The sequence below is a fragment of the Triturus cristatus genome, chromosome 10, assembly GCF_964204655.1.
Source record: "Triturus cristatus chromosome 10, aTriCri1.1, whole genome shotgun sequence".
Taxonomy (NCBI): domain Eukaryota; kingdom Metazoa; phylum Chordata; class Amphibia; order Caudata; family Salamandridae; genus Triturus; species Triturus cristatus.
Window position 1 is genome coordinate 51,278,032 of NC_140593.1, and position 288,358 is coordinate 51,566,389.

Here is a 288,358-nt window from a genome sequence, read left to right on the forward strand (position 1 = left end):
ATACTCTTCTTTAAGTATTTTGACGCTTATCAGTCTTTTTTAGCCTCCTCATTATGGTATAATAAATTCATCAAATTTCGTAATAAGTCTTTTTACTACAAACATTGGAAAGAAAAGGGTCTTTTTTATGCCCATCAGATGATTGGTAACAATGAGATTTTGCCTTTCCTCCAGTTGCAACAGAACTTTAATCTGCCCGATTCATGTATTCGACAGTATAACACTTTAGTCCCATCTCTCCAGAGCTGTTTACAAAATTGTATTTCTCAGCCAACTCCCACTTCCTTCACACCTGCCACACCCTTATACCAAGTACCTAATGATACCGTTCCAAGTGCCTCATTCATTTATAAGTCTTTATCTTTACCCCATGGCACACAAACTAAGTCTAATGTTGAGATGGAATGGGAACAGGATTTATCCCTAACATTGTCTATTTCTCAATGGGATAAATTATGGCAAAAACTCTTTAAGTCTTCCAAGGCTGCAAATATCACACAATCCCTATACTTTATTTATAATAGAATCGTTCTTACTCCCCTTCTTATTCATAAATTTAACAATTCAGTCTCATCTTCTTGTTGGTCGTGTCTTAATGCTGATGGTTCTTTACTACATTTACTTTATTACTGCCCTAAGGTTCATGCTTTTTGGAAAACTATTTGGTGAAAATGTCTATTGATTTTTTCTTAAAATATTCAATTTAATATCCAAAATGTATTCTTAGGTACTCTGTCTCCAGATTTTGAACATTCTCCTTCCAAATCTATGTTATTTGACTTATTTATTGCTGTTGCTTTTAAAGTTATATTATCCTGCTGGAAAGACAATTCGAAGCTATCTTTTTTATTTTGGTGGAATTTAATATGTGATGAACATAGAATTGCTTCTATATCTCATGCATCTGTCCATCTGCAGATTAAATCTGATTTATTATGGCTACCGTTTACAAATTATCTGTCATCAAATTCTCCTTCTTTATAACTTTTCCTTTTCTATCTAATACTTTTTCCTTTCTTTTTTCTTTCTTCTTTCTCCCTACTTTCCTGTCTTTCTAATTCTTTCCCTTCTTCTCTCTTTTCTTTTATAAAAAAAAATTTCTACTGTAGTTTATTCACCCATCTTTTCACAGATTTACAGTGTTCGCTTTTCTAGTTCATAGTTCAGATTGTGTATAGTTTACTCTGACTGTTATTCTAATCTTATGTAATCTTATGTTCACATATTTTTAAATATATTTGTTTTACTAATGTTTTTTTTTTTTCTTATATAACTATATACTTATATTCTCATCTGAACGGTATTATCGTTTTTGTATTTCTGTGTTCTCTATTCTTAATAAAAATTATTTAACTGAAAAAAAAGAAGCACCACAGAGCTGAAGTTTGTAGCTTGAACATAACCTGGTCTTCTCGCCAGCTTCTGGACTGTCTGATACAAGAGGGTTTGCTGCAGAACCCAGGAGCTGGGACCAGCAGGGAACAGAACGTGTTGATACAGATGACAGCCCACAATTACATTCACTTGGTATTAAGTTTTTAATGGTCAGTCATTCAATGCAAAATCTCTCTGTATGTGAGTTCTGGTCACAAAAACCACAAATGTCCTTTCTTTAAACGGTTTTTGCCAAGTGTAAAAGGCTGTAGAGACAGAAGAAGGACAACCTCGTCTGCTTTAAATCACACAAAGGTAAGGTCATTGTACCTGACCAATAAGGCACCGTTGAAGCCCATGTGCGTTTCAAGAATACGAAGGAGGCTATGATGATTAATGTGACCAGTACTTATTGGTAATCTTCATTACTCCGAGTACCCTTACTATTTCAGGCTATGTCGGAGCAGTAGGCTCACGACTCCATCCTCGACAAGCACAAACAACGCTGAAACAACACATGAGGCTCCAGAAGAATGAGGACAACGTCACAATAGGCAACGCAAACAGCCTTTACCACGACGGCGGAACCACGCGCTGCAGTTACAACGCGGTCGTTGCAACAAATGTGTCTTTATCACGCATTTTTTTACCAATCATGTGGTTACAACAACATGCCTTAGGGAAAGCGGCGTTGGAGTTTAAAATCCAACACTTTCCGTACTGTTGCGCAGACTGGAGTTGGAATAGTAAATTATACCGCTCTAAAGTACAGCGCTTTCCCTAAAGCATGTCGTCATAACGATATGCATAGTAAACATGCATTTGTTGTAAAGACTGAGGAGTAACAGCATGCGTAGTAAAGGCATGCGTTGTTCCAACATACAACCTTGTAGGTTATGAAGGAAGGAAAAGAGGTGCGGGAGATTGAACCGCAAGACAGAGCTCTGTAGCATCCCCAACTCTTACTGAGAGGAACGAAAAGAAACTCCTGGTAAGAGGACCTGGCCCTGCAGGGCCACACATCAGTGCCTGCCGCGGCAGACACAAAACACAGGAGGACGTGCTGGGCCCCACCTGATGGTGACCTCTCGTGAGGGGAAGGGCCTGAGGATGGACTAGGAGGAGGACTCTTCCTTCCATGAGTTGCATCCCTTGGTGTCCGGGGGTGGACACACCTGAAACGTACTGACCGGGCCGAGGAAGGGTTGAGGAACAATTGGTACTTATGGGCATTTAAAGGTTGCGGTTGGACGAAGAGGCAGCGCTGCTCTTGTCCAATGAGCCACGGATGATTAAAATGATGATGTTTTTGTTTTGTAGCCTTCGAGGATGCCAGACCGGTAGGGGTTCAAGCATCTTCTTTGCTGAAGCGCGTGAACGTCTATGAGCTTACCTAGGGAACTTTGTGACTTTGAGTTCAGGAGGCTCCGCCTGTAGTGTTTTCAGTACAGGCAGATGGGCCCTGAGTCTGGAAAAATACTTTTCTTTCAGTATGATTTAAAAAAGGACTCCAAACATTACTATCAAAGAGATCGAATTTTGAGGAATGATTTTGGCCGGAGTGGTATCCTTGTGGTAGAAGGATGGCTTTAGATTTTTGATAGTCCTATAAATTTTAACTTCATGATTTGTTTGAATTCTATCCAGTCCCTTTATGCAAAGTGAATTCAGACTATCTTTGACTCAGTAGGCGTCATTCTACACATGGAATTACTCAGTGGGCATCATTCAACACATGGCATTTCTCAGTCAGCGTCACTCTACACATGGCATTTCTCAGTCAGCGTCACTCTACACATGGCATTTCTCAGAAGGCGTCATTCTACACATGGCATTTCTCAATGGCATCATTATACACATGGCATTACTATGTGGGCATCATTCCACACATGGCATTTCTCAGTAGGTGTAACTCTACACATGGCATTTCTCAGTAGGCGTCACTCTACACATGGCAGTTCTCAGTAGGTGTAACTCTACACATGGCATTTCTCAGTCGGCGTCACTCTACACATAGCATTTCTCAGTAGGCGTCATTCTACACATGGCACTTCCCAGGAGCATCATTCCACCCATGGCATTTCTCAGTAGGTGCAACTCTACACATGGCATTTCTCAGTAGGCGTAACTCTACACATGGCATTTCTCAGTAGGCGTAACTCTACACATGGCATTTCTCAGTAGGTGTAACTCTACACATGGCACTTCCCAGGAGCATCATTCCACCCATGGCATTTCTCAGTAGGTGCAACTCTACACATGGCATTTCTCAGTAGGCGTAACTCTACACATGGCATTTATCAGGAGCATCATTCCACACATGGCATTTCTCAGTAGGTGTAACTCTACACATGGCATTTCTCAGTAGGTGTAACTCTACACATGGCATTTCTCAGTAGGTGTAACTCTACACATGGCATTTCCCAGGAGCATCATTCCACACATGGCATTTCTCAGTAGGCGTAACTCTACACATGGCATTTCTCAGTAGGTGTGGTAAATAAAATATTACGCTCTCAGAATTTTAGAATATCAATAAGATCATGCATAAAGCAAGAGGCTGAGTCTGTGGTATCAGGTTCATAAAGGGATTTATTCCAATAACTCGAGTCAAAGGGAGAATATTTCCATCACCAAAATTGGATCTGGAAAGGGGCTCAAAAGTATTCTCAATATTCTCAAAACATTATTCACAGAGTACAGTATATATACATTTCTCAATTGTACGTAAGCAAAAGAGCAAGAGAGAATGAGATAAGAGCATGTGGGCGTGTAAGTAGGCGTGAAGGTGGGCGTCCATGTGGGCGTCCACTTGATGATAATGGGTAATTTGTCATGTGTGGGTGGATACCTGGAGAATCCTGCAATGTCAGCAGAAATATTTGGCAGAGATGCGTGCGCAGTCGCATGACGTGTGATTGACGTGCAACTAGAGGGAGAAAGGGACTTGACATTTAGCTCTACATGTGGAGACAAAAGTCTGGGGTTATGTCAACCTAATCCCAAATCATATCTAATATCCTATGTTTAAAGAACTGTGTTATCCAAAAAGAAAGGTCTCTCGAACAAAATCTATTCTATACTGACTGTGAGTGCGTGTACAAGCGTCTAAGTGTCTACACTAGATGCGAGGGCAGAAATCTTCCATAGTAACAGGGCTATGAATTACTTGCATAAAGACAGAGAAGCCGGGCCCTTTGCTCGATAGCTGGAAGAATGTTTACTTAAACTACTAGACAGGAATGCATTGGATAGGGAGCGGAGCAGATAATCTCGAAGGTGAAATACAGTTCTTGGCAGGCGACGGGCTGGATCAGGCACCGTTAGCCGCGCAGGGAGTGAGACAAAGTTCATGGTCACAGATGCAGGCTCAGACTGGAGCTTTCAGAGGCAGAAGGCAGGAAAAGGCTTGATGACAGAATCAGGGCCTACTCGCCTGGACTGAAAAATGGGATAAATGAACCATATAAAGCCGGTGGCCTTTCATACTTAGAAATAGAATATCCGGCCCATTCATGGCGGATCTGAAAGAGGACATGTTGACGGTGGACGCACAAGTGTTTGCGTCTTCATAACTGGAACTGGAGGGAACATACATGTACTTGTGATTTATACATGAAACCGTTGGGGTCCAAGATAGGGGACATAACTGATCATAAAAATCCATATTTCCACATTCCCTCCTTGTCCCCTACTTGCCCGTTAAGAGATATCAATCTTCATCAATCCGTTGATCTGTTCATATAGCATCATTTGCTCTTCTTTTTTCTTCTGGGATGAACGAAATTTTGGTGGTGGAATACACGATGTGGCACACAGACCACAAATCGCTGGTCCACATTGTAGGCATAAGCAGCAACTGAATAGTATGAGAAAGCCAATACCTAGGAAGGATAGGACCCTCCGTCCAAAGGTAGATAATACACTCCAAAACCAACCGGACCAAGTCCAGGTGCCTGGATTCTGGTGTATCTGGCTTACAATCTTATGAAGGCGAGTTATGGCTTTATATACAGATGGCGAATTTTCTGGTATGAAAATGCAACAGATTGATCCGATGACCCTACAAGCTCCGCCCCTATCGGCCAGGATAACGTCAAGGACAAGACGATTTTGAAGCACAACAATCCGCATAGCAGACTGCTCTTCTGTTAAATTGCCTAAGGCGGAAATAGTTTCGTTCACTACTGCTTCAAGGGTTCTGGTTAATCTACGTATCAGCTTACTATTGGTAACTGTACCTATATAGGGAAAGAAACCTTTATTGAAATCTGTGTATTTTTCCCATGCTGTTTCAGTGTAATCGACAATTGGGAGATCTCTCTGCTGTCTATTGTGTACTAAATGAGTATTTCTATGATAATCAGGAGGAGCTAGGAAAACAGGTGGTAGGAGGAATGCTATGTAACAGGTACCATCCCAATCTAGAGGTAGGCGTATATATGCGGTCTGGCCACATATAAAGTAGGAATGACGAGAAGCTCTAAATGTAGACTTGCCTTGATCACTGAATTTTATTACAGTGGTGCATTTACTATGGCCCATGTGTATGGAGCCATTCTTTCTTATACATAATTCCCCTTTTACTGGGAATACGGACATGGCGGGCAAGATTGGTGTAGCTTCAGATTCAACGTTCAGGATCATGAGGTTAAGTGTAAAATTACCTAATCCATATACTTCATTTTCTAGATCAGTTCCTGTTCTTTTGGGAAGTCCCTCCTTGTTAGGGTAGCAGACTTTAAGCAAAACTAAGTTCAGGTTTCCCCATACCCAGTTGTCTTGATAAACTGCGGAATTCGAATCTAGGGAATTAATCAAACTAAACCATGCTCCACAGGAGCCATTGTGTGTGAACGGATAGAGAAAGAGGGGCAAAACTCCCTTATAGTTCTGATAGGGGGGGAGTCGGCCACAGACCCAGCAGTCTGTAGCATTGCTAGTCTGATGTGAATGGTGCAGCATCTGAATAAAGGTATTGTTGCGTAAGGCAAGTCGATATGATAGCTCATAGGATGGCAGATCACTAAATGTGTGCTTTATGGTATCATTAGTGGAGGAGTATAAGAGTGAGGCAATAGGAGGAAAAATAGCATGTAGTATTAAGCTGATACATATTATCGTGATGCACATCTTGCTCTTTTTTTTTAATATTATAGTCCAAGATCTTATGCGAGCCAGAATACATGTTCAACCGCTTCACCACCTAGTGGACTTAATTGATCAAACGGGTTCTGACTTCTTAGATCAAGGTTTAGCTTTGTGGAAACTTCTGGGGAGTCTCCTCTAGAAAATGGTGTTCAAAATCCAAAATCCAAGTTCAAAGTCTTTTTCCTTTGTAAAAGAGTGGTGAAGGTGCACTTTGACTTTAACGGCCGTCCCCGTGGTCCAGAGCACTGACTTTGGCGCCTTTCATCCAGGAGCGATGGAGTATTCCAAGGCGCTGGAATGGATCATCTCCTTCCTCGACGGAAGAACACAGCGAGTCCGCCTACCACCGTACAAGTCAGAGGCCTCCGAAGTCATCTGCGGCGTCCCCCAAGGATCATCCCTGAGCCCCACCCTCTTCAACGTCTACATGAGCCCCCTCGCGGCCATCGTACGCAAACACCACCTCAGCATCATCTCCTACGCCGACGACACCCAGCTGATCCTCTCCCTGACCAACAACCCCGCCGCCGCCAGAGCCAACCTACACGAAGGGATGAAAGAGGTAGCCGAGTGGATGACGACCAGCCGCCTGAAACTGAACTCGGACAAGACGGAGGTCCTCATCCTGGGCTCCTCTCCCTCCGCCTGGGACGACTCCTGGTGGCCTCCCGCCCTGGGCACCGCACCCAAACCGACAGACCATGCACGAAACCTGGGCTTCATCTTGGACTCCTCCCTCTCCATGACCAGGCAAGTCAGCAGCGTCTCCTCGGCGTGCTTCAACATCCTACGCATGCTACGGAAGATCTTCTGGTGGATCCCCACTGAGACCAGGAAGACCGTCACCCAGGCCCTCGTCACCAGCCGACTGGACTACGGCAACGCCCTCTACGCCGGGACCACCGCCAAGCTCCAGAAGAGACTCCAGCGGATCCAAAACGCCTCAGCCAGACTCATCCTCGACATCCCACGATCCAGCCACATCTCCGGACATCTGAGAGACCTTCACTGGCTCCCCATCAACAAGAGAATCACCTTCCGCCTCCTCACCCACGCACACAAAGCCCTACACGACCAAGGCCCGAGCTACCTCAACAGCCGAGTCAACTTCTACGCTCCCAAACGCCACCTCCGATCAGCCAACCACGCCCTCGCCGCCGTCCCCCGCATCCGAAGAGCGACTACAGGAGGAAGGTCCTTCTCCTACCTGGCCGCCAAGACCTGGAACTGCCTCCCGTCCGACCTGCGCCTGACCCAAGACCACCTCTCCTTCAGGAAGAAGCTGAAGACCTGGCTGTTCGAGCAGTAGCGGCACCCCCCCCCCCCCAGCGCCTTGAGACCCTATGGGTATGTAGCGCGCTTTATAAGTGTCACTGATTGATTGATTGATTGATTGACCTGGGTGTTGTCAGGGAAGGCGGCAGCAACCTGCGAACAACAAGAGAGTAGTGCAGACATCAAGGAAGCCAGGTAATCTGTCAGCATCAGTAATCTTTTAGGCATTGGAGTGCCCACATATTTGGTGGTCTACCAAAGACCACTTCATAGGGAGATAAGCCTGTTCTAGAATGAGCTACCATTCGCATGTAAAAGAGGGCAACCGGCAGGGCTACCATCCAATCTACACCTTTGTCTGCGCAAATTTTTAATGTCTGTTTATGTCTTTCTACAAGGCCTGCTGCTTCAGGATGTCGCACACAATGGAATTTCCAGGTATACCCTAACAGAAGGGACACCTGCTTCATTAGTACCAGGACATATTTGTAACCTCTACATCTGTTTATTTGGATATAATCCATTTGGAGCACTTCAAAAGGGTGGTCAGGTGGATGGAATCCACCTTGTTCCATCGGAATGCCTTTACCTGGATTGAATTGGCAACAGATCATACATGTTCTGACCTTTTGTTTCGCTGCTGCACGCAGGTGCTTGTTGAACCATATATTCTGTAAGCTATCTATCATTGCTTTCTCTCCTAAGTGTGCAGGACTATGTGCGGTATTTATAATCACTTGTACCATCGAATCAGGAAGAAACCATGTGGATTTGCCCTTATTCATCCAACCCTGATCAGTCAGTACCCCTCCTTGTTCCGACCATTTCTTTAATTCGTCCATAGTAGCATGTGTCTGTATGTCTTGTACATCCTTGGAAGGATCCCTAACTGTCATGGCTTTGGACACTTATTGAACCTGTAACTTTGTCATGTCTAGTGGGGTCTGAGCTGTCTGTTTAGCTGTTCGGTCTGCCAGATCATTGCCTTGGGAAATGGTATCTGTGGCTCTAGTATGTGCTTTACATTTTAGGATAGCTATGGCTGTTGGTAAATGTATTGCTTCCAGTAGGGCTTGAATAAGGGGGCCATGCTGTATCTTGGCCCCATGAGAGGTCAAGAAACCTCTTTCTCGCCAGAGAATCGGTGTAAATGTTTACTCTCAGGTGCTTAGCTCTTATGCACGCTTGTGTCAGGGCGATGAGCTCTGCTGCTTGTGCTGACAATATGTCTATTCTTTTAGTCTCTATTATTACAGTATCAGTAGTCACTGCATATGCTGCCACTAATTCTCCCGCCCCTGTCCTCATGCATGAGCCGTCAACTTATAGTGTTAGGTCGGGGTCTGGGAGTGCAACGTCTGTCAAGTCTTGTCTTGGTTTAGTCACGGTATGTATTACTTCAACACAGTCGTGTGGTGAAACGCTTTCTGTACTGGAGGGCAAAAGGGTAGCAGGATTCAGTATGTTGCATCGTCTGATCTCTATGTGTGGTTGAAATAACGTTGGCTCATAGCCTGTCAGTCTAGCTACAGTCAGGTGTTGTGTTTGTGTCCGGTTCAAGAGAACCTCTACTGCGCGTGGTACTTGTACTGTCAGAGGGTGGCCCAGCACTATCAAGTCACTTTGTCTTATGGCTAAGGCCGTTGCTGCAACTGATTTTAGGCACGCAGGCAAAGCCTGTGCTACTGGGTCTAATGTACTAGAAAAATAAGCACAGGGCTCGTGTTTTCCTGCATGATCTTGTGTTAGGACAGATAGTGCTGTTCCATCCCGCTCTGTCACAAAAAACATAAACGATTTGTTGTAATCAGGGTTTGCTAAAACTGGTGCTTGACATAAAGCTCTCTTTAATTCTTCAAATGCCACAGTGTGTTCTTGTGTCCAAGGGAGGACTTTAGTAGAAGCTGTATTAGGGGCTTGGACTAATTCCCCTGAAAGATCACAATAAAACATGAGAAAAAGGGGAAAGCACCATACCTATTTCCTCGACTTAATTTCTAAGGGGGCTAATTTCTAAGGGGCTTAATTTCTTAAGGGGCTAGCGGGAAGCGAACCTCCTCAGGGGCCAGCAGAAAGCCAATATTCTCCTCCTTCCCCCCCTTTTTGACAGGAGGAAATCTGAAACAGATTTCACTGCTGTCAAACACTATCAAACCCTGTGTCTTGTCAACACTATTAATCCCTGTGTGTAGCTACTGGGCGTAAGCAAAATTATAGAAGATACACAGCGTATTTGAAACGGCGAGAAATCCTTCAAATTAATGTACAAACCTCATTGTGTTAGCTCATAAGCTGGCCAAATGACATCTCATATGCAAATGTCCCTATTACATGAACCTACACCAACCTGAAGTCAATATTAATGCTAGTAGGCCCTAATAGGAATGCTAAATTACCTAAATATTCGGAAAACCAAGTTTAAGAACAGTTGTTAATGTTGATAATTAATAATTTATCTGCTAAAGAAATCAGTCATTTTGCAATAATTTCCACCTATACAATAAATAGCCTAATTTAAAAACAAGTCAACTTTTGGGGCCACCACTTACAAGAATGAGCTTACTAAAGCAAACTTTAAAAAGGAAATCCTGTCAGATATTTTCTCATTACCCTAAATACCGAGCCTCATTTGTCACTCTGTGGTGGCAGTCCTTATTTAAAACAGGCCTTTCAAGAGGTAAGATGCGAGTGCACAGATCATAATGGTTCCTCAATGTCCAATCTGGAAACATATGACCGAGGCTGCCTGTCTATAAGAGAAAGGCAGTTATGTGAAAAATATTTTAGTCTTGCATAGCCTCTTTCTTTTGTTTCATTCATCTCCAACACCAATTAGACATACACTGATAACGTGTTGTCTGCTATTTTGACAGCATGATAATGGTAATATCATGTCTGTGAATTTTAGTAATTGTGAACAAGTTCCAGCCAAGCGCAGCGCAAAGATATACGTCGTCACGTCCATCTCAGTAACGCCCAGGAGAACTTGCATTAAACGCTAAACAGACTGGTCAATACAACACAAAAACAAAACATATATAAAATACATATGCCAAGCCATCAGTATACCAAGCACAGAAAGCATAGACAATTACACTAACATATATAAATGAGCAGTGATGCGCAATTATAGTACCTACAGCTCAGAGGCGAACACTCTGGCCTGCTTAATTTGTCAGGCTTATAATCAATAACTTATTTACCTGCCCTATACACCCCCATCTGAAATCACCGTGTCAAGTCTGACACACAGAATCAGCAATAATAATCAAAAACGAAGAACACACGAACCTGTTTGTTTTCTTTTATAAAAACAGAATCAGCAATAATAATCAAAAACGAAGAACACACGAACCTGTTTGTTTTCTTTTATAAAAATGAGCTATGCATCTTCGTCAACACAATGTACCCTAATGTCCCAGACGAAGACGCACCTCTCATCTCTCCTCACAGACTTTTAACCACTGGATCATTTATCCAATGCAACTGGTGGCAGCTTGTGGCCACAATTCAAAAATGTCTGAATTTGAAAATCGTTTTTATATAGGCACATAGCCCTTAAAATTCCAAGCAAGAGCAACATTTTACTTTCTGGCCAGAAGCAATATAGCATTTGCTAAAAAATAAAGCAAATCTTCTCCATAGACATTTCCTCGGGGCACTCGTTTTGCACAGAATAGAACAAGGGAATCTTTCTCGACTTACATTTCTCAGCTGCCCTGTCTTATCAGAGAAGTTAAAAATAGCCCCTCAGCGCGGCCTGAGCCTGGGCTGCCAGCCAACTTTTTTCGTTGTTCCGGCTGCAGGCATTACACAGATGCGATGTCAGAGAAGCTTTCTAAGCAGTGCCTCTGTTCTGCTCCTCTCACCGGCCCCCACCTACGCTGGCTACAAGGTCAGAATCTGTCTCCGATTTCTGTATCACATACTGCTCTACACAGCCCCCACCTTCTCCTCACTCTGAAGCTGTCAAAGACAAAAAGACTACTCAATTCCATAAAAACTGCAATAATTCGCTCAATTGAAAAATTATTTTTACATACAATTTGTACTCAGGGGGTCATAATCTTACCGACTTGACCCAGCACATTGGCTCACTGGACCACCAAGAACACAAACCTGGATTCTGGAACAATTTTGTAAATTCGAAATACCCACAATTTTTCTCAAGCTAAACTTTTCACTAATTATTTTTCATTAACACTTTGTACATTAGGGGTGTCATCAAATCACAGGTGTTGCTCCTTCTCTAGCTACACCCCTCTCAATTTCCTATTGACAACGTAGTCAAATGTTGGACCATGTAAACACCAGCTATGCGCTGTTCATTTGGTGGGTGGCTCAAGAACCTTTGGGCTACTATATCATTATTATATGTATCGTGGTACTTGCGGTGGCACTCTAACTGGTCTTTCTACTGGGGCCACTCTTGCTAGGTCCTCTGAAAGGACGGGATAAATACCAGCAACGTCAGTATTTCTTTCTCTGTCAGCCTGCGCTCATTTTACCTACTCCAATTCCTCCTTTAAAATCTTTTCCTTGGCTTTTCCAGACTCCAGTCTACTTCTCTCTGCTTCGTGAAACACTTACTCTGACCTCCTATGTGACTCCTTGCGCCAAAACTCAATGGCATCCTTCCAAGCTGGTCTACATTTTCTCTTTCATAAGAGTGTTTCGTTGTCCATCTACTTGTTCTGCTTTTACTCGGATACCTTCCTCAACTAACACGTTTTCTCGGGCTTTGTCTGAATCCTCCCTACTTTTCTCTTCTTTTCTGAGCGCTTACTCTGTGCGTCTATGCTATTCTTTACGCCATAATTCAATGGCATCTTTCTGTTACTGTCTGGCTATCTTTTTCCATAATTCTTCTTCTACTCTCATGATGCAATCTGCATCCCATGTCCCAACTGCGGGCCACCTCTGACTTTCTGGTAAATCCTTGGTGTAGTCCACCCATAAATCAAGAAATAATACGGCATCTAGGCCATGCTTATGATACATAAAGTACCCTGGAGTGTCCCTAGGTGGAATGGGAACAGCTTCTTCGAGTACCCCTTTTCTAGTTTTGATCTGTCTTAATTTTGAAAAGAGCGGCATTTTTAGACCTCATTACTTGAACACACTTAATACAATAAACACAATAATGAACAGTCATTCACACCACAATATGTAGAACGTATTTAAAACATTTAACATTTAACATTTAACGAACAACAATGGCCATTAGGGAACTAATCACTTAGCATAATACTCGACACTAACTAGGTGATTCTGAATTATATACTAGACATACTAGATATACTGCTAAACAGTACAGATACACTGCTGAAACAGTGCAGACCGGATTTGTGTACCCAAACCCGTCTTGACCGGCACAACCTATGTGCACGTCAGAACGCCTCCCCGGCAATGGTACTCACCGGGTAGCTCGGAACGGAAGGCCTCGGAACTGAACTGGACTGGACTGGACCGAACTGGACTCGACGCGGAACTTCGGAACTTCGGAACTTCGGAATCTGGTGGGCCTCTGTATACCTCGGACACAGCTCTCTCGCAGGTGGGCTCTGGGTAGGACAATCTGCGTTCCTCACCGCCTCGTATGGATGCCTGGTCGCAGTCTGTCCCCTTCGTTGGCCTGAGGGAGTTGGCGGGAAGACCCGCGACGTGCGCGCTTGAAGTCCGTCACGGCTATGGAAGGGGGCAAAACTGGACCTTCATCTCCGGCATGTGGGGAAAGAGATTAAACTGTTCGGGCGCCATTATGTGGTAAATAAAATATTACGCTCTCAGAATTTTAGAATATCAATAAGATCATGCATAAAGCAAGAGGCTGAGTCTGTGGTATCAGGTTCATAAAGGGATTTATTCCAATAACTCGAGTCAAAGGGAGAATATTTCCATCACCAAAATTGGATCTGGAAAGGGGCTCAAAAGTATTCTCAATATTCTCAAAACATTATTCACAGAGTACAGTATATATACATTTCTCAATTGTACGTAAGCAAAAGAGCAAGAGAGAATGAGATAAGAGCATGTGGGCGTGTAAGTAGGCGTGAAGGTGGGCGTCCATGTGGGCGTCCACTTGATGATAATGGGTAATTTGTCATGTGTGGGTGGATACCTGGAGAATCCTGCAATGTCAGCAGAAATATTTGGCAGAGATGCGTGCGCAGTCGCATGACGTGTGATTGACGTGCAACTAGAGGGAGAAAGGGACTTGACATTTAGCTCTACATGTGGAGACAAAAGTCTGGGGTTATGTCAACCTAATCCCAAATCATATCTAATATCCTATGTTTAAAGAACTGTGTTATCCAAAAAGAAAGGTCTCTCGAACAAAATCTATTCTATACTGACTGTGAGTGCGTGTACAAGCGTCTAAGTGTCTACACTAGATGCGAGGGCAGAAATCTTCCATAGTAACAGGGCTATGAATTACTTGCATAAAGACAGAGAAGCCGGGCCCTTTGCTCGATAGCTGGAAGAATGTTTACTTAAACTACTAGACAGGAATGCATTGGGTAGGGAGCGGAGCAGATAATCTCGAAGGTGAAATACAGTTCTTGGCAGGCGACGGGCTGGATCAGGCACCGTTAGCCGCGCAGGGAGTGAGACAAAGTTCATGGTCACAGATGCAGGCTCAGACTGGAGCTTTCAGAGGCAGAAGGCAGGAAAAGGCTTGATGACAGAATCAGGGCCTACTCGCCTGGACTGAAAAATGGGATAAATGAACCATATAAAGCCGGTGGCCTTTCATACTTAGAAATAGAATATCCGGCCCATTCATGGCGGATCTGAAAGAGGACATGTTGACGGTGGACGCACAAGTGTTTGCGTCTTCATAACTGGAACTGGAGGGAACATACATGTACTTGTGATTTATACATGAAACCGTTGGGGTCCAAGATAGGGGACATAACTGATCATAAAAATCCATATTTCCACATAGGCGTAACTCTACACATGGCATTTCTCAGTAGGTGCAACTCTACACATGGCATTTCTCAGTAGGTGTAACTCTACACATGGCATTTCCCAGGAGCATCATTCCACACATGGCATTTCTCAGTAGGTGTAACTCTACACATGGCATTTCTCAGTAGGTGTAACTCTACACATGGCATTTCCCAGGAGCATCATTCCACACATGGCATTTCTCAGTAGGCGTAACTCTACACATGGCATTTCTCAGTAGGTGTAACTCTACACATGGCATTTATCAGGAGCATCATTCCACACATGGCATTTCTCAGTAGGTGTAACTCTACACATGGCATTTCTCAGTAGGCGTAACTCTACACATGGCATTTCTCAGTAGGTGTAACTCTACACATGGCATTTCTCAGTAGGTGTAACTCTACACATGGCATTTCCCAGGAGCATCATTCCACACATGGCATTTCTCAGTAGGCGTAACTCTACACATGGCATTTCTCAGTAGGTGTAACTCTACACATGGCATTTATCAGGAGCATCATTCCACACATGGCATTTCTCAGTAGGTGTAACTCTACACATGGCATTTCTCAGTAGGCGTAACTCTACACATGGCATTTCTCAGTAGGCGTAACTCTACACATGGCATTTCTCAGTAGGTGCAACTCTACACATGGCATTTCCCAGGAGCATCATTCCACCCATGGCATTTCTCAGTAGGTGCAACTCTACACATGGCATTTCTCAGTAGGTGTAACTACACATGGCATTTCCCAGGAGCATCATTCCACACATGGCATTTCTCAGTAGGCGTAACTCTACACATGGCATTTCTCAGGAGGTGTAACTCTACACATGATATTTCCCAGTATTTTAGTTTTAGTAATAAAGAACTTCTGGCATTCCTTGCATTTGTAATCGGATGAGTTTTAGTAAGACCAGGACGGCATTCAATATTGTAAACCATTCTTTTGATATATTCTGAGTTTTGTCTTGAAGTTACAGAGCTTTGGAGATGATTATTTCTCCTTTATAATTTTCCTTCCCGTTTTTAAAGATTAGAGGATCCTTAGATTGAAGTCGGTAAGTCATAGTGTGTGAGTGAGTGTGTGAGCGTGTGAGTGAGTGAGTGAGTGAGTGAGTGAGTGAGTGAGTGAGTGAGTGAGTGTGCGCTTCCCAGACAGTGTGATTTGGAATGGTTCAGTCAGGCATTAGGTTGGTGGAATGAGAAAAGAATGGAATTTGTAATTGCACAATTGTTTTTTCTTCTGGGTACTTCTTGTGATATACACAAAGCATGCCATATTGACAGGATAATGCGAGATTCCTGGTACACTGATGTTTCATCTTTCACTTTATTTATAAGAGGGTATGGTAGGATATCTCAGTGGGTCGCCTGGTGCCAGCCCTAAGGGTGCAGCTCCAACCATACTGACGCTCGCTCAGACCTTCACTCCTCTGGGGTGCATAACATGAACAAAGGAAATGTCTATTAGCATCGCTACTAAACTAAAATACTAGGGGGCAGATTTACAAGCCCCCTGCGCCACTGATGCGTCACTTTTCCCATGTTAAAAGTGACGCAAAAGTGGTGCAAGGGGCTTGAAAATAAGCCCTTAGGTTTGGGTAGTAACAAATTGCAGCTCTGTCAACTGAAAACAAACATGGGGCAGATTTATGAAAGAGTCACGCAGCGCAGCAAGCCGCTGCGCTGCGTGATAGGGAAAGAGCAGGAATGTGTCATATTTGTAGGAAGGTGGATATCTGACTATGGTTACCCCCAACTTTTTGCCTAGTGTCTAGCTGGTTTTTCGACTTAGTTGGCCTGAGATCCTGCCATTCAGGGTCTCAGGCTGTCTGCTCTCTCTTTAAAATGGACTCCATGTACCCTAGGTACATACCCAATTGGTAAGGATCACCTTATTGGACCCTGTACAGTGTACCCTAGGTACCCAGGGCATAGGTGTACCCTAGGCCTCCCAGGGGCTGCAGCATGTATTATGCCACCCCTGGTCTGGCCTTCCAATCAGACACAACTGGCTGATCACTCAGCTGGGGCAAGGTCGTGTAATCACCCCTTGCTTAGATATAGTATACCTATATCTACCCTTAAAATAGACACATGTGTACCTATCAGCCACTCCTATGGCAGGCCTTAACAATCCTGGAGGCAGAGTGCTTGGTAACATGTGAGATGGTGCTCTAGCATGAGCTGAGCCTGTCTGCAGCTTTCGGAACCATGTCCTTATAGCTGTTCTATGATATAGCCTACCATATACTCTTAAAGTACCTTATAATCTTTTTTTTTTTTCTTTTTTTTTCTTAAAACCTTTATTTAGCACTGTGTACAAGACAAATACGGGCCTACAACCATCCGGCCGGCCTCGACACTTCTGAAGCTTGATAGCAAAGTATACGTCCACTCCGTGGCACGGCAGCACATAAAAGCATACTACCTATGTTACAATAAATCCACGTGCACCGAGTGGCAGGAGACAGCAAGGTTAATTTTAAAAATTTTTATGTAAGGAGACACAGAAGCTAGAACGGATCAGTGTACAGAACAGACGATCATATGATAAATGGGTAACAGCCAACAGGAGAGTCAACTAACAGTGAACACATCTAAAATGGCGGCACGAAACTATAATACCAGGATATAGATACGCAGCGAAGTGTGCCTCCCAGCCGCTACCCTCCTAACAGCAGTCCCCCCCACTGACCCTAGAAAAAGACGTAAGAAAAGGACGGAAAAAGGAAAAAGAAGGCCCATAGAAATAAAAAAAATGTGCCGAAGAAGACCCCCCACCCTACACGCATGCCGAGGCTATGGCCTACCCCCCCCCTAGCTACGTGTCTGTCGCCCCATAGGAACCCGAAATGTAGAATTAAGAAAAGAAGAAAGGAAAAAGGACCATAGAAAAAGAAGAGTGCACTACCCTATTACTCCCAGGAAAAGGAAAAGCGGGGGGGGGGGCCCACCACACTGCCGAACTCCCGGACTCCCGCGCCGCCCATACCTCCTGCGCCATGTACAGCACAGTATCAAAAGACCCACGTAAACCCGGTGGTCCCGAATCAATACCCCCCAGCACTTCAGTACTTCACAAGTCTGCCCCCCGGCAGAAGAAGGAAACAGGGGGCGAAATCACAGCGACATGTAGCAAAAAACAGGTCATTAAAAACTACTCAGCCAATATAGCAAAACGTGTATCAGTCCAGGTCCCCGTCCGCCGATCCAACCAAAGCGACAACGAGCCTGCCATCACCCCTGTCCGGACCGGCAGATGTGGTTCAGGCCCGTCCATTGCTGCGAGTCACCTTCAGCCAGGACAAAGAGACAAGATGGCCGCTCTCGAGGAAAGGGGACAATAAAGCCGTATCGTACCGCAGGGTCCCAAACGCAGCAGTAACATGCCACAGAAGCTCCAGCGATAGGTGCCTTCAGGGTAACATCTGGCAAGGGAAGTGAAAGGCTAGGTCTCAACAAGTAGTTCGTAGGCAGAGTCACAGCGTTCAAAGTGGAGGGTGTCCCTGCAACTGTATCCGTGTCGATGGGTTGACGCGTTACATTGTAGCCAGGAGGACTCCGCGCCACCGCCCCTCCGCTCTGCAACATTGTTTCACCTCCAGGAGAAAACATGGGCGGCGGGGGATCCTCCAGCCGGGAACGTCCCGTTGCAAACAGTGCCTCATCGATTCTCCGGGTCAGCGCCCAGCAAGTACTCTGCATTGCCACTTTTAACGCCACGAGGGCGGCCAATACATCCCCACAGGTCGGGTCTCTCTGTACCAAGCATCGGTCCGCCCTATCCCGCTGCTCCTCCGATGCGGCAATCAGCTCCGGGGCACATGGGCGCGCAGACCCTGCGAGTCCAGGATCAGCCAGCGTCTCAGCAAGAAGAACAGGCGCCATTGTCATCTCCACTGCAGGCACTTAGTAGCGGGACAAAAGTGACCATGTATACCGGAGATCCGAGGATGTAGACACCGGAAAAACTTCGTGCTCCACTCGGGAACTGCACAGGGCGAGAGCGCCCCACGGTTGCCGTGAGGACCGGCCGTTCGCCGCAGGAAGACACTTCAAAATGGAGTCCGCTCGCTTTTCTTCAGGGTGGCGGAGGAGAGCTAGTATTAGGGGGCTCCAACATCGTCCACACCACTGCCAGCGCGAGGGGGAGTCCGACCCGGACGTAAGGGTCCGACTCCAGTCGCACAGCCAGCGTTGTCACCCCCGCGACCACCCGCAGTATTCCAGCTCAGCACCCCGTCCACATCCCTCGGCGTCCAGCGGCGGCCATCTACGCAGGGACCAGGGGGAGCGCCGGAGGTCGAAGCAAACACCGAGTCTGCTACCAAACCCGCCGACAAAGGTGTCAGGAGAACGCCAGTCACTTCAGTGCCGGTAATCCGCGGCGGTAGAGCGGCGCAGGTCAGGAGAATTGATCAGGATTAACAAAGGAAGCCAGACGGTCCACGGAGCCGGGAGCTCAAGCGTCCGTCCCGTCGGCCATCTTGGCTCCTCCCCCGTACCTTATAATCTTAAACGGTTATGGTAACTATGGTTTGGCTTTATCAAAACATGTCGTGTAAGGTGTCTAACACTTTGGAATAATACCCCCATACCATTTCTGGTGATGAGGATATTATTCCCCCCTTCTAGAGGGAGAGACATGTTAAAATCCTACTTTGCTGTTTAACTCTAACCAAAGCCTCAGCATCACAAAATGGATGCTGCTGCCACAGACACGAGTCTGACCTCCTGCTGCTGGGAGTGATCCCGGCAAGGGAGGCTTGGACAATAGGTTTCCTGCTTGGGGAGGTACTAGCACCTCCCCAGACAGACTTTAGTGTATTGGGGCAGGGAGGGCTGAAAGGAATGAGACATGCCTGGGGCACACAAGGTGTCCCATGCATAGTCCAGTTCAAACCGGTGCTGGGGCCCTCCAGCCCCAGTCCTGGCGCGAAACTGAACAAAGGGAAGGGGGTGTAACCACCCCCCTCCCAGGTCCCACCCATAAGGCGTGACCTAGCAGGCAACCCAGCCCCCCAGATTTGGATAAGAGTGGTAGCTGGGCCCCAGGAGATTAGATTATCCTGAACCTGCAACTTGAACAGAAACTCTGGACCTTCGACATTCGACGAAAGAAGAAGACTGAAGAATCTCCCTTGTGGCCAAGGAGTGGCTACCCTGTGCAAACAGGCACCATCAAGAGACTACCCTTTGCTTTGCTGAAGTTCTACGAGGGACCGACTGCAGAGCCCGACCAGAGCCTTGACTTTTAGACTTCTCCGACCCTGATCCACATCCACAGCCGAGCTGAGATCCGTGGAGGCGACGAGAGACGTGGGACCGGCTACCTGGGAAAAGTGGCGAGTATCTTCCAGCGCAGCTTCTGAGGTACCCTCGAAGTTGTGTACCGGGGATTGAGAAGCCCCAACCATCTGCACCGAAGATCAGCCCCCCACACTCCACGAGTCCTGCGTGGGGCCCTTCTGCATTTTCCTGCTTGCCGCGCCTGTCCGGTTGCTTGCCCGTTGGCTAGTGGCCTTTGTGACGACGCATCCAGAAATCTTCACTGCTGGTTTGGCTCCTCCAGACTGGCTCCCGCTTCCTTGCAAAAGAGAAGCACCCCAGACCTTCCTGGTCTGCACCAGAAGCAAGTGCTCCGTTCTTCGTGGGTTCCGCTTGCCAAGGCTTGGTGAGTCCTAGTTCAACTTCGACGCCGCCGACAGCAGGGACAGCTCGCCTCCTGGTCCTGGTCGTCCTCGACGTTTCCTGGTCCCCGTGGCTGCAGCGACAAGCTTCACCTTCACCTGCAATCTTCACGACATCGCCTGGTTCCTTCCTGGTTCCACGTGGTCACTGGCTAGTGACCTTGACTCGGTCCCTTCTGCTTGCAGGTATCCTCTCTTCTTGATCCCAGCCTTGGGATCCACCGGACACTCTTCACTGACTGCCTGTCAGCAACTTTCCTTCAGGCATCCATAGAAGTCCACGACGAAACCCGACGCAAGTTCACACCTATGCACCCGCAGTCCGTGGGCTAGGTAACTTGGGTACTTCGGTGCTCACAAGGGTAGTGACTATCCTAGGGTCTAGTTTCCGAGTCTCGACCCTCTAGCTGCTTCAGAAGTGTCCTTAAACTGTTAATTGCTAACAACTACTATTTCTATCGACTTTTCCGCATTACGCGTGAGTGTTTCCACTCTGCACCTGAATCCCGTGGGCCTCCCACTTCCTAACTGTTGCTAGTGCAGTGTAGCCCCAGCGATTCCCTAGGCCTAGGCCTATCCTATTTCCGTGACAGTGGTCCTTATACCACTTACTTAGTATATGGTTTGCGTGGCCCCTAGGGCCTAACTGTATTACTTACCTGTGTGACTTAATGTATGCTTAAATAAGACTGTGTTGTACTTACCTCGAATCTCATAAAGAGTGCTGAGGGTTTGACTAGAATAAATATACTTTATTTTATATATATATCTGTTGTGGTGTCCTTTCATTTGGTATTCAAGGGATTATATATGGTATCACAGCTGGCTTCACATGCCATTCAGAGTTTAGCCTAAGACTGCTCTTGTCCATGCTACTACTAGGATAGCTGGTCTATAAGGTTGACTTTACAACCAATCACCATAAGGGTTGTTTGGACTGATATAAGGTGTACACTAGAACTAGTGACATCATACATCAGGCCAACTTCTCACAATATTTAAGGCAATACAGCGCATTCCTGCCTATTACCCTGTCCTGGCACAGTTTTGGCTGCCTAACGCCAACGCAGGCACCCTTGCTCCATGGTGCAAGTGTGTCTGCATTGTACGCAGGATTGTTTTTGTGCAGGAAGGGACACCTTCTTGCACAAAAACAATTCTGAGAGGCGTATTCTCTTTCTATGTCTGCTGCTGCAGCACACGAAGAAAAAGGAAGTAGCGAGGAGAAACAAAGATATTTCTCCTCGTTATGACTCTCTTGGAAGGTGTATCTTTTTGGCGCATTCCCAGGTTTACCAGTTCTAGTGAATCTAGGAATGAGTAAAAAACCATGGGAGTTGCGTGGTAACACCCCTGCAACGTCCATGGAATAACCCCTAGCGCAGAGTAAGGCAAACAGGGACGTAGGTTCGGGGGGGTGTTTGAGGTGTTACACCCCCCTAATAAAAGTATTCTCTAGTAAATAGGTGGTAAGTGCTTTCAGGCGGTATGGTGAGGTGTCTGTCAGATTTAACCTGGGATTTTTACATGCACACACAGACTACAACATACACTCTCTCGCTCCGCAATGTTTTGAAGTTAAAAGAAATGTTGGTTATTTATTTACAAATATTGGGGCCTATTTACAAGCCCATTGCGCTGCCGGTGCGTCACTTTTTCCCATATTAAAAGTGACGCACTGATGGCGCACAGGGCTTGTAAATAAGCCCCATTGAGTTTAATTAATCCTAACAACCCACGCTGCGCTCCCTTTCCACTGCCACTTAAACTCTCTCATGTCCTGCTTCTCATGTATGTATTTTGCTATGATATGCCAGCGTGATTGTTTGGAAAATTTGAAGTTCACCCCCCCCCGATCTTACTGACCAAGCTACATTTCTGAAGGCAACGCAGCGATTTGCGTTCTGTTGCTTTACTCTAAATTTATGGGGCCACTCAAAGCGGCCTTGCGGGGCCTCATAAATCTTATTTAGGGCGTGTGTTCTCTGCTCCTAAAAATGCCCCATTATAACCTTCGAGCATGCGGTGAATTCGACTTCTCGGTTTCCATTTCTGCTGTTTCTAAGTCTTTCTTCCACATCCGGCCTCTGCGTGACCAGGAGGAAAGAGGCCTCGTCAGCTGCCCCGGGCCGGGGATCTTTGGGTGTCACAACAGCGGCGTCTCGAGGCTCTTCCTGCACGCTCTGGGCGCTGGGAAGAAATGAAACCAACCATATCTTTCCATCTCGCAAAAACCCTACAGTGTTGTCACTCGACTTAAAACTGCAAGGGCCCCATTTTCTCTTTGAGGTTTTCATGAAGGCCACTGGATTTATATAAAGAGGACCCTGCATGTAACTCAAGTTAGATGTGAAGCCTGCACAAAAAGACCTTTTTTTGCAGTTTTATATAGGGCGAGCTTGGCTCATTGTCATTAGAGTACTTTACATGGAGAGCAGGTTACATTACACAAAGTAGAAATTCATTTTTTGTAGGCATGGGGAGATTAGGTCATGTGCCCAGAATCACAGGGTGCTGCGCCAATGCCAGGATTGCCGCCTCGGGCTCGTGCGTTAGATTACAGGGGTCACAGTTTTCGCACCAACTTTTACAGAATGCATTCTAATTTTTCAGACCGACCTATGTACTAACAGGTCAATTCACAAAATACAGGGCCTCCTATACCCTGGGCGTTAACATTCGCCACCCTCTGATTCGGTAAATCCGAGGGTGGGCGACCGCTAAAACACTTTTTATTATATATATATTTTTTTTATTAACTTTAATTAATAATACAGTACAGGTCATGGTAACTTTCCATTCAAAACAAAGGTCAGTTCACGGCATAACAAAGACACCCGTGACAACGGCATTATGGGATACGGTGTCTGGTAAGTTGTTTGCTATTCTTGTTCCCTCCTGCTAGTTCAATAGATGGGGAGATACAACTGTCTCCTCTGTATGTGTTTGAGATCAAAAAGGACTAGCCTATTTGTGAATTTACATAGACTCAAGACTGTGAGGCAGGGTACAAACCATTTTGTTTGTTCATGAAGCCCTCATCCACCAACCTAGTTGGTGGCATGCTTCATCATCGGGCCCACCCAGTGACACCGAGTGTGTCCCGGGTGTGCTTCGACGCCTGGATACAGCGGAGCAGGTATGTATCTGAGTGTGCAGTGTAGTGACGTGAAGGTGACGATTTAAAAGCTATGCAGGGATCCCAGTACCCGGGGGTAAATAATATTTTAATAACTGGGTCACTGCTAGCATTAAAAAAGGTTGCTGGATGTTATAGGAATGTTAATTAGGGTTTCCTACATCCAGGTGTGGTCTACATGTTTCAGCCAGGCCCTTATGATTAAAACTGGCTTTCCTCAGGACCAAAGTGTGTAGGTGCAAATTACTTAGATTTAAGTGATTGTATAATTTTGAGAAATTTGTAGCACACGCTAAGGTGCTTTACACGTGAGAGGGGGATTCCCTCTTAGAGCATTTGTTGGCTTGTTGCCAAACATGCCCCATGGAGTAGTCCGGCAGAGGAATAGACCGATACTTTCGGTCAGTGTCTGCGTTGAGCCTCCAGTCGTCTCTGCGGCCTCCGGAGGCCGCAGAGACGACTGGAGGCTCATCGCAGACAATTAAAGCCAACTAATGCTCTAAGAGGGAATCCCCCTCTCACATGTAAAGCACATGTAAAGGACCTGGCTACCTTTTGGCTCTAAACCCCTGGGACTCCCATGAGTAGAGGCTCTACTCAAAACCTACCTCTAATCCCTGGCAGCAGCCCGGAACCGCGAACCCAGCACACTCTGCACCAGCCAAGCCTGGCCAGTGCCGGAGTGAATAAAGACCACGAAGACGACCCCACGGCGACTGTGACCCCGAGTCCGGCACCCAAGGACCTCCCTTGACACTCCTGAAGAAGCCTGCAGCCTCAGAACAAGGTGCCCCCCTACAGCGATCAACAGAGGGTAAGATTTCCCGACACCAAAAGGCACCCCTGCACGCGGCGCCCCGTGGCCCCCTCTGTCCAATCCCGGGGTACCTACCTATCCTCCAACAACCCAACTTACCTCTCGAAGTGGTGGTGGCACCTGAAGAATCCTCGTCCCCGAGCTTGCAGTCTTTTTCTAAACCGGAGATTTCCCATTGAAATCAATTGAGCGCCCGAAGGCTAAGTGTGGACTTTTCAAATCTTAAAATATTCACCAAAAATCAGCCGAGTAACGAAAACGAAAATACTCACCTGCTCTTAGGTGAACTCCCAGTGCTGGATCTTGGTGCCCAGCACTGACTCTGAAAAATACTTACAACTGTACTTACCAGTAACCCAATTTTCTCCCGTAGGAAATCATTGACTGTTTTTCTGTGAAATTTCTTGTGTCAATTTCTGCAATCTTTAAATATTCTTTAAAAATTGTATAATATCTGAAAACGTAATTACTTACCTGTTTTGGATAAAGGTCCCAGTACTGAGTCTAGGTACCCAGTACTGGATTACAAAAGTAACGAGAACATACTGTACCTGCAACTTGAATTTTCTTCCATAGGGAATCATTGACTGTTTTCGTTGAAATATTTTCTAAGTGTCAACTTTTAAAATAGCTAAATATTGTTTAAAAATCATCACAGTAATTAAGTCGACTTTCATCACTTGATTCTAAGTACTGACCCAGGACTGAATCTAGGATTCAGTCCTGGAATTCCAAAAGTAATCCTAAAAGTAATCTGTTGCAAATAATTTGAAATTTCCATTGAGCTCAATGCATTGTTGTGTTTAAAATAGGGTTGCCTATTGCAACCACTTGTAACTGTTTACAAAAGTCAATTGCATATTGCAAAAGTATTTATATAAAGCATCTCATTCTGAGAAAGTACATTTTAATGCCAAGTGTATTTTTTTATATATAAACCATTGGCCTAGAGCTCAGTTATTGAGTGTGTGAGACCATTTGCTGACTGAGTGTGTACAACAAATGCTTTACACTGTCCTCTGATACTGCCTTACTGCTCGACCAAGCTACCACTTTGGAGAGTAAGGTCATACCTAACTTTAGCCTCTGTCAAACCCTTGGGGACTGTGGTCTCTGTCCACCCTGTACCTATTAGGGAGCAGTAGCCACTTTCTCACACCAGCCCTGGGCACACATAGGCCACACTACTAGGGACTAACAGGCAAACCAAATAAGCCAATCATGGATATACCAATTCACATGTCATCTTTACACAGGGAGCATTTGCGCTGTGGCACTGAATGGCAGTGGCACAGAGCCCAGAGCATCTATTACCAGCAAAAACAGAGGAGACAACAGCGAAAAATGGAAGGGAGACCCACGCCAATGGTGCCAGGTCTAACATGCATCCCCTCCAGCTGAAATGTGGGGAGAACTACCCATCCCCTTGGAAGTTCTCATCACTAAGGCGGAAAAATCTGGACAGACCATCAGCATTGGCGTGTTCTGTACCAGGGCGATGTTCCACCGTGAAGTCCACACCCTGTAGGGAAATGGACCACCTTAACAGCTTGGGATTCTCACCCCTCATCTGCATCAACCATCTGAGGGGCCTGTGGTCTGTCTGAACCCGGAAGTGAGTCCCAAACAGGTATGGCCTCAGCTTCTTCAGTGCCCAGACCACAGCAAATGCTTCTCGCTCAATTGCACTCCACCTCTGTTCCTGTGGAAGTAACCTCCTACTGATGAAGGCTACAGGTTTGTCTAGTCCCTCCTCATTCATCTGTGACAGAACAGCCCCCACCCCATGCTCTGAAGCATCTGTCTGGACAATAAATTCTTTAGCAAAGTTGGGCGCCTGGAGTACGGGTGCTGTACACATGGCAGTCTTGAGGGCATCAAAAGCTTTCTGACAGGTGTCAGTCCAGTTCACAATCTTTGGCCGCTTCTTGGAAGTCAGCTCAGTCAAGGGTGCAACAATGTTGTCATACCCCTTGACAAACCTCCTGTAGTAACCCGTGAGTCCTTGGGCTGCAGGGGTGCCACATGGCCACTCCCCACCTGGTGTCCCAAGTACACCACAGAACCCTGCCCAATCTGGCACTTACTGGCCTTGATTGTGAGGCCTGCTCTGCGCAGCGCCATCAACACTTCCCAGAGGTGGTGCAAGTGTTCCTCCCAGAAGGAACTAAACACTGCAATGTCATCCAGGTAGGCGGCACTGAAATCCTTCAGCCCAGCCAACACCTGGTTGACCAACCTCTGAAAGGTGGCAGGGGCATTCTTCATCCCAAAGGGCATCACACGGAACTGGTAGTGCTCATCTGGTGTGGAGAATGCTGACCTCTCCTTTGCCCCATCAGTTAAGGCGATCAGCCAGTACCCAGACGTTAGATCAAACGTGCTGAGGTACCGGGCAGCCCCTAACCGATCTATGAGCTCATCAGCTCTGTGGATGGGGTGCGCGTCGGTCCTCGTGACCGCATTGAGACCCCGGTAGTCCACACAGAACCTAAGTTCAGGAGTGTCACCAGGCGCTGCAGCTTTGGGTACCAAGACCACGGGGCTGGACCATGGGCTGCTAGAGGACTCAATCACCCCCAGGGCAAACATTTTGGAGACCTCCTCCTTCATGTAGGCGCTGACCCTGTCAGTCACTCTGTAAGCCTTGTGCTTCACAGGAGGACTGTCCCCGGTGTCTACCTCATGGACGCACCAATCAGTGACACCAGGCACCAGGGAAAACAAATCAGGAAATTGCCCCAACAGCTGGTGACAATCTTTCTGCTGCTCAGGGGTCAGTGTGGTGGAGAGGACCACACCCTCCACTGACCCATCCTTCTCTCCTTAAGTCTCTGTATGGGCTGGCCTCACTTCCTTCATTCTCAGTGATGGCTGACTTCTCTTCCTTCAGTCTCAGGGAGGGCCAGCCTCACTTCCCTCATTCTCAGTGAGGGCTGGCCTCACTTCCTGCAGTCTCAGGGCCCAGCTCACACCAGAGGCCGCACTTTCTTCAATTTCAATGAGGACTGACCTATCTTGCTTCAGTCTCAGTGAGGGCTGGCCTCACTTCCCTCATTCTCAGTGAGGGCTGGCCTCACTTCCTCCAGTCTCAGTGAGGGCTGGCCTCACTTCCCTCATTCTCAGTGAGGGCTGGCCTCACTTCCTCCAGTCTCAGTGAGGGCTGGCCTCTCTTCCTTCAGTCTCAGTGAGGGCCGGCCTCACTTCCTCCAGTCTCAGTGAGGGCTGGCCTCTCTTCCTTCAGTCTCAGTGAGGGCCGGCCTCACTTCCTTCAGTCTCAGTGAGGGATGGCCTCACTTCCGTGAGGGCTGGCCTCACTTCCTGCAGTCTCAGGGCCCAGCTCACACCAGAGGCCGCACTTTCTTCAATTTCAATGAGGACTGACCTATCTTGCTTCAGTCTCAGTGAGGGCTGGCCTCACTTCCCTCATTCTCAGTGAGGGCTGGCCTCACTTCCTCCAGTCTCAGTGAGGGCTGGCCTCACTTCCCTCATTCTCAGTGAGGGCTGGCCTCACTTCCTCCAGTCTCAGTGAGGGCTGGCCTCTCTTCCTTCAGTCTCAGTGAGGGCCGGCCTCACTTCCTCCAGTCTCAGTGAGGGCTGGCCTCTCTTCCTTCAGTCTCAGTGAGGGCCGGCCTCACTTCCTTCAGTCTCAGTGAGGGATGGCCTCACTTCCGTGAGGGCTGGCCTCACTTCCTGCAGTCTCAGGGCCCAGCTCACACCAGAGGCCGCACTTTCTTCAATTTCAATGAGGACTGACCTATCTTGCTTCAGTCTCAGTGAGGGCTGGCCTCACTTCCCTCATTCTCAGTGAGGGCTGGCCTCACTTCCTCCAGTCTCAGTGAGGGCTGGCCTCACTTCCCTCATTCTCAGTGAGGGCTGGCCTCACTTCCTCCAGTCTCAGTGAGGGCTGGCCTCTCTTCCTTCAGTCTCAGTGAGGGCCGGCCTCACTTCCTTCAGTCTCAGTGAGGGATGGCCTCACTTCCGTGAGGGCTGGCCTCACTTCCTCCAGTCTCAGGGCCCAGCTCACACCAGAGGCCTCACCTTCAATTTAAATGAGGACTGGCCTCTCTCCTTCAGTCTCAGTGAGGGCTGACCTCAATTTCGTCAGTCTCAGTGAGAGTCAGCCTCACTTCCAGCTGTCTCAGGGAGGGCCAGCCTCACTTCCTCCAGTCTCGGGGCCTAGCTCACCCTAGAGGGCTCACCTCCTTCAGTCTCAGGGAGGGCCGGCCTCACTTCTGTGAGGGCTGGCCTCACTTCCTGTAGTCCCAGGGAGGGACGGCCTCACTTTCTTCAGTCTCAGTGAGGTGCCGGCCTCACTTCCTTCAGTTTGAGTGAGGGCCGGGCTCACTTGCTTCAGTCTGAGTGAGGGCTGGACTCATTTGCATGTCTGAGTGAGGGCCAGCCTCACATCCTTCAGTCTCAGTGAGGGCCGGCCTCACTTCCTTTAGTCTCCGTGAGGTCCGGCCTCAGTTCCTTCAGTCTCAGTGAGGGCTGGCCTCACTTCCTTCCGTATCAGTGATGGCTGGACTCACTTACTTCAGTATGAGTGAGAGCCAGCCACACTTCCTTCAGTCTCAGTGAGGTCTGAACTCACTTCCTTCAGTCTGAGTGAGGGCTGGACTCACTTCCTTTAATCTGAGTGAGGGCCGGCCTCACTTCCTTCAGTCTCAGGGAGGGCCGGCCTCACTTCTGTGAGGGCTGGCCTCACTTCCTATCGTCCCAGGGAGTGACGGCCTCACTTTCTTCAGTCTCAGTGAGGTGCCGGCCTCTTGTCAGTCTCAGTGAGGGCCGGCCTCACTTCCTTCAGTCTCAGTGAGGGCTGGACTCACTTCCTTCAGTCTCAGTGAGGGCTGGACTCACTTCCTTCAGTCTGAGTGAGGGCCAGCCTCACTTCCTTCAGTCTGAGTGAGGGCCGGGCTCACTTCCTTCAGTCTGAGTGAGGGCTGGACTCACTTGCTTCAGTCTGAGTGAGGGCCGGCCTCAGTTCCTTCAGTCTCAGTGAGGGCTGGCCTCACTTCCTTCAGTCTCAGTGAGGTCTGAACTCACTTTCTTCAGTCTGAGTGAAGGCTAGACTCACTTCCTTTAATCTGAGTGAGGGCCGGCCTCACTTCCTTCAGTCTGAGTGAGGGCCAGCCTCACTTCCTTCAGTTTGAGTGAGGGCCGGGCTCACTTGCTTCAGTCTGAGTGAGGGCTGGACTCATTTGCATGTCTGAGTGAGGGCCAGCCTCACATCCTTCAGTCTCAGTGAGGGCCGGCCTCACTTCCTTTAGTCTCCGTGAGGTCCGGCCTCAGTTCCTTCAGTCTCAGTGAGGGCTGGCCTCACTTCCTTCCGTATCAGTGATGGCTGGACTCACTTACTTCAGTATGAGTGAGAGCCAGCCACACTTCCTTCAGTCTCAGTGAGGTCTGAACTCACTTCCTTCAGTCTGAGTGAGGGCTGGACTCACTTCCTTTAATCTGAGTGAGGGCCGGCCTCACTTCCTTCAGTCTCAGGGAGGGCCGGCCTCACTTCTGTGAGGGCTGGCCTCACTTCCTATCGTCCCAGGGAGTGACGGCCTCACTTTCTTCAGTCTCAGTGAGGTGCCGGCCTCAGTTTTGTCAGTCTCAGTAAGGGCTGGCCTCAGTTTTGTCTGTCTCAGTGAGGGCCGGCCTCACTTCCTTCAGTCTCAGTGAGGGCTGGACTCACTTCCTTCAGTCTGAGTGAGGGCCAGCCTCACTTCCTTCAGTCTGAGTGAGGGCCGGGCTCACTTCCTTAAGTCTGAGTGAGGGCTGGACTCACTTGCTTCAGCCTGAGTGAGGGCCGGCCTCAGTTCCTTCAGTCTCAGTGAGGGCTGGCCTCACTTCCTTCAGTCTCAGTGAGGGCTGGACTCACTTCCTTCAGTCTGAGTGAGAGCCAGCCACACTTTCTTCAGTCTCAGTGAGGTCTGAACTCACTTTCTTCAGTCTGAGTGAAGGCTAGACTCACTTCCTTTAATCTGAGTGAGGGCCGGCCTCACTTCCTTCAGTCTGAGTGAGGGCCGGCCTCAGTTCCTTCAGTCTCAGGGAGGGCTGGCCACACTTCCTTCAGTCTGAGTGAGGACCAGCCTCACTACCTTCAGTCTCAGTGAGTTCTGGACTCACTTGCTTCAGTCTGAGTGAGGGCCAGCCTCACTTCCGTCAGTCTGAGTGTGGGCTGGACTCACTTCCTTCAGTCTGAGTGAGGGCCGGCCTAACTTCCTTCAGTCTCAGTGAGGGCCAGCCTCCCTTCCTTCAGTCTGAGTGAGGGCCGGGCTCACTTGCTTCAGTCTGAGTGAGGGCTGGACTCATTTGCTTGTCTGAGTGAGGGCCGGCCTCACATCCTTCAGTCTCAGTGAGGGCCGGCCTCACTTCCTTTAGTCTCCGTGAGGTCCGGCCTCAGTTCCTTCAGTCTCAGTGAGGGCTGGCCTCACTTCCTTCAGTCTCAGTGATGGCTGGACTCAGTTCCTTCAGTATGAGTGAGAGCCAGCCACACTTCCTTCAGTCTCAGTGAGGTCTGAACTCACTTCCTTCAGTCTGAGTGAGGGCTGGACTCACTTCCTTTCATCTGAGTGAGGGCCGGCCTCACTTCCTTCAGACTCAGGGAGGGCCGGCCTCACTTCTGTGAGGGCTGGCCTCACTTCCTGTCGTCCCAGGGAGGGACGGCCTCACTTTCTTCAGTCTCAGCGAGGTGCCGGCCTCAGTTTTGTCAGTCTCAGTGAGGGCTGGCCTCAGTTTTGTCAGTCTCAGTGAGGGCCGGCCTCACTTCCTTCAGTCTCAGTGAGGGCTGGACTCACTTCCTTCAGTCTGAGTGAGGGCCAGTCTCACTTCCTTCAGTCTGAGTGAAGGCCGGGCTCACTTCCTTCAGTCTGAGTGAGGGCTGGACTCACTTGCTTCAGTCTGAGTGAGGGCCGGCCTCACACCCTTCAGTCTCAGTGAGGGCCGGTCTCACTTCCTTCAGTCTCAGTGAGGGCTGGACTCACTTCCTTCAGTCTGAGTGAGAGCCAGCCACACTTCCTTCAGTCTCAGTGAGGTCTGGACTCACTTCCTTCAGTCTGTGTGAGGGCCGGGCTCACTTCCTTCAGTCTGAGTGAGGGCTGGACTCACTTGCTTCAGTCTGAGTGAGGGCCGGCCTCAGTTCCTTCAGTCTCAGTGAGGGCTGGCCTCACTTCCTTCAGTCTCAGTGAGGGCTGGACTCACTTCCTTCAGTCTGAGTGAGAGCCAGCCACACTTTCTTCAGTCTCAGTGAGGTCTGAACTCACTTTCTTCAGTCTGAGTGAAGGCTAGACTCACTTCCTTTAATCTGAGTGAGGGCCGGCCTCACTTCCTTCAGTCTGAGTGAGGGCCGGCCTCAGTTCCTTCAGTCTCAGGGAGGGCTGGCCACACTTCCCTCAGTCTGAGTGAGGACCAGCCTCACTACCTTCAGTCTCAGTGAGTTCTGGACTCACTTGCTTCAGTCTGAGTGAGGGCCAGCCTCACTTCCGTCAGTCTGAGTGTGGGCTGGACTCACTTCCTTCAGTCTGAGTGAGGGCCGGCCTAACTTCCTTCAGTCTCAGTGAGGGCCAGCCTCCCTTCCTTCAGTCTGAGTGAGGGCCGGGCTCACTTGCTTCAGTCTGAGTGAGGGCTGGACTCATTTGCTTGTCTGAGTGAGGGCCGGCCTCACATCCTTCAGTCTCAGTGAGGGCCGGCCTCACTTCCTTTAGTCTCCGTGAGGTCCGGCCTCAGTTCCTTCAGTCTCAGTGAGGGCTGGCCTCACTTCCTTCAGTCTCAGTGATGGCTGGACTCAGTTCCTTCAGTATGAGTGAGAGCCAGCCACACTTCCTTCAGTCTCACTGAGGTCTGAACTCACTTCCTTCAGTCTGAGTGAGGGCTGGACTCACTTCCTTTCATCTGAGTGAGGGCCGGCCTCACTTCCTTCAGACTCAGGGAGGGCCGGCCTAACTTCTGTGAGGGCTGGCCTCACTTCCTGTCGTCCCAGGGAGGGACGGCCTCACTTTCTTCAGTCTCAGCGAGGTGCCGGCTTCAGTTTTGTCAGTCTCAGTGAGGGCTGGCCTCAGTTTTGTCAGTCTCAGTGAGGGCTGGACTCACTTCCTTCAGTCTGAGTGAGGGCCAGCCTCACTTCCTTCAGTCTGAGTGAAGGCCGGGCTCACTTCCTTCAGTCTGAGTGAGGGCCGGACTCACTTGCTTCAGTCTGAGTGAGGGCCGGCCTCACACCCTTCAGTCTCAGTGAGGGCCGGTCTCACTTCCTTCAGTCTCCGTGAGGTCCGGCCTCAGTTCCTTCAGTCTCAGTGAGGGCTGGCCTCACTTCCTTCAGTCTCAGTGAGGGCTGGACTCACTTCCTTCAGTCTGAGTGAGAGCCAGCCACACTTCCTTCAGTCTCAGTGAGGTCTGAACTCACTTCCTTCAGTCTGAGTGAGGGCTGGACTCACTTCCTTTAATCTGAGTGAGGGCCGGCCTCACTTCCTTCAGTCTGAGTGAGGGCTGGCCTCAGTTCCTTCAGTCTCAGGGAGGGCTGGCCGCACTTCCTTCAGTCTGAGTGAGGACCAGCCTCACTACCTTCAGTCTCAGTGAGTTCTGGACTCACTTGCTTCAGTCTGAGTGAGGGCCAGCCTCACTTCCTTCAGTCTCAGTGAGGTCCGGCCTCAGTTCCTTCAGTCTGAGTGAGGGCTGGCCGCACTTCCTTCAGTCCGAGTGAGGGCCGACCTCACTTCCTTCAGTCTGAGTGAGGGCCGGCCTAACTTCCTTCAGTCTGAGTGAGGGCTGGACTCACTACCTTCAGTCTGAGTGAGGGCCGGCCTGACCTTCTTCATCCTCAGTGAGGGGTGACTTCAATTCCTTCAGTCTCAGTGAGGGCCGGCCTCCCCTTGTTCATTCTCACTGAGGGCTCACTTCACTTCCTTCAGTCTCAGTGAGGGCTGGACTCACTTCCTTCAGTCTGAGTGAGGGCTGGCCTCACTACCTTCAGTCTGAGTGAGGGCCGGCCTCACCTTCTTCATTCTCAGTGAGGGCTGGCCTCACTTCCTTCAGTATCAGTAAGGGCTGGCCTCTCTTCCTTCAGTCTCAGTGAGGGCTGGCCTCACTTTCTTCAGTCTCAGTGAGGGTTGGCCTCACTTCCGTGAGGGCTGGCCTCACTTCCTCCAGTCTCAGGGCCTAGCTCACACCAGAGGCCTCACCTTCTTCAATTTCAATGAGGACTGGCCCCTCTTTCTTCAGTCTCAGTGAGGGTTGACCTCAGTTTCGTCAGTCTCAGTGAGGGTCAGCCTCACTTCCTGCAGTCTCAGGGAGGGCTGGCCTCACTTCCTTCAGTCTCAGTGAGAATCGCCTCACTTCCTTCAGTCTGAGTGAAGGCTGGACTCACTTGCTTCAGTCTCAGTGAGGGCCAGCCTCACTTCCTTCAGTCTCAGTGAGGGCTGGACTACCTTCCTTCAGTCTGAATGAGGGTTAGCCTCACTTCCGTCAGTCTGAGTGAGGGCTGGACTCACTTCCTTCAGTCTGAGTGAGGGTCGGCTTCACTTTCTTCAGTATGAGTGAGAGCTGGAATCACTTCCTTCAGTCTGAGTCAGGGCCGGCCTCCCTTCCTTCAGTCTGAGTGATGGCCGGCCTCACTTCCTTCAGTCTGAGTGAGGGCTGGACTCACTTGCTTCAGTCTGAGTGAGGGCCAGCCTCACTTTCTTCAGTCTCAGTGAGGGCTGGACTACCTTCCTTCAGTCTGAGTGAGTGCTAGCCTCACTTCCGTCAGTCTGAGTGAGGGCTGGACTCACTTGCTTCAGTCTGAGTGAGGGCCAGCCTCACTTCCTTCAGTCTGAGTGAGGGCTGGACTCACTTCCTTCAGTTTGAGTGAGGGTCGGCCTCACTTCCTTCAGTCTGAGTGCGGGCTGGACTCACTTCCTTCAGTCTGAGTGAGGGCCGGCCTCACTGCCTTCAGTCTGAGGGAGGGCTGGACTCACTTGCTTCAGTCTGAGTTAGGGCCAGCCTCACTTCCTTCAGTCTCAGTGAGGGCTGGACTCACTTCCTTCAGTCTGAGTGAGAGCTTGCCTCACTTCCGTCAGTCTGAGTGAGGGCTGGACTCACTTGCTTCAGTCTGAGTGAGGACTGGCCTCACTTTCTTCAGTCTCAGGGAGGGCTGGCCTCACTTCCTTCAGTCTCAGTAAGGGCTGGCCTCTCTTCCTTCAGTCTCAGTGAGGGCCGGCCTCACTTCCTTCAGTCTCAGTGAGGGCTGGCCTCACTTCCTTCAGTCTCAGTAAGGTGCCAGTCTCACTTCCTCCAGTCTCAGGGCGCAGTTCACACCAGAGGCCTCACCTTCTTCAATTTCAATGAGGACTGGCCTCTCTTCCTTCAGTCTCAGTGAGGGCTGACCTCAGTTTCGTCAGTCTCAGTGAGAGTCAGCCTCACTTCCAGCTGTCTCAGTGAGAATCGCCTCAGTGCCCTCAGTCTCAGTGAGGGCTGGCCTCAGTTCTGTCAGTCTCAGTGAGGGCCAGCCTCACTTCCTCCAGTCTCGGGGCCTAGCTCACCCTAGAGGGCTCACCTCCTTCAGTCTCAGGGAGGGCCGGCTTCACTTCCTTCAGTCTCAGTGAGGGCTGTCCTCACTTCCGTGAGGGCTGGCCTCACTTCCTTCAGTCTCAGTAAGGGCTGGCCTCTCTTCCTTCAGTCTCAGTGAGGGCCGGCCTCACTTCCTTCAGTCTCAGTGAGGGCTGGACTCACTTGCTTCAGTCTGAGTGAGGGCCAGCCTCACTTCCTTCAGTCTGAGTGAGGGCTGGACTCACTTCCTTCAGTCTGAGTGAGGGCTAGCCTTACTTCCATCAGTCTGAGTGAGGGCTGGACTGACTTGCTTCAGACTGAGTGAGGACCAGCCTCACTACCCTCATTCTCAGTGAGGGCTGGCCTCACTTCCTGCGGTCTCAGGGAGGGCTGGACTCACTTCCTTCAGTCTGAGTGAGGGCTGGCCTCAGTTTCATCAGTCTCAGTGAGGGCTGGCCTCAGTTCCTGCAGTCTCGGGACCCAGCTCACCCCAGAGGCCTCACTTCCTCCAGTCTCAGTGAGGGCCGGCCTCACTTCCTCCAGTCCCAATGAGGTGCCCGCCTCACTTCCTTCAGTCTCGGGGCCCAGCTCACCCCAGAGGCCTCACCTTTCTTCAGTCTCAGTGAGGGCTGGCCTCAGTTCCGTCAGTCTCAGTGAGGGCCGGCCTCATTTCCATCAGTATCAGTAAGGGCTGGCCTCAGTTCCGTCAGTCTCAGTAAGGGCTGGCCTCAGTTCCGTCAGTCTCAGTGACGGTACGCCGATTTTTCTCCAGTCTCAGGGAGGGCGGACCTCAATTTCTTCAGTCTCAGTGAGAGCCGGCCTCACTTTCTTCAGTCTCAGTGAGGACCGGGCTACTTTCTGCAGTCTCATTGAGGTGCCGGCTTCCTTTCTTTAGTCTCAGTGAGGTGCCTGCCTCACTTTCTTCAGTCTCAGTGAGGTGCCGGTCTCACTTCTTCCAGTCTCAGGGCCCAGCTCACCCCAGAAGCCTCACCTTCTTTAGTTTCAATGAGGACTGGCTTCTCTTCCTTCAGACTCAGTGGGGGCTGGCCTCAGTTCCGTCCGTCTCAGTGAGGGCAAGCCTCAGTTCCTGCAGTCTTGGGACCCAGCTCACCCCAGAGGCCTCACTTTCTTCAGTCTCAGTGAGGGCTGGCCTCACCTCCTTCAGTCTCAATGAGAGCCGGCCTCACTTCCTGCAGTCTCAGTGAGGGCCGGCCTTACTTCCTGCAGTCTCAGTGAGGGCTGGCCTCACTTCCTTAAGTCTCAGTGAGGGCTGGCCTCACTGCCTTCAGTCTCAGGGAGGGCCGGCCTCACTTCTTCCAGTCTCAGTGAAGACTGGCCACACTTCCATCAGTCTCAGTGATGGTCAGCCTCACTTCCTGCAGTCTCAGGGAGGGACAGCCTCACGTCCTGCAGTCTCAGGCAGGGCCGGCCTCACTTCCTTCAGTCTCAGTGAGAATCGCCTCACTTCCTTCAGTCTCAGTGAGGGCTGGCCTCACTTCCTTCAGTCTCAGGGCCCAGCTCACCCCAGAGGCCTCACCTTTACCACTCTCAGGGAGGGCCGGCCTCACTTCCTTCAGTCTCAGTGAGGGCTGGCCTCACTTCCTTCAGTCTCAGGGAGGGCCAGCCTCGCTACCCTCATTCTCAGTGAGGGCTGGCCTCACTTCCTGCGGTCTCAGGGAGGGCCGGACTCACTTCCTGCGGTCTCAGGGAGGGGTGGCCTCTCTTCCTTCAGTCTCAGTGAGGGCTGGCCTCACATCCTTCAGTCTCAGTGAGGTCTGGCCTCACTTCCTCCAGTCTCAGGGCCCAGCTAACACCAGAGGCCTCACCTTCTTCAATTTCAATGAGAACTGGCCTCTCTTCCTTCAGTCTCAATGAGAATTGCCTCAGTGCCCTCAGTCTCAGTGAGGGCTGGCCTCAGTTCTGTTAGTCTCAGTGAGGGCCAACCTCACTTCCTCCAGTCTTGGGGCCTAGCTCACTCTAGAGGCCTCACCTTCTTCAGTCTCAGGGAGGGCCTGCCTCGCTTCTGTGAGGGCTGGCCTCACTTCCTGCAGTTCCAGGGAGGGACGGCCTCACTTTCTTCAGTCTCAGTGAGGTGCCGGCCCCTCTCAGTGAGGGCTGGCCTCTCTTTTGTCAGTCTCAGTGAGGGCCGGCCTCACTTCCTTCAGTCTGAGTGAGGGCTGGACTCACTTGATTCAGTCTGAGTGAGGACCAGCCTCACTTCCTTCAGTCTCAGTGAGGGCTGGACTCACTTCCTTCCATCTGAGTGAGAGCTCGCCTCACTTCTGTCAGTCTGAGTGAGGGCTGGACTCACTTCCTTCAGTTTGAGTGAGGGTCGGCCTCACTTCCTTCAGTCTGAGTGCGGGCTGGACTCACTTCCTTCAGTCTGAGTGAGGGCCGGCCTCACTTCCTTCAGTCTGAGTGAGGGCTGGACTCACTTGCTTCAGTCTGAGTGAGGGCCAGCCTCACTTCCTTCAGTCTCAGTGAGGGCTGGACTCACTTCCTTCAGTCTGAGTGAGAGCTTGCCTCACTTCCGTCAGTCTGAGTGAGGGCTGGACTCACTTGCTTCAGTCTGAGTGAGGACTGGCCTCACTTTCTTCAGTCTCAGGGAGGGCCGGCCTCACTTCCTTCAGTCTCAGTGAGGGCTGGCCTCACTTCCGTGAGGGCTGGCCTCACTTCCTTCAGTCTCAGTAAGGGCTGGCCTCTCCTCCTTCAGTCTCAGTGAGGGCCGGCCTCACTTCCTTCAGTCTCAGTGAGGTGCCAGTCTCACTTCCTCCAGTCTCAGGGCCCAGTTCACACCAGAGGCCTCACCTTCTTCAATTTCAATGAGGACTGGCCTCTCTTCCTTCAGTCTCAGTGAGGGCTGACCTCAGTTTCGTCAGTCTCAGTGAGAGCCAGCCTCACTTCCAGCTGTCTCAGTGAGAATCGCCTCAGTGCCCTCAGTCTCAGTGAGGGCTGGCCTCAGTTCTGTCAGTCTCAGTGAGGGCCAGCCTCACTTCCTCCAGTCTTGGGGCCTAGCTCACCCTAGAGGGCTCACCTTCTTCAGTCTCAGGGAGGGCCGGCCTCACTTCCTTCAGTCTCAGTGAGGGCTGGCCTCACTTCCGTTAGGGCTGGCCTCACTTCCTTCAGTCTCAGTGAGGGCTGGCCTCACTTCCGTGAGGGCTGACCTCACTTCCTTCAGTCTCAGTAAGGTGCCAGCCTCACTTCCTCCAGTCTCAGGGCCCAGCTCACACCAGAGGCCTCACCTTCTTCAATTTCAATGAGGACTGGCCTCTATTCCTTCAGTCTCAGTGAGGGCTGACCTCAGTTTCGTCAGTCTCAGTGAGAGTCAGCCTCACTTCCAGCTGTCTCAGTGAGAATCGCCTCAGTGCTCTCAGTCTCAGTGAGGGCTGGCCTCAGTTCTGTCAGTCTCAGTGAGGGCCAGCCTTACTTCCTCCAGTGTCGGGGCCTAGCTCACCCTAGAGGGCTCACCTCCTTCAGTCTCAGGGAGGGCCGGCCTCACTTCTGTGAGGGCTGGCCTCACTTCCTGTAGTCCCAGGGACGGACGGCCTCACTTTCTTCAGTCTCAGTGAGGTGCCGGCCTCACTTTTGTCAGTCTCAGTGAGGGCTGGCCTCACTTTTGTCAATCTCAGTGAGGGCTGGACTCACTTCCTTCAGTCTGAGTGAGGGCCAGCCTCACTTCCTTCAGTCTGAGTGAGGGCCGGGCTCACTTGCTTCAGTCTGAGTGAGGGCTGGACTCACTTGCTTCAGTCTGAGTGAGGGCCGGCCTCACATCCTTCAGTCTCAGTGAGGGCCGGCCTCACTTCCTTTAGTCTCCGTGAGGTCCGGCCTCAGTTCCTTCAGTCTCAGTGAGGGCTGGCCTCACTTCCTTCAGTCTCAGTGAGGGCTGGACTCACTTCCTTCAGTATGAGTGAGAGCCAGCCACACTTCCTTCAGTCTCAGTGAGGTCTGAACTCACTTCCTTCAGTCTGAGTGAGGGCTGGACTCACTTCCTTTAATCTGAGTAAGGGCCGGCCTCACTTCATTCAGTCTGAGTGAGGGCTGGCCTCAGTTCCTTCAGTCTCAGGGAGGGCTGGCCGCACTTCCTTCAGTCTGAGTGAGGACCAGCCTCACTACCTTCAGTCTCAGTGAGTTCTGGACTCACTTGCTTCAGTCTGAGTGAGGGCCAGCCTCACTTCCGTCAGTCTGAGTGAGGGCTGGACTTGCGTCCTTCAGTCTCAGTGAGGGCCTGCCTCACTTCCTTCAGTGTGACTGAGGGCCGGCCTCAGTTCCTCCAGTCTCAGTAAGGGTTGGCCTCACTTCCTTCATTCTCAGTGAGGGCCAGCCTCACTTCCTCCAGTCTCAGTGAGGGCTGGCCTCACTCCCTTCAGTGTCAGGGAGGGCCAGCCTCACTTCCCTCACTTCCTGCAGTCTCAGTAAGGTGCCAGCCTCATTTCCTCCAGTCTCAGGGCCCAGCTAACACCAGAGGCCTCACCTTCTTCAATTTCAATGAGGACTGGCCTCTCTTTCTTCAGTCTCAGTGAGGGCTGACCTCAGTTTCGTCAGTCTCAGTGAGAGTCAGCCTCACTTCCAGCTGTCTCAGGGAGAGCTGGCCTCACTTCCTTCAGTCTCAGTGAGAATCGCCTCAGTGCCCTCAGTCTCAGTGAGGGCTGGCCACAGTTCTGTTAGTCTCAGTGAGGGCCAACCTCACTTCCTCCAGTCTAGGGGCCTAGCTCACTCTAGAGGCCTCACCTTCTTCAGTCTCAGGGAGGGCCTGCCTCGCTTCTGTGAGGGCTGGCCTCACTTCCTGCAGTTCCAGGGAGGGACGGCCTCACTTTCTTCAGTCTCAGTGAGGTGCCGGCCTCACTTTTGTCCCTCTCAGTGAGGGCTGGCCTCACTTTTGTCAGTCTCAGTGAGGGCCGGCCTCACTTCCTTCAGTCTGAGTGAGGGCTGGACTCACTTGATTCAGTCTGAGTGAGGACCAGCCTCACTTCCTTCAGTCTCAGTGAGGGCTGGACTCACTTCCTTCCGTCTGAGTGAGAGCTCGCCTCACTTCTGTCAGTCTGAGTGAGGGCTGGACTCACTTCCTTCAGTTTGAGTGAGGGTCGGCCTCACTTCCTTCAGTCTGAGTGCAGGCTGGACTCACTTCCTTCAGTCTGAGTGACGGCCGGCCTCACTTCCTTCAGTCTGAGTGAGGGCTGGACTCACTTGCTTCAGTCTGAGTGAGGGCCAGCCTCACTTCCTTCAGTCTCAGTGAGGGCTGGACTCACTTCCTTCAGTCTGAGTGAGAGCTCGCCTCACTTCCGTCAGTCTGAGTGAGGGCTGGACTCACTTGCTTCAGTCTGAGTGAGGACTGGCCTCACTTTCTTCAGTCTCAGGGAGGGCCGGCCTCACTTCCTTCAGTCTCAGTGAGGGCTAGACTCACTTGCTTCAGTCTCAGTGAGGGCTGACCTCAGTTTCGTCAGTCTCAGTGAGAGTCAGCCTCACTTCCAGCTGTCTCAGTGAGAATCGCCTCAGTGCCCTCAGTCTCAGTGAGGGCTGGCCTCAGTTCTGTCAGTCTCAGTGAGGGCCAGCCTCACTTCCTCCAGTCTCGGGGCCTAGCTCACCCTAGAGGGCTCACCTCCTTCAGTCTCAGGGAGGGCCGGCCTCACTTCCTTCAGTCTCAGTGAGGGCTGGCCTCACTTCCGTGAGGGCTGGCCTCACTTCCTTCAGTCTCAGTAAGAGCTGGCCTTTCTTCCTTCAGTCTCAGTGAGGGCCGGCCTCACTTCCTTCAGTCTCAGTGAGGGCTGGCCTCACTTCGGTGAGGGCTGACCTCACTTCCTTCAGTCTAAGTAAGGTGCCAGCCTCACTTCCTCCAGTCTCAGGGCCCAGCTCACACCAGAGGCCTCACCTTCTTCAATTTCAATGAGGACTGGCCTCTCTTCCTTCAGTCTCAGTGAGGGCTGACCTCAGTTTCGTCAGTCTCAGTGAGAGTCAGCCTCACTTCCAGCCGTCTCAGTGAGAATCGCCTCAGTGCCCTCAGTCTCAGTGAGGGCTGGCCTCAGTTCTGTCAGTCTCAGTGAGGGCCAGCCTCACTTCCTCCAGTCCCGGGGCCTAGCTCACCCTAGAGGGCTCACCTCCTTCAGTCTCAGGGAGGGCCGGCCTCACTTCTGTGAGGGCTGGCCTCACTTCCTGTAGTCCCAGGGACGGACGGCCTCACTTTCTTCAGTCTCAGTGAGGTGCCGGCCTCACTTTTGTCAGTCTCAGTGAGGGCTGGCCTCACTTTTGTCAATCTCAGTGAGGGCTGGACTCACTTTCTTCAGTCTGAGTGAGGGCCAGCCTCACTTCCTTCAGTCTGAGTGAGGGCCGGGCTCACTTGCTTCAGTCTGAGTGAGGGCTGGACTCACTTGCTTCAGTCTGAGTGAGGGCCGGCCTCACATCCTTCAGTCTCAGTGAGGGCCGGCCTCACTTCCTTTAGTCTCCGTGAGGTCCGGCCTCAGTTCCTTCAGTCTCAGTGAGGGCTGGCCTCACTTCCTTCAGTCTCAGTGAGGGCTGGACTCACTTCCTTCAGTATGAGTGAGAGCCAGCCACACTTCCTTCAGTCTCAGTGAGGTCTGAACTCACTTCCTTCAGTCTGAGTGAGGGCTGGACTCACTTCCTTTAATCTGAGTGAGGGCCGGCCTCACTTCATTCAGTCTGAGTGAGGGCCGGCCTCAGTTCCTTCAGTCTCAGGGAGGGCTGGCCGCACTTCCTTCAGTCTGAGTGAGGACCAGCCTCACTACCTTCAGTCTCAGTGAGTTCTGGACTCACTTGCTTCAGTCTGAGTGAGGGCCAGCCTCACTTCCGTCAGTCTGAGTGAGGGCTGGACTCGCGTCCTTCAGTCTCAGTGAGGGCCGGCCTCACTTCCTTCAGTGTGACTGAGGGCCGGCCTCAGTTCCTTCAGTCTCAGTAAGGGTTGGCCTCACTTCCTTCATTCTCAGTGAGGGCCAGCCTCACTTCCTCCAGTCTCAGTGAGGGCTGGCCTCACTCCCTTCAGTCTCAGTGAGGTCTGGCCTCACTTCCTCCAGTCTCAGGGAGGGCCAGCCTCACTTCCCTCACTTCCTGCAGTCTCAGTAAGGTGCCAGCCTCACTTCCTCCAGTCTCAGGGCCCAGCTAACACCAGAGGCCTCACCTTCTTCAATTTCAATGAGGACTGGCCTCTCTTTCTTCAGTCTCAGTGAGGGCTGACCTCAGTTTCGTCAGTCTCAGTGAGAGTCAGCCTCACTTCCAGCTGTCTCAGGGAGAGCTGGCATCACTTCCTTCAGTCTCAGTGAGAATCGCCTCAGTGCCCTCAGTCTCAGTGAGGGCTGGCCTCAGTTCCTGCAGCCTCAAGACCCAGCTCTCACCAAAGGCCTCACTTTCTTCAGTCTCAGTGAGGGCCGGCCTCACCTCCTTCAGTCTCATTGAGAGCCGGCCTCACTGCCTGCAGTCTCAGTGAGGGCCGGCCTTACTTCCTGCAGTCTCAGTGAGGGCTGGCCTCACTTCCTTCAGTCTCAATGAGGGCTGGCCTCACTTCCTTTAGTCTCAGTGAGGACTGGCCTCACTACCTTCAGTCTCAGTGAGGGTCAGCCTCTCTTCCTGCAGTCTCAGGGCGGGCTGGCCTCACTTCCTTCAGTCTCAGTGAGAATCGCCTCAGTGCCCTCAGTCTCAGCGAGGGCTGGCCTCTGTTTTGTCAGTCTCAGTGAGGGCCAGCCTCACTTCCTCCAGTCTTGGGGCCTAGCTCACCCTAGAGGCCTCACCTTCTTCAGTCTCAGGGAGGGCCGGCCTCACTTCTGTGAGGGCTGGCCTCACTTCCTGCAGTCCCAGGGAGGGACGGCCTCACTTTCTTCAGTCTCAGTGAGGTGCCGGCCTCACTTTTGTTAGTCTCAGTGAGGGCTGGCCTCAGTTATGTCCGTCTCAGTGTGGGCCGACTCGCTTCCTGCAGTCTCAGTGAGGGCTAGACTCACTTCATTCAGTCTGAGTGAGGGCCAGCCTCACTTCCTTCAGTCTCAGTGAGGGCTGGACTCACTTCCTTCAGTCTGAGTGAGGGCCGGCCTCACTTCCTCCAGTCTCAGTGAGGGCTGGCCTCACTCCCTTCAGTCTCAGTGAGGTCTGGCCTCACTTCCTCCAGTCTCAGGGAGGGCCAGCCTCACTTCCTTCACTCTCAGTGAGGTGCCGGTCTCACTTTTGTCAGTCTCAGTGAGGGCTGGCCTCAGTTATGTCAGCCTCAGTGAGGGCCGACTCACTTCCTGCAGTCTCAGTGAGGGCTGGACTCACTTCATTCAGTCTAAGTGAGGGCCAGCCTCACTTCCTTCAGTCTCAGTGAGGGATGGACTTACTTCCTTCAGTCTGAGTGAGGGCCGGCCTCACTTCCTTCAGTCTGACTGAGGGCCGACCTCACTTCCTTCAGTCTGAGTGAGGGCCGGCCTCACTACCTTCAGTCTGAGTGAGGGCCGGCCTGACCTTCTTCATCCTCAGTGAGGGGTGACTTCACTTCCTTCAGTCTCAGTGAGGGCTGGACTCACTTCCTTCAGTCTGAGTGAGGGCTGGCATCAATACCTTCAGTCTGAGTGAGGGCCAGCCTCACTTCCGTCAGTCTGAGTGAGGGCTGGACTCGCGTCCTTCAGTCTCAGTGAGGGCCGGCCTCACTTCCTTCAGTGTGACTGAGGGCCGGCCTCAGTTCCTTCAGTCTCAGTAAGGGTTGGCCTCACTTCCTTCATTCTCAGTGAGGGCCAGCCTCACTTCCTCCAGTCTCAGTGAGGGCTGGCCTCACTCCCTTCAGTCTCAGTGAGGTCTGGCCTCACTTCCTCCAGTCTCAGGGAGAGCTGGCCTCACTTCCTTCAGTCTCAGTGAGAATCCCCTCAGTGCCCTCAGTCTCAGTGAGGGCTGGCCTCACCTCCTTCAGTCTCATTGAGAGCCGGCCTCACTGCCTGCGGTCTCAGTGAGGGCCGGCCTTACTTCCTGCAGTCTCAGTGAGGGCTGGCCTCACTTCCTTCAGTCTCAATGAGGGTTGGCCTCACTTCCTTCAGTCTGAGTGAGGGCCGGCCTCACTTCCTTCACTCTCAGTGAGGTGCCGGTCTCACTTTTGTCAGTCTCAGTGAGGGCTGGCCTCAGTTATGTCAGCCTCAGTGAGGGCCGACTCACTTCCTGCAGTCTCAGTGAGGACTGGCCTCACTACCTTCAGTCTCAGTGAGGGTCAGCCTCTCTTCCTGCAGTCTCAGGGCGGGCTGGCCTCACTTCCTTCAGTCTCAGTGAGAATTGCCTCAGTGCCCTCAGTCTCAGTGAGGGCCAGCCTCACTTCCTCCAGTCTTGGGGCCTAGCTCACCCTAGAGGCCTCACCTTCTTCAGTCTCAGGGAGGGCCAGCCTCACTTCTGTGAGGGCTGGCCTCACTTCCTGCAGTCCCAGGGAGGGACGGCCTCACTTTCTTCAGTCTCAGTGAGGTGCCGGCCTCACTTTTGTTAGTCTCAGTGAGGGCTGGCCTCAGTTATGTCCGTCTCAGTGTGGGCCGACTCACTTCCTGCAGTCTCAGTGAGGGCTAGACTCACTTCATTCAGTCTGAGTGAGTGAGGGTCAGCCTCACTTCCTTCAGTCTCAGTGAGGGCTGGACTCACTTCCTTCAGTCTGAGTGAGGGCCGGCCTCACTTCCTTCACTCTCAGTGAGGTGCCGGTCTCACTTTTGTCAGTCTCAGTGAGGGCTGGCCTCAGTTATGTCAGCCTCAGTGAGGGCCGACTCACTTCCTGCAGTCTCAGTGAGGGCTGGACTCACTTCATTCAGTCTAAGTGAGGGCCAGCCTCACTTCCTTCAGTCTCAGTGAGGACTGGACTCACTTCCTTTAGTCTGAGTGAGGGCCAGCCTCACTTCCTTCAGTCTCAGTGAGGGCCGGACTCCCTTCCTTCAGTCTGAGTGAGGGCCGGCCTCACTTCCTTCAGTCTGACTGAGGGCTGACCTCACTTCCTTCAGTCTGAGTGAGGACCGGCCTGACCTTCTTCATCCTCAGTGAGGGGTGACTTCACTTCCTTCAGTCTCAGTGAGGGCCGGCCTCCCCTTGTTCATTCTCACTGAGGGCTCACTTCACTTCCTTCAGTCTCAGTGAGGGCTGGACTCACTTCCTTCAGTCTGAGTGAGGGCTGGCATCAATACCTTCAGTCTGAGTGAGGGCCGGCCTCACCTTCTTCTTTCTCAGTGAGGGCTGACTTCACTTCCTTCAGTCTCAGTGAGGGCTGGACTCACTTCCTTCAGTCTGAGTGAGGTCCGGCCTCACTTCCATCAGTCTGAGTGAGGGCTGGCCTCACTACCTTCTGTCTGAGTGAGGGCCGGCCTCACCTTCTTCATTCTCAGTGAGGGCTGACTTCACTTGCTTCAGTCTCAGTGAGGGCTGGACTCACTTCCTACAGTCTGAGTGAGGGCCGGCCTCACGTCCGTCAGTCTGAGTGAGGGCTGGACTCACTTCCTTCAGTCTCAGTGAGGGCCGGCCTCACTTCCTTCAGTCTCAGGGAGGGCCAGCCTCACTTCCCTCATTCTCAGTGAGGGCTGGCCTCACTTCCTTCAGTCTCAGTGAGGGCCGGCCTCACTTCCTTCAGTGTGACTGAGGGACGGCCTCAGTTCCTTAAGTCTCTGTATGGGCTGGCCTCACTTCCTTCATTCTCAGTGATGGCTGGCCTCACTTCCTGCAGTCTCAGTGAGGTGCCAACCTCACTTCCTCCAGTCTCAGGGCCCAGCTCACACCAGAGGCCGCACTTTCTTCAATTTCAATGAGGACTGACCTATCTTGCTTCAGTCTCAGTGAGTTGAGCAAAAATAATGGGGTGACCCGGTGTCCCTCAGAACCTGGATGGGCATATTATATAAATACAATGGTTCTGTCGGGAATTTCTAATTTCTTTTAGAAAGTTCAAAAAATATTAATTACATGTAACAGATATCAGATAAATGAGGAAAAAAGCACACACCAATAAAAAGTTTGCAATTTGGTAATTTAAGGGAATAAATTATTATGGGCTGTCGTAATACATAAGTTCAAAAGAGCAAAATATTGGTGACTTGTGGTGATAAAGTGACAAGTGATGATAAATAGTATATACAATATATTTCAAATGCGGTAAAAGTGAATAAGTAGAATAGAAAGGTACATTATTTCTTGATATGTATTTAAGGTTTTTCACATATGCTACAAGATCCTATGTGAATTAATCTGTGATCAGAAGCATTGTGTAGACATATAAGGGTGTGTCGACGCTTCGACCCCGTATACTGCGCAAAATATAATAAGCGTCACGGCGGATCTTCCTCAGGACAGTGCAGATGGGTATACAGCCCAAGTGTAGATTTTGGTTAATATCTGCGGGTGAGAAGGTTTTCTCAGTCAAAGTTGTAGTCCTGGTGAATCAGGAGGAGGCCTTGAAGATTTTTGAGGTAAAAGGATGATGTCTTCAATAAATTTGGGGTTTTAAGCCAGTCGCGTCATTTACGAGATCTGTAGTTCAGCACGTCTTGTCAGCTCTCAGTCCGGTGGAATTCCACTTCATTCAGTCTGAGTGAGGGCTAGCCTCACTTCTTTCAGTCTCAGTGAGGGCTGGAATCACTTCCTTCAGTCTGAGTGAGGGCCAGCCTCACTTCCGTCAATCTGAGTGAGGGCTGGACTCACTTCCTTTAGTCTGAGTGAGGGCCGGACTCACTTGCTTCAGTCGGAGTGAGGGCTGGCCTCACTTCCTTCAGTCTGAGTGAGGGCCGGACTCCCTTCCTTCAGTCTCCGTGAGGTCCGGCCTCAGTTCCTTCAGTCTGAGTGAGGGCTGGCCTCACTTCCTTCAGTCTCAGTGAGGGCTGGACTCACTTCCTACAGTCTGAGTGAGGGCTGGACTCACTTCCTTTAGTCTGAGTGAGGGCCGGCCTCAGTTCCTTCAGTCTCAGTGAGGTCCGGCCTCAGTTCCTTCAGTCTCAGTGAGGGCTGGCCTCACTTCCTTCAGTCTGAGTGAGGGCCGGCCTCACTTCCTTCAGTCTGAGTGAGGGCTGGCCTCACTTCCTTCAGTCTCAGTGAGGGCTGGACTCACTTCCTTCAGTCTCAGTGAGGGCCGGCCTCACCTTGTTCATTCTCAGTGAGGGCTGACTTCACTTCCTTCAGTCTCAGTGAGGGCTGGTCTCACTTCCTTCAGTCTGAGTGAGGGCTGGCCTCACTACCTTCAGTCTGAGTGAGGGCCGGCCTCACCTTCTTCATTCTCAGTGAGGGCTGACTTCACTTCCTCCAAGTCTCTGTGAGGGCTGGACTCACTTCCTTCAGTCTGAGGGATTGGCCGGCCATACTACCTTCAGTCTGAGTGAGGGCCGGCCTCACCTTCCTCATTCTCAGTGAGGGCTGACTTCACTTCCTTCAGTCTCAGTGAGGGCTGGACTCACTTCCTTCAGTCTGAGTGAGGGCCAGCCTCACTTCCTTCAGTCTCAGTGAGGGCTGGACTCACTTCCTTCAGTCTGAGTGAGGGCTAGCCTCACTTCCGTCAGTCTGAGTGAGGGCTGGATTCACATCCTTCAGTCTGTTTGAGGGTCGGCCTCACTTCCTTCAGTCTGAGTGCGGGCTGGACTCACTTCCTTCAGTCTGAGTGAGGGCCGGCCTCACTACCTTCAGTCTGAGTGAGGGCTGGACTCACTTGCTTCAGTCTGAGTGAGGGCCAGCCTCACTTCCTTCAGTCTCAGTGAGGGCTGGACTACCTTCCTTCAGTCTGAGTGAGGGCTAGCCTCACTTCCGTCAGTCTGAGTGAGGGCTGGACTCCCTTCCTTCAGTCTGAGTGATGGCCGGCCTCACTTCCTTCAGTCTGAGTGAGGGCTGGACTCACTTGCTTCAGTCTGAGTGAGGGCCAGCCTCACTTCCTTCGTCTCAGTGAGGGCTGGACTCACTTTCTTCAGTCTGAGTGAGGGCTAGCCTCACTTCCGTCATTCTGAGTGAGGGCTGGACTGACTTGCTTCAGTCTGAGTGAGGGCTGGCCTCACTTCCTTCAGTCTCAGGGAGGGCTGGACTCACTTCCTTCAGGCTGAGTGTGGGCTAGCCTCACTTCCGTCAGTCTGAGTGAGGGCTGGACTGACTTGCTTCAGTCTGAGTGAGGGCTGGCCTCACTTCCTTCAGTCTCAGGGAGGGCTGGACTCACTTCCTTCAGGCTGAGTGAGGGCCGGCCTCACTTCCTTCAGTCTGAGTGAGGGCTGGACTCACTTGATTCAGTCTGAGTGAGGACCAGCCTCACTTCCTTCAGTCTCAGTGAGGGCTGGACTCACTTCCTTCCATCTGAGTGAGAGGTCGCCTCACTTCTGTCAGTCTGAGTGAGGGCTGGACTCACTTCCTTCAGTTTGAGTGAGGGTCGGCCTCACTTCCTTCAGTCTGAGTGCGGGCTGGACTCACTTCCTTCAGTCTGAGTGAGGGCCGGCCTCACGTCCTTCAGTCTGAGTGAGGGCTGGACTCACTTGCTTCAGTCTGAGTGAGGGCCAGCCTCACTTCCTTCAGTCTCAGTGAGGGCTGGACTCACTTCCTTCAGTCTGAGTGAGAGCTTGCCTCACTTCCGTCAGTCTGAGTGAGGGCTGGACTCACTTGCTTCAGTCTGAGTGAGGACTGGCCTCACTTTCTTCAGTCTCAGGGAGGGCCGGCCTCACTTCCTTCAGTCTCAGTGAGGGCTGGCCTCACTTCCGTGAGGGCTGGCCTCACTTCCTTCAGTCTCAGTAAGGGCTGGCCTCTCCTCCTTCAGTCTCAGTGAGGGCCGGCCTCACTTCCTTCAGTCTCAGTGAGGGCTGGCCTCACTTCCGTGAGGGCTGGCCTCACTTCCTTCAGTCTCAGTAAGGTGCCAGTCTCACTTCCTCCAGTCTCAGGGCCCAGTTCACACCAGAGGCCTCACCTTCTTCAATTTCAATGAGGACTGGCCTCTCTTCCTTCAGTCTCAGTGAGGGCTGACCTCAGTTTCGTCAGTCTCAGTGAGAGCCAGCCTCACTTCCAGCTGTCTCAGTGAGAATCGCCTCAGTGCCCTCAGTCTCAGTGAGGGCTGGCCTCAGTTCTGTCAGTCTCAGTGAGGGCCAGCCTCACTTCCTCCAGTCTCGGGGCCTAGCTCACCTTAGAGGGCTCACCTTCTTCAGTCTCAGGGAGGGCCGGCCTCACTTCCTTCAGTCTCAGTGAGGGCTGGCCTCACTTCCGTGAGGGCTGGCCTCACTTCCTTCAGTCTCAGTGAGGGCTGGCCTCACTTCCGTGAGGGCTGACCTCACTTCCTTCAGTCTCAGTAAGGTGCCAGCCTCACTTCCTCCAGTCTCAGGGCCCAGCTCACACCAGAGGCCTCACCTTCTTCAATTTCAATGAGGACTGGCCTCTATTCCTTCAGTTTCAGTGAGGGCTGACCTCAGTTTCGTCAGTCTCAGTGAGAGTCAGCCTCACTTCCAGCTGTCTCAGTGAGAATCGCCTCAGTGCTCTCAGTCTCAGTGAGGGCTGGCCTCAGTTCTGTCAGTCTCAGTGAGGGCCAGCCTTACTTCCTCCAGTGTCGGGGCCTAGCTCACCCTAGAGGGCTCACCTCCTTCAGTCTCAGGGAGGGCCGGCCTCACTTCTGTGAGGGCTGGCCTCACTTCCTGTAGTCCCAGGGACGGACGGCCTCACTTTCTTCAGTCTCAGTGAGGTGCCGGCCTCACTTTCTTCAGTCTCAGTGAGGTGCCGGCCTCACTTTTGTCAGTCTCAGTGAGGGCTGGCCTCACTTTTGTCAATCTCAGTGAGGGCTGGACTCACTTCCTTCAGTCTGAGTGAGGGCCAGCCTCACTTCCTTCAGTCTGAGTGAGGGCCGGGCTCACTTGCTTCAGTCTGAGTGAGGGCTGGACTCACTTGCTTCAGTCTGAGTGAGGGCCGGCCTCACATCCTTCAGTCTCAGTGAGGGCCGGCCTCACTTCCTTTAGTCTCCGTGAGGTCCGGCCTCAGTTCCTTCAGTCTCAGTGAGGGCTGGCCTCACTTCCTTCAGTCTCAGTGAGGGCTGGACTCACTTCCTTCAGTATGAGTGAGAGCCAGCCACACTTCCTTCAGTCTCAGTGAGGTCTGAACTCACTTCCTTCAGTCTGAGTGAGGGCTGGACTCACTTCCTTTAATCTGAGTAAGGGCCGGCCTCACTTCATTCAGTCTGAGTGAGGGCTGGCCTCAGTTCCTTCAGTCTCAGGGAGGGCTGGCCGCACTTCCTTCAGTCTGAGTGAGGACCAGCCTCACTACCTTCAGTCTCAGTGAGTGAGTTCTGGACTCACTTGCTTCAGTCTGAGTGAGGGCTGGACTTGCGTCCTTCAGTCTCAGTGAGGGCCGGCCTCACTTCCTTCAGTGTGACTGAGGGCCGGCCTCAGTTCCTTCAGTCTCAGTAAGGGTTGGCCTCACTTCCTTCATTCTCAGTGAGGGCCAGCCTCACTTCCTCCAGTCTCAGTGAGGGCTGGCCTCACTCCCTTCAGTCTCAGTGAGGTCTGGCCTCACTTCCTCCAGTCTCAGGGAGGGCCAGCCTCACTTCCCTCACTTCCTGCAGTCTCAGTAAGGTGCCAGCCTCATTTCCTCCAGTCTCAGGGCCCAGCTAACACCAGAGGCCTCACCTTCTTCAATTTCAATGAGGACTGGCCTCTCTTTCTTCAGTCTCAGTGAGGGCTGACCTCAGTTTCGTCAGTCTCAGTGAGAGTCAGCCTCACTTCCAGCTGTCTCAGGGAGAGCTGGCCTCACTTCCTTCAGTCTCAGTGAGAATCGCCTCAGTGCCCTCAGTCTCAGTGAGGGCTGGCCTCAGTTCTGTTAGGCTCAGTGAGGGCCAACCTCACTTCCTCCAGTCTTGGGGCCTAGCTCACTCTAGAGGCCTCACCTTCTTCAGTCTCAGGGAGGGCCTGCCTCGCTTCTGTGAGGGCTGGCCTCACTTCCTGCAGTTCCAGGGAGGGACGGCCTCACTTTCTTCAGTCTCAGTGAGGTGCCGGCCTCACTTTTGTCCCTCTCAGTGAGGGCTGGCCTCACTTTTGTCAGTCTCAGTGAGGGCCGGCCTCACTTCCTTCAGTCTGAGTGAGGGCTGGACTCACTTGATTCAGTCTGAGTGAGGACCAGCCTCACTTCCTTCAGTCTCAGTGAGGGCTGGACTCACTTCCTTCCGTCTGAGTGAGAGCTCGCCTCACTTCTGTCAGTCTGAGTGAGGGCTGGACTCACTTCCTTCAGTTTGAGTGAGGGTCGGCCTCACTTCCTTCAGTCTGAGTGCGGGCTGGACTCACTTCCTTCAGTCTGAGTGAGGGCCGGCCTCACTTCCTTCAGTCTGAGTGAGGGCTGGACTCACTTGCTTCAGTCTGAGTGAGGGCCAGCCTCACTTCCTTCAGTCTCAGTGAGGGCTGGACTCACTTCCTTCAGTCTGAGTGAGAGCTCGCCTCACTTCCGTCAGTCTGAGTGAGGGCTGGACTCACTTGCTTCAGTCTGAGTGAGGACTGGCCTCACCTTCTTCAGTCTCAGGGAGCGCCGGCCTCACTTCCTTCAGTCTCAGTGAGGGCTGGCCTCACTTCCGTGAGGGCTGGCCTCACTTCCTTCAGTCTCAGTAAGGGCTGGCCTCTCTTCCTTCAGTCTCAGTGAGGGCCGGCCTCACTTCCTTCAGTCTCAGTGAGGGCTGGCCTCACTTCCTTCAGTCTCAGTAAGGTGCCAGTCTCACTTCCTCCAGTCTCAGGGCCCAGTTCACACCAGAGGCCTCACCTTCTTCAATTTCAATGAGGACTGGCCTCTCTTCCTTCAGTCTCAGTGAGGGCTGACCTCAGTTTCGTCAGTCTCAGTGAGAGTCAGCCTCACTTCCAGCTGTCTCAGTGAGAATCGCCTCAGTGCCCTCAGTCTCAGTGAGGGCTGGCCTCAGTTCTGTCAGTCTCAGTGAGGGCCAGCCTCACTTCCTCCAGTCTCGGGGCCTAGCTCACCCTAGAGGGCTCACCTCCTTCAGTCTCAGAGAGGGCCGGCCTCACTTCCTTCAGTCTCAGTGAGGGCTGGCCTCACTTCCGTGAGGGCTGGCCTCACTTCCTTCAGTCTCAGTAAGGGCTGGCCTCTCTTCCTTCAGTCTCAGTGAGGGCCGGCCTCACTTCCTTCAGTCTCAGTGAGGGCTGGCCTCACTTCCGTGAGGGCTGACCTCACTTCCTTCAGTCTCAGTAAGGTGCCAGCCTCACTTCCTCCAGTCTCAGGGCCCAGCTCACACCAGAGGCCTCACCTTCTTCAATTTCAATGAGGACTGGCCTCTCTTCCTTCAGTCTCAGTGAGGGCTGACCTCAGTTTCGTCAGTCTCAGTGAGAGTCAGCCTCACTTCCAGCTGTCTCAGTGAGAATCGCCTCAGTGCCCTCAGTCTCAGTGAGGGCTGGCCTCAGCTCTGTCAGTCTCAGTGAGGGCCAGCCTCACTTCCTCCAGTCCCGGGGCCTAGCTCACCCTAGAGGGCTCACCTCCTTCAGTCTCAGGGAGGGCCGGCCTCACTTCTGTGAGGGCTGGCCTCACTTCCTGTAGTCCCAGGGACGGACGGCCTCACTTTCTTCAGTCTCAGTGAGGTGCCGGCCTCACTTTTGTCAGTCTCAGTGAGGGCTGGCCTCACTTTTGTCAATCTCAGTGAGGGCTGGACTCACTTCCTTCAGTCTGAGTGAGGGCCAGCCTCACTTCCTTCAGTCTGAGTGAGGGCCGGGCTCACTTGCTTCAGTCTGAGTGAGGGCTGGACTCACTTGCTTCAGTCTGAGTGAGGGCCGGCCTCAAATCCTTCAGTCTCAGTGAGGGCCGGCCTCACTTCCTTTAGTCTCCGTGAGGTCCGGCCTCAGTTCCTTCAGTCTCAGTGAGGGCTGGCCTCACTTCCTTCAGTCTCAGTGAGGGCTGGACTCACTTCCTTCAGTATGAGTGAGAGCCAGCCACACTTCCTTCAGTCTCAGTGAGGTCTGAACTCACTTCCTTCAGTCTGAGTGAGGGCTGGACTCACTTCCTTTAATCTGAGTGAGGGCCGGCCTCACTTCATTCAGTCTGAGTGAGGGCTGGCCTCAGTTCCTTCAGTCTCAGTGAGGGCTGGCCGCAATTCCTTCAGTCTGAGTGAGGACCAACCTCACTACCTTCAGTCTCAGTGAGTTCTGGACTCACTTGCTTCAGTCTGAGTGAGGGCCAGCCTCACTTCCGTCAGTCTGAGTGAGGGCTGGACTCGCGTCCTTCAGTCTCAGTGAGGGCCGGCCTCACTTCCTTCAGTGTGACTGAGGGCCGGCCTCAGTTCCTTCAGTCTCAGTAAGGGTTGGCCTCACTTCCTTCATTCTCAGTGAGGGCCAGCCTCACTTCCTCCAGTCTCAGTGAGGGCTGGCCTCACTCCCTTCAGTCTCAGTGAGGTCTGGCCTCACTTCCTCCAGTCTCAGGGAGGGCCAGCCTCACTTCCCTCACTTCCTGCAGTCTCAGTAAGGTGCCAGCCTCACTTCCTCCAGTCTCAGGGCCCAGCTAACACCAGAGGCCTCACCTTCTTCAATTTCAATGAGGACTGGCCTCTCTTTCTTCAGTCTCAGTGAGGGCTGACCTCAGTTTCGTCAGTCTCAGTGAGAGTCAGCCTCACTTCCAGCTGTCTCAGGGAGAGCTGGCCTCACTTCCTTCAGTCTCAGTGAGAATCGCCTCAGTGCCCTCAGTCTCAGTGAGGGCTGGCCTCAGTTCCTGCAGCCTCAAGACCCAGCTCTCACCAAAGGCCTCACTTTCTTCAGTCTCAGTGAGGGCCGGCCTCACCTCCTTCAGTCTCATTGAGAGCCGGCCTCACTGCCTGCGGTCTCAGTGAGGGCCGGCCTTACTTCCTGCAGTCTCAGTGAGGGCTGGCCTCACTTCCTTCAGTCTCAATGAGGGCTGGCCTCACTTCCTTTAGTCTCAGTGAGGACTGGCTTCACTACCTTCAGTCTCAGTGAGGGTCAGCCTCTCTTCCTGCAGTCTCAGGGCGGGCTGGCCTCACTTCCTTCAGTCTCAGTGAGAATCGCCTCAGTGCCCTCAGTCTCAGCGAGGGCTGGCCTCTGTTTTGTCAGTCTCAGTGAGGGCCAGCCTCAATTCCTCCAGTCTTGGGGCCTAGCTCACCCTAGAGGCCTCACCTTCTTCAGTCTCAGGGAGGGCCGGCCTCACTTCTGTGAGGGCTGGCCTCACTTCCTGCAGTCCCAGGGAGGGACGGCCTCACTTTCTTCAGTCTCAGTGAGGTGCCGGCCTCACTTTTGTTAGTCTCAGTGAGGGCTGGCCTCAGTTATGTACGTCTCAGTGTGGGCCGACTCACTTCCTGCAGTCTCAGTGAGGGCTAGACTCACTTCATTCAGTCTGAGTGAGGGCCAGCCTCACTTCCTTCAGTCTCAGTGAGGGCTGGACTCACTTCCTTCAGTCTGAGTGAGGGCCGGCCTCACTTCCTCCAGTCTCAGTGAGGGCTGGCCTCACTCCCTTCAGTCTCAGTGAGGTCTGGCCTTACTTCCTCCAGTCTCAGGGAGGGCCAGCCTCACTTCCTTCACTCTCAGTGAGGTGCCGGTCTCACTTTTGTCAGTCTCAGTGAGGGCTGGCCTCAGTTATGTCAGTCTCAGTGAGGGCTGGACTCACTTCATTCAGTCTAAGTGAGGGCCAGCCTCACTTCCTTCAGTCTCAGTGAGGACTGGACTCACTTCCTTTAGTGTGAGTGAGGGCCAGCCTCACTTCCTTCAGTCTCAGTGAGGGCTGGACTTACTTCCTTCAGTCTGAGTGAGGGCCGGCCTCACTTCCTTCAGTCTGACTGAGGGCCGACCTCACTTCCTTCAGTCTGAGTGAGGGCTGGCCTCACTACCTTCAGTCTGAGTGAGGGCCGGCCTGACCTTCTTCATCCTCAGTGAGGGGTGACTTCACTTCCTTCAGTCTCAGTGAGGGCCGGCCTCCCCTTGTTCATTCTCACTGAGGGCTCACTTCACTTCCTTCAGTCTCAGTGAGGGCTGGACTCAATTCCTATAGTCTGAGTGAGGGCTGGCATCAATACCTTCAGTCTGAGTGAGGGCCAGCCTCACTTCCGTCAGTCTGAGTGAGGGCTGGACTCGCGTCCTTCAGTCTCAGTGAGGGCCGGCCTCACTTCCTTCAGTGTGACTGAGGGCCGGCCTCAGTTCCTTCAGTCTCAGTAAAGGTTGGCCTCACTTCCTTCAGTCTCAGTGAGGGCCAGCCTCACTTCCTCCAGTCTCAGTGAGGGCTGGCCTCACTCCCTTCAGTCTCAGTGAGGTCTGGCCTCACTTCCTCCAGTCTCAGGGAGGGCCAGCCTCACTTCCCTCACTTCCTGCAGTCTCAGTAAGGTGCCAGCCTCACTTCCTCCAGTCTCAGGGCCCAGCTAACACCAGAGGCCTCACCTGCTTCAATTTCAATGAGGACTGGCCTCTCTTTCTTCAGTCTCAGTGAGGGCTGACCTCAGTTTCGTCAGTCTCAGTGAGAGTCAGCCTCACTTCCAGCTGTCTCAGGGAGAGCTGGCCTCACTTCCTTCAGTCTCAGTGAGAATCGCCTCAGTGCCCTCAGTCTCAGTGAGGGCTGGCCTCAGTTCCTGCAGCCTCAAGACCCAGCTCTCACCAAAGGCCTCACTTTCTTCAGTCTCAGTGAGGGCCGGCCTCACCTCCTTCAGTCTCATTGAGAGCCGGCCTCACTGCCTGCGGTCTCAGTGAGGGCCGGCCTTACTTCCTGCAGTCTCAGTGAGGGCTGGCCTCACTTCCTTCAGTCTCAATGAGGGCTGGCCTCACTTCCTTTAGTCTCAGTGAGGACTGGCCTCACTACCTTCAGTCTCAGTGAGGGTCAGCCTCTCTTCCTGCAGTCTCAGGGCGGGCTGGCCTCACTTCCTTCAGTCTCAGTGAGAATCGCCTCAGTGCCCTCAGTCTCAGCGAGGGCTGGCCTCTGTTTTGTCAGTCTCAGTGAGGGCCAGCCTCACTTCCTCCAGTCTTGGGGCCTAGCTCACCCTAGAGGCCTCACCTTCTTCAGTCTCAGGGAGGGCCGGCCTCACTTCTGTGAGGGCTGGCCTCATTTCCTGCAGTCCCAGGGAGGGACGGCCTCACTTTCTTCAGTCTCAGTGAGGTGCCGGCCTCACTTTTGTTAGTCTCAGTGAGGGCTGGCCTCAGTTATGTCCGTCTCAGTGTGGGCCGACTCACTTCCTGCAGTCTCAGTGAGGGCTAGACTCACTTCATTCAGTCTGAGTGAGGGCCAGCCTCACTTCCTTCAGTCTCAGTGAGGGCTGGACTCACTTCCTTCAGTCTGAGTGAGGGCCGGCCTCACTTCCTCCAGTCTCAGTGAGGGCTGGCCTCACTCCCTTCAGTCTCAGTGAGGTCTGGCCTCACTTCCTCCAGTCTCAGGGAGGGCCAGCCTCACTTCCTTCACTCTCAGTGAGGTGCCGGTCTCACTTTTGTCAGTCTCAGTGAGGGCTGGCCTCAGTTATGTCAGCCTCAGTGAGGGCCGACTCACTTCCTGCAGTCTCAGTGAGGGCTGGACTCACTTCATTCAGTCTAAGTGAGGGCCAGCCTCACTTCCTTCAGTCTCAGTGAGGACTGGACTTACTTCCTTTAGTGTGAGTGAGGGCCAGCCTCACTTCCTTCAGTCTCAGTGAGGGCTGGACTTACTTCCTTCAGTCTGAGTGAGGGCCGACCTCACTTCCTTCAGTCTGACTGAGGGCCGACCTCACTTCCTTCAGTCTGAGTGAGGGCCGGCCTCACTACCTTCAGTCTGAGTGAGGGCCGGCCTGACCTTCTTCATCCTCAGTGAGGGGTGACTTCACTTCCTTCAGTCTCCGTGAGGGCCGGCCTCCCCTTGTTCATTCTCACTGAGGGCTCACTTCACTTCCTTCAGTCTCAGTGAGGGCTGGACTCACTTCCTTCAGTCTGAGTGAGGGCTGGCATCAATACCTTCAGTCTGAATGAGGGCCAGCCTCACTTCCGTCAGTCTGAGTGAGGGCTGGACTCGCGTCCTTCAGTCTCAGTGAGGGCCGGCCTCACTTCCTTCAGTGTGACTGAGGGCCGGCCTCAGTTCCTTCAGTCTCAGTGAGGTCTGGCCTCACTTCCTCCAGTCTCAGGGAGGGCCAGCCTCACTTCCCTCACTTCCTGCAGTCTCAGTAAGGTGCCAGCCTCACTTCCTCCAGTCTCAGGGCCCAGCTAACACCAGAGGCCTCACCTGCTTCAATTTCAATGAGGACTGGCCTCTCTTTCTTCAGTCTCAGTGAGGGCTGACCTCAGTTTCGTCAGTCTCAGTGAGAGTCAGCCTCACTTCCAGCTGTCTCAGGGAGAGCTGGCCTCACTTCCTTCAGTCTCAGTGAGAATCGCCTCAGTGCCCTCAGTCTCAGTGAGGGCTGGCCTCAGTTCCTGCAGCCTCAAGACCCAGCTCTCACCAAAGGCCTCACTTTCTTCAGTCTCAGTGAGGGCCGGCCTCACCTCCTTCAGTCTCATTGAGAGCCGGCCTCACTGCCTGCGGTCTCAGTGAGGGCCGGCCTTACTTCCTGCAGTCTCAGTGAGGGCTGGCCTCACTTCCTTCAGTCTCAATGAGGGCTGGCCTCACTTCCTTTAGCCTCAGTGAGGACTGGCCTCACTTCCTTCAGTCTCAGTGAGAATTGCCTATGTGCCCTCAGTCTCAGCGAGGGCTGGCCTCTGTTGTGTCAGTCTCAGTGAGGGCCAGCCTCACTTCCTCCAGTCTTGGGGCCTAGCTCACCCTAGAGGCCTCACCTTCTTCAGTCTCAGGGAGGGCCGGCCTCACTTCTGTGAGGGCTGGCCTCACTTCCTGCAGTCCCAGGGAGGGACAGCCTCACTTTCTTCAGTCTCAGTGAGGTGCCGGCCTCACTTTTGTTAGTCTCAGTGAGGGCTGGCCTCAGTTATGTCCGTCTCAGTGTGGGCCGACTCACTTCCTGCAGTCTCAGTGAGGGCTAGACTCACTTCATTCAGTCTGAGTGAGGGCCAGCCTCACTTCCTTCAGTCTCAGTGAGGGCTGGACTCACTTCCTTCAGTCTGAGTGAGGGCCGGCCTCACTTCCTTCACTCTCAGTGAGGTGCCGGTCTCACTTTTGTCAGTCTCAGTGAGGGCTGGCCTCAGTTATGTCAGCCTCAGTGAGGGCCGACTCACTTCCTGCAGTCTCAGTGAGGGCTGGACTCACTTCATTCAGTCTAAGTGAGGGCCAGCCTCACTTCCTTCAGTCTCAGTGAGGACTGGACTCACTTCCTTTAGTCTGAGTGAGGGCCAGCCTCACTTCCTTCAGTCTCAGTGAGGGCTGGACTTACTTCCTTCAGTCTGAGTGAGGGCCGGCCTCACTTCCTTCAGTCTGACTGAGGGCTGACCTCACTTCCTTCAGTCTGAGTGAGGACCGGCCTGACCTTCTTCATCCTCAGTGAGGGGTGACTTCACTTCCTTCAGTCTCAGTGAGGGCCGGCCTCCCCTTGTTCATTCTCACTGAGGGCTCACTTCACTTCCTTCAGTCTCAGTGAGGGCTGGACTCACTTCCTTCAGTCTGAGTGAGGGCTGGCATCAATACCTTCAGTCTGAGTGAGGGCCGGCCTCACCTTCTTCTTTCTCAGTGAGGGCTGACTTCACTTGCTTCAGTCTCAGTGAGGGCTGGACTCACTTCCTACAGTCTGAGTGAGGGCCGGCCTCACGTCCGTCAGTCTGAGTGAGGGCTGGACTCACTTCCTCCAGTCTCAGGGCCCAGCTAACACCAGAGGCCTCACCTGCTTCAATTTCAATGAGGACTGGCCTCTCTTTCTTCAGTCTCAGTGAGGGCTGACCTCAGTTTCGTCAGTCTCAGTGAGAGTCAGCCTCACTTCCAGCTGTCTCAGGGAGAGCTGGCCTCACTTCCTTCAGTCTCAGTGAGAATCGCCTCAGTGCCCTCAGTCTCAGTGAGGGCTGGCCTCAGTTCCTGCAGCCTCAAGACCCAGCTCTCACCAAAGGCCTCACTTTCTTCAGTCTCATTGAGGGCCGGCCTCACCTCCTTCAGTCTCATTGAGAGCCGGCCTCACTGCCTGCGGTCTCAGTGAGGGCCGGCCTTACTTCCTGCAGTCTCAGTGAGGGCTGGCCTCACTTCCTTCAGTCTCAATGAGGGCTGGCCTCACTTCCTTTAGTCTCAGTGAGGACTGGCCTCACTTCCTTCAGTCTCAGTGAGAATTGCCTATGTGCAGTCAGTCTCAGCGAGGGCTGGCCTCTGTTGTGTCAGTCTCAGTGAGGGCCAGCCTCACTTCCTCCAGTCTTGGGGCCTAGCTCACCCTAGAGGCCTCACCTTCTTCAGTCTCAGGGAGGGCCGGCCTCACTTCTGTGAGGGCTGGCCTCACTTCCTGCAGTCCCAGGGAGGGACAGCCTCACTTTCTTCAGTCTCAGTGAGGTGCCGGCCTCACTTTTGTTAGTCTCAGTGAGGGCTGGCCTCAGTTATGTCCGTCTCAGTGTGGGCCGACTCACTTCCTGCAGTCTCAGTGAGGGCTAGACTCACTTCATTCAGTCTGAGTGAGGGCCAGCCTCACTTCCTTCAGTCTCAGTGAGGGCTGGACTCACTTCCTTCAGTCTGAGTGAGGGCCGGCCTCACTTCCTTCACTCTCAGTGAGGTGCCGGTCTCACTTTTGTCAGTCTCAGTGAGGGCTGGCCTCAGTTATGTCAGCCTCAGTGAGGGCCGACTCACTTCCTGCAGTCTCAGTGAGGGCTGGACTCACTTCATTCAGTCTAAGTGAGGGCCAGCCTCACTTCCTTCAGTCTCAGTGAGGACTGGACTCACTTCCTTTAGTCTGAGTGAGGGCCAGCCTCACTTCCTTCAGTCTCAGTGAGGGCTGGACTTACTTCCTTCAGTCTGAGTGAGGGCCGGCCTCACTTCCTTCAGTCTGACTGAGGGCCGACCTCACTTCCTTCAGTCTGAGTGAGGACCGGCCTGACCTTCTTCATCCTCAGTGAGGGGTGACTTCACTTCCTTCAGTCTCAGTGAGGGCCGGCCTCCCCTTGTTCATTCTCACTGAGGGCTCACTTCACTTCCTTCAGTCTCAGTGAGGGCTGGACTCACTTCCTTCAGTCTGAGTGAGGGCTGGCATCAATACCTTCAGTCTGAGTGAGGGCCGGCCTCACCTTCTTCTTTCTCAGTGAGGGCTGACTTCACTTCCTTCAGTCTCAGTGAGGGCTGGACTCACTTCCTTCAGTCTGAGTGAGGTCCGGCCTCACTTCCCTCATTCTCAGTGAGGGCTGGCCTCACTTCCTTCAGTCTCAGTGAGGGCCGGCCTCACTTCCTTCAGTGTGACTGAGGGACGGCCTCAGTTCCTTAAGTCTCTGTATGGGCTGGCCTCACTTCCTTCATTCTCAGTGATGGCTGACTTCTCTTCCTTCAGTCTCAGGGAGGGCCAGCCTCACTTCCCTCATTCTCAGTGAGGACTGGCCTCACTTCCTGCAGTCTCAGTGAGGTGCCAACCTCACTTCCTCCAGTCTCAGGGCCCAGCTCACACCAGAGGCCGCACGTTCTTCAATTTCAATGAGGACTGACCTATCTTGCTTCAGTCTCAGTGAGTTGAGCAAAAATAATGGGGTGACCCGGTGTCCCTCAGAACCTGGATGGGCATATTATATAAATACAATGGTTCTGTCGGGAATTTCTAATTTCTTTTAGAAAGTTCAAAAAATATTAATAACATGTAACAGATATCAGATAAATGAGGAAAAAAGCACACACCAATAAAAAGTTTGCAATTTGGTAATTTAAGGGAATAAATTATTATGGGCTGTCGTAATACATAAGTTCAAAAGAGCAAAATATTGGTGACTTGTGGTGATAAAGTGACAAGTGATGATAAATAGTATATACAATATATTTCAAATGCGGTAAAAGTGAATAAGTAGAATAGAAAGGTACATTATTTCTTGATATGTATTTATGGTTTTTCACATATGCTACAAGATCCTATGTGAATTAATCTGTGATCAGAAGCATTGTGTAGACATATAAGGGTGTGTTGACGTTTCGACCCCGTATACTGCGCAAAATATAATAAGCGTCACGGCGGGTCTTCCTCAGGACAGTGCAGATGGGTATACAGCCCAAGTGTAGATTTTGGTTAATATCTGCGGGTGAGAAGGTTTTCTCAGTCAAAGTTGTAGTCCTGGTGAATCAGGAGGAGGCCTTGAAGATTTTTGAGGTAAAAGGATGATGTCTTCAATAAATTTGGGGTTTTAAGCCAGTCGCGTCATTTACGAGATCTGTAGTTCAGCACGTCTTGTCAGCTCTCAGTCCGGTGGAATTCCACTTCATTCAGTCTGAGTGAGGGCTAGCCTCACTTCTTTCAGTCTCAGTGAGGGCTGGAATCACTTCCTTCAGTCTGAGTGAGGGCCAGCCTCACTTCCGTCAATCTGAGTGAGGGCTGGACTCACTTCCTTTAGTCTGAGTGAGGGCCGGACTCACTTGCTTCAGTCTGAGTGAGGGCTGGCCTCACTTCCTTCAGTCTGAGTGAGGGCCGGACTCCCTTCCTTCAGTCTCCGTGAGGTCCGGCCTCAGTTCCTTCAGTCTGAGTGAGGGCTGGCCTCACTTCCTTCAGTCTCAGTGAGGGCTGGACTCACTTCCTACAGTCTGAGTGAGGGCTGGACTCACTACCTTTAGTCTGAGTGAGGGCCGGCCTCAGTTCCTTCAGTCTCAGTGAGGTCCGGCCTCAGTTCCTTCAGTCTCAGTGAGGGCTGGCCTCACTTCCTTCAGTCTGAGTGAGGGCCGGCCTCACTTCCTTCAGTCTGAGTGAGGGCTGGCCTCACTTCCTTCAGTCTCAGTGAGGGCTGGACTCACTTCCTTCAGTCTCAGTGAGGGCCGGCCTCACCTTGTTCATTCTCAGTGAGGGCTGACTTCACTTCCTTCAGTCTCAGTGAGGGCTGGTCTCACTTCCTTCAGTCTGAGTGAGGGCTGGCCTCACTACCTTCAGTCTGAGTGAGGGCCGGCCTCACCTTCTTCATTCTCAGTGAGGGCTGACTTCACTTCCTCCAAGTCTCTGTGAGGGCTGGACTCACTTCCTTCAGTCTGAGGGATTGGCCGGCCTCACTACCTTCAGTCTGAGTGAGGGCCGGCCTCACCTTCCTCATTCTCAGTGAGGGCTGACTTCACTTCCTTCAGTCTCAGTGAGGGCTGGACTCACTTCCTTCAGTCTGAGTGAGGGCCAGCCTCACTTCCTTCAGTCTCAGTGAGGGCTGGACTCACTTCCTTCAGTCTGAGTGAGGGCTAGCCTCACTTCCGTCAGTCTGAGTGAGGGCTGGATTCACATCCTTCAGTCTGTTTGAGGGTCGGCCTCACTTCCTTCAGTCTGAGTGCGGGCTGGACTCACTTCCTTCAGTCTGAGTGAGGGCCGGCCTCACTACCTTCAGTCTGAGTGAGGGCTGGACTCACTTGCTTCAGTCTGAGTGAGGGCCAGCCTCACTTCCTTCAGTCTCAGTGAGGGCTGGACTACCTTCCTTCAGTCTGAGTGAGGGCTAGCCTCACTTCCGTCAGTCTGAGTGAGGGCTGGACTCCCTTCCTTCAGTCTGAGTGATGGCCGGCCTCACTTCTTTCAGTCTGAGTGAGGGCTGGACTCACTTGCTTCAGTCTGAGTGAGGGCCAGCCTCACTTCCTTCGTCTCAGTGAGGGCTGGACTCACTTTCTTCAGTCTGAGTGAGGGCTAGCCTCACTTCCGTCAGTCTGAGTGAGGGCTGGACTGACTTGCTTCAGTCTGAGTGAGGGCTGGCCTCACTTCCTTCAGTCTCAGGGAGGGCTGGACTCACTTCCTTCAGGCTGAGTGAGGGCTAGCCTCACTTCCTTCAGTCTCAGGGCCCAGCTCACACCAGAGGCCTCACCTTCTTCAGTTTCAATGAGGACTGGCCTCTCTTCCTTCAGTCTCAGCGGGGGCAGGCCTCAGTTTCGTCAGTCTCAGTGAGGGCTGGCCTCAGTTCCTGTAGTCTCGGGACCCAGATCACCCCAGAGGCCTCACTTTCTTCAGTCTCAGTGAGGGTCAGCCTCACTTCCTCCAGTCTCAGTGAGGGCCGGCCTCACTTCCTCCAGTCCCAATGAGGTGCCCGCCTCACTTCCTTCAGTCTCGGGGCCCAGCTCACCCCAGAGGCCTTACCTTCTTCAGTCTCAGTGAGGGCTGGCCTCAGTTCCGTCAGTCTCAGTGAGGGCCGGCCTCATTTCCATCAGTATCAGTAAGGGCTGGCCTCAGTTCCGTTAGTCTCAGTGAGGGCCCGCCGCACTTTCTCCAGTCTCAGGGAGGGCGGGCCTCAATTTCTTCCGTCTCAGTGAGAGCTGGCCTCACTTCCTTCAGTCTCAGTGAGGACCGGGCTACTTTCTGCAGTCTCATTGAGGTGCTGGCCTCCTTTCTTCAGTCTCAGTGAGGTGCCTGCTTCACTTTCTTCAGTCTCAGTGAGGTGCCGGTCTCACTTCTTCCAGTCTCAGGTCCCAGCTCACCCCAGAAGCCTCACCTTCTTCAGTTTCAATGAGGACTGGCTTCTCCTCCTTCAGACTCAGTGGGGGCTGGCCTCAGTTTCGTCAATCTCAGTGAGGGCAGGCCTCAGTTCCTGCAGTCTTGGGACCCAGCTCACCCCAGAGGCCTCACTTTCTTCAGTCTCAGTGAGGGCTGGCCTCACCTCCTTCAGTCTCAGTGAGAGCCGGCCTCACTTCCATCAGTCTCAATGAGGGTCAGCCTCACTTCCTGCAGTCTCAGGGAGGGCAGGCCTCACTTCCTGCAGTCTCAGGGAGGGACGGCCTCACTTCCTGCAGTCTCAGGGAGGGCCGGCATCACTTCCTTCAGTCTCAGTGAGAATCGCCTCACTTCCTTCAGTCTCAGTGAGGGCTGGCCTCACTTCCTTCAGTCTCAGGGCCCAGCTCACCCCGGAGGCCTCACCTTCTTCATTCTCAGTGAGGGCTGGCCTCACTTCCGCAAGTCTCAGGGAGGGCCGGACTCACTTCCTTCAGTCTCGGTGAGGGCTGGCCTCACTTCCTTCAGTCTCAGTGAGGGCTGGCCTCACTTCCGTGAGGGCTGGCCTCACTTCCTTCAGTCTCAGGGAGGGCCAGCCTCACTTCCCTCACTTCCCTCACTTCCTGCAGTCTCAGTGAGGTGCCAGCCTCAGTTCCTCCAGTCTCGGGGCCTAGCTTACTCTAGAGGCCTCACCTTCTTCAGTCTCAGGGAGGGCCTGCCTCGTTTCTGTGAGGGACGGCCTCTCTTTCTTTAGTCTCAGTGAGGTGCCTGCCTCACTTTTGTCACTCTCAGTGAGGGCAGGCCTCACTTCCTTCAGTCTGAGTGCGGGCTGGACTCACTTCCTTCAGTCTCAGTGAGGTCCGGCCTCAGTTCCTTCAGTCTCAGTGAGGGCCGGCTTCACTTCCTTCAGTCTGAGTGAGAGCTGGCCTCACTTCCTTCAGTCTGAGTGAGGGCTTGCCTCACTACCTTCAGTCTGAGTGAGGGCCGGCCTCACTTCCTTCAGTCTCAGTGAGGTCTGGCCTAACTTCCTTCAGTCTGAGTGAGGTCCGGCCTCACTTCCTTCAGTCTGAGAAAGGGCCGGCCTCACTTCCTTCAGTCTGAGTGAGGGCCAGCCTCACCTTCTTTATTCTCCGTGAGGGCTGACTTCACTTCCTTCAGTCTCAGTGAGGGCCGGCCTCACTTCCTTCAGTCTGAGTGAGGGCCGGCCTCACTTCCTTCAGTCTGAGTGAGGGCCAGCCTCAACTTCTTTATTCTCCGTGAGGGCTGACTTCACTTCCTTCAGTCTCAGTGAGGGCTGGACTCACTTCCTTCAGTCTGAGTGAGGCTCTGGTCTCACTACCTTCAGTCTGAGTAAGGGCTGGCCTCAGTTCCGTTAGTCTCAGTGAGGGCCCGCCGCACTTTCTCCAGTCTCAGGGAGGGCGGGCCTCAATTTCTTCCGTCTCAGTGAGAGCTGGCCTCACTTCCTTCAGTCTCAGTGAGGACCGGGCTACTTTCTGCAGTCTCATTGAGGTGCTGGCCTCCTTTCTTCAGTCTCAGTGAGGTGCCTGCTTCACTTTCTTCAGTCTCAGTGAGGTGCCGGTCTCACTTCTTCCAGTCTCAGGTCCCAGCTCACCCCAGAAGCCTCACCTTCTTCAGTTTCAATGAGGACTGGCTTCTCCTCCTTCAGACTCAGTGGGGGCTGGCCTCAGTTTCGTCAATCTCAGTGAGGGCAGGCCTCAGTTCCTGCAGTCTTGGGACCCAGCTCACCCCAGAGGCCTCACTTTCTTCAGTCTCAGTGAGGGCTGGCCTCACCTCCTTCAGTCTCAGTGAGAGCCGGCCTCACTTCCATCAGTCTCAATGAGGGTCAGCCTCACTTCCTGCAGTCTCAGGGAGGGCAGGCCTCACTTCCTGCAGTCTCAGGGAGGGACGGCCTCACTTCCTGCAGTCTCAGGGAGGGCCGGCATCACTTCCTTCAGTCTCAGTGAGAATCGCCTCACTTCCTTCAGTCTCAGTGAGGGCTGGCCTCACTTCCTTCAGTCTCAGGGCCCAGCTCACCCCGGAGGCCTCACCTTCTTCATTCTCAGTGAGGGCTGGCCTCACTTCCGCAAGTCTCAGGGAGGGCCGGACTCACTTCCTTCAGTCTCGGTGAGGGCTGGCCTCACTTCCTTCAGTCTCAGTGAGGGCTGGCCTCACTTCCGTGAGGGCTGGCCTCACTTCCTTCAGTCTCAGGGAGGGCCAGCCTCACTTCCCTCACTTCCCTCACTTCCTGCAGTCTCAGTGAGGTGCCAGCCTCAGTTCCTCCAGTCTCGGGGCCTAGCTTACTCTAGAGGCCTCACCTTCTTCAGTCTCAGGGAGGGCCTGCCTCGTTTCTGTGAGGGACGGCCTCTCTTTCTTTAGTCTCAGTGAGGTGCCTGCCTCACTTTTGTCACTCTCAGTGAGGGCAGGCCTCACTTCCTTCAGTCTGAGTGCGGGCTGGACTCACTTCCTTCAGTCTCAGTGAGGTCCGGCCTCAGTTCCTTCAGTCTCAGTGAGGGCCGGCTTCACTTCCTTCAGTCTGAGTGAGAGCTGGCCTCACTTCCTTCAGTCTGAGTGAGGGCTTGCCTCACTACCTTCAGTCTGAGTGAGGGCCGGCCTCACTTCCTTCAGTCTCAGTGAGGTCTGGCCTAACTTCCTTCAGTCTGAGTGAGGTCCGGCCTCACTTCCTTCAGTCTGAGAAAGGGCCGGCCTCACTTCCTTCAGTCTGAGTGAGGGCCAGCCTCACCTTCTTTATTCTCCGTGAGGGCTGACTTCACTTCCTTCAGTCTCAGTGAGGGCCGGCCTCACTTCCTTCAGTCTGAGTGAGGGCCGGCCTCACTTCCTTCAGTCTGAGTGAGGGCCAGCCTCAACTTCTTTATTCTCCGTGAGGGCTGACTTCACTTCCTTCAGTCTCAGTGAGGGCTGGACTCACTTCCTTCAGTCTGAGTGAGGCTCTGGTCTCACTACCTTCAGTCTGAGTGAGGGCTGGACTCACCTTCTTCATTCTCAGTGAGGGCTGACTTCACTTCCTTCCGTCTCAGTGAGAGCCGGCTTCACCTTCTTCATTCTCAGTGAGGGCTGATTTCACTTCCTTCAGTCTGAGTGAGGTCCGGCCTCACTACCTTCAGTCTGAGTGAGGACCGGCCTCACCTTCTTCATTCTCAGTGAGGGCTGACTTCACTTCCTGCAGTCTCAGTGAGTTGCAGGCCTCACTCTCTCCAGTCTCAGTGAGGGCCGCCTCACGTCCTTCAATCTCGGGGCCCAGCTCACCCCAGAGGCCACCTCGGAGCCCACCCTACGAAGCCCAAGATAAGGAAGCGGTGATACCATTTTACAGGCAGCTAGTAAAGTCCAGGCAGGCTCGGCATGTGAGGTTCTCAGTGACACACCTGGCCAGATGCCCAGTTGTCTAAGAGAGGGGCAGGTTCTGGAAGAGGACATTAGACCGCTGCGCTTGAGGCAGAGACTGCCGTGTGAGCGACCGTGTGACAACTGAAGAGAGCGGTGCGCAGAAGAGCACACAACAGTCAGGCAATGGAAGCGAGCGCTGTGAGTGACAGCAAGCTAGACCAGGCTATCATACACTAGTGAGATTCACTAGTGCAAGAAACAACTAGAAGCGAACCCCAGCCAGACAATCGAAGAGAGAGGTGTGTAAAAGCGATCTAACAACTTCACAACTGAAGCGAGAGCTGCGCGTAAGAGCCACACAGCACCGAACGGCTCAAGAGAGTGCTGTGTGACAGGTGCATTCAATACTGGGACAGCAGGAGAGCACGTCAGGGTCACACAACACCCAGACCGCTGAGGAGAGTGCTGTGCACCAGCTCCACATAACACCCAGCAAGCAGAAGGGCGCGCAGCAGGAAGTCTGTAATTCCCAATTTGTGATCCGCCGAACGCGTGTGCCAGTCAGCCATGGTGCCAAGGAGAAGAGGGGGCGAGGGTCTAAACTCCTCCGTGGGGTTCCTCAACATTTCAACTGCGAGGATTGCAGGTAAGAGGCCGCCAGCCGTCCTCCCTTACAGCGCTTAGAAACAGTGAAACTGCGGTATTGAGTGCTACACAAAGACGACATTTCTATTTTCTGTTAACGCTACATATCATGCTCTTAAGTTTATTTCCACTTTTATGTCATTAAATCGCAGTACCATGAGTTTTCTCCCAGCGTGTGGGGGTGATACTTTTCCTCCTGTTCCTCTGGAGGTGACGGACAGGAAAAAAGAAGGCATTACACCGACCACCCTAGTTGGGGAGGGGGCTGTAATGTTCTTCCTCCAAGGCCCCTACTTATCAGTGAAGCCGAAGGGGCTCAGTCGATGGAATACATCGGGTTCACCCCTCTCTAAGGGCCTCATGTAGGTAGCGTACCAGTTACCACTTCTTAAATACCGAGCCGTACCGACTCGGTATTTAAGAAGTGGTAACTCGTATGTAGGTAATGAGTCGGTAATTTTTACCGATTCGTTACTAGTCGGTGATTACCGAATCGGTATTTACCGATTCGGTAATGAGGCATACCTTCCCATTGATGGGAAGGTATGCCTCATTACCGAATCGGTAAATACCGATTCGGTAATGGGGGGAACACATACAAGGGTGGCAGGGTGTCACATTGACACCCTGTTGCACCCCTGTTTCGGCCATGTGTGCACATGTGGCACACATACATGCCCTAAGGGCATGTATGTATGCCACATTGCACACTGCTACGCGCGTAAAAATGCATTTACACATACATTCATTATTTACCACCAACTATAAGTTGGTGGTAAATACCGACTCATAAACACACACACACACTCCCCCTACATCTCGATTTTGCTTTCGGAATTTACCGAATCGGTAAAATTACCGATTCGGAAAAGTTACCGATTCGGTAACATTACCGATTCGGTATTATTACCGAATCGGTAATTTTACCGATTCGGTAAATTCCGAAAGCAAAATATGTCCCCCTACATACCAATGGCCAAAATACCGGTCGGTAACGGTATTATTACCGAAAATCGGCCGTTACCGACCGGTATTTGGCTTCCTACATGAGGCCCCAAATGAGGCATGCGGACTGAGGGTTTCCGATGGAGAACCACGTCTGGCAACATTTAAATTGTGTCCTAACCCCCCTCTGGAGCCCCAGACACTTCACTGCAGCCTGACCAGCCCAGGCAACTAGCCAAGCAGCCGATGCCTGGGATGTGGCACGTCAGCAAGGCTCGGCAGGTCTCCCAGCATGGACTGAGGAAGGGAGGCTTAAAAGGAGCCGCAAGAACAGGGCGCCATCTTTTGTGATGTCCTCAACATGGGACAGCGCTTCCTGGTGTTACAGATTGTTGTGGACTGAGAACGTCCAAGCATCCTCCTGGCAAGCCCGTTCTCCTCTCCTTGGATGAAACGAGTCCGGGAAACCCCCAGATACCCACACCATGAACTACTATTGGGGGCTCTCACTACAGACCTTTGACAAGCACATTAGAGCAATAAAACTTGACACTTAGTACTTTAGGCCATTGGACAAACATTGCAGGATTTAAAGACAGCTGTACAGGTGGGCTTTGGGAACCTGACCCTTCACCCCCAAAGGATTATTGCCAGAAAGGTAGAGGTGCGTTTTAGGCACATTAGGGAAGGGGGCTCTATAGATTTAAATGCGGGTGATGTGCGACCCCACAGTGGACGCTTGAAGTGGGTGCACCGCTGGCGTGCCAAAGGCAAGCCCGTCTGCGCCTGTCCACGCCCGACCGTCGCCAGGACCCCTGCCCGTTTCAGTCCCTGTTGTGTACTCACGTGAAGCCTGGCTTGCAGTGGCCTCAAATGACCATAATACGGCCAGCTGCTAGAAGGGGGCCTCAGGGACTGTGCTGGAGGGTTCATCAAACAGAAGTCAGCATTTGGTCGGGCAATTTTTCAATTCCATTTTCCGTCTCTCCACTAACAGAGCTTCTCCTCTAGGCAATCTCATCAGCGAAGGGGTCTCAAATGAGCGAAGAGACGCAAAAAGGAAATGTGAGACTTTTGAGCGCCGTGGCAGAACTCCAAGGTGTTAGAGGACGGTTGAGCTATAAAATGCACATAAAGCTTATTGCAAGCAACTTAGACAAGTTAGAAGACAACACTTCCTAAGGAGATTTGAGGAGAATACTGCATCGCCCAGAGAACGCTTTTTAATAGTTATGGAATTGTCTCATTCAGCAGCACTGAGCTGTCGAAGCCTCAGCCCCCTTAGTGCGGAGCGGGCTGTTCTTCAATGATAAACTAGAGACCACCTCCTTGGCCTTTGCAAATCAACCCCCAGTGGGGGAGGATCTCATCCCGGGGCTTGGTCCAGTTCGGGCGGGGTTTTTAAATTAACGGTTGAGATGCTGGGAAAGACGTTGTTAAAGGTGAAATGAGGTTCGCCTTTGGATCTCTGCCCTCACTTTACTTACACCTGATTGGCCTCTGTTTTAAGCCGGCATTTAGCAGTCTTTTTGAATAGATCACTGAAGGAAGCCGAGTGTCCCCCAGCTTGGAAGCACGCTCTGGTTCTGTCCTTGGTGAAGAACGTTGCGCCAAGATGCCCATTGGGTGATTGCTGCGCTTTATAAATACTCTATACAATACAATACAATCTTGTCCAACTATCTCCCCATCTCGCTGTTGCCATATATGGCAAAGGTGCTGGAAAGATGAGTTAACAACTAATTATCCCACTATTTGGAGAGTACCAATCTGAGGGATCCCCTCAAACTGGGGTCGGAGCCAAAGACAGTACTGGATCCGCTCCGCTGGGCAGCATCAGGTCTCTGTGCGAAGACTGTTGGCCAGCATCAGGTCTTTGTGCGATGACTGTTGTGTGATCACTGCTGGCCAGCATCAGGTCTTTGTGCGATGACTGTTGTGTGATGACTGCTGGCCAGCACCAGGTCTGTGTGCGATGACTGTTGGCCAGCATCAGGTCTTTGGGCAATGACTGTTGGCTAGCAGCATCAGGTCTGTGTGCGATGACTGTTGGCCAGCATCAGGTCTTTGTGCGATGTCTGCTGGTCAGCATCAGGTCTTTGTGCGATGTCTGCTGGTCAGCATCAGGTCTTTGTGCGATGACTGTTGGCCAGCATCAGGTCTTTGTGCGATGACTGTTGGCCAGCATCAGGTCTTTGTGCGATGACTGTTGGCCAGCATCAGGTCTTTGTGAGATGATTGTTGGCCAGCATCAGGTCTTTGTGGGATGACTGCTGGTCAGCATCAGGTCTTTGTGCGATGACTGTTGGCCAGCATCAGGTCTCTGGTCGATGACTGTTGGCCAGCATCAGGTCTTTGTGAGATGATTGTTGGCCAGCATCAGGTCTTTGTGGGATGACTGCTGGCCAGCATCAGGTCTTTGTGCGATGACTGCTGGCCAGCATCAGATCTTTGTGCGATGACTGTTGGCCAGCATCAGGTCTCTGGTCGATGACTGTTGGCCAGCATCAGGTCTTTGTGCGATGACTGTTGGCCAGCATCAGGTCTTTGTGCGATGACTGTTGGCCAGCATCAGGTCTTTGTGCGATGACTGCTGGCCAGCATCAGGTCTTTGTGCGATGACTGCTGGCCAGCATCAGGTCTTTGTGCGATGACTGTTGGCCAGCATCAGGTCTTTGTGCGATGACTGCTGGCCAGCATCAGGTCTTTGTGCGATGACTGCTGGCCAGCATCAGGTCTTTGTGCGATGACTGTTGGCCAGCATCAGGTCTCTGTGCGATGACTGTTGGCCAGCATCAGGTCTCTGTGCGATGACTGTTGGCCAGCATCAGGTCTCTGTGCGATGGATGTTGGCCAGCATCAGGTCTCTGTGCGATGACTGTTGGCCAGCATCAGGTCTCTGTGCGATGACTGTTGGCCAGCATCAGGTCTCTGTGCGATGACTGTTGGCCAGCATCAGGTCTCTGGTCGATGACTGTTGGCCAGCATCAGGTCTTTGTGAGATGACTGTTGGCCAGCATCCGGTCTGTGTGCGATGTCTGTTGGCCAGCATCAGGTCTTTGTGCGATGACTGCTGGCCAGCATCAGGTCTTTGTGCGATGACTGTTGGCCAGCATCAGGTCTCTGGTCGATGAGGGTAAATCTGCAGCCCTCATCCTCCTGGACCTGTCTGCTGCTTTCGATACTGTGCCTCACCACCGACTGCATGGAATCGGCCTGCATTCTACTACTTAGCAGTGGTTTGGCGTGTTCTGAGCAATAGATCTCAATCGGTACAGCTGCCTCCTTTTAAATCCAGTCCACTGTTGACACATTGTGGGGTTCCTCAGGGGTCCTCCCTGAGCCCCACTCTGTTCAATGTTTACGTGTCTCCCTTGGTGGATATTGTTCAAGCTTGGGAGTTCGAGATCTCTGCCTATGCCGATGAAACCCAGCTTATCATTTCCATCGATGGCAGGCATACCGAGACATGAGGACATTTAGTGACCTGCCGTTCAAAAGGGGCGTGGTGGATGCAGTTACCATGTCTAAAACTCAATGAAGACAAAATCAAAATGCTGCTCTTTGGTGGGGCCCTCAGGATCTACAATGTCTCCTGGTGCCCCCCTTGTTAGGTCCTGCCCGAGGCCAAAAAGGGTTGCTAAGATCTGGGGTTCTTGACTGAGGATTCTCTTTCCATGCAGGGCCTGGTAGATGCTGTTTGTGGGAGCTGGTTTGGGCTCCTACGTACTCTTTGCAGATGATCTTAGTGGATCCCGGTAATCTGGCGGAATACTATTGTACAAGCTTTGATTGTGAGTCATTAGATTATGGCAACGCTCTGCATGTTGAATTGCTGACTACTTGTTTACTTGCCTCCAATTGATTCAAAATGAGGTGGCAAGATTGATTTTCAATAGCCCTATCAGGAGTTTGGTTACTCTTTGTTTGAATTGTCTTCACTGGCTTCCAGTTCGTAAGAGAGCCTTTGTTCAGCTACTTTGCCATGTGCATAGAGCGCTTCATGATACCGGTCTAGTGACCTTGCGTGATAGAGCTGCTTTATATATGCCAGCGCACGATCTAGAATGGGGGGGGGGGCGCTCTTTGAATTACCGGGCAGCTTCTCCTGGAGTGCCCTCCCTCTTAATATACACTTGACTTCGGACCTTCTAACTTGTCGGAGGATGCTGAAGGCAGGGCTTTTTCCACTGTAATGGGTTTTGTGATTTATGGAGCTCTGTAGGCTTGAGGTCTAGCACCGGGATATCCCTTAGGGGATGATTGAGGCGCAATAAATACTTGAAATAAATAAATAAAGTTAAAGGACCATCACAAACACCACTCCGCACCCACACATCCCCATTTGCAGAGTTTGCAGCTACCATGTTCATGTCACACACACACTTACACATTTAGCTTTGCAGCTAGCGCTCAACCCACTAAGCTATATTATGGGAAAGAAAGCTGTGAGATGCACTCCACCCAGAGACTTCAGCAAGTAGGGCCTTAACCCACCGAGCTCCCTCATTGCATTTGGATTCTGAGACCTGGATAATGCTGACAGTAGACTAAAACAGAAATCCCAAAAGCTCACTCAGTCTGGTGCTCTGAAGCTGAAAGTTCATGCAATATTTGAGTGTCAGGTGACCCTGCCTGGTTAAAAGCTGACATTACTGGGGTCTTGTAGCCCTTAGTCACATGACCGTTCTTGAGGCATGCAAGTTTGCTCTGGTGACGTGTGCTTTTCACTTCACACTTCAACCTATGACTTGTAGGTGCATGTACCTTACAAGTATAGCCACGTGCACATACCGTCGGAAGTGCTGTGTGGCCGTGGACGGTTGGATGAGTCTGACATTATCACCCAGTATAAGCAACACTGCGGGGACAAAAAATAGCCTTAGAGCCCACCGTAGCGGGATCTACCGGCCATTACAGGCCCACTCCCTTGTTAAAGGCCCTCACCTTCGGCTCTGGCGTTTAACGCTGGAGAGCACCTTTAACGGCCGGTAGAGCCCATTATGGAGGGCTCTAAGCCTTTTAGAACATTCCGCCCCTAGAGGACAGAATGTTCTAATTACTAAAAACAGGGATTTAAGTCCCCTCGGGCTCAGAGAGGCAAAGTAAAACATTAAAATGTTGGCGCTCCGGGCTTCTACCAGCCATTAGAAGCCCAGAGCACTCTATTGTCTTCAATGCAGCGCTCAGCATTCCAGTATTCTAATATTGTTCATTGTCAGACAGAATGAGAAATATTCATTAGGGCAGACATCATGTGGCTGGATGCACTCATCACTCATGCCGTGTGACGTTGCAGTGTCAATACTGTGCTGTCTGCCGAATTCTTGGCCATGCCTGTCAGTATTGCAAAGTCACAATGAGCACTGGTCACACCTTTCAGTGCTCACTGTTAATCATATGTCACTCACTATGTGGTCATGCTGATGTGTAATTTTGTACCATGTCAGCTGTAAAGGTCCACGGGTGTGGGGTAGACTTCAGGTTTATATTTGTCACATGGACACATGCACAGCTTGAAATAGAGCACAAACCTCTGGGTGTCTGACACAACCACAGGCACAATTAGTCTTATCATGGAGAACGTGTGCAAACAGCCACATGGGTGTTTTACCTCACTTGAGGGAATAACGGAAGTTGTGTTACATACGCCATGGGCACCACATCCAGGCCTGATTACACATAGGATGTTTGGGGCGAACAGTACATGGACCATGATACTGAAAGGCAGTGCCACAGCGCACACATTCCTAATACCAGCGCAACTGGTCAAAGAGTGGAGGGTGCACTGCAAAATAGTGCAGCTCCTTAAAACTTTGGATCAGATACCCCAGCCATCAGCCATCTTGTGGCACGGTCATGGGGAAAGTATTCACCCCAATGAAAGAAATTCCACTTTGGGTGGAACTGTGTGGTCTACTGAAGTCTAGAACTCTCCTGGGACCAAAATAAAAATCGCACGGAGCACCTGCCAGGGGACCCATGCTAGGGGTCCCTCTGCACAGGAACACATCCTGGCTGACCGGAATGGCGAAATAGAGTCTGGATGACTCACAGTTGTTGCGTTATGGACCTTCAAGATACATATATGGTCCAAGGCCCGCACTCTCCCCAGCAGCTCCGCCTCACTGCCGACAGCGCTTGCACAGAGCCCTTCTACCGAACAGGGTTCGAGCCAGCAGCCCGTCCCTATGCCTCAGGTCGCTTTTGGGTGCTATCCGGTATTTCCCCAGTGTTTCCGCTTTATTGCTGTTATTCCTCATTGTCATTCCCCGCCTCACTGTTGCCTTTTGCTGACTGCTGACTGCATTACTGTACCTGTGTGTTGTTTGTATTTTTGCCCTCGCTGTTCTGTTCCCGCCGCTGCTGCCCCTGCGGCCCTGCCCCCTGACTCAGCCCGCTCCCGCCTCCCTACCTCTACTCCCGCCCCCCTCCCCTACATATGGCGACCGTTGCAAGGTTGCGCAGCGGACGCACGCAGCGGGCACGCCTAAGGCAAGGCCGTCTACGCCCGTCCGCAACCCGACCTCGACCAGCGCCAGGACCCCTGGTTCTCCTAGACCCCACCGCTAGACTCAACAACCCTCCACGCTCTCAATCCCGGAAGACACGCCGACTGCACCAGATCCTCGCCGAACACCACCCATGGGCAGTTCTCGTGCAGAGCCTGCTGCAGATCCTGCACCATCGACAAAGCTCCCGCAACCGCCAAAGGGCCGCCTGATGCACGCACCACCGAAACCCTGACTTGCATCCTTCTCAACGTGCGCTCCCTGCACTGACCCACCGTCCAAATCTGGGACCTGATTGACACCCTCGTGCCCGATGTTGCCTTCTTCAAGGAAACCTGGACCAACGCCACCTCCGGCCCCGACATCGCCACAGCCATCCCCGACGGCTACAAGATCCAGAGAAAGGACTGCCCGCACTGCCCAGGAGGAGGACTCGCCATCGCACACAAGACCTCCTCTGACTCTCCACATCCAGCACGAGTGACCTCCACTCCAACACAGAACACCTCCACTTCCAGATCCAGCCCAGCCCCAGGACCACGCTACGTGGCACCCTCATCTACAGACCACCAGGACCTCGCACCCAGCCCGCAACTACAATCGCCGAGCTCGCCGCACCCCACGCCATTACCTCCACGGACTACATTCTACTCGGGGATCTGAACTTCCACCTCGATAACAGCAACGACCCGACTCCACCACTCTCCTCGACAACCTTGCCAACCTAGGATTGAAGCAGCTCGTCAACACGCCCACCCACAGAGCGGGTCACACCCTCGACCCCATCTTCGCTGGAGGAACAAACATCCATTTCAGCCACACCACCCAGCCCATCTGGATGGACCACCACTGCGTCCACTTCACCTTCAACACCACCACCGCACCCAAGCCCGCCCCGCACCCGCCACGACGGAACTGGAGCAAGGTCACAGAGGAACACCTCAACACCACCCTCCGGCAAAACCCCCCGAGCGCCACAACCGACACCAACTCCGCAGCCATGGAATTTCACCGCTGGGTCTCCCACTGCGCCGACAAGCTGGCACCCCTCCATCACCCCACCAAACAACGCCCTCTGAAGGCTGCCTGGTTCACCACAGAACTTCAAGAAGCCAGACGCTCCTGCAGACACCTTGAGAAAGCCTGGCAAAACCAGAACACCACACAAGCATGGAACAACCACAAGAGCGCCCTGAAGGAATACCACCAGCGCATAAGAGACACCAAACGGACCTTCATAAGAGACAAAGTCCAGACCAACGCGACCAACATCAAGGAACTGTTCAACGTCATACAGCAGTTCGCAAAACCCACCTGCGAAGCCATGGACGTCACACCTTCCCAGGAACTCTACGACAAGCTCAGCTCCTACTTCCATCTGAAGATAAAGGTCCTCTATGACAACTTCAGCGAACCAGCACCGGACACCCCCCCCCCCCCCCACCGCCGCTGATAAGCCAATCATCACATCCTGGGATCCCGCGACCATCAAACTCATCACCACGACCATGAAGCAAACTCACTCAGGAGCCCCAACGGATCCCTGCCCACCGCACATCTTTCACAGGGCCGCCGCTGTCATTGCACCCGAACTAGGACGGATGATCAACGCCTCCCTCAGATTCGGCATCTGCCCAGACGACTGGAAACAGGCGGAGGTGAAACCCCTCCTCAAGAAACCAACGGCCGACCCAACTGACCTGAAAAACCTCCGGCCCATCTCTCTGGTTCCCTTCGCGGCCAAAGTCACAGAGAGACTCGTGAACACCCAGCTGACTGCCTTCATCGAAGAGAACGCCATCCTAGACACCTCCCAGTCTGGATTCCGCAGCAATCACAGCACTGAGACCGTCCTCCTCGCCGCCACTGATGACATCCGCATGCTACTAGACCAGGGACACTCTGTGGCCCTCATCCTTCTAGACCTCTCCGCAGCCTTTGACACTGTCTCACATCGCACGCTCGCAGCCCGACTCCACGACGCGGGTATACGAGGAGCCGTCCTCGACTGGATCCAATTCTTCCTCTCCGGCAGAACCCAGAGGATTCTACTCCCCCCCTTCCTCTCCGAACCCACGGAAATCAACCGCGGAGTTCGCCAGGGATCATCACTCAGCCCCACGCTCTTCAACATCTACATGGCCCCCCTCGTCAAACAGCATGGGCTCAGCATCGTTTCCTACGCCGACGACACCCAGCTGATCCTCTCACTCACGAAGAATCCCGAAGACACCAGACTCTGCTTCCAGGAAGGAATGAAGGACGCCGCAGCCTGGATGAAAGACAGCTGCTTGAAGCTCAACTCAGAGAAGACCGAGGTCCTCATCCTCAGACCCTGCACCTCCGCCTGGGACAACACCTGGCGTCCCTCCGCCATCGGGAACCCACCCACCTCTACAGACCACGCTCGGAACCTCTGCATCATCCTTGACTTCTCCCTCTCCATGAACCACCAGATCAATGCCGTCGCTTTCACTAGTTTCAACTGCCTTCGCATCCTCCGTAAGACCTTAAAATGGATCCCCCCTGACTGCAGAAAGACCGTCACTCATGCACTCATAACCAGCAGACTGGACTACGGCAACGCCCTCTACGCCGGAATCAACAGAACTCTTCTACACAAACTCCAAACCATCCAGAACGCCGCAGCCAGACTCGTCCTCGGGACACAACGTCACGAGCACATGACCCAACACCTACGAGGCCTCCACTGGCTCCCGGTCGAGAAGAGAGTCACCTTCAAACTCCTCACCCACACCTACAAATCCCTCAACAACATTGGACCCAAATACCTCAACAAGAGAGTCTCTTTCCACGTACCAAAGAGGAACCTCCACTCCGCCGACCTTGCTGTGGCAGAGGTCCCCCGCAGCCACAGAAACAGAACCCGGCGGGAGAGCTTTCTTCTACATCGCAGCCAAGACCTGGAACAAGCTCCCTGTGAACATCAGACTCTTCCCGACCCTGCACACGTTCAGGAAGGACCTCAAGACCTGGCTCTTTGACTGATCCAGAGCCGCTACCCCGTCCCCCCCCCCCCACCCCCCCAGCACCTTGAGACCCTCACGGGTGAGTAGCGCACTTTACAAACCCCTGATTGATTGATTGATAGATTGATATACACTACAACACTCTGGGGTAGTAAGATGCACCGTGAGCCATGGCAACACTGCCTCTGGGAAAGGAAGGAAGAATCTCTTGGTATGGTCTGCCCCCTGAATATGAAACAACAACATCGATGGGATAGAAGGTTGAGGACAAAATATTGAAAATAGAATATCAACAGGTAATTCTAGATTTTCTATACCTAACTCCACACATATGAGCTCATGCGCTGCGTATAACTACAAGGTCCAAAGATGTGGACTTAGGAATAGTAAACCTATACTTCCCTATATGCACTTCCCTTTCGATATACCGTCCTTGATATGTCGATATTTAGTAATACAATCATCTCCGACACCGTCACAGGGTGGTACTATGAATGTACGGGCATTGACAAAACCACAACCACTAACACCTGGACAAGCACATACAACAACTGGCACTTACACATTCTGAGAGTTATTGGCAGTGGAACAAGGGGCATTGGCACTGAGGGGCAGAGACACTGGCACTGGGACCAGGGGACACTCACACAGGTGCAAAGAGACACTGACAATAGGACAGGAAGACACACACACACTGATATCTGGACAGAGAGACAGGCTGTACTAGCACTGGGACAGGGAGACACACACACTGGCCGTGGTACATACAGACAAACACTGGGACTTAGAGACACTGGGTCAGAAAAGCACATTCAGTGACACTGGGACAGTGACCCTGGGCCAAAGACATAAAGACACTTGAAAGGGACAGGGAGAAACAACCACTGAGCTTGGGACAGGGAGATGCAAACACTGATCCTGGGACATAGAGACAGAAACACTGACCTTAGAGGACACTGCGTCAGAGATGCACATTCAACAAGCATTGGCATAACCAATAGGTCTTGCCTTTGGGAACCTTATAAGTGTTTAGCAATGCAACAGTTAATGTTGTTGCAGTAAGGATATTGTGCTGCATAACTAAATACTTATAAGGTCCCAAAGTCGAGACCTATTGGCTATGCCAATGCTTGTTAGATGAGTGGCTAAGCAGAGCTATGTAGTGCACAGTGTAGTGTTGTCTATTCTGGGCATGTTTGTTTCCTGAATAAATGTTCTTTAATTACTTGGTAGACGTTAATTACCATTTACACATTGCAAATCAAATACACACTACAAAACAAGCAGACAATTCAGTACTAGCAGTTCAAGCATGTTTTTGCGTCTTCCATTAAGGGGGGGTGTGAATGCTGGGAGTATTACCTCTGCAGGGATGACAGCCAGAGGCTAGAAGGGCAAAAAAAACAATATCTCAGAAAAAACTGGGATGGCCTCAAAAGAGCTGGGAGAAAGGCTTTGAGTATGATGGGGAGCGTGAATTATGTGTGCGTTGGTTAGCATAAGTGGTGAGTTTCATTGATTTTGCACGTTTGGCAAAACCATAACTCAGTTTATAACTGTGTTATTATTGTGCATAGAAAGGGAGGATACATAATTGTAAAGTCTGAATTATGTTATTAGGCCGAGGTGTGCAAAGTTGTCAGAGGGCTCACTGCACTTACTCCACCACACTTTTAAACTTCAATGCTTTGCCAACTGCACAGTGGGCATTTAAAAAACAAACAAACATGAAAAGCTGCAAAGAGATGTGTGGCGGCAGGAACGCTTCTGCTGCTGCACATGGCTAGGAGCAGGCTCCAGCCAGTCTGTGTGCCTCATCCCTTCCCTGCCACAAAGCCAGAAGCAAAGCAGGGAACGCGAAGGAGGTGCCTCGTTGGTGGATACTTATGGTGTTCAAAATGTCAAAAGTTGACAATGTAAGTACCTAAAATATCAGATCTCTGCAATACTTTGTACCACTGTCCATGTCCTGTTCATGTTCATGGCCCACCCATTGATGTCCATGGCCCTCCCTGAGCAAGAATCCTAGAACCGGGCCTGTCAAGCAGTAAGAAAAAACAACTCTCACAAACTGCCAGATGCTTGTGTACAAAACGTGTCTCTCTTAGGAGCCCCAAAGTACCGGCATTCGGGTGTGGAAGTGACAACCTTAGGTATGTAAAAGGAAAGAGTATGCACTCTTCTTACAGAGAAGAACAAGTGCAGACATCTGTCTTCCTGAAAGAAAAGTCCTTCCATTGCCACTAACGAGAAGAAGTGTGCAGGGGAACTCTAGAGAGAAGATAAGTTCAACTATGGAAAAGAAAGTTCAAGTCCTTAGGGAAGGAAGCAGCGGCACCTGACCATTTCAACCCTACTTTCAATTGAGGACATTGATAGATTTTGGCATGTACAAGAAGTATTTTGCAGTTGCAAAGCCGGCAGCTTCCAATGTCACAGGATTTGAGATGGCAAAACACCTTTGAGCAATGTACAAAAGCCATTGTGTGAGTCAGAGAAGTTTTTGCGTCTCTCACACACCATTTTGTGACGCACTACAAATTGTAATATGAGGGGGACGGGTGAAAGGGGATTCCCCATCTTTTTGAGGGCTTTCGCTTGTATGCATCAATGGTTTGTGATCGCAGTAATGATCGAAAAGCATTGATCGGTTACGACTCTGAGGCAAGCTCAGCGACATTACAAAAAGAAGCAAGAGAGAGTATAAAGGGAGTGGTGCGCGCGCGGCCGTAGCGCGACGCAAAAGTGAAAGTCATTGCGATCAAGCACGTGGCGAGCGATGTGCTTAATGAGCATGAGGAATGCCATATGGCGCCTCTGCTGGAGCGCGCGCCCGCGCACATGCACTGCAAGCTGTAGCTGGCAGAAGCATTTTTTGAAGCCCTTACTTAAAGTCTCACCAGACCAGCGCAAGCGCTTGGTCAGGCAAGACCTAAAAACTGGGACAGTGAGAGAGGGACCTTGGGACAAAGAGGCAATGCCACGGAGACAGGGAGAAGGAACCACTGGGACAGGAATACTGATGTAACCACTCACTTGGCCACTGAGGTAGCAGAATATTAACCAGCGGCCTGTCTTCTATGCGCTGTGCACAAATGTGCCGCTGTAACCTGTACCTGAGAGAGAGGATGTAAACTTGCCCTTCCATAGTGAGGATCACAACCCAGAATTGTTTTGCACATTTCAGCCCCCCCCCTCCCCCCGTACCAGTGGAACTGATTGCCATTTCTTTCTTGTCCACGGTGTAGTCTTGCATTCGGGCCGCCCCAGAGTTAAAAACTCACTTTAGGTCGCCCTCTTTATTCAAACTGGTGAGTTTACTCAAATTATAAGCACTGTATGTTGCTAACCTTTATAAGGTAGGCCTTCCTTATAAAGGTTTGCAACATACAGTGCTTTTAATTTGAGTAAACTCACCAAAAGTGAGTTTTTAACTCAATTTTACAATATTGCTTGGAACACCTGTTTCTTTGCAATACACGGGTTTCTTTCTTTTCATGGGGACAGTGAAACTTTCTTTTTCTTATCTGTTTCCTTTCTCTTCACAGGACACTATTTTCTTGACTCCTGTGAGTGGGCAACCAATAATGATAAAACGTGGGCTATCATCTAAGAGGTCTAGGACTACATTCCATTGGGCGTGATGCCAGAGATTGGGGGGAGATAGGTGTTCCCACTAGAAGTGTAGGTCCTAAGTAAAAGGGTTAATCCTCTCTGTGCCAAGCCTTGATGAATGTTGAGAGGAGGGCGGCTTGGCACTTACCCTCTATAGCTCCATGTTGTGAAGAGTCACACTGCAAAATGTCTGTTCATATAGGGTTGCAAAACCTCCTGCCTCATGAATATTAATTATGCAGATCGCATATGATAACCTTCTATGATTGGCTGTGGACACAGGGAGGAGGCTGCAACCATGCGTGTGCATTACCAGAATGTCAACATTGTTTACAGTATCCCCCATGGGACAGTTTGAAAAAACTGTTGACATTTAGGGACAGGGAAATACAAAAACTGTGACTAGCCAAGAAACACAAACTCAGGTGCTCGGAGACAGTAGAACTGGGGCGTGAGACACAATCAGCGTCACTGGCACTGGCAGAGCCTGGCACTGGGTCACAGAGGCCTACTCTGACCCGGAGCAAGGAGACACGGGCACCAGGACAGAGGAAGGCAACTGCAGACACTGGGACAGGGGCACAATCACTGACAGGAAAGACACAAACTGACAGGGAGACAGAAATAGTACCAGTGAGACACTGACACTGGGTGAGGTTCCAAACACAGAAGAATGAGGGAGCTCACTGCCTGGCACACCAGCAGACAGCCCAGATGCATTGTGGTAAAGACAGTGCATGACAACACTCCCATCAGTTAACGTCTATAGTATTCACCACTGTTGGTGCCATCAGTGCAGGGTATGGGGTGGCGGCCATGCTGACCTCAGTCTTCTCAGGTTTAGTATCACTCCCAAGAGCACAGGTGCGTCCCAGAGCTCATCGGCCTAATAACAGCAAGGCGCCAATCACCAAAGAATGAGGGCGCCCACTGCTGGCATACCAGCAGACAGAGCAGATGCATTGTGGTAAATGCAGTGCATGACAGCTCTCACTTCAGTTGGAAGTCTTTAGTATTCGCCACTGTTGGTGCAGCCAGTGCTGTGTATCTCTAGACACGTGTTTCAGGATTGTTGTCCATCAGTGGAGAGGAACAAGTGAGGTTCTGGGGTGCTGGGAGGAGCCCATCTGGGTGAGGTTGAGAAGAACATTGGGGCATGTCATCAAGGCCATGCGATAATTATCACTCAGCGCTGTTAACGCGAGGATAATTATCGCCGGACAACTCTGAATTTTATCAGCAACACTTATCTCCAAAGCGATAAAATTCAGAGCGCAAGCTGCCAATTGTGCGATTATCGCTGGAAATATAGCGATAATCGCACAACGTGTGGCGAAAGCTTGCAGATAGGGCAAGACATACTTAGCCATGATATCCTATGTAAGGTGGATATCATGGCTAAGTCAGTTTTGAAGCAGGCGTAAGGAAAGTAGCGATAACAGAAGTTATCGCTACTTTGCTTGTCGCTCTGTAGGTTAGCGTGCCCATTGATAATTGGAGAAATGTCGCTTAGCGACATTTCTCCAGTTATGTCAGGGCAGGAACGCCCACTTTCCATCTCATTAGAGATGCAAAGATGGGCGTTGGGGGAAAGGGCGATAATGCAAGGATTCACACGATAGCGTGACCTTGCTGATAAGGCGATAAAATTATCACCGCTTTCCATCCGAAAACGAACGCTAAAGCGGCGATAATTTTATCTCCGGGGCTTGATGATATGCCCCAATGAGAGGGAGACATGGGAGAAGGAGGAGACGCACACTCTGTCACTGACAGGAAGACATTGAACCGAGGACATATGAACACGGACACTGGCAGGGAGAGATACATACTGACGCTTGCACAGCGAGACACAGATGCTGACACTAGACAGGGAGGCTCAGTGCCTGGGACAGGAAGTCAAGGCATTGGGGCAGGTGCACAGGGGCATCTTACCCAAGGCATTTTTACACCTAGGATGAGCACATTTTCAGAAGACACAGCTCTTACTGGGCATCGACCTTTATTCTGTTTGATCAATGTGCCTGGGATTAAAAATGCCACCCCCTGTCCCCGCCAGCCCTCCACACGCCACCCTTCTCTCTTCCTCTGACATTTGAAACCTCTGACTCTTGTCTCGTGTTTACAGGCTCCTTCCTGCTGGCAGTGACCACTTACAGCTCCGCCCGGGCCGCGCCCCTCCTCCCGAGCACCGCCCTGGGCGCCCTGCTTCTCATCTTTGCATCCATCTTGGTCTACACAGGTAAGAGCCGCGGTCCCGCCCAGGCTACGAGTATTTGGGGCAATGTTGCTGATGTCATTTCCGAAGTGGGCCTCGAGTGACAGCCAGAGGGCCCTGGATGGTCACTGGGACCAGGATGAGGTGCATTGAAAACTCAAAAAGCGTAGGGTGGTCCAGTATTAAAAAAAAATACTGACGGCGAAAGCATGTAATGAAAACTAAACATGAAATTACAACACATTATAGAAAATGCAATGCAAATGTAAGTCTATGTAAATGAATCAATGTTAAGGTAGAATACCCAATATGCTGTCTGACAAAACCGAATCATATCTATGTGCATGGAATGGCCTTTTACAATGTATATTACAACTGACTATAGGTACAAGTAGTAGAGGCGTTCTTCTGCAGTTAAACAAACACCAGATAAAACTCATTCATGTCACACAAATGAATGTCCGGGGCACGAATGGTTTATTCTAGGCAAAGTGCCTGCTCAGCAGGGTTTTAGTGTCATGTGAGAAACCACATCGTATCTAGGTAGTTAGAATGATCTTTTACATTGCATGTTACAACTAATTATAGGTACACAAGTAGTACAGACGTTCTTCTGCAGTAAACAAACACCAACTAAAACTCATTCAAGTCACATGACTGAGTAACACACGTGGTTACCCCAGGTAAAGCGTCTGTTACCTCATACTAGGAAGCTGACTCTGAATATACTATACCAATGTAGGGTATAAGGTGCACAGAGTCCAGACCCCAAGAGGTATAGCATAGGGTAAATTATATAATCACCAACAGCTCTCTTTGTGGTTGTGTGGTTGAGCAGATAAGCTTATCAGGAGGGTGTGTTAAGCTTTTATTGTATTCACTCAATCAAGGACTGATGACACACACTCAGAGACTGAATCCAGACCATTTAGCTAAGTATAACAAGCATTGGCATAGCCAATAGGTCCAGCTTTTTGGACCTTATAAGTGTTTAGCCATGCAGCACATTATCCATTACATTACATTAGCCATTAAAGACATCAAAGTTTGTGGTAAATCACTACGATTGCAAACACGGACCTCTACATAGAAAGTTACAAGCAATCACAGGCAGTGAAAACAGGATGGTAGGAAAGGAGGACAAGTGTTAGTTAGCAGGACGTTTAAAAACATGTCCCAGCTTCAGCTCAAAGCATTCTGGTTCTGGGCAAGTCACATAATGTACCTAAGCTAGTTTAAGCTAAATACAAATTGCAAAAAATGTTTCTTGAGGTATAAAAGTGGTGTGCACACTGTGCTGTGCTTTATAGTTTGTTACTCTTAAAACTCCAAACAAGCGGCTTGAGTACTTCATGTTGGGAGGAAGGTATGGGTTGACTGGGTAGCCGACTGCACAATTTATAGCAGGTGTTAATAAGTACTAATCATGGTGCCTGTAGCATATTAATGTGAAAAGAAAATGAAAAAAGCAGTTAATGAAGAATAACTGGAGCCCAGTCAGAAGAAGACTTCTGCATGCACACCCTTCTTGCAGACAGATCACTGGACCCCTCTAAAGATGGAACAATAGCAGCTAAAAAGATAGAATAACTAAAAGAAAGAATGAAAAATAGGAAGAAGATGTTATCACCATGCAAAGAATTAACGATATAAATAAAATAAAATTGGATAACTAGTCTAAAGTCAAGAAGAATGAAGACTGAGAAAAAGATGTAGTCACCATGTGTATTGTGATCAAATAAAATTGAATGAGATTTCTAAGGGTGGGCGCAGTGCTCCGCTCCGTCCACGGAGTGTGTGTAGTACTGCCCAATTCGCGCTGCGCAAAGTAGGCGTAGCAGGGGCAGACTACGCACACCCCGCGGAGAAGCAGAGTTGCCCGCAACCCGCATCCCTCCCGCCCTCATTTTACAATTATTACAAACATTAGATAAAGAAAAATTAATTACCTGAGGTGCCGCGCCCCGGGGCTCCATCTTGATGCTTCCTGGATAGCTTCTCCCTCACGAATGCGCATGCGCGGGCGCCCGCGCATGTGCATTCGTGAGGAAGAAGATATCCAGGAAACAGTCATGGTTAAAGGTAAAGCGCCGGTGCCGCAATTGCTGCAAGAGTAAAGAAATAGAAAAAAACATCTATTTCTTTAGTTTTGCTACAATCGAGGCACCAGCGCTTTACTTTTAAAATTAAAAGTAAAGCGCGGGTGCCGCGATTATGCCAAAGTGAAACAAAACAAGCACGCAAAGGGAAAAAAAAGTGACGCGCCCGCGAGTGGTGCGAAAGCTGGCGAAAGTGAAAGCTCCATATGACGCTTCAGGCGCTGAAAGCTGCCGGCTGCGCGCGTGAACGCAAGTGCTAGGCCGTGTGGCAGCACTTTCAAAACCCGTACACTAAATGTCTCGGCCAGACCAGCGCATGCGCTGGATCAGGCGAGACCTAAAAAAAGGTATACTTATGTTTTATTTCTTGAACCAAACAGGTATGTAGAATATGCCTTCAAATGCAAACTTTACATGAAAATGAAATTGTGGTTGAAATTGGATTTGTTACAGGTATGTATTTGCTTTTAAAACAGTTCAAAATACACTGAAATTACTTTAGATTAATTTTAGATTACTCTTCAGTTACTTAGACTGCCCAGGGTGATATGCCTATATATCACACAGTGGACCTTACAACACACAGGTAAGTGAGACAGTTTTAAATTCAAAGAAAAAGTACTTTGGTTTCCATACAAAAGTCAGTTTGCCAACATTTTTGGAAGAAAAATCATAACATGGGTTCCTATGGAAGGAAAGAGTGTTATTAGTTTGCAGGTAAGTAAACGACCTGTAAGAATATCTGTTTGGGGGTAGAGCCAAGGATCCTCAAGGTTAAAGTTGGCACTTAAAATGCACCACCACTGGCACTAGGGCGGCCGGGTGCAGGGCGCAGGGGTCCAATATTAGCCAATGGGGCTAGGGGGGTCTTCGGTCAGGGGCTGCTTACGAGCAGGCCACTCGATTGTGGGAGCAGGGTTCCTGGGGTTGAGATCAGCACTGCAGAGGCCTACAATCAGCACAGGAGCTGCACCACCAGCGGCATGGAGGCAGCCCAATGCAGAGTGCCAAGGGGACGTCGGGAGCCCGATGGTTTTCAATGGAGATCTCTGGTTTGGAAGAAAAGCTGCAGGCTCAGGCAAGGAGGTTTCCTGAGGGTGACCACTGGCAGGAAAGGTAAGTTGAGTTCTTAGGTGATACCTTGACACCCTCGGTTGGGCCACCCAAGGCTGTGGGGCGTCGATGCAGAGGTGTCTTTAGGCGTCGGATCTTCTTACCAGCTCCAGTCGCGGTCAGTGGCATCCCTCAGGTTGAGACTGCAGGCGTCGGTCTGAAGCTCGAGGTAGGTCAGGGAATCACCAGATCGCAGCTCAGGATCGCTGGGGAGACCTCCTCGTGGTGTTGGGCCACTTGAACTCAGGCTGTGGGCAACTGGTGCAGAGTGGGGCAGAGCCAGGGAGACGCCTGGATCCGAGTTCTGTTTTGCAGTCTTTGGTTTAAGCAAAGAGGGCTGCTGGCTGCTTGGCATGCTGGGGTTTTGCTGTTGGCAGGTCAATGTCCGGACAGCCCGGTAGGGCTGGGGCCAAAACAGTTACAGTTCCTTCTTCTGCATGGCTCTTCAGTCCTTCTTGTTCTCGTATCTGAGGAGGCAAGGTTTGGGGTCACCCCTTAATACCACATTTAAGGGTCTTATAGGGGTGCGCAGGTCTGGTTCATCTATCCAAAAAGGAGCATAATAGGGTGATTATAACCAGGACTCCCTCCACTCACAAACTTCAAAAAACAACAAGACCTGGTTATAGGAAACACATGATAATTTTAATCAAGTTTTGCCAAATAGATATCATGTTTAACTCTTAGGTGAGACTATGCTTGCTTATCTACTCATGCCCACCTGCAAGTATTAGTTATTATTAAAAAATACTCATCAGCCACCCAGTGCAGGTCACGAGCCCATCAGCCAATGTTCTACCAATGGGCTAACAAAATGTAACTAAAAAATGTAACTGAAAAATGTGAGGTGGGTCAGAAAGTGCCTCACATAAGCACCATCTAAGGAGCTACTGGTTGGTACTCAACATTTCGCTCACTCTGTCATCATCGGCACTTTCTTGACAGAAAAAAGAATGTGACCGAACTCTTAAAGTAATATAAACAATTAAGAAATGATAGGGTGAGGTGTATAAGTGAAGGTGACATCTATCTACCATCTACGCCCGTAATGTGAAAAAAGAGTAAACTGAACTCTCCATAGGATAAAAGAATTGTGAACATCTATCACACATATTTTTTTATTTGTACTGGTGTTTACACTCAAATAAAATGACAGCATGTTTAGACCATTTTACCTGAACAGCTGACATGTTTAAAAATAATTTTGCAGCAATTTCATAAGGGCACGAGGACACGTCTCCACCTCAAGAATGCACTGGACCTGCAATGGTTGATGAAAAAGAGAAGGGAAGATAGTGCCAGAGACAAAAGAAAAAAACACATTTAAAAGAACTTTAAATCAGTCAACAGCTTCAAATTCTGACGGCCTCATGCTCATTTCAACTCTTTAACATATGTAACATAGTTACTGAGTGGTTGCCAGGTGGACTCCTAACAGCAACACACCGGGAGTGGACCCAGAGGGTGACTACCCCCCACAACTCAATGCAGCCACAAACACACACCTGTGAATAGATACATGCAGAGTACCATGAGGAAAAGGAGAGAACATTCCCATTTACTCTCCCAGTTCTTTCTATGATTGTAGTACCTTCCAGATTCACACGTGTGCTTCCAACACTGCCTTTAATGTACAAATGATTCTTGACCTGCCCCTTACTGGAGCCCTCGAGAAAAAGTTGAGAACTCACTGCACCAATATCCATACTTCTTGGTCAAATAGTTCTTAAAACCCACACTTAAAAACACACACATAGCGCATTCTCATGTCCTTGGACATCGTACTAACTCACCGCCGGGTGTTTGCGTTATAACGTTCAACAGTACCCGCAGGGTCGGTCACGTTTAAAATGCTGATCGGCATAGTCCGACCCGGAAGGGGGGTAGAAGCCTCCCCCTTCGCAGCCAGAAGAACTCAAAAGAAGCTCTCGAGCCATGCTCGCGGGCCGGTAATGGACAGCAAAAGTGATCCAGCAGTTGACTTGAGTTGATAACCGACTCGGGCGGTGCAATCTGAGGGCCATCTTGGAAGGATTTTAATGTAATCTTAATTTGTGTTAGACTTGGCATCTTTTGGCGTGTTTCCCCTGAGTTTTTGCTTTCTGACCTCCCGGTTTTGACTCTGTTTTAGTTGGTGTAATGATTCTGCGCACTTTTCTCACTGCTGACCAGTGGTAAAGTGCAAGTGCTCCTGTAGTAAAATGTGTTATGGATTGGTGTTTCCATGATTGGCCTATTTGATTTATGTGTCAGTCCCTAGTAAAGTGCACTGCGCGTGCCAGGCCCCTAAATCAAATACTGTTGGTGGGCTGCAGCACTGGATTGCGCCACCCACTCAAACAGCCTGTAAAGTGTAACTCAGGCCTGCCATTGCAGAGCATGTGTGCAGTCTGGGACTGCCATGTCGACTTGGCAAGTGCACCCACTTGCCAGTCCCTAAACTTTCCCTTTTCTACATGTTAGCCACCCCTAAGGTAGGCCCAAGGTTCCCCTGTGGGTAGGGTGCATTGTACATGAAAGGTAGGACATGCACTGGAGTGTGTGGCATGTCCTGATAGTGAATTACAGCCAATTTCGTTTTTCACTATTGCTAGGCTACCTGTTCCCATAGGCCAGAATGGGCAGTTTGATTATAACATCTTATAATCCTAACTGAACCAGGGAACATGGTAGAAAAACAAATTTAGTATGCCCGAACTCAGAATGATAAAATACATCTTTTAGTGAAGTTGGTTTTAATATTCTGTGTTTGAAAATACCACTATTAGAAAGTAGGTATTTTCTTGCCTAACCATCCAGCCTGCCTCTGCTAGGTTGCGTATTGCATGTCTGGTTTGTGAGTGACAGGGGCTGAGGTGGCTCCAGGGGGCAGGGTGAGTCAGCACTAGGCTGAATAGACCTATCTGCATTGGGAGTGGTGGGAGGAGTGGCACCTGGACCTGAATAGGGCTGTGCCTGCCTTCCACAATGCTGGCTCCACCTCCTGTGGTGCGTCTGATGACCCTGGCACACACTGACAAAGGAAGAAGTTGTGCACTGGCAGAATGCACCCAGAACTGGTTTGGACTAGGTACAGACACTTTCTGCCTTCAGAGAACAAAGGATTTCGTGGTATAAATATTGGGTTCTAAACCCCAGAATTTTAGAACTCTTTTGGATCAAGAAGACTGCCAAGACAAAGATCTGGAGAAGCTGTGACGAGGAACTATCACTTCACTGTGTGCTTTGCTGTGTTGGCCTGCAGTGGCTGCTTCCGGTTTGGACAGTGAAAGGACTGGACTGAACTTTCCGCAATCTACTTATGTGAGTTTCTCCAAGGGCTTGAGGTGGAGCTTGCCCCCTGTTCAAGAAGTCTCAGGAACAGCAAAGATTTCAAGCTCTTCTGCACTCAGCACTGGGGACTGTGTGTTTTGTGCTGCAACAGAAGAAAAGCCACTCAACGACGCCGCTGCCGAACCCATGTCCTGACAGCACCGCAGAGGGCCCCGCCGCAACGCTGCACCGTGACCCTGGTCTCACCGACGACACCTGCTGCTCGCACTGCAACCTGTGGGCACCGCACTCCGCACCGCCTCGCTTCACGATGACGCCTTGGTATCCCCGACGACGCTGCTCCACGCCGGAATCAACACCGCTGCTTGCACCGTGGTTCGAGTGCACCGCTCGTAAAGTTACATGACACACCGTCCTCATCCCGCACCGCAGCCTTGGCCTACCGACGCCGGTGCGATTGACTCCAATTCGTCAGCCAACGACAGCGCTTCTGGAACAACGGGGCCGCTGCTTGCACCGTGACCTGTCAGCACCGTGACGAGTACCGCCTTCATCTCACACCGCGACCCTGGTCTCACCGACAACGCCATCTGGCGCCGCCACCGAGCCGCTGCTCGCACCGCAACCTGAGAGCACCTCACACTGCACCGCTGCACTTCGCACCGCAGCACCCGATGCCTGCCAATGCCAGTGCTCCTGACTTCAACAAAGAGGAGTTCGATCTGCAAAACGTGTGACTTCGAGGGCCCCGACGACTCCTGCACCGACCTCCGGAACCGACGCCTGCGGACGCTGTGTTTTTGGAAGCCCAACAAGAGGTCATCGACACGCTGCATTTTTTTAAAGGTACTGTTTGCGGGTCTTCCCGACACCGTAGCTGGCCCGTGACGCCGCGGTCAGCCAGAACTGTTGGATTTGTTTGCTCACGACGCCGTGATAGCCTCGGACGGAGCTATCGACATCAAGGAACTGTTTTTCAAGGTTATTTTGATAACTTAAGATTTTGAAGTACTGGATCGTGGATTTTTATCGTTTTTGGTCTTGTTTAAGTATATAAAAATATTGGATATTTTTCTAAACTGGTGTTGTGTCCTTTTGTAGTGCTTACACTCTATTACTGTTGGTTATGTGCAAATGTTTTACGCACTGCCTCTAAGATAAGCCTGACTGTTCGTGCCAAGCTACCAAGGGGGTGAGCAGGGGTTATTTTAGGAGTGTAACTCCCTTATCTTGACTAGGAAGAAGGGTCCCTATTTGGACAAAGGTGCAAACCCTTCCCAACTAGAGACCCCCATTTCTAACAATTTGTCGAATCATGCCTAGCAAAAACGGGCGCCATCTTCAAGTGGTGTTGGATGCAGCTAGACAGCATATTTAATTAGCAACCAATCCATGAACAAAGATATGAAAACCAACATATTGATATATCTAGGGGGCTAAAAAAAACAATCCTGGCTAATGAAACAAGGTTAAGCCTGTCACAGATGGACAAACTATCCGCAGTCCACATTTTATGGCACATGGCATCCATAGGCATGGTCATTTTAAGCCTATTAATAGGGCCCTGTTAGTATCCTGGTAGCACCAAAGGTCAAACCATTATAAAAGGAGCCACATAAAAATTTCAAAGTGTACCACAGATTATCAACCCCATAACGGTCCATTCCTTATTAACAATAGGTGATAGTAAACACTGGCCAGTATGTACCTCCCAAGCTGTCAAACAAATCTCTGTTGTGTACATACACGCCTCACAGCCAGAATAGAGTAACTGGTATTATTTAGCCACTCAATGGAATCGTTCAAGCCCTCCTGGTCTGCCTTTTCTGAAAAAATCCAGCGAGCCTCTTTGTAAGCAAGATCCTTTCGTGGATCCAGCCCATCCTGGGGGGGAGGTATGACACTTCTGCCCAGGACGTGCTTTGTTTCTGTGGTAAATATTTAAATTACCTGTACTATTTTTTATGCGGTAAAGTCTAGTAAGAATAACTCAGTCAAAATAAGAGGCAGAATCCGTGGTATTAGAGGTTCTGAAAAGGACTTTATTCCTTACAAAGGAATTATGGTTCGAACCAGGCAATCTTATTCCATCACCACGAAGGTTCAGGAAGGGATAGGCAATAGATTATTGACACGTAACAATATATATATGAAAAGCATTGCATTAAGACAGATGCAGGAGGCGTAACAGCTGATAATACAGATAAGAATACACATACGTAATGAAAAATAGGCGTAATAACAGGCGTATACTAGAAACGTCATTTAAAATGATGTCACAAGTGGGTGGATCCATAAGAGAATCCTGCAGTGTCAGCAGAAATATTTGGCAGAGATGCGCGCGCAGCCGCGTGACGTGTGATTGACGTGCAACTAGAGGGTGAAGGGGAATTGACATTTAGCTCTACATGTGGAGACAGAAGTCTGGGGGGTCAGGTCAACCTAATCCCAAATCGTATCTAATATCTTTGTTTAAGGAACTGTTTTATCCAAAAGGAAAGGTCTCTCGGACGGAATCTATTCTATACTGACTGTTAGTGCATGTACAAGCGTCTATGTGTCTACATGAGATGCGAGGGGGCAGGAATCTTCCATGGTAACAGGGGCTATGAATTACTTGCATAAAGACTGTGAGGCCGGGCCCTTTGCTCGGTAGCTGGAAGGATGTTTACCTAAACTACTAGACAGGAATGCATTGGATGAGGAGCGGAGCAGATAACTTGAAGGCTGAATACAGTTTTTGGCAGGCAACAGGCCGCGTCAGGCACCGTTAGCCGCGCAGGGAGTAGGACAAAGTTCATGGATACGGATGCAGGTCCAGGCTGGAGCATTTCAGAGGCAGAAGCAGGAAAAGGCTTGATGACAGAATTCAGGGCCTACTCGCCTGAACTGTAAAACTAGAAAAGTGAACCATATAAAGTCGGTGGCCAATCATACTTAGGAATGGAATATTCGACCCATTCATGGCGGATCTGAAAGAGGACATGTTGACGTTGGACGCACATGTATTTGCGTCTTCATAGCTGGAACTGGAGGGAACATACATGTACTTGTAGCATGTACATGGAGCCGTTGGGGTCTAAGATAGGGGACACAATTGACCATAAAAATTCATATTTCCTCATTCCCTCCTTGTCCCCTACGGACCCTTATGAAATATCCATCTTCATCAATCCATCAATCTGTTCATATAGCATCATTTGTTCTTCTTTCTTCTTCCGTAATCTTGAATGAAAATTTGAAGGCGGGATACACGATGTGGCACACAGACCACAAATCGCTGGCCCACATTGTAGACACAAGCAGCAACTGAATAGTATGAGGAAGCCAATACCTAGGAAGGATAGGATCCTCCATCCCCAGGCTGACAACACGCTCCAGAACCAACCGGACCAAGTCCAGGTGCCTGGATTCTGGTGCATCTGGCTTACGATCTTATGAAGTCGAGTTATGGCTTTATATACTGACGGCGCGTTTTCTGGTATGAAAACACAGCAACTTGATCCGATGACCCTACAAGCTCCGCCCCTATCGGCCAGAATGACGTCAAGGACAAGACGATTTTGGAGAACAACAATCCGCATCGCAGACTGCTCCTCTGTTAAGTTGCCTAAGGCGGAAGTAGTTTCATTCACTACTGCTTCAAGGGTTCTAGTTAATCTACGTATCAGCTTACTATTAGTGACTGTACCTATGTAGGGAAAGAAACCTTTATTGAAATCTGTGTATTGCTCCCATGCTGTTTCGGTGTAGTCGACAATCGGGAGATCTCTCTGCTGTCTATTGTGTACTAAATGGGTATTTCTATGGTAATCAGGCGGGGCTAGGAAAACAGGTGGCAAAAGGAATGCAATGTAACAGGTACCATCCCAATCTAGGGGTAGGCGCATGTATGCGGTGTAACCACAGATGAAGTAGGAGTGACGAGAAGCTTTAAATGTAGACTTGCCTTTATCACTGAATTCTATTACAGTGGTACATTTACTATGGCCCATGTGTATTGAACCATTCTTTCTTACACATAATTCGCCTCTAACTGGAAATACTGACATAGCGGGCAAGATTGGTGTAGCTTCGGATTCAACATTCAGGATCATGAGATTAAGTGTAAAGTTACCTAATCCATATACTTCATTTTCTAGATCAGTTCCTGTTCTTTTGGGAAGTCCCTCCTTGTTAGGGTAGCAGACTTTAAGTAAAACTAGGTTCAGGTTCCCCAAACCCAGTTGTCTTGATAAACTACTGAATTTGAATCTAAGGAATTAATCAAACTAAACCATGCTCCACAGGAGCCATTGTGTGTGAATGGATACGGAAAGAGGGGCAGAACTCCCTTGTATTTCTGATAGGGAGGGAGTCGGCCACATATCCAACAATTTGTAGCATTGCTGGTCTGATGAGAATGATGTAACATACTAATGAATGTGTTGTTGCGCAGCGCAAATCTATAGGACAACTCATGCGGGGGTAATTCGCTAAAAGAATGTTCGGCAGTAGCATTGAAAGCACGCGTGGAAATAGGGTAATACATGTGTAATAACATACTGGCAATAATAATCAAAAGACTTAGGAAGAACATAATTAATAATGTCACTATGCAGTGACTACGAAGTGATTTACAGTACGCATGTTTCTTGAGCTGTTTCTGTCTATTTCTCTCTCTATTTTGGTCTAGAGGATACATGTCAGAGACAAATTCAACCGATTCACCTTGGAGAGGACTTAAACAATCAAATTGTCTGACTTGCTAGACCTTAGTTTCAGTTTATAATTCTCTGTTTCTGGCTCATCAACCAGGGGGAGTTTTGAGTCAGTCTGTGAGGGAATGCAGGGCTGAAAATTCAAGTCGGATGATAGTCCATGAAATTTTTTGATATGGCTCGAGTGCAACCACCCTTTACGTCCCTCAATCTTCACAGCTGTCCTTGTGGTCAATAAGACGAGTTTAGGCGACTGCCAGCGAGGCTCCAGCGGGTTCCTTCTGTCGAAGTTCCTTACAAGTACAAGGTCTCCCGGAACCACGTCATGGGGCTTCACCTCAGTGTTATCGGGAAAAGCTGCAGCTACCTGTGAACGACAAGATTGTAGTGCAGACATCAAGGAAGCCAGGTAATCTGTCAGCATATTACAATCAACATCAGTTATTTTACGGGGTATAGGCGTCCCCCACATATTTGGTGGTCTAATGAAGATCACCTCATACGGAGATAGCCCTGTTCGAGAGTGTGCTACCATTCTCATGTAAAAGAGCGCAACTGGTAAAGCTACTATCCAGTCGACACCTTTTTCTCTACATACTTTGGACAGTCTAATTTTCAAAGTTTGATTATGCCGCTCCACGAGACCTGCTGCCTCGGGATGTCGGACACAGTGGAATTTCCATTGATAGCCTAACAGAAGTGAAACATGTTTCATTAGCTCGGATGAGAATGGCTGGCCATTATCTGAGTACACGACACGGGGCAAACCATACCGTGGGAAGAATTCTCGAACTAACTGTTTGGCAGTAGTCGGGGCAGTGTAATCTGAGACGGGATACGCCTCTGTCCACCGGGAAAGAGCGCATACAACTACGAGGACATATTTGAATCCTCGACATCGTTCCATCTGGATATAATCCATCTGGAGGACTTCAAAAGGGTGATCGGAGGGTTGAAATCCACCCTGTTCCACAGGTACACCTTTTCCTGGATTGAACTGGCAACAAATCATGCATGTACGTACGTACTTTCTGTTTAGCTGCTGCTCGCAAGTGTTTATTGAACCAAATGTGTTGAATACTGTCTAGCATAGCTTTCTCTCCTAGGTGCGCTGGACTATGTATTGTGTTAATGATGACTTGGACCATTGAGTCAGGAAGAAACCATATAGATTTTCCCTTCGTCATCCATCCTTGATCCGTTTGGATCCCTCCTAATTCAGTCCATCTCTTTATTTCTTCTGGTGTGGCATGTGTCTGTATGTCAATTACATCAAGGGCGGGATCCTTAACTGTCATGCAGTGTGTTGGTGTCGGAACTATTGTCTTTGTCGTGTCAGTTATATGAGTCTGATTCTGAGCAGTCTGTTTAGCTGTTCTGTCAGCTAGGTCGTTACCCTGAGAAATAATGTCAGTCACTTTTGTATGGGCTTTACACTTCATAATCGATATTGCAGTGGGCAGATGTATTGCATCTAACAGAGCTTGAATAAGGGGACCGTGCTGGATGTGGGCACCGTGAGAAGTTAAATAACCTCTCTCTCGCCAAAGCACGCCGAAGTCATGGACGACTCCGAATGCATAACGTGAATCTGTGTATATGTTGACTTTCTTATTTTTGGCTTGAATACAGGCTTGTGTCAGAGCGATGAGCTCTGCTGCTTGAGCTGACAAGGTATCGATACAATTTGTTTCAATAATTTCAGTGTCTGTTGTGACTGCATAAGCGGCCACTAACTCTCCTGTATTTGTTCTCATGCATGAACCCTCTACATATAATGTCAGGTCTGGATCTGATAATGGAATATCTGTCAAGTCTTGTCTGGGTTTCGTCGTAATAGTAATGACTTCAATACAATCATGTGCCAGTGGGTCTGTTCCATTTAATGGCAAAAGTGTGGCAGGATTTAATGTACTACAACGTCTGATTTCTATGTGTGGCTGGAACAATGTCAATTCATAACCCGTCAGTCTTGCTATAGTCAAGTGTTGTGTTTGGGTCCGGTTCAAGAGAACCTCTACTGCGTGTGGTACTTGTACTGTCAATTGATGTCCTAACACTATGGCATCGCTTTGTCTGATTGCTAAAGCTGTTGCCGCGACTGATTTCAGGCACGCAGGAAGAGCCTGGGCTACGGGATCTAATGTACTGGAGAAATAAGCACATGGCTTGTGTGATCCTGCTTGTTCCTGCGTGAGTACTGACAAAGCAGTACCTTCACGTTCTGTAACAAAAAGTGTAAAACGTTTGCTGTAACATGGTGTTGCTAAAACAGGTGCTTGACATAAAGCTTTCTTTAAGCTTTCAAAAGCTTGTGTATGTTCCTGAGTCCAAGGGAGGACAGTCGATGTCGCTGCCTCCTGTGTTGTCAACTGAATGAGTGGTTTCGCTAGAAATGCATATTGAGGGATCCACTGCCTACAGTACGAAGTGAGGCCTATGAATGCCCGTACCTCCTTTTGTGTCTTGGGTGGCGGCATGTTAACAATTAACTGGATACGGTCGGGTGTAAGCTGTTTTCCCCCCTTGGACAGCAAGTGCCCAAGGTACACAACTTGCTGGACACAGAATTGCAGCTTTGAAGGGGACACTTTATGCCCCTTGTCGGCTAAGAAATGTAAAACCGTCAGTGATGCTTTTTCACATTCAGGTTCGCTTCGGGCGGTGATCAGCAGATCATCGACGTATTGAAGCAGGGCAGTGTTAGCTGGCATGTGGATACTGTCAAGTTCTCTTTTCAGTGCTTGGCTATAGATGCTGGGGCTTTCTGTGAATCCTTGAGGTGCGCGTGCGAATTTAAAACTTCGTCCATTTAAACTGAATCCGAACAAATATTGGCTTTCCGGATCGATTGGGACGCTAAAGAAAGCGTTCTTGAGGTCAATTACAGTAAAGAACGTTGCTTCTGAATCTATGGCTGTTAGCAATGAAGAGATATCTGGGACCACGGGGTATTGTGGTACAATGCATTTATTTAATTCTCGCAGATCAATAACTAATCGATATACTGGTGGTGCTTTTGGATCAGTTCGTTTAAGAATCGGAATTATCGGGGAATTACATACATTGGAGTCGGTTTCCACAACCACTCCTTGTGCAATGAGCTTGTCAATGATTTGCAGTAAAGCCACTACAGCATCTGGTGGTAACTTGTATTGTCGTATTCGTGGTAATACTACTCCTGGTTTGAGTGTGACTCGATATGGTGTGATGTGCATACAACCTACATCAGTGGGGCCTTGTGCCCATAAATGTGCAGGTAGATTCTGTAACCGGTGATCCATGTCTCTAGACACGTAGTGACCTTTAAAGTCACGCAAAAATAGTCGTACTCCTTCCGGAGAACAACATATTACAGCTCCTAGAGCCTTCAATGTTTTTATACCTAACAAGTTTTCTGGGCATGATTTTGTGAGCAATAGATCTGTAGTCCGTGTTAGTGGACCGACTGTGAATGCAAGTGGTTGCGATACTTCGTTAATAGTAGGCTTTCCTGAAAAACCAAGGGAAATATTTTGTGAGCCTGAGAGGGGTGCCCCTGGGACTTCGCTGTGACTGATAGTTGTTCTGCTTGCCCCTGTATCGAGTAGAAACTTTCTGTCTTTCCCTAATACTTGACTCTGTACATAAGGACCCTCTTGATCTACAGGAACCTCAATAAGGGGTAAGCCAACTTCCCTCTCTAGGCTATTTCATGTGTAGCGCTGATACTCTGGGTAGTCATTTTGTGCATACTGGTACATCTGTTGTGTCGTGTTTTGTGTTGCAGCAATAGGCTGTTGTTGCGGTTGTGGTTGTGGTGCGGTCTGTTGTGGGACTGGCATAGGTTGCGCATGCTGAGGGACTTGTTGTTGGATCTGATCCTGTCTAGGCGGACGTGGTCTCTCCTTCGTTATACCCGTAGAGATATTATGTTTCAGAACTGCGCAATCGTGTATATAATGACCTGGCTGTTTACAATAGTTGCATGTCCCTCTAACAGGACCCGCTGAATCATTGGACTGCATCGTACCCTTTTTATGACCGTCAGCTGGAACTGACTGAGCAACGAGCATTTTCATTTTCGTGTCTTTCATACGTCTTTGTTCATGTTCTTGTTCTTCTCTAATTCTATTGTGATGATATTGTAACATTTGTAACATCTGTGACGGTGTGTTACCTTGCCAGGTACTCTCGAATTTTAATACCCTATTCTTAACTTGGGGCAGGGAATTCTCAACTAATTTTGTCACAAACAGATGTGGATACGACTCACTACTTGCTTTTATGCCACTATTAATACCAAAACATTTTTCAAATCGGGAATAGAAATCACTAGTGTCTTCATCTTGTTTTTGTTTACAGGCTGAAATTGCACCCCAGTCTTCCTTTTTCGTAGTTAATAAACGTGGTAGTACCTGCACTAATAATCCTGGCAATGCTGTAGTCTTTTCCCCAAGCCCTGAACCTGCAGCTCGGGCTTTTTCTTCGGTTTCTAGTGCTGTCCAATCTATCTTTTGGTCTCCCACCTCCCATTCCTTTTCTTTGAGTTTCTCGTAAATCCCGGCAGGCAATAAAACTTTCAATATTTTCATAATGTCAGGATAAGTATACTCTCCCATGAGTAACATGTCTTTTATTTCACGGTGGAAACCTGCTGGGTCTTTGTCATGGCTAGGTACTACTTTCTTCATTTCTAATAATTCAATTTTAGTTATGGGCGTGTACACAAACACGCGTTTAAAAGTATTGTCCTCACCTCTGATTGGGTGCACTTCGCGTAAGGGATTCTGTCTGTCTATGTGATACGTTTTTCTTTCCTTGGGGGGAACTGAAACATGTTCTGGGCATACGAAGACAATGTACTGGTGTCGATATTCTAGAATTTCTTTAATTAAATCAGTACCTGAACCTCTCCATTTATTCGTGAGTAATTCTATCAGTATATCAGGTAGGGGACCAGGATCGGAGTGTTGGCTTCTATATAATATAAGGAGGTGTTGTATCATGTATATACCAGCTAAACGCTGTTCGTCTGGGGTAAGGTTCAAAAACGTGTGTGCTAGCGCATCATCACTGTATTTTTCAGAACTGTCAGCCCATTGTACTGCTGACCTGGCTAATTCTTGTTCATCCATAGAATCGAGCATATGATACCCCCTTCGGTCTCGAAGTAATTTATCAGCAGCTTGGAATAGGTGTTCAGGGGACTTCGTATTTAACATAGGGGCTTGAAAATGTCTGTTACATTCTGGACGTATCGGACGTATCGGATCATCAAAGTATCTGGTATTGTTACAAGGTCTTCCCCTACCTACATAAGCTATCGTTTCTAATTGTCCTGTGGGCATTTCTGATTCTTCCTCCTCCTCTCCCTCTGATTCATTTTTGTCTGCCTCCAATCTGGCTTTATGTATTCGTTCTACTTCTTTGCGGATCTTTCGGCACATAGCTACTATAGATGTCTGTTTATCATGTTTTCCCTCTGATATATTCTGACCCCATCTGGTAAGTACTTGCATTTCATCCTGATCTACCTCGGACCTATCTCTGTCTCTGATCAAGCAGTTTATGAAGAAGCGTAACAGTAGTCTCTGTATATCCACTTTCTGGTATTCCATGGCTTCGTCAATACTTTCAGGGCCTTGCCCTGTTTGGACAAAGCGATATATATTGTCTAAATGTTTAATCATTCCTGGTAGTGTCGTTAAATACATCGAAGCTCGTCGTATACGTAGTGATGATAGCAGCATTCTGTCATTTTTACCGGGCACTGGATCATATCTACAATCTACAAGATGTTCCTTAAACATGTCGGACGTTGCTATTTGGGGTGTACGTTGGTTTGCTAAATCTCTAAGAGACGATTTACTTCGTGATGGTGGCGTGGCGAAAATTGCTGCCGCACCTCCTGTCGCACCTTCTGAGGTGCTAGGCACGAAAGGATTTGTGGGATGTAAGGTAGAAACTGTGGATGCAGGAAAAGCGGTGGAAACAGATGGACCTATTGGAATATGCGGAGGAGTTTGTGGTTGCGGAGTTGGGGGCGGATGATCTCGGGGTTGAGCACCATCGACAGGTGGCGTGTGTGGTGGAACATTAACATATTCGGGAGCTACATCGTCTAAATAGGAGGAAAGGAAAATATCTTTTGCGGTCTTGGGATGTGTTTTAATCGGGAGTAATGGGGGTGGCAAATCTTTCGGTATTTCCGGGGTGGCCTTAGGTAAACCTTCGGCCAAAAGAGGATACATACCATTCATAAGAGTGTTTCGTTGTCTGTCTACTTGTTCTGTTTTTACTCGGGTACCTTCCTCAATTAATATATTTTCTCGAGCTTTATTTAAGTTCTCCCTACTTTTCTCTTCCTGTCTGAGCGCTTTCTCTGTGCGCCTATGCGATTCTTTACGCCATAGTTCAATGGCATCTTTCTGTGACTGTCTGGCTTTCTTTTTCCATAATTCTTCTTCTACTCTCATGATGCAATCTGCATCCCATGTCCCAGCTGCGGGCCACCTCTGACTTTCTGCTAGATCCTTGGTGTAGTCCACCCATAAATCAAGATATAATACGGCATCTAGGCCATGTTTATGATACATAAAATACCCTGGAGTGTCCCTAGGTGGAATGGGAACAGCTTCTTCGAGTACTCCTTTTCTAGTTTTAATCTGTCTTAATTTTGAAAAGAACGGCATCTTTAAACCTTGCTACTTGATTCTTACTCAAACTGGACTTGAACACAATTAATACGATAAACACAATAATGAACACTCATTCATACCACAATTTTAAACACTGTAAACATTTAACATTTAACATTTAACGAACAATGATAATTAAGAGAAAACTAACTACTGACATAATACTAATACTAGATAACACTAAATTATATACATGAACATACTGGATATACTGCTAAACAGTACAGATACACTGCTAAAACAGTGCAGACCGGATCTGTGTACCCAAACCCGTCAGGACCGGCACAAACCAATGTGCACGTCTAAATGCCTCCCCAGCAACGGTACTCACCGGGTAGCACGGAACGGAAGGCCTCGGAACTGAACTGAACTGGACCGGACTGGACTCGACTGGACTCGGAACTTCGGAACCTGGTGGGCCTCTGTATACCTCGGATCTTGCTCTCTCAGCTAGGCTCTGGTCGGGATACTTCGCACTTCTCGCCGCCTCGTCTGGGTGTTGATCGCAGCCTCAGTCACCCCCGCTTGGCCGGAGGGAGATACAGGAAATCCTGCGGGTACGCGTTTTTGTCCGTTCAGCTGTGGCAGGAGACCGGGCCTGCAACGCACCTCCGGCGCGTGGGATGAGAAAGTGTCCCTATTCGGGCGCCAATTTATGTGGTAAATATTTAAATTACCTGTACTATTTTTTATGCGGTAAAGTCTAGTAAGAATAACTCAGTCAAAATAAGAGGCAGAATCCGTGGTATTAGAGGTTCTGAAAAGGACTTTATTCCTTACAAAGGAATTATGGTTCGAACCAGGCAATCTTATTCCATCACCACGAAGGTTCAGGAAGGGAAAGGCAATAGATTATTGACAAGTAACAATATATATATGAAAAGCATTGCATTAAGACAGATGCAGGAGGCGTAACAGCTGATAATACAGATAAGAATACACATACGTAATGAAAAATAGGCGTAATAACAGGCGTATACTAGAAACGTCATTTAAAATGATGTCACAAGTGGGTGGATCCATAAGAGAATCCTGCAGTGTCAGCAGAAATATTTGGCAGAGATGCGCGCGCAGCCGCGTGACGTGTGATTGACGTGCAACTAGAGGGTGAAGGGGAATTGACATTTAGCTCTACATGTGGAGACAGAAGTCTGGGGGGTCAGGTCAACCTAATCCCAAATCGTATCTAATATCTTTGTTTAAGGAACTGTTTTATCCAAAAGGAAAGGTCTCTCGGACGGAATCTATTCTATACTGACTGTTAGTGCATGTACAAGCGTCTATGTGTCTACATGAGATGCGAGGGGGCAGGAATCTTCCATGGTAACAGGGGCTATGAATTACTTGCATAAAGACTGTGAGGCCGGGCCCTTTGCTCGGTAGCTGGAAGGATGTTTACCTAAACTACTAGACAGGAATGCATTGGATGAGGAGCGGAGCAGATAACTTGAAGGCTGAATACAGTTTTTGGCAGGCAACAGGCCGCGTCAGGCACCGTTAGCCGCGCAGGGAGTAGGACAAAGTTCATGGATACGGATGCAGGTCCAGGCTGGAGCATTTCAGAGGCAGAAGCAGGAAAAGGCTTGATGACAGAATTCAGGGCCTACTCGCCTGAACTGTAAAACTAGAAAAGTGAACCATATAAAGTCGGTGGCCAATCATACTTAGGAATGGAATATTCGACCCATTCATGGCGGATCTGAAAGAGGACATGTTGACGTTGGACGCACATGTATTTGCGTCTTCATAGCTGGAACTGGAGGGAACATACATGTACTTGTAGCATGTACATGGAGCCGTTGGGGTCTAAGATAGGGGACACAATTGACCATAAAAATTCATATTTCCTCATTCCCTCCTTGTCCCCTACGGACCCTTATGAAATATCCATCTTCATCAATCCATCAATCTGTTCATATAGCATCATTTGTTCTTCTTTCTTCTTCCGTAATCTTGAATGAAAATTTGAAGGCGGGATACACGATGTGGCACACAGACCACAAATCGCTGGCCCACATTGTAGACACAAGCAGCAACTGAATAGTATGAGGAAGCCAATACCTAGGAAGGATAGGATCCTCCATCCCCAGGCTGACAACACGCTCCAGAACCAACCGGACCAAGTCCAGGTGCCTGGATTCTGGTGCATCTGGCTTACGATCTTATGAAGTCGAGTTATGGCTTTATATACTGACGGCGCGTTTTCTGGTATGAAAACACAGCAACTTGATCCGATGACCCTACAAGCTCCGCCCCTATCGGCCAGAATGACGTCAAGGACAAGACGATTTTGGAGAACAACAATCCGCATCGCAGACTGCTCCTCTGTTAAGTTGCCTAAGGCGGAAGTAGTTTCATTCACTACTGCTTCAAGGGTTCTAGTTAATCTACGTATCAGCTTACTATTAGTGACTGTACCTATGTAGGGAAAGAAACCTTTATTGAAATCTGTGTATTGCTCCCATGCTGTTTCGGTGTAGTCGACAATCGGGAGATCTCTCTGCTGTCTATTGTGTACTAAATGGGTATTTCTATGGTAATCAGGCGGGGCTAGGAAAACAGGTGGCAAAAGGAATGCAATGTAACAGGTACCATCCCAATCTAGGGGTAGGCGCATGTATGCGGTGTGACCACAGATGAAGTAGGAGTGACGAGAAGCTTTAAATGTAGACTTGCCTTTATCACTGAATTCTATTACAGTGGTACATTTACTATGGCCCATGTGTATTGAACCATTCTTTCTTACACATAATTCGCCTCTAACTGGAAATACTGACATAGCGGGCAAGATTGGTGTAGCTTCGGATTCAACATTCAGGATCATGAGATTAAGTGTAAAGTTACCTAATCCATATACTTCATTTTCTAGATCAGTTCCTGTTCTTTTGGGAAGTCCCTCCTTGTTAGGGTAGCAGACTTTAAGTAAAACTAGGTTCAGGTTCCCCAAACCCAGTTGTCTTGATAAACTACTGAATTTGAATCTAAGGAATTAATCAAACTAAACCATGCTCCACAGGAGCCATTGTGTGTGAATGGATACGGAAAGAGGGGCAGAACTCCCTTGTATTTCTGATAGGGAGGGAGTCGGCCACATATCCAACAATTTGTAGCATTGCTGGTCTGATGAGAATGATGTAACATACTAATGAATGTGTTGTTGCGCAGCGCAAATCTATAGGACAACTCATGCGGGGGTAATTCGCTAAAAGAATGTTCGGCAGTAGCATTGAAAGCACGCGTGGAAATAGGGTAATACATGTGTAATAACATACTGGCAATAATAATCAAAAGACTTAGGAAGAACATAATTAATAATGTCACTATGCAGTGACTACGAAGTGATTTACAGTACGCATGTTTCTTGAGCTGTTTCTGTCTATTTCTCTCTCTATTTCGGTCTAGAGGATACATGTCAGAGACAAATTCAACCGATTCACCTTGGAGAGGACTTAAACAATCAAATTGTCTGACTTGCTAGACCTTAGTTTCAGTTTATAATTCTCTGTTTCTGGCTCATCAACCAGGGGGAGTTTTGAGTCAGTCTGTGAGGGAATGCAGGGCTGAAAATTCAAGTCGGATGATAGTCCATGAAATTTTTTGATATGGCTCGAGTGCAACCACCCTTTACGTCCCTCAATCTTCACAGCTGTCCTTGTGGTCAATAAGACGAGTTTAGGCGACTGCCAGCGAGGCTCCAGCGGGTTCCTTCTGTCGAAGTTCCTTACAAGTACAAGGTCTCCCGGAACCACGTCATGGGGCTTCACCTCAGTGTTATCGGGAAAAGCTGCAGCTACCTGTGAACGACAAGATTGTAGTGCAGACATCAAGGAAGCCAGGTAATCTGTCAGCATATTACAATCAACATCAGTTATTTTACGGGGTATAGGCGTCCCCCACATATTTGGTGGTCTAACGAAGATCACCTCATACGGAGATAGCCCTGTTCGAGAGTGTGCTACCATTCTCATGTAAAAGAGCGCAACTGGTAAAGCTACTATCCAGTCGACACCTTTTTCTCTACATACTTTGGACAGTCTAATTTTCAAAGTTTGATTATGCCGCTCCACGAGACCTGCTGCCTCGGGATGTCGGACACAGTGGAATTTCCATTGATAGCCTAACAGAAGTGAAACATGTTTCATTAGCTCGGATGAGAATGGCTGGCCATTATCTGAGTACACGACACGGGGCAAACCATACCGTGGGAAGAATTCTCGAACTAACTGTTTGGCAGTAGTCGGGGCAGTGTAATCTGAGACGGGATACGCCTCTGTCCACCGGGAAAGAGCGCATACAACTACGAGGACATATTTGAATCCTCGACATCGTTCCATCTGGATATAATCCATCTGGAGGACTTCAAAAGGGTGATCGGAGGGTTGAAATCCACCCTGTTCCACAGGTACACCTTTTCCTGGATTGAACTGGCAACAAATCATGCATGTACGTACGTACTTTCTGTTTAGCTGCTGCTCGCAAGTGTTTATTGAACCAAATGTGTTGAATACTGTCTAGCATAGCTTTCTCTCCTAGGTGCGCTGGACTATGTATTGTGTTAATGATGACTTGGACCATTGAGTCAGGAAGAAACCATATAGATTTTCCCTTCGTCATCCATCCTTGATCCGTTTGGATCCCTCCTAATTCAGTCCATCTCTTTATTTCTTCTGGTGTGGCATGTGTCTGTATGTCAATTACATCAAGGGCGGGATCCTTAACTGTCATGCAGTGTGTTGGTGTCGGAACTATTGTCTTTGTCGTGTCAGTTATATGAGTCTGATTCTGAGCAGTCTGTTTAGCTGTTCTGTCAGCTAGGTCGTTACCCTGAGAAATAATGTCAGTCACTTTTGTATGGGCTTTACACTTCATAATCGATATTGCAGTGGGCAGATGTATTGCATCTAACAGAGCTTGAATAAGGGGACCGTGCTGGATGTGGGCACCGTGAGAAGTTAAATAACCTCTCTCTCGCCAAAGCACGCCGAAGTCATGGACGACTCCGAATGCATAACGTGAATCTGTGTATATGTTGACTTTCTTATTTTTGGCTTGAATACAGGCTTGTGTCAGAGCGATGAGCTCTGCTGCTTGAGCTGACAAGGTATCGATACAATTTGTTTCAATAATTTCAGTGTCTGTTGTGACTGCATAAGCGGCCACTAACTCTCCTGTATTTGTTCTCATGCATGAACCCTCTACATATAATGTCAGGTCTGGATCTGATAATGGAATATCTGTCAAGTCTTGTCTGGGTTTCGTCGTAATAGTAATGACTTCAATACAATCATGTGCCAGTGGGTCTGTTCCATTTAATGGCAAAAGTGTGGCAGGATTTAATGTACTACAACGTCTGATTTCTATGTGTGGCTGGAACAATGTCAATTCATAACCCGTCAGTCTTGCTATAGTCAAGTGTTGTGTTTGGGTCCGGTTCAAGAGAACCTCTACTGCGTGTGGTACTTGTACTGTCAATTGATGTCCTAACACTATGGCATCGCTTTGTCTGATTGCTAAAGCTGTTGCCGCGACTGATTTCAGGCACGCAGGAAGAGCCTGGGCTACGGGATCTAATGTACTGGAGAAATAAGCACATGGCTTGTGTGATCCTGCTTGTTCCTGCGTGAGTACTGACAAAGCAGTACCTTCACGTTCTGTAACAAAAAGTGTAAAACGTTTGCTGTAACATGGTGTTGCTAAAACAGGTGCTTGACATAAAGCTTTCTTTAAGCTTTCAAAAGCTTGTGTATGTTCCTGAGTCCAAGGGAGGACAGTCGATGTCGCTGCCTCCTGTGTTGTCAACTGAATGAGTGGTTTCGCTAGAAATGCATATTGAGGGATCCACTGCCTACAGTACGAAGTGAGGCCTATGAATGCCCGTACCTCCTTTTGTGTCTTGGGTGGCGGCATGTTAACAATTAACTGGATACGGTCGGGTGTAAGCTGTTTTCCCCCCTTGGACAGCAAGTGCCCAAGGTACACAACTTGCTGGACACAGAATTGCAGCTTTGAAGGGGACACTTTATGCCCCTTGTCGGCTAAGAAATGTAAAACCGTCAGTGATGCTTTTTCACATTCAGGTTCGCTTCGGGCGGTGATCAGCAGATCATCGACGTATTGAAGCAGGGCAGTGTTAGCTGGCATGTGGATACTGTCAAGTTCTCTTTTCAGTGCTTGGCTATAGATGCTGGGGCTTTCTGTGAATCCTTGAGGTGCGCGTGCGAATTTAAAACTTCGTCCATTTAAACTGAATCCGAACAAATATTGGCTTTCCGGATCGATTGGGACGCTAAAGAAAGCGTTCTTGAGGTCAATTACAGTAAAGAACGTTGCTTCTGAATCTATGGCTGTTAGCAATGAAGAGATATCTGGGACCACGGGGTATTGTGGTACAATGCATTTATTTAATTCTCGCAGATCAATAACTAATCAATATACTGGTGGTGCTTTTGGATCAGTTCGTTTAAGAATCGGAATTATCGGGGAATTACATACATTGGAGTCGGTTTCCACAACCACTCCTTGTGCAATGAGCTTGTCAATGATTTGCAGTAAAGCCACTACAGCATCTGGTGGTAACTTGTATTGTCGTATTCGTGGTAATACTACTCCTGGTTTGAGTGTGACTCGATATGGTGTGATGTGCATACAACCTACATCAGTGGGGCCTTGTGCCCATAAATGTGCAGGTAGATTCTGTAACCGGTGATCCATGTCTCTAGACACGTAGTGACCTTTAAAGTCACGCAAAAATAGTCGTACTCCTTCCGGAGAACAACATATTACAGCTCCTAGAGCCTTCAATGTTTTTATACCTAACAAGTTTTCTGGGCATGATTTTGTGAGCAATAGATCTGTAGTCCGTGTTAGTGGACCGACTGTGAATGCAAGTGGTTGCGATACTTCGTTAATAGTAGGCTTTCCTGAAAAACCAAGGGAAATATTTTGTGAGCCTGAGAGGGGTGCCCCTGGGACTTCGCTGTGACTGATAGTTGTTCTGCTTGCCCCTGTATCGAGTAGAAACTTTCTGTCTTTCCCTAATACTTGACTCTGTACATAAGGACCCTCTTGATCTACAGGAACCTCAATAAGGGGTAAGCCAACTTCCCTCTCTAGGCTATTTCATGTGTAGCGCTGATACTCTGGGTAGTCATTTTGTGCATACTGGTACATCTGTTGTGTCGTGTTTTGTGTTGCAGCAATAGGCTGTTGTTGCGGTTGTGGTTGTGGTGCGGTCTGTTGTGGGACTGGCATAGGTTGCGCATGCTGAGGGACTTGTTGTTGGATCTGATCCTGTCTAGGCGGACGTGGTCTCTCCTTCGTTATACCCGTAGAGATATTATGTTTCAGAACTGCGCAATCGTGTATATAATGACCTGGCTGTTTATAATAGTTGCATGTCCCTCTAACAGGACCCGCTGAATCATTGGACTGCATCGTACCCTTTTTATGACCGTCAGCTGGAACTGACTGAGCAACGAGCATTTTCATTTTCGTGTCTTTCATACGTCTTTGTTCATGTTCTTGTTCTTCTCTAATTCTATTGTGATGATATTGTAACATTTGTAACATCTGTGACGGTGTGTTACCTTGCCAGGTATTCTCGAATTTTAATACCCTATTCTTAACTTGGGGCAGGGAATTCTCAACTAATTTTGTCACAAACAGATGTGGATACGACTCACTACTTGCTTTTATGCCACTATTAATACCAAAACATTTTTCAAATCGGGAATAGAAATCACTAGTGTCTTCATCTTGTTTTTGTTTACAGGCTGAAATTGCACCCCAGTCTTCCTTTTTCGTAGTTAATAAACGTGGTAGTACCTGCACTAATAATCCTGGCAATGCTGTAGTCTTTTCCCCAAGCCCTGAACCTGCAGCTCGGGCTTTTTCTTCGGTTTCTAGTGCTGTCCAATCTATCTTTTGGTCTCCCACCTCCCATTCCTTTTCTTTGAGTTTCTCGTAAATCCCGGCAGGCAATAAAACTTTCAATATTTTCATAATGTCAGGATAAGTATACTCTCCCATGAGTAACATGTCTTTTATTTCACGGTGGAAACCTGCTGGGTCTTTGTCATGGCTAGGTACTACTTTCTTCATTTCTAATAATTCAATTTTAGTTATGGGCGTGTACACAAACACGCGTTTAAAAGTATTGTCCTCACCTCTGATTGGGTGCACTTCGCGTAAGGGATTCTGTCTGTCTATGTGATACGTTTTTCTTTCCTTGGGGGGAACTGAAACATGTTCTGGGCATACGAAGACAATGTACTGGTGTCGATATTCTAGAATTTCTTTAATTAAATCAGTACCTGAACCTCTCCATTTATTCGTGAGTAATTCTATCAGTATATCAGGCAGGGGACCAGGATCGGAGTGTTGGCTTCTATATAATATAACGAGGTGTTGTATCATGTATATACCAGCTAAACGCTGTTCGTCTGGGGTAAGGTTCAAAAACGTGTGTGCTAGCGCATCATCACTGTATTTTTCAGAACTGTCAGCCCATTGTACTGCTGACCTGGCTAATTCTTGTTCATCCATAGAATCGAGCATATGATACCCCCTTCGGTCTCGAAGTAATTTATCAGCAGCTTGGAATAGGTGTTCAGGGGACTTCGTATTTAACATAGGGGCTTGAAAATGTCTGTTACATTCTGGACGTATCGGACGTATCGGATCATCAAAGTATCTGGTATTGTTACAAGGTCTTCCCCTACCTACATAAGCTATCGTTTCTAATTGTCCTGTGGGCATTTCTGATTCTTCCTCCTCCTCTCCCTCTGATTCATTTTTGTCTGCCTCCAATCTGGCTTTATGTATTCGTTCTACTTCTTTGCGGATCTTTCGGCACATAGCTACTATAGATGTCTGTTTATCATGTTTTCCCTCTGATATATTCTGACCCCATCTGGTAAGTACTTGCATTTCATCCTGATCTACCTCGGACCTATCTCTGTCTCTGATCAAGCAGTTTATGAAGAAGCGTAACAGTAGTCTCTGTATATCCACTTTCTGGTATTCCATGGCTTCGTCAATACTTTCAGGGCCTTGCCCTGTTTGGACAAAGCGATATATATTGTCTAAATGTTTAATCATTCCTGGTAGTGTCGTTAAATACATCGAAGCTCGTCGTATACGTAGTGATGATAGCAGCATTCTGTCATTTTTACCGGGCACTGGATCATATCTACAATCTACAAGATGTTCCTTAAACATGTCGGACGTTGCTATTTGGGGTGTACGTTGGTTTGCTAAATCTCTAAGAGACGATTTACTTCGTGATGGTGGCGTGGCGAAAATTGCTGCCGCACCTCCTGTCGCACCTTCTGAGGTGCTAGGCACGAAAGGATTTGTGGGATGTAAGGTAGAAACTGTGGATGCAGGAAAAGCGGTGGAAACAGATGGACCTATTGGAATATGCGGAGGAGTTTGTGGTTGCGGAGTTGGGGGCGGATGATCTCGGGGTTGAGCACCATCGACAGGTGGCGTGTGTGGTGGAACATTAACATATTCGGGAGCTACATCGTCTAAATAGGAGGAAAGGAAAATATCTTTTGCGGTCTTGGGATGTGTTTTAATCGGGAGTAATGGGGGTGGCAAATCTTTCGGTATTTCCGGGGTGGCCTTAGGTAAACCTTCGGCCAAAAGAGGATACATACCATTCATAAGAGTGTTTCGTTGTCTGTCTACTTGTTCTGTTTTTACTCGGGTACCTTCCTCAATTAATATATTTTCTCGAGCTTTATTTAAGTTCTCCCTACTTTTCTCTTCCTGTCTGAGCGCTTTCTCTGTGCGCCTATGCGATTCTTTACGCCATAGTTCAATGGCATCTTTCTGTGACTGTCTGGCTTTCTTTTTCCATAATTCTTCTTCTACTCTCATGATGCAATCTGCATCCCATGTCCCAGCTGCGGGCCACCTCTGACTTTCTGCTAGATCCTTGGTGTAGTCCACCCATAAATCAAGATATAATACGGCATCTAGGCCATGTTTATGATACATAAAATACCCTGGAGTGTCCCTAGGTGGAATGGGAACAGCTTCTTCGAGTACTCCTTTTCTAGTTTTAATCTGTCTTAATTTTGAAAAGAACGGCATCTTTAAACCTTGCTACTTGATTCTTACTCAAACTGGACTTGAACACAATTAATACGATAAACACAATAATGAACACTCATTCATACCACAATTTTAAACACTGTAAACATTTAACATTTAACATTTAACGAACAATGATAATTAAGAGAAAACTAACTACTGACATAATACTAATACTAGATAACACTAAATTATATACATGAACATACTGGATATACTGCTAAACAGTACAGATACACTGCTAAAACAGTGCAGACCGGATCTGTGTACCCAAACCCGTCAGGACCGGCACAAACCAATGTGCACGTCTAAATGCCTCCCCAGCAACGGTACTCACCGGGTAGCACGGAACGGAAGGCCTCGGAACTGAACTGAACTGGACCGGACTGGACTCGACTGGACTCGGAACTTCGGAACCTGGTGGGCCTCTGTATACCTCGGATCTTGCTCTCTCAGCTAGGCTCTGGTCGGGATACTTCGCACTTCTCACCGCCTCGTCTGGGTGTTGATCGCAGCCTCAGTCACCCCCGCTTGGCCGGAGGGAGATACAGGAAATCCTGCGGGTACGCGTTTTTGTCCGTTCAGCTGTGGCAGGAGACCGGGCCTGCAACGCACCTCCGGCGCGTGGGATGAGAAAGTGTCCCTATTCGGGCGCCAATTTATGTGGTAAATATTTAAATTACCTGTACTATTTTTTATGCGGTAAAGTCTAGTAAGAATAACTCAGTCAAAATAAGAGGCAGAATCCGTGGTATTAGAGGTTCTGAAAAGGACTTTATTCCTTACAAAGGAATTATGGTTCGAACCAGGCAATCTTATTCCATCACCACGAAGGTTCAGGAAGGGATAGGCAATAGATTATTGACAAGTAACAATATATATATGAAAAGCATTGCATTAAGACAGATGCAGGAGGCGTAACAGCTGATAATACAGATAAGAATACACATACGTAATGAAAAATAGGCGTAATAACAGGCGTATACTAGAAACGTCATTTAAAATGATGTCACAAGTGGGTGGATCCATAAGAGAATCCTGCAGTGTCAGCAGAAATATTTGGCAGAGATGCGCGCGCAGCCGCATGACGTGTGATTGACGTGCAACTAGAGGGTGAAGGGGAATTGACATTTAGCTCTACATGTGGAGACAGAAGTCTGGGGGGTCAGGTCAACCTAATCCCAAATCGTATCTAATATCTTTGTTTAAGGAACTGTTTTATCCAAAAGGAAAGGTCTCTCGGACGGAATCTATTCTATACTGACTGTTAGTGCATGTACAAGCGTCTATGTGTCTACATGAGATGCGAGGGGGCAGGAATCTTCCATGGTAACAGGGGCTATGAATTACTTGCATAAAGACTGTGAGGCCGGGCCCTTTGCTCGGTAGCTGGAAGGATGTTTACCTAAACTACTAGACAGGAATGCATTGGATGAGGAGCGGAGCAGATAACTTGAAGGCTGAATACAGTTTTTGGCAGGCAACAGGCCGCGTCAGGCACCGTTAGCCGCGCAGGGAGTAGGACAAAGTTCATGGATACGGATGCAGGTCCAGGCTGGAGCATTTCAGAGGCAGAAGCAGGAAAAGGCTTGATGACAGAATTCAGGGCCTACTCGCCTGAACTGTAAAACTAGAAAAGTGAACCATATAAAGTCGGTGGCCAATCATACTTAGGAATGGAATATTCGACCCATTCATGGCGGATCTGAAAGAGGACATGTTGACGTTGGACGCACATGTATTTGCGTCTTCATAGCTGGAACTGGAGGGAACATACATGTACTTGTAGCATGTACATGGAGCCGTTGGGGTCTAAGATAGGGGACACAATTGACCATAAAAATTCATATTTCCTTTGCCACCACCTGTCTGGTGGTGGCAAATGAAAGTCAGCCATTCAGGAACCACACCAGGGCTTGTCAAATTTCAGGGGGCATCTCTAAGATGCCCTCTAAGTGCAGTTTACATTAAATCCCACACTTGTATCAGTGAGGGTTTAATGTGCTGGGAAGTTTAATACCAAACTTCCCAGGATTCAGTAAAGCCATTATGGAGCTGTGGAGTGTGTGATGACAAACCCCCAGACCATATATACTCTTTATGGCTTTATTGCATTTCCAATGTCTAAGAATGGACTTAGACACTTGAGGGGTAAAGGGCTCATGCAACTGTACCCTCACCTGTGGTCTAGTGAGCCCTGCTAGAGGGGAGACTTACCTAGGCCACAGGCAGTGGGTGGTAGGCATGGCACAAAGGAATGTGTGTCATGTCGATTCTTCACTTTGTTCTGCACCACAACATGCAGCCTGCAATGGCAGTGCGTGTGGTTTAAGGTGCAGGGTCTCTTAGGGTGGCACAATAGGTGCTGCAGCCCTTGGAGGCCTTCCCTGGTCACAGTGCCCTTGGTACCCATGGTACCTTTTACAAGGGGCTGACATGAGGCCACAGATGTGCCAATTGTGGGTACAAAGGTACAGTCTTGGGGAGGAAACACAGGCCCCGGGAACCTGATTGGCGGGAACCAAGGCACATCAAGTCAAAGTGCATCAAGTGTCAGGCAAAAAGTGGGGGGACACCATGCAAAAAAGGGCACTTTCGTACACTTATGGTTTTAGTGTCATATAAGAAACCAAAATTCCAAATCTGATTGCATGCTAGAGTGTAAATTTGACTCAAAGAACTGGGCTCCTAGAAGAGCGCCCCCATAAGTAGGGGGACCCCAATCTTAGCACTGAAGCCGTCCAGGGTGGTGTTGCTTTGCAGCTAGATTCATGCTACATGTATCACTTACATATATGTGGACCAAAAACAACAATAAATGCACTCATTATGAGTGGCAGAATTTTCGGGGCACAATCTTCCAATTTCTTGCCAGATTTTACAGTCCTAGGGCCTGATGTGTCCATTCTGTGTCTGTGGGAAAATGCATGAGCGCGCATGAGCCTAAATCCGGTAGGTTTTATGTCAGATCTTTCACCAGATTTAACCTCATGTCTTGATCCAAACTGTGGTATGCTGGGGGGGTTCGGTGGGGGGAGGGGAGGGGAGGGGGCTGTCACTGATTCCTGAAAATACTAAGGGGCGTTTCCTGGTCCCTGCGTGATCGGCGTCGGCGCCCTTCTCGTCGGATGGGCGTTTCCTCTCCTGGCTCCATGCTTCCTCTCTGGGTCCCTGGCGTTTCCTCTCCTGGCTCCATGCTTCCTCTCTGGGTCCCTGCTTGAATCCGCTGCAGCCTCTGGTGAAGTCCTTACCTGAAATCAAAAGGGAAACAGAAGAAAGCCGCATAGTTCATTTATGGTCACAGCGCGTGGGCGCTGAGTATACTAATTATTATTTCTCACATTATTCCGACGTATCTGACGTGGGCTCAGTGTTTGTGGAGGTCTGCTTTTTGAGTCCATATATAGGGGCAGATTTATGTTCCCTGGCACATCCCTGCAAATCAGCAGGGATGCGCCAGGGAAGATGCGTCACGCAAGTTTGCCCTTGCGCCACCGCAGATGCGCCGCATTTACAATGCGGCGCATCGTGGCGCAAGGGCAAGCAGATACGTGACGCATCTGCCGGCGTAAGGTTGGCGCAGTGCTGAAGTTGCGTCGCAAGCGTGACGCAACTCCAGCACTGTTCCAACCTACCCTATCCCTAACATGGTGCGTCAAGCCTTACGCCTGCTTCAAGCAGGCGCAAGGTTTTGACGCATCAGCGTTGGGAAAGTGACTCAGTGAAATCTTATAGATTTCCCTGAGTCACTTTTCAGGGGCGTTCCTGCGACGGAACGCCCCCCCTGAGTAGCAACGCCCACATGAAACCTGACTCAGGTTTCATGTGGCGCAGGGCTTTACACCGTGACGCATCTCCATAGATGCGTCACGATGTAAATGGGGCACAACATGGCGCAGGGTTTACGCCGCCGCTGCGTCACAAAAGTGACGCAACGGCGGCGTAAAAGGGGCGCAAGTCCCTCATAAATCTGCCCCTAAGAGTCCGATTCACAACTGAAGTCGTTCGTCCCTTTGTGAATGTGACGCTAATTCAATGACCAGCCAACTTCTGGCGGAAATGAAGCTTTTCGCTTTCACACACCGCAGCCCTGTTTCGCGCCCTTTTCACCAGCACCGCATCGTGTGTTGTTCATTCTGTATCTGTTCATTAATGAAGCCACTCCTTGGTTGGTCACCCACATAAAAAGAGGAAGGGGGGTGGTTCAGAACTGGTTAGACAGAAATATAAGATATCGTCAGTTTTATCCTTGACAGTTTACACTAGTGTCACAGATTTTAGGGTCCGTTTGTAGATTTAATTTGTAAGATTAAGGAACAAAACAAACATTAGTTGAAAAGGAAGATTCATGTTAAGATTAAGCGAGGTGAGCTCGTTTGAAACTCAATAAAAAGATTTGAAACTCACAGGAAGTCACAGAAACGTCCCCAGTACTGGCGCCGCCGGCTGTGAGCTGAGGTTCAGCTGCCAACTGGACGAGGTCAGGCTGTGTACAAATCCTTTTCACAAATGTTCTCAAACGTTTAATTAAAATTGAAGTGCAAGGAAAGGTTGTGTTAAATGAGGGAGAAAATATGTTGTGATGACTTTATTTTACTAACTGAGAAGTAATCTATTGGCGGCTGTCCATGATGGCTGCTTTTCACTGGGGCTCCCAGACCAAAGGCAGAAGTACTATACTGCATTCAGTGGAGCCCCCTGTATGGACCCCCCGCTGAAGCCAGGAGAGATGCCAGTCCCAGGGGTGCAGCCTGGCCCCTCTCTTTCTGCATGTCAGCCAGGAGTCCATAGGGGATATTCAACCTAGGTTAACGCAATTTTACATAACGCGTCAAATGTCCGCGTTAAAATTACTGGGACGCCGATAAAAAAGGAAACAGGAACATGAAAAAAGTTGCGATGGGCCCAACAGCGATAAAATATCAGCGATAAGAAGCGCCATGCTTGCAATTCCCTCGTCAGGCGGGAAAAATCCCCATATAAGCTGGAAAAAAACAACAACTGAGAAGCACCATGGAGGAAGCTGGAGCAACTACAGAGGCCAACCAGAACCCCACAAACTCCGTGTACACATGTGATCTGTACATGGCACATATGTCCAGAGGGCACCTTGGTGTGTTCCACGCAAGGTATTCCTGCTGGCTTCTTGGCTGGTGAGCATCTGCCATGTTGCTGAGGTGTTCACTGTGCCCCCATCCCCCTTACGTCCATGTTGCTCATGTTGTGGGACTGGAGTCACCGGATGCATCTGTGCATCAGGGTGGTTCATATTTGACCCCAAATCATCACACCCTGTTGTCTTTTTATGAACACCAATGACAGCCTTCATGCCATGTTTTTGTACACATGTGATACGCTGATGAGTGGGATTACGTACTACATTTGACACCCTGAAATGGCATTTGGAATATGTGACAACATAAACAGCCTCTCTGTACAGAGGTGACATACCCACCATCAATTTGCTATTTGTGAGATTGTTAGCACTTAATGTTGCACTTACACTTGTCAGAGTGATGTGCTAATGCACAGGACTGACATGCACACAGGGAATGTGTCTTGCAATTAATTTATTTGCACATGCTGTTAATGTGGTCATTTTGTACTGTTCCATGATTGCTAAGGACAGTCACAGTGTGACGTGCTCATGCGAAGAAATTGTAAATGATTGTGTTCCTTCTGGCTATTCCTTCTGCAGCGGCAGTGGGGTGTGGTCCACCTGCCTCATCTTCCTCATCATCGTCCGGTGCATCTGGCACTTGGATCCATGGGGCATTGATACGTACACATATATTGTGCAATACACAACATGCCGTGATCATCTTGCACACTATTTCTGGGCTGTACAGGAGTCTTCCACCTGTGATGTCCAGGCTTCTGAAACGGGACTTTAACATGCCAAATGTGTGCTCAACAATGCCCCTGGTGTGTTTTTGGGCCACATTTTACTGCCTCTGGGCCGGGGTGTTCGAGGCTCTGAGGGGTGTCATTATCCACGGGCAGAGTGCATATCCTTGATCACCTGTGAGAGGTAAGTGAGATTAGTGTAAATTGGTGGTTCTGCATGCTGTGTTGGCAGACTTACAAGTTGTGTGGCCCGTGATTTGTGTGACTTTGGGATTCATGTTTGTCATGTTTTGCCTCTGGCAAATGTGCGGGATCAATGTGTATTACGTAGCCTCACAGCTGCTCCTCCTTCCCCCTGAGCCTATTTACTTGTGTACGCTGCGCAGTTGCATCACTTGCACTCCTACGGCACACCATTGTCATCCCTGTGTGCGCATGTCCGCAAGCCTGATAACAACACTGTAATGTTGCCCGTTAAAGGTGGGCGGCCACGTGTGTGTAGGCCTGTGGTAAGGATAGGGCGGACACAGATGTAGAGTTCAGGCCTGGCTGAACTTGCGCTGCGATTGAGGCTAGGCCTTTGGCTTATGCTGTGGCAATGAAGATACACACACAACAGTTGGCATGTATGAGCCAAGACCCCGAGTGGTCTTGCGCTCCTTTATTTATCCATTTGGGCGAGCCCGCCCCCCGGGTGCATGCTACATTGCAACATTGTCGATTAAGGGCCAGGTGGCGCTGACACTACAACAGAGACACACGCCATAGTTACTTTTGTGGCCAGACCTGAACTGAACCACGCCCAGAGCCCGGAATTGAACCACGCCCAGAGCTCGGAACTGAACCACGCCCAGAACCCAGAACTGAACCACGCCCAGAGCCCAGAACTGAACCACGCCCAGAGCCCGGAACTGAACCACGGCCACCTGTGTGTAGGCCTATGGTCAGGATATGGCGGACACAGAGACACACGTATTACTTTGGTGGCCATCCCGGAAGTAAACCACGCCCAGAGCCCCGGGCTATTTATTCACACTCCTACGCTGGACTGGCATACGCCAGCCCAGCCCACTACGCTTACATTGGGGGCGACATAGCTACATGTCCATGGTCTTCCCCACTGCCTGAGGTAACATGGTTGCGTCCACTGTCCACAACACTACAAACACCAGCAGTATATGTCCACATGGACATGTCTGTGCTCTGCATACTCAAGACTATCCAGCACCGCCACACTTGGCATTGTGTACATTCTTATTCATGGGTCACATGCCTCCTTCGCACGTTCTAGGTTCCCACCTCTCCCCACATTCCGCAATTGTGTGGCAGAGGGCCTATGCCTTTGTGGATGGTTTGTCTACATGTCTGGCCCCTGTTACCACAGTTACTTGCGTTGTCGTGTCTGGTTGGTGGGCATGTTGGTTGGCATGTTGTATGTGATTTTGTTACATGTGCTTTCCCATAGTTGTGAGTTGTATGATTGTTGAGTTGAGGCGTGTGGTGTGTTCCGTTGGTACTTACCAACAAGCAGTCCATTTCCATAGGTGCCCTCCTGAAAGTGCTGGTTGATCATGGACTGTCGGAAGATGTAGGAATCATGCACACTGCCTGGGAAGTTGGCGACGACATTGGTGAACAGCCCCCGGTGGTCCACTATTGCCTGCACATTGATGGAATGCATGTGCTTTCTGTCGCGGTAATTGTGTGCAGTGTCGGCAGGGGGCACAAGTAGGACATGTGTGCAGTCAATTGCCCCCAACATGTGTGAGAAGCCAGCTATGGCGTAGAAGCCTTGCTTGGTCTCCAGCTGTTCCTGCGCAGTGTTGGGGAAGTGAAGGTGCTGGGGTATGAACTGATGATGGCATCCAAGACAGGTTTGAGGAACTTTGATAGGGCTGGCTGTGAGACTCCTCTGACTCTGGCAGTTGTGGAAGGTACCAGAGGCCAACAAGTGCAGCACAGCCAGCAGCTTTGTCTGCGGAGGGATGTTAGTTGTCTGCTGTGTTGGTACTGTGTCAGCCTGTGGGCAATGTGGGTCAGGATGCGAGGATGGTTGTCCTTTTGAGCCTGTAGTGGGCAATGACATCCTCTGGCATTAAGTGTCTGAGGTTGGTGCGTTTTTGGAAGATCCGCTGTCTTGTTTTGCACTGCCTCGGTGGTAGTCGAGGTGGTCTTGGGGGTGCGGGTTGTCCTGGGGGTGGTGGCGGTGGGTGTTGTGGCCCTCTTGGGTCTCCAAGCTGCATGATCAGTAGCTCCATGGCATCTGTTGGTCTTCAGATGTGGCTCTGGGCTGGGGTCCCTTTCTACTGCAGGTTTTTGTCCTACTTAAGACCAGAAAAAAGCAGGTCTTAAGTCCCTGCTGCTAACGTGCCTTATCGCCTGTTTTGGACCGCATCGCCGATCTGGCTCGTCGTTGAGAATATTGCGAAGTGGTTTTATCGTGAGTTTTTGGACGGGAACGCCTACTCTGCATATGATTAGCGTTAGTTGTCGTTGTCAGCCTTGGCGATGTTTTTAGTGGCAGCTATCGCAGGTAAACTGACGATGTCGGCTGTTAGCGCAGTGCCGCTAAATCGGCGATGAGTCCTTGAGAATATGCCCACATGTGCTAAGAGTGCTTTCTCCAGCCTGCTGTACTCTGCCATAGGAGGCGATCTCTGCCAATAACAGGTCTTTTCAGCACATTTGACCACTGTTTCTTCTCTGAATCCAGAGCTGAAACAGGAGAGGAAGAAGTAAAAAGAGAAGCAGGCTGAAGAACACATCAGTGTCTTTAGAGGAAAAATTCTAATCTAGCAAAAAACCTCTACAGAAAAAGAGGCAGATGAATAGCACGTGATGGATGGGGAATGGAAGTGCAGACTGGCCCAACCCCAAGGAAGACTGGAAGCTTCTGGAGTCAGCAAGGATCAGGTGAGAGAGGCTCCTTTTGTATAACAAAAGAGTCTTATGACTCAGAAAGCAAGCAGGAATCACATGCCACCATATTGGATTGGGAAGAAGCATTCTTTCTTGGGCAATGCATGGGTTGGTTCCCAAACTGAATTTAGAAATGGATTATCAAGAATTAAAGAATGAGGATCAGGAATGGATCAATAACTCAAATCGAAAAATAGAACCTTTATGAAAACAGCATTTCCTAATACCACTGCTCGCTCTAATGCATCAAGCATATGAATGCGGAACCAGGAAACGCAGACACTTGGCCTTATTTATGAAGCGCTGCTATGAGGCAGAAGTAAGGATTTGACGCAGTGGCGTCCTAGAAGTGGCACAGGGAAATCTGATACAAGGCTTTCTTGCCGGGGAACGCCCCCCTGCATTCATTATACCTGACACAGGTTTAATGTGGCGCAGGGCTTTACAAAGTGACGCATCTGCTTAGATGAGTCACTCTGTGAATATGCCGCAATGTGGCGCATTGTTCACACCGCCTCTGTGTCACGAAAAGTGATGCAACGGCAGTGCAAAAAAGTCGTAAGGGGCTCATGAATAAGGCTCACAGTTTCTACTGATTAAAAAGTGCACAAACGATAACTGGTGGAAACTGGGTTTTAGGAAATCAGTCTGTCTTGATTCATTGCAATTCTATTCAAATCTTTGTTTCCATCGCATGCCAGAATTACAAATAATTGGGATTCATGTGTGCTTTCTGAACTGCTGCTGTGTGAAAGAGCTGTACAGATAATTTGCAGGTATTTAACATCTGCGGGACCAAGATTGCAACATAGTTCTCTTTACAAAATCCTCTTGCTTGGCAGTTAGAAAAAATACAAAACAATTCCATTTTAAAAGAATAAACATCCATTTGCCATAAGTTATTGCCTGACATTTGACCTTTGGCTTTGCAGCACATCCACAGTCGCCAGAAGCCCAGCATGGATATTTTGGGGGGTACTGCAGCACCCCTACTTGCAGCACCTACGGACCAGGCAGTTGTCCCTTTATAGCAGAAGCCATTTTGATGGTACGCGTGTTAGAAGCTGCTGGGAGGGTTGGCAATAGCATAAAAGGGGTCATTCATATTAACAGGAGAGTCTGCAGGCAGCAGCCATCTTGGATGGTGATGGTGTAGACGATCCCGAGTTGAAGAGATTTTCTGTACCCGTGATTCCCAGAAAATGAGGCATTGCTCAAGCGCCACTGGAGGGTCAGGCAAGTAGAAACAAATGAACCGCAATTACAAATACAGAAGGTGGTTGTAGTATGTTGCTTTAAGATTAGTCATACGATTCTAGATCGTAGAATGTATTGTATTCCGTAATTCTTTCCTAAGGCAGTTCTTCTGCGGAGACTGTCAGCGCTGGAGGTGCTTTTCCTGTATGCGGGGGCTGTAATTAAGAACCCAGTAATTTCACCTATTTTCTGAGTGAAGTCTCATTTAAGGATACTACAGTGGTTCAATCGGAAGCGGCCAGTGGCCAAGTACAGAAGGACTGGTTCCTGAAGAGCAAAGCTGATAATGTGTGATGTCACAGGGCAGGACACTTTATGCGTGAGGTTGGTTACCTGTCGGAGGTGGAAGGTAGTGAGGATGGTCCTCCGGGGGCTTCCTACTAGGCATGGATGTTGCTGTGCTGCGGAAAGCCAGATGCTAAGGTTGGAGGGTAGAACTATGAGGTCAAAGGTGAAGAAGAACAGGCTGGGCTCATAGGGATAGTTCACTTTCAGAGCATGGAGGAAAGGGAGAGGGTCCTTTCAGAGGCCAAGGCTCATAGTCCTCTGCGTTTCATCAGACCCGGATCCTCTTGGTTCCTGGAGCCAGCAGCCAATGGAACGAATGTGATCTGAATGTTTCACAAAACACACAGTTCATCAGCTGGAACTAAATGAATACTCACTGGTGTTGTGCTTTCACTCCTGACGAGACGCATTCCCTTCCCACCACTGGCATACCAGAATATCACACGATTCCAGTAATATAAACAAATTCTGCACAAGTGGAGGATTCAACAGATCCTCTCGTGTAAAGGGTCATTGAGTTTGCAATCGTAGGAAGGATGACCCCTGTGACTAGTCTTTGTAATCCTTGGAAGGATGAATCCAAAACTAAGAGGAACTCACAGTGTAAAGCCTTGCTCTCTAAAGTTCATCCAGAACAATTCTATAAGACCACCACTCTGGATATATGAAGGTGAAAATGCAATGAGTTCCAAATCCTGGAGATAAGGTTCTGGCTGAAGCAACTAAACATAATGATGGTGCTTAATTTGTGCCGGTGCTTTCCGGTGCTTAGCACCGGCACTTCTTTCCCAGGGCCGGGTCTATAGAATTTCTCTCCCCTCGGGGTGTGCCCAGTAATTATTGCTTGCCTGCGGTGCACGTTCCCTGTTCTACTCGAAGTCATAAGTGACAAGGCTGTTGCTGCCGTGGATTAAACTGCGCAGAAGCGCATGAAGGATTGACCTTTTCTCTGGCTCGTCCATCCAGCACACTTTGAGGTCTCCCAGCTGCACTTCCTGAGAGCCGGAGGAAAGAGAGAAAGCAGCTCCCTGTTCTTACATGGAGTGCTTGAATTACGTGTCTCAGCCAATCTAGATGCCCCTTTCAAGTTTTTAGGTCTCGGCTAGCGAAGGCTGCGCTTGCGCAGTCTCGCTTGCGAGAGATAATGACTTGGAGAAGAGGGGCTTGAACCCGCCCCTCTTCTCCCCTGTTCTCCATTGGCTGGCCTCTTGAATGCTGGCCAGCCATTGGAGAAGAGGTCCGTCATTCCGATTAGGCCCCGTCCTTTTCGGATCGGGGGGCGTGTTTTTTTCAAGAAGTCTAATTATCTCCTCCAGCCAATGGCAAGAGGAGAACACGCCCCCGAATCCGAAATGGCCACTGCCTTTCTCCGAGGCATTTCTGCTTCGCCTCGGAGAAAGGCAGTGGTGTGCTTAGGCAGTGGTGTGCTTGTTTTTTTTATCCACCTTAAAGCCCTGGATAGGCTGCAGCATGGAGTGCACGGATTTAATGTCATTAACTGATAACCGTCCATTTATAGGGTTTTGCAGCATTTTCGAGATATATTAGCGGTTCACTTGGCTTAAAAGAGTGCAATTTCTGATATTTATTTGCTTCTATGCACTTAATTGCTTGCGAAATGAGCAGCGAGATGAGCAGCACAGGATCAAGGTTTAGGGACTAGCGCGGGGACAAACCGCCACTCCCGTACAGCGGGGCCGTGACGGAATAAACTCGTGACACAGACGCCCGTGCGCTGCGCCACGCCTCGCGGCACTCTGACCCTGCTTCCGCTCCCCCTCCCCTCACGCCGCTCCTCTGATGATGCTATCGCCGGTGGGCACGTGGGGGTGATGCTGCCAGTTCCTGGTTCGCTGGCAGCTTCGGCACTGCGACCAACCAAAGCCCGCATTATAGTGCAAATTGGAGGGCAAGGGGGAGAGTCTAGCAAAGCAGTCCGCGCCGACCCTCCTCCTCCCGGCCAGGCTCAGCCATCGGGACTCCATGGGAGGGGGAGAAGCCGCGCCTCCTCCCGGGCTCCTCCAGCAGCATTGGCGGCGGCTCGGGGTGTGTGCTTGAGTTGCTGCTGCCAGCCGAGAACAGAGGAGGGAAGCCCGACTCACCCAGCATGAGCCACGAGCCCTGTGGGAGGCACTAGGACCCAAGGCCGTATGAAGGACAACAGGTAACCATTATTTTTCAGGGCATTCCCAATCGCTGTCACCCATCCAGGTTATGCATACCCCTCCTGCAGCGCATTGTGCAGACGGGTGGGGAGGCCAGCGACGGTCCCAGAGGTGGGGGTGGGTGCGGAGGGTCGACTATTAGCTAATGGGCGGTCGAAGGTGCCCTCGGACAGGTCTCTGCTGCTGGGTTGTGATGGAAGGGGCAGTGCAGGTGCTGACGGTAATGAATGAAGTGCATTGGCAATGATAACCAGCACATTCGTGCTTTAGCCAGGAGCTCTTTGGGTCACTGCGTGTGTGAGCTTCACCTGGGGTCGGAAGGAGCAGAATGTGTACACCCCTGCTGAGAGGGTGGCAGGCTCGCTGTAAGGATGGCGTAACTTCTCCCCAGCTTAGTTCACAAGCGCATAATAAAGATCCCTGTGGAACTTCGTCATTGTAATGTGCCTTCGGTCTCTTCGCGCCATTAGATTTCTGGTTCAGCTCCCACATTGTAGCTGTCATTTGTAGGTCTGAAGGACTGTAGAGACGATCCCTTTCACCCACTGGGGTCTATAAAATGGTGGCTTTCAGTTTCACAATACCACCTACAGTAAGTGCCAAGATACCGTTTGTGGTTCGAGGTGCTAAAAGGTGACTTGTTTCACTAATTACTTTGGAGGGTGCTATTCAGTCTGACCGTATTTGTAGAGGACAGTGCACAAACATACTGCCCCAAGCTCAGCCAGCTTCTCCATCCACGAAAAACAGCTCACCAAGCAGGGCCTAGAGGAACTCTGCTCCTCCTGAGGCACTGGTGCTTTGTTTCCGCCTGGCGCAAAGTGCACTGAATGCTTGTTTTTTTGCATCTCAGCAATGTACCTCTAACTATGCCAGCTGGTGCTTTCGTTTTACTGCTGCCTACATCGGGAGAATAAAGGGGGTTAAGAGTGCTGGTTAAGTGTTGTGTTGAAGATTTGTGGTGGGGGTTATGAGCAATGCCAATAGCTCTAACTTTAACAATGCCGAGACCATTGCATTGTAAATGCTTGTTCTTTTTATGAAAGAGGAGAGTGGCTTCAGGATTGGATGGGAGGCCTGCCTCGGTGCATATCAAACTCTGTAGACACGTGCACAATCAGGAAATTACCGGCAGCGCGAAGGTGGCAGCACGCACAGTCTCACCAATCACAGGGCAGCTTCATTTTGAAGGCTTAAGTGATTGGATACACTTTTCTGGTTCCTATTCAGCTTCTTCTTCCATTCGAAATTGTGTGCGAATGCATGTGCGCCCGGACACCTGATAGCTTTAAAGCCAAAAGACGACGCCAAGCGGTCGTCATTGGTGCCGTCCCTGACTTGTGAACACAGGCGAAGGCTCACCTTTCCTTGACATGAAATAAAGTCCTCACACCGAGGGACAAGGAAACTAGCAGCGGCTGGTAAATTCATAGATTGTATGTAAGACATGCACGCGGATGGCTCATGTTGTGTTTTGGCCTGGAGGTACACTTCATTTCTTGAACTATACCGATTACTTTCTTTACTAAGGCATTTGGCATCTAAAATTATTGAAGCGACATCCTGTCGGGCGCTTAGCTAGTGGATGTAGAGAGGTGATGGGGAAATAGAGTGATGCCTGAAGTAGGCAGGTGTAACTTTAGAGGAGAGTATGTACCGGGTCCTTATGAAAGTAAACTTACTTATTTCAATTTCAACCAGGTTGGAGAGGCTCATACACCGCTGATCTGGATGGCGGCACTATGTGTTTCCATTTCCCTATATAGAAGTGTCACATGGCTTTTCTTCCAGGAGGCCACAAATCTTTTCATTTAATTTTGTATGTCTATGCCGTCATCGAAACCATCATCTGACAAATGATTGAATCTTGGCATTTTACATGAATGTATAGTAAAGCGAAACCTTTTTTTTGCTTTTATTACATTTTTATGTGTCTGGTTGCAACTCCACTATTTCACCTCTCATTATTTACCAGCTAAGCCAGTGAATCATGCAACCAAGTGTGCAGAGAGAAAAAGTACTACTTTGGTCACTGTACAAATTTGACAAATTATTTACTTATGTGCATGAGATAATTTTCACCAATGGAAAAAATATAAAGACACATTCAACCTTAAGAAGTACAATCGGAATTGCTTTTAAAACATATATTTCCAACCTACAGATTTCTCAAAATATTCTGTAAAAAACATCTTTCTGCTCTATTCTCGGATATTTACCTTGCTTTGCTCTCTCAATTTGGGAACATTATTTAACACCACTGCTGCGCCGAATGACACTGTTTTTATGGTCTGTTTTTGAATTCTCACATCCCACTATATTGCTGGGCCATTGTCTTGGCTTCTGGAATGTGTGAGTGCTTTTGATATTGTCACATTTTCGTCTTTCCTCTGATTGTGGAGGCAGAGGCTGCACTTTGACTTTGGCACTCAGTGTGCTGTAGATCCGACCCGAGGGAAGCTGAAAACGTCACTCTCCAATCTCACTAGGCGTTTTCCCCATCCTGGTCCAAATACCGATGCATGCATTAAAACACAATGGACTTGTACATTTCAGATTTATATTCTATGCACATGCATGTCTGTGCGGTGTTTATCTAGCGCAAAGTGAGCTAGAAATGAACAAGGCCCTGTACAGAGATCGGTGTGCAAACATGGAGTACATCACACAGGCTCAAACTTACAGTTAAGAGCAAAGGGTATAGAAACGAAGAAGGGTGGGCAGTGGCATAGCAAGGCTCCCATGGGCCCTAATGCTAGCAAAGCAAATGGGGCCTAAACGTTCCTGTTGGGCAGTAAAAACATCAAAACTTGGAGTTCAGAGGCGCCCTCCTAGTCACTGCATTTGCTGCACAATTGACAGTCCATGCCCCTGGGGTCCCAAAATAGTATGTCTCAAAAGATGACCAAGCCTTAAAACAACAGAGTGCTGAAAGTCACCGGTGAAGAAGGCATGCTGCTCTATTGATATAAAAGGTTTCGGTCCAAGAGAATTAGATCACACCAAAGCTGAAAGATTCCATCAAATGTTACCCGACCCTCAAAATGTACCCCCTTCTTTCCCTTCTCATTCTTCCACCTTGCAAACATTAATTTATCCACTGGCTTGAACGCCATCGCCTTTTGGTCAGTAAGATTGGTGGGGTGAGCTTCAGGTTTCCAAACAACCACACTGGCATATAATGTTAACACACAATATATGGAAAGCAGCGTGCATGAGAGGGTCTAAGGGGCAGTGGACAAGGAAAGGAATGCAGACTGGTATGGGTACTGAGTGAGCTAAATTGCAATAATTTGTAAAAATGCTCAATATTTTTGAAGAGTTTCAAAACGGAGAGCGGGAGAGCGCGTGTGCTTTTTTTGTCTGTGTGTATGTAACAATTCTTGGTGGAATGTTTGATCTGAGGGTCATAAATTTAAATCTTGGTGTGGCCACTCAGCCTTTCATCTTTCTGAGGTGGAAAAATAAATGCATTTGAGTTGGATAACAGCATTTTGAATTCGGTTGCAAGGCCTTCTCTGGCGAATATGTGATTTACAAACATACATGATGTGTTAAGGACCTAGAAATGTATTTTAATCTTTTTTTCTTTCAATTTATTTGCAATATTACTCAGTCATTATTTCCTCTGTCCCTCATTGACTCAGTACCTTTTATGCTTGTATCCATTCCCCTGACCTCCTTTATTTCCTTCTTCTCATCTTTTTCTTTTTCTCACCTCAATCCAGGCCTCCTTTCTTCTTTTCATTCTTGCTTCCTTACATCCTCATTCATTCCCCACCCTTTCTCCTTTGTTGCATAGCTTCTTCCTTTCTTTTTTCTAAATCCTTCCTTCATCCCTTCTTTAATTTCTTCCTCTTTTATCCTCAACCCTTCCTTCTTCCAATCCTTTCTTCTTGCTATTCTTCCATCACACATCGTTCACTTCCTTTCTCCCTCTATCCCTTCATATTTTCTTATTTCTTACATCTTTTTTCCATTACTTATTTATTTCCTCACTTCTTTACTCCCCTTCCTGCCTGCACTTGTTGCTGCCTTTTTTAATGTATTCCTTCCTTCATCTTTTCCTTTCTTTTAAACCGCACTGTATAAGCGCATTCTTTTTAGTTTGCCAAGTTGCCTCATGTCCTCAAATGACCTTTCCTAAAGCTGCATTTTGAGATGTACACACATTCTCTAATTTGAGTTCACTTTTGAGTTGTTTTCATAGGCTTTCCATATGTTTTGTTATGTTATATTGATTTGTATAGTGCACTAATCACCTGAGAGGGTATCCAGGCACTTGGGCAGGTGTTCAGGAGTGAGGTCCCCGTGGTGCATATATTTAGCATCTTGCAAAACTCAAGAAGTGAGGAGGAGGCTTTGATGTGTTGAGGCTTGTGGGTGGAGCCAATAAAGGGAGTGAGTGGAGCCAGTTGAGGGAGTGGGTGGGGCCAGGGGAAATGGGGGTGGACTCCTAAAAATAAATCTGAGCACCTGCACTTAATATTTTACAAATTAAGCACTGACTTACACTCCTGAGCTCAATGAATCGTAGATGGCCGCCATCATGGCAAGTCTTGAGAGAGCCCCGTGGCGCTCTAAGAAGTGTCTTTGTGTTGATTCTACTTCTGTATTTTATGTAGTGCAAGCATTGCGTCTGTGAAGTCTCACACCAAGTGGCGCCCACACTCTTCGGCAGTGGAAGACACGAGCATCTTTGACGTTTGCTGGAACTTGTCTCCGTGCCTGCCCAGAATACGCAAGTGCGCATGTGAGCGCGGTCCATGGATCATGACACTAAGTGAACCGGTTTCGGTGCAGTATGACCGTCAGTGGGATTATAATTGCTCCCAATGGAGAAAGAGCAGCTAATTACCCACATACATGGGCTCCTTCGTGTTTCCTCAGGCCAACCAGTGAATTGGTGAAAGGACAATATTGAGTGAGGCTGCTTTTTTATGACTAGAGATATTCAAAGTTTTCATAAAAAGATGCTCTTTGCTTCCTTCCCCACATACGAAAAACCAGCTTTACCTTTTCTAAAAAAGTCAACCCCAACCATAGCTCTATAAAATCAGTAACTATAACAACAAAGCTTTAATGACCAGATCTTTACTTTTTACTCTGTCACGCTTAAATAAATACATATAAAAAACAATAGATGAAAGGCTAAACAAGTTGGTAAAGAAGTGCCAGCTCTTATAGCCCCATTCTTAGCCATGAAGACCAGAGGGTTGTGGCCTCACCTGTTCTCAGAAGGTTTCCTAAGCCCTACTTCTTTGGATGATGCCAATTACACGGCGGCGACTTGTTCATGGCTTCATTAGAAATTGATAGACGAATACAAGAGTTTCTGTAGTTATCTTATGGGCCTGATAATAACAAACCTTCTTTAATAAATCTTTCTGGTTTTTCTTTTACCACAGGATACAGGAAAAGCCTACATAACACCCCAGTGGTCGTCTCCTTCAGCCTCTCGGTCTCCGCGCTGTGGTGGGGTGTCGGACTGATCCAAGTCTTGGTTGGCCAGGGGGTCCTAAAAGGAGCTGACGATCTACGCAATGCCATGGTGCCTGGGTTCGCCGCCTTCACTTTGGGCTTTTTTGTCATTGGAGTCGTCGGAGTGCTTTATGACGATGTTCCTATCGCTTTGATGGCGTTTGCCATTTCCTATGCCAGCATGCATGGGATTGCCATGTACTGTGACAGCACCTTCGGCTCCTCCGCCGTTGCTTGTAACTACCTAATTGTCACCATTGTCAGCCTGTACCTGGTGGGAGCAAGGTCTCTTCATTTCTTAAGCCGGAAGAGAATCGCCCTCCCTGGTGCAGAATTGCCGAATGCTAAAGCCAAGATGGCTTCCCTCCTGATAGACTCCAGCAGAAATGACGTGGTGGTGATCGGACTGATCGTGAACTGCGCCTCGGCTAGCGTCTTTGGCTGCAAGATCCTTGGGCTAACCACCAGTTTCTGTGTGGGGCAGGTGCCCTGGCTCTGGATGGCTGGATTCTTTCAGGTTGGGGTTTGCATCTTGTCATACCGCTCCTTCGACTCCCTGACTGCTACCCTATTCGGTCTCACCTCCATCCTGAAGTTTGCAGAGGGTTATTCTCTCCTGTACCAAGTCTGGCAGCCAGCTGAGCCCCTGTTCCCTGTCCCATTATTTGCGGTTTTTGCTCTCCTGTTTTTGGTCTTAGCGTTTTTCATGGCAGCAAAGAGCTTGGTGGAAGGCCTATACGTACTGTTGTTTGTGGCCTATTGCATCTCAGTGGCCTGCCATCCCAGTGGTTTCTTCCACAGTGGATACCAAGGGGTGAACGTGGCTCTTTATGTGGCCTCAGCTCTTATCGCATTGGCTAAACTTTACAACATGAAAGCGACCACCAAGATCCCAATGGAGAAGTGGACCATTAAGAACCTGTTGATACGCACCAGATTTTTTAAACTGCAACAAGAAAAAGAGGTGCATGTTCCCATCCACGGCTTCTCTAAATACACCAGTGCTGAGGTGCTGGGCCACGCATGTAGTGTTCTGACGTCCTTTGCCATCACACCGTTTGTGGACCCAACAGACCATATGATCCTACCATGCGTTCTTGTCACAGCGGGGTTCCTAAAGCTTGTTTGTGGCTCTGTGTCCTTCTCACGTGGTAAGACCCTGGAGAGCATCGCCTTCATACTCTATGGCGTGGTGTGGATCATCTGGGGTACCACCAGGTATGGTGGCCTGTACGGCTCAACCAGGGGCTTCCACTTGGCAGTGGGCATCATCTGTTTTATGGTCCTGAATGGCATTATTGTCATCTGTACCCTCTTCCTGAGCAAGGCCTGGTTCATTTACTGCCTTACCTTTGAACTCATCCTCATAAGCTTCATGTTGGATACCCTTGGAGTCCTGCCACTCGGCTATGACATTGCTGCCACCATCATCTTTGGCATGGTCAGCTTCTACTGCTTTCTCTCTGGACTGGTCAACAGTACTTTTGAGGACCCTCAGCTGCCCATGGGTCGCCCCATCTTAAAGCTACAGGGTTTTCATGGAGGGTCCTCAAAGTGCACCCATCTTCCTGCCAGGAGGGCCACATCCGTCAAGCAGGTTGCAGGTAAGAAGACTCTTATGGAAATGTTCTATTTTTGCATTATGGTTCCATTGATGATTCCAGCCGTAGTAAATTAGGGTATCTTAAAACAAATCCCTATGCCACAACAGATTTTGGGAAAAGATCAATTTTGGACGATTCCTTGTATTTTCAAGCCATAAGATATATTTTTTTAAATGCAACATTTTATGTATTTACGCGTATTACAAGTGCAGCATCATACTAACAAACCTGATAAAGAATTAAACAAATCCCTTTGTTAAATTTCCAAATGCAACTCTATCCGAATGCAAACTTAGTGTCTTTTCATGTTCAGGGCACACTCCACCCTTAGATACTCCATGAAAGGGATGGTGTATGTGCTTCTCTCGCTCGCTCTTCCTCTCGCTTTCTTTCTCTCACTCTCTCTTCCTCTCGCGTTCTTTCTCTCGCTCTTTCTTTCTCTCACACTCTCTTCCTCTCGCTTTGGTTCTCTCACTCTCTCTTCCTCTCGCTTTCTTTCTCTCACTCTCTTTCTTTCTCCCACTCTTTCTCTCACTCTCTCTTTCTCTCGCTCTTTCTTTCTCTCACTCTCTCTTCCTCTCGCTTTCTTTCTCTCACTCTCTCGCTCTTTCTTTCTCTCGCTCTTTCTTCCTCTCGCTTTCTTTCTCTCACTCTCTCTTTCTTTCTCTAACTCTCTTTCTCTCGCTCTTTCTTTCTCTCACTCTCTCTTTCTCTTGCTCTTTCTTTCTCTCGCTCTCTCTTCCTCTCGCTCTTTCTTTCTCTCTCTCTCTCTTTCTCTCGCTCGTTCTTTCTCTCTCTCACTTTCTCTCACTCTCTCTTTATCTTGCTCTTTCTTTCTCTTGCTCTTTCTTTCTCTTGCTCTTTCTTTCTCTTTGATATCTTTACGGGTTGCGAGCGACTGCCAGGTGCATCATTTAAGGTGAGCAGGAGGTAGTCATTGCTGCCGCTGTGCTTTGATACCACCCCAGAGGACAGCTCTGAATCCCTGTGATCTCAGAGGTCTTATATTGCGAGAGTATGGTTGCCTTCATGATTACAGCTGCTTCCCATCAATAACTGATGATCAACAAGCTGCTGCTTCAAGAGTTCAATGCTTAAATGAAATACATGATGGCACCCGAAGAGGACTAAAGTTCATGTGATGTAACTTCCTGTGATCTCTTCACGTTCAAACCATTTGCAACGTCACTTCCTCCATCCTTTCAGTGTGCTGAGATAACACCGCTGGTGAATGGGTCGACAAGCGTCACTACAGCGCTCCTCGACATGTTTGTGCAATCAATAAGCTTGCTCTACAGACAATCACTGAAGTTCTTTAATGAGAAGAGGTCTCTGGTGGTATGAATGCAGCCCTTTGAAAATGATAGAGCAATATGATTATTAATTATGAAAGTTCTTCTGCCTCAATTTTAACAGATGCACATGACAACATTCACAGATGGGTTGTTACAGGTTTTCCAGGAGGAAAGAATCAAGAGCAAAATTGCCAAGATCAATGCAAGAGGCGCTTATAGTCACGCTGCCCGAGCCAGACAGGGATCTTATTCAATTAGGCTCCTATACACTGTTGTCAGTGATCAACGTGAATGTCAAAGTCCTGTCAAAAGTAATGGCCAACAGGCTGCAGGGTTGGTTAATGCCTTGGTCCATGAAGATGAGAGTAGCTTCATCCCGGAGGGAAGCACTCTCATGACTGTCCGTCGGTTCACACATTTAATGCATGCCACTCGGAGCATGGACTTAGAGGGGGTGCTGGTTGCCCTAAATATTGAAAAGGCATTTGATACAGTGGATTGGGGGTATCTTTGGGAGGTATTGTAGCGAATGGGATTCAGCCCAGGTTTTATCAACTGGGTTTCCATGCTATGTTCGGGTCCTACAGCTAGGGTCAGGTCAGGCGGTTATATATTAGACGGGTGGGCTGGCGAAAGGGGTTGAAGGCAGGGCTGCCCACTCTCCCCCCTCCTATTAGCTCTTGCAATGAAGCCCTTGTTGATCCATCTTCAGGCATTGATGGGCCAATGGAGTGTTTGTGTTGGGGACTTGGAACATGTTGTCTTGTTGTATGTGGATGACACTCTTGTAAATATGCAACAACCACAGACCTCAGTGCCGACGTTATTGGTGGAACTGCACTGGTTTTGCAGAGCCTCTGGTCTCCATGTCAACCAGGAGAAGTCTCTGGTATTCCCTCTTGCAGGGCTGGACATACGAGACCCGGAGCACCTACAGAACATGGGAATCAGGGTAAAACAGAAGAAATTCGGATACCTGTGGATGCAGGTACCGCACACTGCAGCTAAACAATACCGTTGGGTAGAGTGTTGATGGGGAGGACAGCTTCAGTTGGATTTTGGAATGAACTGACACTTTCAGAGGCGGGCAGGATCTCAGTGGCAAAATAGTATTCTTTCTTGCTGCTTGTCCTCAACTCACAATGCCTGCTCCACAAACACACGCTTAAAGAAACAGACAGTATTTTGATTGTCTCAGTATGGGCAGGTAAGCGAAGTAGGTTGGGGATTTTAGAGCTGGATGTAGCTGATGGAGGTCTTGGCCTTCCTGATCTGGGGCTGTACTATTTGGAGGAGGTTTTTCAGCATGCTGATGGAGTGCTGACGGAGGCAACTGGGACAAAGTTTGCTTGCAGGGGTTCCCGGAGCGGGGGATCTACCCGTGAGATTGATGGCAGGTGTCCGACAAGATCAATATCGCTCCTATATAGGGCACCAGGTATCATGAGCATTGGAGACCACAATGAAGATGGTAATACACAAATCGTTCTTCTCTAGGGAGCTTCCAATATGGTGGCTGCAGCTGTTTTTAAAAATCAGAAAAGTTAAGTCAAATAGTGAATGGAGAGAGGGGGTTGTAAGAGATTGGGGGGTATTTCTCTAGGTGATAGCTGTATTACCTTTGAAGAGGCACAAGAGACATTTGGGGTGGGGATGGGGTAATTCCTGCAGTTTGCTAAACTGGCCAAAACAGCAGGAGATATTGGGCCATGTTTCACCACTGCGCTTAAGGACACGCGTGTTAGAAGTAATGTTGGATGTGGGCTCGCCCAGGCAGTTGGTGTCCCACCTCTAGGAGGCCTTGAAAAGAAACAGAGTTCAAGTTGCATTGCCCACTAGGCCTAAAAGGGAGAAGTACCTCTTAATGCCACTGTCTGATGGGGACTGGAATCAGGCCTGCACATTGATAAAGGAGGGTTCTAGCAATGCCAGATCTATGTTTGGTCATTTCGATGTGTTACATCGCACTTACCTATCACCTACACGACGATATGTAAGATATACCAGACCCACCCGGATACATGTCCCAGGTGTATGCAGAGAGGTGTGGGGTTTATAAACACAATTTAGAATAGCGGTAATGCAATATTGGATGGACACTGTCCAACCTCTGAGGTGGGTAAAGGGTATCAGACTAGATGAACAAGTTACTTACCTTCGGTAACGATGTATCTGTAAGAAACATTAGTTAGTTAGATTCCTCACCTTAGAATATCCCCAGGCGTCAGACTGGATCCGGAAGATTTTTCGTCAGCAATACCCCTTGCGCGTCGCTAGGCGTCGTCTGCGGCTCCGCGTCCGTCGTCGGGCGCCGGAATGACGTCGTCAGAGTACTTAGACGCCGCCCTCGCGCGCTGACGTCAGTTCTTGTACATAGCTTTCCGCGCCAGGAACGCAGAGCCATGCAAAGACCGACACTGGTGCCAAAAATAAAATCTAGGGGCATGAAAAGGATAACCTTAACCCTAGATGTCAGTTCGCAGAACGGGGAGGATGGGTGGGTCGGTGAGGACTCTAACTAACTAATGTTTCTTACAGACACATCGTTTCCGAAGGTAAGTAACTTGTTCATCTGAAAGAAACACGTTAGTTAGATTCCTAACCTTAGAATAGATACCCAAGCAATACCTACCCCGGTGGTGGGTCTGCGAACCAAGATCACACCAGAAAGTCCTGGAGGACAGAACGGCCAAAGAAGCCATCCCTCCGGACTTGGCTGTCAAGGCAATAATGCCTGGCAAACGTGTGTAGCGAAGCCCACGTTGCCGCCTGACAGATGTCCTGCAAAGGGACACCCCGTCCCAAAGCAGTGGGCCGTGGCCCGAGTAGAATGGGCGCGCAGCCCAACAGGAGGATCCTTTTTTGCCAAGGAGTAACAAATTTTGATGCACAAAACGACCCACCAAGAGATGGTCCGTTTGTGCACAGCTTTCCCCTTCTTAGCACCCACGTATCCAACGAAAAGTTGGTCGTCCACCCGGAACTGCTTTGTGCGGTCCAGATAAAAGGAGAGCGCACGTTTTGGGTCCAGACGGTGGAGCCTCTCTTCCTCTTTGGAAGGATGCGGAGGCGGAAAGAAGGTGGGCAAGGTGACAGACTGCCCAAGATGAAATGGAGTCACCACTTTCGGAAGAAAGGAGGGACGAGGCCGAAGGACAACCTTGTCCGGATGAACAGAGAGAAAAGGAGGCTTTGAAGATAAAGCCTGGAGCTCACTCACCCGTCTAGCCGAGGTGATGGCTACCAGAAAAGCAGTCTTAAGCGTCAGCAGACGAAGAGGACAATTGTGAAGAGGCTCAAAAGGAGCGCACATCAGAAATGTGAGAACAAGATTCAAGTCCCACTGAGGCATTACAAAAGGGACAGAAGGGAACGTGTGAGTAATGCCCTTCAGAAAGCGTGTAACTACAGGGGACTTGAAAAAAGAAGGCTGATCAGGAAGCCGCAAAAGGCAGAGATGGCAGCAAGATAACCTTTCAGGGTGCCCAGGGCAGAGCCCTGCCGGGCCAAAGAAAGAAGAAAGAGGAGAACCTCAGAAAGAGGGGCGGAAAGGGGATCCACAGCCTTTGCTGTGCACCATGCCACAAATTTGTTCCACCGGCAGGCGTATACCGTCTTTGTGGAGGGACGCCTGGCTGCCAGAATGATATCACAGACTTCAGGAGGCAAGTCAAATGGCATCAACTGCTGCCGCTCAATCTCCACGCATGGAGGTGGAGGCTGGACAGGTTCGGGTGTAGGACCGTCCCCTGCTGCTGCGACAGAAGATCCTCCCGAAGGGGCAGACGTATCGGAGGATCGGTCAACATACTGAGTAGCTCGGGATACCAGTACCTTCGTGCCCAATCCGGGGCCACCAAGATGACTTGGGCCCGGTTGTGCCTGATCTTCTTCAGCACTGTGGGCAGAAGTGGTATAGGAGGAAAGGCGTACAACAGACCGCAACTCCACTCGTGATGAAAAGCGTCGCCGAGCGAGTGCCGCCTTGGAAATTCCAATGCGCAGAACTGCTGACATTGCGCGTTCTCTTCGGTGGCGAATAGATCTAACCAAGGCTCTCCCAACTGCTGAAAGAGACCTTGCGCCACTTCGGAGTTCAGACGCCATTCGTGATCCATCATGCACCGGCGGCTGAGTTCGTCTGCTCTGGCGTTCAGAGAGCCCGCCAGATGTTGAACCACTAGGGTGACGCCCTGGTGTTCCAGCCACGTCCAGAGGCGCAGAGCCTCCTGACAAAGGGTCCACGACCCCACCCCGCCCTGTTTGTTGCAATACCACATGGCGGGGGTGTTGTCCGTGAATACCTGCACGACACTTCCCCTGACAGAGGGAAGGAAGGCTTTCAGTGCAAGTCGGATCGCTCTCAACTCCAACAGGTTGATGTGGAGGCGAGACTCCGCCGGAGACCAGAGGCCTCTGATCTCCGCCTCTCCCATATGACCACCCCATCCCAGGAGGGACGCATCCGTCACTACGACATGCTCCGGTTGGGGAAGGGAGAGGCTCTTGCCCGTGACCCAATCGCGGTCCGTGAGCCACCACTGCAATTGCTGTGCAGTGCCCTCCGAGATCAAGACATGGTCGGACAGGTTGCCGCGATGCTGGGCCCACTGAAACTTCAGGTCCCACTGCAGAGCCCGCATGCGCCGCCTGGCGTGATGCACTAGTAGGATGCAGGAAGCCATCAGCCCCAGAAGCCGCAACACTAGCCTGACCGAAACCCAGGATAGAGGCCGAAAGATGGGAATCAGGGCCTGAATATCCCGGACCCGCTGTTCCGGCGGATAGACCCGGAACTGCGCCGAATCGAGAACCGCTCCGATGAAGAGGAGCTTCTGAGAGGGACTCAGGTGTGACTTCGGCACATTGATGGAAAACCCCAGCAAATGCAGGAGATCCGCCGTAGTCTGGAGGTGGGAGACGACTGCCTGGGGCGAGCCCGCCTTCAACAACCAGTCGTCGAGATAGGGGAAGACTGGAACCCCTGATCTGCGCAGATGAGCTGCGACCACCGCCATCACTTTCGTGAACACCCGAGGGGCACTGGTGAGGCCGAAGGGGAGCACGGTGAACTGAAAATGCTCCTGGCCCACCGTGAACCGCAGGTAACGCCGGTGGGCCGGCAGGACGGGGATGTGGAAATATGCGTCCTGCAAGTCCAACGCTACCATCCAGTCTCCAGGGTCGAGGGCCGTTAGAACCTGAGCCAAAGTCAACATTTTGAACCGTTCCTTCCGGAGGAAGGCATTGACGTTCCTGAGGTCCAAGATAGGGCGTAGGCCCCCTTTGCCCTTCTTGGGAACCAGAAAGTAGTGGGAATAACAACCACGACCTACTTCTGGGCTCGGAACGCGCTCAACGGCCTCTTTGGCCAAGAGGGCCGAAACTTCCTTTCGCAGAAGATTCAAATGATCCTCCGAGATACGGTGGTGCTGCGGTGGCATGGCTGGAGGGGTCGTCTCGAAGGGGAGGGAGTAGCCCCTTCAGACGATTTGCAGCACCCACCTGTCCGAAGTGATGGTACGCCAGTGGAGCAGGTGATGGCGAACTCTGCCGCCCACTGGCGAGGAATGGGCCGGAAAGCTCGGACTAGGAAGGCTTGGAGGCGGATGCTGCCGGGGTGGATGTGGGCTGACCGCGTCGTCCTCCAGAACCGTCTCGGCGGAAACCACGGCCGCGACCGCGCGCAGGTTGGTTCGGCAGCTGGTGGCTAGGCGGACGTGAGGAGGCACCCCTTCCTTGGCCACGAAAGGGGCGAAAGGCGGAAGATTGCGACCGCAGGGCTGAGAGGCCCAAGGACTTGGCCGTAGCCCGGGAGTCCTTAAAGCGATTCAGCGCACTGTCCGCTTTCTCACCAAAAAGGCGAGTGCCATCAAAGGGCATGTCCATGAGAGTGCTCTGGACATCCCCCGAAAAAGACGTGGACCGCAGCCAGGCGTGATGTCTAAGCGCCACCGTGGTAGAAATCGCCCTACCCAGCGAGTCCGTAGTGTCAAGCCCACATCGGATTGCATGTCGTGCTGCATCCCTCCCATCGGCCAGAGTCTGGGTAAGTTGTGTCTGGGCCTCCTCCGGGCACAGGGGCAGCACGTCCTCCACCGTATCCCACAGAGAGTGGGAATAACGGTCCAAAAGACAGGCGGTGTTCAAGGACCGCAGACCCAAACTAAGGGAGGAGAACAGCTTTTTGCCAAACTGTTCCAGTCTCTTGGAATCCCGGTCCGGCGGAGCGGTCGGGAAGGAGGATTGGGAGGTAGAAGCCTGGATAACCAGGCTCTCGGGGGTGGGGTGTTGGGACAGAAAACTGGGGTCGCCCGGAGCAGGGCGGTGGCGCCTGGCGACGTTCCTGTCCACAGGAGGAACTGTGGAGGGCTTGGACCAGGTGCCCTACAGAACGTCAATGAGGGCCTCATTGAATTGCAGCAGAGGCTCAGTGGAGCTTGCTGCAGACTGAAGCACCTCAGTGAGGACGTTAGTCCTCACAGCCACGACAGGCAGCTCAAGCCCAAGGGCTGCGGCCACCTCAGAGAAAGCAGCACCCTCCTCCGAAGCCACAGTCGGAGGAGAGATGAATCCAGTGTCTGGTGAGGTATCCAGACCACTGGCCTCCCCCAGTTCATCTGCCCAGTCCTGTGACAGCTGAGCCTGAACGGCCATAGGATCCTCGGACCCCTCCCATTCGCCCCCGTCATCCGATTCCTGGTAAACAGGAGGAAGGAGCGGAGCCGGACGATAGACATAATGTGTCTCTAACGGCGCCGTACGCGTCGTCCATCGACGCCGCAACGGCGCCGAATCCGAAGCGGGGCTGAACTGGGGCTCGACGCCGAGCGGAGCCGGCGTCGGAGGTGGAACCGGTGTCGACGCCGGCGGAGGAGGCGTGACGAGGTCGACCGGTGTCGGCGGGGACGAGTCCCTCGGGAACCTGCGGCGTCGTGGCCGGAGCCGGCGACGGAGCCGCCGGCATGCAAGTTGCCCAGTCGGGTCCGCGGGGCCCGAAGGCGCGCCAGCGGGCGTCGACGGCGGAGCCAGGCTCCTCATGGCCGAGAGGAAGGCCTCGGCCGAGTCGCGCGACCGGCGAGGGGAGTCCGAAGAGCAGTGTCGCCTCTTGGACTTCTTGGAGTGCTTCGACTTACCCGAAGACTTGGAGCCAGACGAGCGATGATGACGTCGGCTGCGGCTCCGCGACCGATCCTTGGACCTCCTCCTGGACCGGGATCGAGAGGGGCGCGGAGCCGAGTGGCGAATCTCGAGGAGCTTACGGGACCGCTCCCGTCTAGCCTTCGAGGTCAGGGCCTTGCAGTCCGAACACGACTCCGCGTCGTGGTCGAGGAACAAACAGTAAAGGCACTGGCGGTAATGATCCGTAACCGACATCAAGCGGTTACAGTCAGCACAGGCTTTGAAACCAGGCATCCTACCGGCACCGGAGTCGAGACAAGATCAAAAAGGATCAAAAAACTTAGTCAAAAAAGACTAAAAGGGGTAGCTCTCCTGGATCTGCGCTTACTGGCGCGGAAAAAAGAACTGACCTTAGCGCGCGAGGGCGGCGTCTAAGTACTCCGACGACGTCATTCCGGCGCACGACGCCGGACGCGGAGCCGCAGACGACGCCTAGCGACGCGCAAGGGGTATTGCTGACGAAAAATCTTCCGGATCCGGTCTGACGCCTGGGGATATTCTAAGGTGAGGAATCTAACTAACGTGTTTCTTTCAGATACAATTTATCACAGCTGACTGTAAACTCTTTTTGTTCCCAACACTGGCAGCAATACTACTCTTCCTGAAGGTCTGGCGCCTGCTTGCTTTTCCTAGATTTTGCTGAAAGCTGGCAATTGGAATGTAAACTGGTGGATCACCCAGGTTTTTCCCGATTGACAAGAATTTTCTTTTCTCTTGAAGACATGCTGAGGACTGGAGGGGTCTGCGGGATCCCATCAGATGCAGGGTACGTGCTGACAGCATCCTCTTCTTGGCCCAACGCAGTAAGGAGATTGCACAGGTAGGTGTTTATGGCAACGCTACATCACTGTTGACTCCATAAACAGGGTGTCAGGAGTTTTCTGCACTCCGCGTTATGCAGAGCTCGTGGAGTTACCAAAAACTCTCAGAGCAGAGTTTTTTTCCTTGCTCACGTTCGTCAACGTCAAGTTGGCGAGCACGAGCTAGGAAAATCCCCCTCCCGGCAAGATTTTTCATAATTTGCGATCGTCAACATCAAGTTGGAGAGCGCGAGCATCGAAAATCAAACTCCCAGTGAGATTTCTCAACGCGGGTGGTCAGATTTCTAATGGCGAGTGGTAGTGTATGTTCGCGACCACTCACATTGAGAAATTCTCGGTTCGCGTTGAAAAAGCTGCAGCTCTAGTAAAAATCTGGCAGAAAGGAAGCAGCGCCGGCTTGCGCTGTGCATGGTTACGCTTGTGATGATTGCACAGTGCGGACAGGCATCTGGCACTGAAAATCACCGCGAAACGGCATTTATCTAAAACACTCCGCTGCTTGCGGAGCTCCACGTACACAAAACTCTGTGAACTCTGCCCAGGCTTAGTCAGGACTCTGGACTTAACTAAACTGGTAAATCAAACTCCAAAGCAAAGTAGACCGATGGCAGAAGACGGACCTAACGCACACTGAAACCCGACCCCATGGCAATGGTGCAAGAATGGCAGTCAGTTTTGGAGACGCTATCATGAGGGACCTCCCCTCACGGAGACTAGCTGGCTAATTGAGGGGCAGATAAGTGGCATTTACAGGGCGGGATGGGTGGCGGAGTCAACTGTTGGGAGCAGGGAGGCTGGGGATTCTTGCCACACAATGCTCTTTACTGTTTTTCACACCAAGGGTACGCAGAATTTTTAGGCGGACCCTGGACAATTTGGGGCACAAAAGGGAACTCAGTTGGGGTTAGGGAGGGGAAGGTGGGACACTGGTATGCAGATCCTAGACGCTAGGAGGAGCGGCCATAGGCTCAGGAGAGTGGGCACGGAGGGGAGAGAAGGGCGGTGGGAGCCAAATGGAACTATTGGAGGCCTTGGACACTGAACGGGGGGAACATCGAGGGGAAGGGGGTCAAATGGGCGGAATCAAAGACCACCACAGCTACACATTACATAGAGCCTCATGTCAGGGTCCACAATGAAAATCCTCACACTCAATGTATGAGGCCTTAATAATCCCTTTAAACGGAGGTCTATCCTTTCCTACCATGAAAGCTCTGAAGCAGATATATGCCTGCTGCAGGAAACGCATCTCCTCAATAAGGACTGGCATAGACTGAGATCCCGCGTTTTCCCACACCAGTTTTTTTCATCTGGTCCGCACAAAAAGGCGGGGGTAGTGATCCTAGTGCCTAAGCGATTTAGGGGGACAGTGGGGAAAAGGCGGCTGAGGTCAAAGGGCGCCTCTTGGCTTATGTATTCCAGATTGGGGGACAGAAGGTACTGATAGGCTTTATCTATGCACCCAACTCAGGCCAGGAACGGTCCCTGAAATCAGCTCTCACGGAGGACCATGAACAGACAAGAATGCAAGATGATCTTGGGGGGGAACCTAAATTTTGTCATGGAGGAAGCAATAGACAGGTCGGGTAGTCGATACTCGCAGTCGGGGGAGGTCTCACTTGAGGGCAGACAGTGGCTCCATTCTTTAGGCCTCGTCGATCTGTGGAGAACAGTGCACCCCCACAGGTCGCAATTTTAATATTACTCACACATACAAGACATATGCCTGCCTAGACCACATGCTAGGTATGGAAGAAATACGCATAATGACGGGCGAAGTAGACATAGTCCCAGCGGCGTTGTCTGATCATGATGCAATGGAGGTCTCGCTACACATACCACCACAGCCGGGTAAACACGGGAGCTGGCGGCTACGAGAGACAATGCTTCACAAGGAATCGGTGAAGACACAGCTTACGCAGTGCATAACGAGGTACCTGGAGTTAAACGATTCCCCGGTGTGAGAAGTTGGCCTGATGTATGATGTCACTAGTTCTAGTGTACACCTTATATCAGTCCAAACAACCCTTATGGTGATTGGTTGTAAAGTCAACCTTATAGACCAGCTATCCTAGTGGTAGCATGGACAAGAGCAGTCTTAGGCTAAACTCTGAATGGCATGTGAAGCCAGCTGTGATACCATATATAATCCCTTGAATACCAAATGAAAGGAAACCACAACAGATATATATAAAATAAAGTGTATTTATTCTAGTCAAACCCTCAGCACTCTTTATGAGATTAGAGGTAAGTACAACACAGTCTTATTTAAGCATACATTAAGTCACACAGGTAAGTAATACAGTTAGGCCCTAGGGGCCACGCAAACCATATACTAAGTAAGTGGTATAAGGACCACTGTCACGGAAATAGGATAGGCCTAGGCCTAGGGAATCGCTGGGGCTACACTGTACTAGCAATAGTTAGGAAGTGGGAGGCCCACGGGATTCAGGTGCAGAGTGGAAACACTCACGCGTAATGCGTAAAAGTCGATAGAAATAGTAGTTGTTAGCAATTAACAGTTTAAGGACACTTCTGAAGCAGCTAGAGAGTCGAGACTCGGAAACTAGACCCTAGGATAGTCACTACCCTTGTGAGCACCGAAGTACCCAAGTTACCTAGCCCACGGACTGCGGGTGCATAGGTGTGAACTTGCGTCGGGTTTCGTCGTGGATTTCTATGGATGCCTGAAGGAAAGTTGCTGACAGGCAGTCAGTGAAGAGTGTCCGGTGGATCCCAAGGCTGGGATTAGAAGAGAGGAGACCTGCAAGCAGAAGGGACAGAGTCAAGGTCACTAGCCAGTGACCTTGTGGAACCAGGAAGGAACCAGGCGATGTCGTGAAGATTGCAGGTGAAGGTGAAGCTTGTCGCTGCAGCCACGAGGACCAGGGAACATCGAGGACGACCAGGACCAGGAGGCGAGCTGTCCCACGAAGGCTCTTGCTGTCGGCGGCGTCGAAGTTGGACTAGGACTCACCAAGCCTTGGCAAGCCGAACCCACGAAGAACGGAGGACTTGCTTCTGGTGCAGACCAGGAAGGTCTGGGGTGCTTCTCTTTTGCAGGGAAGCAGGAGCCAGTCTGGAGGAGCCAAACCAGCAGTGAAGATTTCTGGATGCGTCGTCACAAAGGGCACTAGCCAACGGGCAAGCAACCGGACAGGCGCGGCAAGCAGGAAAATGCAGAAGGGCCCCACGCAGGACTCGTGGAGTGTGGGGGGCTGATCTTCGGTGCAGATGGTGCTTGGGGTTGGGGCTTCTCAATCCCCGGTGTATAACTTTGAGGGTGCCTCAGAAGCTGCGCTGGAAGATACTCGCCACTTTTCCCAGGTAGCCGGTCCCACGTCTCTCGTCGCCTCCACGGAATCTCAGCTCGGCTGTGGATGTGGATCAGGGTCGGAGAAGTCTGGAAGTCAAGGCTCTGGTCGGGCTCTGCAGTCGGTCCCTCGTAGAACTTCAGCAAAGCAAAGGGTAGTCTCTTGATGGTGCCTGTTTGCACAGGGTAGACACTCCTTGGCCACAAGGGAGATTCTTCAGTCTTCTTCTTTCGTCGAATGTCGAAGGTCCAGAGTTTCTGTTCAAGTTGTAGGTTCAGGATAATCTAATCTCCTGGGGCCCAGCTACCACTCTTATCCAAATCTGGGGGGCTGGGTTACCTGCTAGGTCACGCCTTATGGGTGGGACCTGGGAGGGGGGTGGTTACACCCCCTTCCCTTTGTCCAGTTTCGCGCCAGGACTGGGGCTGGAGAGCCCCAGCACCGGTTTGAACTGGACTATGCATGGGACACCATGTGTGCCCCAGGCAGTGTCTCGTTTCATTCATCCCTCCCTGCCCCAATACACTAAGGCCTGTCTGGGGTGGTGCTCGCACCTCCCAAGGCAGGAAACCTATTGTCCAAGCCTCCCTTGCCAGGATCACTCCCAGCAGCAGGAGGTCAGACTCGTGTCTGTGGCAGCAGCATCCATTTTGTGATGCTGGGGCTCTGGTTAACTTTAACCGGGTAAGTAGGTTACCACATGTCTTCTCCCTCTAGAAGGGAGGGATAATATCCTCATCCCCAGAAATGGGATGGGGGTATTATTCCAAAGTGTTAGACACCTTACACAACATGTTTTGATAAAGCCAAACCATAGTTACCATAACCGTTTAAGATTATAAGGCACTTTAAGAGTATATGGTAGGCTATATCATAGAACAGCCATAAGGACATGGTTCCGAAAGCTGCAGACAGGCTCAGCTCATGCTAGAACACCATCTCACATGTTACCAAGCACTCTGCCTCCAGGATTGTTAAGGCCTGCCATAGGAGTGGCTGATAGGTACACGTGTCTATATGTAAGTTAGGTATAGGAATACTACACCTAAGCAAGGGGTGATTACACGACCTTGCCCCAGCTGAGTGATCAGCCAGTTGTGTCATAATGGAAGGCCAGGCCAGGGGTGGCATAATACATGCTGCAGCCCCTGGTAGGCCTAGGGTACACCTATGCCCTGGGTACCTAAGGTACACTGTACAGGGGCCAATAAGGTGATCCTATCCAAATGGGTTATGCACCTAAAGTACATAGTATCAATTTAGAGAGAGAACAGCAGGGCTGTGGGTCTGATTAGCAGGCCCACAGCCACATCTAAGTCGAAAACCAGTAAAGCAAAAGCAAAAAGTGGGGGTGAACATAGAAAGCAGACCCTACTCTCCTACACCCGGATATAAATGTATGGGGAGCTTTGAAGGCGGTGGTGAGGGGGGAACGGATTTCGATCTCTGCAGCGGAGGTCAAAGACCATAAGGAGAAGAGAGCAGAGCTTTCCGCACAGGTGTTAGAGCTAGAGCGAGTGCATAGCTGGACAGGAACGCCTAGAGTCTGGAAGCACCTGGCAGGGCTGGACATCGACAGAGCTGAATATGTGGCTCTTGAGACTCAAACACTCATATTACAGCGGAGGGGACAAAACAGGACGCATGCTAGCAAGTAAATTGAGAGCAAGGCACCAACAGATGCGAGTGCAGTCCATAGAGGATGCCGGGGGAGTGAGCCACACAGAAAACGAGAACATAGCTCAGGTGTTTAGGGACTTCTATGCAGACCTCTATGCCAAGGAAAATACTTCGGATAGACTACAGGCATCCCACTTACAGGAGATACACACGGCCGCTTTAATACAGGATCAGGCAGCACAGCTTGACACCCCGATTCGGATTGAGGAGGTGATAGGGGCGATTTCCCGACTTAAACCTCTTAAATCCCCGGCGCCTGAAGGTTTTTCTTTTTTTGGTATATGTTTATTGAGAAGTACATGTCAGTTTATAAACAATACATAAAAAAGGGAGTATAAACAAATCAAATTATGGCCACACAATAAATTACTATGAAATGTTACCTTCTCAGATTTTTAAATATGAAAAGGATAATACAGATATCAAAAGATACAATAGTTGAGGTACTCATAAAACCTGGAAAGGAAGAAATAGGAAAGGTGGACTAGGGAGAAGATGATAAAGATAGTATACAGTATGTAGTAAACCATGTATTATAGATAGTTGGAAGATAGTAGCGATAAGATCATACAAATATATTATTTCAAGTCAAGATATTCCCACTAACTCAACAATTTCAAATAGGTGAACAGTAAGTCCTAATTCAAATAACAGTGTTCGTGGCTGAAGGTTTTTCAGGGGGCTTTTATTAGTCCTTTTGCCACCTGCTGGTGCTGATGCCGATGCTGATGCGCCTGTTCAACTCTTTTGAGGGCCTGGGCTCGATCCCTGTGGATATGCTGGCGGCGGATATCGTAGTTCTCCCCAAACCAGGGAAAGATAGGAAGAAATGCAGCTCTTACCGCCCGGTGTCTCTACTCAATGTAGACCTCAAATTGTTCACGGGCATTTTAGCAGCAAGACTGGGTCCGATGATGCCTGGGATTATTGAGCCAGACCAAGCGGGCTTCATCCAAAATCACCATGGAGGATAGAATACGAAACACGTCCTTCACCTCATAGACAAGGCCCATCGCATGAATATGGATGCACTGTTGTTGACAGTTGACACAGAGAAAGCATTCGATCGGGTGTATTGGACCTTTCTAGAGCGCACGCTGATTCACTTTGGGCTCGGGGATCGTTTTAGGGCCTGGATAACTAGTTGCTACAGCCTCCCCTCGGCCTCCATCAAAGTTAACGGGACAATGTCTCACCCCTTTCCCATTCAGAGGTGCACCAGGCAGGGGTTCCAGCTGTCCCCCCTCCTGTTTGCCCTCTACATTGAGCCACTAGCACAAAAGATATAAGACAATCCGGCCATAACGGGTATACTATTCGGCGGGGAAAGACACACCATAAATCTCTACGCTGACGATATCTTGGCCTTGCTAGAAAATCCAGAACGGTCAGTCCCGGAGTTTCTAAAGGAACTAGAGGCCTTTGGTGAGGTCTCTGGCTTCAAAATCAACGTAGGGAAGTCACAGATCCTGCATTTGACAGGTGCACAGTCAGATTCACAGAGGAAGACAGACCGATTTGCAGGGATCCAGATAATGAAGTTGATTCCTCACTTTACTTACAGACATGGAAGCGCCACCAGCTATCACTAATGGGCCGTGTGGCTGCAATTAAGATGTTGGTTCTACCAAAGGCGTTGTATTTGTTTCAAATGATCTCGGTCAAACCCCCGCCGGGGACACTTAGGACACTCCAGAAAGAAATGCTCCATTTTGTCAGGGCAAGGGCGCAGCCCCGTATGCGTAGGGAACTGGGATACTTAAGAGCGGAGGAGGGTGGTTTGGGGATCCCGAACCTGGAGGAGTATTACAGGGCCACTCAGATGCGGTACTTAGTGGAATGGAGCCGGAGGAATCAGAGAAACGGTGGCTGTTTCAGAACAGGGCCCTTGCCCGGATGTCCTTGTGGAAGGTACCTTTTCTAAAAAAAGCAGACAGGCCGCAGGCAATACAGGGATCTCCGATTAAGAGGGCGGTGCTAGACACGTGGGAGGCGGTCGCCACGAAGAAAAAAACTCACGTCATTCCCATCTCCACTGACGCCTCTGCTGGAGAATAGGGAATTCTCCCTGGGAATGGCGGCCACAGACTTCAAGGTTTGGCAGAGCTCGCAATGCAAGGTGGCGGGACACCTCTTTGAACTGGAGGGGATCATTCCCTTTACGCAATTGAGACAGTCTTGCGCACTACCCGAGACAGAAAGGTATCACTACATACAGATGAGACACTGGCTCCTACACCCTGACACATTCCCCCATATAAGCAGAAAGATGACGAAATACGAAAAATGGCTGATCACAAAGACATCGGACAAAAAGTTGATCTCAGAACTATACAATATGCTACATACGCTGGCCCCCGATGAGTCTACCCCCAGTCAGAGGCGATGGGCGAAGGAACTAGGCAGGGACCTCTCGAAAAAAGAATGGGGAGAGATCTATTACAGGGCCAAACACACAACAAGGAACACCGCCGGTAAGGAAACCACCTTTAAAATAGCTACGTATTGGCACTTGACGCCAATACGCATCAACAAAGGGAATCCGGACTGTAGTCCTACTTGCTGGCAGGGATGCAGGGGCGAGGGGAACGCTGCTGCACCTGTTGTGGGAATGCCCTGCTCTTTCTGATTACTGGCCTCAAATCTTGGACAAGGTTGACAAGCAATTTGAGACACAGATTCCGAGATTTCCGAGTTATGTGGTGCTGGGGTTGCCCAACCCCCTCACATTCCCACTGAAGTCACGCAAAGGAAGACAGATGGGCCTGGCGTTAGTGGCGGAACTCCAAAACATACTTACGCATTGGCGTACACCAACAGTGCCCACCCATACGGGGTGGCTCTATAAATTGTGGTACACTTTAGGGATGGAACTCATACAGGCCACACTCACGGGTTTGTGGCTCAGGTTTTAGGTCTGGAAACCGCTGTTGACCCTGCTGTCCTCTGAATTCAATGAGATTACATGTCCAAGGTACCTTCGTTTCCTGCGCTTAACAGGTACAGGTAGCATTCGTGAGACACAGTAACAGTTTGGGGCTCACTCTCTCCACACAGGAGTCACAGGGGATAGTGGGATTCTGCATACCAGTGGGGGGAGGGGGCAAAAGGCGGGGGGGGGGTTCATGGTTCAAATGTTATGGGGGGCAAGTTTCAACCTCCTCAAGTTCAGTTGCAGCCCATCGATGCACGTGCACGGACTCACATACCACGGGATCAGCGGAGGACTAAAGCGGGTCATGCTAGAGCTGAATGTATCATAAACCTGCTTATGCATACTAGTTTACAAAGCATCAGATGTCAGAGCTATAAATGTATGTACAATGAAACTGCTAATATTCCTAATAAAAAAGAGTTACAACTAAATCACAGCACCAGCATGGAGGGTGTTGACTGGTCAGCCGTCCCTGCCTTCCACCGCTTGTAGTCCTAGAGCAGAGAGCCTGTCGGGGTTAAAGGTATTCTGCCTGACCAAGTTTCATGTTGTATTTCTAGATCCAAGTCCGAGCCCCAGAGAAGTCAGATGGTGCTGTGGATCTCAAGCCTGCGGCAGCTGGAGCCTGCAAGGTCTCTGATAGACCCCCAGCTGTGGGACCTCATGCAGATCACCTGTCCAGCCTCTGCCAGCACAGTCATTCCCCGAGGTGAGGGAAGACAAGGTAGGGGCTCTGTTAGACCCTCAGCTGTGGGACCTCATGCAGATCACCTGTCCAGCCTCTGCCAGCACAGTCATTCCCCGAGGTGAGGGAAGACAAGGTAGGGGCTCTGTTAGACGCTCAGCTGTGGGACCTCATGCAGACCACCTGTCCATCCTCTGTGTACGTGGCCATCCCCAGAGGTGAGGGAAGGCTGGGTGAGCCTCTATTAGACCTCCAGCTGTGGGACCTCATGCAGACCACCTGTCCTTCCTCTGCCAGCACATTCCTCCCAAGAGGTGAGGGATGGAAGCGTAGATCCTCTGACAGAATCCAAGATATGGAACCTCATGCAGACCACCTGTCCTTCCTCTGCCAGCATGGTAATCCCCAGTGGTGAGGGAAGGCAGGGTGAGCCTCTGTCATACCTCCAGCTGTGGGGACTCATGCAGTCCCCCTGTCCTTCCACTGCCAGCACAGTCATCCCCAGAGGCGAGGGAAGGCAGGGTAAGCCTCTGCTTGACCATCATGCAGACCACCTGTCCATCTTTGGCCATCACAGTCATCCCCAGAGGTGAGGGAAGGAAGGGTAGGGCCTCAAATAGATCCCCAGCTGTAGGACCTCATGCAGACCACCTGTCCTCCCTCTGCCACCATGGCCATCCCCAGGGGTGAGGTAAGGAAGCATAGAGCCTCTGATAGACCTCCAGCTGTGGAGCCTCTTGCATTCCACCTGTCCATCCTCTGTCAACACAGTCATCCCCACAGGTGAGGGAACACAGGGTAGTGCCTCGGACAGACCCCCAGATGTTTGACCTCATGTAGACCACCTGTCCTTCCTATGCTACCATGGTCATCCTCAGAGGTGAGAGAAGGAAATGTATGGACTCTGACAGACCCCCAGCTGTGGGACCTCATGCAATCCACCTGTCCATCCTCTGCCAGCACAGTCATCCTCAGACTTGAGAGAAGGCAGGGCAGGGCCTCTGGTAAACCCTCAACTGTGGGGCCTCATGCAGACCACCTGTCCTTCTTCTGCCAGCATGGTCATCCCTAGGGGTGATGGAAGACAAGGTAGGGCATCTGATAGACCCCCAGCTGTGGCACCTCATGCAGACCACCTGTCCTTCCTCTGCCAGCACGGCCATCCCCAGGAGTGAGGGAAGGAAGCGTAGAGCCTCTGACAGACCTCCAGCTGTGAGTCCTGTGTGGTTATTGTTATGAGTATTTGTAGAGCGCATGGCTACCCCTAGGCATCCCAGTGCTAGCAGAGGTATCAGACAGATCACAGCAGCTTAGTAGGTGGGATTTTGAAAAAAGCATGTTTTCAAATGTTTACAGAGGGACAGGAGGTTAGGTTCTAAACGTAGATGGAGGGGGGAGAGCGTTCCACAGCTTGGCAGCAGTGTAATGGAAGGACCGGCCACCACTGCTCATCCTTTTGATTTTGGGGACCGAGGCTAAGAAGAGGTTGGCTGATCGGAGGCATCTGTTAGGATGATAGGGGGAGATGATGGGAGGGCCTTTCTTCCAGAAGGACTTATGAGCAATACACAAGGACTTGAATTTTATTCTTTCCATAATCTGGAGCCAGTGCAAGGTCTTCAGGGCAGGTCTTGTAGAGTGGCTGTTGGGAATCTTAAGAAGCATACGTACTGTGCAGTTCTAAATAACTTGCAATTCGCTTCTGGTAGCCCCTGGGGCTCCTAGATACAGAGCGTTTCCGTAGTCGAGGCGGGAGAGGATCAAGGCTTGGACCATGAGTCTCCTTGCTGAAAAGGGAAGGAACAGGAGGACTTTGCAGAGCATTCGTAGACTGCCATAGCAGGAAGCGGCCAGTTTTGTCACCTGATTATCAAATGCGAGTGACCGATCTAGCCTTATGCCGAGACTTTTGATCTGGTTTTTGGGCATGGGCAGGGATGCGAGGCAGCTTGGCCATTCTGATCCAATGTCAAAAATGGGTGAATTACCCAGCAGCATAAGCTCCGTCTTGTCTCCATTCAATTTGAGAAAGTAGGATTTCATCCATTTAGCAACTCTTTCCGTGCAGGGGACTAGGCAGGGGGAGGTATCTTCTGGGTGATTTAAGGCCACCACTAATTTGGTGTCATCGGCGTAGGTGACAATTTCAATCCCGAAGGGGAGGACAATCTGTGCCAGGAGGCTCATATAAACATTAAACAGCGTCGGGCTCAGGGACGAGCCCTGAGGGGCGCCACAGTTAAGTGGGATACGTTTTGAAATGTTGTCTCCTTCAAAGACTTGGAAGGTCCTGTCCTCAAGGAAGGACTACAACCAGGTGATAACACCATCTTCTAATCCAACATTCCTCAGTCTGTGAATCAATATGTCATAGTTGACAGTGTTGAAGGCGGCACTGAGGTCCAAAAGGATGATAGCTGTCGAACCACCTTGGTCGATAATCTTTTTGGACTTTTATACCACTGCCAGTAAAGCAGTTTCGGTCCTATGTTGGGGTGGAATCCAGTTTGTGAGGGGTGCAGTACATTGTGAGATTTGAGGAAGGTAGAAATAACAATTAATATGCTTTTCTAGCATTTTACTGATCCCAGGAAGGAGGGAAATAGGGCGGTAATTATCAAGAATGTCGGGGTTAAGGCTGGGTTTCTTCAATAGCGCCTTCACCATGGCGTGTTTCCACAGTGGCAGTACTAGTCCGGTCAAGATCGAGGAGTTAATCAGCTATAGTAACACCGGGAGGACTACTTCCCCTGCCTTACTTAGAAATTGAGGGGATTCCGGGTCACTGGGAGAGCCGGATTTTACCGAGGCAGAGATGTTTACTAGAGTGTCCATATCCATCAAGGGAATTTCCTTGAGAGAATGATCACCGGGCACAAAGTCCTCCATAAGCGGCAGATTAATAGAGGAGACGGGGGGAAAGAATTGTAGATATTCTGAATATGATTAGAAAAGAACTCTGCCAGTTCATCGCACCGTGCATGAGACCCCTTGTAGAGGGCATCCATGACCGGTAGTTTTAAAAGATGCTTTGCGAGTGAGCTACCTTGTCACAACTTATTCACTCATGCAGACCATCTGTCCATCCTCTGCCAGCACAGTCATCCTCAGAGTTGAGAGAAGGCAGGGCAGAGCCTCTGGTAAACCTCAGCTGTAGGGCCTCATGCAGACCACCTGTCCTTCTGCCAGCATGGTCGTCATCCCTAGAGGTAAGGGAAGGCAGGGTAGGGCCCCTGATAGACTCCCAGCTGTGGGACCTCATGCAGACCACCTGTCCTTCCTATGCCACCATGGTCATCCTTAGAGGTGAGAGAAGGAAGTGTATGGCCTCTGACAGACCCTCAGCTGTGGGGCCTCATGCAGACCATCAGTCCTTCCTATGCCAGCATGCTCATCCCCAGAGGTGAGGGAAGGCAGGGTAAACCTGTGTTAGACCCTCAGCTGTGGGACCTCATGCAGACCACCTGTCCGTTCCCTGTCAGCATGGTCATCCCTAGAGGCGAGGGAAGGCAGGGTAAGCCTCTGTTTGACCCTCATGCAGACCACCTGTTCTTCCTCTGCCACCATGGCCATCCCCAGGGGAGAGGGAAGGAAGCGTATAGCCTCTGACAGACCCCCAGCTGTGGGCCTTCATGCAGTCCACCTGTCCATCCTCTGCCAACACAGTCATCCTCAGAGGTGAGAGAAGGCAGGGCAGGGCCTCTGGTAAACCCTCAGCTGTGGGGCCTCATGCAGACCATCTGTCCAACCTCTACTAGCATGGCCATCCCCAGGGGTGAGAGAAGGAAACGTAGAGCCTCTGACAGACCCCCAGCTGTGGGACCTTATGCAGACCACCGGTCCTTCCTCTGCCACCATGGCCATCCCCAGGGGTGAGGGAAGGTAGCGTAGAGCCTCTGATAGACCTCCAGCTGTGGGACCTCATGCAGACCACCGGTCCTTCCTCTGCCACCATGGCCATCCCCAGGGGTGAGGGAAGGTAGCGTAGAGCCTCTGATAGACCTCCAGCTGTGGGACCTCATGCAGTCCACCTGTCCATCCTCTACCAGCACAGTCATCTACAGATGAGAGGAAAAGGCAGAGCAGGGCCTCTGGTAAACCCTCAGCTGTGGGGCCTCATGCAGACCATCTGTCCAACCTCTACCAGCACGGCCATCCCCAGGGGTGAGGGAAGGAAGCGTAGAGGCTCTGACAGACCTCAGCTGTGGGGACCTCATGCAGACCACTTGTACTTCCTCTGCCAGCACACTCATCCCAAGAGGTGAGGGATGGAAGCGTAGATCCTCTGACAGAATCCCAGATATGGAACCTCATGCAGACCACCTGTCCTTCCTCTGCCAGCATGGTAATCTCCAGAGGTGAGGGAAGGCAGAGTAAACCTGTGCTAGACCCTCAGCTGTGGGGCCTCATGCAGCCCACCTGTCCTTCTTCTGCCAGCATGGTCATCCCTAGGGGAGATAGAAGACATGATAGGGTCTCTGATAGACCCCCAGCTGTGGGACCTCAGGCAGACCACCTGTTGTAATGCCAAACTTATATCTCCCCTGGACCAAGGTATGTACCGTCAATTTCCCAGGGAGAGAATATCAGTTCCAAACTTATGGAATATAACATATACACAGCACTTCCTAAGGTGGGCAAACTTTCAACACTTCCCCAAAGGCAAGGCAAGAAAACAATATAACACATGAGTCTCCTCTAGACCAAGGTAACACACACAACACTTCTCTAGAGCGAAATATATTTTACACATCAATTGCCAGGAGTAGAACAACTTCCTATAACACAATTACCTGCTAGAAGGGAATTCACCCATCCTTCTACAACAGAATACTTGGCCAAGAAGAGTCCACACCTCCTGCTTCAAGGAAAAGACGAATTCAAACATATGGAATATATAAATTTATTAACACAATACTTCAATCACGGGCAGGCCGAATATATATTGATCATGGCAGACTCTCACATATCAAATAACTGATTGAAATACACAATCAAAGCAAATATATATATGTAAAAATATATATGTATGGATATAAGAATCAGAAAATAAGAAGGAAAGGAGAGAATCAGTAAAGAATCAAGAGACAGTTAGTAGCAGAGACACCTCACCTACTGCTCCATCATTTCACCCCACTTCGCTCAAGGGGAGTCCATTGCTTGAACCGGGCGAAAGCTCAGAGGTGACACCAGTCTCCACTCTTCCGTGACAGCACGTCTGCTCCACGGCATGTTATGTTATGTTGTTATGTTAGGGATTCTTCTAAAGCGCACGACTCACCCTGGGGCATCTCGGCGCTATACCTAGTAGCAAACTGAAGAGAAATAGAGAAAAAACAGCGAGGCAGCAGAGAATGATCCCAAGTGATCAGAACAAAAAGGTTTTCAGTTGTTTCCTGAAGGTAGTGAGGGAAGGGCATAAGCGTATGGAAATAGGGAGCATATTCCAATAGCGCGGAGCAAGATATGAGAAGGCCCTTCCCCCGGAGCGGGCGAGGCGAATTCGAGGGGTCCTCAGGAACCCAAGTGAATTAGACCTAAGGTTGCGAGTTGAGATCTGTTTAGTGAGTCTGCTTGACAGATATTGGGGACCTTTACCGTTTAAGGCCTTATAAGTAAGACAGCAGGTCTTGAAGTATGCTTGTTTCGCCATCGGAAGCCAATGAAGGTCTAGCAGTAGAGGGGCTGAAGGTGAACCCGCCGGGTGGTTTAAAATCATTCGCGCTGCGGTATTTTGAATGACCTGCAGTTTCCTTAGCAGCGTCGGGCCTAATTCTGCCAGTAGAGCGTTGCCGTAATCGAGGCGACAGATCACCATGGCCTGGACTAGGGTTCTGCGATGCTTGGTAGGCAGATAGGGGAGGATCTTCCGTAAAAGCCGCAGGCTGAAATAGCAGGAGCTGGAAATTGCTGCTATATGTTCCTTCATGGAGAGTGCCTGGTCATTCCCAAGTTTTTCACTACTTGTTTAGGGGAGGGGGCGGCACCCAGCTCTTTAGGCCACCAGTCATGGGACCAAAACAGAGAAGCTTTCCCAATTAACATAATTTCAGTTTTGCTTGGATTCAATTGGAGATAATTCTCAGTCATCCAATCGGAGATGGCGAGCATTCCAGCTGCGAAGCGTAGATGTTCTGATTTTGCTTCCGGGTTAATTTTAAAAATAAGCTGGGTGTCATCCGCGTATGAGATTATCTCAAATCCACATGACTGCTATTTTCGCTAAAGGGGACATGTACAAATTAAACAATGTGGGACTGAGGCAGGAGCCCTGGGTAACACCTTTGTCCAAACAGCACTTATCTGAACAATAAGGTCCCAGCGTGATTGTCTGGTTATTGTCAGACAGGAAATTCTGTAGCCATTTTAGGGCTTGGTCTTGGATTCCGCATGAAAGCAGTCTCTCCAACAGTTTGGCGTGTGCAATAGTGTCGAATGCTGCAGAGAGATCCAGGAGGACCAGAATAGCTGATCCTCCGGCATCCATTTCTAGCCTCAGTTAATCGGTCACTGCTAGGATTGCAGTTTCGGTGCTGAATCCTGGACGGAACCCTGATTGGGAAGGGTCCAAAAGATTGTTAGATTCTAAGTAGTGACTCAGCTGTCTGTTTATGGCCGATTCAAGTAGTTTGCCCAGCAAGGGTAACAGAGATATGGGGCGGTAGTTACTAAGTATGTGGGGGTCCGCAGCCGGTTTTTTCAGGATAGGTCGGACAAAGGCTTCCTTCCAGGTGGGGGGAATTATATCCAAACTGATGGAACAGTTGAAAATTCCTTGAATTTCCGGAGCGCAACATGGAGCTAAAAGGGCCATAATTCTGGGGGGGGGGGCACATGTCACTAGGTGAGCCAGACTGAGCCGAAGATAGCAGCTTATTGACTTCCGTTATAGAAAGTGGTTCAAATTGTTTGAGATTACCGAAAGTCTGCTGGTTGATTTCTGCAGAACTTCTGCGTGGGGTTGCGGTCTGGGCTAGTGGGGAAGGGAAATTAGCATATATCAAGGTGATTTTTTCATGGAAGTGAATCGCAAGGGAATTGCAGAGATCATGTGACTCCATTTGGGGCAATCTGCAGGCTTGGGGTGAAACAAAGTCTTTAACTATGTTAAATAGAGTTTTTGAAGAGTTGGTAGCCTGGTCAATTTGTTTTAAGATAAACGATTTTCTTGCTATTTTTATATTTTGATGGTATTTGATGGTGTGAACTTCCACCAGGCCAGTGTAGGCTCCCCTTTTTAATACAAATTCAAACACAGCGAAGCTTCTAGCAAGCCTCGCCCCCTCGTTCTCATGAGAGCTCGTACCAGCCTGCTCCAAGGCCACTGCAACGGTTGATCAGGCCTTTGCTATGGCTCCGAGACAGACCATGTACATTCCTCTGATAAGAACCAGTTCTCTCTAGCCAGTACAGTGTGAAAAACAGGAGGAAAGCAAAACATGCCCTCTTCACCTCCGCAGCTTCGTGCAGGCACAGAAAATGGCTTCAGCATGAAAATGGAGTTAGTTAAGCCATGCACACAGAAAGGCCCAAAGCAAGATGAAATTGAAAAGCAAGATGACACGAGAACATGTCAAAGGCAAAAATCAGCACTACCATAAAGCAAGGTAAAGTCAGAGAACAGAATGACATTAGACCACGTCAAAGCCAATAGGTCAAAGTCATAATTCACCTAACCCAAATAACATTATACACTTAATCCCTCAGTATCCAACATTGAGCACGTTTGCACCATCACCCACAACACTGCACCTCGACATCCCACACCTCCTATTCTTGGCAAGCCTATTCTACTAAAAGATAGCAAGATTACAGGACAGAAGAGAAGCAGGCATATGCAAACCCATCCTACATTAAGGCTAGAGTAACATAACACACTTAAGTCAGTACAAAATGGTGGTGGTTGAGGGTCATCATAGGGTGTCAGACCACAAAAGTGGCTCATTCACTACACCTGTCCTTCCTCTACCAGCATTGTCATCCCTAGAGGTGAGGGAAGGATGGGTGGGGCCTCTGTTTGACCGTCAGCAGTGGGAGCTCATGCAGACCACTTGTTCTTCCTCTGCCAGCACAGTCATCTCCAGAGATTAGGGAAGGAAATGAATGGCCTCTGACAGACCCTCAGCTGTGGTACCGCATACAGACCACCTGTCCTTCCTCTGTCAGCACAGTCATCCCCACAGGTGAGAGAAGGAAGAGTAGGGCCTCTGATAGACTCCCAGCTCTGGATGGACCTCCAGCTATGACGTCACCTGCAGCCCACCTGTTCTTTCTCTGCCAGCATGCTCAGCACATACATGCTACATAAATGTATTGCTCATCTTGTATCTCTCACCTGCAGGGGAGTGGCTGAACTGTCTTGGGTTGAAGGAATCGGCACAGTACCTTGGCACTGGTAAGAGAGTCACCATCCGGGTCCCAGATTGCTCCATCACCACATACCTGATAGATCTGGTGAGTAACCGCACAAAGATGCCTGCTCTGCTCCAAGGCTTCAGGCACCAAGAGTTCTGAGAGTGTAAATCTAAGAGCATCCTACTGGGGAGCTAAGTATTACTGAAGGGAAGAACCCATGTGCGCACAAACTGGCATCAATGCAGACTGGCTGCTGGGGGAGGGTCTGTGGCTCATTAGATTCATATACTGTGGCTGGACATATGGATGACGATAGATGTAAGTATAGATGCGAGAGCCTATAGATGGACGGAGAGACAGTTGGCTAAAGATTAATGGATGCATGAGTGTGGGTGAACATCAGGGTAAACTGATGGCTTAAGGGTGTGCACAGTACTTGGTTTTTATATTTGGGAACACCAAACCTTGGCTTAGGGCTACTTAACCAAACTTGTTCAACATCCCCACATACCTGCCCAGACTTTATTTATGAATATATTTATGAAGTTTCAGAGAGGGCAGTGCACCACCTGCGGGTTCCTCAGAAGCTGTAGATGTCACACGACTATGTCTAGATGGGGATGGAGTTAGTAGGGGGTGAAAGGTATGTCCCAGTCCAGAATTATTTATTCATTACAACCAGGTGCAGGGAGTTCCGTTGTACGGCAGTCTGAAGAGTTCAGTGTTCAGGTCCTTGCTGAACACACATCTTGTTGGGTTCTACCTTCTAGATTGAGTACAATGCTTTACACCGCCAAGGGACCTTGACGTCAATGGTCCAATGCTTGCTAGGTAATCAGGCGGGTCATCTCTGAGCACAGGATCATGTTCAGCACCAACAGGATTCCAGTTTCTGAAAATATATTGGTCCTTCTCCCCATTATGTACAGTGAAGAGAATTCTGAACTTGGCTTTACTGAGGTTAGTAGCTCTATAAACAAGCACTGGTAAAGCCAATATGCCTTGCCTTATGGCTTTGGTAATGAAGACCTATTTGTTTTGTCAATGGTTTTTGCAGATGTTGAAGCAAAAAACGTAAGTTAAAAATTCAATGAGTCATATGTGCACATGCATCATCACGCAAGCACATGTATTCGAGGTACTGCATAATGACGTAGATGCTCACATGCATCACCACACACATTTGAATACCTATTGAGGCAGCAGCCGTTTTTTTAAATTGACCATTTCAAGATACCAGATGCTTTGGGATCAATAAATATAATACATAAATCGAAGGTGCACAAAAGAGTGTTTTTATAAAGAGGCTTATTACAGGTTCCGGGCCCTTCTAAATAGTTTAAAAATAAATGTTTAAAAAACAGATGTGCGGGAGAGCAGTGGGGTGTCAGGGAAAACAATGCCAGAAGGGGCAGGAGTGGAACAAGGGGAGATTATTAAGAGGCAGGAAAGAGGGACAAGGAAGGATGCAGTGGGGGTGCAATAAATGAACTGTGAGCGGTATACTAAAGTGGAGAGTACAGGGAGGCGGGAAGTTTGAATAGGGATGCAGCACATAGGAAAAGAGAAGAAGAAAACTTACACACTCGCATGAAGTGCTAAAAGAAAAAAGAATAAGAAGCAGGGAAATTAGATACATTTCCTGTCTATGTTTATATTTTAATGTACTTGTGACAAACTCGGAATCTCAACTAACTTCACCTTGAACCAAACCCTGATCTACTTCCTGACTGCCTGCACCACTGGCAAACTCCACCAACAATATTGCAGACTTCATCGCCCCCCTCACCATTGACTCCACAGCCTACATTCTCCTAGCTGACCTCAATTTCCACCTGCAACATCAAACTGAACCCAACATAACCGAACTTCTTGAAAGGCTAGGAAACCTCAGACTGGTACAACATGTCGCCAGACCCACATACTCCACTGGACACACCCTCCACCCCGTCTTGGCTTCCTTCAATGGCATCAAGGTCACCACTGTCACGCCTCTCACCTGGACTGACCACGCCATCGTCACCTTCCAGATCAACATCATTCACCACAAAAAATCCACCACAACAAGTCTGGTCAGTTACAAATGGACCAGCATCACAGAATCATACTGGCCCCAAACCCCAAGCCTGGACCCCACCAGTAACCTAGCCAGCAACATCAACCAATTGAACAAGTGGATCGCAAACAGCACCAACTCTCTGGCACATCACAAACATAAATACCAGACGAGAACCTGGAAGCAGGACAACTGGTACACAGATGAATTATCATCCAAGTGAGACTGCAAACAGCTGGAAAGGAAATGAAGAACCAGTCACAAAGAAACCAACAAGACCACCTTCAAAGCTGCCCAAAGACGTAACTGCCAACAATTCAGAAAGAAAGGCCTTACCCTAGCACGTAGAACATAGCTCCAACAGCAGGAAAGAGTTCTTCGTTATCGTCAAGGAGTTCACTGGACCATCGTCCACCACCAACAGTATCTCCCCCTTTCAAGACCTATGTGACAACCTATCGGAATTCTTCAGTAATAAAATCAAAACTATCTACAACAACTTCGACCCTCAACTGAACCACAGTAGCTGCACCTCCAGCCTACCCACAGAAAGCTTAGGCAACGCCATAGCTACTTGGAAAACAAATCACCATGAATGAAACAACCAACATCATGAGAACCATCTGCATCAGGGCCCAACTGACCCTTGTCCCCACCACATCTACAAGATGGGCACCTCCTCAATCAGAGAAGCACTCATGTCCCCACCACATCTACAAGATGGGCACCTCCTCAATCAGAGAAGCACTCAACAGCATCCTGAACACCTCAATCAACACCTTCCCAGAAGCCTAAACAGATGCAGCGGTCAACACACTACTAGACAAATCTTCAGGAGATCCCACCCAGCTAGCAAATTACGGCCTGATCTCCCTACTACCATTCCCAGCCAAGGTCATAGAAAAAGCAATCAAAAAGCGATTCACCAACCACCTCAACCTACACCAGCTCCTGGACATCACTCCATCAGGTTTCAGATCCAATCACAGCACTGAGATAGCCCTCAATGTAGCAAGTGATGACATCAGAACGATCCTTGACCGAGGGGAAACAGATACTCTCATCCTGCTTGACTCCTTTGTGGCTCTCGACGCAGTCTCACTCCGTCCCAGTCAGAAGACTTCACGAGGAGGGAACCCAAGGTCCCGCCCTCAACTGGACCTGCTCCTTCCTAACTGGAAGAACCCAGAAAGTTACCATGCCACCCTACATTTCAGAAGCCAGGAACCTCATATACGAATAAGATACCTGTGATGATAACCAACTTCACTGCCTGCAGGACCAAAGTAGCCACTTAGATGCGATCAAACTGACTCGAGCTCAGCACCAACAAGACAAAAGTTGTGATTTCCAGAAAGAAGACTTTTCCCTGGGACTCTGGTGGCCAGCAGATCTGGTGGCCAGCAGATCTAGAACTACTACCGCCCCCCACCACCCATGCTAGAAACTTAGGAATCATCAGAGATGACACACTCAACATGACAGCCCAGATCAGTTCTGTGATCTACCCCTGTTTTCACATCCTGAGGATGCTGTGAAAAAACTTCAAGTGCCTACCAGAGAACACCAGAAATACTATCACACATTTCCAGCAGACTTGACTACGGAAACGCACTCGCTGCCACAATTACCAAACAGCTCCTGAACCATTCTGAACGTAGCTGCAAGATGAATCCACAAACTACCACCTCACTCCCAGATCACAACACAGCTCAGAGAATGCCACTGGCTCACCATACACAAATGCACTCAATTTAAACTCCTCATGCACACATACAAATCACTACACAACATCAGCCTGCATACCTCAACAGCAGCATATACTTCCAACTTCCCTCCAGACATCTTCGCTTGGTCTGATTTCTCACTTGCACACCTACCCCGCATACACAATAGCAGAGCAGGAGAGTGCACCTTTGTGTCCATCTCCCCAAAGCTTGGAATGACCTCCCACAGAACATCAAAACCTCCTCATCACTTCTTGTTTTCAACAAGAAGCTGATGACCTGGTTTTTCGAACAAAACTCCTGGGAGTTCTCCCCCTACCCACCTGCGAAGCACCTGGATACTCTCACGGGTAATTAGTGCACTATACAAATAGGCAAAACATATGTTATGTTAATACATTTTTAAAGCGCTTGTATACCCAGAAGTGAGATTGTAAGAAGGCTAGTTTTTAAAAAGCCAGGTTTTCAGGAGTTTTCTGAATACCAGCAAAAAGGGAGCAGACCTGTTGTTTATCGGTAGGAGATTCCAGTGTTTAATAGCTCTTGAGCTGAAGCTGCTTTCTCCCCATTTTGTTTTCTTAAACCTAAAGGCAGTGACATTTTTGTTCCCTTTGATCGGACGTTCATACCAGGAGACGGACGGTTTTAGGAATTCCGGGCTTGTATCATGCAAGGCCTTAAAAGTTAAGCCAAGGGTTTTGAATTTGATATGGTTCCTGACCGTCAGCCAATGTAGGTCTTTGATAGCTTGAGAGACCAAGTGACATTGGGGAAGGCGTAGGAGTAATCTGGCAGCAGCATTTTGTAGGACTTGCAGTTTTTTCAAATATTGTTCCTGTAGATTGATATACAGTCTATTACAGTAATCCATGTTGGATAAAAACTAGTGATGAGATTACTGTTCTCCTGTTGTTAATAGGAAGTTACTGGAAAATCTTTTTTATTATTGTACGGGTGTTGAATGTAGAGGAGAAGAAAGCGTTAACTTGCTTGCTGAGGTTACATTTGTCATTGATTATCACCCTTAAGTTTTTGGCTCCTGAGGTTGGCAGTGGGAGAGGGCTCATTTCTGAAGTATTCAACTTGGCGTTTGTTACTAATTCTATCGACCTACCCTCAGAGCTCTAGACCTTGATATCATAGCCCCTTTTCTGACCATTTAATTCTGAAATGTTGTAAGTGTCGACGGCAAGCCCTTAAAATAGGGAAGCATCAGTTTAGCAAATGTTAATTTTGCAGCCAGTGATACTGCAATAAACCTCTGTATTTTACAAGCCTGGACCAGGGAGGAATTGATTCAAAGAGTAGAACATCCTAAGAGTATTTTAAGAACTTATGTGTGTAACCTTCTTATCCTATACCTTCCATAAGCCTATCTTACTGAACTGGCTTAACTCCAGAGGCAGGTCAACTAACAACTGAGAGATCAGGGACATCTCTAACAGTTCAGCCGCTTAGACCGAAAGATCGTTCATAAAGGCTACGTCAGTATCTCCTGTGTAATACAACTGTATGAAACCAACAAACATCTCTTGAAAGCCAGAATTTTTCAGTGCAAAAGTATCCCCCTACTGTATCAAAGGGTTCATGTGCACCTAAACCAATGCCCATCATCGGCGCATCCAAGTTCACGTTCTAGGAAACCTACTAATGCTGTCAAGAGTACTCATGTCAGGAGCAAGGAGATGGATGCCATGGGAGTGTGAAGGCTAGTAGGAGAGGCTAGAGACTACCAAAGACTTCATAAGAGTGGTCTGCAAGTGATGAGAGGCACTGCGGACGGAAGGAAAAGACAGCCTCAAAGATGCAAGCCTAAGAGAGCAAGGGGAAATGATGTAGGTGTTGAAGAAGGGTGGAGTGACAACTCTAGGGCCAATCGTGGTGGTGTTAGCGCCCCTCTCTCCATGCGATGGGTTCGTTGAAGTAGAGGATAGGATTCTCAAAGCTCAACAAAATAGGAACTGCAAGCGGGGGATTCAATTCTCTTAACACTAGATTCTTTTTTGCTTCAGAGGGTCCCACTCCTCCCTCTGACCAGCTAATAGTGCACAGAACACAGACTCTGTCCCATGGTCAGTGACTCTTGTTAATAAGGCTGAGAAATCTGGACATGACACAGCTATCAAGCGGAAGACTGGGCAGCGTAGAAGTTCAGGATGAAAATCCAACTAGTAAGTCTGGGTTTGAAAGGAATTCACAGGAAAAAAAACTACCCGGGGAAGGAGAGTATGCGCAGCGCGGCAATGGTGACACTTTGCGCATATGCTAAATAGTGAAAAGAGCTGTGATACGCGGATGAGAAACCATTTGGAAGACACAAGGCAAAGACAATATTTCCAAGAATTCTCATGTCCCTAACCTGGAGCACAAGTTGGGCAATGAAAAGAGTTGCAGACCACAGCATCAGGTGGTATTTAGAGATACAGGTTGGACTCCATGCTAGAAGAGGAAGAGCACAGTAAAACACCCTTTAACAGTTCACACAAAACAAATTTAAGGAAGGAAATTGGGTCTTCGGAAGTAACAGCTAAAGTACTTTAAAGAAATGAAGACCACAGGGGACCTCTTTGATATCATCAAGAAAAGCATGACACAGACTATCAGAGTGGAGAGATGGGAGGAGACATAGAAGACCACCCGTGCCTCCAGGCAGGCAATCATGGAGCCCAGAGAATCATTTTGACATGCAGAAAAATGATGGTGAGACTGAACACGTGGTACAGGGGCATAGTAAAAGAAGACTGATTCAAACAAAAGCAAAGAACCCTCAGGAGGGGTGCAGTGGGTGAGAGATCTAACTGCAACCAATCAATTTACCATTCCACTCAAATCATTAGCATACAAAACAAACCACTCAAATCATCAGCATACAAACCATGGCAACCATAAGTCCTGGGGCGGCACGGCTCTAAATAAATCTTTAACCTCATCATGCCCCGACTGGGCAGAGACTAAGGGCCGGATTCACAAAGGTTACTTGCACGTTTGAGTAATTTACACTTTTGAGGAGTATACTAATTTTGCCTATTCACAAAATTCAAAAGGAAGTTGTTACAAAAATAAACAAAAACAGTAAATCAAGCAGCACACATGGCCAACCATTATTGTTGCACTGCAACACCCTCCCGTACAAAATAAACAAGGTAGGGAATTAAAATAAAACCCACAGGAAAGCATGTTAAATTAAATTATTTGAAATAGTTAAAATATAAATAAATATAATTTCAAGTAAAACATATATAAACATAGTACATATTTATTTTTTCATTGTATACCATTTTAAATATATCTTTAATAGAAATGTATTAATCTAAAAATATTTTCTGAAGTTTAAAGCAAAAGAAAATTCCCACTAAAGAAAAAAAATGGATTATGCATTAATAATTATTAAATGTTACTACTACTACTGTAATGGAATTAAACACAAGTTAGTTATATTTTCCAAAAAATATTACACAATTATTTTAATTAATAATAGGGAACTAAAATATTTTATAATTAAATAATAAATATGTACTATTGTCTACATTAAATTATGTTTATTGAGTGTGGTAAATTTACATTTTGTTAGAATGGATTGTGAATCGATTGTGAGACGTGCCTGCATAAGTTTCCATTTTGTTAAGATGATGTGGTCCATCGGCACCTGGGTATATTTTCATTTTTGTAAGGAAGGGGGTTTGCCACGTGTGTCTTGTGCGTTTCCATTCCTCTAGAACAGAAGTGGAACCTGTGACTAGGCGTCTTTCCATTTCATTAGTATGGTCTTTGGGACCTGTGTCTTAGGATGGTTCTATATCATTAGGATGGGGTTTGGCATATGGATGTGGGTATGTTTCCTTTTTTTAGCATATTTGGTTACCTGTGTTTGCTTACATTTTGTTAGGATGGGTTTGGTACCTGTGTCTGGGTATGGAATTGCAAGCCAATACGATGCAGTGCAAGACCTGTGTCCAGCCTTGTTTCCATTTCATCTAGATGAGGTGTCAAACCTGTATTTGGGTATTTTTCAGTTCGTAAGGATGGAGTTTGGCATCTCTGAGTAGGTTTCCATTTCTTAAGGATGGGATGTGGCACCTATGTCTTAGACAGTTGCCATGCCATTGGAATGGTATTTGATTTCTGGGTTTGTTTCGTTTTTGTTAGGATGAGGTCTGAGAGTTTCCATTTCATTTCATTGAGGTCTTGGGCCTGTATTTGGGCAGGTGTCCATTTTCTAGCATAAGACCTGTAAACTTCCGTTCTCTTAGAATGTGTATGTTTCCATTTCGTAAGGACTGGGTCTGGTACCTGTGTCTGGGTATGGCTTTCCATGCAATTACGATGAGGTTTGAAACCTGTGACTTGTTTCCATTTCATTGGTATGAGGTCTGGAACCTCTAGCTGGGTATATTTCAATTTGCTAGTGTAAGCAATTAGATTATTTGGGGTAGGTGGGCAAATCACAATCTTGGATAGAATAACATTTTATAAACAAAATGACATAAAACTGACAACAATACAGTAAGAGGAACTGGAGATATGTGTTTTGGTGTTTTGTGTAGAAAAAGTCCCAAAAAGCACATAGCACCAATGATAGGCTCCAGTCTACTGCAAACATTGTGCAGTCTGATGCTGACTGTGATGAAGTGAGGGTCAGATACATCAACAAGGTTCGTCGTGGTCAAAGATTTTACCTTCAGACTTCTAAGTTACAGTCACCCACAGGAGTACACTGCTAAAGCCCGCCAAGACCTCTAGGGATTCACTTTGTCTATCAACCTGTGAGTCACTGAGGCAAACAGCAGCGTCCCGTTGTCACCGTAAGCTGGGTAGTTGTTTTTTTTCCAGAGTTTTATAAAACACAAACTTGACCCCCAGGTATTGGGTATGAGAGCGCTTTACATGAGCACCAGTTTCATTACAGACGGACACATTCATTTTTGTTAGGCACAGGGAGATTAAGTGTTTTGCTCAGAATTGCTGGATGCTGAGCGTCATTGCAGAGACTTGAACCTGGCTCACCAGACTTGAGATCGACCATCCTAGCCGTTAGGCCAACTCCTCTCCCCAAGTTCCAGGAAAAGGTGTCTTATAGCTTGTTGTTTCCCGTAGCTTGAACGTGAGGTCAGTCTTATGAACCTTGGAGTCCACTTCTTTGTCCTGGGTACAAGAGGGAGCAGGTCCAGTCCTTCAGGACTCCTCTCAGATCACTGATACAGGTCTAGTTCTCTTCTGATCTTACGCTGGTCCAGGAAGTGTTCTGAGGTGTGTGCCTGTATGTGGCACATTTATGCCTGGTCCTAAGTAGTGGGTGGGAATGAATTCTAGGAACATCCTCACCAAAGGGTTCTAAGGGCCAACCCTACCTACTTTGAGCACTTTCAAGATGGTAAAAGTCTTTGGCAACACTAAACCTGGCTTTTGAGGACTTGAGAAAGGGTTGAGGAGTCTAATAAGGTAATCCCAGTGTCGTCGCACATCTAACTCTAAAATCCAGTTTGAGGCACCCATTGTACCCACAATAAACTCAGCGACAGATGTCTGGTAGGACAAAAGCAGAGTCGTTCAACAACCAGACAGTGGATACATAAAATGGGTCTTAGCATCCTGTTCCCTCCCCTTTCAAGTGTGCCCCAAGGGCTATATGTAAACCCAGCAAACCTGTCAAGCAGGATTCAACACAGTAGTGTCAAAAAGGAAAACCACAGTATCAACCTTGCATAGTCCCTGGAGTTCAGAGGACGTATCTCTGCCCATTCAGGTCAGTCTATTGTTTGCTCCTGGGAGATATTTCACACCGATTCAAGGCTAATTACTGGCTGGGAGCTTGCAGATGCTTCTGTTAATCAGCCTTCTGACAGTTGAGGAGGTAAAGGCAAACAGTCTAAAAGTAACTTTTCCTTTATATTTATCAAAAATACTATGAATTTACCACTGAATTAGTTTATTAATAACTATTAAAATTAGTTGCTTAATGAGTTTTCTAGCTGGTCACTTTATTGAGATACAGTAATAGTATTTTAATCTGTGTTATGGTTTACCACACAGGACAGCTAAGCATGCCACAGTGAAAATAGCTTTTGGGTGCCAGTCACTGTCGGGACATGTTCACATTACATTCCTACATGTATGTACTTTAAATCCCATGTGCCCTGCTTTGTGGGCTACAATGCCTATGTAGGGTTGACTTAATATTTAAAAGGAAGGTTTTTGAGTATCAAAAAGGGTTATTTTGATAGGTCGTAGTGCATGTTTTGCACTGTTACAGTCAGGCTACTGCAGTAGGGCTGAAGCCATGTTTGCACTGCCACTATAGTGGATGGTTCAGTAGGTATGCAGTCCACTAGTAGCATTTAACCTCAAGGCACCTTGGGTATATTTTGTACAATATATTAGGGACTTAAAGATATGCCAATTTAATCATGTTTAAATGGGGAGCACAAGAGCTGCATCATTGGTTGGCAGGGTTAAAGTGCACAGAGAGCCAGCAGAAATATAGGGTCCAGCAAAAGACTAAAAGTGTTCCTACAGTTAAAATGTGATTTGATACCTTAGTTTGGACATGTTTCAATTTCATCTGGATGGTGGATTTGGCATGGGGCATGTGTCTAGCTAGGTGTGTTGCCATACCATTAGGGTGGGGCTTGGTACCTGTGCCCACCTATGTGTCTTTTTCAACGGAATAAAGTCTAGGGCCGTGTTTTTTGTGGTCTTTCAGTTCATTTAGGTTGAACATATTACCATGTGGTATGACCATTCACTTTGAGCTGTTGCCTGTTTTTTTTTTTTTTAAATCACCTCAGTTTTACAAAGTCTATAAGGGAGAGTGGTGTTTGGTGATGTCTGCTCCAGTTTGTGGCCAATCTGCTCATTCTAGGTTGCTGAGGCCATATGGATGATGGCTGTGTTTCAGTGGCAGTGCTGAGAGTGTGGTAAAGTTGTCAAGCGATGAAAGAGGTTGGTGGGAGGCTGAGATGACAGGAGCAATGGTGTTTCAGATGGAATGTGTGGATAGTGAGGGAGAGAAGTAAAGGGTGTGGAGGTGAGATTGCCCACTCATTCCACATGGAGATAACACCAAACAATCTCACACGCACTTGTGACCCAATTTGTCCCGCTCTTTCCTCTCCCAGGTGGGTCCCATTGTAGCCCTGGAGGCTTGTCAGAGGGAAGCGGACACGACTCACCACAGCCAACTCTGCACCCAGCTGGAAGACCAGGTGACTGCACAGGCCATACAGCCTCTCAAGCATATATGGACAAATGATGGAATTATGTGTCTTTGTACACAATATAATGCAACTCCAGGTGCCAGGGGAGAGGTTTGGTACACAAGTGACTGTAGCTGACATTGTTACTTGGTTTAAATTGGTTTCATGATTTTTTAAACCGCGTCTGCTTTTGTGTAACATGATTGGTCTTAAAGAAGGCAGCTTGGGTCTGTTTTACATATGGCTAATTCTGATAACCCAGGTCTTACTTGTCATTTACCCCTTCCTTGAGCCAGCTTGTAAGTTCAGGACTGCAACAGTGGGGCTGCTCTACAGCTACCTACTTCTTTCCCCAGGACTTGACAAAGAGCTCGTGGAGCATGGCATCAAGTGACAACCTTGCGTTGCTTCAGACATCAATACCACAAAGTCATCTATTTCCTAACCACGCTGTCTACCTAGATACAGTCGTCAGTTTGTACCAAAACTCTGGTAAACCCAGAGCCAGCCCTAGGACCATTAATCATCATGGGGTAATGGAGATCCAAACATGTTGAAAAACATGCTTGGCAAACTCCAAGATAGCACCTGTACACCCTACACTAGTTTCTGGTCTGGTATGTTCCAAGATAAAATGTATAAAAACGACAAGTTCTTTTATTTCCTGACCACTCCAAATTACCACCTATACACCCAGCCATGTCTCAAATGCTCTAATTCAACAACTACACTCCCTGAACCTTATTTTATGTCTTGAACACCAAAGCCTACATCACTAAACTTTGTTTCATCTCTGGAACACTTTAAGACAACATCTGCATATCTCGCAGCTTGTTTCATGTCTGCAACACTCCATGACAATACCAGTATGTCCTACGACATCTTCCAAGCCTGGAACACTGCAAGACAACACCAATGCACCCAACAGCTTCTATATTGTCTGGAACACCCACTCTACATCATCTATACATCCTACAAATTGTTTTCTATCTGGAACACTTGTAAGACAGCATCAGTACGCCCTACAACTCTTTCTTGTCTGAAAGACAAATAGACCACATCGAAACACCGTACTACTCATTTAAAGTCTGGATTATGCCAAAACACCATCAGTACACCTAACAGCTTCCTTCATGTCAAGAACACTCTGAGACACTCTACAGCTCTCTCTATGCCCAAAGCACAAAGCAACATCTATATACCCTACATCTCATGTCATGTCTGAAACTCTCCAAGAGAGCATATATATACCCGACTATGTGGTTCATGACTGGAACATTCTAGGGTAACTGCTATACACCCTGCAAACCCCTTTATATCTGGAACACTCCAAGACATCATTTGTACATCCGATGACTCCTTTCTTGTGCAGACAATATCAACACATACTATACTTTTTCTGAATATTACATATTTTCAAACTGCAAGCTAATTTCATCAATAAATGCCTAAGGTTAGTAACCATGGGGCAGATTTACAAGAAAGTGACGCATCTGTAGAGATGCATCACTTTCCCTGCGCCACCATGCAAAACCCTTGCGTCATCATGGATGCGCCGTAATTACAATACGGCGCACCATGGCGCAAAGATTGACAGATGCGTCAGAAATTCTGACACATCTGTTGATGGAAAAGTCATGCATTGCTGGAGTTGTGTCGCAAGCACGGCGCAACTCCAGCAATGCGTGTTGCGGCATACTCCCAATATACTGCGTCACTCCTTACGCCTGCTTCAAGCAGGCGTAATGTTTTGACGCAGTGGCGTCCTAAAAGTCACGCAGTGAAATCTTGTAGATTTCACTGCGTCACTTTTACGAGGCTTTCCTGCGTGGGAACGCCTACCCTGCATACATTATACCTGACGCAGGTATAATGTCACGCAGGGCTTTGCAAATGGGCCGCAACTTTTTACGCTTCCGATGTGTCACAAAAGTGACGCAACAACAGTGCAAGTCTTGTTCCAGAAAGCATGGTTTTTCTGATTTGGTGTAAATCAGTTCAGTAGCTTTCGAGAAATTAAGGTTTAAAATGTATGTATTGCTTAGTTTGACACAGGTTACAAGGACAAATGCCTAGATATCCTCCCAGAACACTGGTTACCGTCAAATGTATTTTACATAATTCAAAATTCTCTGAGAGAAAATATATCAAAGACTTCCATCAATTTTGATGCTTCAGATAACATTTCTTTTATTCGATTGTCCAATTTTTGATACCATTCCACTGTTTGGTGGTATTCTTTCAATTGTTTTTACAAATATTGCATGACTCAAAAAAAGTCGACATTCAACCAAGATGTGTTTTGCGATATAATTGTCTCTTCAGGGCTGTCTATCAACATAAAAGATGGATACATTTAAAACCAAATCAATTGTAAAAATCACAATACATTGTTTACTTTACAAAAATGTCCATTCCCAACATCTTAATTACCATTAATCTCAACATTAAACAATAATGCATGTTTCCTATTGACCTGCTTCATGAGACAGGAATTATTTGACTTTAATAGTTATTCTTACTTTTTACGTTTTCACACGTTCATTTTATCATGGTTATTTTAGCATACCTGGTGCCCAAAATCCTGTAAACAAATAACTGCCCAAGGTATGTGTGATTGAGAGAAAATCAATGAACCCATACATTAAAACTCCAATCACTAAATAGATTAGGTTGATTTTGGTCCTGATAGCTACTAGGTCAATGTTGTGACTACACAGAAGCTAGAAACACGTGGACCTTCAGCTAGCTAAGATAACTAAAGTCCATTAGATAGCACCACACATGTTTAATATCGGTAACAGAACTTGTTCATTAAAGCTTTTCCCTGAGAAGTACCTCTTTCCCTATTTTTAACCTCACACCTTAACACCAATCTAATCCTTAAGCCCCCACACCCGCACTTTGCCGGAGATCTTCTTGTCCGCCGTTTGGCGAAGAGCCCCCATTGAGGGTGACTGTAGTCCTCTATCCACTGTAAGGGCATGCTTGGTGCACCTCTCCAGGTCACATTACAGGTCCTGGACCTCACATGGTCAGAGACTGACCGAGGCCAATACTCACACGCCAGATTAGAATGATACCAATGCTGAAAATAATGTTTAGGATACCAGATTAAAAACTCCATCAGGCACTTAGGGCAGGGGCACATCTATCCAAACCATACAGGAGACAGTCCCATCCCAACATACTTACACTCGCTTACAAGAAATCTAAACTTTTAGCAAATGCACCCAAAGCATGGATCCTTCATCCTGCTGGTTTTAATCTCCCCACAGCCAAGTTTCTAGTCGGTATTTACTAAAAGCACATTTAATCTCCACTGCGTGGCAATCCCATCTCCCTAGGCACTCTGTTACTGAATCCTAGCCCTCTTTCTTAGATGTCTTACCCTCCCTGTCTCTCATAGGGATCTGGTAGTTATACGCCTCTGCGCTGCTGGACACACAATAGATCAACACTCATTCCTTCATCCAGTTCACGGAATGGGCCCTGTTGCCATTCAGCTAATTACATCCTCTGTCACTGTTTTTTAGGCAGATGGCATTCTTTGTAATGGGCGGTCACTGGACAGTGTCGCTGCTACCATCGTGGACTGCACCGAGATCGAGAACGGGGATATTTGGATCTCCGACATTGGGACAGTTCAGCCATCTCAGGTAACCATCTCCAGCTATCATTCTCTGCAATGGGAAGGGGAGAAGAGTTGGCCTAACGGCTAGGGCGGTCGACCTTGGAGCTGGGGAACTAGGTTCGAGTCTCAGCTGGGACGCGCAATATCCTGTGATTCTGGTCAAATCACTTAATCTCCTGTGCCTAACAAAAATGAATGTGTCCTCATGTAACGCAACTGGTGCTCGTGTAGAGAGTTCTGATACCCAATACCTTCCGGTCAAGTTCGCGCTATATAAAACTCTGTTAAAAAAAAAAAAAAGAAGTGAGACTGGAGCAGGAGGAAAGAGGTAGACTGAATGTTCTCAAAATCATAGGAGCATCAGCACTCATTCAAGGCATCTTGTTCTTTCCAGCTGGATGCAGGCCCTTTCCCATGTCTGACACCAGCAGAGCCTAGCAAGATCCAGAGCCTTGCAGAAGTTACTGCAGGTGGAGGCACCCCTCATTGTGCCTAATGCAAACAAAGAGCTTGGTATCAAAGTACTATTTCCTGAATGGTGCTAAGCATTTGAAATAGAACACACTGGTTGGTATTCTAGAATTTTATCCCCAACAATAGATGTATTTAGAAGATGTGTCTCTCAAATAAAGCAAGCAAGACAATTCTCCCTAGACCAGTGCTTCCCAAAATCTCTAGAACCATGGCCCACTTTTTAGAACGACAAACATTCATGACCCACCTAGCTTTCATGGACATGTGGCAGGCAATTTTTTTATGTAACTAAAGCAGGGCTCCAACCTTTTCTGTAGCAAGGGTAAATTCTGCTTAAGGAATTCCTCCCAAGCTACTAGCAAATTTTATAACTGTGCAATAGTCATCACATATGTTAACATTACATGATGACTACCCTAATCAGGATTATCAGTAGTGACCACTCAAGCATGTCAGGTGAGGTCACCGGCAGACAAGCAAGGAAAAACCTCACCAATTTCCACTTGACAAATAAAATGACAACCAAAGCATCATGTGCCCTCTGGCACAAAGGACATCACCACAGCAATAAGTCTTTCCACCTCAGCTTGAATTATCATTTCACTATCAACTTTAATTGTATTTTGGATTTGTAACCTTTTCTCTTCATCAACATAACAATTTTTCTATCAAAATGTGGCTAATCAAACTCAATTTTCCAGATAAAAAAATAATTTTCTGAAAAAACATATTTGGATCAAAATACTGGTTTTCATTTTTTGAAAATGCACAGTGCCCAAGGTTTTCATTTGTATTGAGTACTTGCATAAACAAACACATCACTGACAGATTCTGCTTCAAATGCCCTGTTCAAGGATTACCCAGACTTTTTGCCCCCATTTTCACTACGAGGTACTGGTGGAACGGCTTTGAAATGCCCTGACCCCTCCTTAACAGGAATCCGTGCATGTGCTCTAACCCCTAGAATGGTGCTTTTATTGGCTTGTCCCCAATTGCAATAGCCTAACTTTTTTGTAAGTCCCTATTGTATAGTACCAGTGATACCCAGGGTCCTGTAAGTTGGTGTCCCCCAGGGACCGCCGCACGTATTGTGCCACCCTGAGTGGGACAAGGTAAAACATGGCTCCCAGTCGCCAGCAGTTTAAAACTGCTATCTTGACTTTGCCATTTTTAAGTAATGGCAAAGCGCAGCCATCCCTTTTTAAAGTATGCAAGTCACCCCTATGACAGGCCTAACGAGGATGGAGGATGGAATCCTTGAGAAAGTCGCGGGATGATTTCCCAGTTTGTGCGACGAAACACGTGTTGGCTGATCAGAAAGAAAAGAGTAAAAGAAAGAGAAGATTTCTGAAACTGTGTTTATAATTTGTATATACTTGCATTGGTATTTAATATTACACTACAGACGTGTGCTGAGGATTTTGTTAATTTCAAAAGAATCAGTGCATTAAATTAGATTTAATGGTTAAATCGCATTTAATGTCACTGATGGGCAAAGTGCAAATTTGGAAGTTATCCCTTTAGTTGCCCTAGGTTCCCAGTGCCTGTTTATTGATGTCCTTGGGGCTTGTCCTGCAGACAGGTTTTTGCTCTCCTGGGGAGACATGCTAACACAATGTCTCAATAGGGGCCTGCATGAAAGAGATGTTACCTCCCTCCTGCAGGAAGCCACATAGGTGTTAGCCCAAAAGGCGAGCTTAAAAGGAGAAACCGCCTTTTGAAGGGTAACACTTGGGAGAGAGGCTCTCTATTGTTTGGGCAGACAAGCTGGCTCTGAGGACAGGAGATGAGAAGCAAGTTGTCTAAATGGTTTTTCTAGGGGCGTGTAGCCCCTAGGTAACCAAACCTCTGGGGGTGGACTAGGGAGCTCAGAGTGTCGAGAGAGGGGTCTCGCCATCTTGAGAGTTGGCAGAATGGTGCATCCCAGGATAGCCAGATGCCACATTTCCCTGGAAGTGGTCATCAGGAGGGAGGGAACCTGGTAGCCCATTGCCTACCAAACACACCCTACCCTAAGGGCATTTTCTGAAGATAAATAGGGCACCCTTATCACCTAGATCTCAACCGACTCAGAAGAAAGACCAGAGAAGGGCTGCCCTGCTGCAACGAGGGACCAGCAAAGAGAGGCTGCATCGACGAGGGCTGCACCTGCTATAGCTTTGCCTGTCGTATCCAGCTCAGGGAGAAGCTGTCTCCAGAGCCCAGTCCAGCCAAGAGAACTCCAAGGGCCAGCTGACTGGCCTCCTGTTCACAGCACAGGGACACAACAGCTGAAGAAGGCTGCTGGGGCAAGTTGGTAGCCCAAAGTCTTCAAGCTGCTTCCACTGCCACCGTGCAGCACCTAGGACCAAGATCCAAAGCATGGAGTTGCATCCAAGTTTGCTGAATCCGGGAGTGCAGTTAGAGAGTTGTTGGAACCCTCAAAAGGACAGTAATCGACCCAGGAATGACTGGCCTCTGGCCGTGATAACTGGCGACAGGCAGTCCAGTGGCGACTGGAGTTTAGCCAGACCAGAGAGGACTTTGTGGGATGTCTACCCTGCAACCAGAAGGCCTCTCAATATCTTCGTGGACTGAGGAATCCTGCAGGAAGACCCTCTCCAACTGCAATGCATCCACTGCATCCTTAGAGCATCTTCAACATCCTTAATCCTTTACATCAGGACCACTCCATATGAATCCATTGCAACGAGGATAAAGTGCCTGGACCTGTAGAAGAACTGCTCTTCCTGTGAAGATAACTGTTCTTGAGGACCTCAGTGGTCCCCCTGACTAGCTCCCTGCCAAAGTTTGTTCCCCAAAGTACTTCTCACTAACCGCATTGACACCTACTTAAGTTTTCTCTGAAAACGTTTCTGTCTAATTTGTTGACTTTGCCAAGGCTTGTTCACAGTTGAGTGAAACTGCACTGATTTATTATTGCTTGTAAAATCTATCTCTGCAACCCCCCCAGCGGATCTGTTTTATTCTAGTATCTAAAATCCTATAAAAATACATTGTATTTTTATAAATTGGTGTCGGATTTCTTGAGTTTCGTGTCAATTTCTAATTCAAGTGTTTTGTTGCTGGTTAAATACTTTAGACTTGTTTCTTTGTGTAATTCTTGCTGCTCAGTGCCACAGCTACCCAGGGTTGAGCTGAGGGTTTACAGACGAAACCAACTGGACAAACACACCATATAATACACCCGGTTTCCTCACACTCCGGTAGTACAACCGTAAGCCATCCATTTTATTTATTTAAAAAGGTTTATATAGTGCGAACATGACCCTAGTGGGTACCAGAGCCCTTTACATACGAGTTGCGGAAAACATAGGTAGATAATTGTGGGAGAAAAGTAATGATATATAGAAATACCATCAACTACAAAATGACATAATAGAGGCCGGCAACGGGGCCTTACAAGTGCTAAGTAGCAAATTAATCAGCTGTACACGATAAGAGACAAAAAGAGAAAAGCTTCTAGCTTCTAGATGATGGATAGAGGTCTGTTAGTAGAGATGGTGTGTAGTATGATGTAAGGTGTGTTTGACTGGATGAAGGCTGTATGTAATGTGGGTTTGTGTTGAGTTGGTAATATGTGGATTTGATAGTGGTATAGGACAGAGTGGTGGTTTGTGTGAGAGTGAAGGTGCCAATGTGTGGCAGTAGGGGTAGAAAGATGTATAGATGTGGTGTATGAGGTTTCGTAGTGGATCTTGTGGAATTGAAATGTGGATAGAGTTTGTTGTGAATAAGTGTTGTGCATTTACTGAGACTGTGCTTGAGGTTGTGGATGGCTTAAGGTGCTTGCTGGTAAATGGAAAAAAGGGCAGCATCTCTGGCCCTACTCCTGACCCGGCTCGGCAAGACCCACACAGGCAACTGCCCTTGTACTCTCCACCCTTAACTTTGATTTCTAGGCTGAGACTCCCTGAGCCCTAAGGTTAAATAGCCCTAGATCATGTAACCTACTACCAATGGGAACCTTAACCTGAACCCTAACAAATCAGAACCCTAGCCCTAAACACTAGGGCCAATGGGAGTCTTGGCCATATTAACCATGACAGCCCTAGCCCAAGCAACCAATCAAAACTCAAACCCTAAGGCCTAGTTCTAATAGAATCCTAGCCCTAGGACGCCAGTTATAACACTGATGCAACAATCAATAAGAAACCTATTTAAAGAGCATGTGACCTCAAATTAAAGAGCCGGTACAGGTGTGAGGGGGGTGTCAGGCCTGTTCAGATGCCTGTGGGCCAATCAATAAAGGACAAACCGGTGTGCAAGGGGCAAGGAGGTGCACCTGAAGTCAGAATCTCCTTGGATACAGACAGACTCAATGCAAACTTTGTAGTTCCTGCTCAACCTTGCAAGTAAGGCCCAAATCTAAAGCCACTAAAATATTGCTTTTATCGTACTTAAAAAAAACACCTTATCTAGCCAAAGAAAAGTGCTAAAGACACTTTCCAAACATAATTTAAACCACACAACAGATTCAGCAGTCTCTTAAAAGCACTTTGGTTAGGCTTAAGGTTATAGTTTGCCTTTTCTAGCTTGTAAAAGGGGGTGAGGGGCTGCCTTTGAGTAGCCTTAGGACCAGCCGCGGCCCGTGCAGGCAAGATCAGTGCACCATGACACTAAGACTGCCTGTAACACGCCAGTAATGTCCACAGTTATACCAAGGCCGCCATAGTGCCAAGGCTGAACAACACAACAGCCAGTATGCCCACCACAGATCAGTTAAGGCCATTATTACGCAAGGGGTTCATCATTATGTCCAGGATAGCTAAAAGGAAGCCAGACATGCCAGATGCCAGTATGCCACAACTAGACAAAGAATAGTAGAGGGTGAGCATTATTATGCAATTGGTGCCATTATGCCATGAAGAGACGCAGTTCTGCAAGAGATCGCCCTGTTATAAGGATTAGCATAAACATTTGGAGGGCCATGAGACTAGGCACAGCTTCCAGGGAGCAACACTGTTTATTTGGAAGTGATAAGTCTCTCACACACACACGGACACACACATAAATGTGCACACATACATACACGTACCAAAGTATATGCACATGAAACTTAACTGTCCCAGCTCTGGATCTATGCACTGCTCTTCTCATGGTGCTGATCATGCACCAACCCAACACATATCCAGTCTGGCTCCTTCAGTAATGGTTACTGCTCAGGCTACCGCAGGCATTATTCTTTCATGGCCCATTGTTCACGCACATGGTGTGCATGATGGAGGCGTTGCCTACAAAACACACACATGGTGTGAATGATGGAGGCGTGGCCGACAACATACGCACATGGTGTGCATGATGGAGGCGTGGCCTACAACACACACACATGGTGTGACTGATGGAGGCGTGGCCTACAACACACACATGGTGTGAATGATGGAGGCGTGGCCTACAACATAAGCACATGGTGTGAATGATGGAGGCGGACCTACAACATACACACATGTTGTGAGTGATGGAGGCGTGGCATACAACATACACATGTCGTGAATGATGGAGGCGTGGCCTACAACATACGCACATGGTGTGAATAATGGAGGCGTGGCCTACAACATACACACGTCGTGAATGATGGAGGTGTGGCATACAACATACGCACATGGTGTGAATGATGGGGGCGTGGCCGACAACATACGCACATGGAGTGAATGATGGAGGCGTGGCCTACAACATACGCACATGGAGTGAATGATGGAGGCGTGACCTACAACATACGCACATGATGTGAATGATGGAGGCGTTGCCTACAACATATGCACATGGTGTGAATGATGGAGGCGTGGCATACAACATACACACATGGTGTGAATGATGGAGGCGGGGCCTACAACATAACCTTGTCATTTAGCTAAATTGAGAGAGCAGGCAGATGTCATGCATCAGACCCACAGACTGACAGTGTGTGTTAAAGTGTTATGAAGCCCTGCGATTGGTTTGGCTGGCAATCACTCTAAGGGTCTTGGCATGAACAGTGCTGCCTTCTTTAATATGAATGGACTCCCTGAATGACATACTTGGCTACTTCAAGGGTACTGGTGAGTTACCAGCAGCTCCTGAGCTACTCGCTGGAGAACCTGGAAATGTGTGGTAGCGCACTAATATTTACAGACAGCACATTTTCCATTGAAATGGTCACTAAATGTGCACAGACATTCAGTTTCACTAATAAAACTCTATTGGAAATTGGGTTTCAGTGAATATTTACCAAGTGTGCAATACCAAGTAAAGCGTCTAGATTTGTTTTCATCCCAATAAAATCTTTGCTTCCATCACACTTCCGAATTACAAAAAATGTGCTTAATGTTTTGGGGTTCTAACTGCTGAATGGGTGCAGTTCATTTACAGGTAATTACATCTTGTTGTGCGTTACATACAATTACACCCTACAGCCTCTCATTCCACACTTCCTGAAACCTTGCGACACTGTCACATAATTCACTTTGCTTTTCTTCCCCTGACTGCAAAGTGAGAGGAGTTTGCAAAACACCAATGCCCACCTTAAACTACACATGCAGCAAGTTGTCAGAGGCATGGCCTGCATTTGACCTCTGTACTTGAAATACAGCAAATGTGACAAGATAAATACAGAATATAAAGGCATCTTTATTTATTGCTTGGACTTTTGCGATCCACCATAAAAAAAAGAAACGACTAGTGACCCACAGTTTGGAAAACACTGTCCTAGATCACTCTTTTACTGGTAACACTGTCCTTGATCCTTCTTTTACTGGTAACACTGTCCTAGATCCTTCTTCTTTTACTGCTAACACTGTCCTAGATCCTTCTTTTACTGCTAACACTATCCTAGATCCTTCTTTTACTTCTAACACTGTCCTAGATCCTTCTTTTACTGCTAACACTGTCCTAGATCATTCTTTCACTGCTAACACTGTCCTAGATCATTCTTTTACTGCTAACACTGTCTTAGATCATTTGTTTACTGCTAAAACTGCCCTAGATCATTCTTTTACTGCTAACACTGTCCTAGATCATTCTCTTACGGGTAACACTGCCCTAGATCCTTCTTTTACTGTTAGCGCTGTCCTAGATCCTTCTTTTCCTTCCAACACTATCCTAGATCCTTCTTTTACTGGTAACACTGTCCTAGATCCTTCTTTCACTGGTAACGCTGTCCTAGATCATTCTTTTACTGCTAACACTGTCCTACATCATTCTTTTACTGGTAAGACTGTCCTAGATCCTTCTTTCACTGGTAACACTTTCCTAGATCCTTCTTTTACTGCTAACACTGTCCTACATCATTCGTTTACTGCTAACACTGTCCTAGATCATTCTTTTACTGCTAACACTGTCCTAGATCATTCTCTTATGGTTAACGCTGCCCTAGATCCTTCTTTTACTGTTAGCACTGTCCTAGATCCTTCTTTCACTGGTAACACTGTCCTAGATCCTTCTTTTACTGGTAACACTGTCCTAGATCCTTACATCCTTCTTTTACTGGTAACGCTGTCCTAGATCCTTCTTCTACTTCTAACACTGTCCTAGATCCTTCTTTTACTGCTAACACTGTCCTAGATCATTCGTTTACTGCTAACACTGTCCTAGATCCTTCTTTCACTGGTAACACTGTACTAGATCCTTCTTTTACTGGTAGCACTGTCCTAGATCCTTACATCCTTCTTTTACTAGTAACGCTGTCCTAGATCCTTCTTCTACTTCTAACACTGTCCTAGATCCTTCTTTTACTGCTAACACTGTCCTAGATCATTCGTTTACTGCTAACACTGTCATAGATCCTTCTTTTACTGGTAACACTGTCCTAGATCCTTAGATTATTATTTTACTGGTAACACTGTCCTATATCATTCTTTTACTGGTAACGCTGTCCTCCATCATTCTTTTACTGGTAACGCTGTCCTCGATCATTCTTTTACTGGTAACACGGTCCTCGATCCTTCTTTTACTGGTAACACTGTCCTAGATAAACATGCATTTTATATTAGAAAAATATGTGGCTGAGACAAATGCTAATATCACACTTTGAATAAAGCTTCAGTGAAGACAAGTAATGAGAGAAAATACAATCTGGAAAAGTAAATTGGTAGCAACATTTAAGGCGCAATGTTCATTTGATTCTAATCAATTTTCCACTGATTTACTACATATTATTTGACATATGTTTTGGCCTTCAGTGGTTCTTAGCCTGGGCCATCTCCAGGACTATAGAACAATTCATATCACTAGTATTTGAAATCTGCCTTTTCTGCAACACAGATTTTTCATCTTTTGTTGGACGAGATGGGTAAGTTACTTACCTGTAATCCTAGTTCTCTTCCAGGGGTATCCTCATCAAAGTCATAAGCACTGAATATTCCCGCCCATGTGCGGGGACCCCGGAAATAATAAAATCATATATGTAAAAAACATACATATATACAGCTCTGTATATGTATAAACATATATTATTTTTTCCACGCAAATGCAGCCCCTAAAAAAGAAGGCTAGGCAATGTATAAATACACATCCAATAATACATATAGGTATAATAAAACACCTAAATCTTTTTTTTTTTTTTTTTAATGAGGTAAACACTCATGAGAAAGCAAAAAAAGAGAAAACTGTGGGAAACACAGATCTACAACACATTGCTAGCCTGCAGGCTGCATTGCAATACAATACCATAGAGACTGAAAAGCCCTGTATAGGTAAAAAACTGGCACCGTGCCTTTAAGGCAGCCCTGGCTTCCATATCCCATCATGCCTCAGGGGTGACAGTTAGGTCAGATGTTCTTTGCGGGACCGTAGTCCTGAACACAAAGATATATCGTTTCCATAATGAATAATACACTTCTTCTCATTTGCCTGGGGAGGTGGGTGGGTTGCTTATGACTTTGATGAGGATACCCCTGGAAGAGAACTAGGATTACAGGTAAGTAACTTACCCTTCTCTTCCAGGGGATCCTCATCAATAGTCATAAGCACTGAATAGAGTAGCAAGCTCACCTTCCACCTGCAGGCAAATGAAAAACAGATTGTACCACACATGGAATAAGAAGATCATGAAACTGATTATGTATGGAACAGATTCCTCAAGGAGGCTTGTCCTACTTGAGTGTCTGCTCTGGTGTCCGAATCCAGACAATAGTGTCTGGTAAAGGTGTGGACAGATCTCCAAGTGGCTGCCTTGCAGATCTCGGAGAGTGGGACATTATTGAGAAAAGCAGCGGTAGCCACTTTTCCTCTTGTAGAGTGTGCTCTAGGGCGCGCCCCCAATGGTTTTTGAGCCAGTTGGTAGGCCAATGTAATACTTGAAACAATCCACCTAGCAATGGAACGTTTGGAAGCAGCAAAGCCCATACGGACAACCCCGTAGTTCACAAACAGTTGATCAGATTTCCTAACATTCTTAGTCCTATCTAGATAGAATTTTAGGACCCTTTTGACATCTAAAGAATGCAACGCCCTCTCCTCTCTGCCGTAGAGGAGGGGTTGGGAAAAAAGGTTGGCAAGGAGATGGCTTGATTTACATGAAAGTCCGATACCACCTTAGGCAGGAATGAAGGATGAGTCCTCATCACTACCCTATTGAGATGAAACGTAGTGTAGGGTTCTTTAGAACAGAGGGCCTGTATCTCACTGACCCTCCGTGCTGAAGTGATGGCTATTAAAAAGGCTGTCTTCCATGTGAGGTGCTGTAGGCTAGCCTTATGAATAGGCTCAAAGGGAGAACCCATGAGCCTTGAAAGAACCAAGTTTAGCTCCCAAGAGGGAGAGGGAGGTCTAACAGGGGGATAGACTTTCTTGAGACCTTGCAAGAAATCCTTCACCACCTGTAACTTAAAAAATGACTGCTGCGTTGGAGTACGCCTGTATGCTGTTATGGCTGCTAGGTGAACCTTTATGGATGAACATTTCAACCCTGCCCTTGCTAAATGAAGAAGATAGGGCAAAATTACATCCTCCTGGCATTTTGTTGGATCATAATGATGCTGAGCACACCAAATGTAAAATCTTTTCCACTTACAAAAGTAGGAATGTCTTGTCGAAGGCCTCCTGGCTTCCTTAAGTATGGACATACACTCTTGAGGGAGGTTCAGATGTCCATACTGGAGGACTTCAGGAGCCATGCTGTTAAGCTCAGCGAGGGAAGGCTGGGATGGTAAATCTTCCCCTGCATCTTGGATAACAAGTCCGGTCTGCACGGCAGCCGTTTGTGGGGGCGGATCGACATGTGCAGGAGATCCGTGTACCACCACTGCCTCGGCCAGTCCGGTGCTATGAGGATCATCTTGGCAGATGAATTCTGTAGCTTGGTCACCACCTTGGGGATTAGTGGGAGAGGCGGAAAAGCGTACACAAATGTCATTGACCAATTGATCAAAAGGGCATTCCCTAGGGATCCTGGTCGATGGAATCTTGAGGCGAAGCCTCGGCATTTTGTGTTGTGCTCGTCCGCGAAGAGGTCCACTTGCGGACGCCCCCATTCCCCGAAGATGTCTTCTAACACCTCGTCGTTTATTACCCAGTCCTCTGGTTCTTGAAAATGACGACTGAGCAAGTCCGCTTGCACGTTGAGTTCTCCTGGTAGGTGCACTGCTTTCAATGAGATGTTCCTTGCTAGGATCCAGTGCCACAGAGACTGAGCTTCCAGCGAGAGCGTCCTGGATCGAGTACCCCCCTGCTTGTTCAGGTAGTACATTGTGGTGGTATTGTCCGTCTGTACTAGAATGGTACTCGTCGTGATCGCAGGCAGGAACGCTTTGAGGGCTAGGTGGACTGCCCTGAGTTCCAGCATGTTGATGTGGTACAACTGCTCGCTGCTGGACCACCGCCCCTGAGTTTGCAGAGACCCGAAATGCGCACCCCAGCCTTGAAGGGATGCGTCGGTGATTAAGGTCTGAGTTGGGGGTTCTTGATGGAAGGGGATCCCCACTTGTAGATTCAGTGGCTTCAGCCACCACTTGACTGACTGCCTGGCCGCTGAGGAAAGGCAAACTTTTTCTTCCCACAGGGAGTACCTTTGATCCCATTTGTCCTCGAGATCTTGCTGTAGAGGACGCATCCTTAGCCTGGCATTGGGCACTAGGAAAATGCAGGATGCCATGGCCCCTAGCAGAGAAGAGATTTGTCTTGCCGACGACAGATTGTTGGATAGAATCTGCCTGCCTTTGAGGATAATGGATGACTGTCTTTCCTCCGAAGGAAACACTTTTCCTACTACGGAGTCTATAGTTGCACCCAGGTAGTGGATCCTCTGTGTTGGTGAAAAATTGGACTATTTGACATTCACTCTGAGACCCAACTTGCGACATAAGTTCAGGCAGAGCGACAGCTGCGATCGAACACTCTGAGGCGATGGACCCTTTATTAGCCAGTCGTCTAGGTAGGGGTAGACGAAGACTCCTGCCCGCCTCAGAGCAGCCGCTACTACTGCCACGCATTTTGTGAATACTCGAGGAGCTGACTTCAGGCCAAATGGAAGAACCTTGAACTGATAGTGAGAGTTCCCCACCGCAAACCTGAGAAATTTCCGATGATTCCGTTGGATGGGAATATGGAAATATGCGTCCTGAAGATCCAGCGAACACATCCAATCGCCCAACCGGAGATGAGGATATATTTGGTGGAGCGCCAGCATGCGAAATTTTTCCTTTCTTATATGTTTGTTCAGTATCCGTAGATCCAAAATGGGTCTGAACTCTCCCTTCGCACTCCTTTTTTGAATCAGAAAGTATCTGGAGTAAACTCCCTTTCCTCTTTGGTTTTTGGGTACTTTTTCGATTGCAGATTTGAGCAGAAGAGACGCCACCTCTTCTCTGAGCTGCGTTAGATGCTGGGCCGAATGAACAGGAGGAATCGATGGTGGGTGGCTTCGGAAACGAAGCGAGTACCCATGCCGCAGTATATTGAGAACCCACTTGTCCTTTGTGATGGATTGCCACTCTGGAAGATGATGCACAACACTTCCTCCCACCGGAGCGGTGGACAGCATCGGAGGAAGCGGTTCCTCATTGCTTCCCTGGAGCCTTGTTTCCAGCGTTTGACTGCCTGTTGTTACCGCGTCCCCTGGATGGTCTGCGGGACTGGTACTGCTGCTTCTTTTGACCTTGCTGGTCCTGGTTCTTCTGCCACTGAGGGGTTTGAACCCTCTGTTGGTAGTTACGCCTGTCATTCCCCCTGCGGCGTCGAAACTCTTTCCAAGCCCCACGGCTTTCATGGTCTCCAGTTCTGCTTTCATACGGGCCATTTCTTCGTCCGCATGAGACCCAAAAAGTGAATTGCCCGAGAAAGGCAGATTTAGAATTCTCGCCTGCGCTTCCGGCTTCAAGGCCGTCAATCTGAGCCAAGATGATCTTCTGGCTGTGATTCCATGGGCATATGAATGTGCTGCTAATGTTGCCCCATCTGCCGCTGCACTTATGACCTGGTTAGAAACCAGGCTCCCCTCGTGCAAAATTTCTTCAAAGTCCCGTCTATCCTCTGATGGAACTTTTTCGATGAACCTCTGGAGAGAGTCCCACAAAGATCTATCATAGCGCCCCAGAAGCGCTGGCCACCTTTAGGCTAGAAGATGCCGAACCGCAAACTCTCCTCCCCCAAGAGTCTTGCGTCTTACTGTCTTTATCTGGGGGCACCGTTGAAGACCCCGCTACAGCATGCGTCTTTCTAGCAGCAGCGGTGATGACAGATTCCGGTGGAGGATCTGATCTTAGGAACAGAGGATCTTCCGGGGCAGGGCGGTACTTCTTTAGAATCCGCGCCGGTGCAGATTTGGTGGACGCTGGCGTGAGAAAAATATCCATTACTGGTTGCAGCAAACCAGGGACTAACGGCAACAGTGGAAGTGACACTGCTCTTTCATGAAGAGTTTCAAAGATTATGGAGGAGGTGATCTCCTGAACCGGCATAGGGATATTTAATTTTGTAGCTCCTCTACACAACACTTCCTGAAAAGTAGAGATATCATCCACCGGAGATACCCTGGAGGGTGGTGTCTCCGAGAGTGTCGGCGAATAATCCCTTCTGGATGATCTCGATGACGGGGAGGAGGAAGGGGTCCTACGGCGCCTTCTCTCCGATCTGGTCGACTCTCTCCTGTGGGAGGAGGATCTGGATCGCCTCCTTGGTCGAGAGCGACGTCGAGAATCTCTTCCCCGAGAACGTGATCTGACCGGTCTCGCTGGAAAGTCCATGCCTCTTAACCTTGTTAGTGATGCCTTGATTGCGTGAGACACAGCCGCGTCCTGAGGCATCTCTCCTGCGGGACTTTGAGGAACCGCATGTCCCTCTTCCAGCGGACTAATTTCTCTTGCAGGCACTGGAGATTGATTCACAATTTCCGGTGACTCGGACCTTGAACTCGAGCCCTCTGAACCTGAAGGCGAGATGGATATAAGACGTGGTGATTCCGTTGTATATATCAGTCTATGAGGGGATTTGCGCCTTGAAACTGGCCGGATCGTAAGGCGAACATGCGACACCTCCTGAGTACCCTCTGCAGATGACCGCCTCGACGGTGATAGGCCTATCACCGGAGACCTGGGACTTGACTCCTCGAGGATCAATGGAGATTTTTCTTGCCTCGACGTCGAGAATCTCGTCGTCGACGGAGGACTTGGTCTGAACGGAGGTCTAGACCCCGACGGGGAATCTCGCCTCGACGTTATGGACTTCTCCGAAGCCTTGGAGACCTGCAAGGACGGAGGCACCTGCCTCGACGTCGACTCCCGCCTCGACGTCGGTCTTGACGGAGGCGTCTGCCTCGACGTCGAATGCTCCGACGACGAATGCCTCGACGTCGCCATTCTCTTCGCCGACGATCGATCTTTTCTCGACGGCGAACTTGGTCTTGATCTTGGTCTCGACGTCGACTTCGGCGTCGAACGCCTACGAACCTCTTGCGACGTCGACTGATCTCTCACATTCCTCGACGTCGACTGATGTCCTTCCTTCGACGTCGAACGATGTCTCTGTTTCGACGTCGATCGATCTTCCCTTGACGTCGAAAGATGCCTCTTGGACGTCGACCTGTGACGGCGATCCTTCGACGCCGATCTCTTTGACGTCGAAGTCGTCGACGACGAACGCATCCGCTTCGCCGCTGTATCTAAAGTCGACGACGATTTTCTTTTTGCAGCATGACTACCCCTGGACTCCTCACCTCTCAGCGACGATCCCGCCGCTGGAGTCTTCGACGCCGAGCCCGACGCCGATGGGGAGCAAACAGGGACCAGCTGCCTCGACGTCGACCGTTCTGACAAGCCGTAGAGTCTAATCCTCTCTCTCTCCTTTAAAGTCCTTTTAGAAAGGTCTTTACAATGATGACATGTTGCTGGAGAGTGAGAATCCGGCAGGCAGACAATGCACACGTCATGTGTGTCTGAAGAGGCCTTCTTTTTCCCACAAGATGGACATGGGATAAATAAAGAAGGCATTTTTCTGACAAAAAAGCAGAAAATCAGTCAGACAAAATACAGGATACTGACTTCTTCCCAGATATTAATAAGAGGAAGTCCAAAAAATCACTATAACTGCAAATAATTCTTGACTAAAAAGCCAAAAAGAAGAGAGCTGAATTCCAGGGTCCTGACTGAAGGAGCCGGAAAGAACAACTGACCTAACTGTCACCCCTGAGGCATGATGGGATATGGAAGCCAGGGCTGCGTTAAAGGCACGGTGCCAGTTTTTTTACCTATACAGGGCTTTTCAGTCTCTATGGTATTGTATTGCAATGCAGCCTGCAGGCTAGCAATGTGTTGTAGATCTGTGTTTCCCACAGTTTTCTCTTTTTTTGCTTTCTCATGAGTGTTTACCTCATTAAAAAAAAAAAAAAAAAAAGAGATTTAGGTGTTTTATTATACCTATATGTATTATTGGATGTGTATTTATACATTGCCTAGCCTTCTTTTTTAGGGGCTGCATTTGCGTGGAAAAAATAATATATGTGTATACATATACAGAGCTGTATATATGTATGTTTTTTACATATATGATTTTATTATTTCCGGGGTCCCCGCACATGGGCGGGAATAGTCAGTGCTTATGACTTTGATGAGGATCCCCTGGAAGAGAAATGTTTTTCTGGCTTGCTAACCAGTATTAAGGTGCCTGGCCTATGCTTTCCTTTTAAACACGGTTGAATTGGCATATTGTAATTGGCATATTTAACTTGCCAATAAATACCCAATATGTGGTGTAGAAAGTGCGCCCAGGGCCTGGATGTTAAATGGCACTAGTAGACTGCAGCATCTATTGTGCCATCCAGTTCTGTGGCAGGGCAAACATGACTTCAGGCCTACCCACTGTAGCTTGATTACTATAGTATAATCTGTCAAAATAGCCCTTTTTGTCAGAACACCTTTCTTTTATATATGAATGTCACCCCTATGTGGGCAATGCAGCACACACGGTAGTGTGCATGGTATTTAGAGTTGTGACATTTAGAAGAATAATGTTACCCTGTTCCTACAGTGACAAGACCCCAAAAAGCTATTTTCACTGTGGGAGGCCTTGCTGTCCCATACAGAAAACCAGAGTACAGATTAAATGTTAATACTGTATCTAGGGGAATGGGACCAGCTAGAAAAATCATTGAATAACTATTTCTACTAGTTATTAAAAATCCAATTTGTTGGTGAATTTGTATTTTTTAAATAAATATTTAGGAAAAGTAACTTTTAAGAAGTTATCCTTTAATGGTCCAAACTGTCAGAAGGCTAATTAGCCAAAGCCTGTTCCAGCTCCTCAGCCTTTGCTCAGCCTTGAATAGGTGTGAAATGCCTCCCGACAACAAAAGTTGACTAACCTGAATAGGCAGAAATGAATCCACTGGGCTCAACCAAATTTTCAGGATGGAGGCTGTAGGCCTCCTTTTCACAGAACAGTATCAAATTCTGCTTGACAGCTCTGTTGAGCCACACGTAACACTTGAAGTGCTACTGAAAGGGAGACAACAGGATGCCAAGACAGAAGGTACAATCTTTAACTGGGACAACCCTGGTTGGTGTATCCGACCCACGCTCCATTACAGTCATCAGCCTGAAATTGCATCTAGGTCCTGGTCTACAGCACCTTAGACTATCATTGGTGCTTTTTGTTTTCTCAAATCATTAAAAACTCATATTATTGGCTCCCTTTATTGTTTTTTGTCATTTTGTTTTGGGATTTTTATTGTTTTGCATTTTGACTTTATTACTGTTTTGGGCTAGCATCAATAATTTACGTATTGCCCGAAGTTAGGCCTGTCTCCTCTGTGCCGCAGCAACCAGGGGGTGAGCTCAGGTTAATTTAGTGACTTGAGGGTTCACCCTGACAAGAGTTGGTTGTTCCTTGAGATGGGTAGTCACAGTTCTCTTACAAATAGTATAAAGGTTAGAGGAAAATTGTAATAAAAGGATCCTAAGACACCATCTAGTGTAAGCAAATAGCTACTCATTGCAATAGATAAGGAGAGGAATTGGGAGGCTCTCACTAACTGTTAACCTACTGCTATCCTCAGACTTTGAAATTGTGATTCTGGCAGTAGACACTTCTGCTGCTTCGGGCAACAAGGGCTAGCAGGTTGCGACTCATATAGAGGGTGACCAGAGTAATTTAGACTGGCTAAAATTCAAAAGAATCTGTCTGATCTGTATTGTAAATGTCCAGACTGAATCTGCTAAAGGTTCATCTTCTGCATCACATGGGGGTCGAGGATGTAATGTAGTCATAAAAAAGACCGCATTTGTCCCCTTGACCTGCCAAATGTTTTGTGGGTTGGTATTGGGTGATTTACTGATTGGGGGAGACCAACGCCTGGAGGAGACTGCTGTGCCTTGTTGCATGGGGGACAACAGGTCCCAGAACCCTTGCAGAAGGGGGGTGGAGAGACTTCACCAGCAAAATCTAGCACACTTTGAGATCCTGCTGCGCCCACACACCAATGTCTAGAGGAGCGTGCTATGGCTTGTCTCCTGTGGGCTACAGGACTCAGAATCCTCACAGGGGAGGGTGGAGAGCCTACTCTAGCACTATTTAGCACACTTTGAGAACCCGCTGCATGGGACGCACCTGGGCAAAGCTCGGACCAAGGCGGGACCTTTATTTGCTAGTCCTTAACTGGAAGAAGCCTGGTTGGGCCTCACTCTATTGATCCCATCTTTTTGCAGATACTGTACTTTATGTATGGGAAAGGTTTCCTACTTCTCTTTGAGTTGCTTTGATAAAACATTTGCTATTCAGGGTGCTTCTCTGAGCCTCAGGCTTGTGGCTTCTGCAAGTGTATGGTATAACTGTTTAATTTGCTAGTCCCTTTTGCTTTGACTTATTGTATTTCATTCAAATTATGAGGAAGCACAAGAAGGGGGCTCTGGAGTCAGTGGAGACTAATCCTACATAAAATGTGTCAACAATCGATGGCTTCCTTCAGAGAGCTGGGTAGGTTTTCGAGAAGGCAATTGAATTGGCTGAGCAGTGCCTTTCATTTCCACCTAATATAGTTGATCCAGCACCACCCTATTTCGTACAGCTCGTACATACTGCGCTTCCTCTGACCCTTGGCGGGTTTCTGATCTATTACACCGGGTTCGCCGAGTTCCTGTTTTAGATTCACGTTTGTTGTCCTCTAATCCCTCGTCACCAGACCTGGGCCCAGTTGTAAAGGGCTGCAGACGCCTTCTTAAGTTGAAGAATTCAGTGGAAGGGACTATACCAACATCGATACAGACTGCTACTGAGCCTGTTTATTTGGATGCCTTTAAGGACAGGGTCAAATTAGTGTGTGACATGTTCAGGCAGCTCCTGGGTGCAAACCTTCAACCACTTTACAATGGTATGGATGCAACATGCAAGTGTTTGGCAGCTTATGGGGTGAACACTACCTCAGTCATGGTGACCCTTGCTCTCTGTCCAGGTTCCTCAAGCTGAGCCAGATAATTCTAAGGAGCTGTTTAATTCATATGGCAAGGGAGGGATGGCTAGAAGGGGCTGTCAAGAGGATGGGCAACCTTCGGCCCATGTGTCAGCCGTTTTGAGGCATGGCAGGTTATGCACCACAACTTGCTACCAACAGCAGCCACCCCATAAGTTGTCGTGTTGGCCAAGGTCCCCCAGCTAGGTCCCTGGGTTTCTGAGACCACAGAGTCACTGGAGTAATGCACATTTACAGTCGTAATTCTGATGGCATTCTGCTTGTGCGTCAAGTAGGCTGGGTTGGCTCGCAGCCAGAAACGTCTAGGGGATTGCATCCTTGTTAATTTGAGCTATTTATCGCACAGTCTTCTGCGGTTTGCACAGAATGGTCTGCCTTGTCTTGGGCAGGTGATACTTTTCCCTCTGGGTTATTTCTATTGGTATTTGTCATTAGCCCTCTGTGCATGTGTCCAGAACATATACACACACTACTACCCCTAGTGATTACTAGGGGAGGGAACAAGAGGCTACGGGGTATTCGGGGGTGAGCTGGCCTCCAAGTAAGACAGATACACACAAAAATAAGCTACCATGAATAAGAGTTTGATTCTAAGATGGAAAAAGGCGCACTACGCCTTCTTCTGTGGGGTGTTGGGCATATAAAAAAATTGGAATCACTGTCCTCACACACCACCAGGTGTCATGCTTCATCATCGGCAGTCCTCACTGTAGGAAGGTGGATATCTGACTATGGTTACCCCCAACTTTTTGCCTAGTGTCTAGCTGGTTTTTCGACTTAGTTGGCCTGAGATCCTGCCATTCAGGGTCTCAGGCTGTCTGCTCTCTCTGTAAAATGGACTCCATGTACCCTAGGTACATAACCAATTGGTAAGGATCACCTTATTGGACCCTGTACAGTGTACCCTAGGTACCCAGGGCATAGGTGTACCCTAGGCCTCCCAGGGGCTGCAGCATGTATTATGCCACCCCTGGTCTGGCCTTCCAATCAGACACAACTGGCTGATCACTCAGCTGGGGCAAGGTCGTGTAATCACCCCTTGCTTAGGTGTAGTATTCCTATACCTACCTTATATATAGACACATGTGTACCTATCAGCCACTCCTATGGCAGGCCTTAACAATCCTGGAGGCAGAGTGCTTGGTAACATGTGAGATGGTGCTCTAGCATGAGCTGAGCCTGTCTGCAGCTTTCGGAACCATGTCCTTATAGCTGTTCTATGATATAGCCTACCATATACTCTTAAAGTGCCTTATAATCTTAAACGGTTATGGTAACTATGGTTGGGCTGTATCAAAACATGTCGTGTAAGGTGTCTAACACTTTGGAATAATACCCCCATACCATTTCTGGTGATGAGGATATTATTCCTCCCTTCTAGAGGGAGAGACATGTTAAAATCCTACTTTGCTGTGTAACCTCTGACCAAAGCCTCAGCATCACAAAATGGATGCTGCTGCCACAGACACAAGTCTGACCTCCTGCTGCTGGGAGTGATCCCAGCCAGGGAGGCCTGGACAATAGGTTTCTTGCTTGGGGAGGTGCTAGCACCTCCCCAGACAGCCTTTAGTGTATTGGGGCAGGGTGGGCTGAAAGGAATGAGACATGCCTGGGGCACACAAGGTGTTCCTTGCATAGTCCAGTTCAAACCGGCGCTGGGGCACTCCAGCCCCAGCTCTGGCGCGAAACTGGACAAAGGGAAGTGGGTGTAACCACCCCCTCCCAGGTCCCACCCATAAGGCGTGACCTAGCAGGTATCCCAGCCCCCCAGATTAGTATAAGAGTGGGAGTTGGGCCTCAAGACTTGAGATTATCCTGAACCTGCAAAACTGAACAGAAACTCTGGACCTTCGACATTCGACGAAAGAAGAAGACTGAAGAATCTCCCTTGTAGCCAAGGAGTGGCTACCCTGTGCAAACAGGCACCATCAAGAGACTACCCTTTGCTTTGCGACCGTTCTACGAGGAACCGACTGCAGAGCCCGACCAGAGCCTTGACTTCCAGACTTCTCCGACCCTCATCCACATCTGCAGCAGAGCTGAGATCCGTGGAGGCGACCAGCGACGTGGGACCGGCTACCTGGGAAAAGTGGCTAGTAACTTACAGCGCAGCTTCTGAGGTACCCTCGAAGTTGTGCACCGGGGATTGAGAAGCCCCAACCCCAAGCACCATCTGCACCGAAGATCAGCCCCCCACACTCCACGAGCCCTGCGTGGGGCCCTTCAGCATTTTCCTGCTTGCCACGTCTGTCCGGTTGCTTGCCCGCTGGCTAGTGGCCTCTGTGACGACGCACCCTGAAATCTTCTGCGCTGGTTTGGCTCCTCCAGACTGGCTCCCGCTTCTCTGCAAAGAAGAAGCACCCCAGACCTTCCTGGTCTGCACCAGAAGCAAGTCCTTCGTTCTTCGTGGGTTCCGCTTGCCAAGGCTTGGTGAGTCCTAGTCCAACTTCGACGCCGCCGACAGCAAGAGCCTTCGTGGGACAGCTCGCCTCCTGGTCCTGGTCGCCCTCAACGCTTCCTGGTCCTCCTGGCTGCAGCGACAAGCTTCACCTTCACCTGCAACTCTTCACGACATCGCCTGGTTCCTTCCTGGTTCCACGTGGTCACTGGCTAGTGACCTTGACTCTGTCCCTTCTGCTTGCAGGTTTCCTCTCTTCTTGATCCCAGCCTTGGGATCCACCGGACACACTCCCCTGACTGCCTGTCAGCATCTTTCTTCAGGCATCCATAGGAGTCGACGAGGAAAACGACGCATCTTCACCCCTATGCACCCGCAGCCTGTGGGCTAGGTAACTTGGGTACTCCGGTGCTCATCAGGATAGTGACTATCCTAGTGTCTAGTTTTCAAGTCTCAACTTCCTAGCTACTCCGGAAGTGTCCTAAACCTACCGTCTTCTAAACTGTACTATTGCTATTGACTTTTACGCATTACGCGTGAGTGTTTCCACTCTGCACACGAATCCCGTGGGCCTCCCACTTCCTAACTAACGCTAGTGTAGTGTAGCCCCAGCGATTCCCTAGGCCTAGGCCTATTCTATTTCCGTGACAGTGGTTCTTATACCACTTACTTAGTATATGGTTTGCGTGGCCCCTAGGGCCTAACTGTATTACTTACCTGTGTGACTTACTGTATGCATTAATAAGACTGTGTTGTACTTACCTCTAATCTCATAAAGAGTGCTGAGGGTTTGCTTAGAATAAATACACTTTATTTTATATATATATCTGTTGTGGTGTCCTTTCATTTGGTATTCAAGGGATTATATATGGTATCACAGCTGGCTTCACATGCCATTCAGAGTTTAGCCTAAGACTGCTCTTGTCCATGCTACCACTAGGATAGCTGGTCTATAAGGTTGACTTTACAACCAATCACCATAAGGGTATTTGGACTGATATAAGGTGTACACTAGAACTAGTGACATCATACATCAGGCCAACTTCTCACACTCACTCTCTAAAAACCGCGTTTGATAGAGAGCGGGCCTTCACCTGTAGACAGGGAGGCACTTCGACAACTAAGTGGGGGACCGTGCAAAGAAGGAGTAGTTTATTTTCTGTAACTCCAGTTCTGTAGTAGGGGTATCTCTGTTATAGTCATAATCTAGTGAATAGTCCCGCCCATGTGCGTGGACCCCAGAGCAATAAAAAATAATCTCTAAAAGGTGACAAATCATGCAGACCTGCATACACCTTTAAGAGAGAATTTAATTTAAAGACAGATAATGCAGCCTATACCCACAGGCTACACTGTCCAGTACTTCAACTAAAATTCCACCAACATCCACAAACAGCACTGCCTGTCTAGTTTTTCTCCACATAGGAAAAAACCCTGCCTCTACCAGCAAAAGCCTCTGAGAGGAGGGAGTGGACAGACAAGCCCCATAGGCTGCCATTATGTGGCTCAGAACAGGATACTGTGCCTTTAAGAAAACTTTCCAGATTTACAGAACTTTCCCCAGTATCCCAGAATGCCCAGCAGGTCCCATTTACTTTCAGTTCTTTTTGAAGGCGAAGCACGCCAGACCTGTAGCATTCTTCATCTGAATAAATATCTCTCCACCGGGGAGGAGGGCGGGCGCTTATGACTATAACAGAGATACCCCTACTACAGAACTGGAGTTACAGAAAAGAAACTACTCCTTCTGTAGTAGGGGATCTCTGTGTATAGTCATAATCTAGTGAATAGAATGGCAAGCCCATCCCCACACAACAGAGCGGTGGAGAACACACAAGACAAACCCACTACTGTGCGAACAAATTTCGCAGCGAAGCCTGCCCAACCTGAGCATCTGCCCTGGCATCCGAGTCCAGACAGTAATGCGCAGCAAAGGTATGGACCGACTTCCAAGTGGCCGCCTTGCAGATTTCCGCAATCGGAACATTACGCAGCAAAGCCGTCGTGGCAGCTTTGCCCCTGGTGGAATGAGCCTTAGGTTTACCCCCTAAGGTCTTATTAGCCTTTTGATAACACAATTGTATGCAGGACACAATCTACCGAGAAATGGACTGCTTAGAGGTCGCAAGACCAGTCCTGACTGAACCATAATTAACAAACAATTGGTCAGACCTACGAATATCCTTGGTCTTATCCAGATAAAATTTCAACACCCTCCGAACATCCAGGGAATGGAGAGACCTTTCCGCTGGCGAAGAGGGATTCTGAAAAAACGTAGGTAAAGTTATAGTCTGGTTGACATGAAAGTCAGAGATAACCTTAGGCAGAAATTTAGGGTGAGTACGCATCACAACCTTAGCAGCATGAAACACAGTATAAGGTTCTTGACAACATAATGCCTGAAGTTCACTCACCCTGCGGGCCGATGTGATGGCCACTAGGAACGCCGCCTTCCAGGATAGGTGCTGCAACGAAGCCTTGTGGATGGGTTCAAAAGGCTCCTTCATCAGCCTGGACAGCACCACATTCAAGTCCCAAGAAGGCGAGGGAAGCCTGACGGGAGGAAACACTTTCTTCAGGCCTTCCAAAAAATCCTTGACCACAGGGATCTGAAAGAAGGAAGTCTGTGAAGGGCATTTCCTGTAAGCAGTCAAAGCAGCCAGATGAACCTTAATGGAATGGAAATTAAGGCCAGACTGCGCCAGATGTAAAAGGTACGGAAGGATAACATCTTCCTTACATGTCGTCGGATCAAAGTTCTTGGACTTACACCAGATACAGAACCTCTTCCACTTGTAAGCATAGGATGTCCTAGTGGAAGGTCGTTTAGACTCCTTCAATATGTCCATACAATCGTCTGGTAGATTCAGATGGCCATATTGCACTATTTCAGGAGCCATGCCGCCAAACTCAAAGACGAGAGGTTGGGGTGCACCATCCGCCCCCCGAACTTCGTGAGAAGGTCCGGCCTGCACGGCAACCGCATGTGAGGAAGGAGAGACCGGTGAAGTAGGTCCGTGAACCACCACTGTCTGGGCCACTCCGGGGCGATCAGGATCATCCGCGCCCTGGACTGGGACAGCTTGATGAGCACTGCCGGAATCAGGGGAATGGGTGGAAAAGCGTACAGAAAGCTGTTCGACCAATCGATCCATAGCGCATTCCCCAGCGTCCCCCTCTGGTAGTACCTGGATGCGAAGTCTCGGCATTTGCTGTTTTCGGCGGTGGCAAACAGATCTACGTCTGGAGTTCCCCACCTTGCGAAGACTTCTCCTAGTACTTCGTCGTTTATGACCCATTCATGGTTTTCCTGAATCAGCCTGCTCAAGGCGTCCGCCTGAGCATTCTGTACCCCTGGCAAATGCGTGGCCGTAATCGTCAGTCCTCTGGCCAGCAGCCAGCGCCAGATCGCCTGCGCCTCCTGCGACAGAGTGCGCGATCTCGATCCCCCCTGCTTGTTGAGGTAATACATCGTAGTTGTATTGTCCGTCTGTATCAGCAGCGAGGTGGTCTGGAAGGACGGAAGGAAGGCCTTCAGTGCCAGGAAGACAGATCTGAATTCCAGGAAATTGATGTGGTACGTCGATTCCAAAGCAGACCACTTCCCTTGAATCTGCAAGTCCCCGGAATGCGCTCTCCAGCCCTGGAGAGACGCATCCGTCACGACACTCGTCGTGGGAATGTCCTTGTGGAAGGGAACCCCCTTGAGGAGGTTTTCCGCCGAACACCACCACTTCAGAGACTGAAGAGCATGCAGCGACAGTTGTATCTTGTCGTCCCAAGAGCCTGTCCTCTGATCCCACTGATCCTCCAAACACTCCTGCAGTGGTCTCATGTGTAGCCGAGCGTGAGGCGTGAGGAAGATACAGGAGGCCATCAATCCCAGCAGCGAAGACACCTTCCTCACTGTCGTCGATGGAGCAGTCCTGAGGTCCTGAGCCTTCCGAAGGAGTGATAACCGTCTCTCCTCCGAAGGAGACACGCTTGCTGACCGCGTATCAATGGAGGCCCCCAGGTACTGTATGCACTGGACCGGAGTCGTGACCGATTTGGACACGTTGACGTGTAACCCCAGCTTGTGCAAGAGCTCGCATGTCCATCGGAAGTGTTCTTGCGCTTCCGCGAAGGATGATGCCTTGATCAGCCAATCGTCCAGATACGGGTAGACAAACACCTTGTTCCTCCGCAGGTGTGCCGCCACCACCGCCATGCACTTCGAGAAGGTCCTGGGCGCAGACTTCAGCCCGAATGGCAGTACTGTGTATTGATAGTGATTGGCGTCGACTTGGAATCGCAGGAACTTCCTGTGCTTCCGTGCTATGGGCACGTGGAAGTACGCATCCTGTAGATCTATGGCACAGAGCCAGTCTCCCCGTTGCAGCTGAGGGTAAATCTGGTGCAACGATAGCATGCGAAACTTCTCTCTTCGAATCCATTTGTTTGCCTGTCGCAAATCCAGAATGGGCCTGAACTCGTTCTTGTCCTTCTTGCGAACGAGGAAGAACCGAGAGTACAGACCTCTTCCCCTTTGAGACAGAGGTACCTCTTCTACCGCCTTTTTTCTCAACAAGATGTCTGCCTCCGCCTGGAGCTCTCTCAGCTGGAATCGAGAGCTGACCGGCGGGATCGCTGGAGGCGGGCTGATAAACCGAAGACTGTATCCATTGCAAACAATATTCCGCACCCACTTGTCCTGAGTAATTTTTCTCCACTCTGCCGGAAAAAATTGAATGCTTCCCCCCACTGGAGTGGGTAACGGTTGAGGGGGAAGTAGCCGCTCAGGGCCGAGACCCGGCCGGGCCCTTGGTCGTGGTAGAAGCCTGCTGGCCTCCTCTACCCCTCTGGCGCTTCTGGAAGGGCTTGCGGAACTGCTGCTGTTGTTGCTGCTGCTGTCCCGAGCCCTGCCCACGCCCTCTGCCCGAAGAACCGAACCTCCTCTGGAACGGGCGCTTCTTTTTCTCGGCCTTCTCCAACCCGACGGCCGTCAGGGTTTCCGCCTCCGCCTTCATGCGGGCCATCTCATCGTCCGCATGCTTCCCGAACAGGGTTTCCCCCGAGAAGGGCAGGTTGGCCACTCTTTGCTGCGCCTCTGGCTTGAGGGAAATCAGGCGCAACCACGAATGGCGCCGCTGGTGGACGCCATGACAGTAGGCGTGGGCGGCCAATAAAGATACATCCGCCGCTGCGCTGATCGTTTGGTTCGAAACCAGCATGCCTTCGCGCACTGTTTCCAGGAAGTCCTCCTTCTTGTCCCGTGGCAGTAGGTCTGCATATTGCTGCAGGGACTCCCACAGGGCCCGGTCGTAACGGCCCAACAAAGCCCCTGCACTCGCCGCCTTCATGGTGGTGGCGGCGGTCCCACACACCTTCCTGCCCGCAGAATCCAGCCAGCGGCTTTCTTTGTCAGGTGGGACCGTGGAGGACGGGGCGGTCGCATGTTGTTTTCTCGTCGACATCACGATCACCGAATCCGGCTTCGGGTCCACTCTCAAAAAGGAAGGACTCTGGGGCCCTATATTTCTTCATGAGCCTGGAAGGAGCGGCCTTCGTCGTCGCGGGAGTGAGGAACAGCTCCAAGGCAGGTTCTACCAGTCCTGGTACCAGAGGCAGTAGGGGGCGAGACAGGTGTTTTTTATGAAGCGTCTCGAATATCACTGACGTCGTGGGTGTTGGAACCGTCACCGTGATACCCAACTTTGCAGCCCCTCGCAACAGCACCTCTTGGAACGAGACCAGGTCGTCCACCGGAGACACCCTAGTCCCCGGGGAGTCCGACAGCGTCGGGGAAAGGCCTCTGTCCGAGGAGCGCGTGTGCGACCTGGACCTATACCTCCTACGGCGTCGTCTTGAGTCCGACGAGGACCGTCCGCGGCTCCGTGACCTTCTTCTCCTGTGAGAGCGGGAGCGCGACCTCTTCGGCTTCGGCCTGTCCGCCGGTCTAGCCGGTCCAGGCGACCGTGGGCGTCGTGGCTTCGGGGTCCCCTGCGGCGGAGTCGGGTACCTTGGAAGGGAAACCGACCGCGGGGGAACCGGCGGCGGTCCCACAGGAGTGCGTGGCAGCGGCTGAGGCTGGGGCGGCGGAGGCAGCGTCCGCGGCTGAGGTGGCGGAGGTGGAGGCGTTGGTGGAGGTTGTGGAGGAGGAGTCGGAGGAGGCGGGAGAGGAGGCGGCGACGGAGGCATCCGAGGAGGCGTATACACCACCGAGTACACCGATCCCGGTGACTCTCTTCTCCTCGACGTCGTTCTTCTCCTCGACGTCGACCTGTGCCTCGACGGCGACCTGTGCCTCGACGGCGACCTGTGCCTCGACGGCGACCCCCTCGACGGCGACCTTCGCCTCGACGGCGACCTGTGCCTCGACGGCGACCTTCGCCTCGACGGCGACCTCGAGTGTCTCGACGTCGATCTCCTTCTCCTCTTCATCGACGGCGAACAGCGATCCCTCGACGGCGAATGCCGACGCCGGGTCCTCTCTCGACGACGACCGCTGGACGGAGCCGACAACGACGGTGTCGTCGCCGACGCCGCCGATGTAGTCGACGGCGGCCTATTCAGGTCCCTCGACGGCGATCGTCGACGCCGCTTCTCCCCAGAGCCCTGGGGAGACGGCGAACAGACGGTGGTCATCCTCCTCGACTGCGGCGGAGTCGGGTACCTTGGAAGGGAAACCGACCGCGGGGGAACCGGCGGCGGTCCCACAGGAGTGCGTGGCAGCGGCTGAGGCTGGGGCGGCGGAGGCAGCGTCCGCGGCTGAGGTGGCGGTGGCGTTGGTGGAGGTGGTGGAGGAGGAGTCGGAGGAGGCGGGAGAGGAGGCGGCGACGGAGGCATCCGAGGAGGCGTATACACCACCGAGTACACCGATCCCGGTGACTCTCTTCTCCTCGACGTCGATCTTCTCCTCGACGTCGACCTGTGCCTCGACGGCGACCTGTGCCTCGACGGCGACCTGTGCCTTGACGGCGACCTTCGCCTCGACGGCGACCTGTGCCTCGACGGCGACCTTCGCCTCGACGGCGACCTGTGCCTCGACGGCGACCTCGAGTGTCTCGACGTCGATCTCCTTCTCCTCTTCATCGACGGCGAACAGCGATCCCTCGACGGCGAATGCCGACGCCGGGTCCTCTCTCGACGACGACCGCTGGACGGAGCCGCCGCCAACGGCGTCGTCGCCGACGTAGTCGACGGCGGCCTATTCAGGTCCCTCGACGGCGATCGTCGACGCCGCTTCTCCCCAGAGCCCTGGGGAGACGGCGAACAGACGGTGGTCATCCTCCTCGATGTCGCCGTCGGCGTCGACGGGGAGTGGGAGCGCTTACTGGTCTTCCTGCCCCTGGGGAGCCCCCCAGGGGCCTCAGTATGGGCCAAAGCAGCCCCTCCAGACCCACCTGGTGCCTTCAGTCTTCTCTCCTCCAGAACTTGAAGCCTGATTTTCATTCTGTCCCTCAGGGTCCTGGCTGAGAACGCGTGGCAGATGGTACAGCTTTCAGGCACGTGGGACTGGGGAAGGCAACCTATGCACACCTCGTGTGGATCAGTTTTAGCCTTCTTTCGACCACATTCCGGGCACTTGTCGAACAAGCCAGGCATGTTGACAGTACCAGCTACTAAGCACAAGAAAAAGTGACAAAAATTGCCAAAATCTCAAATAAACCCTTGAAAAGGGGAGAGCTCAATGCTCCAGGGTCCTGCTAGCAGGAGCCGGAAAAAAGAACTGAAAGTAAATGGGACCTGCTGGGCATTCTGGGATACTGGGGAAAGTTCTGGAAATCTGGAAAGTTTTCTTAAAGGCACAGTATCCTGTTCTGAGCCACATAATGGCAGCCTATGGGGCTTGTCTGTCCACTCCTTCCTCTCTATCATTCCAGAGGCTTTTGCTGATAGAGGCAGGGTTTTTTCCTATGTGGAGAAAAACTAGACTGGACAGTGTAGCCTGTGGGTATAGGCTGCATTATCTGTCTTTAAATTAAATTCTCTCTTAAAGGTGTATGCAGGTCTGCATGATTTGTCACCTTTTAGAGATTATTTTTTATTGCTCCGGGGTCCACGCACATGGGCGGGACTATTCACTAGATTATGACTATACACAGAGATCCCCTACTACAGAAGTGAGTTTATTAAAAAATGAATACAAACTCCACATGTAATTTTATTTATATGGGGTTTGCTTGATATAAAAAGGTAGAGTGGGGAAACGGGGTTTAGTACCCCATCCTCATCAGTGTCGTCAACATCTTTCTGCCAAAGTGGCCAGGAGGGTCCATGGCATTCATCAGGATGTGATGTAAGGGCTCCCATCTAGCCTCTAAAGACTAAGATAAATCCACCTGGTAGGTTGACCTTTGTCAAACTCTACTGTGAAAACTTGAAACCCCAGGTTAGGGGTTGGGATGTCCCATGGGAAGGGGGGAAATGAGGGGACCCTATAGTCACACTTGCCTCAAGGTGCGTCCCTCGTAGTGCTCCTACAATCTGTCCTCGCCGCTGGCAGAGCACTACGAGGGACGCACCTTGAGGCGTGCTGTGGGGTTCCAATCGGGTTTTGGGAAGGAGATAAGTATGGCATCGTAAAGGGATTAAGGAAGTTGGGAGAACAGAAGTGCCTATCAAGGGCACATCTGATAGAAGCATTAGAGATGGTCTGCCCTACCGACACAATCTCCTGAGCCCTTTGCTTATACTGATCTTGTGGGTGCTGTATAAGCTCCCCCATTTCAACCCATTGGGCGTGATCATATCTTGACAAAATACCTACCATACTGGCAATGCGCCAATAGGTCGCTGACTGACCAGCAACACTTTTCCCTTCTGCATCCAATTTTTTATTTATTTATCAGCGGCGGGGTATCCCGAGTACCCTAGGCATTCTCCCTCTTACGGGCAGCATGTACCCCAAATGAGTTGGGTGGAAGTTGGTCTATAATGCATAGTGAATCAGAGAGTGAAGGTTTGTGCTTCTTGTCGACCCTTGGGGTGACAATTCAGGCCTAAGCATTGGCAGGAAATGAGTGGCCCGCCCTGTACGATAATAGATAATATTTCCACTAGGAAATCCTCCTCCTCAGTTATGGAATGCAAACCCACCTTGTGAAAGTTAGCTGCTTTCTGGATAACCTCATGATATGATGTGGTGTCATCAGGAGGAGAAGGCTTGGTAGGGTACAGGTCAGGGCCGTTGGACCCTGGAGGGATCATCACATAGGTCATCCTGTGGGTCTTGGATGTATGAGACCTCACACAAATCTACTGAATTACTGTAGGAAAGTGCCCTTTTTTTAATGGTTACCCCCCACTTTTTGCCTGACACATGATGCACTTTGACTTGGTGTACCCTGAGTCCCTGCCAATTAGGTTCCCTGGGCCTGTGTTCTTTCCCAAAGCTGTACGTTTGTACCCATAATTAGCACATCTCTGGCCACAGGTAAATCCCTGTGACCAGGGAAGGCCTCTAAGGGATGCAGCACCTATTGTGTCATCCTTAGAAGCCCTGTAGCTTAACATCCACAGCCTGCCATTCCAGGCTGCATGTTTTGGTGCAGAGAAAAGTGAAGAGTCAACATGGCACACAACCCCTGTGTGCCATTCCTGTAACCTGCTGTCTGGGGCCTGGGTAAGTCACTCCTCAAGCAGGGTGCACTAGCCCCCATGTGAGGGGACAGTGGCATGAGCCCTGTACCCTTACAGTGTGTATGTCCATTGTAAGGCATAAAGAGTATATGGGCTGGGAGTTGGTCATTTCAAACTCCACAGCTCCATAATGGCTTTACCAAAACCTGGGTAGCTTGGTAGCAAACTTCACAGCACATTAAATCCACACTGATACAAGTGTGGGATTTAATGTAAAATGCACACAGAGGGCATCTTAGAGATGCCCCCTGAAAAACGACCAGCCCTGGTGTGGTTCCCGAATGGCTGCCCGCCATTTGCCACCACCAGACAGGTTTCTGGACCTTCGGGTAGATGGGTAGAGAGCCTCAGCTCTATGGGTCCAGAAACAAAGCCCATCCTGGGCAGAGGTGTCATGCCTAGTCCCCTGGGATAGGCTGGATCCACGAGAGGGGAAGCATCAAAGGCCTTCCACTTTTGTAAGCTGTCCCTGTCTTTTGCTGCCCCAGCAACTGGCTCCTTTGGTACTGACCACAACTCCCTACTGGAGGGTGGCATATTAGGAGGTGTACCCACCCCAAGGAAGGGACCCATTAGTCTCGACCTTCACACCCCTTTGACAGCCCTAAATCTAGTATTTAGGGGCGACCCTGAACCTTGCCTCCTCAGATTCGAGGAAGAAATGAGAAGGACCCGAAGAGCTATGCTCACACAGGAAGAAGAGGACACCTACTGCTTTGGTCCCAGCCACTACCTGCCTATGCCGACTTCAACCTGCCTACAGTGAGAACCCTGAAGTGTCCATTAACCCCCGAGAGCCCGGAGGACCTGCCCTGCACTCATCTAATAGACTCTGTCTCCTGTGAGCACTGGATTTGCTCAAGCAAAGACTCACCCACAGAATCCAGATCCAGGCGGCTCCGCAATTTTGCACCACTATGCACCCGGCGCCCACGACCCAAGTTAGAGTGGCCCAACACCACGAGGAGGTCTCCCCAGTGATCCTGACCCTGGATCTGGTGATCCCTAACCTCTCTCAAGCTTCAAGACGATGCCTGCAGCTTCAACCTGAAGGGTCCCCCAACCGGGATCAGAGCTGATAAGAGGAACCGGATGCCAAAAGACCCCTGCAACCGACGTCCCACAGCCTTGGGTGTCCCAACCAACGGTGTCCAGACATCCTCCAAGAACCCAACTTACCTCTCTGGCTGGTGGAATCCTTCATGAAGTCTCCCTGCCCAAGCCAGCAGCGTCTTTGCCGAACCAAAGATCTCCCTTGGAACCCACAGTATCCCCGACATCTCCCTGGCACCCTGCACCCGACCACCCCTGTGCCGCTGGTGGTGCAGCTACTGTACTGATTGCTGGCCCCTGCAGTGCTGACCTTAACCCCAGGAGCTTTGCACCCATACCCGAGTGGCCTGTTCATAAGCGGCCTATGACCTGAGGCTCCCTTAGCCCCATCGGCTAACACTGGGTCCCTCCACTCTGCACCCAGCTGTTCCAGTGCCACTGGTGGTACAAATTGAGTGCCTACCCAGACCTTGGAGAACCTTGGTCCTAACCACCAAAACTCCCACTCGTAAGTTGTTTATTTATCTGAGAACTGTTAATTCTTTTTCTCCCATAGGAACCAATGTTACAAGTGTTGTTCCTAAAAATGTTGTAGAGCTGAACTTGTGTATGAAATAAAAAGTACCTAAACTGCAAACCTTACATTGTCTTACTAATATTGTATTGTGAGAGCCCCGGTGTGGTATCTAGGCATACCACCCTGAGTATTAGATGTAATCCAAAAGTAAGCTAAAAGTATTCCAAAAGTAATTAGAGTGTAATTTAAACAGTTTTTGAATCATATACAAGCCTGTAATGATTGCAAATTCAACCGCAACTCCATTTCCTTGTAAAGTCATGCATTTGAGAGTATATTTTACTTACCCGTGCCAAGTCCTGCTTGGTACTAGAAACAAAACTTAAGTATACCTTTTTTATACTTACCCAATTGGTCTGGATTCTGTCTCTGAGTGTGTGTAATCAGTTCTTGAATGAGTCAAAACAATAAATGCTTAACATACCCTTTGGATAAGCCCAACTGCTCGCCCACAGTACCACAAAGAGAGCTGTTAGTACTTACCTAATTTAGCCTCTGCTATACCTCTGGAGACTCCCTGGACTCTGTGCAGACTATACCTTACCTTGGTATAGCATATACAGAGCCAGCTTCATACAATTACCTCTTGCGAGGGAGAGTCTGCTGCACTTGAGGTGGGGGCTTGGCAATAATCTTGCCTATGTGGGGATGGATAAACATGCGCCACTGCTGAGTGTCCAGTTCCTGCTGAAGAATAGGAAGCTCCTTGTTATTGGAGTCTGCCGTGGATAGGTGACTGTGCTCCGATGTCTGTTTGGGCCTCGAAGTCGCTTTGGACGTGGACGCTTGTTTCGGCTCTAAAGTCGTTTTCGCCAATGAAGTGTTTTTCAGCTCCGAAGTCGCTTTCGATGTCAGTGCTTGTTTTGGCTCCAAAGTAGTTTGACGTTGATGCTTGTTTTGGCTCCAAATGTCCTTTGATGCCGACCTAATGGTGGCCGCTGAAGATGTTGTCGGCGTTGAGGAAGGCCGACCTTCTGCGGATGACTCTATGTCGTAGTGCAAACCAAAGTCGTCACCCAAGACTTATAGCGGTGCCAACCATTGCTGGAGTGCAGTGATGGCCCTGCTGATCAGGACCCCAGTCTCTGCTTTTCCCCAAATTGGTTTGGTAAGTACTCAGGCACATCCCAGATTGGGCACTGGTGCAACCTTATAAGTCCCTAGTATATGGTATTAAGGTACCCAGGGCATAGGTACACCAGGGTTCCCCCATGGGCTGAAGCATGTACTATGCCAACCAAGGGAGACCACTCAATTTGTAACTACAGGCCTGCCATTGCAGCCAGTGTAAGCTGGTGCTAGCACCATTTACGAAAGATATAGGTGTACCTATATCTAAGGTCTCTGCACTTAAAACCTATAAGTCACCCCTAAGGCAGGCCTTACAATTATGAAGGCAGGGTGTCGCTTCTATGTGGGAGGGTGCCCCTGCATGAGCAGGACACCCCTCCAGCCATACAGTCCATTATCCTGGGTTGTAAGTGAGACAGCCATATAATATATAGAGGGACACCGAGTCATTACGCTGTGACTATCTCGAAACAGGCTGTAACGAATCCGTCATGTTTGGTATCAAACATGTTGGAATCATACACCCACACTGTTAACTGTGTGGGAGGTATGATTCCATGCACCATTAAGCTCCTTTGAGAGGCCCTCGGTGCTACCGGTACAAATCTTCCAGACCCAGACAGCTAGCTAGGGCTGCTGCCGGCCAGAGACACGTTTCTGTCCTCCTGCTGCTGAGCCAAGCTCAGGCAGAGGAAGGCAGAACAATAGGCATCCTGTCACAGGGAGGTGTGACCACCTCCCAGACAGGGTTTAGTGTATTGGGGCAGGGTGGGGGCACTTGCCAGCGCCACATAGTCTGCGTGCAGGGCACACTGGGTGCCCTCCATGTGCATAGTCCAGTTCAAACCAATTCAGGGAGCCGTTGGTTCCTGGTCTGGCGCGAAACTGGACAAAGGACAGGGGAGTATCCTCCCCTTTGTCCAGCCCCTCCTTAGGAAGGGACCCCTGAATCATCCCAACCCTTTCCTTAGGGTATTTAAGAGTTTACCTGTGGGTGGGTCCCCAGGTTCCTCGTCGGACAAGATTCATTTCAGACACCACTTCTTGTCAAGAATTCCTGTCATACGAGGGGAGGAAAACGGTAACCAGCGAAAACGGACTACATCTCCCAGGATGCTTAGCGGTTGAGAGGTTACGTAAACAGGAGAGCTGTTACATAACTCAAGGGAAACACGCCCTTATGTAAACAGGAGAGCTGTTACATAACTCAAGGGAAACACGCCCTTATGTAAACAGGAGAGCTGTTACATAACTCAAGGGAAACACGCCCTTATGTAAACAGGAGAGCTGTTACATAACTCAAGGGAAACACGCCCTTATGTAAACAGGAGAGCTGTTACATAACTCAAGGAAAACACGCCCTATAAAGGGAGGAACCGGGAGGTACAAGGCTGTCGGATATTGTGTTTACACCGACGTACCTGCTTCGTGAAGAGCAGTGTTCCGGAGTGGTGCTCCAGTAAGGCAAGAACGGAGGTAGGTCGAGTCGTTACTCCCTGGGCCGTGTCTTGCCCCATCGTCACCTGTGAAGGACCCGGAAGCTCTACCGGTCAACCATTGAGCTTCGCTTTTTGACTCGGCTGAGTCCAAGCGCAGTGGCGCTTTTGCTGGTTGGAGTCGTAACTCCCAGCCCGACCAGAGACACAGGGACTGCCAGCTGTAACGCACACCAGGAGGTGTTTGCCGCGTTACAGACTCGGAAGTCCACAGGATCGATCGAGCGGCTGCTCTCGGTTCAGTCTTCTTGCTTGTGATTGGGGTATCGGTGACGCATCACCAGGAGGTGACTCCGCGTCCCGGTGCAGTCTGAGGAAGAGGTTGAGCGGCTGCTCCCTTCAGGTAGAGACCCCGGCTGGGTGTTTCCCTGACTCCTCGATTCTCCCCAACACTCTTCGTGCCCCTCACAGCCTACCGATTGGCATTGTCAGCCATTTCATTTCTGCCCTCTGTTGGCATACGCCGGGATCGGCGTATATGCAGAGGACGGTTAGGACCATCCGTGCTGTGGGCTGGTAACGTACTTAGCCTGGAGGATTCCAGTGACTATAACTTTTGTTTGTTCTTTGTATTTTATTTGCCTTCATTAAAAGAACTAACCCTTCACAAGTGGTTGCGTCCTCATTGTCGTGTCTGTTAAACGATCCTGAGACGTTCAGGGCGTTACACTTCTTCAACCATCTGGGCACTCTGGCCTTCGCTCTGGGCATCAAGTCTGCAACTGCAAAGACTTCTACTGCTCCTGATCTCCTCGCCCTGCTCGTCTGCTGCAACGTCCGTGCATGTGCACCATACAGGCCTGTCAGCATTCAAGACACCTGAAGTAATCTCCTTTGAAATGAAGGAGTCACTTCCTGCATCTGCAGGCACCGCAACAAAGCTGCCCGGTCTGCTGATTCTGGGCTCCCACGGACTCCGAAAGGTTCAGCAACACAGGTGGTGGTTCTTCACATCCTTCGAGGCCTGCCCTGTCCTCTCACCAAGCTTGAGGCCAGTATCTCTCGTCGGAACCACAGGAACCAAACCCCTGTGCATCAAGTTGATTTGCAGTTTCAAAGGCTTGTTGGCTTCCTTCCACTAAGCTCTTCGGGCTCCAAGTAGCCCCAACCTCCAACATCAGTGGCTAAGATCTTCATCCTCACCGCATCACTTGCACCGGGGCCTACATCCTTGGTGAGCTGCTCGAGGTCCTCTCACGACTACAGTGCCTCCGACCTGTGGGTCCTCTTCAGGTTCTCCTTGGAATTCTTGGGACTCCCCTGATTGCTCGGAGCCTGTCCTGACTCCCCTGCTTGTGGTGTCTCCCCTGGACATTGCTGGTCCCGACATTGCACCTTCTTCAACTTCCAGGTTGGTTGCAGTTGCCAAGGCTTGTTGGTGCTCCCGCCAGACACAGATCCCTCCACTCTGGGCATCCGACGTGGGACAGGTCGTGTATGGCTCCTGGTCTTCCACAGCGCATCCTGGTCCACACAGCTGTAGTTTCGAGGTCACCGCCAACTCTCCTACAAAACTTTACATCGGTGGACATTTGTCTTCAGTGCCTCCTGGTCACTCCTGAGTGGCATAGACTCTGTCCCCTCTGCTTGCAGGTTCTTCACATCTTGAATGTACCTTTAGGTTTCACTGGACACTTTCATCTTCTCCAGCAGTGGCATCTTGTTGAAGTCCTCCATTGAGTTTGACGGCGGTTTCCAGCGCCACTTCACACCTATGCACCCGGTTTCCCTGGTGCAGGTATCCTGGTTCCCAAGGTATCCACGGGTGGAGTGGCTCGCCAACCTTCTGTCTTCCACTGGGTTTCTTCAGGGTCCACTGGGAAGGGTCCTTCGTCTTTAAAAGAGGTTGTGTTCCCACTTTGCACTCGGCCTCCGTGGGGCTCCTGGTTACTTACCTTCGGTGGTTCCTTGGCTCCTTCTACGTCTTCTGGGTATAGTCTTGGCTTGAGTCGTGGTTAGCATATTAGCATATGGTTTGGTCTCCCCCTGGGGACCACTGTGTATTTCGTGCTACTTACCTGTTTCTATTGCAAAGTATTGTGTGCATTGTGTATATCTCTGGCTAGGAGATATCTGTATGTGTTAGTGAGTGTCTTATAATAAATACATATTTTTATAAAAACACTGTGGTGCTTTTTCACTTAATCTATGCCTATAAGATTATGTTCTGGTACAAAAAAGCTGCTTTACACTCCTTCTGGACTAAGCCTGAAGGCTGCTCTCCACAGCTACCACTTGGATAGCTTTCTGAGGTAATCTAAGACCACTAAAATCACCATAAGAGTTGTCTGGATTGGTGCAAGGTGCCCACTTACGTAAGTGTACCCAAAAAACCAAGGCAGCTTCTCACAATGCGCACAGCCAACTAAGGGAGGAGTCGCATCTCCTCACTCAAAAGACTTCCTAGAACGAAAACAAATTGTACATGTCCGAGCACAACACTAGATGGCAGGAGTATGCAGGCATGAGTATTTACAGCTACACATGCCACAAACGATGTGTTAGGTTAAATTTATATATGCAGCCCAGGACATCTGCTGCTAAGTAATCAAATACAAGTGGATGAAAGAAACCAGGAGGAGCGTGAGAAGGGTGGGGTATTAAAATGCCCAGCAAAAAAATAATGGCAGGAGGCCAGCTCGTCAGGAAGGAGCTACAGAAGGAAAAACTATGGAAAAGCCATATTTCCAGAAGCCTCCTACAAGAGCTCAAATAGGGTTCAGCTTGCAATTTGCAAGGTAGTGAGTTCCAAAGCTTAGCAGAGAACGCGTGCTCGCCTCAGGTCACTATTCGTGATTCTGGAATCATAAGAAGAACCCTATGTTCAGTCAGGTATGGGCAAGACAAAATACACTTCCAGACCAGAAAAATAAGGGAGTTCTGTATATCATTTTATAAACAATGTTTAAAGCTTTAAAGGAGATGACAGTTGGAAGCTACAAAACCGAGTGAAGCTTTTGTGCCACAACCTCTAGAGAAGTTTAGAAATGTGCATGAATGCTCTTGCAATGCTGAAGTTTAAGTGCATGTTCCATTGTGCCTAGTCTTTCTTTGTTATCTTATACAGATCTTCCTCCATTGGATCCCTATTATCCTCTCACTTTCTGTGTGGACTTGGGTAGCTCTGTAACCTTTATTCTCTTGCATTTATCTATCTTGCCACACGCCTTTGCTAGACCTTTGACAGGATTTCTTGTTTAAGTACTTACTATCAGCCTTGTATTTCTCATTTTATTGGCAGGTGCAGCACATATTAGAGGGGATACAGAGAAGGCAGACAACAGTCTCTGTGACTACCACATCCACAAGGGATCTTACTGGACAGAGAGTTTGCCAGCAACTTTCTAACGCTGCCACACACCAAACATATCCCAGCAACCTACCAGTTTGGCATGTCAACGAAGGGTTCAGCAACAATGGAGAATGAAGGCCTTGTGGCACAAACCCATATACTCAAGAGCTAAAACTTAAGATGTGCTCATCTACAGATAGTTCCCAACAAGTACACGCCATCCTTTCCCCATTCCATTCTCAGAACAGAAGATTGTTTCAGTGAAGACGACAGGGAAACTAGCATTACAAAGTAAATGTTTTCGTGGCACAGTTTGACGTGTCAGAGAGAAATATCCCTCGGCTGTATTAGATTTATTTTTACAAGCTTCCTCCTCCCATTAAAGCTCATCTCCTCCGTGGCAAATAAAAACCAAGAAGTTGACAAAAACATTCCCTGGAGTTTGGAAATGGGAACTGCATTCTGAACAGTGAATCTCTGATAACAAATGAGGAAGTGACTTGCTAGCCACCTAACTTCAATTAAAATATTCTGAGCAAGATATTTAGGTTTCTAAATGACAGCATGTCCATGAAACACTCTGCTTAACTTCTGGGATACAAAAATAAGTTACTAACCTGTAACTGTAGTTCTCTAGATTCATAGATTCACATGCTTGAATCACTCCCTGTTGTCGAAGTGAGAGTCCCACGGTACCATAATAAAGCAGTATGTATCATTATCATAGGCTAATAAAGGCAATGAACAAATACTTTAATAGCCTCTCTATGTCCTTTAAAAAACAAAAGGACCAAACTTAAGCCAATCAGGTGATAGCACCCTTTAGAATGCTCCCAAGAGAGGCTGAGTCCGTCAGATTTTCAAACACAAGAGGGAATAATAATCCCAAGATATAAGGGGAGTCTCTCAGGGGAGGAGGGTACGTCGCATGTGTATCTATGAAAGATAGCACTACTGGAGAGCTACAGTTACAGGTAAGTAACTCATTTTCTACAGTAGTTGATCTTTCGTAGATTTAAATGCTTGAATCAGAACAGAAAGCAGTTACTGTATTTGTATACCTTATTGTATTTGCACAAATAGCGAAAAATATATACATAACATATTCATATGCCATTCAATAAATATACATCACACACTAACATTTGCATAAATACATAAGGGACCCCATAGAACCAAAAGAGGCTCACTTTATTTAAATTATTGGCTTAGTGCAGCCTGTCCAACCGCTGCATCACTGGGCTGCGCTGATTCCATGCAATAATGCTGCGTGAATGTATGCACACTCTTCCAAGTCGCAGCATGACATTTTCTCCAGAGGCACTCCCGCAAACAAAGCAGTTGAGGTAGAAACTGCCCTAGTTGAGTGTGCCCTGGTTTTTGCTCCGAGTGTCTTGCCAGACTATGAGTGGCAGAACTGGATTGCGGCTGAGATCTATCGAGCAATGGTTGCACCATGACTAGAGCACCCTTACTAGTGTGCTCATATGAGACTAACAGTCAGTTCTCCTGAGTTGTTTAGTGTGATGTAAGCTAGATTTTAGATATTGTTTGATTCCTAGCATAGGAATAGACCTGTCAGCTGATGATGTTGGATTCAGGAAGAATGTGTGCAATATTATAGGTTCTCTGAGGTGAAAATTGGAAGGGACCTTGGGAACTAATTTTGGATTGGTTCTGAGAATTACTGAATTGTCTGTGAAGTGCAAGAAGGGTTCTTGAGGTGTGAAAGCCTGCATCTCACTTACCCACCTGGTCAAAGTGAGCGCTAGCAACAATGCAACCTTCCATGTGAGAAATTTGAGGTCTGCTCTGTGTATGGGTTCAAATGGACGCTTCATGAGTTCAGAAAGAACTATGTTCAGGTGCTAGTCCGTGGGAGGGGCCGTTACTGGAAGAAAGACTTTGAACAATCCTTTCATGAACTGTTTGATGATTGTGCTCAAGCACAAAGAGAAAGAATGTGATGAGCGTCTACATCTTGATATTCCTGCATGATACACCCTAACAGAGGCATGCACCAACCCTGACTGAGCTAGTGAGAGTAGATGGGGTAGTATCTGCTCAGGTGATGCTTGTAGAGGATGTAGGTTTGATTTCTGGCACCTTTGGCATAAATGCTTCCATTTCAGCGTATCGTGGCTTCCACTCTTGCCTTTGAGAGAATATGCCTGCAGTCCTGAGGAATATTCAGAACTTTGAATTCATGGAATTTAGAAGCCATGCACATAAGTGGAGCAAAGACTGGTCTGGAGGAAGGACCTGGCCTTGGTTCAACATCAAAAATGTTCGGGATGTTTGTAGGTGAATGTGGTTGGATTCCGATAGTAAGAGAAGCTCCGTGAACCAATGCTGCCTGGGCCACCTTGGAAGCTATCAAGATGAGGTAACACCGCTCCGCTTTTATCTTGCTGACAACCTTTGGTATCAGAAGTATTGGGGGAAAAGAGTAGGGATAGATCCTGGACCATCTGATCAGCATTCTCCCACGATTCTGAATTGGGATGTCAGCTTGCATAGAACTGGCATTTGTGGTTCTCGTTTGTTGTATTGTATATACACTTATATAGCGCAAACTGTCACCCTACGGGTATCCTGGCGCTGCGGCTTAACAGATGGCAGCAGCAAGCATCGATCCTGATTACAAATGGAAGCTCATTTTACACATTCCTTGGAAACAGCCAGGTTTTCAAGCTTTTTCTAAAACAGAGCAGGGAATTAGATTGTCTAATACTCTGGGGCAGATCATTCCAGAGGCGTGATGCTGCAATACCGAATGCTCTGCCTCCCATCCTAGACTTCTTAAATCTGGTGGTCGTTACCAGGTTTACACTGGAAAAGCGAAGATTTCTCCCAGGATTGTACTAGGTAAATTTCTTCTGCAAAGGCCCTGGACCCAGACCATGTGCTGCTCTGAACGCAGAGAGACTTAAAGTAGATTCTCTCCTTGATGGGTAGCCAATGAAGATCCTCTAGAGCCAATGCCGTGGAGGATCTGCGCTGCCTATTTAGCACCAGCTTTGCTGCTATAGACTGGACTCTTTGCAACCCCTGTAGGACAGATTGTCGTGGTCCCAGATACAGAGAGTTGCAGTAGTCCAGTCTACAAGAGGTCTAGTGTCACTAGGCAGTAATGGAAGAATCTGTTGAACCGCTCTTAGCAAGGAGAAACAGACACTAACCGTTCTGTTAGCCTGTGACTCCATTTGGAGGTTGTCATCTAGCAGAACCCCTAGGTTACGCACAGTTTGGGCTGGAACCAAGGGCTTGTCCTTAGGGGTAAGTCTGAACTCGCCATTTGGAGGTCTGGTGCATACATTCCTGGAATGTGTCCATGGTTACTGCTCGATTCCCTTCCAATTGGGTATCGTCCGCATAGTTAACCAGGTCAATTCCAAAAGACTTGATAATAGGAAACAAAGGGAGCAAGTATATGTTAAAAAGAATGGGGCTTATTGCAGAGCCCTGTGGCACCCCGTGGCTCACCAGGGACTTAGTGGAAGTGAATGGTGTCATGGTCACAGCCTGTTGTCTACCCGTCAGATATGATTGCAGCCACTTCAGTGCCCGTCCTTTCACGCTGATATTCTCCAGCCTTTCCACCAGTATTGCAATACTCACTCTATCGAATGCGGCCGACATGTCTAGTAACACTAGTACATATGGATTACCATTGTCGGCTCGCATTCGTAGATTGTCCAATACGGTCGCCAACGCTGTCTCAGTTCTGTGGCCTGGTCGGAACCCAAACTGGTCCCTGTCCAACAGGTGATTTTCCTCTAGATATCGGGACAGTGATTTACTAACAGGAGAGAGATAGGTCTGAAATTCAATGGATTTGTGGGTCCAGGAATGACTTCTTGAGGAGCGGGGTCACCACTGCCTGCTTCAACACATCTGGAACCATTCCTTCTTCCAGTGATTGGCAGCAGATCTGCCGCAGCCAGGGGAATAATTCTTGCCTAAACTCCTTCCAAATCCCATGTGGAAGAGGGTCCAGAGGAGAGCCCGAGGATACACTTTGAGCAAGGCTATTAAAGGTGTCCTCGGTAAGAGGTTGGAAACACTCTAGAGATGTTTTTGCCTGTGGTTCTTCGACTGGCGTCTGAGGTAGTTCATCCTGGCAGCTAATGTTACTTGGGTTAAGACCTCCAACAATTTTGGTGATCTTTCCATTGAAGTGGGTAGCAATCTCATCACAAAGTTTTTGCGTTACGACCACCTTATTGCCCATAAAGACTAGATTAGAGAGGTCCTTTACAATATTAAAAAGTGCTTTGGTGCTGTTGGACGCTTGCAGGATAGATTTAGCATAAAAATCTGCTTTGCACCTAGAAATAGTCTCCCTATACAGAGCCTGCACTAGTTTCAGCTCTTTCCTGTCCGACTCTGTATATGACCTTCTCCATTTCCTCTCAGCCTGTTTGCATTTAATCTGCATCGATTTCAACTCCTCACTATACCAAGGGGCTGAGGGTTTCTTCCTATTCTTCAGTCTTTTTATGGGGACAAGCAGGTCCAGGGTACCATTTATATAATTACAGTACTTTTGATAATTTTTTCCTACTGGCTCATTAGGAGCAAAAAGATTCTGATCAGGGAATGTCGGGCATAGTCTTTTTTATTAGCTTGGCCCATTCTCTTCCCTTACGGTAGGTCACCGTTCGATTAATATTATTCACTGATCTAAGCAGTGTTATCCTAAAATGGATTAGAGAATGGTCGGTCCAGCTCTGGGGCAGTACGTCAATCACCTCTGTCTCATTCTGATTAGCAAACAAGAGGTCTAGGACATGCCCTCCTTGATGGGTTGCAAAGAGATCTAGTGCTGGTTTGCCCCAGAGAGAGAAGATCCAGCTTGGCCAACTGATAAAGCTCCTGCTCGTGGCAGCTGTTCCTTGCATTTTACTTGTGAATGTTCCATTATTATTTGCTTGTGTTCTACTTCCTTGCACTCGATTTATCAATGTTCCAGTATTATTATTTGACGTGAGTGTTTCATTATTATTTTTATTTGCATGTGTTTTATCATTATTATCTGCTTGTTTTTATCTTATGCATTTGATTACTTGTGAGTGTTTTATCATTACGTACTTGCACATATATACGTACATTTGCATGCTGTTTTACCTGTATTATTTGACATCTGGGAAAGTCTTTCTGTTAGAGAGTGTTGCATGAATAAACCCCACGCTTTATCTTGAAACTGCCTTTTGATTTGCCTCATTTTGTGAGTGCTGAGTCGCCTATCCAGGTGGGGGATGATATCCATAAATGGATCACTGCTTTGGAGAGGGCCTGTAAAGTACAAAAGGTCCCTCAAGAGCAGTGGGCAACTATCCCGTGGCTCTCCTTTGCTAACAAAGATAAGCTCCTCACTTTTAGAGAAGATGATGCTGACAACTATTCAGTCACTCATAGATGGGTTTGGCTTAACAACTGAGCAATACAAGATTAAGTTCAGAGACACCCATAAGGCACACACCCAGGACTGGGTAGACTTCATTAATAGTGCTGTTAAGGATCTGGAAAGCTGGCTTCATGGAAGCAGGGTACAGGACTCTGAAGGATTTTACAATTTGATAATGAGGGAGCACATCCTTAATAACTGTCAGAACCAACTACTGCACCAGTATCTGGTGGACTCTGATCTGACCTCTCCCCAAGAATTGGGAAAGAAGGCAGACAAATGGGTCCGCACCAGGGCTAAGTAGAAAAACCATGGATGTGGTGGTGACCAGAAGAAGGATTCTTCCAAGAGAAAAGTGGGGATAAGTCTAAAGAGAAGTCATCAGAAGGTCCCCAAAAGTCTTCCTCTGTGGGTGGGTCCCAAACTCCTTCCCCTGGAAAGAAACCTTATTGCTATGTCTGCAGAGAAAGGCCACAAGAAATGGGACTCCAATTGCCCCAAGGCCAGCAATAAGAATACCACTACTACTACACCCCCAAGTGTCCCAAGTAGTAGGCCTCCAGGTGGTAGTAGTGCACCCAAAAGTTTAGTTGGGTTCTCATGGGGTACTGAGGTGGATACTGGCCTATCCCCCATGCAGGCCACCTTAGTCTGTGATGGTGGCATGGGTTTTGCCACTTTTACTGTAAGTCCCAATACCATGGGCAAGTACAGACAGGGGCCTCTGATTAATGGTTAGAAAGCTGTAGCCTGTAGGGGCACAAGGGGCTAGTATCACCACGGTGACATGAAAACTGGTGTCCCCACTTCAACTTTTAACTGGGTGCATGTACAAGGTGACATACACTGATGGTTTTAGGATAGATCATCCCATAGCCATATTTAATCTCGGCTGGAGAGGGATCACTGGCCCTAAAAGGGTTGCAGTATCCCCAAACCTACCTGTAGATTGCCTCTTGGGCAATGATCTAGAAACTTCAGCCTGGGCTGAAGTAGAACTGAAGGGCCATCTAGAAATGTTAGGCCTCCCTGAGCAGGTTGGTGTGACCCTTAGGGCCCCAGTGAACCCAGAAAGAATGGCCCACCCTGCTCCAACAGAGAACACAGGGGAGGAAGAAAAGTATTTCTCCCCTAGACTTTAGGTGAGGGTCAGCCTCCTCAGGGAACTGATCCTACCCCTTGTGAATAAATTGCCCTAGAGGAGGCCAGGCCTGTCCTGCCAGAGCCACTAAAGGCAGGGGAACCTTCCAAGCAGGTACCTAGTCTGGAGCAGGTATCCTGCCACTCTCTGCCAAGCCTCAGTAAGACAGGTGCTGCAGAGACCAGGGATGTCAGTGGACCCCACAGGGCCTACTGCCAAGAGGACTCCCCTCCTCCACAGATTAGGGACCCCCCAGCCCAGGAGTACTAGTCAGGTGGATGATCCTCAGCAATCTGAGGGATCCCACTTACACTTAGCAAGTGACACCCCCCAAATGGACTCTATTGAGCAAAGTAAATCCTGGGACAAGACTGTCCCAAACCTTCACTGACCCTACATTGTTCCAGCCAGACAGGATCAACCAAAAGCTGTAAGCAACAAAAGGTTGACCCCTAGGGATAAGTACAGGTCAGTCATAGAGAGGAAGGCCTCTGTTGTGGCCAGTGCTCTAAGGAAGTTGAGACCAACCCTGTTAGGGCCTCACTTCCCTAATCAGACACCCCACAAGCCCCTCTCTTGGCTCAAACAGCTGACAGGCAGACACCCCAAACGTTTGAGAGGATCCAAGCTCCTGCAGGGGAGGAACTTCTCAGTGGATGATAACATAGGGAGTATCCATGCCAGTGCAAGGTTAGCCTTACCTCCTTTTGTTTGGGGGGGGGGGGTTATGTAGGAAGGTATGATCCTTCTGCATGGTAACTCCCACTTTTCGCCTGGTGTTATGTTTTTCTGACTAGTCTGACTGGGATCCTGCTAATCAGGACCTCAGTCTCTGTGCATCTTCAATCAATTGGACATCGTGGGTACTTAGGTACACTCCAGATTGGCTACTGGTGTACCCTTATAAGTCCCTAGTATATGGCACTAAGGTGCCCAGGGCATAGGTACACCAGGGGTTTCCCAAGGGCTGAAGGATGTATTATGCCACCCATGAGAGACCACTCACATTGTGATGACAGGCTCGCCATTGCAGCCTGTGTGAGCTGGTGCAAGCACCACTTACGACAGATAAAAATTACCTTACATCTGAGGTCACTGCACTTAAAACCTAGAAGTCACCCCTAAAGCAGGCCTTTCAATCCAGAAGGCAGGGTGCTCGGTTCTAAGTGTGAGGATGCCCCTGCATGAGCAGGACACCCCTACAACCTTCGGAGCCCATTCACCTGGGTTGTAAGTGCATCAGCCTTTATGATACATAGAGTGGCCATGCATCATCACGCAATGGCTACCTCTAAACTCGCTGTAACGAATCCTGTCGTGTTTGGTAACAAAAAATGTTGGAATCATACCTCCCACACCGTACACCGTGTGGGAGGTATGATTCCATGCACTGTAAAGCTCCACCAGGAGGCCCTCAGTGCTCCTGGTACCAGTCTTCTAGACCTAGACAGCAAACTACAGCTGCTGCCGACCAGAGACACGATTCTGCCCTCCTGCTGCTGAGCCAAGCTCGAGCAGGGGAAGGCACTACAATAAGTTTCCTGTCACCGGGAAGAGTGACCACCTCCCAGACAGGACTTGGTGTATTGGGATAGGGTGGGAGCACTTGCCAGTGCCACTTGACTGCTCTTATGGGCACATTTGGTGCCCTCCTTGCATAATCCAGTTGAAACCAGTTCACGGAGCTGTTGGCATCCACCCCACTGTCCGCCCCTCCTCTGGGAGGTGCCCCTGAATTGTCCCCACCCTTTGCTTAGGGTACTTAAGGGCGTCTGCAGACACCGCAACACTGCTGACCGTTCTGCTGATCCTGGGCTCCCATGAACTCCGAAAGGCTCAGCAACACAGGTGGTGTTTCTGCAACTCCCTCAAGGCCTGCAATGTCTTCTCACAGAGTTTGAGGCCAATATCCCTTGTCGGACCCGCTGGAACAGAACCCCTGTGCACCTTGTTGACTTGCTGTTGCCAAGGCTTGTTGAATCTCTCCTCCAGGGATCTTCGGGCTCCATGAAGCTCCAGCCTCAAGCCTCTCCTACAGACAAGATCTTCGCCTGCACTGAATCCTTTGCACCGAGGGCCTTCATCCTTTGGTGATTTGCTCTAGGTCCTCTCGCGACTCCTGCACCTTCGGCCCATGGGTCCTCGAGGGTCTTCTTTAGCTCCACTAGGCTCCCCTGCTTGCTCTGACTTACGTGCTCACGCTTAGTCACTTGGACCTTGCCAGTCCTGACACTGCACCTTTTTCTACAACTACATTGGTTGCTGTTGCCAAGGCTAGTTGGTACCCCTGCCAGACACTGACCCCTTGACTCTTGACATCCGACGTGGGACAGCTCGTAAACTGCTACTGGTCTTCCACAGAATCGCCTGGTCTGCACAGCTGCATCTTCAAGGGTACCGTCAACACTCCTGCATCTCAAACATTGGTGGGCATTCGTCTCCAGAGCCTCCAGGTCCCTCCTGAGTGGCATAGACCTTTGGGTTCCACCGGACTCTTTTACCTTCTTCGCCAGCGGCATCTTCACTGAAGTCCTCCATTGTGGTCTACGGCAGTTTCCAACGTCACTTTGCACCTGGCTTCCCTGGTGTAGGTGTCCTGGTTCCGTGGTATCCACGGGTGGGGTGACGCTCCAAACCTTCCATCTTCCACGGGGTTTCTTCAGAGTCTGCTGGTAAGGGTCCTTTTTCTTTAAAACTGCAACCACGACTTATCTATTGACTTACATTGAGCACGCATTCATGTTCCCACTCGGCACACAACCTCCGTGGGATTCATAGATATTCACCTTGGGTGGCTCCTTGGGTCCCCGGCTCTTCTATGTCTTCTGGGTCCATTCTCCACTTCAGTGGTGCGCCTACGTCAGTTTTCTTCAGAGAACTTTTATGCACCATAACGCGGGATCACCAGACAAAAAACTGTGGAAGCATGGGAACAGTGAGCGAAGAGCAGAAAAATTGGAAAGAAACGGTGACTAACAACACCACCAGAGTAGTGCCAACACCGCAGAACCCAAGGGCAGGGAAAGAAGAAGAAGAAGAACAACAAGCAGAAACCTGCGCAGTCACCCTGTCAGCACATAGACAGCCTCCCATTCCTGTGCCCTGAAGGGCAAAGAACATGCGTAAATTCATGGCACACGTAGTAAACCCACCCCCCCCCCATCCTGAGCAAGGAATGGGACCAGTCCTAAGACAGACAGGAACAACAAACTTCCAAGCCACCCCAACCTAGAGGGCAACCACCCACAAGGGACAAGGGCAAGACCTGGCCAGATGACCCTTAATCAGAGGATAGCAATGGAAGGAGGGAGGGGAGGGAGGACAGGGATAGAAAGCAATCCCCCCTCAAACCTGGAGTAGCCAGAGCAGCAGGGCACTGGAACACCGGAACCCTATCCTCCAAAGGACCAAAGGAGGAATGAACCGCCCCCAGACGGAGCCACCCGTCAAGAACAAGGAAGGCACTCACAGGACACACAGCCCCCTAACGGGAGGAGAGTACCAAAGACCAACCCAAGGGTTCTCGCAGAATAGGGGAGGAAGGGCAGGCCGTGAAGGAATCTGCGGCTAGAATAGTCTCTACCAGATACATCGTTATCGAAGGTAAGTAACTCTTACATCTGATAGAGACTACTAGCCGCAGATTCCTTCACGTAGAAAGATACCCTAGCAATAGCCCTGGGAAGGAGGGTCAGCGAAAGGACCACACCAGCCAATGCAGAACAGAGGGCCTCACAGGGGACCAGATCTGTGGACCAGGTAGAACCTCGCCCCTGCCGGGCCAAGGGACCACAAGCAGAACCCCACCGACCCCAAGGGGATGAAGGAGGGAAAGAAGGCTGAAGAGGCTCGTACACCCACAGCAGAGGAGGCAAGGGCAAGGGCAGAGAGGCCGAAGTACCCCAATCCCCCACAAGGCAACATAGCTTCTGCCGAATGCCAAGACAGGAAGACGGCAGAAGAAGCCTAGAGAGCCCAAGGAAACTAGGGAGAAGCAGGCGAGCCCACTCCAGATGGAGAGCAGCCTGCAAGCCAGAACAATGCCGGCAGTCAAGGCCAGAAGCAAGAAGAACAGCCCGAGGCCCCAGGAAGGCGACGCCTGGCAAGGGAGAACACAGGGAGAGGAGGAGAGGCCAGGGCCACCACCACGAGTGGCCGCGCACACAACCGCAGGAAGCAAAAGCAACCTACGTAAACACCATGGAGAACAGGTACCCGAAGGCGACCAGAACCCTCCAGCAGAGCACAAGCCATACGACAGCCACCATAACCCCACATAGGGCACGAGAAGTCCCAAGACATGGGAACCCTCTTTGGAAGAACTTCCGCAGCAGAGGAAGAAACAAAAGAACCACGGGGAAAAAAGCACCCTTGTCGCAGGCTTGACAGCAGCCCAAGCAAAGCTGAAGGCCCAATCTCAGGGCCAAGTCTGCGCAACTATTCCTGCAGAACTCAACAACAACAAAAGGGCTGTCCAGCAGCCATTAATGCCAAAGTCCCAAGGAAGGACGTAAACGGCCAGAAAAACATACTCCACAACCAGAACTGCCAGCCTAAAAAGGCCCAGAAGCAACCCTAACTCAGAAGTCACTGAGGAGGGGACGGAGGAGGAGGAGGACAAGGTGGAGGAGGAGGACGGAGCCCTGCCAAGAGCCTCTGGATGGCGAAGTCGGCCGGGGCATGGAACAACAGACTGCCATCAAATGGGAGATCAATGAGCCTCTCCCGAATATTTTCAGGGAAGACGCCGTCCTGAAGCCAAGCATGGTGACGGAGAGCGAGGAAACCATGGCCCGGCCCAGCGCCTCAGAGTTGTCCAGAGCAGAGCGGAGAATAAACGCCGCAAGCTCCCGGCTAACCAAGGCATGATGCAGCAAATCCACCTGAGCAGACAACTGGGACGCTGCAGACCCTAGAGACTCAGACGAGTCCCACAAACAGGAGGAGGCCCGAGCCAGCACACACAAGGTGTTAAGGGCCCGCAGGGCCACGCTGGTTGAGGCAAAAATGTTTCGTCCCCAAGTGTCCAGCCAGCGGGCCTCTCTGGACGGCGGAGCCAACAGAGGCGGCAGGGAGGGAAAAGCAGTCATCAAAACGGGGCTGACAGCTGAGAGGTGAATGGACAGGCACGCCGGGTCACGCGGCGTCGGAAGGTGCCGATGCAGAGGCACCGGGTCCCCGGAGGCAGGACGCCTCCAAGCCCCCGTCAAGGCAGAAAGGAGCGAACGTTCAAAGGGAAGCAAGATTTCCCTCCCACCAGTGCCCTGGTGGAGGACCTCCAACAGATGGTCCGCCGGAAAGTGAGCCACCGGGTCACCCATGTGTAGGATGCCCACAGCCGTGGACAACGCGTGTGCGAACGCCGCACCTGCATCCGTAGGGACCCGTGGTAGAGAAAGCAGCTCCTCCGTGGGCAACGGCTGCAAACTAAGGCGGCCGTCCCCGAGGCCAAGCGGGGCGGGCAAGGGCCAGACCTGGAAGTCAGGAGGAGCCGAAGAATGAGGGACCTGCCGCTCTTCTGACGAACACTTCTGCCCCAGAAAGGGCGGGGAGCCACTCTTCGACGCCGGTGAATAGGACACCACACGGCGACCAGTCTCCAGGGAGGACGATACCAATATGCAGCCTGCCTCCGGAGAAGGAGTAGTTTCTTACCTGTAACTCCAGTTCTGTAGTAGGGGTATCTCTGTTATAGTCATAATCTATGAATAATCCCCGCCCATGTGCGGGGACCCCGGAGCAATCAAAAATATCTCTTAAGCTGTCCCGCATTTGCAAACCTGCAAAGACACTTAAGAGACAGACAAAATAATACAGCCTAATCACCACAAGGCTGCACTGGCCAGCACTTCCTCTGAAGTGAACACAAAAGCCAAAATAAAGTTGAAATGTCATTTTTATTCACATTTGACATGTTCCTTTATTATTACACACTCCCTTCACCAAAATCCCTTTAAACAATAGAGAGGAAGGGGTGGACAGACAAGCCCTATAGGCTGTCATTATGTGTCTGCTAAAGGGATACCGTGCCTTTAAGAAACTCTCCAGAGACCCCCGGTATCCCAGGATGCACAGCCAACACAAGTTACTTTCAGTTCTTTTTGAAGGTGTATAACAACAGGCCTGATACCGTCAGGTTACTCCACCGGGGAGGAGGGAGGGTCGCTTATGACTATAACAGAGATACCCCTACTACAGAACTGGAGTTACAGGTAAGAAACTACTCCTTCTGTAGTAGGGGATCTCTGTGTATAGTCATAATCTATGAATAGAATGGCAAGCCCATCCCAACCAACAAGAAGCGGTGGAGTAAGACCAACCACCAACAAATCACTGTGCAAACAAATTCCTTAGCGAAGCCTGTCCAACCTGCGCATCTGCCCTAGCATCAGAGTCCAGGCAGTAATGCTTTGTAAACGTATGGACTGACTTCCAGGTGGCAGCCTTACAAATGTCAGCAATGGGAACATTCCTAAGCAAAGCGGTGGTAGCCGCCTTTCCTCTAGTCGAATGTGCTGTAGGCTTACCCCCTAATGTTTTATTAGCTTTTTGGTAACCAAGCTGAATACAGGAAACAATCCATCTGGAAATGGACTGCTTTGAGGTAGCTAAACCAGTTCTTACCGAACCATAATTAACAAACAGTTGATCCGACCTGCGGATATCTTTTGTCTTATCCAGGTAGAATTTCAACACCCTACGCACATCAAGTGAATGCAGAGACCTCTCCGCCGGAGAGGAAGGATGCTGAAAAAACGTAGGCAAAGTTATCATCTGATTCACATGGAAATCTGATATCACCTTAGGCAAAAATTTAGGATGGGTACGCATCACTACTTTAGAAGCATGGAAAACAGTATACGGCTCTTGGCAACACAGAGCCTGAATCTCACTCACCCTCCTGGCCGATGTAATGGCTACAAGGAAGGCCGCCTTCCAAGACAAATGCTGCAGCGAAGCCTTATGGATAGGTTCAAAAGGCTCCCTCATCAATCTAGATAACACCACATTCAATTCCCAAGGTGGAGAAGGCCTTCTAACAGGGGGAAACACCTTACGCAAACCCTCCAAAAAATCCTTAATCACAGGGATTTGAAAAAATGAGGTTTGAGAAGGGCCCTTCCTATACGCAGTCAGAGCTGCGAGATGAACCTTAATAGATTGGAAATTAAGCCCAGACTGAGCTAACTGCAGCAGATAAGGCAAAATAACGTCTTCTTTACAGGATGTAGGGTCAAAGTCCTTCGCCTTGCACCATAAGCAGAATCTCTTCCACTTATAGGCGTAGGAGGTCCTCGTAGACGGTCTCTTAGCCTCTTTTAAGATCTCCATACAGTCCTGAGGCAGGTTCAAGTGTCCACACTGCACTAGCTCAGGAGCCATGCTGCCAAACTCAAGGACGAGAGATTGGGGTGAACCATCTGCCCTCCGAACTTCGTGAGGAGGTCCGGCCGGCACGGCAGGCGCCGGTGTGGCAGAACAGACCGATGAAGAAGGTCGGTGAACCACCATTGTCTCGGCCACTCCGGAGCAATCAGGATCATTCTGGCTCTGGATTGCGACAGCTTGATCAGCACCGCCGGAATCAGGGGAATGGGTGGAAAGGCGTAGAGAAAGCTGTTGGACCAGCTGATCCATAGTGCATTCCCCAGCGTCCCTGGCTGGTAGTACCTGGACGCGAAGTCGCGGCATTTGCTGTTTTCTGCCGTGGCGAACAGATCTATATCCGGAGTGCCCCATTCTGCGAAGACGTCTCTTAGCACGTCGTCGTTTAGCACCCACTCGTGGTTCTCTTGAACGAGTCTGCTGAGCGCGTCTGCTTGGGCATTCTGCACTCCCGGCAGGTGGGTCGCTGTGATCGTCAGATTCCTGGCCACCAGCCAGTTCCAGATCGCCTGTGCCTCCCGAGACAGGGTGCGTGACCGGGAGCCCCCCTGCTTGTTGAGGTAATACATGGTCGTAGTATTGTCCGTCTGAACCAGCAGGGAGGACGTCCTGAAGGAGGGATGGAACGCCTTCAAGGCCAAGTGTACTGCTCTGAGTTCCAAAAATTTGATATGGTAGGTCGTCTCCATCTGCGACCATATCCCCTGAATCTGAAGAGGGCCCGAATGCGCTCCCCAGCCCTGGAGAGACGCATCGGTCACTATGGTCTGGGCCGGAATGTCCTTGTGAAAAGGGGTCCCCTTGCAGACATTCTCTGGGGAACACCACCATTTCAGAGACTGCCGAGCGTGCTGAGACAACTGGATCTTGTCCTCCCAACGTCCCCTCCTCTGGTCCCATTGATCCTCCAGACATTCCTGCAGGGGCCTCATATGCAGACGTGCATTGGGGGTGAGGAAGATGCAAGAAGCCATCGACCCCAGTAATGAAGACACCGTCCTCACCGTAGGAGAGCGGGCTGAGATGAGATGCAGAGCCTTCCCACGGATCGATAAGCGTCTCTCCTCCGAAGGACACACGCTTGCGGTCAAGGTATTGACTGAAGCCCCCAAGTACTGGAGACACTGCACAGGGATCGGCACTGACTTCGTCATGTTGATGTGCAGCCCCAGACGGTGGAGCAAAGCCGCCGTCCTGTTGAAATGGCACTGGGCTTCCTGATAAGTGGACGCTTTGATCAACCAGTCGTCCAGGTAAGGGTACACAAACACCTTGGTCTTCCGCAGGTGTGCCACGACCACTGCCATGCACTTGGAGAACGTCCGTGGCGCAGACTTCAGGCCAAACGGGAGTACGGAATACTGGTAATGGTTGTTGCCTACCAGAAACCTCAGGAATTTGCGATGCTTCGGTGCGATCGGCACATGAAAGTAAGCGTCCTGCAGATCTATGGCGCACAGCCAGTCTCCTCGATGCAACTGAGGGTAAATCTGATGCAGGGACAACATACGGAACTTTTCTCGGCGGATCCACCTGTTTGCTTGACGCAGATCCAGAATAGGCCTGAACTCGTTCTTGTCTTTTTTTCTTACGAGAAAGAACCGTGAGTAGAGACCTTTTCCTTTTTGCCTCAAAGGAACAGCTTCTATCGCCTTCTTTTTTAATAGAACGTCCGCCTCCCGCTGGAGCTCCCGCACCATGTAAAGGGAGCGCACTGGTGGAATCTGTGGAGGCGAACTGGTGAAACGAAGACAGTAGCCATTGCAAACAATATTCAGCACCCACTTGTCCTGTGTTATTGTCCTCCACTCTGCCAGGTAGTGTTGAATACTTCCCCCCACCGGAGCGGGTAACGGATGAGGGGGAAGTAACTTTTCAGGGCTTCGACCCGGACGGGCCTTTGTTCCCCGCCGAGGACTGATGCTGGCCTCTGCCCCTCTGGCGCTTCTGAAAGGGCTGCCTCTGGTACTGCTGCTGTTGCTGGGGCTGTTGCTGGGGGCCCGACTGACGCCCTTGGCCCCTCTGCTTGGTGTAGCGCCTGCCCGAGGAACGGAAGGACCTCCTCTGCTCCTTAGGCCGCTCCAGCCCCACCGCCTTCAGAGTCTCCGCCTCAGCCTTCATGCGGGCCATCTCGTCATCCGCATGCGACCCGAATAACGTCGTGCCAGAGAATGGTAGATTGGCGATCTTCTGCTGCGCTTCCGGCTTGAGCGGAGTCAGCCGCAGCCAGGAATGCCTCCTCATATGTATGCCGTGGCAGTACCCATGGGCCGCCAACAACGACACGTCCCCCGCCGCACTGATGATCTGATTAGAGACCATCATGCCCTCGTTCAGCACCTCTTGAAAATCCTCCCTCTTGTCTCTGGGCAGGGAGGCCGCGAACTGTTGCAGGGAGTCCCAAAGAGACCTGTCATAGCGCCCCAACAGAGCGGAGGCGCTAGCGGCCTTCATTGTAGTAGCCGACGTGGAGCACATCCTCCTCCCCAAGGAGTCCATTTTGTGACTCTCCTTATCCGGGGGAGCCGTGGAGGAAGGCGTCGTAGAGTGTTGCTTACGAGCCGCCGCCACGATAACAGAATCCGGTGGGGGGTCCACTCTGAGGAACGCCGGATCCGAGTCAGGGGCCCTGTACTTCTTTGACAGTCTCGAGGGCGCCGGCTTCACCACAGCCGGCGTTAAGAACACCTCCATCGCAGGTTCCTCCAGTCCTGGGACCAGCGGGAGGAGGGGGCGCGACAGATGTACTTTATGCAAAGTCTCAAAAATCAAAGACGTAGTGGGAATAGGGGTAGTCACTGATATCCCCAACTTCGCAGCCCCTCTCAGCAACACCTCCTGGAACGTGGCAATGTCATCCACTGGAGAGACGCGGGAAGGAGGCGTCTCTGACAGCGAGGGCGAATACTTGCCAGCCCCCGGAGAGTACGTGCCCCTCGACCCTCTGGAACGGGACCGATACCTCCGTCGACCATGTCCAGAGCGAGTGGAGGATCTGCGCCTACTCCGTGATCACCTGCGAGGGCGAGAGCGAGATCTCTGCCGGTGAGGGACCCTCGGGGGAGGAGGCGGTGGCTGCGGTGGTGAGGCAGGCAGCTGAGGCACGGGCAGAGGCAGCGGAGGAGGTGGAGGAGGAGGCGGAGGAAGAGGAGGAGGCTGAGGAGGAGGAGGCAGTGCAGGCACCGGTGGAGGCGCCGGTGGAAGGTCGGGCACCGGAGGCAAAGGAGGCCGCTGGGTACGCAGCGGGGTCAGATGGTCTGAAGCCCCATCACTTCTAGCCGGAGAGCCCCCATCATCATTGTCCGGGCTCGCGGCCACTCTCCTCTTCTTGGCGGGCCTGTCCCGCGGGGAAGCCACCGAAGGCGAACGTCCGCGCCTCCCCGATCCTCGACTGGAGATCGTAATCACCGAGGACGTATTCCCCGATGTCTGGGACGTCGAACTGTACCTTGACCTCGAACGGCGTCTCTTCGCCCTCGACGACGAGTGCCGCCCCGCAGTCGATCGTCCTCTCGACGTCGAACCAAGTCTCCTCGACGTCGACCCATGCCTCCTCGGAGTCGAGCCCCGCCTTGATCGCCGTCGCCGGGGTGTCTGCCTCGACGTCGACTGTCTCCTCGACGCCGACTTCTGGCGTCTCGACGTCGACCGCCGGTGCCTCGGCGTCGACTGCTGCGATCTTGACGTCGATCGTTGGTATCTCGACGTCGATCGTTGATGTCTCGACGTCGATCGTTGGTATCTCGACGTCGATCGTTGGTATCTCGACGTCGATCGTTGGTGTCTCGACGTCGACCTGCGTCTCGGCGTCGACCGCCTCCGCCTCGACGGCGGGCGCCGGGATCTCGGCGTCGACTCCGTCAGCGTCGAGCCGTGGGTAGACGGCGGCGAGTGCAGTCCATGGGGCTCGGTACGACGTCGATGTGTTGTCGACGTCGACCGTGACACCTGCGACGGCAACCCGGTCCCGGGTCTCGCCGGCCCCTCCCTCGACGTTGAACGCCGAGGCTGCCGCGACCCAGAGCCCTGGATCGACGGCGAACATACCGGTGCCTTCTCTCTCGCCGTCGACGTCGTCGCCTTCGACGTCGAACGCGACCTACCAGCCGGTAGGTGTCGTTTCTGCTCCTTTTTCTGCCCGGAGGTCCCTCCAGAGGCTGAAGCATGGGCGGAGGAGGGGGAATGGGACCCTCCATGCCCTGAAGTCTCACCGGTCCTCTGCTTCTCCTGTCCCTGAAGGCGAGTCTTCTCCCGGTCCCTCAGGGTCCTTTTCGAAAAGGTGCTGCAGATGTCACAGGCAGCTGGGACATGTGAGGGCGACAAGCAGAGGATACACACCTCATGTGGGTCCGTCTTAGCCTTCTTCCTCCCACACTCAGGGCATTTATCGAATAAAGCCATGCTGAGAGTGGGCCAAAACTGCTCCAGATTGCAGGCAGTAGTAGACAAAGGCTTTAGACGTCGAATGAAACCACTTTTAATCCAAAAAATCCGATTTTAATCAATTAAACCACCCAAAAGGGTAGAGCTCAAGCTCCAGGGTCCTGCTAGCAGGAGCCGGAAAAAAGAACTGAAAGTAACTTGTGTTGGCTGTGCATCCTGGGATACCGGGGGTCTCTGGAGAGTTTCTTAAAGGCACGGTATCCCTTTAGCAGACACATAATGACAGCCTATAGGGCTTGTCTGTCCACCCCTTCCTCTCTATTGTTTAAAGGGATTTTGGTGAAGGGAGTGTGTAATAATAAAGGAACATGTCAAATGTGAATAAAAATGACATTTCAACTTTATTTTGGCTTTTGTGTTCACTTCAGAGGAAGTGCTGGCCAGTGCAGCCTTGTGGTGATTAGGCTGTATTATTTTGTCTGTCTCTTAAGTGTCTTTGCAGGTTTGCAAATGCGGGACAGCTTAAGAGATATTTTTGATTGCTCCGGGGTCCCCGCACATGGGCGGGGATTATTCATAGATTATGACTATACACAGAGATCCCCTACTACAGAACAGGGAGCATCCAAAGACGAATCCGCGGCGCGGAGCCGTAGAGTCCGCTGCTTGAGGCAGGACACCGGCGCCATCCAGTATCACCAAGCAAGGGACCTCCAAGTCAACTCGCACCGGAGACCGGAGTAGAGCTGGAACCGCACTGGCCCCGGAGCAGCGCCGGCCCGAACCCCGCTGAGGCAACCACCTGCATGGGGGAACAAGACAGGCCCGGGGAGGGGCCCGAAGCCCTCCGCCGGCCGCAGCCCAGGAGGAGGCGAAGTTCGCCCAGCAACCCCTGTGGTGGCGCTAGGGACGATCACACCGCTGCCATTGGCCATTAAGGTATCTAGGGCGGGGAGAAGCAGCTAATGTCAGATTGCCTATCCTCGAGACTTACAATGTGTACATCGCTGTGGCCTTGGCTGCGTGATTCAATCAAACGGAGACACGCTCAGCCCTGCTGTGGCCTCCTTGATACCACGTGGCCTGTCATAGCATGACCATCACCCAGCAGTGCCCACACATGGATCAGGGGGCCGGTGCTTTGCCTTTTATTTCTGGCAAGGCGCGCAGAGTGTTTGGAGTATAGTAGACAATGGCAACTGCAGCTTAAATTTGCTGTTCCTAGTGCCAGCCGCTGCTATGCTCAAGTTCAAGTAGCACCTTTTCACCACGTGGGACAGAGGAAGTCGTACTCTTTGGGGGCTGTATGGACTAGGTGTCGGAAGATGCATGTTTTACTTTTTAATCCACCCTAAGCTCTGGCAGACAGTGATTGCCGCCCCGTGAAAACAGGGGGAACACTGACCTGAGCCCTCATGTGGGAGGTGGAGGGTGCGTAAGGCAGACTGTCGCCCCCAGATCGTATAGATCAGGGGCCCTCTCCTGACAGGCATACATTTTGGAGAGGCTGGGGCACACACCTGTTGTAAATTAACGCTGTTACCAGCAGCGCTGAGCTGTCTTTAAAAGAGTGCTGCTGCAGTTTAAATGACTCCTCTGCACTGGCAGGCAGCATGCAGTCTGTGCACTCTCCGGAGCCCCAGGCCCAATCAAGAGAGACGTCCGTGCATCTTTGCCTAGCGTGACGCCAGCAGCAGAGCACCAGCATTGACTGAGGCCACAGAGGGACGAGCAGTGTCCTTGACATGATACCACCTTCAGACAGAGAGCCGCTGCCCCTGTTGTACGTAAGGCCAGGTTATGGTAAGTCTACAAATAATTACCTGGGTGCACTTTGTTCAGAACCAAATAGGGAAGTCATATGTTTAGTTCACAACAAGTCTTACGTAGTTTGAAAAACCTTGGCCATGAGGTGCAGCCTACATGTGTAATCGTTTTTGATTTATGCTTGGCCTGAGGTCGCTGTGTAGTATTTCACAGAGAGGCATCTGTATTTATAAGGAATATGCTACTTACCAGTATGCATCTGTTCTTGGCATGTAGAGCTGCAGAGTCACACACTGAGGATAAGATCGCCATCTGGTGTTGGGCTCGGATGATTGCAGGTTGTTGTTGTCTTCGGAAGAAGCCTTTGGTCACGAGGTTGGGGACTCCTCCCCTGGACAACAGTGCGCATGGGCATCCACTCCATCGTCAGATTGTTTTTCGCCATGATGGGAAAAGATGGAGTATATAGAAAAGAAAGAAAGGATGTCCATGTGTAATGTCTAAGTAAGACGGATGCTGGAACAGATACAGGTCCCGGGGAGGCGGGCGGGCGTGTGTGACTCTGCAGCTCTACATGCCAAGAACAGATGCATACTGGTAAGTAGCATATTCCGTTCGAGGCATATGAGCTGCAGATCACACACTGAGGATAGATTATACAGCAGTGCTCCCCTTAGCGGTGGTCGCCTGTATCCGTTGCAGCAGCTTGAAATAAAGTTTTTAGGACAGCCTGGCCCACGGAGGCCTGTTGTTTGGCCTGCACGTCAACACAATAGTGTTTAGTGAAGGTATGCGTGGTAGACCATGTGGCTGCCTTGCAAATGTCTTCTAAGGGAATATTGCCTAAGAAGGCCATAGAAGCCCCTATTTTACGCGTGGAGTGCGCCCTAGGGGGAACTGTAAGTGTACGTTTAGCCTTGAGGTAGCATATTTGGATGCATTTAACTATCCACCGGGCTATTCCTGATTTGGAGATCGGGTTGCCTTTGTGTGGTGGCGCGAAAGCAACAAAGAGTTGTTTTGTCTTTCGAAAAGGTTTTGTCCTGTCGATGTAATAAAGCAAGGCTCTTTTGACATCTAAGGTATGTAGGGCCCTTTCAGCTACCGAGTCTGGATTTGGGAAAAAGACCGGTAGTTCTACTGATTGGTTAAGGTGGAAAGGGGAAATCACTTTTGGAAGAAATTTAGGGTTTGTCCTAAGAACCACTTTGTTACGGTGTAGTTGTAAGAAAGGTTCCTCAAGTGTAAGGGCTTGTATTTCACTTACTCTGCGCAGGGAAGTGATTGCGATAAGGAAAGCTACCTTCCATGTTAGGAATTGCAATTCACATTTGTGCATAGGTTCAAATGGGGGACCCATGAGTCTTGTTCGAACCACATTGAGATTCCACACTGGTGCAGGTGGCAATCTTGGGGGAAGAATTCTTTTGAGACCTTCCATAAACGCTTTGATGGCTGGTACCTTAAAAAGGGACAGGTGTTGCCTATTTTGCAAGTAGGCTGCCAAGGCTGCTAGGTGTAAACGTATAGAGGAATACGCTAGATTGCATCTTTGCAAGTGTAGTAGATAGCAAATGATGTTTTGGATGGAAGCATCCAATGGATGTATGTCATTATTAGCGCAGTAGATGGCAAATCGTTTCCATTTAGCGGCATAACACGCTCTAGTAGTAGGGCGTCTGGCTTCTTTTATGATATTCATACAGTCTGGAGGGAGATTGAGGTAACCGAACTCTAGGACCTCAGGAGCCAGATCGCTAGGTTCAGTGTTTGAGGATCTGGGTGTCTGATTTCTCCATGGTTCTGGGTTAACAGATCCGGGGAGAGGCGTAGCTTTTGATGTGGAACTAAAGATAGTTCCAGAAGTGTGGTGAACCACGGTTGACGTGCCCAAGTGGGAGCCACTAGTATTAGTGTTAGTGACTGTTGTTTCAGTTTGCGTACCACAAATGGAACTAGTGGGAGAGGCGGAAAGGCGTACGCAAATCTGCCTGACCAGTTAATCCATAGGGCATTGCCCTTCGACTGTGGGTGTGGAAACCTGGCGGCGAAGGTTGGGCATTTTGTGTTTTCGGGAGTGGCGAACAGGTCTATGTCTGGTTGTCCCCACTTTTGGAAGAAGGGGAGTAGAACCTTGGGGTGTAGTTCCCATTCGTGGATCTGTTGTGTGTGGCGACTTAGGAGGTCGGCCACTTGATTGTGGATCCCTGGGAGATGTTCTGCTAACAGGTAGATGTTTTGGGGAATTGCCCATCTCCAGATTTGCTGTGCCAGTTGGGACAGTTGGAGAGAGTGTGTCCCTCCCTGTTTCTGTATATAATACATTGTCGTCATGTTGTCTGTGCGTATGAGGACAGTTTTGTTCTTTAGGTGAATTTGAAAGGATTTTAGTGCTAGGAACACTGCTAAGAGTTCCAGGTGGTTGATGTGGAGCAGTTTTTGTTGACTGGTCCATCTGCCCTGAGTGGTATGGTGAAGGAGGTGGGCTCCCCACCCCGTGAGAGATGCGTCTGTAGTTAGCACAACTTGTGGAAGAGGCTCTAAGAACGGTCTCCCTTTGGACAGGTTGATGGTGTTCCACCATTTCAGTGAGCAAAGTGAGCGACTGTCCACCAACACCAGATCGGTAAGTTGTCCGTGAGCTTGGTTCCACTGTTGTGCTAAGCATTCCTGTAAGGGACGCATTTGAAGTCGTGCGTGTGGGACTATGGAGATGCATGACGCCATCATGCCTAGGAGCTGCATGAACACTCTTGCTGGAAGAGATGGATGAGTTTGAAATTGAGAGATGAGATTTTGGATACTGGCTATCCTGGCAGTGCTGGGATAGGCAATGGCTTTGGATGTATCTATGGTTGCTCCTAGATACTGATGTAAGTGGGAAGGTTGTAGGTGGGATTTGGGGTAGTTGATAGTGAATCCCAAATCGTGGAGAGTTTGAATCGTGCGATGAGTGTGGAGAACGCATTTTTGGTATGTATTGGCTTTTATGAGCCAATCGTCCAGATAGGGGAAGACATGGATCTGTTGTCTTCTGAGATGCGCTGCCACGACTGCTAGGCACTTGGTGAACACTCTGGGTGCCGTTGTTACTCCGAATGGGAGAACTGTAAATTGATAGTGTTGCCCATCTACCACAAATCGTAGATATTTTCTGTGAGCGGGATGCATAGGGATGTGAAAGTATGCGTCCTTGAGGTCCAATGTGGCGAGGAAGTCTCCCTGTTGTAAAAGTGGGAGGACTTGTTGGAGAGTGGTCATGTGAAAATGATCCGAATGTATATACTGGTTTAGTAGTCTGAGATCCAGTATGGGCCTTAGTGTTTTGTCCTTTTTGGGAATGAGGAAGTATAGAGAATATACCCCTTTTCCCTGATGTTGAAGGGGGACTGGTTCTATCGCATGTTTTTGTAACAGGGATTGAACTTCTTGTTTGAGGAGAGAGAGATGATGCGAGGACATTGGACGTTGTTTGGGCGGTATGTTTGGGGGGGATTGTATGAGTTCGAGGCAGTAGCCAGACTGGATAATTTGTCTTACCCACCTGTCTGTGGTGATGGAAGTCCAGACAGGTAGGAATTGTTGGAGTCGCCCCCCGACCGGAGTGGAATGGTCTGGGGGGAGTGGTGGCAAGTCACTGTTTGGTGGCTGGTGAGGTGCGGGTGTTGTTGTTGTTGCCCCGCCCTCGACCTTTGTTATTGTTTCCCCTATACCCTCCCCGGAAATAACCTCTGTTAGGGGATGTTTGTCCAGAATTTTTAAAGGTGGACGTGGTCTCAGTTGATGTGTTTTTGGAGCCTCCTCTATAAAAGGAGCGACGAAAGGAACCCCGGTTTTGATGAGACTGCAGTGCTCCCATAGACTTGGCAGTTTCATTATCCTTTTTCATTTTTTCTAATGCAGTATCCACTGCAGGGCCAAATAGCTGCTCTTGGTTGAAAGGTTGAGCTAGAATTGCGGTTTGAACCTCCGGTTTAAAACCGGAAATACGGAGCCAGGCATGTCGTCTGAGTAAGACGCTAGTATTGACCGCTCTAGAAGCAGTGTCTGCTGCATCTAAGGCGCATTTAATGGAGGCATTAGATATTAATTTGCCTTCTTGGATGAGGTCAGAGGCCTGGGACTTAAAGGGTTCAGGCAGATGTTGCATAAGGTCCTCAAGTTGGTCATAATGCGCTCTATCATACCTGGCTAACAGGGCCTGGGTATTCGCAATACGCCAATGGTTAGCCGCCTGCGCGGCGACCCGTTTGCCTGAGGCTTCTAAAAGCTTAGACTCTTTGTCTGGGGGAGGCGTTTCTCCAGTTGTCTGTGAGTTAGCGCGCTTCCTGGCATTTGATACGACTAAGGAGTCTAAAGGGAGCTGGGCCTTAATGTATGCAGGGTCTTGCGGGGCTGGTCGGTACTTTTTTTCGATGCGTGGGTTGAGAACCCTAGCTCGAACAGGGTCCTTAAAGACTTCAGTAGCATGCTTTATAACCCCTTTGATCATGGGCAGTATGTGAACAGTCTTTTGTGACTGCTCAAAGGTATCAAGGAGAAAGTCCTCTTCAAGGGCGTCTGTGTGCATTGTGACGCCGTGGAATGTTGCTGCCCTATTTATAAGTTGGCCGAACCCTAGGTGGTCATCAGGAGGGGAGGGCTTGGAGGGGTAGGTAGTGGGGTCAGGCATGTCAGGTATAGGATAAGACCAGTCATCCATGGGTGCTGGGTCTGGGAACGTAAAGGGGTCGTTTGGATCAACAGGATCATTAAATAAATCAGGGTCCGCCCCTCCCCCTAAGTCATCATTATCATCCTGTGGAGGAGGTGAATAATAGGGAGATGGTAAAGGTAAAGGTAAAGGAGAATCAGGAGGAGGAGGGGGGGACGGGTTAGGAGGTAAAACAGGAGAGGAAGGACGAAGTGGTGAAGTAGCACAGTCCTTTTTCCGTATGGGAGCTGGGGGAGGTGTAGTGTCCAGCTTCCGCTTTTTATATGGGATGGCAGTCACATGTCCCGTGTTAGGATTGATGTAGATCCGCTTTTGAGTAGGATCTGGTCGAAAAAGTTCATCTGGCTCCGAAGGTGGTGGCTGCGGTGTCCGCTTCGGGTCTTTATGAGCTTTTTTCGGCGGGGACGCAGTTTTCGGCGCCGATGATTTTTTCGGGTCCGATGGATTTTTCGGAGCCGACTGAGTTTTCGGTGCCGACTGAGTTTTCGGTGCCGATGGACTTTCAGGCATCGATGTTGAAGAACGTTTCGGTGCCGGTGGAGACTTCGGTGCCGAGGAACGTTTCTGTGCCGAAGGAGATTTCGGTCTTGGAGCCTGTTTCGGTGCCGACAGTGGGTTTTTGGGTGCCGAGGGTGTTAAAGGCACAATCAGGTGAGGTTTGCTCGAGCCCGAGCCACCCACAGGCTTAGATGTCTTCGGAGCCGGGCCCGAGGGCGGGGCTTCTGAAGAGGATTTCCGGTCGCGACTGGGCCCAGCTGGCGGAGTCTTGACCAATGCTTTTTTGGATAGGGCAGGGGCAGGGGGGGTGGTACTCACACGCTGCCCTGGAGTGATGAGGTCATCGGAATCGTCGGCCTCGGACACGATCTCGAGATCTTCGGTGTCGTCTTCGGGAACATCTTGAGCAAAGATGTCCTCCGGTTCTGGAGCTGGTTTGGCCATAATATGGCGTCGAGCTCTTCGGTCCCGGAGGGTCTTCTTCGAACGGAAAGCGGAACAAGCTGGACAGGTGGACTCGTTGTGTTCCGGCGACAGGCAGAGGTTACAAACCTCGTGGTGGTCACTGTGGGGGAACTTCGCTCCACACTGGGGGCATTTTTTGAAGGGTGTCCTGTCCATCAGCCGCTTGCGGAACCGGTCCGAGTTGAGTTCGACGTCGATGGAATGAAGATTAAGTATTTAAAATGATTGCTAGAAGTTTTCTGCTGGAGCGGAAAAAAGTTCATCCGAACCCAATGGCGGAAAAAAACAATCTGACGATGGAGTGGATGCCCATGCGCACTGTTGTCCAGGGGAGGAGTCACCAACCTCGTGACCAAAGGCTTCTTCCGAAGACAACAACAACCTGCAATCATCCGAGCCCAACACCAGATGGCGATCTTATCCTCAGTGTGTGATCTGCAGCTCATATGCCTCGAACACTAAAGTTTACATTGTATACTTAAGAACAGCTCACTGACAGATGAAACAAATGACCTGTCAATGTGGTAGTGAGTGTTTGTCCAATTTGAAACGTCTTGGGCTGAAAAAATGATTACTATTTAATAACAATAAAGTAAAGTATGCATATCAACCTTCATTTATCCTATTTTTTTATAAATAGACAGTGTCACCTTCTACTAATGTTCACAAAACCATTCATTTTGTGCAGTGAGTTTAAGTCTATGACCAAACTACCTTATTTTGAAACTATATAAAAAATATACTTTCCTCTTTAAAGGGAGAGCATATAATTGAAGTTATTTGAACTGTAAATTCGGTAATACTTTTTTAAATATTTAGAGGCTTGCTGTTTCAAGGTCAGACACTGTGGTTCGTGACCTTCCATTTCAGGGGTTTCACATCAGTTTCAGAGCTTTTCCTGAACTTTTCGTGTCTCAGAAGTGGGTAATTTGTGGTATATTTTTGTTTACGGATATTATTGCCTAAATTTCAAACTGAGGCAACCTGAAAACTTGGCAGCTGTAAAGTGGTTCATGGCCACAAACCGGACCCAGGAACATCATTTTACATTTCTTTTCAATAAAATTAAATGAAATGATGAGTGAAGTATTGAATATGCTACTTACCAGTAGGCATCTGTTCTTGGCATGTAGGGCTGCTGACATTCATATCTGTGCATAGATCACCGCCTAGTGTTGGGTCCGGATGTTTGCACGTTGTTGTCCTGGAAGAGTCTTCGAAGTATCCTGGGATAGGTGACTCCTCCCCTGGACTACAGTGCGCATGGGCATCCTCTCCATCCTCAGATTGTTTTTCGCCATTGTGGCAGTGATGGAGTAGATATAGAAAGTGATGACCATGCTTACAGAAATTCTGAGAGCTGCAGCTGCTACAGGTGCCGGGGAGGACGATATGAATGTCAGCAGCCCTACATGCCAAGAACAGATGCCTACTGGTAAGTAGCATATTCAGTTCGAGGCATGTGGGATGCTGAATTCATATCTGTGCAGAGAATATATAGCAGTGCCCTCTTATTAGCGGCGGCTACCAGTGCCAGCTGCAGCGGTCTGAAAAAGAGTTTTGAGAACAGCCTGTCCTACAGCTGCCTGCTGTTTTGATTGCACATCTACACAATAGTGTTTGGTAAATGTATGTGTAGTGGACCAGGTGGCTGCTCCTCATATGTCATGCAAAGGAATGTTTCCTAGGAAAGCCATTGAGGCCCCTAACTTACGCGTTGAGTGGGCTCGTGGGGGAATCGTTAAAGTGCGTTTAGCCTTTTGATAGCAAATTTGAATACATTTAACGATCCATCTGGCTATTCCTGCTTTGGAGATAGCGTTACCTTTGTGGTGTGGGGCAAAGGCAACGAAAAGTTGTTGTGTTTTCCTAAAGGGTTTGGTCCTGTCGATATAATACATGAGGGCCCTTTTGACATCTAGTGTATGGAGTGCCCTTTCTGCGACAGTTTGTGGGTTTTGGAAGAAAACGGGCAGTTCAATGGTTTGATTCATGTGGAACTGCGATACCACCTTTGGCATGAATTTGGGGTTGGTACGTAGTACGACCCTGTTGGCGTGAACCTGTATAAATGGCTCTTGAATGGTTAGTGCCTGGAGTTCACTAACTCTTCTCAAAGAAGTAATCGCTACTAGGAAAGCTACTTTCCAGGTAAGGAATTGAATCTCGCATGAGTGTAGAGGTTCAAAGGGGGAAAGCTACTTTCCAGGTAAGGAATTGAATCTCGCATGAGTGTAGAGGTTCAAAGGGTGGACCCATCAGGCGTGTGAGGACCAAGTTGAGGTTCCACATCGGAGCCGGTGGGTGGCTTGGTGGAATGACTCGTTTGAGTCCTTCCAAGAATGCTTTGATGGCAGGCACTCTGAATAGAGAGAGGTGCTGCCTGGTCTGCAGATAGGCTGATATTGCGGTCAAATGGACACGTATAGAGGTGTACGCCAGATTGCATCGGTATAGGTGTAATAGGTAACAAATAATGTTTTGGATGGATGCGTCTAGCGGGTTAATGTCATTATTATTGCAATAAATGACGAACCTCTTCCATTTGGCTGCATAGCAAGCTCTGGTAGTGGGTCTCCCGGCCTCCTTAATGATGTCCATACAGTCAGGTGGCAGGTTTAGGTAGCCGAACTCTAGGACCTCAGGAGCCAGATTGCCAGGTTCAGCTGTTGTGGATCTGGGTACTGAATCTCTCCATGGTTCTGCGTCAAATGCTCGGGTTTGACCCGCAGCCTTTGATGGGGCACCACGGAAAGTTCGAGAAAGGTGGTGTACCACGGCTGGCGTGCCCACGTTGGAGCAACCAGGACGAGCGTCAGTGAGTGTTGACGCAGTTTGCGTGCCACCAGCGGTATCAGTGGTGCTGGGGGAAAAGCGTACGCAAATCTGCCGGACCAGTTCATCCATATCGCATTGCCCTCGCGACTGCGGATGTGGGAACCTGGCGGCAAAGCTTTGGCATTTTGCGTTTTCGCTTGTGGCGAATAGGTCTATCTCTGGATGACCCCACTGCTGGAAGTACGGTTGGAGTACTGATAGGTGTAACTCCCACTCGTGCATCTGGTGGCTGTGTCTGCTGAGCAGATCCGCCATCTGGTTGTCTTTGCCGGGGAGGTGTTCTGCCATGAGGAACATGTTCCTTTGAATGGCCCACTTCCACATGCTCTGAGCCAGATGAGACAACTGTGGAGAGTGTGTTCCTCCCTGCTTCTGTATGTAGTACATGGCAGTCATGTTGTCCGTCCGGATCAACACGACTTTGTTGCACAAGTGTACTTTGAATGCTTTCATAGCGAGGAAGATTGCCATCAGCTCAAGAAGGTTGATGTGCATCTTCTTTTGTTGTTGTGTCCATAGTCCCTGCACTGTGTAATGGAGTACATGAGCTCCCCATCCCTGGAGAGACGCGTCCACCGTCAGTATTATCTGTGGGACAGGCTCTTGGAACGGTCGGCCCTTGCAAAGGTTTTGTGGATTCCACCAATGCAGAGAGTTGTATGCCCGACCGCTCACCAACACTAGGTCTTTCAACTGTCCTTGAGCCTGATTCCACTGACGTGCTAAGCACTCCTGAAGCGGGCGCATATGTAGTCTCGCGTGGGGGACTATGAAGATGCAGGAGGCCATCATGCCTATCAGCTGCATGAACACTCGCGCGGGAAGGGAGTGTTGTGGTTTGAACTTGGAAATCAGCATTTGCATGCTGTTGATTCTCACCAAATTTGGCTGAGCTGTGGCCGCCAGAGTGTCTATAGTCGCACCTAGGTACTGTTGTACGTGTGCGGGCTGTAGATGGGATTTTGGGTAATTCAGTGAGGACCCCAGACTGTGAAGGAGGTGAATGGTGCGGGACATGTGGCTGGCACATTGCTGGGCTGACCTCGCTTGAACGAGCCAGTCGTCCAGGTAAGGGTAGACGTGTATGTGCTGCCTCTGTAGATGTGCCGCCACAGTAGCTAGGCACTTTGTAAACACCCTTGGTGCCGTTGTCACGCCGAAGGGACGGACTTTGAATTGGTAGTGCTGCCCTTGAACAGTGAACCTGAGGTCTTTTTTGTGTGAGGGGTGAATGGGTATGTGGAAATACGCATCCTTGAGGTCCAGTGTGGCTAGAAAGTCTCCCTGCTTGAGCAGCGGGAGGACTTGCTGTAGAGTGAGCATGTGAAAATGCTCGGAAAGAATGTATCTGTTTAGGGGTCTCAGGTCTAATATAGGTCTGAGTGACCCGTCCTTTTTCGGTATTAAAAAGTACAGGGAGTACACCCCCGTACCTTGCTCGTGGACGGGTACGACCTCTATTGCGCCTTTTAGAAGCATACTTTGCACCTCCTGCTGTAAGAGCGTTAAGTGCTCTGAGGACATAGGACGGTTTTTTGGAGGTATTGTGGGTGGAGTGGAGGTTAGTGTTAGACAGTAACCGTATTTGACAATATCTCTGACCCACCTGTCCGTGGTGATGGAGGTCCACGTGGACAGGAACCTTTGTAGCCTTCCCCCGACAGGTGTTATGTGGTCGGGAGGAAGGGAGAGGGCGTCACTGCTTGTTCTTGGGGGAGGACCTGGTGTTGCCGTAGCCGCGTCCTCTGCCCTTTGTACTGGAGCCACGATATCCCCGCGGGAAGGGAGTGTTGTGGTTTGAACTTGGAAATCAGCATTTGCATGCTGTTGATTCTCACCAAATTTGGCTGAGCTGTGGCCGCCAGAGTGTCTATAGTCGCACCTAGGTACTGTTGTACGTGTGCGGGCTGTAGATGGGATTTTGGGTAATTCAGTGAGGACCCCAGACTGTGAAGGAGGTGAATGGTGCGGGACATGTGGCTGGCACATTGCTGGGCTGACCTCGCTTGAACGAGCCAGTCGTCCAGGTAAGGGTAGACGTGTATGTGCTGCCTCCGTAGATGTGCCGCCACAGTAGCTAGGCACTTTGTAAACACCCTTGGTGCCGTTGTCACGCCGAAGGGACGGACTTTGAATTGGTAGTGCTGCCCTTGAACAGTGAACCTGAGGTCTTTTTTGTGTGAGGGGTGAATGGGTATGTGGAAATACGCATCCTTGAGGTCCAGTGTGGCTAGAAAGTCTCCCTGCTTGAGCAGCGGGAGGACTTGCTGTAGAGTGAGCATGTGAAAATGCTCGGAAAGAATGTATCTGTTTAGGGGTCTCAGGTCTAATATAGGTCTGAGTGACCCGTCCTTTTTCGGTATTAAAAAGTACAGGGAGTACACCCCCGTACCTTGCTCGTGGACGGGTACGACCTCTATTGCGCCTTTTAGAAGCATACTTTGCACCTCCTGCTGTAAGAGCGTTAAGTGCTCTGAGGACATAGGACGGTTTTTTGGAGGTATTGTGGGTGGAGTGGAGGTTAGTGTTAGACAGTAACCGTATTTGACAATATCTCTGACCCACCTGTCCGTGGTGATGGAGGTCCACGTGGACAGGAACCTTTGTAGCCTTCCCCCGACAGGTGTTATGTGGTCGGGAGGAAGGGAGAGGGCGTCACTGCTTGTTCTTGGGGGAGGACCTGGTGTTGCCGTAGCCGCGTCCTCTGCCCTTTGTACTGGAGCCACGATATCCACCCCGGGTGTTTTTATCGTAGGTGGTTTGTGTATTGCCCTTGTTGTATGTTTGCTGTGACCCCTGTCCTCTACCTGCTCCTCTATTTCCGGGGCGACGAAAGGAGCCGCTCCGAAAGGACTGAGTCTGGAGAGCCCCCATGGACTTTGCAGTGTCCGTGTCCTTTTTTATTTTCTCTAGGGTGGTGTCAACCTCCGGGCCGAATAAATAGTCGGGGTTGACAGGCTGGTTGAGTATGTTGTTTTGCACCTCAGGTTTGAATCCGGAGATTCGTAACCAGGCATGTCGTCGCAGCATGACGCTAGTGTTTATGGCCCTGGCAGCTGTGTCTGCGGCATCCAGCGCACACTTGATGGACGCGTTTGTGAGGAGCTGTCCCTCCCTGATGAGGATCTCTGCACCTTCTCTGTATTGGTCAGGGAGATGTTGGATTAGTTGCTCTAATGTGTCGTAGTGCGCTCTATCGTAGCGAGCGAGGAGTGCTTGAGTATTGGCAATGCGCCATATGTTGGCTGCCTGGGCGGCAACCCGTTTGCCAGAGGTCTCTAACACCTTGGACTCTTTGTCCGGGGGAGGAGCGTCACCTGTTGTTTGTGAGTGTGCCCTCTTGCGAGCATTCGCAACGACAATGGAATCCAGAGGTAATTGGCCTCTGATGTAAGTAGGGTCCCCAGGCGCTGATCTGTATTTTTTGTCGATCCTGGGGTTTATCACTCTTGCCCTGGTGGGTTCCTTGAAGATGTCCTTTGCTGGTTTGAGGACACCCTTCAACATGGGTAGAGTTTTTATATTCCTTTCCGAGGATGCAAAAGTATCCATAAGAAAGTCGTCCTCGACGGTGTCCGAGTGAAGTTGCACCCCATGATTGGCCGCAGCACGTTCAATTAGAGCGTTGAACGCTGCAGTGTCCTCTGTGGGAGATGTTTTTGCTCCATAGAGTTGCGGGTCTTGTGCATCCATAGGTGCACCTGGGTCCACAGGGTCATCCCAAGTTTGATCAGGGTCCTGTTGACCGTCAGGGTCCATGTCTCCGGTGTAGGGGACTTGGTCACCCATGTAGTCCACCAACGCATCCGTGTCGGAGTGTGTGGGAGAGAAGGATTGTGGATCCTGGTAGGGTGAGTGGAAAGGTTCGTAAAGAACTGGTTCTGAAGCCACAGGCAGCTTTCTTTTAAGTGGAATCCTGAAGGAGTCCAAAGCCGGCTCCGAAGTTATTTTCCGTTTGTGGATAATCATCTTGCCGGTGTCGGCGTCGATTAGATGCGATGGAGACGTCTCCGCAGAGCGTTCGGCAGGCGTGATCGTGGTATGGGTCACCCGTGTCCTGATTTGGAACAGTTTCGGGGCCGTGGATGGTGGCAGGCCAAAAGTAATGTTGGCTAGTGTCGAAGAGGCTGCTGGAGCTTTAATTTGTTCGGAGCCCGACGTGTCCTGGAGGACCATTTTCTTTTTGGTGCTTTGCGCAGCAATGGGTCGCGTCTGGAGCGCCCTCGATTCTTTTGCACCGACCGGTTCTGTTGAGGCGGTCGTGGATTTTTTCGGCGCCGGTGGGTCATCGAGTCGAGGGGCGGGAATGGCCGTCGACTTCTTCGATGAGTGTGGCTTTGGTGTCGCCGTGGAAGCGGTGTGAGACGCAGCGGGCTGTTTGACCTTTGGGGTCGGAGTCGATTGCGTCGGTGCCGGGAGCCGAGCAGGTTTGGTGGTACCGAATGCCTTCTTCCTTATGTCGACTCCGACGTCGGCCGCTTCGAGTTCGGCACCGAAGTCTCGTTTGGTGCGCTCGGTGCCGATGTGTTTTGCTGGAGTCGAAGGTGTGGAGGGCCTCGATCCGACCAGCGCCGGTTTCGGTTTCAATTGAACCAATACAGCTTTCGGTTTCGGTTTCGAAGAAGGGAAACCAGCCGTTTTGGGCATTAATGGCTGCCGCTGAATGTCCGAGGCCGGGGCCGAAGAACTGCGGGATAGGTCTTGGGTAAGGCCCGAAGGCGATCCCTCGACCGGAGCCATAGACTGTTGCACTGGGCTTTCTTCAGTCTGAACGGGTAGGCCTTGCTCGTCACCGGAGCTACTCTCTTCGGCCCCTAAGGCCTCATTGTAGTCTCCTACCTCGGTGTCGTCTTCATCTCTGCGAAAGTGTTTCGTCGACGTCTTCCGATCCGGAGTCATGTTCGGAAACGGGACTGGAGGGTAGGTTCTCCACTTCTTCGACATCTTCGGTCTCGGCGTTGAAGATGTCGGCCGGGGCCGGTGCCGCTTGCTGCGCCTCGAGTCTCGCCGCTCGTCGATTCCGTAGAGTCTTCTTGGATCGAAATCTGGCACAGGCCATGCATGTAGATTCGTCGTGATCCGGTGAAAGGCATTTGTTGCACACCGGATGGACGTCGACGTGGGGATATTTCGCATTGCATACCGGACACCTCTTGAATGGTGTCCTCGATTCCATCGTTGATGTCGAATCGACGGTCGGGTAAGATGCGAAAGTTTGTTCTGTAAGTTAGTAAACTAACAAAGATACTATCGATACCGATCGAGAACAGTACCGACGCGAACTAAAGGCCTTTTGGCCTGAAAAAAGATTTTCCTAACTTGAGTCAAGATAGCACATCCGAACCCAATGGCGGAAAAAAACAATCTGAGGATGGAGAGGATGCCCATGCGCACTGTAGTCCAGGGGAGGAGTCACCTATCCCAGGATACTTCGAAGACTCTTCCAGGACAACAACGTGCAAACATCCGGACCCAACACTAGGCGGCGATCTATGCACAGATATGAATTCAGCAGCCCACATGCCTCGAACATAATAATTTCATGGCTTCTGTTTGTGCCTAGGGACAACTTGGAAGAGGTCCCTTATTTTAAAACAAAATCCCTCTTTAATTTAATGAAATAATGGGAGAAATTTAAAATGAAGTGTAAATTTTATGGCACAATGAACATAAGGTTCAAAACTTCACTTTAAATGTATGCCATTTGAAAAAAAGTACCCCACCCCTGTAGTGGCTATATTTTTTTGCCACCAATGAACTGGCAAAGCTGAGACATGAACCAAGTTAGGTGTATGACCCCTTCCTTTGACGAGCACAGGTATGAAAATATTGAAAATAATGACACAAAAGTCATACAAAAATAGTATATTTTAAATAAAAAAATTACCAACTTTTATTTCTCCAACATGGTGAAGCATTTCATCGGAGCATCAAATTATACCACTGCATTAAAAGGCATTTTTAAAAGTGATAGTTTTTAAAGATGAAACCGTCATGGACTGCCACCGTCCTTCATGACAATGCTACATTAATGTACTAAGAGGCAGGTCATGTGTAACAACTTTATAGTCTGTTAGGGGAGAATTTTGTACAGTGCACACCCTGAACTCAAGCATTTCAAGTTACCGTTATGTGTAATAAAGAAAACGAAGGCACGATGCAATAAAATAGTTGTATCACAGCATTTATATTAAGAGCTGTGGGGCACCGAGGTACTTACCTACATGGCCAGCAAGCTGTGCCATGTAGGGTGTGTGGTTGGTATGGTGTTGTCATTGTTTTGTGATCCTATGTGGAAGTGTTTCCGTGTCATGCGTGATGACCACAGAGGTGCCTTTACTGTGGTATGGGACGGAGCAGTGTAGTAGATGACCAGGTATGAGAGACAGATGTTCACTTTATGGTTTTCAGCTCTGCAGGTTCTATATAATTTCTTATGATTGTAGTGTGCTTAGCTGGTGATTGCAGAGGCCATGATCACACAATTTGTTGAAGAGGGAGACTGGGATTGGTTTTCTGATGTGCATTGCAAATACTAAATGGGTAGCTCCATCTTATAGAGACCCAGTAGTCAATGAAGCTGGCAGTGGGGGCACTCTGGGAACAATTTGCGCGTTGCTCAGCATTTAGTAGCTCATGATGATTTTCACTGATCAGAAGTAGCTCCCACTACAGAAAAGGTTGGAGACCCCTGGAGTACAGCTTGGCTCACACTGTTTTGCCTTCACATCTACACAATAGTGTTTTGTGAATGTGTGCGGTGTAGACCATGTAGCTGCTTTGCAGATGTCATCTAGGGGAATGTTCCCTAAAAATTCCATTGAAGCCCCTATCTTTCGGTAGAGTGGGCTTAAGGGGGAATAGATAATGTATGTTTTGCGATAGCAAATTTGTATACATGTGACAATCCACCTTGCAATGCCAGATTTTGATATGGGATTGCCTTTATGTGGTGGTGAGAAGGATACAAAAAGCTGTTTTGTTTTACAAAAGGGTTTTGTTCCATCTATATAGTAAAGGAGTGCTCTCTTTACGTCCAGTGTATGAAGAGCTCTTTCTGCTACTGTTTGTGGTTGCGAGAAGAACACTGGAAACTCAACAGATTGGTTCAGATGGAAGGGAGAAATAACTTTGGGATTTGTTCTGAGAACCACTTTGTTATGATGGGAGTTGTAAAAATGGTTCTTGAATGGTTAGTGCGTGTAGCTCACTGACTTCTAAGAGATGTAATGGCCACAAGGAAAGCGACTTTCCATGTGAGGAATTGTAGCTCGCATTTATGCAGAGGTTCGAATGGAAGACCCATTAATCTTGTGAGGACGACGTTTAGATTCCACACTGGGGAAGGAGGTACCCTGGGAGGAATTATTCTTTTGAGGCCTTCCATGAATGCCTTAATGGCGGGCACCCTGAACAATGACAGGTGCTGTCTATTTTGTAGGTATGCTGCAATGGCAGCGAGATGTAACCTAATTGATGTGTATGCTAGATTACATCTCTGAAGATGCAGTAGATAAAATATGATGTGCTGAGTGGCGGCATCTAGAGGGTTGATGTTGTTATTGTTACAGTATATGACAAATCTTTTCCACTTGGCTGCATAGCAGGCTCTAGTGGTGGAGCTTCTAACCTCCTTGATAACCTTCATGCAATCAGGGGGGAAGATTGAGATTATTAAACTCTAGGACTTCAGGAGCCAGATCGCTAGGTTGAGCTGTGCTAGATCTGGGTGTCTGATCTCTCCATGGTTCTGTGTTAAGAGCTGTGGGGAGAGGCGTAGTTTTTGGTGCGGGACTACTGATAGTTCCAGTAATGTTGTGTACCAGGGTTGTCTGGCCCACGGTGGAGCAACTAGGATCAGAGTGAGCGACTGTTGTAGCTTGCGTATCACTAATGGAATGAGTGGGAGAAGCGGAAAGGCATACGCAATCTGCCTGACCAATTCATCCATCTCGCATTACCTTTCGACAATGGGTGTGGCTATCTGGCGGTGAAGCCTGGGCATTTTGTGTTGTAATGTGTGGTGAAGAGATCTATTTCTGTCTGCCCCCACATTTGGAAGAACGGTTGGAGAAGATGCAGTTGATGAGATGAAGTTCTGTTGTGTCTGTCGACTTAACAGATCTGCCATGTGATTTTGAATTAATGGGAGATGTTGAGCTAACACGAAAATGTTCTGATGAATGGCCCATCTCCATATGCTCTGTGCTAATTGAGAGAGCTGGAGAGAGTGCATCCTCCCTTGTTTTTGTAAATAGTACATTGATATCATATTGTCCGTGCGGACTAAGACAGCTTTGCCTATTATGTGTTTCTGGAATGATTTTAGTGCCAGAAAGATTCCTAGCAACTCCAAGTGGTTGATGTGGAGTAGCCTTTGCTGAGGTGTCCATGTGCCCTGTATGGGGTGATGAAGTAGATGAGCTCCCCAGCCGGTGAGCGATGTGTCTGCTGTTAGCACAGTCTGTGGAACCGGCTCTATGAACGTCGCCCTTTGGAAAGGTTTTGGGCGTTCCACCACTGCAGCGCCCTCCACGATCTGGAGGAGATCGGACAGGTTGTCCTGATGCTGTGCCCACAGAAACTTCAGGCCCCACTGCAGAGCTCGCATATGCCATCTGGCATGCGGCACCAGCAGGATGCAGCAGGCCATTAGGCCCAGAAGCCGGAGGGTCATCCTGACTGAAACCCGGGATAGAGGCTAAAAGAGCGGAACCATTGCCTGAATATCCCAGACTCGCTGTTCGGCAGGATAAACCCGAAACCGCGTTGAATCCAGAACCGCTCAGATGAAAGGGAGCTTCTGAGAGGGACCCAGGTGCGACTTTGGCACATTGATGGAGAACCCCAGGAGGTCGGCCGTAGTCTGGAGGTGGGAAACAACTGCCTGGGGCGAACCCACCTTCAACAGCCAGTCGTCGAGGTAGGGGAAGACTGACACCCCTGACCTGCGCAGATGAGCTGCGACCACCGCCATCACTTTCGTGAACACCCGAGGGGCGCTGGTAAGGCCGAACGAGAGCACGGCAAACTGAAAATGCTCCTGGCCTACCGTGAACCGCAGGTAACGCCGGTGGGCCGGCAGGACGGGAATGTGAAAATAAGCGTCCTGCAAATCCAACGCTACCACCCAGTCTCCAGGTTCCAGGGCAGACAGGACCTGAGCCAAAGTCAGCATCTTGAACTTCTCCTTCTGGAGAAAGCAATTGGCGCCCCGGAGGTCCAAGATGGGGTGGAGGCCCCCCTTGTCCTTCTTGGGGACCAGAAAGTAGTGGGAATAGCAACCACTCCCTACTTCCTGATCGGGAAAGCACTTGATGGCCCCCTTGGCAAGGAGGGCTGTAACTTCCTGAGGGAGAAGAGCCAAATAATCCCCGACAAGTGGTGGTACCGAGGTGGCATGACTGGAGGGAAGGACAGAAAGGGGAGCGAGTAACCTTGGCAGATTATCTTATCTGCAGCACCCACTTGTCCGAAGTGATACCGCGCCAGTGGTGGAGGTGGTGACGGACCCTGCCTCCTACCGGCGTGGGGTGCCCCCTGAAGCTCGGATTAGGAAGGCTTGGAGGTGGAAGCAGCGGGTGCGGAGGTGGACTGCCCCGCCCACTGGTTACCAGACCCACCCCTTCGGAAGCCCCGTCCGCGGCCACGGTGAGGCAGGTTCTGCACAGGCTTTGCGGAGGAGCGCGTCTGGGCGCCTAAAACCCAGGCGTGGCAGGGCTCATAGTGGAAAGACCCAAAGACTTAGCTGTAGCCCGTGAGTCCTTAAAACGCTCCAAGGCACTGTCCGCCTTGTCACCAAAGAGGCGGGAGCCATCAAAGGGCATGTCCATGAGCGAGCTCTGGATATCAAGCGAGAACCTGGTAGACCGCAGTCGTGAAAATCGCCCTGCCCAAGGAATCAGCCGTGTCCAGACCACACCTGATGGCAAACTTCGCTGCATCCTTGCCCTCCGCAATCGCTTGGGAAAGGACGGCCTAGACCTCCTCAGAACACTGAGACAGGACCTCTGCTACCGTATCCCACACGGCGTGGAACTAACGCCCCAACAAGCAGGCAGTATTAACCGACCGCAACCCCAAGCTGGCCGAGGAGAACAACCTCTTGCCATATTGATTCAGCTTCTTAGAGTTCTTATTTGGCGGAGCCGTGGGAAAGGCACCCTGCAACGTCGAGGCCTGAATGACCAGGCTCTCAGGCGTGGGGTGGGTGGTCAAGAAGGCCGGGTCACCAGGCGCTGACGCCTAGCGACGTTCTTATCCACCGGTGCCCTCGAGGCCGGCCGCAACCAAGTGCCCAAGAGGACATCGGTAAGGGCCTCATTGAAAGGGAGCAGCGGTTCCGACAACGTCTGGAGCACCTCAGTAAGGAGGTTGGTCTTATGGGCCACGGTAGGGAGGTCGAGATGGAGAGCCTCCGCACCTCGACGCAGTATCATGGTGTAGGAAGCGCCCTCCTCCATAGTAGGCAGAGGGGAGGCAAACCCCGGGTCAGAAGACACATCAAGTTCACCCGCATCTTGAAGGTCATCCACCCAATCTTGCTCGGAGTCACACTTGTGCGCAAGGGGGTCCTCGGAGCCGTCCCAGACCTCATCCGGCTCCGGGGTAGAAGGAGCCGGCCGCGGCAGCAGGACCAGAGCCGGAGACGCGGCCAGCGGTGCCGGGAGTGGCGCCGGCTGGGGCCGACCCGAAACCACATCCCAATGAAGATCCCAGGTCGGAATGAAATGGTCAGTGAACCTCGGCAAGGGCGGGAGAAGCGGCACCCAGTGCGGCGCCTCTGGTGGAGCCAGGGGCAGCGCTGGGGCCGGATCCAGTGGCGTTGCACCTTGTGGCGCCGGGCTCTGGATCCAGTGGCTTCGGGCCTGGCGTTGCCGGGTCAACAGGATCTGGACACAGGACCGCGGCCTAAACAGGCGGTCCAAGGCATCATTAAACTCTTGCCTCTGTTCGGGAGTCGCCGACGGACCCTGGTATAGCGATTAGGCCGCAGGACTCTCAGGCTCGAGGGGAGCCGCAGGGGCGGAGCCCCTGTCCCCCTCCGGGGGGACGTCGGTGAGTGAGCATGCTTTTTCGACTTCTTCTTATGGAGTCGCTTACCGGAATCTTAAGGTGAAGACATATTGGCACATGCATCAAAGCTTTATGCGATCGCAAATGGTACGATATGCAAAAATCGTCTGTTTGCGATCGCAAAATTAGCTTTTGAGATGCATCAAGGGTCAAGGCCCTCGCAATTTGAGAATTCGCAATTAATTGCGAGTTCTCAAATTGTGATTGCATTTAAGGAATCGCATTTTGGGATTCCTTAAATGCAATGCAAGAACCACTTTGAAGTAGCAATTTCGCTATTGATTTGGCAGTGTCGGTGTCCTTTTTCATCTTTTCTAAAGATGAATGTACATTGGGTCCAAAAAGGTGTTCTTGATCAAATGGTTGATTTAATGTACAAGTTACTTACCCTCGGTAACGATGTATCTGGTAGAGACGATTCTACCCGCAGATTCCTTCACGTAGAATTATCCCCAGGCGTGAGACTGGATCCGGAAACTTTTTGCCACAAAATCCCTGCGTGCCAGGGGTCGGGGCGACACCACGTGACTCCGCCTAGGCGTCGTACGTGACGTCAGCGAGGTCACATAAGCCCCACCCCGGCGCACCTACTTCACTTTTCTTCAGAGAACTTTTCCGTGCCGCAACGCGGAGCCACCAGGCAAACTGTGGGAGCAGCGGAACAGTGTGCGAAAGAGTGGAAACAAGGAATGGAGACAAGCGACACCATAAGGAGCAGTGCAACATTGCAGCCTCCAAAGGCAGGGGCGGAATAAAGAACAGAGCAGAGCCCAGAGCAGCCACCCTGCGAACCGTTTTCCCTCCCCTCCCCCGAGACAGGGAACATATGTAAAGGTAGTACACCTGTAGCAGGCCTACAACCCCCACCTGGAAATAGGGAAGGGAAGCCAGTCCCAGAACAGACAGGACAACAACAACAAACCTCCAAGCCATCCCAGCACAGAGGGCAACCATCCTCCAAGGAACAAGGGCAGGGCATGGCCAGGTGACCCCCAGACAGAGGACGGCAGAGGGGCAGGGACCCCCAGCAGCAGAGGAAGGGAGGGAGGGCAGAGATTGAAGGTAAACCCCCCCCCCCCCAAAACCTAGAGCAGCCCGAGTAGCGGGGCACAGGAGCACCATAACCCCATCCTCCAGAGAACCAAGGGAGGAAGGAACAGCAACAAGACGGAGCAACCCGCCAAGAGCAAAGGCATGCACTCACAAGACACAGCCCCCACCAGGAGGCAAGTGCCGAGACCAAAACACGGGTCCTCTCAGAACGGGGAGGAAGGGCGGGCCGTGAAGGAATCAGCGGCTAGAATCGTCTCTACCAGATACATCGTTACCGAAGGTAAGTAACTCGTACATCTGATAGAGACTAATAGCCGCAGATTCCTTCACGTAGAATAGATATCCTAGCAATACCCACAGGGAAGGAGGGGCTGCGAATGGACCCCTCCAGCCATAACAGGACAGAGGGTCACACAGGGGACTAGACCTGCAGACCGGGCAATAACCGAGCCCCTCCCAGGCAAGAGGAGCCCCTCACAAGCAGAACACCACCGACCCCAGAAGGATGGAGGAAGAAGAAGAAAAAGGGGGGGGCCTTCACACTCACAATAGAGGCAAACATGTTGCGCCCCAAGAGTCCAGCTAGCGGGCCACCCGGGAGGGCGGAGTCAACAGCGGCAGCAGGGAGGGTAAGGCAGTCCGCAAAAGAGGACTGGCGGCAGAGGGGTGGAGGAAAAAACACGCAGGGTCACACGGCGCCGGAAGGTGCCGGTGTAGAAGGTGCTGAGGCACTGGATCCCCTGAGGCAGGACGCCCCCAAGCCCCCGTCAGAGACGAAAGGAGCGAACCCTCAAAGGGATGCAAGATCACCCTTCCACCAGGACCCTGGTGGAGAACCTCCAAGAGATAATCCGTCGGAAAATGAGCAATCGGGTCACCCATGCGCAGAATATCTACAGCTGTGGACAGTGCGTGAGCAAAGGCCGCACCCGCCTCTGTAGGGCCCCGCGGCAGAGAAAGCAGCTCCTCCATGGGCGACGGCTGCAGACTAAGGCAGCCGTCCCCCAAGCCAAGCGGAACGGACAGGGACCAGACGTGGAAGGCAGGAGGAAGCGAGGAATGGCGAACACCGCGGCCTCAAATGGCGGGGAGCCACCCTTTGACGATGCCGGTGAAAAAGACACCACTGGGCGGCCAGTCTCCGGGGAGGACGACACCAATATGCAGGCCGCCTCCGGAGAAAAGGGAGCATCCGAAGACGACTCGGCAACTCAACACCCGTCAGGAGCCGTAGTGTCCGCCGCCTGAGGCAGAGCGGTAACGCCAGCCTGCGCCGAAGGAGACGCTGGATAGGGCTCCCGAAATCACACTGCGCCGGGGACCGGAGCGGGGCTGGAGTCGCAGTGCACAAGGGGCGGCGTCGGAATGGCGCCGGCTTGACATGCGAGACAGCTGCCTACGTGAAGGGACGAGAAGGACCAGGGGAGTGACACGAAGCCCTCCGCCAGCCTCGGCCCAGTATACGACAGAGGTGGTCCGGCGAGCCATGCGGCGCCGCCAGGGCCGACCCAACCTACGACTCGTCCTCCGACGAGGCAACCGCCTGCGTGGAGGGACGAGAAAGTCCCGGAGGAGGGAGAGGGGTGCGCACCCAGCCTCGACCCGGAGCGGGACGAGGAGAGTCCACCGACCCCTGTGGCAGCTGCCCGGTCCAGCAGCCGCATCACCTCGGCCTTAGACACCTTGTCAAGGGACCGAGAGGGGCCCAGGGATGCGACCCGAGCCCCGGCGACCTCACGCGACACCACAGGGACTCCCGTGGGAGTTTGCGGCGAGGCAGAGACACTGTGGCGTGAAGGAGGGACCCCAGAGGAGCTGCACCCCAACAGCACCACATCCTCCAAGCCTGGATCCGACCCAGTCTGCACCGGGGTCGGAGCCGCTGGTGGTGCCGCGGAAGGCCCCTCGCAAGGCAGGGGAACCGGTGGCACCCCAGGAGGGGAAGGAGGAGGAGACGCCAGCAAGGCGTGCAAAGCCAACGCATGTCTCCATCTGGACTCTCGATGCTCCATCACCGGGAAATGATGGGTAGGAGGACACGAGGAGCCGCATCCCCCGCGGAGAGTCCACGCCCCCGGCAGGCCAAAACCCGGCCCCCGGGGACAGACTGCAACACTTACCCACCGGTGAGCGACGCTCACGCGACATCAGGGAAGGGCGATGACGACTGTGAGAAGTTGGCCTGATGTATGATGTCACTAGTTCTAGTGTACACCTTATATCAGTCCAAACAACCCTTATGGTGGTGTGTAGGAAGGTGGATATCTGACTATGGTTACCCCCAACTTTTTGCCTAGTGTCTAGCTGGTTTTTCGACTTAGTTGGCCTGAGATCCTGCCATTCAGGGTCTCAGGCTGTCTGCTCTCTCTTTAAAATGGACTCCATGTACTTTAGGTGCATAACCCAATTGGATAGGATCACCTTATTGGCCCCTGTACAGTGTACCTTAGGTACCCAGGGCATAGGTGTACCCTAGGCCTACCAGGGGCTGCAGCATGTATTATGCCACCCCTGGCCTGGCCTTCCATTATGACACAACTGGCTGATCACTCAGCTGGGGCAAGGTCGTGTAATCACCCCTTGCTTAGGTGTAGTATTCCTATACCTAACTTACATATAGACACATGTGTACCTATCAGCCACTCCTATGGCAGGCCTTAACAATCCTGGAGGCAGAGTGCTTGGTAACATGTGAGATGGTGCTCTAGCATGAGCTGAGCCTGTCTGCAGCTTTCGGAACCATGTCCTTATAGCTGTTCTATGATATAGCCTACCATATACTCTTAAAGTGCCTTATAATCTTAAACGGTTATGGTAACTATGGTTTGGCTTTATCAAAACATGTCGTGTAAGGTGTCTAACACTTTGGAATAATACCCCCATCCCATTTCTGGGGATGAGGATATTATCCCTCCCTTCTAGAGGGAGAAGACATGTTGTAACCTACTTACCCGGTTAAAGTTAACCAGAGCCCCAGCATCACAAAATGGATGCTGCTGCCACAGACACGAGTCTGACCTCCTGCTGCTGGGAGTGATCCCGGCAAGGGAGGCTTGGACAATAGGTTTCCTGCCTTGGGAGGTGCTAGCACCACCCCAGACAGGCCTTAGTGTATTGGGGCCGGGAGGGATGAATAGAATGAGACATGCCTGGAGCACACAAGGTGTCCCGTGCATAGTCCAGTTCAAACCGGTGCTGGGGCACTCCAGCCCCAGTCCTGGCGCGAAACTGGACAAAGGGAAGGGGGTGTAACCACCCCCCTCCCAGGTCCCACCCATAAGGCGTGACCTAGCAGGTAACCCAGCCCCCCAGATTTGGATAAGAGTGGTAGCTGGGCCCCAGGAGATTAGATTATCCTGAACCTGCAACTTGAACAGAAACTCTGGACCTTTGACATTCGACGAAAGAAGAAGACTGAAGAATCTCCCTTGTGGCCAAGGAGTGGCTACCCTGTGCAAACAGGCACCATCAAGAGACTACCCTTTGCTTTGCTGAAGTTCTACGAGGGACCGACTGCAGAGCCCGACCAGAGCCTTGACTTCCAGACTTCTCCGATCTTGATCCACATCCACAGCCGTGCTGAGATCCGTGGCGGCGACGAGAGACGTGGGACCGGCTACCTGGGAAAAGTGGCTAGTATCTTCAAGCGCAGCTTCTGAGGCACCCTCGAAGTTGTGCACCGGGGATTGAGAAGCCCCAACCCCAAGCACCATCTGCACCGAAGATCAGCCCCCCACACTCCACGAGTCCTGCGTGGGGCCCTTCTGCATTTTCCTGCTTGCCGCGTATGTCCGGTTGCTTGCCCGCTGGCTAGTGGCCTTTGTGACGACGCATCCTGAAATCTTCACTGCTGGTTTGGCTCCTCCAGACTGGCTCCTGCTTCTTTAAAAAAAAAAAAAAGCACCCCAGACCTTCCTGGTCTGCACCAGAAGCAAGTCCTCCGTTCTTCGTGGGTTCCGCTTGCCAAGGCTTGGTGAGTCCTAGTCCAACTTCGACGCCGCCGACAGCAAGAGCCTTCGTGGGACAGCTCGCCTCCTGGTCCTGGTCGTCCTCGACGTTCCCGGGTCCTCGTGGCTGCAGCGACAAGCTTCACCTTCACCTGCAATCTTCACGACATCGCCTGGTTCCTTCCTGGTTCCACGTGGTCACTGGCTAGTGACCATGACTCTGTCCCTTCTGCTTGCAGGTCTCCTCTCTTCTTGATCCCAGCCTTGGGATCCACCGGACACTCTTCACTGACTGCCTGTCAGCAACTTTCCTTCAGGCATCCATAGAAGTCCACGACGAAACCCGACGCAAGTTCACACCTATGCACCCGCAGCCTGTGGGCTAGGTAACTTGGGTACTTCGGTGCTCACAAGGGTAGTGACTATCCTAGGGTCTAGTTTACGAGTCTCGACTCTCTAGCTGCTTCAGAAGTGTCCTTAAACTGTTAATTTCTAACTGCTAGTAATTCTATCGACTTTTACGCATTACGCGTGAGTGTTTCCACTCTGCACCTGAATCCCTTGGGCCTCCCACTTCCTAACTGTTGCTAGTGTAGTGTAGCCCCAGCGATTCCCTAGGCCTAGGCCTATCCTATTTCCGTGACAGTGGTCCTTATACCACTTACTTAGAATATGGTTTGCGTGGCCCCTAGGGCCTAACTGTATTACTTACCTGTGTGACTTAATGTATGCTTAAATAAGACTGTGTTGTACTTACCTCTAATCTCATAAAGAGTGCTGAGGGTTTGACTAGAATAAAGACACTTTATTTTATATATATATCTGTTGTGGTGTCCTTTCATTTGGTATTCAAGGGATTATATATGGTATCTCAGCTGGCTTCACATGCCATTCAGAGTTTAGCCTAAGACTGCTCTTGTCCATGCTACCACTAGGATAGCTGGTCTATAAGGTTGACTTTACAACCAATCACCATAAGGGTATTTGGACTGATATAAGGTGTACACTAGAACTAGTGACATCATACATCAGGCCAACTTCTCACATTGGTGAGCAGCGGTCGGGATCTGAGCTTGCTGTTGTAATACCATTGTAATCTTGAGATACTAAATTGAAAGATCACACAGATATTGTTAGGTACATATAACATAGATTATAATACTTAAGTCCTACTGGACTTAGTGGTTGTAGGTTGAAGGGAGTAACACACCCTGACTACAACTACTAGAAAGGTTTAGTAGATACAACTAGTGTAGGTAGGTGCACACACCACACCCTCACTAGAATCAGGTCCCTGAATGGAGATCACACTGATACTCCCTCAGGAGAGGAGAATCCTAGACAGATTCCCTCTAGATATGATGCATTTACTTTCCAGGAGATGAGACAACTGTGTACCTCCAGGAGATTAAAACATGGTTCCAACCCTACCCTTAGACAGCTAGTGGAGCTTCTGGAGGCCTATGATGCTGAAAGAGCTGCCAAGTATGGTGCCATAGCTGTAGATAAGGGTCTACCCACCACAGAGGAGTCAGATGGGGCTTCAGATGAAGAGGTAGACAGCCAGGGCCAAGCAGGAAGACTTAGCCAGGCTAACCTAAGCTTACATGGGAGTTTGCATGGGGTCCCCCCATACAGACCCCCAAGTGGGCTTAACCAGAGAAGCAGGAGGGACAGATCCCCTTCAAGGGAATCCATCCACTCCCATGTCTCTAGCATCTCTAGTGTTTCCTCTCACAGGGGAATGACTTCCCCTGAGAGAAAGGAGCATGAAGCCAGAATGAGGGAAGCTAATCTGAGGATTCAGAGGGAAGAACTTGCCCTTGCCAAAGAGAAGCTTGCTCTGGCTAGAGAGCAAAAGTTAAGTGGGTCAGAACCCACTGGTGGCAGCAATATCCCTAAGGATAGAGACAGGCACTATGATAATAGAAACCTGAGCAAGATTGTCCCTCCCTACAAGTGTGGGGATGACATCCACAAATGGATAACTGCTTTGGAGAGAGCTTGCAAAGTACAGCAGGTACCCCAAAGTCAGTGGGCAGCTATCTTGTGGCTCTCCTTCTCTGAGAAAGGTAGAGACAAGCTCCTCACAGTTAGTGATGAGGATGCAGATAATTACACTGTCCTGAAGAGTGCTCTAATTGATGGGTTTGGCCTAACCACTGAACAATACAGGTTGTTGTTCAGGGATACCCAGAAGACACAGACTCAGGACTGGACTGACTTTGTAGATTGTGCCACTAAGGCTCTGGAAGGCTGGCTAGTGGGGAGTAAGGTTAAGGACTATACAGGATTGTATAATTTGATCATGAGAGAACAAATCCTTAACAACTGTCAAAACCAGCTACTGCATCAACACCTGATTGATTCTGATCTGACTTCTCCCCAAGAATTGGGAAAGAAGGCAGTGATGGGTCAGGACTAGAGTTAAGCAGAAAAACCAGAACCAGGGCGGTGATCAGAAAAAGGCAGACCAGAAGGGTAATGATCAGAAACAAAAAGACCAGAAGTCTTCACCAGGCCCCCAAAAGGCTCAGGGGGAGGGTGGTCCCAAAAAGGATAAAAAGAAAGATGGCCAAAAGAAACCATGGTGCAACTATTGTAAGTCCAACTCACATTGGTTTAGTGAGTGCACCAAAAAGGATAAGCCCCCAGCCACCATTGCCCCTAAGGCAACTGTACCCCCTAGTCCAGCTGTAAGTGGCGGTTCCCAGCAAAAGGGTGTAGTAGGGTTAACCCTGGGAACTGAGGAGGATTCTGGCCTAGTCAGAATACCTACTCAGGCTGTTCTGATCTGTGATGGGGACTTAGCTTTGTCCTCTACTGTAGGCCCCAGTAACCTGGGCAAGTACAGACAGACTCCTTTTATCAACCAAAGAATGGCTCAGGCCTACAGGGACACTGGGGCTAGTGTCACAATGGTGACACCTGCCTTTGTGGACCCTGGACAGATCATACTAGGTGAGAATTACCTAGTGACCAACGCTAGCAATGCCACTACCTCCCATAGTGTGGCTATTGTTAACTTCTCCTGGGGAGGGGTAACTGGCCTCAAGAAAGTTGTTGTTAGTTCAGACCTTCCTGTAGAGTGTTTACTGGGCAATGATCTTGAAACTTCAGTTTGGTCTGAAGTGGAGTATAGGACCCATGCAGAAATGCTGGGGATAGATGCACATGTCCTTGCTGTGACCAGGTCACAGGCCAAAAAGTGCACCACTGAACAAGTGCTGGATCCTGAAACTATGGACCAGTCACAACCCAAGAGAAAGAGCAGTAGGGTTAAGGCTGTGCCTTCCCCCCTGCCTCAGGTGGTGGATCAGCCCTCCCAGGAGGATGATTCTGAGAGCCCTGAAGGAACTGTCCTAGAAGAACTTGAGCCTGATCAGGTTGAGTTTCTTGGGACAGGGGGACCTTCAAGGGCAGATCTGAGGCAGGCTCAATTAGACTGCCCCACTCTTGAACCCCTCAGACAGCTGGCTGCTGCTGAGGCTGCAGGGAATGCTCAAGGTACCCATAGAGTGTATTGGGATGAATGGCTACTGTACTCGGAGGCTAGAGACCCCAAGCCTGGTGCATCCAGGAGGTTGGTCATACCACTGGAGTTCAGAGGCTTCCTTCTTACCTTGGCCCATGATATTCCCCTTGCAGGACATTTAGGCCAGAACAAGACTTGGGACAGGCTTGTCCCTCACTTTCACTGGCCCCATATGTCAGAAGATACTAAGGAGTTTTGTCTCTCCTGTGTCACCTGCCAAGCCAGTGGCAAATCAGGTGGCACCACAAAGGCCCCCCTCATACCACTACCTGTGGTGGGGGTTCCCTTTGAAAGAGTGGGCATAGATATTGTAGGACCAATGGACCCGCAAACAGCATCTGGGCACAGATTCATACTGGTGATAGTGGACCATGCCACCAGGTATCCAGAAGCTATTCCCCTGAGGACCACAACAGCTCCTGTTGTGGCAAGGGCCCTGCTTGGAGTATTCTCCAGAGTGGGCTTTCCAAAGGAGGTCATTTCTGACAGAGGTGCCAACTTCATGTCAGGATACTTGACTGCAATGTGGAAGGAGTGTGGTGTGAACTACAAGTTCACCACACCCTATCACCCACAGTGCAATGGGCTTGTTGAGAGATTCAACAAGACCCTAAAGGGAATGATAAAAGGTTTACCAGACAAGCTTAGGCGAAGATGGGACATCCTTTTACCCTGCCTTCTGTTTGCTTACAGAGAGGTCCCACAAAAGGGGGTTGGCTACAGCCCTTTTGAGCTTTTGTTTGGGCATCCTGTAAGGGGACCCCTGTGTTTGGTAAGGGAAGGATGTGGGCATCCTCTCCATCCTCAGATAGTTTTTTTCCGCCATTGGGTTCGGATGTGCTTATCTTGACTCAAGTTAGGAAAAACTTTTTTCAGGCCAAAAGGCATTTAGTTCGCGTCGGTACTGTTCCCGATCGGTATCGACAGTTACTTGTTAGTTTACTGACTTCAACAACAACTTTTTCGCATCGTATCCGACCATCGACCCTACATCGACGATGGAATCGAGGACACCATTCAAGCGGTGTCCTGTTTGCAATGCGAAATATCCCCATGTCGACGTCCACCCGGTGTGCAACAAATGCCTTTCACCGGATCACGACGAATCCACATGTATCCACAGAAACCGAAAGTGAAACTACCACTGGTCGGATCGAAGCCCTCTACACCTTCGACGCCAGCCAAACCCGTCGGCACCGACCGCACCAAACGGGACTTCGGTGCCGAACTCGCAGCAGCCGACGTCGGCGCCGACACACGGAAAAAGGCCATCGGTACCGCCAAGCCGCCTCGGCCCCCGGCACCGAAACACTCGGCTCCGGCCACGAAGGTCAAAATGGCCGCTGCGTCGCACATTGCTCCGAAAGCAGCACCGAAGGCCCAATCATCGACGTCGTCGACAGCTACTACCTCTCCTCGACTCGATAACCCCGTGGCCCCGAAGAAGTCCACGGCTGCCTCTGCAGAACCGCTCGGCGCCAAAGAACCGTCGGCGTTACAGGTTCGACAAGTTGCAGCGTCCTTGCAACGCATCAAAGAAAAGGCAACCCTACAGGACACGTCGGGCTCCGAGCCGAAAAAAGCTCCAAAAGCTTCTCCAGCAATACCCAACATCACTTTTGGACTGCCACCATCCACGGCACCCAAATTGTTTGAAATCAGGACACGTGTCACCCAAACTAGGATCACACCTGCCGAACGTTCTCCTACGGAGACGTCACCGTCCCACATCATCGATGCCGACACCGGCAGACTTATGCTCCAAAAGCGGAGAATATCTTCCGAGCAGCCTTTGGACTCCTACCGGATCCCGTTAAAGAAAAAGCTGCCAGCGGATTCGGAACCAGTTCTTTACGAACGTCTCCATACCTCTTACCTAGATCCACAGCCCTTCTCTCCGACACCCTCCGAAACCGATGCTTTGGAGGACTACATGGGTGACGATGTCCCCTACCCCAGAGAGATGGACCCTGAAGGCCAACAGGACCCTGACCAGGCTTGGGATGACCCTGTAGACCCGGGTGCGCCTATGCACACACAGGACACGCAGCTATATGGCGCGAAAACGTCTCCCACAGAGGACACTGCTGCATTCAACGCCCTCGTTGAACGTGCTGCGGCCAATCATGGTGTGCAACTCCACTCTGACACAACCGAGGACGATTTTCTAATGGATACTTTCGCATCCTCAGAAAGGAATATCAAAACTCTACCCATGCTGAAAGGTGTCCTTAAACCAGCAAAGGACATTTTCAAAGAACCCACTAGGGCGAGAGTAATAAACCCCAGGATCGACAAAAAATATAGGTCGGCGCCTGTGGACCCTACGTACATTAGAGGCCAGTTGCCTCTAGATTCCATTGTAGTCGCTAATGCTCGCAAAAGGGCGCACTCACAGACTACTGGCGTAGCTCCTCCACCGGACAAGGAGTCCAAGGTGCTAGAGACCTCCGGCAAACGGGTTGCAGCACAGGCAGCTAATATATGGCGTATTGCCAAAACCCAGGCGCTCCTAGCTCGCTATGATCGCGCCCACTATGACACATTAGAAACCCTACTCCAACATCTCCCTGACCAATACAAAGAGGGAGCAGAGATCCTCATCAAGGAGGGACAACTCCTCACGAACGCATCCATTAAGTGTGCACTGGATGCCGCAGATACAGCTGCTAGAGCAATAAATACCAGCGTCATGTTACGACGACACGCCTGGCTACGAATCTCCGGATTCAAACCTGAGGTTCAAAATAACATCCTCAATCAGCCGTTCAACCCCGACTACTTGTTCGGACCAGAGGTTGACACCACCCTAGAAAAAATTAAAAAGGACACAGACACTGCAAAGTCCATGGGGGCTCTCCAAACACAGTCCTTTCGGAGTGGCTCCTTTCGTCGCCCCGGAAATAGAGGAGCAGGTAGAGGACAGGGGTCACAGCAAACCTTCAACAAGGGAAACACACAAAGTACTTACGATAAAAACACCCGGGGTGGATATCGTGGCTCCAGCACAAAGGGTAGAGGACGCGGATACGGCAATACCAGGTCCTCCCCCAAGAACAAACAGTGACGCCCTCTCCCTTCCTCCCTGTCATGATTCGAATCGCGCCCCGCACCCAAGCGGCGCTAGGACACCAACATCCAGAGTCCCCGGAGACCGCCGACAACACGTGGTCTCCAGAATGCACATAACGCGGCTCCTCCCAGGAGGCGGGGCCAATGATTCCATTCATCGAGGCTGAACGGTTTGAACACGGACGCTTTCCTGGCTACCCGCTTTCCTCCGTTTCCAGAGGGACTTCCCGCTTACTGGTTAATCAGGTAACGTTAGCAGTTTTCGGAAAGTGCAGCGCCTCGTGGCCCTCCCTCGCCGCAGACGCTGTCGGCACTACCGAAGACCTGTCTCTGCGAGGCTTCCAGTGCTGTGACCGAGACCTCCTCCAGCTTTCAGGTGAGAAGCCCTCACAGCGCTCCTCCGCCCCTGGATTCTGGGCGTGACGTAGTAGCGCCGGGTTTCCTCACCGTATTCCCTGCTTATTCCATCGCTCCCTGCTCGGGAGGATTCCGATCCGGCTCCTAGCGCTCCTCCGCCCAAGGATTGAGGGTGTGACGTCGTAGCGCTAGGAATAGACATAGTGCGCTCTGGGCTTCTCCGTGACGGAACGGTAGAAAACCAGAGCACTCCCAGCGCTCCTCCGCCCTTGGAACTCAGAGAGGCGTAGAGTGGCAGCGCCTACCTAGAATTATTCGAACAACTCTTCGAGACCCTTGACCCACCACCCGGCTACCCGTGAAGTAACGAGGTAGACACCGGACCCAGTTCCGCGTTCCACGGAAGGCCTGGAGACATTCCCCTATCCACGCTCGGGACTGAGCAGTCCTGGTGTGAAACGTAAAATACCACGCAGGGGGAAAATAGAGCTCAGATCTCCTTCCCCGCGGTCCCCACCCTTCCTTCCCTCGCCCACCTGTCTCCCAAGTCCCGAGAGTGCTATACATACACCGGACTGGGGATGGATGGGAGGTGGACCCATAACTAGCATCATCGTCATCCCGAGGAGAGGATCCCAGGGCAGCATAACAGAATCATTGGCCCACGAAATATCCTCCTCCTGATTTCGGTGGTGTTGGTCATGGCGGCTACCTTGGATGACGTGTTAGCCGCGTTGGCCCAAGTGCAGCTGGAGTTAGCAGCTTCCAGAGCTGATTCCGTAGCCTTACATTCACGATTGGATCGCTTTCAGCGCAACCCTTTCGACGCCGGTCCAATCCAAACGGCCCCTGTTCCTCCAGTAGTGGTAGAGATGCCCACACAAATACCCCTGGCCCCACCGGAAAGGTTTCAAGGGGATATGCAGAAGGTGCAGGTCTTCCTAACCCAAATACAACTGCACTTTCATTGTAAACCGAAACTATTCATCACCAACCAGGCTCGAGTGGCCTTCTTGATATCTTACCTAACCGGAGAGGCAGCCCAGTGGGCAGTACCTCTAGAAAGAAGAGATGATGCACTCCTCTACGACTGGGAGTCTTTCCGGCAGGAGTTTGAAAAAACCTTCGACCGCCGGGCAGACACCTTCTCGGCTGATCGGGACCTCCTGAACCTACGACAAACCAGCTCGGACTATTTGGGGTACGTGAACAGCTTTCGTCGGTTGGTGGCAGAAACCGACTGGCCGGAGTCCAAACAGACCGCGATTTTCTACCGCGGGTTGACGGAGGATCTCAAGGACGTCATCGCCCAGATCGACCCACAACCAGTCCATTGTGCTGCCATGATAGAGCTGGCCTCCCGCCTGGAATACCGGCTTCGGGAGAGAAAAGGAGAGAATACTCGAAGGGACAAGCACCCCTTGCAACGTGAGACTCCTCGGATGTCGGAGTCACCAGTGTCCCGAGGTGATCCCATGGAGATCGGAACGGTGAGAGCGTCCCTGACCCTGACCGAGCGTGATCACCGCCGAAAGCAAAGCCTCTGCCTCTACTGCGGCAAGAAGGGTCATTTCTTGCGTGAATGTCCGGTTCGTCCCAAGAACAACAGGCCTAAAGCCAGCCTAGCCACAGTCGGAGTGGGAGAAACGACGTCGGGAAACCTACGTGCTTGAAGGATCTGGGAAGGAAGCCTTCAAGCTGTCACTTCATTCCTTCCCTGGAAGCAGACAGTACCAAAGAACCCGACCACCTGTTTCTCACCATACAGGTAACCCTAGACAAGGATCCTATGGCTGTAAGGGCCATGATCGATTCCGGAGCTACGGGCTGCTTCATGGACATAACCGAGGCAGAAAGGTTGGGAATACCTTTGCGCAAGAAACCCGTGCCCGAAATGGTATATGCGGTAGACGGCAAGGAGCTGGACTCCGGTCCCATTCGACAAATAACCCCGTTATTATGGATTACCATAGGAGAAGACCATGGCGAATGGATGGCCCTAAACATCATCCATGCACCTAGATGCAAGCTCATCCTAGGGTTACCTTGGCTGCGGCGACATGAACCAACCATCCACTGGTCCTCCAACTCCATCGCTTTCGACTCCTCATTGTCAGACCCAGTGCCGCTTCCGAGGAACCCCGGAAGAGGAGACAACCAGGGTCTCCCAAGTCGTGGCCACAGCGGCAGAGAAGGAGGTGGCTCTCCCAGAGTGCTATGCCAGGTACGCGGCGGTCTTTGATAAAGTAAAGGCCGAGGAGCTACCACCCCACCGGGAGTATGACTGCCGCATCGACCTGGTTCCCGGAGCCGAACTGCCCTGCAGCCGAGTATATGCCTTAACGGGCCCGGAAACCGACCACCTAAGAGCATACCTGGACGAGTATCTCCGACTGGGGTTCATTCGCCCCTCAAGCTCACCAGCAGCTTCACCCCTGTTTTTTATTCCCAAGGCGAACGGCGAACGGCGGTGCTGTATCGATTACCGCTCGCTCAACGCCCAGACCGTCAAGAACCAATACCCCTTGCCCCTCATACCGGTACTACTGGAACAAGTACGGGGGCGAAGATCTACACGCGGTTGGACCTCCGGGGGGCGTACCACCTGGTTAGGATTCGTGCGGGCGACGAATGGAAGACTGCCTTTAAAACACGGTTCGGCCTGTACGAATACCTAGTGATGCCTTTTGGGCTGTGTAACGCCCCGGCCGCGTTCCAATACTTCCTCAACGAAGTATTGAGGGAATTCTTGGACCGATATGTCGTAGTTTACATCGACGACATCCTGATTTTTTCATCGAATCAGGAAGAACACGTCGGTCACGTCCAAAAGGTGTTGGCGGCTCTGGAAAGACACCGCCTGTTTTGCAAGCTCACCAAATGTGAGTTCCATGTCACCACGGTGGAATTCCTTGGGGTCCTCCTTACGCCAGAGGGGCAGGTCATGACGGAGCGTAAAGTACAGGCGGTAGCCGAATGGCCTCGGCCCACAACAGTGAAAGACGTTCAAAGCTTCCTGGGTTTCTCAAACTTCTATCGAAGATTTATACATCAGTTTTCGCACGTGGTAACGCCACTCACCAAGCTAACGCGGAAGGGAGTTCCCTTTATATGGTCGGTAGAAGCCCAAAGAGCGTTTGATCATCTGAAGAGAGCCTTCACCAGCGCTCCCCTATTGCGACATGCAGACCCTGATCTGCCTTTCCTGGTCGAGGCGGACGCTTCGGACGAGGCAGTCGGAGCCATCCTGTCTCAACGACAACCCGACACAGGAGCGCTCCACCCGGTCGCCTACATGTCCAAGAAGCTGAGTCCAGCCGAACTCAACTACAACATCGCGGAGAAGGAGCTCCTCGCCATCAGGGAGGCGTTTCTGGAATGGCGACACTGGCTGATGGGGGCCCGACATCAAGTGACGGTGTATACGGACCATCGGAATCTGCAATTCCTACGATCGGCCCGACACCTCTCCCCCAGGCAACAGAGGTGGATGCTCTTCTTTGCTGAGTACCACTTCTTGGTCACCTATCGACCTGGAGCGCTCAATCGAAAGGCCGATGCCCTATCCCGCCTAAACACCCGGGACCTTCCCAGGAGCACCCCCGAACAGTCCCTTGTCTCTCCTGACCTGGTCATAGGTCGGATAGAGACCGACTCCTTCCTCCAGAAGGTGAAACAAGGACTCCGCACCTTCGCCTGGACCACATGGTTGAAGAGCCATAAGGAATGGCGCCTCCATCAGGGTCTTCCCCTGTGCGGATCCAAACTCTTGGTACCCACGCCCCAGCTTCGCAAGACCGTTTTCTCCTGGTGCCACGAACAGCCCTGTGCGGGGCACATGGGAGGGACCAAGACCCTGGAAAGAGTGCTAAGACAATTCTGGTGGCCCTCTGTTAGACCTGACGTGCTGCGATGGGTCCAGCAATGCACAATATGTGCGCAAATGAAATCCGACCATCTGAGGAAGCAAGGACTCCTGATGCCTCTCCCCACGCCGATGAACCCCTGGGAAAGGATCTCGATAGACTTCGTGGTGGGGCTACCCAAAGATCAGGGATGCACCGCCATCATAGTGGTGGTGGATTACCTCACCAAAATGGGCCACTTCATCGCTTGTAAACGAGTACCGTCAGCCGGGGGGTTGGCGTCTCTTCTCTTGAGACACGTGGTGAGACTGCATGGACTCCCGTTAGGAATAGTGTCTGACCGAGGCTCCCAGTTCACGGCTAGATTCTGGAAGGTGTGGTGTGAACAGCTCGGCATCCGCTCTTCCCTCTCCACAAGCTTCCACCCGCAGACGGATGGCCAAACCGAGCGGCTTAACCAAACGCTGAAACAATACTTGCGCTGTTATGTGGACCGGGCGGCGAACTCATGGGTGGATTTGCTTTGGGTGGCGGAAGTGGCATACAACAACGCACAACACTCCGCTACACGTCACACCCCCTTCTTCCTGGCCTCAGGGTTCCACCCTCGCTTCATTCCTTTCCTGATGGGGGCCCGACATCAAGTGACGGTGTATACGGACCATCGGAATCTGCAATTCCTACGATCGGCCCGACACCTCTCCCCCAGGCAACAGAGGTGGATGCTCTTCTTTGCTGAGTACCACTTCTTGGTCACCTATCGACCTGGAGCGCTCAATCGAAAGGCCGATGCCCTATCCCGCCTAAACACCCGGGACCTTCCCAGGAGCACCCCCGAACAGTCCCTTGTCTCTCCTGACCTGGTCATAGGTCGGATAGAGACCGACTCCTTCCTCCAGAAGGTGAAACAAGGACTCCGCACCTTCGCCTGGACCACATGGTTGAAGAGCCATAAGGAATGGCGCCTCCATCAGGGTCTTCCCCTGTGCGGATCCAAACTCTTGGTACCCACGCCCCAGCTTCGCAAGACCGTTTTCTCCTGGTGCCACGAACAGCCCTGTGCGGGGCACATGGGAGGGACCAAGACCCTGGAAAGAGTGCTAAGACAATTCTGGTGGCCCTCTGTTAGACCTGACGTGCTGCGATGGGTCCAGCAATGCACAATATGTGCGCAAATGAAATCCGACCATCTGAGGAAGCAAGGACTCCTGATGCCTCTCCCCACGCCGATGAACCCCTGGGAAAGGATCTCGATAGACTTCGTGGTGGGGCTACCCAAAGATCAGGGATGCACCGCCATCATAGTGGTGGTGGATTACCTCACCAAAATGGGCCACTTCATCGCTTGTAAACGAGTACCGTCAGCCGGGGGGTTGGCGTCTCTTCTCTTGAGACACGTGGTGAGACTGCATGGACTCCCGTTAGGAATAGTGTCTGACCGAGGCTCCCAGTTCACGGCTAGATTCTGGAAGGTGTGGTGTGAACAGCTCGGCATCCGCTCTTCCCTCTCCACAAGCTTCCACCCGCAGACGGATGGCCAAACCGAGCGGCTTAACCAAACGCTGAAACAATACTTGCGCTGTTATGTGGACCGGGCGGCGAACTCATGGGTGGATTTGCTTTGGGTGGCGGAAGTGGCATACAACAACGCACAACACTCCGCTACACGTCACACCCCCTTCTTCCTGGCCTCAGGGTTCCACCCTCGCTTCATTCCTTTCCTACTCCCTCGGGAGAGCACGTCCCTTCCTGATCTCCAGGAACGACTTGGTACCATCCGCACTGCTCTCCGACAAGCTCGGTCTCACCTCCTTGTGGCAAAAGGGAGGTATAAGGCCCAAGCCGACAAACATCGCCGACCTGCTCCGGTTTACCACAGAGGGGACAGAGTGTGGTTGTCCACCAGGAACATCCGATTCCGGAGGCCCAGCGTCTTCAATCCTAAATTCATCGGTCCCTACCCTGTGGTGCGACACGTGAACCCGGTGGCGGTGCAGCTCCGATTGCCTCCTCATCTGCGCATCCACCCGGTGTTTCACGTGTCCTTGCTCAAACCATCGCTGTGCCCCGTGCGGAAGGCGCCGGCTCCTGTGTGGGTCCACCAGGACCAGGAGTACGTGGTGCGACGTGTCTTGGACTCCAAGGTGGTGCGGGGCAAGCTGTGGTATCTCTTGGCCTGGAAGGGGTATGGCCCGGAGGAGGACTCCTGGGAACCAGCTTCGGACGTGCATGCTCCTCGTCTGGTCGCGGCTTTCCACCGCCGCGCGCCCTCTAGGCCGGGGGGCCCTGGCGGTCGCTGGGGCGCCGGTGTGAGGAGGGGTGTGCTGTCATGATTCGAATCGCGCCCCGCACCCAAGCGGCGCTAGGACACCAACATCCAGAGTCCCCGGAGACCGCCGACAACACGTGGTCTCCAGAATGCACATAACGCGGCTCCTCCCAGGAGGCGGGGCCAATGATTCCATTCATCGAGGCTGAACGGTTTGAACACGGACGCTTTCCTGGCTACCCGCTTTCCTCCGTTTCCAGAGGGACTTCCCGCTTACTGGTTAATCAGGTAACGTTAGCAGTTTTCGGAAAGTGCAGCGCCTCGTGGCCCTCCCTCGCCGCAGACGCTGTCGGCACTACCGAAGACCTGTCTCTGCGAGGCTTCCAGTGCTGTGACCGAGACCTCCTCCAGCTTTCAGGTGAGAAGCCCTCACAGCGCTCCTCCGCCCCTGGATTCTGGGCGTGACGTAGTAGCGCCGGGTTTCCTCACCGTATTCCCTGCTTATTCCATCGCTCCCTGCTCGGGAGAATTCCGATCCGGCTCCTAGCGCTCCTCCGCCCAAGGATTGAGGGTGTGACGTCGTAGCGCTAGGAATAGACATAGTGCGCTCTGGGCTTCTCCGTGGCGGAACGGTAGAAAACCAGAGCACTCCCAGCGCTCCTCCGCCATTGGAACTCAGAGAGGCGTAGAGTGGCAGCGCCTACCTAGAATTATTCGAACAACTCTTCGAGACCCTTGACCCACCACCCGGCTACCCGTGAAGTAACGAGGTAGACACCGGACCCAGTTCCGCGTTCCACGGAAGGCCTGGAGACATTCCCCTATCCACGCTCGGGACTGAGCAGTCCTGGTGTGAAACGTAAAATACCACGCAGGGGGAAAATAGAGCTCAGATCTTCTTCCCCGCGGTCCCTACCCTTCCTTCCCTCGCCCACCTGTCTCCCAAGTCCGAGAGTGCTATACATACACCGGACTGGGGACGGATGGGAGGTGGACCCATAACTAGCATCATCGTCATCCCGAGGAGAGGATCCCAGGGCAGCATAACACTCCCGACCACACAACACCTGTCGGGGGAAGGCTACAAAGGTTCCTGTCCACGTGGAACTCCATCACCACGGACAGGTGGGTCAAAGATATTATCAAACACGGTTACTGCCTAGAATTAACCTCCACTCCACCCACAATACCGCCAAAACACCGTCCTATGTCCTCAGAGCACTTAGCGCTATTACAGCAGGAAGTGCTAAGTATGCTGCAAAAAGGCGCAATAGAGGTCGTACCCGTCCACGAGCAAGGTACAGGGGTGTACTCCCTGTACTTTTTAATACCAAAAAAGGACGGGTCACTCAGACCTATACTAGACCTGAGACCCCTCAACCGCTACATTCTCTCCGAGCATTTCCACATGCTCACCCTACAACAAGTCCTCCCGCTGCTCAAACAGGGAGACTTCCTGGCCACGCTGAACCTCAAAGATGCGTATTTCCACATACCCATTCACCCCTCACACAGAAAATATCTCAGGTTCACTATTCAAGGGCAGCACTACCAATTCAAGGTTCTTCCCTTCGGCGTGACAACAGCACCCAGAGTTTTCACAAAGTGCCTAGCTACGGTGGCTGCACATCTACGGAGGCAACAAATTCACGTCTACCCTTACCTGGACGACTGGCTTGTTCAGGCAAAGTCAGCCCAGCAATGTGCCAGCCACATGTCCCGCACCATTCACCTTCTTCACAGTCTAGGGTTCTCACTAAATTACCCGAAATCACATCTCCAACCCGCACACGTACAACAGTACCTAGGTGCGACCATAGACACTCTGGCAGCCACAGCTCAGCCAAATTTAGTGAGGATCAACAGCATGCAAATGCTGATTTCCAAGTTCAAACCCCAACACTCCCTTCCCGCGCGAGTGTTCATGCAGCTGATAGGCATGATGGCCTCCTGCATTTTCATAGTCCCACACGCGAGACTACATATGCGCCCGCTTCAGGAGTGCTTAGCACGTCAATGGAATCAGGCTCAAGGACAACTAAAAGACCTAGTGTTGGTGAGCGGTCGGGCATACAACTCTGCATTGGTGGAATCCACAAAACCTTTGCAAGGGCCGACCGTTCCAAGAGCCTGTTCCACAAATAATACTGACAGCGGACGCGTCTCTCCAGGGATGGGGAGCTCATGTACTCAATTACACAGTGTAGGGAATATGGACAATACAGCAAAAGAAGATGCACATCAACCTTCTAGAACTGATGACAATCTTCCTGGCAATGAAAGCATTCAAAGCACACTTGTGCAACAAAGTCGTGTTGATCCGGACGGACAACATGGCTGCAATGTACTATATACAGAAGCAGGGAGGAACACACTCTCCACAGTTGTCTCATCTGGCTCAGAGCATGTGGAAGTGGGCCATTCAGAGGAACATATTCCTCATGGCGGAACACCTCCCCGGCAAGGACAACCAGATGGCGGATCTGCTCAGCAGACACAGCCACCAGATGCACGAGTGGGAGCTACATCCGTCAGTACTCCAACCGTACTTCCAACAGTGGGGTCATCCAGAGATAGACCTATTCGCCACAAGCGAAAACGCAAAATGCCAAAGCTTTGCCGCCAGGTTCCCACATCCGCAGTCGCAGGGCAATGCGATATGGATGAACTGGTCCGGCAGATTTGCGTACGCTTTTCCCCCAGCACCATTGATACCGCTGGTGGCACGCAAACTCAGACAACACTCACTGACACTCGTCCTAGTTGCTCCAACATGGGCACGCCAACCATGGTACACCACCTTTCTCGAACTTTCCGTGGTGCCGCATCAAAGGCTGCGGATCAAACCCGCGCATTTGACGCAGAACCATGGAGAGATTCAGCACCCAGATCCGCAACAGCTGAACCTGGCAATCTGGCTCCTGAAGTCCTAGAGTTTGGCTACCTAAACCTGCCACCTGACTGTATGGACATCATTAAGGAAGCTAGAAGACCCACTACCAGAGCTTGCTATGCAGCCAAATGGAAAAGGTTTGTCATTTATTGCAATAATAATGACATTAACCCGCTAGACGCATCCACCCAAAACATAATTTGTTACCTCTTACACCTATACCGATGCAATCTGGCGTACACCTCAATACGTGTCCATTTGACCGCAATATCAGCCTATCTCCAGAACAGGCAGCACCTCTCTTTATTCAGAGTGCCTGCCATCAAAGCATTCTTGGAAGGACTCAAACGAGTAATTCCTCCAAGCCACCCACCAGCTCCCATGTGGAACCTCAACTTGGTCCTCACACGCCTGATGGGTCCACCCTTTGAACCTCTACACTCATGCGAGATTCAATTCCTCACCTGGAAAGTAGCTTTCCTAGTAGCAATCACTTCTTTGAGGAGAGTTAGTGAACTCCAGGCACTAACCGTTCAAGAGCCATTCATACAGGTTCACGCCAACAGGGTCGTACTACGTACCAACCCCAAATTCATGCCCAAGGTGATATCGCAGTTCCACATGAATCAAACCATTGAACTGCCTGTTTTCTTTCAAAACCCACAAACTGTCGCAGAAAGAGCACTCCATACACTAGATGTAAAGAGAGCCCTCATGTACTATATAGACAGGACTAAAGTCTTTAGAAAAACAACAACTTTTCGTTGCCTTTGCCCCACACCACAAAGGTAACGCCATCTCCAAAGCAGGTATAGCCAGATGGATCGTTAAGTGTATTCAAATTTGCTATCAAAAAGCTAAACGCACATTAACGATTCCCCCACGAGCCCACTCAACACGTAAGTTAGGGGCCTCCATGGCTTTCCTGGGAAACATTCCTTTGCATGATATATGTAGAGCAGCCACCTGGTCCACTACACATACATTTACCAAACACTATTGTGTAGATGTGCAATCAAAACAGCAGGCAGCTGTAGGACAGGCTGTTCTCAAAACTCTTTTTCAGACCGCTGCGGCTGGCACTGGTAGCCGCCGCTAATGGGAGGTACTGCTATGTATTCTATGCACAGATATGAATTCAGCAGCCCACATGCCTCGAACTGAATATGCTACTTACCAGTATGCATCTGTTCTTGGCATGTAGGGCTGCTGACATTCATATCGCCCACCCTCCTCCCCGGCACGTGTAGCAGCTGCAGCTCTCAGAATTCCTGTATAGCATGGTCATCACTTTCTGTATCTACTCCATCACTGCCACAATGGCGAAAAACAATCTGAGGATGGAGAGGATGCCCATGCGCACTGTGGTCCAGGGGAGGAGTCACCTATCTCAGGATACTTCGAAGACTCTTCCAGGACAACAACGTGCAAACATCCGGACCCAACACTAGGCGGCGATCTATGCACAGATATGAATGTCAGCAGCCCTACATGCCAAGAACAGATGCATACTGGTAAGTAGCATATTCATCTTAAAGCATTGAGTTAAATTCACTTCAAAATCAGTCGTTTGAATAGATACGTGGAAAAAAGTGGCTGAGAGTTACTACTGTGAATGGATTAGAATCTGTGTGCAACTCTTTGCTTCGGACAGGATTGGATTCTACAAAGCACACTGCACGACTACAGCTCTTGGATGTGAAAGCAGCACTCGTAAGAGATGAGGTAAATGTTGATAGAAGGTAATCCAAATTCAAAACTGCTGCTTTTTGTCCTGCAAATGTGTGAAGCAAGAAATATATTATCAGAAGGTTTGCGTAATTTGCAAGTAGCAAGTGTTAATTCTCTGAATGATGGTATAGCTGTACACAGTTCTACCTGGGGGGATCACTTAAACCACCTAAGGGAAGTGCTTCAGGCCATGCAGCAAGCAGGCCTGACTATTAAGGCAAGCAAGTGCCAAATAGGGCAGAGTTCTGTGGTGTACCTGGGCCACCTGGTAGGTGGGGGCCATGTACAGCCTCTCCAAGCTAAAATCCAAACTATTTTGTATTGGACAGCTCCTGTTACCCAGACTCAGGTCAGGGCCTTCCTTGGACTGACAGGGTACTATAGAAGGTTTGTTCAAAATGATGGGACATTGTGGGGCCTCTAACAGAACTGACTTCTAAAAAGAGGCCCAAAAAGGTGATTTGGACCCCAGAGTGTCAGAAGGCTTTTGACACTCTGAAAGCTGCTATGTGTTCAGCACCAGTGTTACTGGCCCCTGACTACACAAAAGAATTTGTAGTTCAGACTGATGCTTCAGAGCAAGGGATTAGGGCAGTTTTGTTACAGCTAAATGAAGGGGACCTTGATCAGCCGGTTGCCTTTATTAGCAGGAGGCTTCTTCCCAGAGAGCAGAGGTGGAGTGCCATTGAGAGAGGCTTTTGCTGCGGTGTGGTCACTGAAAAAGTTCAGACCCTATTTGTTTGGGACTCACTTTCATGTTCAAACTGACCACAGACCTCTCAGGTGGCTCATGCAGATGAGAGGGGAGAATCCTAACCTATTAAGGTGGTCCATTTCCCTACTGGGAATGGACTTTACAGTGGAACACAGACCTGGGGTTGCCCATGCAAATGCAGATGGACTTTCCAGGTTCTTCCATTTAGCTGATGAGGACTACGTTTGGGGGGGGGGGGGGGCTATGTTGCAAAGTCATCCTGTGCCTTGGGCACCCCCCAACTTTTTGCTGACTGGAACTGGTGGTAACTGACTCTGACTGACCCTGGGCTCTGCCTAACCAGGCCCAGGGCCAGTGCTAAGCTGAAAGGAACACATTAGAATACAGTTAAAACACCCAACATACACTAGGGTACACTATGGTATGGTGGGGTACCCCTGTAATTGGCATGGCCTACCCCATAAGCCCCTAGTATATAATAGGGCAGGGGATTGAAACTACCTTGAAGTCCCCAGTACCCTGGGGTATGGCAGTTTAGAGGCCAGCAGCTTTTTCTGCACTAGCATGTGTGTAGTGCTGAAGCCTGAGGTCAGTTTAAAAGCAGCACTGGGTGCCAGGACTGCTTTGAAACAGTAAATTGCTGGTCAAATTCGACTTTGATACTAGAAACACAGTAAAAGAAGAATCTGCAATATTTCTACAGATTCAGAACCCCTAAAGTCTCCCCTAGTTGCACAGGGGGTGGGGGGGTCCTGTAAAAATTAGGGAAATACTTATAAAATATGTTTTTATAAGCCCTGGAACTAGAAGACTGGCCCAAGTCATTTTCCCCATTGCAAACCCCATGGCCCATAGGTAAACATGGTAGGAAGTTAATGATTAATAAATATGGATAGGAGAGGACTAGCCGGACCATTCAAAGACTTCCCAGAATGGTAGTAGTAAATCCAACAATATTATATTGTTGAATTTCTCCTAACGTGTACATACAAGAAGTTATAAGACTTTCTTGTTTGTAGTCCAAATGAACAAGTTACTAACCTTCGGTAACGATGTATCTGTAAGAAACATTAGTTAGTTAGATTCCTCACCTTAGAATATCCCCAGGCGTCAGACTGGATCCGGAAGATTTTTCGTCAGCAATACCCCTTGCGCGTCGCTAGGCGTCGTCTGCGGCTCCGCGTCCGTCGTCGGGCGCCGGGATGACGTCGTCGGAGTACTTAGACGCCGCCCTCGCGCGCTGACGTCAGTTCTTGTACATAGCCTTCCGCGCCAGGAACGCAGAGCCATGCAAAGACCGACACTGGTGCCAAAAATAAAATCTAGGGGCCTGAAAAGGATAACCTTAACCCTAGATGTCAGTTCGCAGAACGGGGAGGATGGGTGGGTCGGTGAGGAATCTAACTAACTAATGTTTCTTACAGATACATCGTTACCGAAGGTTAGTAACTTGTTCATCTGAAAGAAACACGTTAGTTAGATTCCTCACCTTAGAATAGATACCCAAGCAATACCATCCCCGGTGGTGGGTCTGCGAACCAAGATCACACCAGAAAGTCCTGGAGGACAGAACGGCCAAAGAAGCCATCCCTCCGGACTTGGCTGTCAAGGCAATAATGCCTGGCAAACGTGTGTAGCGAAGCCCACGTCGCCGCCTGACAGATGTCCTGCAAAGGGACTCCCCGTCCCAAGGCAGTAGTAGCCGCTGTGGCCCGAGTGGAGTGGGCGCGCAGCCCAACAGGAGGGTCCTTTTTAGCCAAGGAATAGCAGATTTTTATACACAAAACGACCCACCGAGAGATGGTCCGTTTGTGCACAGCTTTCCCCTTCTTAGCGCCCACGTACCCAACAAAAAGCTGGTCGTCCACCCGGAACTGTTTTGTGCGGTCCAGATAAAAGGAGAGCGCACGTTTTGGGTCCAGACGGTGGAGCCTCTCTTCCTCTTTGGAAGGATGCGGAGGCGGAAAGAAGGTGGGCAAGGTGACAGACTGCCCAAGGTGAAATGGAGTCACCACTTTAGGAAGAAAGGAGGGACGAGGCCGAAGGACAACCTTGTCCGGATGAACAGATAGAAAAGGAGGCTTTGAAGATAAAGCCTGGAGCTCACTCACCCGTCTAGCCGAGGTGATGGCTACCAGAAAAGCAGTCTTAAGAGTCAGAAGACGAAGAGGACAATTGTGAAGAGGCTCGAAGGGAGCGCACATCAGGAATGTCAATACCAGATTCAAGTCCCACTGAGGCATTACAAAAGGGACAGGAGGGAACGTGTGTGTAATGCCTTTGAGAAAGCGTGTAACCACAGGGGACTTGAAAAGAGATGGCTGATCAGGAAGCCGCAAGAAGGCGGAGATGGCAGCAAGATAACCTTTTAGGGTGCCCAGGGCAGAGCCCTGCCGGGCCAGAGAAAGAAGGAAGAGGAGAACCTCAGAAAGAGGGGCGGAAAGGGGATCCACAGCCTTTGCTGTGCACCATGCCACAAATTTGTTCCACCGGCAGGCGTATACCGACTTTGTGGAGGGACGCCTGGCTGCCAGAATGATATCACAGACTTCAGGAGGCAAGTCAAATGGCATCAACTGCCGCCGCTCAATCTCCACGCATGGAGGTGGAGGCTGGACAGGTTCGGGTGGAGGACCGTCCCCTGCTGCTGCGACAGAAGATCCTCCCGAAGGGGCAGACGTATCGGGGGATCGGTCAACATACTGAGTAGCTCGGGATACCAGTATCTTCGTGCCCAATCCGGAGCCACCAAGATGACTTGGGCCCGGTCGTGCCTGATCTTCTTCAGCACTCTGGGCAGAAGTGGTATAGGCGGAAAGGCGTACAACAGACCGCAACTCCACTCGTGACGAAAAGCGTCGCCGAGCGAGTGCCGCCTTGGAAATTCCAACGCGCAGAACTGCTGACATTGCGCGTTCTCTTCGGTGGCGAATAGATCTAACCAAGGCTCTCCCCACTGCTGAAAGAGACCTTGCGCCACTTCGGAGTTCAGACGCCATTCGTGATCCATCATGCACCGGCGGCTGAGTTCGTCTGCTCTGGCGTTCAGAGAGCCCGCCAGATGTTGAACCACTAGGGTGACGCCCTGGTGTTCCAGCCATGTCCAGAGGCGCAGAGCCTCCTGACAAAGGGTCCACGACCCCACCCCGCCCTGTTTGTTGCAATACCACATGGCGGTGGTGTTGTCCGTGAACACCTGCACGACACTTCCCCTGACAGAGGGAAGGAAGGCTTTCAGTGCAAGCCGGATCGCTCTCAACTCCAACAGGTTGATGTGGAGACGAGACTCCGCCGGAGACCAGAGGCCTCTGATCTCCGCCTCTCCCATATGGCCACCCCAACCCAGGAGGGACGCATCCGTCACTACGACATGCTCCGGTTGGGGAAGGGAGAGGCTCTTGCCCTTGACCCACTCGCGGTCCGTGAGCCACCACTGCAACTGCTGTGCAGTGCCCTCCGAGATCAAGACATGGTCGGACAGGTTGCCGTGATGCTGGGCCCACTGAAACTTCAGGTCCCACTGCAGAGCCCGCATGCGCCGCCTGGCGTGATGCACTAGTAGGATGCAGGAGGCCATCAGCCCCAGAAGCCGCAACACTAGCCTGACCGAAACCCGGGATAGAGGCCGAAAGATGGGAATCAGGGCCTGTATATCCCGGACCCGCTGTTCCGGTGGATGGACCCGGAACTGCGCCGAATCGAGAACCGCTCCGATGAAGAGGAGCTTCTGAGAGGGACTCAGGTGTGACTTCGGCACGTTGATGGAAAACCCCAGCAAATGCAGGAGATCCGCCGTAGTCTGGAGGTGGGAGACGACTGCCTGGGGCGAGCCCGCCTTCAACAACCAGTCGTCGAGATAGGGGAAGACTGGGACCCCTGATCTGCGCAGATGAGCTGCGACCACCGCCATCACTTTCGTGAACACCCGAGGGGCACTGGTGAGGCCGAAGGGGAGCACGGTAAACTGAAAGTGCTCTTGGCCCACCGTGAACCGCAGGTAACGCCGGTGGGCCGGCAGGACGGGGATATGGAAATATGCGTCCTGCAAGTCCAACGCTACCATCCAGTCTCCAGGGTCTAGGGCAGCTAAAACCTGAGCCAACGTTAGCATCTTGAACCTTTCCTTTCGGAGGAAGGCATTGACGTTCCGGAGGTCCAAGATAGGGCGCAGGCCCCCCTTGCCCTTCTTGGGAACCAGAAAGTAGTGGGAATAACAACCACGACCTACTTCTGGACTCGGAACGCGCTCGACGGCCCCCTTGGCCAAGAGAGCCGAAACTTCCTCGCGGAGAAGATCCAAATGATCCCCCGAGATACGGTGGTGCTGCGGTGGCATGGCTGGAGGGGTCGTCTCGAAGGGGAGGGAGTAGCCCCTTCGGACGATTTGCAGCACCCACCTGTCCGATGTTATGGACCGCCAGTGGAGCAGGTGATGGCGAACTCTGCCGCCCACTGGCGTGGTATGGGCCTGAAAGCTCGGACTAGGAAGGCTTTGAGGCGGATGCTGCCGGGGTGGATGTGGGCTGACCACGTCGGCCTCCATTTCCGCCACGGCGGAAGCCACGTCCGCGACCGCGCGCAGGTTGGTTCTGCGGCTGGTGGCTTTGCGGACGTGAGGAGGCGCCCCTTCCTTGGCCACGAAAGGGGCGAAAAGCGGAGGTGTGCGCCCGCGGAGCCGAGAGGCCCAAGGACTTGGCCGTAGCCCGGGAGTCCTTAAAGCGGTTCAGCGCACTGTCCGCCTTCTCACCAAACAGGCGAGTGCCATCAAAGGGCATGTCCATGAGGGTGTTCTGGACATCCCCGGAAAATGACGTGGACCGCATCCATGCGTGGCGGCGGAGCGCCACCGTGGTGGAAATCGCCCGACCTAGCGAGTCCGTGGTGTCAAGCCCACATCTTATGGCGTGCCGTGCTGCATCCCTCCCATCGGCCAAAGCCTGGGTAAGACGCGTCCGGACCTCCTCCGGACACAGGGGCAGCACGTCCTCCACCGTATCCCACAGGGAATGGGAATAACGGTCCAAGAGACAGGCGGTATTTAAGGACCGCAGGCCCAAACTAAGGGACGAGAACAGTTTCTTGCCAAACTGCTCGAGTCTCTTGGAATCCCGGTCCGGCGGAGCGGTCGGGAAGGAGGATTGGGAAGTAGAGGCCTGGATAACCAGACTCTCGGGGGTGGGGTGTTGGGACAGGAAACTGGGGTCGCCCGGAGCAGGGCGGTGGCGCCTGGCAACGTTCCTATCCACAGGAGGAACTGTGGAGGGCTTGGACCAGGTGCCCTGCAGAACGTCAGTGAGGGCCTCGTTGAACGGCAGCAGAGGCTCAGTGGAGCTTGCTGAGGTTTGAAGCACCTCAGTGAGGATGTTGGTCCTCACAGCCACGGCAGGCAACTCGAGCCCAAGGGCCTCAGCCGCCTTGCGCAGCACCACAGAAAATGCTGCACCCTCCTCCGAAGCCACGGTCGGAGGAGAAGTGAATCCAGCGTCTGGCGAAGTGTCCAGCCCGCTGGCCTCCCCCAGTTCATCTGCCCAGTCCTGAGAAAGCTGTGACTGAACAGCCAGAGGGTCCTCGAACCCCTCCCAGTCGCCCCCTTCTTCCGATTCCTGATAAACAGGAGGAATGATCGGAACCGGACTGTAGAGATGGTAGGTCTCAAGCGGCGTCGGATGCGGCGTCGGCGGACGCCGTGCCGGCGTCGGGTCCGGATGAGGGCTAAACCGGGGCGTCGGCGTCACAGGCGTCGGTGGCGCCGGTGGTTCAGGCGTCGGCGCCGGTGGAGGAGTGACAAGGTCAACCGGCGTCGACTGGGGCCCAGGCAAGGGCCCCGCGGGGACCTGCGGCGTCGAGACCGGAGTCGTCGACGGCGCCGGGGCCGGAGCCGCCGGCACGCGAGGTCGCCCAGTCGAGTCCGCGGGGCCCGAAGGCGCGCCAGCGGGTGTCGACGGCGGGGCCAGGCTCCTCATGGCCGAGAGGAAGGCACTGATCTCCGCCGGCGCCGCGTCAGCCCCAGGGACCGGAAGGTATGGGGGCGGACGCGGCGCCTGCGGCTCCGCCGGAGCCGCGGGGGTGGAACCACTTGGACCCTCGGCCGAGTCGCGCGACCGGCGAGGGGAGTCCGAAGAGCGATGTCGCCGCTTGGACTTCTTAGAGTGTCTAGACTTACCCGACGACTTGGAGCCCGACAAGCGATGTGGCGTCGGCTAGGGCTCCGCGAGCGATCCTTGGACCTCCTCCTGGACCGGGATCGCGCACGACGCGGAGCCGAGTGGCGAAGCTCGAGAAGCTTGCGGGACCGCTCCCGCCTAGCCTTCGAAGTCAGGGCCTGACAGTCGTTGCACGACTCCGCGTCGTGGTCGAGGCCTAAGCAGTAGAGGCACCGGCGGTGGTGATCGGTCACCGACATCAGTCGATGACAATCTTCGCAAGCCTTGAACCCAGGCATCCTACCGGCACCAGATGTCGACAGACAAGGATCAAAAATGATCAAAAAGATTTAGTCAAAAAAGACTAAAAGGGGTAGCTCTCCCGGATCTGCGCTTACTGGCGCGGAAAAAAGAAGAACTGACGTCAGCGCGCGAGGGTGGCGTCTAAGTACTCCGACGACGTCATCCCGGCGCACGACGCCGACGACGGACGCGGAGCCGCAGACGACGCCTAGCGACGCGCAAGGGGTATTGCTGACGAAAAATCTTCCGGATCCAGTCTGACGCCTGGGGATATTCTAAGGTGAGGAATCTAACTAACGTGTTTCTTTCAGATTCAGCCTTCCAGTGGTCTGCCCTGATTGGTCAGAGTTAAGTGGATTAGCCAGACTGCTTTGAAGAGGTGATAAAGAACCACTCTGCTGGGAGGGCAGCGTGCTGGTCTATAGGTATGCCAGGCCAGGAGGTGGAGTCGTAAGGAATATGCTACTTACCAGTATGCATCTGTTCTTGGCATGTAGAGCTGCAGAGTTGTACACTTAGCATAGATCGCCATCTGGTGTTGGGCCCGGATGTTTGCAGTTTGTTTTTCTTCTTGGACAGTCTTTGGAAGTCACGAGTTTGGTGACTCCTCCTTCGGTCCGTACTGCGCATGGGCTTCGGCTCCATCCTCAGATTGTTTTTCGCCAACAGGGAAATGATGGAGCGTAGTAATAACAGTGAGAAACCCATGTGTTGTATCTAAATAAGATGTACTGGAACGGATACAGGTAGCCGGGGAGGCGGGTGGGCGTGTACAACTCTGCAGCTCTACATGCCAAGAACAGATGCATACTGGTAAGTAGCATATTCCGTTCGAGGCATATGAGCTGCAGATTGTACACTTAGCATAGATTATATAGCAGTACCCAACCTTAGCGGCGACCACCGGTATCCGTTGCAGCTGTTTGAAAAAGTGTCTTTAGTACAGCCTGGCCCACCCTAGCTTGCTGCTTGGAATGCACATCTACACAGTAGTGTTTTGTGAAGGTGTGCGGTGTAGACCATGTGGCTGCTTTGCAGATGTCATCTAAGGGTATATTCCCTAGAAAAGCCATAGAAGCCCCTAACTTTCTTGTAGAGTGGGCTTTAGGAGGAACAGATAATGTTCTCTTTGCCTTTTGATAGCAAATTTGTATGCATTTTACAATCCACCTAGCTATCCCTGATTTAGAAATGGGGTTGCCTTTATGTGGTGGAGAGAAGGAAACGAACAATTGTTTAGTCTTCCTGAAGGGTTGCGTTCTTTGTATGTAGTATAGCAACGCCCTTTTCACATCAAGTGTGTGTAAGGCCCTTTCTGCAACAGATTGGGGTTGCGAAAAGAAGACAGGTAATTCCACTGATTGATTGAGGTGGAAGGGGGAAATGACTTTGGGCAGAAACTTCGGATTTGTGCGAAGTATGACCTTGCTGTGATGCATTTGTATGTAGGGTTCCTGTATGGTGAACGCTTGTATTTCACCAACCCTTCTAAGGGAAGTGATAGCTACAAGGAAAGCTGTTTTCCAGGTGAGAAACTGTAGCTCACATTTGTGCATTGGTTTGAAGGGCGGACCCATTAGTCGTGTAAGAACTAAATTTAGATTCCATACAGGGGAAGGTGGTGCCCTGGGAGGAATTACTCGTTTAAGGCCTTCCATGAAGGCTTTAATAGCGGGCACTCTGAAGAGTGATAAATGCTGTCTGTTTTGTAGATAAGCAGCGATCGCTGCTAGGTGTAGGCGTATGGATGAATATGCCAGGTTACACCTATGAAGATGGAGCAGATAGCATATGATGTGCTGTATGGATGCATCTAGAGGGTTGATTGTATTGTTACGGCAGTAAATTACAAATCTTTTCCACTTTGCGGCATAGCATGCTCTAGTGGTAGGACGTCTGGCTTCCATGATGATGTTCATGCAATCAGGGGGAAGGTTAAGGTATCCGAATTCTAGGATTTCAGGAGCCAGATCGCCAGGTTGAGCTGAGCTGGGTCCGGGTGCCTGATTTCTCCATGGTTCTGGGTTAGGAGGCATGGGGATAGATGCAGTTTTTGATGTGGTACCACTGACAGTTGTAGTAGCGTGGTGTACCACGGCTGCCTGGCCCACGTCGGAGCTACCAGAATGAGTGTGAGGGAGTGCTGTTGTAGCTTCCTGACCACTAATGGAATTAGTGGGAGAGGTGGAAAGGCGTATGCAAATCTGCCTGACCAGTTCATCCATATCGCATTGCCCTTGGACAATGGGTGTGGGTATCTGGCGGCGAAGCTTGGGCATTTTTTGTTTTCGTGGGTGGCGAAGAGGTCTATCTGAGGATGCCCCTACTGTTGGAAGAATGGGTGAAGAACTTGTGGATGCAGTTCCCATTCGTGTAGTTGTTGCGTTTGTCTGCTGAGCAGATCTGCCATGGTGTTTTGTACGCCTGGAACGTGCTGTGCCAGGAGGAAGATGTTTTGGGGAATTGCCCATCTCCATATGCTCTGGGCTAAGCGGGAGAGCTGGGGAGAGTGTGTGTCCCCCTGTTTTTGGATATAATACATTGCAGTCATATTGTCTGTGCGAATGAGGACTGCTTTGCCCGAAATCTGTTTTTGGAAAGATTTTAGGGCTAGAAAGATCGCCAAGAGCTCCAGATGGTTGATGTGGAGCGATTTTTGCTGTGGCGTCCATAGACCTTGCATGGTGAGGTGTAGAAGGTGCGCTCCCCAGCCGGAGAGTGATGTGTCCGCTGTTAGAGTCACCTGAGGAACCGGGTCCAGGAACGGTCGCCCTTTGGAAAGGTTTGTGGTGCGGCCGTCCACCAACACCAGATCCGTCAGCTGTCCCTGGGCCTGATTCCACTGTTGTGCTAGGCACTCTTGAAGTGGACGCATGTGGAGTCTTGCATGGGGCACTATGAAGATGCAAGACGCCATCATTCCTATGAGCTTCATAAACACTCTTGCTGGAAGAGAGTGTTGAGGAAGGAATGTTTTGCGTAAGGCTTGAATGCTTGTGATTCTGGCTGAGTTTGGATAGGCAATACCTTTGGAGGTGTCTATAGTGGCCCCGAGATATTGCTTTGTGTGAGATGGTATGAGATGGGACTTTTGGTAGTTCACCGTGAAGCCTAGCCGGTGGAGCAGTTGGATGGTGCTGTTTGTATGTTGCACACATTGGTCGTAGGACGCGGCTTTTATCAGCCAGTCGTCTAGGTAAGGGAAGACGTGAATATGTTGACGTCTGAGGTGTGCTGCTACTACTGCTAGGCATTTGGTAAACACCCGTGGTGCGGTGGTGACCCCGAAGGGGAGAACCGTGAATTGGTAATGTTGCCCGTCCACCACGAACCTGAGGTATTTCCTGTGAGAGGGGTGTATTGGAATGTGAAAGTATGCGTCTTTCAGATCCAAGGTTGTGAGAAAGTCTCCCTGGCAGAGGAGTGGGAGGACTTGCTGTAGGGTGACCATGTGAAAATGGTCTGAATGTATGTAGGCATTTAGAGGCCGGAGGTCGAGAATGGGTCTGAGGGTCCCGTCTTTCTTTGGTATTAAGAAATATAGGGAGTAGACCCCTAGATTTTGTTGATTGACGGGGACCTGCTCTATAGCGTGTTTTTGGAGGAGTGAGAGTACCTCTTGTTTGAGCAGTGTGGAATGTTCTTGAGACATTGGACGGTGCCTTGGTGGGATATTGGGTGGGGTAGATGTTAGTTCGAGACAGTACCCTGACCGAATGATTTGGGTCACCCATTTGTCCGATGTTATGGACTCCCATGTGTGGATAAAGCCTTGTAGTCTGCCCCCGACCGGAGTGGGATGGTCTGGGGGGAGCGGAGGGGAGTCATTGTGCGGGTGGGGTGGCAGAACGGGTGTTGTTGGTTTTGCCCCTGCCCTTATTGTTGTTGCCTCTGTAACCGCCCCTTTGATTGCCCTTTGAAAAGGTATTTTGAGGAGGGGACTTGTAGGAGGTAGAGGCGTTATCGGTGGAGGAGCCTCTGCCTGTGCCACGAAAGGACGAGCGTCGAAAGGAACGTTTAGAGGCTTGTGTTTGGAGTGCCCCCATAGACTTTGCTGTGTCTGTGTCCTTTTTCATCTTTTCCAACGCTTCGTCTACCTTTGGCCCAAAGAGAGTTTGCTGGTCAAAGGGGTGATTGAGTATGGACGCCTGGACTTCAGGCTTTAACCCTGAGATCCTGAGCCAGGCATGGCGACGAAGCAGGACACTTGTATTTATGGCTCTAGAAGCAGTGTCGGCTGCATCGAGGGCACACTTAATGGAGGTGTTTGTAATTAGTTTACCCTCCTGTATTAGGTCATGAGCCTTGCGCTTGTGTTTTTCTGGAAGGTGCTGCATAAGAGCCTCTAGTTCGTCATAGTGTGCTCTGTCATATCGCGCAAGCAGTGCTTGTGTGTTTGCAATGCGCCACATGTTTGCAGCTTGGGAGGCGGTGCGTTTACCAGACGCGTCCAGAAGTTTAGATTCCTTGTCTGGCGGTGGGGCTTCTCCTGAGGATTGGGAGTTAGCCCGCTTTCTAGCTGTGGAGACAACTAGGGAATCTAGGGGGGCAGGGCCCTTAATGTATGCAGGGTCTGTGGGTGCCGCTTTGTACTTCTTCTCTATTCTAGGGTTCAGTACTCTGGCCCTGACAGGGTCTTTGAACACCTCTGTAGCGTGCTTGGTGACACCCTTAAGCATGGGTAAAATAGAAGTGGATTTGTCTTGTATGTCAAATGTATCCAGTAGGAAGTCTTCTTCCACTGGTTCACTGTGCATGTCCACCCCATGGTAGTGTGCTGCTCTCTGCACTAAATGATGAAACCCTAAGGAGTCCTCTGGAGGAGACGGCCTGGATGGGTATAGGTCGTCCTGAGGTATATCTGGTATATCAGGGTTATTGTAATCCTCCCATGGGTCTGGGGTCCCTGGTGGAGTAGGATCCATTGGGGCGTCCGCCGGGTAATTGTCCGGGTCCCCGTCATCCGGATCTGGGGATGGGGCCGGATCGTAGTGAGGTGGAGGTGGCGGAGACCTGGGAGGGGGAGGGGGTGGAGGTGGTGGAGGAGGTAGGGGAGGCGGTAGTGGGGAGGGCACTCTGAGGGGAGAAGTAGCAGAGTCCTTCCTTTTGGGTGGAGGAGGAGGAGCCGGAGTATCAAGGCGTCTTTTCTTGGTAATTAAAGTCAAAAGCCCAGTCTTTGGATCTTTGGACAGAGTCTTTTGTAGAGGGTCTGGTGTAAACAGAGCCAATGGTGCCGGATCGTCTGTCGGCACCGGTGATTTCGGAACCGAGGGTTTCGATGGTTTGTGTGCGCCATGCTTTTTTGAGGTCTCCGGGTGTTTCGGCGTCGAATGAGGTTTCGGCGCCGGGGCGTCGGTGCCGACAGATTTGTGTTTGTGTTTGGTGGGCACCGAGTGTCCAGGCTTCGGCACCGGTGGCTTCGGAGTCGAGCTGGATATTGCTTTCTTCGGTGCCGGATGCTGTCTTTCGGCACCGGGCGTCGGCTGGCTCGATCCCGAGCTGCCGTGAGACTTTGGAGGCTTCGACACCGGGCCCGTAGGTGGGGTGATAGAAGCTTTGGTTTTGGTTTTGCCCAGGCCGGCAGGCGAGGGAGTAACCGGAGTCTCTTTGGTTTTCGGCGCGGGGGTGGGAGGGGGTATAGTACTCACGGCCCGCTGCGCCGGTGTAACGTCCTCCACGTCGGAGTCGTCGGCCTCGGAAGCGCTGACGATGTCTTCCTCCTGCTCGGTGTGTGTTTGCCCCGAAGCTTCGGCGCCGTCTCCGAAGATGTCCGGTGGAGCTGCAGAGGATGAGTGCGCCATGGTGCGTCGAGCTCTTCGATCTCGGATGGTCTTCTTCGATCGAAAAGACTTGCAGGCGGGGCAGTCTCTAGCCTCGTGTTCTGGAGAGAGGCAAAGGTTACACACCTGATGGAGGTCGGTGTGGGGAAATTTAGACCCACATTTTGGGCACTTTTTGAACGGAGTCCTTTCCATCGGCCGGGACCGGAGTCGAGGAGGGCCCGAAGGCCGGTGCCGATGTACGGGATGGAGAAAGTGCCGCTTCGAGAGATGAAGATGATGATGAAGAAACTCGAAGAACGAGGATTTTCCGTCGAGGCTGGAACCGTAGAAGTTCGAAGCCGGAGCACGAAGTATCACATCCGAGCCCGATGGCGGAAAAAAACAATCTGAGGATGGAGCCGAAGCCCATGCGCAGTACGGACCGAAGGAGGAGTCACCAAACTCGTGACTTCCAAAGACTGTCCAAGAAGAAAAACAAACTGCAAACATCCGGGCCCAACACCAGATGGCGATCTATGCTAAGTGTACAATCTGCAGCTCATATGCCTCGAACACTATGCTCTTCAAAGGCAGAGGGGAGGCCTGGGTTTCAGTTTCACTTCAACACTCTTGACCCAGAGTCAGGGCTAGGCTTAAGGAAGGTATGTGCAGATGGTAGGGGGAGAGTCCATGGAAATAAGCCATCCCAGGAGGTGTGTTTAGCCAGCTCTTACCTCCTTGCTGGAAAATCAGCCATTATGGATTTGGAAGAATGATGTACTCTGAGACAACATAATGCCACACTCTACCGGATGTGGTCATAACTATGAGGAGATACCCTGCTTTCATTGGTCAGAAGTGACCTGTGGCTTGACCCAGAGAATTTTGAATAAGTATCTCAGAGGGGCAGAGCCCTCCAGATCTGCTGCTTGAAACTTACTTGAAGCAAGACGTGCCCTGCTGCGAATTTCTGCTGTGCAAAGACTTCTAAGGCCTGACCTCTGAAAACTGTGCCATCTGAAAACTGCAGCCCTGTGGATTACCTTGCTACAAAAGGACTAAGAAGTAGACTCCCTGCAAGCTACAGGTTAACAGAGCTCACCTGAACATCCCCACAAAGAATCCCCAGCCAGTGGATTTGAAAGGGTTTTGTTCAAGTGGATTGCGGAATTGAAGTTTCACACTTTCAAGGACCCTCTTGGAGATTCCAGAACCTTGGACTGTGTGTTGGATACTTTGGGACCCGCAAGCAGAACTTCAGGAAGGAGTTCTAACTGGACCCGCCAGCTGGAGAAGGCGGCACTGCACAGTGGTGAGACATTCTCCAGAACCGTTTCTAAAGTTGTGTCCCTGTCAGAGAAAACAAAATGACTAAAAGGGGCACTGTTGGTTTCGAAGCACTAGAAAGTGACTAATCTTTAAAAATTCATATCTCTGGTTCCCTACAGTGTTTTTTTTTCGTTTTGGTGTCATTTAAAAGATAAAAATATTACATATTTTTATAAATTGGTGTTGGATTTTTATTTTTTGTTGTCTTAATTATTTACTGAAATGGTGTTTTTAAATGCTTTACATACCTGTCTTTGAAGTTACGCCTGTCTGCTCGCAGCCACGTTACCAAGGGTTGAGCATAGGAATACGTTTCTAAGACCTATGCTGGGTCCTATCATGTGTTAGTGGCCTTATTGCCAGTAGCAGACCTACATTGGCCCCTACCAATAACCCACCTTCCAACAGTGCAGCATCCGGGCAACCTGTTTGATCATGTCCAGATCTCGGAGGGCGCTGCACGGCAATTGCAGTAGTGGCTCACGAATCACGATTGGGTCCATGGCAGGTCCCTCTCCCTTCCCCAACTGGAGCACACAGTAGTGACGGATGCGTCCCTCCTGGGTTTGGGGTGGCCACATGGGAGAGGCGGAGATCAGAGGCCTCTGGTCTACGGTGGAGTCCCGGCTCCGTGTCAACCTTCTGGAGCTGCGGTCGATCCAGCTTGCACTGAAGGCATTCCTTCCCTCTGTCCGGGGAAGTGTAGTGCAGGTGTTCACAGACAACACCACCACCATGTGGTATTGCAACAAACAGGGCAGGGTGGGGTCGTGGACCCTATGTCAGGAGGCTGCGCCTCTGGACGTGGCTGGGACATCAAGGCATTACCTTAGTGGTTCAACACCTGGCAGGTTCTCTGAGCGCTAGGGCAGACAAACTCAGCCGCCGGTGCATGGTGGATCACAAGTGGCGTCTGAACTTGGACGTGGCGCAAGGTCTCTTTCTGCGATGGGGAGAGCCTTGGTTAGATCTATTCGCCACCGAATCTAACGCTCACTGTCGTTAGTTCTGCGCGTTGGAATTTCCAAGGCGGCACTCGCTCGGAGACGCTTTCGTCTCGGTGTGGGGAAACTTCGACCCACATCGAGGACACTTTTTGAATGGTGTCCTTTCCATGATCCGGAGATGAGGCCCAGGTAGGCCCGAAGGCCTTCGTCGACGACCGGAATCGAAGACTTCGAAGTTGAAGGGTCCCGTGTGATTGGAAAGCGCGATCAAAACAATACCGTTGAGAAGGGAAGGATTGCGTGTCGAAAGAGAAAACTGTTAACGGTTCCGAACTGGAACGCGAGAAACACATCCGAGCCCGATGGCGGAAAAAAACAATCTTAGGATGGAGCCGATGCACATGCGCACTATGATCCAAAGGAGGAGTCGCATACCTCGTGACTTCCAAAAACTTTCCTAGACAAAAACAAGTGCAAACATCCGGGGCCAACACCAGATGGCGATCTATGCATAGTGCATAATCTGCAGCTCATATGCCTCAAACCTAGGATTACAGGTAAGTAACTTATCCTTCTCTTCCAGGGGATCCTCATATATAGTCATAAGCACAGAATAGAATAGCAAGCCCATCTTCCACCTGCAGGCAAATGAGAGAGAATGACCCAACATACAAAAACAGCCATAATCAGCTGTTGAGCAGATTACTCAAGGAAGCCTGGCCTACTTGGGTGTCTGAATCTAGACAGTATTGCCTCGTAAATGTATGGACGGACCTTCAAGTCGCCGCCTTACAGATTTCAGATATGGGCACGTTATGGAAAAAAGCAGTAGTAGCCGCATTTCCTCTGGTAGTGTGAGCCTTGGGAGTAAACCCAAGGGGCCTCTGCGCTAATCGATAAGCTAGCTTGATACATGAAACTATCCATCTGGAGATGGACCGCTTTGAAGCTGCAAAACCTGTTCTGATTGACCCATAGTTAACA

The 288,358-nt window shown here is 50.0% G+C and overlaps 1 protein-coding gene across 1 annotated transcript; it reads left to right on the forward strand.

Moving 5' to 3' along the window:
- Positions 1-67,155: 67,155 nt before the first annotated feature.
- LOC146788813 (uncharacterized) lies at positions 67,156-214,980 on the forward strand. The gene is made up of 9 exons (XM_085630973.1): positions 67,156-67,234; positions 83,424-83,537; positions 129,364-131,040; positions 140,238-140,337; positions 148,828-148,976; positions 157,294-157,406; positions 168,206-168,292; positions 171,820-171,942; positions 209,724-214,980. Exons 1-9 carry the CDS (start codon positions 67,156-67,158, stop codon positions 209,907-209,909), a joined length of 2,628 nt encoding a protein of 875 aa, XP_085487099.1. The 3' UTR covers positions 209,910-214,980.
- Positions 214,981-288,358: the final 73,378 nt, after the last annotated feature.

Coding starts and splice junctions, on each gene's coding strand:
- LOC146788813 (XM_085630973.1), top strand. CDS start 67,156: ATGGTGCCAAGGAGAAGAGGGGGCGAGGGTCTAAACTCCTCCGTGGGG. Junction 67,235..83,423: donor TTCAACTGCGAGGATTGCAG/GTAAGAGGCCGC, acceptor TCGTGTTTACAG/GCTCCTTCCTGCTGGCAGTG. Junction 157,407..168,205: donor CCACATACCTGATAGATCTG/GTGAGTAACCGC, acceptor TTCCTCTCCCAG/GTGGGTCCCATTGTAGCCCT.